At 41.2% G+C, this 288358-nt stretch overlaps 6 protein-coding genes across 14 annotated transcripts in view; 2 read left to right on the top strand and 4 right to left on the bottom strand.

Moving 5' to 3' along the window:
• Positions 1-78189, bottom strand: part of prkcaa (protein kinase C, alpha, a) — a 163027-nt gene extending 84838 nt beyond the window's left edge. The window contains exons 1-3 of the mRNA XM_039655426.2: positions 77829-78189; positions 77118-77149; positions 21360-21442 (exon numbers count right to left, since the gene is read on the bottom strand). Coding sequence (XP_039511360.2) covers positions 21360-21442; positions 77118-77149; positions 77829-77998 — 285 coding nt within the window. The 5' untranslated portion in view covers positions 77999-78189. The remainder of the gene's footprint in view (positions 1-21359; positions 21443-77117; positions 77150-77828) is intronic.
• A 15841-nt stretch (positions 78190-94030) lies between these two features.
• Positions 94031-124784, bottom strand: cidec (cell death inducing DFFA like effector c). 3 transcript variants are annotated; one of them, XM_089133955.1, is made up of 7 exons: positions 124626-124783; positions 124200-124276; positions 123901-124042; positions 123543-123692; positions 109677-109709; positions 103781-103971; positions 94031-94466 (listed from the first exon to the last, which is right to left on the bottom strand). In XM_089133955.1, the coding sequence occupies exons 2-7, from the start codon at positions 124247-124249 to the stop codon at positions 94313-94315; spliced, it is 720 nt and encodes a 239-aa protein (XP_088990081.1). In that variant the 5' UTR covers positions 124250-124276; positions 124626-124783; the 3' UTR covers positions 94031-94312. The 3 variants fall into 3 exon arrangements, with proteins under 3 accessions (XP_088990081.1, XP_088990082.1, XP_088990083.1); XM_089133956.1 differs by lacking the exon at positions 109677-109709 and having other exon boundaries at positions 124626-124784; XM_089133957.1 differs by lacking the exon at positions 123543-123692 and having other exon boundaries at positions 124626-124784.
• Positions 124785-126532: 1748 nt separating this feature from the next.
• On the top strand, positions 126533-180116 carry obsl1a (obscurin like cytoskeletal adaptor 1a). 2 transcript variants are annotated; one of them, XM_039655580.2, is made up of 24 exons: positions 126533-126795; positions 144411-145589; positions 148871-149140; positions 150423-150683; positions 150854-151159; positions 152350-152616; positions 153181-153456; positions 154991-155266; positions 155453-155725; positions 156054-156329; positions 166496-166771; positions 166892-167167; positions 167297-167572; positions 168107-168376; positions 170338-170604; positions 170685-170954; positions 173864-174130; positions 174455-174721; positions 174838-174950; positions 175056-175209; positions 177285-177446; positions 177584-177688; positions 178369-178635; positions 179666-180116. In XM_039655580.2, the coding sequence occupies exons 2-24, from the start codon at positions 144494-144496 to the stop codon at positions 179935-179937; spliced, it is 6543 nt and encodes a 2180-aa protein (XP_039511514.2). In that variant the 5' UTR covers positions 126533-126795; positions 144411-144493; the 3' UTR covers positions 179938-180116. The 2 variants fall into 2 exon arrangements, with proteins under 2 accessions (XP_039511514.2, XP_088990078.1); XM_089133952.1 differs by lacking the exon at positions 144411-145589 and having other exon boundaries at positions 126534-126795.
• A 1181-nt stretch (positions 180117-181297) lies between these two features.
• On the bottom strand, positions 181298-262544 carry spega (striated muscle enriched protein kinase a). 6 transcript variants are annotated; one of them, XM_089133946.1, is made up of 34 exons: positions 260967-262544; positions 259943-260089; positions 252367-252627; positions 251576-251746; positions 251280-251469; positions 250964-251193; positions 248089-248208; positions 247903-248007; positions 238444-238650; positions 238087-238210; positions 237841-238013; positions 225415-225527; positions 225114-225282; positions 224532-224637; positions 223963-224160; positions 223824-223881; positions 223614-223691; positions 223335-223507; positions 223219-223245; positions 222781-222933; positions 222632-222674; positions 196788-196856; positions 194357-196682; positions 194070-194174; positions 193858-193974; positions 188999-189166; positions 187642-187764; positions 187355-187519; positions 186633-187179; positions 186285-186524; positions 185966-186189; positions 185782-185857; positions 185540-185689; positions 181298-181875 (listed from the first exon to the last, which is right to left on the bottom strand). In XM_089133946.1, the coding sequence occupies exons 1-34, from the start codon at positions 262039-262041 to the stop codon at positions 181671-181673; spliced, it is 8436 nt and encodes a 2811-aa protein (XP_088990072.1). In that variant the 5' UTR covers positions 262042-262544; the 3' UTR covers positions 181298-181670. The 6 variants fall into 6 exon arrangements, with proteins under 6 accessions (XP_088990072.1, XP_088990075.1, XP_088990073.1 ...); XM_089133949.1 differs by having other exon boundaries at positions 225114-225198; XM_089133947.1 differs by having other exon boundaries at positions 252367-252624.
• Positions 262545-262589: 45 nt separating this feature from the next.
• On the bottom strand, positions 262590-280779 carry LOC148977652 (striated muscle preferentially expressed protein kinase-like). The gene is made up of 3 exons (XM_089133954.1): positions 280383-280779; positions 265111-265209; positions 262590-262903 (listed from the first exon to the last, which is right to left on the bottom strand). The coding sequence occupies exons 1-3, from the start codon at positions 280732-280734 to the stop codon at positions 262590-262592; spliced, it is 765 nt and encodes a 254-aa protein (XP_088990080.1). The 5' UTR covers positions 280735-280779.
• LOC148977653 (uncharacterized) lies at positions 269566-277233 on the top strand. The gene is made up of 2 exons (XM_089133953.1): positions 269566-269723; positions 270246-277233. Exon 2 carries the CDS (start codon positions 273308-273310, stop codon positions 275153-275155), a length of 1848 nt encoding a protein of 615 aa, XP_088990079.1. The 5' UTR covers positions 269566-269723; positions 270246-273307; the 3' UTR covers positions 275156-277233.
• Positions 280780-288358: the final 7579 nt, after the last annotated feature.

Raw genomic sequence — 288358 nt, 5'->3', positions numbered from 1 at the left:
CATTCACAATCTCGACAACTGGCTCATTCTAGCTCACTCTTGAGATCAGTTGTGCAAACACAGGAACCTGGTGCCAAGGCACCTCAGCCATCTGGGGCTTCAGGTCAGCTGGAAAGAGAGCAAAATTTCCCTTGTGCAGAGTATCCCTTTTCTCTGTATGGAGTTTGATTCAGTCAAGATGACGGCACATTTCACGAACGAGCGAGCCCAGTCAGTGCTGAACTCTCTGAATAAATTCAGGAATAGGACAGCCGTTCCACTGAAACAATTTCAGAGGCTCCTGAGATGGAAATCAGCAGCCATGGTCACACTGCTTGGATTGACGCTTATGAGACCACTTCAGCAATGGCTACACTGCCGAGTCACAAGATGGGCATGGCGCTCCAGCACACATCAGCGATCATCACACTGGTCTGTCAAGTCAAATGTATTTATATAGCGTTTTTTACAATACAGATTGTTTCAAAGCAGCTTTACAGAGTTAACAGGAAAATAATGCAACAAAGTTTGTTTCCAGAAGAAAATAGCGTTTCAGTGATGTTTCATTTTTGTTTTAACCCTCTGGGGTCGGCAATCACGCCGCGTGATCTGCTAGCTTTTTTTCTTATCAGTGCAAAACAAACTCAAAATACTCGTACTCTGATTTTGATCGTACATTTAAGTGTTACACATCATTCAAAACTGTTAAATGTCTTCCTTTATTTGTGTATACTCATAACGAAAACAAAATATTGTTTTTTTTCGTAAAATAAAGAAAATAAACATGATTAGCGTACTCCTGTCTCTCTCAATTTGAAGTTCGTTCTGAAACATGACAGAAAATGACCTGTAACTCATTGAAAATGCTTGTCACTGTGACATGAAACATGTCTTTACGAAGCCTGAAGTCTCCATTTTTAAAATGATGTAAATCATATCAAAAACAAATATTCTCTGTTTAAGTAATTCGTATAAAAGCAACGACATGTAAAGTTTCTTCAGCCCGAGCTAATGTGACCACTTTCCGCACGTGTGAGAGCTGTTTATATGCAAATGATCCATGCGGAGGAACGCAGAGCTGTTACCACCCTTATCACCTCAAAATAAAGAATCAGTGAGTTCAGTACTGTTCTGCTTTTCTTCGAGTTGTTTGTGCTGTGCTTTTTGCCTTAGATATACCTCAGAAGAATTAGAAGAACACAATTTGATTATGAGAATGATTAGTAGTAAGACACTAATAGTAGCATGTTATTGTTGCATACATTTTACATTGTAGCTGCTAGTCAAACTGGTGTCAGGCTAAAATGTACGTCAAGAAATGTTATTGTAAAAACATGAAGCCTAATGCTAAATGTATATAGGCCTACATATTCCACACGAGAATGTTTTTATGTTTGACACAGCACAATATAACAGTAGGCTCGTATGAGCTTAAACTCGCAGTATATTTATTAATTAATTTATTTATTGAATCATTTTCTTGAGTAAAAGGTAACATGTTAATTTGCTGTTCCTGTATTAGAAATACATTGATACTTTTAATGTTTTAGGCTACTTAATGTAAATGCAGCTGTTCACTTGACTATTTATGCCATAAGGACACCGTAGTTAAATTAAGTGTTTAAACATTAGCCAGCAGTGGCAGCTTCCACTTAATTGTTTTTTTATGTGTGTTCAATATCTTATGAAAAAAAAAGAACTTAATGAATCAATTACTCTCTATGGTTTGCACTTTTGTTAGGCTACCTCTCATTTCAGTTATCTTATTGAGGCTTCTGCTCTCTAGAGCTGCAAATAAATAAGGTTGTCAGGGTGTAAGATTCTTTGTGAGTCCCCTTGACAACACTGTCCTTAATGCAAGTGTAATTAGAGCCTCCTCTTATTTTGGAGAGTTTGCTCCTCAGAGCTCCACATTAATAGTATTATTTTTACTAGGGCTGTTTTAATACCCTGTGAATTTAGATCTTCATTTTACAGAGTCTGTTTGTTGAGACCTCCGCTCACAGATCTCCATACAAACAGTACATCTGAAGTCATAGGCTCGTTTTTGAGCCTTCACGGCTAACAGGGCCAGCCCGAAGGGTAGGACTTTGTACTGATATGCTCGACTCTCGATCTTGGGGACGGATACACTTGAAAATGCGTTTCTGCATTAGCACTTGTGTGAAAGCTTGTAAAGGGCCTGATTCAAGACTTGTAGGTCCAAGATTGGAATTAAACCACCGCCTTTCTTGAGTACAATGAAGTATGGGCTGTAGAAACCGGACTTCATTTTGGCAGGAAGGACCGGGTCTGTAGCATCCTTCGCCAGAAGAAATGTGATTTCCGCACACACGAAAGGGGCACGTTTGCTCAACACAGAAGTGTACCAAACACCACTGAACTTGGGCGGATGCTGGCCGAACTGAATCGTATAGCCGAGTCTGATGGTACGGAGGAGCCAGCTGGACCGGTTAGGGAGCACTTTCCAGGCTTCCACAAACTGGGCCGGGGGACCAGAGGCACTACAGACGTATCCGGGGTGGGGCAGCGAGGTGGATGACAGGGACCCGACTCGGAATGTGCAGAGGAGGCCCGAAGAGGGGTCCAAGTGTGCGGTGCAACACTTACCTGTCTGCATGCAGGGGGTGCATGAGAAGGCGTCACAGCCCCCGAGTGACTCCGGTAGCACATCGGGGAAAGCTATTGGTAAACTCAGCCTGCTTCTGAGCTGTGGAGAACCGCTGGGCAAAGGCTACCTCGTGAGATGGGCGCATCAAGAAAGCGAACTTTGATGAAGTCTCGCACCAATGTTTAGCCAGGGGGAGCTCCTGAACCACCAGGGTGGACATCGTCTGGCCGAGCACCGGCTTTAATCATGGTTAGTCACCATGCGCAGCTCAACTACCCTTGTGCATTATGAGTGTTTTGGTCTTCAACTGTTCTTGCAGTAGCAGACGGCACAGGGCACGCTGAATGCTCAAGCCCTTAAGAAAAAGGCAAGACGAACAACATGCCGATAACAGTTAGGCCATGAGTCATTATTTTGAATGCTTTGTCAGAGCAAATATGGCATGCATTCCTTTTAGCATGGCGGAGTGGGGTATTTGTCCCCCATAGAAAACAAAAATGTACTGGATCTGCATGAAACATCACAACTGAATAAAGAAGAAAGGTAAGTATTTTCCATCGTAGACTCTGTAACATAGCGCATATCCATTAAAAGAGCTAATATTATCATCTAACCTTGTCACTAAACATGACACAGTTCTTAGCTTTGTATTTGTTATAAACAAGTTAATTATTAAAGGTGGGTTGATAGCGATTTCACTTTTTTCATTTTAAATAGTGTGTAATGTTGCTGTTGGTGCATGAACAGTATCTGCAAAGTTGCAACGCTGAAAGTTTAGTGTAAGCAGAGATACCGTCTTTTAAAAATCAGGAAGTATATTGCCTACAAAAATGACTCGATTGGGACTACAGATGGGTTTTACACGTCACTAACCCATACATTTGCATCAACCCTCCCTCCGGAATATGCAGAAAAGGGCATGACCATATTTTTGTGGCTCGTCGAGTGTGTTGTGTTCACCCAGCTGTCAGGTCTTTTGTGTTCAGGCTTCCCACGGACGCTCTACTTCCTCAACAATGGATACAATTTATGTTTGATTATGTTCCTGAAAATGACGGTCGTAATCTAGCTCTCTGTGCTGAGCAATTTACGGAAGACAGCTTCCAGAATCTCCACGAGTTCAATGCCGGATTCAACAATAAACTGTTACTAAAACATGAAGCAGTTCCAACTTTAAAACCAGAGGCAGCAGTTGTTGAGCCACAACCTATAAGTAGGCTAAGACTTAATCATTTTAAATGTATTTGCATGTACAATTCCAGACGTTTCAAATGCCAGTGCTGGCTTTATAGCCACTAGGCTACTAGTTATGCTATTTTGTGTCTACGACAAACGCGTACAAACATTATGGATCTGAATTTTGTATAAGTACTAATGTTGTAAATGTATTTTTCATGTATATATGTTTTATGACGTTATTTTTGATTTGATCAAGAATGTAAACTAATGCTAATACTGTTTAGTAGCTAGTCAGTTGCTATTGTTGCCAGTCAAATGCTATTGTGTAAAACAAACGTGTATAAAGTTAAAAAAATTTAGCAAATTATCATTCAGAAACGTTTAGTAAGAGCCGTGTGTGGTGAGTTTCTGCTTGACTCTCTTCATCGCGGCTTTCTCGGTCTGATTCTGCCTCAATCTGATATTGCAGTTCGACACTATTATTTACCTTATTTACACCTGGACAGGAGCTCATGACATGCACGTTTCACCCGTAAAGGTAATGGGCGTTAACCTTCCGGACAACGTGAGCGACAGTTTAGCCAATCACAACACACCGGCCCAAACTAACCAATCTGAGCCCACTGCCTGTTTCTGAGGGAGTGGTTTCATAGAATCAGGAAGTCAACCGCTCGCTCGAGGACAGAGGAGAGCGCGGCTGACAATAAAGGTGAAGTTTATGAAAAATAAGACTTTTTAAAAAAGAAAAACCACGAATACATGTTATGTTGCACCCCATAAACACAATCATGCAAAGAAAAAAATCAGTCAACCCCCCTTTAAATTAATAGCTGTTATAAAATTGTTGACTGGCTTTTTTTAGTTGCATTTTAGATCAACTTTTATTCTCCCCCATTGCTTGTGGACACTCAACTGCCACTTCCTAAACTGTCTGGGTGCTTTTTGAAATTTGAGAACTTATACAAAATACAATCAATTTATGTTTTTTTTTTTTTTACCTTTAATCAAGGCTCCCAGACCAGATAAAACATCACTATCTCACTCCCTACATAGAGTACACTCATTTGTAGGGACATTAAACAGAAATACATATTTAAAGATGGGAAATGGTTATTGTAATATGCAAATATATTGACTGATGTTGGTGTGGCTGAGATTTGATGATAGCACAGAGTATAATGTGATAGTGGCATATATTTTAGATCAAAGTGGTGGTGGTGGTGTGTGTGTGTGTGTGTGTGTGTGGGGGGGGGGGGGTCCTTTCATTTGAGGCTTGTGCTAATTAGCCCATTCCCACCATCCTCTGTGGTTTATTATTAATGCATCACTCAAGGTGTGGCAGTTATAATAATCCATAATCCTGACTTCAGTTCCTACTGCAGTGGATATCTCCTCATAATCTGTGTGTGTGTGTGTGTGTGTGTGCGTGCGTGCAATTATACATGTTTGGATGTGTGCTTGTGCATCGCAGTTGAAAATACTATTAATATCTTTGTGTTTATGTGCACAAAAACACACACACACACACACACACACACACACACACACACAAAGGGTGTGTGTGTGTGAGACAGACACTGCTTGATGCACGGTAGGTGGTACAGGCAGAGACATTACAAGCCAGGGAAGAATATGTATATGTGTGTGTGTGAGTGTGGAAAAGGGTTCTAAATATAGTCGCAGCTACAGCTGTAGCCTGTGATATAAGGGAGAATGTTCTATGAGTTCAGTCAAACGGTGATACTGGGCTTTTACATCTTATAGTAACTATTTGTTCATTCTGAGCCCCAATGTGTGTGAATAGATAAAGGGGCCATGCAATTTCACAATGTAACTTACAGTGCATTCTGAAATCGTTCAGAATTTGCTATGCATCCTTTTGCTCGGGGCTGTTAGGGGTTAAGCAGGAAAATATTTCCAGAGATCCACAGCCATGGGGGGCCCACAACGATTTCAGGTGATTTACATTTCCCAGATATCTACTTACATATTACACTATTCAGTAAAGTATCATTGTTTATTCACAGAATATTCTGATTTATTCACACACCTCAGTGAAGTGTTTATTTATTCACATTTTTCATTGCTTCATTCATTTATTCTGAGAAGGCAAATTGACAGCCCAACACTGGCAACCCAAGACATAAAGACCACATCACACTATTTATACGTTAGTTATTGCAGACTTGATTGAAAAGTCACTAAACTATCCACAAGTTTCCGAGAGGCGCTCCTGTAAAAAATAAAGTGGGTGAAACTTCCGGTAAGGCGGCGGAAGTAGCATTCCAATGTAGTTAGCAAAGAGGCTAGCTGTTTTTCTTAGAATTATTTTACTATTTAAAGACGCAAATCTTTATGAGAGATGTCATTACGGAGCTCAGGGACAACATGTGCTGTTCGCGGTTGTATGTATAACCGGACTAAACTAATTCAGTGGCTTAAACGTGATTGTTTTGAACATAAGCCGAAAACGAAATCAGAGTGATCCTGCCAACGACTGTAACGTTAGTTTCCATCACCTCCTAAAAGACGACGAATCTTCCTGTGTACATTTGTTTAAATTCTTAATATTATAAAATCTATAAGCATGTGTTTGGCTGTTCGCTACTGATGTTACACCTAAACTCAGGATCAAAGCCTGTGTTGACAGAATACCAAATGTGCCAGTTAATGTATTGAAGTAGCACATTCATTTATAATTTTGAATAAACTCCAAAGCACAATGACTAAGTGTGTGTTTTTTTATTTTAATTGTTTGTCAGCTCACACAACTGTCTGTCAACATGCCTTGATGAGTATTGATTATTAATAATGTTATTATAATTTTCCCAACCAAGTAACTTCGGAGGGTAAAGGTACTGTTATTTCTTTTTAATTTCATTGAGGTTGTGTTCCCACATCGTTAGCTAGTTTGGATCGCTATAACTTGAATGACTGTCAACTGTTGAATGAACGAGTGTTAAGTATGTCAAGTCGCGCTTTGTTTACCTCAAACCGGAAGACACGCCCACTTTTGACGCAAGGCCTCATGGGGCGTAGGAAACTTGTGGATAAAACATAAACCTTCCTCTTTGACAGTAAAGAGTGCAAAGCTGTATTTATATACAAAATAATCTAAACAGTGTTATGTAAAAATTGTTATGTATAACACTTAAGAAAATGCACTACATGGATCACAATGAATTGATATAAATAATGCCAAGACAACATGCACTCAATGGTATATGCAATAAGCCCCTAAAACAGATAAACTGAGTTATTAGGGAGAAACAATGAACAAATAAACACCAGTCAGTGTATTATTATGCCATTAATCTGCCTGTTTGTGAGAAAGAAATCGAAAGGAACACAATGAAAGGCCAGAGGTTTTGAAATACCAGTTTAGGTAATATTATTCCTTATATCCTTATACCAATTAATACAAAATCCTAGCTTTGGTGTAATGAATGTATGATGTCAGACTTCATTGCCAGAATCACTCTGGGGTTATAAAGTGTGCAAAAGCGACTCCCAGCTGCCACCACTCAAGCCTCTTCTTCTAAGTCCTGACATTTGGTAGATGGAACCCATTCACCACTAACAGCCGCACCTACCAACCAATCACTTCCTGCTGTTAGTAACCCATCATGATGCATCTCCTAGCTCCCATGGTAAAAGCCAATCAAATCTCACTCAAATAAGGCCACATCCTGAAAGAAGTCATTATAGCTTGAAGAGCTGTTGGTCTCAAAAATCCTGTTCAGGATTCCAGACAGAACAGAGAAAAATAACTTCAAATAGAAGAAAATGAATTGACCAAACACAGATGGTTTTAATTAAAAGCGATGTAAATACCTTACCACAATATCTTAAAAGGTAGGTAAAATAGCATGCAAAAAGAGAATGTAATCTCTCTCTTTTTTTTTTCCAAGACAAATTCGTATGTGTCAGACAATTGGTGGACAACGTACTTGAGTAAAGATAAAAATGTTGTAATAAAATATTACTTAAGTAAAAATGTTCCTAATTTATTTATTATGTGTCAAGTAAGTAAGTAAGTAAGTAAGTAAGTACATTTATTTGTCCTCGTGAGGAAATTTGTTTGCATAGCAATCAAGTAGGCATTTCAACATACATACGACATACATCATACACACACACAAAAATAAATAAATAAAAGAAAAAATACAAAGACACATACTACTACACTTAGCCCATAATTCCACATACCCTACACTTATTAACTACCTATTTGATTTAAGCAATACCAGACCAGCTGAGTATCCTATACCTATGTAACTTAGCTATTTAAAAGCTTAATTGCTTGAGGCACAAATGATGACTTTGATCTATTTTTAGTGAATAGAGGGAGGCAGTACCGTCGCCTAGAAGGCAGTAGTTCGAATGAAGAGGCAAGAGGGTGCCTCTTGTCTCCCACAATGGTTTTTGCCTTGTTCATTACTCTTTCCCTGTAAATGCATTCCACACTTGGTAACGTGATCCCTAATAGTTTACTGGCCAGTGTTACTGTTTTCCTTACAGACTTCTTCTGTGCCTCAGTAGCATTTCCAAACCAGCAGATGATGCAGAAGGCCAACACACTTTCAATAAAAGAAGAATAAAACATCTGAAGCATTTTGTTGTGAACATTAAAAGATGACAATTTCTTTAAAAAGTACATTCTTTGTTGAGTCTTAGTACTGATGAGGTCAGACCACAGATGCCATTTAAGCTTATGGTCAATCACTATGCCAAGATATTTATAATTTGTAACCGATTGTATAGCCTCCCCGTTAATAAAAGTTAAATTTGATGATTGTGTCATTCTAAAATCAATGGACATTTCTTTTGTTTTTGTGGTGTTTAGAAGGAGGCTTGACTTTTCACACCAATTTAAGAAATAGTCAAGAACTGGCCCATGATCCTCCTCATCATCATACAGTAGACTCAACAAAGCAGTATCGTCTGCATACTTAATAAGATGTGAATAAGATGTGTCAATGTGTAAACATATTAAGAAAAAATCTAAACAGATGGAGATACAAAAATGTGGATATATTAAGGCCTTTTATTTAATGGGCTTAAACAAGTGGTTCTCAATCTTCTTTCTTTTAGACCTCCTATTTGCTGTAGGGCAGAAACCTTGTACAGTATTTCCAAAAGTGCTATAATTTTCAGGAAATTGAAAGAAAAATACACTGTATTTAAAAAAAAGAAAAATTAAACACCACATTATCAAAGATGATATTGAAGCTTAATATATGACACTTGGATGAATAATTATATTATTAACATTTTACCAAAATCAAGCTCAAATGAGTTGCAAGGTTTTTGACCAACACATTTTGGAGAATTTTTAACATAATATGTTCGTTGTCATAAGCTTGTCATCAGTCAAACAGATAAATGTGAATGTAGAATTTGGTTTGGCTCAGCCTGATCTTTTAAAAGTCAACTCTTAGCAGGCGGTATCAACTTACTCTAGCTATGTTTATTCATACTTTGTTCATATCTCACGCTTTACACTAAGTCTCTAATCTTCTCACATTTTCTGTATTTTAAGTTCCTTACACCATTATTCCTTTCTTTTGTCTGACCAGTTGTTTCTGGTGCTACTTTGAGCAGGCAGGTACCACACTTGTCATATCTATCTATGTTTATTATCTATGTATTTATGGGCCCAATTACCTTTTTTTCTTTTATTTCTTTTTTATTTTTTTTCCAAGATAACTAGGGGGTGTCACACCAATGTGCTACAATGGTCTGGGCCATTTCCAAAGCTCACATTCACAGCCACAACAAAACAATTCTACAGTGAACTTTGGAGTATGATAAAGCTACAGTTTTTCAATTGATTCAGAGTTGACTTGCATTTGAATTTGTGCAAGTATTCAAAAAAGTGGCGGGCTTGTGATTTAATAGGGAAATTCATGGTCTCACCATGAACGGTTAAGAAGATTTACTGGTTCAAATACTTGTCAGGACAGCTCCTCTGGTCACTTCTGTGGTAATCAGAGTAGGGCAGTGCTCAAAGGATCTGTTCTGGCACACCACTTTCTCTCTCTTTACCAATATACAAATATTGCAAACTTGGGAAATCAAACATGCTTGTGAACAAAATCACATAAAATGTCAAACCGAGAAATATTCTCTTTGACTGCGACCTGGTCTCAAATTTCAAGAACTGTAATTTGCATGCTAGCAGACAGAAACAGGAAGTTTGCTTTGGGTTGTTTGTATCTCACCTGATATTATTTGCTTACAGTGGAGAGAAGGAAATCTTTGATAAAATTACAAAGTATCATTACAAAGATTTTATTTTTATTTTTAAAAAATAAAAATATTAAGGTATGTAGATGTACTTATTGTCAGTCTGTCATTAATATATATTTGCTGAAGACTGACGGTATGGAAGTGTTATAGTCTTTGCTTTTCTATTAGTAAGAATAGAAAAAAACCAAACTATGTTTTCATATACGTACATTCTACTTCTGTCTAATTTATTAAACTGAGATAGAAACAATAAGGATGAAGAATGTGAGCTCCGACGTGCTGTCAAAATAAAAGTTCAGAATTCCGCCACGTCAGCCAAACAGCACAATAAATTTGTCAATATCGACAATCAAAAAAATGCCAAAATATCAGTCATTCATGTCCTTCTCTGTTGGCCTAGAGTTAGTTCACATAGTGCAACTGTGCAGTGCTTCTGGGGCCTGTACCATGATGGTAGTTGAACAAACTCAGGGTTGCAGGATTAGTTTCGAGTTGACAAAACCAAACCAATCCAGCCAGGCTTTGTTGGTACCATGATGCTGATCTTCAACTTTCTCTGTCAACTCAGGCTTTGATCCTGAGTTTAGGAGTTTAGGTGTGACATCAGTAGCAAACAGCCAATCACATGCTAAGAAAGAGTGAAACTCTTTCAAAACTCATTGAAATAAATTTCTCACGAGAGAAGTAGCGTAATTCATTTTTTAAATAAAAGTATTAAAATATTAAGAATTTAAACAAATTTACACAGCAAGAAGAAAATAGCTGTCTATGAAAGAGGACAACTAAAAGAAAGTCTCGCTACTGTATATCAGTGCAAGTAAAAGTGAAGTTAGTTCATACAGTTGGTAAAGATATAGAGAGAATTGAACATTTAAGCTCACATGTAGTCATTTTATAGCTTCATTTATTGATTCTAAATCATATTTATATTACCTTTATATACTGTACGTATTCATTTAAAATCTGTGTAATAATAATTGATGAACTGAAATTGTACTTGTGAGATCGTTTTAGGGTATAATAATTACAGAAATAATTTATAAATCATACAAATTTATTTACTAAAAGCCATGATTTTGTTTTTTTTAAATCATTTGCTGTGGAGTAACTTTATCACGTCACACATGTGCCACTTTGCTCACAGCTGATTGGTCCAAGTTCGGTTTGCAACCTCTTACCTGGAACATAACCTGCCTCGGACCAGGTTAGCTGTGGAGTGTAAGTTACTATGGCAATGAACACTGCTAAAAGCCAAACAACTTTCATGGTACCTAAAACCCAGGGTTGGCACAAACTAAACTGAAACATAGCTGGCTAGCCACCTAAACTGGCTTCATGGTATAGGCCCCTGGTTGTACGACTATGTGAACTAACTCAAGGCCAACAGAGAAGGAAATTAACAGTTGTATAAATTTGTTATTTTTGTTTGTTTTTTTGCACACAAAAAGTATTCTCGTAGTCACTGTAGTCACTTGGACTATTTTAACAATGTCTTTAATAACTTTTGGGCCGGCAAGTTTCAATCCCTTAGAAGCCTATGGAGGAGTGATCCAGCTCTCAAATTTAATCAAAAATATCTTAATTTGTGTTCTGAAGATGAACAAAGGTTTTTCGGGGTTGGAACAACATGAGGGCGAGTAATTACTGACAGAATTTTCATTTTGGGGTATCCTTTTAAGTGCATATGAATATGCTATTTGGAACAGGGCCATACTTTCTGCTCTGCTTTACCTTCCTGTATTGATAATATCTGTCTTCTCACCTCTAGATAAGCATATGCAACATCTTCCAGCCCCAATAGCTCAAAGCAATATTTCTACTGAAAAGAAAGGGTTCAAGTAAAAAAAAAAATCCAGCTATAATAAAAATTATCAATTCCTGTCCTCTTCCTCCTCTGCGACAGTCACTTACAACACTTCATATACCTGCAAACTGTTCACACATTTTCCTCTTAGCACTGTCCACTGACTATCTGCAAATCATTTCTCAACACAACACACTCACCCACAACTATCCACCTTTAATTTAAGTAAATCATTTTATTCTGTTTATATAGATAGGGCCTTAAAATGTTTGTCACAGAAACCCACAGGCATTTCTTTGAATTAAAAAATATATTTATTTGTTGTGCTTCACATAATATCCACCAGGTGGTATTTGGGACAACAGACTGTAACTCATGTCATACAGTGCAAAATAAGAATTCAGATTTTTTTTTACAAAGTTTTTAAAGTTTTTAATGATTACAGTTTTAATTTTAGTATTTACATCAATCATTTTAATTCATTTGTACATTATTTTATTAATTAAAAATATTAATAATTCAGTGAGTGAGATGATGTAAACTTTACTTTTAAATATATTAAACTATTGCAGATAAATATAAAACAAGCATGATACTGAAGAGTACCTTTTATTTTATATATTGTGTATGCACTTTTCTGTTTAATTTCTCTGTAATGTACTTTCTTGTTTATGTAGTCTCTGGTGAAACAAGTAAACTCTGGATGGGCATTCGATTAAATTTTCTTAGTTGATCGTCGGAAGAATTAACGATCGACTATCGATTAATCATTAATATTTTTATATTCAAATTTATTGTTTATTTAACTTTTTTTAAATTAAAAATGCAATGAAAATACGAAAATACTGCGTGTTTTTCTTCGATTAGATCTTTATTACAAGATAATCAACTTGTGGCAGTTAAACTGGGCGTTCAGTTAGGCTAAATTTGAAGATATGCGCGGCGGTTCTCTAACGCAACTGAACCTGCAGCTGCGAGTTGGCCCTCGTGAGACCCTCGTTTGTTCCAAAATAATAAATAAATAAATAACTTAACCAAAAACATAATAATATTTATATCTGACAGGTTTTGTCAAAATGTAACATTAACTCAACTATCCAAGGCACAGAGTCGATAAAGGGTGAGAGGGATTATCCTATCTAACAATCAATTAGGCTAGGCTACTTAAAGCCTCATAAAAAATAACTCACTGCTACAACTTCTGCTCCAGTCTACTGATTTTATTGAGAAAGATAAACATGTTGATGACATGATCTGGGGTCAGTCGCGACCGCAACCTGCATGGTGACCGTCAAGCCTTGTTTACACTTTCGCCTGGCTCGATGAGCGCGAGTCTCTGCAGACTGCGCGCGCCGCGCACCTCCCCAAACGGGCGAGGTGTTTACACTTGACGCGCTCGCCTGATTTTCCCGCGTGCACCTTCTTCACGCTCGTGCGGACGCGCCGAGTGTAAACAAATGCTTCAGTCCAGCCGCTGATAAATACCGCTCTGATGAGGGGGATTGACGGTAACGGGATGCACAGGTATCTCCGCGCTAACATGACCAGCCCGGAGAACACGTTCACTTTCCACTCACACTACGCAACGCAGCAGCATTAGTTTAATGATAATCCATAACAAATTAACGTGATCGACGAAATTCTTAATGATCAATAATCGATCGTCGATTAATCACGCCCAGCCCATATTATTATTATTATTATTATTAATTTATTTATTTATTTCTACCACAATGCTTATCAAAGCAGTGTAAAGGTGGGAAGTGAAGTGTAACATATGTGCTTTCCATCACAAGCCTACTCCATGAGCATTTAAACATTAACAAATCAGTCTGCATAGTGAATGCAACTTGTAAATTAATTAATGCAAGTAATAATAATAAAAACATAAGAGTCAAAATATAACGATAAACGCTAAGCTCTTAAACCAGCAAAGCAGAGCAATGGCCAACATATTATTTTCAATATAGGCTATCTGAATATTTTGAAATCAATATATATATATATATATATATATATATATATATATATATACAGTATATATATATATTTTACAAACATTGCAAATAAAGCATTATTAATATCCTGCAATGTTGTTGTTGTTTTTTTTTTTCTCCTCAAATTAAGGAAGGTTCATGGCCCGGAGAGAAAAAAAAAGCCTGTTTGAGCCTGTGTAGTTATTGATGCTCAGTATTAAGGACATCCTAAAGATCAGGCCTCCAGAGGGCTGAGGAAGCTAATGGATTTGTAATGGAATCAATGAGAGGCATGGAGATTTTCTATAAGGAAAAAAAAAACCTGCTAAACACACACAAGCACACAGAGATAGAGAGAGGTCTTATGGACAACACTGGTCCAGAGGGCAATGAAAGCAGAAGCAGCTGCCAGAAGAAAGTAACCACAAATACACCAAAACACAACAGGCAGGAGGAGAATTCCTCACAGAAGCCATTAGTAAACCTAATGAACACACAACCTGCGCAAAATTCATGCACTAATTGTGGGAGAAAATGCTGAATTCTTTGGAATGGATTTTAAATGATGGGATGTGTTTTACTGCACTGAGAGTATCACTGAAGAAATCAAATTAGTCAAAATTATTCTATTTGACACTTTTTGGTAACATTTTACAATAAGGTTCTATTAGTTAGCATTACTTTATGTATTAACTAACTTGAACCAACAATAAACAAAACATTCGTTCCAGTATTTATAAATCTTTGTTGAAGTGCCACTATTCTGGATTTTTGAAAATGACCTTTCATGTTGTGTAATATTAGCCTGGCATGAAACTCATTGGCAGGGCTCAATCCGAGGGGCGGGATAAACGGTTGTCTTTCAAATTCTCTCTAAACGCAATTGGATAGCTCTAAAGCCAATCAGAGCAACGAAGAAGGTGACGTACTCAGCGGAGCAAGTGTATTTATTTTAAACTTTTACCGTATCCACTCCAGTTCAGCTGTCAACATTGAAAATAAGGGAGATTTCCTGGAATCCATCCCCAAAATAAGGGATTTTTTTTGTTTTTACACGACCCACAAACTTTAAAAATAAAACACTAATCATTAAAAGTCTAAAGAGATTATTACTAGTCTACATGTGAGAGAGAAAGAGACAGTATGTGTGTGTGTGTGTGTATGAGAGAGAAAGAGACAGTGTGTCATTAAAAAATAATATAGAGAATGTTTAAATACTAATATCAGCTTACGAGGGAAACGGAGCCGGAGTAGTGGTGCTTCGGAGTGCAGGAGATGATTCGGGAGAGGTTCGTGCACCTATACCGATCAGAGCGCGCGCTGACATGGAGTAAAGCCTTTATACTCGACGCCACAGCACGAGCGCGGCATGACAAGTTGATCGTTTCGCCACAGTTTTTGGCGCCGACCGCATCCGAGGATGAACGACTTAAAACCGAATATGTACGAGCTTGCTTTCTGACCGTCTCAACTCTTTCGTCATTATGTTAAGCCCGCCCACCGACTCTATACACGATGTGATTGGCCCTACCAGAGTTGGGGTTTTCCAGCTAAAACATCTATGGAGAGTTGCTAGACCACACTTTGCTGCAAAATAATTTTTGCTGCCGCTAGGGTGCGTCTAGATTTCTAGGCTAGTGTAATATAGCTCTAAAGTGAATGAAAACATCCTGCAACGATTTGTTACTGGTACAGTAGCCTAGGTTTATTTGCCATGTCTTACGAAATACAGAAATTAAATAATCAAATGTAAAAGAAAAGACACAGTCTTCACTGTATGGAATATAAATTGTCTGAGTCTTCACTGTTAAATACCAATTGATTTATAATGAGGATACAAAAGCTTTTGAAGAGAACTGAATTTGCGATTGCATGCATCTGAGATGCAGCATCATCCGAGCACTGCGTTGATTCCTTATTTGTGGCTTTTTGTGATTAAAAACACTCTACGCATCAATAAATTTAAATAGCACTCGATTTTTGAAATTTGTGAATCGAGGTGAACTGGCAGAAGTGCCTGTTCCAGTGCCTGTTCCAGCGCCTTTTTCTGAGCCGGTGTCTGGTCTGTAAGCTGCCCTGGCCGCCCTAGGGGTCTTCACCGCCCTGGCCGGCTGGTCTGCTCCGCCCTGGCCGCCCAAGGGTTCTTCACCGCCCTGGCCGCCCGAGGGGTCTTCTCCGCCCTGGCTGCCCTAGGGGTCTTCACCGCCCTGGCCGCCCGAGGGGTCTTCACCGCCCTGGCCGCCCGAGGGGTCTTCACCGCCCTGGCCGCCCGATGGGTCTTCACCGCCCTGGCCGCCCGAGGGGCCTTCACCGCCCTGGCCGCCTGATGGACTCTCTGATGTTTCGATCCAATTTGTTTTGTAATCACTGTTCCTTCGTTGGCCAGAGGAGAACTGGCCCCCGACTGAGCCTGGGTTCTCCCAAGGTTTTTTTCTCCATTCAATCACCTGATGAAGTTTTGGTTTCTTGCCACTGTTGCCTTGGCTTTTGGCTTACTTAGTTGGGGACATTTAATATTCAACAATATTTTTGATCTGTGTTGTATTATTTTCATGTTATCACTTTGAAGCTGCTTTGATACAATCTGTATTGTAAAAAGCGCTATATAAATAAATATGACTTGACTTTACTTGACTCTCTGTTTCACCCTGGCTGCCCAATGGACTCTCTGTTTCGCCCTGGATGCCCGATGGACTCTCTGTTTCGCCCTGGCCGCCCGATGGACTCTCTGTTTCGCCCTGGATGCCCGATGGACTCTCTGTTTCGCCCTGGCCGCCCGATGGACTCTCTGTTTCGTCCTGGTCGCCCGATGTACTCTCTGTTTCACCCTGGCCGCCCGATGGACTCTCTATTTCATCCTGGCCGCCCAATGGACTCTCTATTTCGCCCTGGCCACCCCATGGCCTCTCTGTATCGCCCCCCTGGCTGCCCAATGGACTCTCTGTTTCGCCCTGGATGCCCGATGGACTCTCTGTTTCGCCCTGGCCGCCCGATGGACTTTCTGTTTCGCCCTGGATGCCCGATGGACTCTCTGTTTCGCCCTGGCCGCCCGATGGACTCTCTGTTTCGTCCTGGCCGCCCGATGGACTCTCTGTTTCACCCTGGCCGCCCGATGGACTCTCTATTTCATCCTGGCCGCCCGATGGACTCTCTATTTCGCCCTGGCCACCCCATGGCCTCTCTGTATCGCCCTGGCCGCCCGATGGACACTCTGTTTCACCCTGTATGCCCGGTAGACTCTCTGTTTTGCCCTCACCCCTTGTTCCTGTCTCCCTTCATGGACCTGGCCCACCATACCTCCCCCTGATCCTCCACCGTTCCACCTCCCTCCTGAATTCTTGTGGTGTGTTGTATTATGTCGTGGAGCGTCTGGTAGCCGCTCCGTAGAGGGGGAGTTATGTCACAATGTCTGGTTGTGTTTCCCTTGTTTGTCACTAGAGGTCCTCGTTTTTACTGTGTCCTTCACTTTTGACTTCATTTCCCAGCATTCTGTCTGTCACTCATCAGTTCATTTCACTCAGCTGTTCCCCATAATCATTGTTCCCAGCTGTTCATTGTTAGTCTTGTTAGATCTGTGTATATATTCCCTGTCTGTGTTAGTATGTGTACGGAGTTGTTGTTATGTCACACCACTTCTAACGTATGTTCTAGCTTGTTCTTGTTTTGTTTCTCGTGTTTGGTATGATTATTTGGTTTTTGACCCCTGTCTGGAAGACTACGATTTGGATTACCCTATTAAAAGACTACTGCGTTTGGATCCTCTGTCCCCTGTGTGTGTTTGTGACAAGAAGATAGAATCGCAATTCATCTGTGAAACGATTTTTAACCTACCACCTCATTTACTATGCATTTTAATGCTATTTTGAAAAACACAGAATCTGTCACAAGTGGTTGCAAGGTACAGTAGGTGATCAACCAGAATGACACTTACCGCCGCGGCAAGTGCCGCGGTATAAACCAGCCGTATTTCAAAGTCGGTTGCAAAATGACCACCAGGTGGCACAAAGGGACATTTAGCCAAAGAAAAAAACGTACATTTTAAAACCTACATTTTAAATAGAATATTGCTTTAAATATAATCTAAACTTTTATAGCAGAACATTTTATTATCCAAAAGTTAAAATAGGCCTATCTCGCAGTCAGTGAAAATAAATTGGGTGCTTTCAATGACGCTAGGAATGAGAAAACTGAATCAATCTTTTTGGTTTAGTTTTGTTTTGAATTGTTCTGTTTACAAGTTGACATTTCAATATAGATATACGTTTCAGGTCTGTGGAGTAGGATACTTAGGCTATACGCTGAGTTTATGTTTATGAGACACGCTCCGCACCGGAATACAGAAACGCGCTGCAAATAACACGGTCCACAACGGAAATATTTCCAGGGAACCAAATAAGTGACGGACCCGACTGGGACTTGCTTATTGCTCGTGAGCTTCCCTATGCCCTACTCCCTTCAAAGGGCAGACGGCAAAGCTCTTCAAGTGGGAATTTGGCGTGAGCATGACACCTAGTGTGTCATTTATGTAGCCGTTTGGAACTTGATGAAGGGAGCAACAACAGACAACGTAATGTAATTATTTTTACCTTAGATGTTCCTATGACAATGCAGCACTTTGTCCATCAGCTGTATAGCTGTTCTGACGACAGAAAATGATTAACATAACAAACGGTTGCAAATAAATTATTTATTTTTACTTTATAAAAATCTGTTAAAATATCCATTTATATATCTGTATGTCAGTGCCATACATTACCTAACATTTTTAGGAAACTTTTCTTATGAAAATTTAAACATAAAATGAAACTATTTCTATAGTGTAACTGATGTATAGATTAATATCTTGCCTTCATGTTCTTCTAGATCTTTTTTTTATTTATTTAGTTTAGTTTTCAGATCATTGTTCTTTTCTCATTTGTATTGTGATGACATTGAACATATTGTTAACACATGTTGTATATTGTACACAAGTCGTATGTCATAATAATTTGAATCTCGGTGTTTTGCGGGGGAAAAGTCAAAAGAAATTAAATAAAACAAAGTCGAATTTTGAGTAAGCAAGGAGTATAGACGAACTATAAAAAATATAATAGTATAATATTATTTATATATACAATATTATTTTAATAGTATAGTTTATTTATAAAAAAAATATAGGCTTTGACTTCTTGTCAATAAAGGTTTTTTGCTGTAAGCACGTCCTGTGGTTCCAGTCGGGTCCGTCACTTATTTGGTTCCCCGGAAACATTTCCGTTGTGGACCGTGTTATTTGAAGCGTGTTTTTGTATTTGGTTGTGTTGTGAGTACTTGGAGTACACGTGTGTTGTGGAACTGATGAAGATGTTATTCTTAATTTGCGGATGTTTTTTTGTATTTGCACGCGTTTTTATAGTTGCACACATTTTTTTGTATTTGCATTTGTCTTCATCAGGTTGCAGCGCGGTGAGCTCTCTCGGCCACCGTAGAGAACCGCATTTTTTAAACGCCATGAGCGTACTCAAAGCCGCTCCTGAGATTAGGCTGCCGTTTTTAGTATGTCGTTTTTTCTTTAAATAATTCAAGAACAATACATGGTTTATTTTTGTAAAACTTTAAAACTGGCCTTTACTTTTTTTTGACGATTCCTCTGGTAGCTTTTGTTTGAAGGCATTCAATTGCTCCAAAAACACTAACGTTAGAAAAATTAGCCTACTGCACTTTATATTACCACTGGTAATATAACTTTATATTACCACTGGCATATGGTAAAAGATTAAAAATAGATATTTATTATCTATTTTGAGATTGTTTTTTTAAAGCCATTGTTTAACATTTAAATGTAAAGTATGTACATTTAAAATGTAAAGCACCTTAATGTAAACATGTTTGGTAAAGTAGTAGTGGAAGTAGTAACTCGCAGAATGCAAGACCTGACTGGTCATGTGATCTTAAATTGTCAGCTACCCATAAAGGGGCAGCATCCTTTATGTAAAATAAAAAACTCCTTTTTCTAAACATACATTTAATCATACATTTTACAGAAATAATTACAGAGTGCAGAGTTCAGTCTACGTGGATCACCATAAACCCCTGCAGTCTCAGTTAGAAATCCCAATCAGAGTACCATTATTGAGGAGCATTAATCTAGCAAGCAAACACAGCATTTAGCTTTGATTATATGCCAGTCAATAGGAGAATAAGCCTCTAAAATATTAACAAGCTTGTTCTGTTTACACTTTGTACACAACAGAAATTCTCAACCAATTAAAGCTCTTTACTCAAGACATGTGAACTTGTCTGAACCCTCTCAGGAACTAGGTATTCATTTACAGATGAAATGCAGAGCTCTCAAGGTCAGTAACACAAAGATGTTATTACTTGTGCAGTTTCAGCTAATCACAATGAAGAAGACTGTGTGTGTGTGTGTGTGTGTTTGTGTGTTGCCCTTCGCAATCTTAGTTTAGACTTTAGGCTTAGTGCCTTATTAAACATAGATTCTATACACAGATTCTGTGAACAGTTCTTACTGAGAATTATTCCACGGCTTCTGTATGACAGTCTCTCATGCTGTGCTCTATAAAAAGGAGTGTCTGAGAAGCTTGAATGACATTCTGACATAATCTCTGGTTACTCCAACACTACACCACATGACAAGAGAGTTACAGAGAGTCACACACTACTTAAAAATACGCATACAGTTTTTATGGTCACGTTAGAATGTTTGTTATTGTTAAGAGTGATAATTTGTCTGCAGCTTCGAAGGCAGACAAAATTTGATTTATATACATATATTATATATAGTGCAAGGTGCAACATTAAATATTATAAAACATTTTGTGCAAAATTATGAAATATAATCTACCAGTAGTGTTGTGGTACTGTAGGTGGAACAATACACTAAACTATATATTGACTAGAGCAATTAATTTAGAGTGAATTTATAAATGTATCGAATCAAATGAGACAATTTTAGCACACTGCTCAATTTTGAATAACAGTAGTAAAGGAATTAATGTTAAAACATTTGGTTAACATGTTGGTTAAGAGCTGAAGTATGTAATTTCTGAACCACTGCACATAACTGCAAAAATAAACATTGCTTTTAAAACTTTCTTTCTTAAAACACCCCCAGTCAGTCATTAAAAAAAAAAAAACAGTCCCACTCCCAACTCACCTATGAATGGTTTACTTATAGTGGTCTCTGCATAATAAGGGGGTCATTTTTTACTACTTTTTTTTTTTTTGCTGTCTCCTCTGTCATTTGAACGACCGGTTGACTATGAAACCACTCCCTCAGAAACAGGCAATGGGCTCAGATTGGTTAGTTGGGTCGGTGTGTTGTGATTGGCTAAACTACGTAGTGCACGTTTGAAATATTTAAAGTATTTGATGTATTTTATGTGCAATCATGTAATTTGTAGATAAGCATCTTTCTATCAAGCTAAAGGTGACACACAAAGTACCTGTGTCATAGGTCTAGTTCATGTAAAGTTTTCAAATGTGAAAGAGAAACATTACAGGTAACATAACCACGTGTGTGTGTGTGTGTGTGTGTGTATGTGTGTATTTGCATACTCACATCGGTGTCTGGTCCTTTATCAGCTCCAGGGCATGAGAATGTGACAAATTCGTGGCAACGTTTATGGACCACAAAACAGCACACTGACAGAGAGAGAAAGATGGAGGTGTGTTACATTTGCAAATATCACACACAGGTAAATCACTGGTAAAAGCAAAGTGTTCAAGCCAACTAGGTTATCTTACTCTTCCTGGTTTGAGTATGTGAATTAGCAGACCAAAATGCAGGGCTCTCAAGTGTCAAGCATTGAGAGTGACAGTCACTCATTTCAGTCTTTTGTCATGCACTCTCGCCACACATTGTATTTCTCACGCGGAAACAAATATTTATACTATATTTAATATGCCTGTAGTGCCTAACATGTATCTGGCCGCCGCTCTCACTATGGAACCGGCAGCAATCAAGCACGTCTCCTCTGGAGTTCTTAGTCGAGCCTGCCCAATCAAAAAAAAAGAAAGGGGCTTCACAATAGTCAATCAGAATAGAGCACTATTGTCTCTGCGTAAGATTTAACACAACAACCAATGACAAAAAAGCATATGCTGGAATTCTTCACATGATTCTACAACAGCATCTTACGAAAGTTTAGTTTACCCACAGAGGAAATCACTGGAGCTTTGAGCATCACTTGGAGAACAGAGTAAATCATGATGAGTAAGTTTTTAATTACAAAATCTTACACAAACAATGACAACTTGACTGCTGTTAGAGAATGATTCCCAGATAATTAATATCAGTTTTTCATGAGTGTATGTAACTTAGCCAATAGTTTTACCGCCTGTTCACTGTCAACACCTGCTCAGAAGAAGTAGTCTAGGTCTAGTCATATTTTCCTTTTCGCACAATGGCTGACATATTGTCACATTATAAACATCTCTCTCTCCAAATAGGGCTAATCATTTTATTAGCACTAAATAAATTAAAATGTATTGCATAGTTGATGTTATAGTTGATTTTTAAAATCATGCCATATTTTATAATTATATCCTAGCCATGGATGCATTAATCATTGCATCTTTCTTTCAAAGATGTAGTTAAAAAAAAAAATAAGCATCATCTCATCTGCTCTTTTTCTCCTGCAAGTCTGAGCAATTATTAATAACCCCCCCCCCCCCCCTACACACACACACATCGTAAACTTTATTTATATAGCATCAAATACATACAAATTAAATTAAAAGGGTTATGTGTGTATATATGCATAGGCCTACATACATGCATACATACACATATATATATATATATATATATATATACACACACACACACACACACACATAAATACACAATTAATATATTATGTGGGTTAGGGTTAGTTATGTGTGATTTAAATATACATGTCTACTGTACATCTGTACATCGTATAAATGTATTTGTGGTTTTTTTTTTCTGATATGGTTTAGTCTATGATATTAGGGTAGGATCAAGGGGTACATTAGCCATACTGAAATGAATCCCGTTATGGAACAGTTATGGATCGTATTTAGGAACATAGTTAATTCACTCATGAACTATCTTTCAGTTTTCATAAAAAGTTAATATTTGCCGAACATTGAATTAGGGGTGTCCATGGTTAACCGGTTAAGGCTCGCTTAAGTGGCGTCAATACATATTTGCACAAAACTTTTGCGTTTTTTTTTTCTGATTGTAGATAAAAAAATATTGTGAAATGACAGTGTTTCTATTAACGATGTTATGCGACTAAAACTTTTTTTTTTCCTTTCGCGATAAGCCATTCCAAAAATAATGGCAACGGACATTGGTATAGCTATCACAGCCACCGCACTAGACATTATTATTATTTGTGGAAGGAGACGTGGTGTGTCATCCAAGCATTAATGGCAGGGAAAGTCACAGAGTTTCTGTGTGTTCCTCCCTCATTTCTGCTCCGAGGTCTTGATTGCGGCATTTCTTTGAGGTTTTGTCTAGTAGGCTATTCCTTGTATCTTTTATGAATTTTAAAAAAAGAACTCTGCCTCGTATATGTCCAAAACGGTCAGTGTACTTTTGTGTTCATTCGTTTCCCCTAATTTAATCCGTAGGCCTGCAAAAAGAAAAATGAACGGTTGTTGTATTTTGTAAAACACAGAGTTGAACACCAAACCGTAAGAATATATAGGCTATATATCGACGAATTTTCAGATATTTGTTTGATTTTTTGCCCCTTTAAACATTTAAACTATTTGACAAATGAATATGGAAAAATTAACAGACAGGACAATGGAGAATAAACAAAGGGAATCCAAGAAACAGGCAGAGGTCAGGGCAGGCAGCAATAATCAGAGTCCAAGAACAATCCAAAGTCAAACACAGAAATAAACAAACGAGCAATAAACAACTTCTGTTTGGAAAACGTCCATTGTCTCCTGGTCTCCTCAGCTCTCTTCATCAAGGAGAAAAGTTTACCACACATGTTTCACACAACCAAGACACATCATGGCCATACTCCAGGATGACAATGTCAAGATTCATCAGGCTCAAATTGTGAAAGATTGGTTGCGAGGGAGCATGAAGAATCATTTCCACACATGAATTGTGACCTTAAATTCATTGAAAGTATTTAGGATGTGCTGGAGTAGACTTGCCTCCTGCATTTTCAAAACAAGATCTTGATTCTTGACCTCTTGATTGAAATAACATCACAGCATTTATTTCCATCAAGAGGTGGAAATGTATTTATAAATATTATATATATATATATATATATATATATATATATATATATATATATATATATATATATACACAACCATTTAAAATCACTTTCGTTTAATGTGCCAAGAACACACAAAAAAAATAAACTTTCATATAAACGTTCATGTAGCATGTTTCACAATGCAATTCCACAGTTCCATAAAGTCTGTTTTTTACACTATCCCTGGGCATTGGGCCGAACATTTATCAAATCAGATATTTTAAGAGACTTACTAATCTGGACGGACAATCATTAGGGTCTGCAGGAGTAGGCTCCTCATTACCTGTTTTATGATTTTTTTATGACCACCGTGCTTGCTGAATGTTTAATTCTGATCAGCGAAATGATTCTGGTTGACATAAGTTAAACACTGTGTCTACACCATACGCGAGTGTCAACCAAATACTATTTGAATAAAGGATGTACAGTAGATGTAAAATTTCCAATAGGCCAGACACCACTTTTGGCAAATACTGTACATGGCACTATAACATCAATTAGCTAAAGTCAGCACACTCCTGTTATGTGTAGCATATACCACTGTCCCTTTAAACAACAATACACTTCTGAAGTCCATCAAAAGTTTTTTTTTTTTTTTTTTTTTTTATATTAATATTTTTATCAGGTTCCTATGTATAGGTTTCTACCCAAGTACTGGCATTTCTGAATGGGCAGAGGCTGTGATTTAGTGAGTTTGAAGTTAAAGTATTTGATGAACATATATTATGTGCAAAGAGAATTCACTCAATAGTAGCATCTCATTTTGACAGAGGTGGCTTTTAGAGGCTTTTGCATCAGAGGGCTTCAAATACTCTCAAATTTGATAAGTTCATGCATTCCCAGGAAATCAAATTCATAATACCCATGGATCAAAGCATTCATTTGAGAAAGCATAGTCACACTTTATATAAAGGTTAAATTCTCACTATTAACTAACTATTAACTACAACAATTGCCTCAACACACATTTAATTACTGCTTATTAAAGGACAACTCCAGCGCAAAATGAACCTTTGGTCTAATTACACATTGTTACCTAGTCAACCGTTATCTGAGATTTGTTTTCATGATTGCCGAATGTAAATAGTTTTATCTCTAAAAACAGTTTAGCCTATAACGCTAGTATAACGCTAGTATATAGGGCATAGAGTAATGACAATGTTAGTGGTAATAACGAGCGATTTTTATTTGTCATTACTCTATGCCCTATATACTAGCATTATACTAGCGTTATAGGCTAAACTGTTTTTAGAGATAAAAATATTTACAATCGGCAATCATGAAAACAAATCTCAGATAACGGTTGACTAGGTAACAATGTGTAATTAGACCAAAGGTTAACTTCTCTGAAATGAAGTTGTCCTTTAATGTTGTCCTTTAGAGTTGTCCTTTAACAGCGAGAAAAGGCAGTTGTAATTGCGACTGATTGCGATTTCACTTTTTTCATTTTAAATAGTGTGTAATGTTGCTGTTGGTGCATGAACAGTATCTGCAAAGTTGCGGCACTGAAAGTTTAGTGTAAGCAGAGATATCGTCTTTTAAAAATCAGGAAATGTTGCCAACAAAAACGACTCGATTGGGACTACAGCAGGGTTTTAGACGTCACTAACCCACACATTTGCATTAACCCTCCTTCGGGAATATGCAAAAAAGGACATGCGCATATTTCTGCGGCTCGTCGAGTGTGTTATGTTCACCAGCTGCCAGGTCTTCTGTGTTCGAGCTTCCCACGGATGCTGTATTTCGTCAACAATGGATACAAGTTATGTTTGATTATGTTCCTGAAAATGACGATCGTAATCTAGCTCTCTGTGCTGCGCATTTTACAGAAGACAGCTTCCAGAATCTCCACGAGTTCAATGCCGGATTCAACAAGAAACTGTTACTAAAACATGAAGCAGTTCCAACTTTAAAACCAGAGGCAGCAGTTGTTGGTCCACAACCTGTAAGTAGGCTAAGACTTAATCATTTTAAATGTATTTGCATCTATAATTCCAGAGGTAGCCTTGTGTTTTATTTTTTTTCAAATGCCAGTGCTGGCTTTATAGCCAATAGGCTACTAGTTATGCTTTTTTTTTTTGTCTACGACAAACACGTACAAACATTATGGACCTGAATTTTGTATAAGTACTAATTTTTTAAATGTATTTTTAATGTGTATATGTTTTATCATGTTATTTTCGATTTGATGAAGAGCGTAAACTAATGCCAATGTTGTTTGTGTTTAACATTAGTAGCCAGTCAGTTGCTATTGTTGCCAGTCAGATGCTATTGTGTAAAACAAACTTTTTTTTAAAACTGTCTCCACTGCTTAATAACACTAAGGCTCACTTGGAAATGAGGCCCGATGTCCAAAATTCCAAACCACCACTTTAATGTTAAAACAGAGTCAGTCAAAGATGGAGAGACTGAAGAAGAAGTGACAACATGTAGAATGCAACAGGACGTCTCTGAATGGTTAGTTGATGAATTTATGTTGTTGATGTGGAGTTAACTATCTTCAATTAGCATATTCTGTCATGATAATCTATAAATAGCTCGTATAGGAACTGTTGTGAGATACACACGGAGTGACTTTCTATTGTAAGTGAAAAGATGGCTGCTAAAGTTTGAGTTGACTCACAAATGTGCTCTTATACAACAACTTTTCCTCTTCTCAGTATGGACTGTGTGTTCCTGGGGGCGGGGTTTATATACATTTTAGGGTTGGTGATGTCACTGACCCGGGAGGAAGCTTGTGAAGTCCCTAGACTCCCTACCGGCCAATTGTTGTAGTCCTTAAAAAACGATTTCTTTAAAAGCAAATATCTTCCTTTGCTTTGAACTTTGTAACTTTAATGTTGGTTATGTTTAAACAGCAACATTTCACACAAACTAAAGTTAGAAAAGTGAAATCATACTTTACCACCCCTTTAATAAGGTACTAGTACCTAAAGAATAAGCACTAGTAGCTAATGAATAAGTACTAGTACCTAATGAAATAGATACTAGTATGTAAAAATAAGTACTAGTCCCATGAAATTAGACACTAGTATACTGTATGTATTAAGAATTAAATGTTAAAACGGCTTGACATATCAGGCATTGTAGAAGAAGCCTCAGAGCTGTTATCTTGGCAAAAGAAGTTTCCAAAAAGTACTGAACAAAAGGGTGCCATTAGTTGTGGCCAGTAGATGTTTGTAATTTTTTTTTTCTTTAAACTAAAGTTTAAAAGGAGTAACAATGCAAAATTAATTTCCTCAGGCTTCTTTGTTTTTTGACTGATACACACACACACACACACACCCACACACACACAATACAATGCGTAAAAAGGGCCTTCCAGAAATGAGACCAACTTTGGTTAACTAATTGTGTTGTTACAAATAGTATTATCAAAATTCAGTGTCGTCAGAAAAAAAGCTTCAATGTTCCAAATAACCTTTTGACAATACAAATATTTCCATGAATCTGAAATGTAAGTATAGTTGCAGAACATGGAATGAATTTACACAACAATAATAATAATAATAAAAAAACATTCTGCTCGTGATTTAAATAAGTACCATTGGTTCTGCACCAATCACATAAATAACTTATTTTGGATTCAAAACTCTGCAGCACGGATAATACTGTATATTTGAGACATGTTCAAATCTTGCAGAATGAAACACTGCAAAACACTGTAAATAATTTAGCAAAATGTCATAATGAACAAATTTGTTACTAAAAATAAACACTGTTAAACTAATTATATAATTAATGATATTCATATTAATAATAATTAATCCACACAAACATATGTATCTCTAACACTAACTTTAATTATGTTTATTGATGTTTTTATGTACATTTTTGCATGGATCTCAAGGCTCTGGCCTCAGCAGTCATTAGTTTAAGCACTATTTGAACAAAGCTGTATGATAACTAAAGAGCAGGTGTATGATTGTTCTTGGATTTGCCTAGTCTTTCCTGTGGTGCGGTGTGTAAAGCTCCAGTGTAAAGCTAGACTGCAAGCTCTGGCACTCTTCAAATCCGTTCAGCTGTGTAATCTTAACAGGAGAGATTAACACGCCTGACACCATTTATCAACACACTCAATGGATTACACACACACACACACACACACTAATGCTCCATTCAAGCAGTGGCAACAGTAGATGGATTTAAAGGAGGGGCCACAAAAGGGCCAACATTAACAAAAAGGAGTCAAATTAATAACACGCCAATATGATTAAATAAGGAGTCAAATTCATAACATGCCAATATGATCCTATATGCTCTTGAAATGTAAACCAAAACCTAATACTCTGTAACAATTTAATTAGTACTTTCAATTTCGATTATATATGAGAAATCTGAAAAGTTCACAATTAATCGAGTAGTAGGACTTTTTGTAAAAGATACAACAACCATGCACAACAATATTTTAACAAACAAAAAAAAAAACACATTTTGCATTAAAAAAATAATAAAAATAGAACATTGTTAACATCTTTACTCTGACTATTACAATAGTCACACCAACTAAATCTTGCATAATTACAGAAGAATTACAGACTTCTGTAATTATTTTAGAGGTTCCTCTCAGGAGAAAGGCAGTGGGCTCAGATTGGCTAGTTTGGGCCGGTGTGTTGTGATTGGCTAAACTGTCACTCACGTTGTCCGGAAGATTAACGCCCATTACCTTTACGGGCGAAACGTGCATGTCATGAGCTACGGTCCAGATGTAAATAATGATGTCGAACTGCAGAATCAGTTTGAGGCAGAATCAGACAGAGAAAGCCGCGATGAAGTGTGTCAAACAGAACCTCACCAGAGCCGTGCTCTTACTAAACGTTTCTGAATGATAATTTGCTACATTTTTTTTTTACTTTATACACGTTTGTTTTACACAATAGCATCTGACTGCCAACAATAGCAACTGACTGGCTACTAATGTTAAACACAAACAGCGTTGGCAAGTTTACGTTCTTGATCAAATCGAAAATAACGTCATAAAGCAAATATACATGAAAAATACATTTACAACATTAGTACTTATACAAAATTCAGGTCCATAATGTTTGTACGTGTTTGTCGTAGACACAAAATAGCATAACTAGTAGCCTAGTGGCTATGAAGCCAGCGCTGGCATTTGAAAAAAATAAAACACAAGGCTACGTCTGGAATTATGTATGCAAATACATTTAAAATGATTACGTCATAGCCTACTTACAGGTTGTGGCCCAACAACTGCTGCCTCTGGTTTTAAAGTTGAAACTGCTTCATGTTTTAGTAACAGTTTCTTGTTGAATCCGGCATTGAACTCGTGGAGATTCTGGAAGCTGTCTTCCGTAAAATGCGCAGCACAGAGAGCTAGATTACGACCGTCATTTTCAGGAACATAATCAAACATAAATTGTATCCATTGTTGACGAAGTAGAGCGTCCGTGAGAAGCTCGAACACAGAAGACCTGACAGCTGGTGAACATAACACACTCGACGTGCCGCAGAAATATGCGCATGCCCTTTTTTGCATATTCTGGAGGGAGGGGTTGATGTAAATGTATGGTTTAGTGACGTCTAAAACCCAGCCGTTTTTTTAAAACCCTGTACTTCGGGATTTTTAAAAGACGATATCTCTGCTTACACTGAACTTTCAGCACTGCAACTTTGCAGATACTGTTCAAGCACCAACAGAAACATTACACGCTATTTAAAATGAAAAAAGTGAAATTGCAATAAACCCCCCCTTTAATGGCAAAGGTGAAATTACACTCTATTTAGCACAAACAGGGCTACCATAATTTACGTGATCAACATGTATGTACAATGTTTATGTTTTTGAGAGAATATGTGATGCGATCTGCGAAAACCTGTCGGATGTCGGGCTGGTACGTTTTCAGTAAGGTCTAAATATAGATTGAATGTCAGTTTTTTGTCAAAATTGTGTTTTTATTAAATTATTATTTTATGACATCTTTTTATCATCTCTGAACATATCTTGGGAAAATTCACTAGTTTAGTGGAGGAAAATAGTGATTTATAATGGCCAGCTGAAAAGACTGTGTTTCTTTTTCTTTAAGAACACGCAAGGCGGAGCGGAGGGGCAAAAAAAACAATTTCTCCCGTTTAACTCTCCTTCTCTTAACACTACAAAGACAGTTCACCTATCAAAATAAACCACATAACAGAATAAAGGCCAGTCCTGGTTGAACTACAACAGCACACAAGTTTTTATTTATTTATTTTTTTCAACGTTATCGTGTGGTTTGATGTGGAGCACAAGAGAACAGCAGAGTTTGAAGCTGCTCGTTTAAAAGACCTTGCTCGCCTCTCAATTGTCCAATTTCAAAACGCTTTTCCCAGGTTGAATTTTGAGTTCGTAAGCTTTCGAATGATACCTAATCTATGATGATTACTAAAATATGTGATATGAAAAAAGGCAATAAAAAAGGGAGTGCCAGTCGGGAGTGGCGACTCCATCCCCAGTCGGTTCAGCTGGTTTGGGAACAGTTCGGCGACGCTCAGGTAGACCTGTTTGCCTCCCACAACTCTTCCCATTGCAGCCTGTTTTATTCCCTGACCAAAGGCACGCTCGGCACAAATGCACTGGTGCAAAGCTGGCCGCAGGGCCTCAACAAGTATGTGTTTCGCCAGTAAACCTTCTCGCACAGACCCTGTGCAAGATCAGGGAAGACGAGAAGCAGATCATTTTGGTTGCGCCTCACTGGCCCACCCGGACCTGGTTCTCCGAACTCGTACTTCTCGCGACAGCACCTCCCTGGCCAATTCCTCTGAGGAAGGGCCTCCTTTCTACTCGAGGATTACATACGTAGCCGAGACGTTTTAGGTTTATGGTGTCACATGGAGTTTGGGAAAGTGTGTGGAAATCCTAAAAACACATTGTGATGCTGTGAACTGCCACTGGTAGCATTACAATTTCACTCAAAAGAGCAGAACATGTGACACTTACTGCAGGACACTAACACTGAAATGCTGTTCTATCAGCAACTAAGAGTTATCAGAGACAATAACTCATTGTGTGAATTGAAAGGAGAATTGAGATGTGGCATTTCACCATATTTATTTCAGCCCACTGCTCAAAAAATGCAGTATGATAAAACATGTTTTGTGAAATTTTGCTATTTAAAATCCTACCACTAGACAGTTCTGTGTGTTAACTTATGATTCATTACCAAATATAAGTTTGACTGATTTTTCAACATATAATTATTTTGGCATCCCTCTAAATCACAAATTACAGCTCTGTATCAACTAAGAAAATACATTTTAATTATTTATTATTGTATCCAGTTAAAAAAAATACAATATCCGCCTTAGTGTTGCAAACTAAACACAACACATGTGACAGTGGCATTTCCACAGGAGACCAGCCTTTGGCAAACAGTTCTATCACTTGTACATACATTATCTGACAAACAAGCAGACCTCACTTTACAACATAGAGACGTGTGACATCTATTTCTTTCTCAGTCATTAGTCACAATGATCAACTGGGAATATTTATTCTTACATATAATTAGACATTTCAACAACAATAATAAATGGCGTACACTTCACAAACTGCACAGATATATTACTTCAGCTCATTCCTGTGAGAGAAAAGCAATAATTTAGATTCACTGATAGGACAAACACAACACAAAAATGCAAGCAGACACAAGAAAGTGTCTGCTTCTGAAAAAATAAAAAATAAAATATCATACAGAAATATCATTACTTTAGTATTAATATAATAGTCAGTATTAAAAATACTGAAATGACGACAACAATTTCCATCAAATCATGGTAATCTGTTTCATTTCCTGCAGATAGAGCACAAAGCGATTGAGATGTACTTTAATGATTCTGCTCATTTTAATACGGCATCACACAAGTTATCAAATGATCATTGATTATTAGTATCTCCAGATGTTCTCTTATGTAGTGTTTTAAAATGATTATGATTATAATGATATTATACACTTATGTTAAAGTTTCATATAAGGAACATCTATCATGCTTCATTTTTATTACAACTGTGGCTGTCGCAAGGTGTCAAGTGCAACTTATATATATAACAACCCTTAAACAACCCTAACGTGGCAAATACCAAAGAGAAGGATACAACCTTCTGCAAACAGGAGTCACAAGCTATGCAAAGATCTGATAAATTTCTGTTGAAAAAAGTGTCAGCTCTAAATAAACAGTTGGTGTCACTGCGATCCATCCCCTACTGTCCTAAAGCTGTATCTTATCAGAGGATTGTACTAACCACCTCCGCCCTGGGGCAAAGTCTTCAGAAGCAATAAAATATCTCTTCTCCAGGCTAGAGAAAACAGATTCATACTTCCATTCAATGAATGTTGCTTACAGCAACAATACAAACATTAAACCTGCTAAAATTGTTGTTGTTTAAACTCATCACACACACACACACAGATCTTTATATGCAAGAATCATGAATTAAAGTTTATCCAGTGATTAGACAGTTACAAAACTAATACATAACTCTTTCAATCACATTCGCTTATACAGTAGAAGCAGTTAAAAGCTAACTGACCTTCTACAGTAGCTGAACATTTCATCCTTGCTGGATTAACGATGAATGACACTGTTTAATCACAAGTTCAATTTGAAAAATGTTTTCTTTTTATGAAAGGGATGTGTTTGTTAAAGAAGGATTTTTGGTGATTATCTATGTTTCTCTGAAAAAGAGGGAACAGTGTGACAGTTAACCCATCTGATCAAAGCACAGGCCTGTTAAAAAAGCATTTTTTTTATGTTATAAGGATTATTTTTTTTACTCGACTTAGTATCTGAAAACTGCATCATCTACAGCGACTCCGGTCACGCCAGTCATGGTTTCAAATCAGTCAAGCCAACTTAAATGACAGAACTCACTAACAGATATCTGTGCTGCGGGCTGGGCGACACCTAACACGTTCACTAGATATTATAGCATACGTGTAGAGCCGGTCTCCTCCCGTGTTCTCACTCTAAACGAGTAGAAGCACTTAAGAGGCCTGGCTCTATCAGCTTGCTGCACCCTAACGGCCCAGACGTGGCGGGGCCCTGAATCCTTGAGAACCGACTCTAGGCTGGGTCCCATATGTGTGATCCTGTAGGCCATGTTTTTTAACAAATTTGTTTGTGTTAGTTTAAAAAAAATTCATTACGAGCTGCTTCGCCGTTGAAATAACTGGCCCAGTTAACCTTCTTGGTTTGAAAATCTGGCCCAACTGAATTTGTAATTGAATAGCCCTGCTGTAGGGTTTCCATATGTGTATTTCTTACATGGCTGCTCCTAAACGTAAGCCTGTGTCTTTCCCTTGGGCTAAGTCACCCAGTATTTCATATGCAATACAACCTTCGGGTTAGTCCATATGTATATCGCCATGTAACTGCTCCAGGGAAGAATGTGGGTTCTGCAGCATTTTCCTTACTAACAGAAAGGGCATGCTTTCCCAGTGTTATCCAATAATGTCACTGTATGGGTTACAGGGGTTAAAGCAAAAAAAAAAAAAATATATATATATATATATATATATATACAGTATATATATATATATATTCCTTAGCCAAAACCCCATTCCACAGCCTGTCACAGAACAGTATTTATATCGTGACACATTTATATCGTAAAGAGTGACACATGAGAATCAGTTTAAATACTACATTGAATGATCCACACTACAAAATGCAAATGCAAAATGATATAAGGTAAAAACTATATAAATACTGTTCGTTTTCTCACACAAACCACTCGTTTCGTGTCTTAGGTCATCAATGTGCACTTACATGTACGAGTCATTAAATCATGTTTAATTTTGACTTCTCTGTGCATGCTTTTTGGTGGACCCCCTTAGCCTCCAGTGTATGACTGATAGACAACAACGGTTTGACTGAAAAATGTCAAAATTGAAAATACTGTGGAAACAAAGACACCTACATCTTGGATCCCCTTGAGGTAAGCTAAAACATATCGAAAATTAATTTTAAAGTGAAGTATCCCTTTAAATTAGAAATGATTCAAGCATTATTTTGCATAGATAGCAAATATCAATGTCATACTTCTGTGACCAGAGGCAAATAAAAAATATATATGAGCATCAAAGATTATTGTCAGCAACTTGTTTTTGGACTAATCTGTTAATTTAATGGTTCAATTGTTCACTCATGAAGACAATCGCTTGTCGTCACCTACTGTCTTAATGATGTAAGTTGTGCAAACACCCCTAATTCTGATATTGGGGAAATATAACATATTCGAGGGATCATATAAAAATATTAATATTTATGCAATACTACTATGGCATTATGATTAATAGGTGCTTGTAATTAAAATCAATTAAATTAAATTAAATATAATTAAAATTGAGCTTATATTTTCCATTGTAATTTGCAAAGAACTTTTATATGTGTTAACCCCCTGGGGACCAAAAACACACCCTGACCTTGCGTTTTGATCACATAGTTTTTTTCACATAGCTGCAACATAGTCTTACTCTGTCATTAATGGTCATATAAATAAAATCAATACATGATTATAAATTATGGAGGGTCTTCTTTTTTGTGTATACTCTTATTAATATCAAAACCTTGTGTTTTAGTAAAATAAATAAAATAAACGGTGCGCTTTGAGCTCACTCTGTCTCCGCAAAAATCTTTCTGAAACGCGTCCAAAAAATGAACTGTTAAGGCCATTGCACACCGAGTCCGAAATTCGCATCCGAAATTTTTGCACGTTAAAAAAAAAGTTCGACCTCACGTTATGTCAGTCACGCTTGCACACGGCCTCCGAAACTTTCGTCCGTCATAAAATTAATCGGATCGGGTTCGATTTTCTGCGTTCTTCGCATCCAGAGCCAGCATTTTGAGAGGTCTTTTGACAATTCAGGGCCGGGGGAGCTCGTCCTAATTGCACAAATGCACCGTGCTTTCAGTTTTGGTTTTCAATTCGATCAAGTGTTTATGTTCTCTTCTCTATATTGGATTATGAAATTAATAAACCTCCCCTTTCAATCAGATTGAAATTTAGGATCGAATAAGGTGTGATTGAGCTGCCTATTCGATAACTAATGTATTATTTGGGCACAATATATACAATACACAATAACAGCCTAGCTGTTCTGTCTGCCCAGCGCTTCCACCGGGCCGCGCGCGGGTGTGTGTGTGTGTCCATACCTGGTCCATACCAGACACATTGCCAGTCTCCGTTCAGAATCGATTGGTTCACGGAAATTGGAGGTCTTGTTTTTAATATGTGGCTCCAGAATCGCTAGCAAAGCATCAAATTGTCCCACTGACATTCTGAGGTAAATTTTGAATCGGTCAGGATAAATTCGCAACTCCTTGATAAGGAACTCTCCTTCCTCTCGGCGCAATTTCAGGATTGGATGGTATTTTTCCATTTGGTATTTTTGCGTTTTTTCCCGCAAAGGTTTAAGAAATACGCATCGGACTCGGTGTGCAAGGTTTCTATGCGTGACGAATTTTTAGGCTGACGAACACGAAAATACGAATACGAATATTTCGTGCTCAGTGTGCAATGGCCTTAACAGACAGAAAAAGACACGAAAGATTTCTCTTTATGAAGCTGAAATTCTCTTCTTTTAAATTAAGTAATTTATATAAAAAAGCAACTGTTCTCAGTTGATGTAATCTGTATGAAAAGAGAGAGATGTCAGTCTTTTTCCTTTCACCTAATTATAGCGTATGGCATGTTAATGTGACCCCGCCCACTGAGAGTGTGCACTATTCAAACGCTAATGTTGAGACAAGCCATGAAATTGCCCACATAAGCTGGTTTATCACAAATCTAACCTTTACCTCATGTTGCTGCGCTATGAGGAAGAATACTGTCATAATAAACCTGGAAAAGTGACCTCAGTTACCTGTTTCATGTCGAGGAGCACATGGATGCAGCTGATGTAAGTCATTTATTCTTAAGTGCTTTGTTCTAATCGTGTTATTGAATAGTGTCTGTAAACTGCACAGACTGCACAGACAGACGCTCGCGCACAAAGCATTCATTCACTCTCGCTCCTACATTAGTAAGACTATATCCACAAGTTTCCTACGCCCCATGGGGCCTTGCGTCAAAAGTGGGCGCGTCTTCTGGTTCGAAGTAAACAAAGCGCGACTTGACATACTTCACACTCGTTCATTCAACAGTTGACAGTCATTCAAGTTATAGCGATCCAAACTAGCTAACGATGTGGGAACACAACCTCAACGAAATTAAAAAGGGTGAAATAATAGTACCTACCCTCCGCAGTAGTTGGTTGGGAGTATTATAATAACATTAAAAATTAATACTCATCAAGGCATGGTGACAGACAGTTGTGTGAGCTGACAAACAATTAAAATAAAAAATACACACTTAGTCATTGTGCTTTGGAGTTTATTCAAAATTATAAATGAATGTGCTACTTGAATACATTAACTGGCACATTTGGTATTCTGTCAACTCGGGCTTTGATCCTGAGTTTAGGTGTAACATCAGTAGCGAACAGCCAAACACATGCTGATGAATTTAAACAAATGTACACAGGAAGATTCGTCGTCTTTTGGGAGATGATGAAAACTGCAGTCGTTGGCAGGATCACCCTGATTTCGTTATGTTCAAAACAATCACGTTTAAGCCACTGAATTAGTTTAGTCCGGTTATACATACAACCGTGAACAGCACATGTTGTTCCCGAGCTCCGTAACGACATCTCTCATAAAGATTTGCGTCTTTAAATAGTAAAATAATTCTCTGAAAAACAGCTAGCCTCTTCACTAACTAACACACAAAATACTATTGGAATGCTACTTCCGCCACCGTACCGGAAGTTTCACCCACTTTATTTTTTACAGGAGCGCCCCTCAGAAACTTGTGGATAGACTACTGAGAATTGTTCTATATTGATCTGTAAACCCAAAACGACTGTTTAAATATGAATCGGGTGTGTGAACGAATGAACGGACAGATGCAAAGCCTACTGTTACAGATGAAATAGATTATAAAGTTTTTACTATAGGATAGACATCAAATAAGCTTTAGTTAGACAGTTCCTGCTCATATGTTAAATATATAGTATGTTTTGTCAAAAATAAACAAATCAACTGTTATCCAATGCAAGCTAATGCAATGCACATATCAAAATAATGAATCCTCAACTTTGAAATATGTATGAAAAAATTTAAATGGCCTACTTTAAAAATAATGCTTTATATTGAAAAAGAATTTTCTTTTCAAGATGTTTCCAACTCTAACTTTTAACCAATTGTCTAACTCACTTGAATGAAAGGCTCATTATTATGCGTGTATGTCTCTCTCAGGTGATAATCACCTAATTATACATGATGAGGGCTGGCCTGTTCACGCCCATTCGCATATTGCCTTGGCAAACAAAAAATGTTTTTCACAATATAACCTAATCCACAGTTTTATGTGAAAGATTAGGCAGGATGATTTTCAGATCATTGTGAAGAAAAAACTCTAGACCACATCTATTAGTCAAAAGTAATGTGGACACATATTTCGTTTGTGTTTTGTGGCCTTATTTCAGAAACGTTCATTTTTAGTTTTTTCAATAACCACGCATAAACAATATTCTCTCAAAAATACATACTCAAAACATGTACGTTGCTCACATATTATGTTAGCACTGTTTGTGCTAAATATAGTGTAATTTCACCTGTGTCATTTAAATGTGTATAAGCAACTGAAAAAAGCACAGATGTCAGGGCATGTCAGAACATCTCAAGGACCCCAAATGCGGATAAAGCTGGTGAAAGTGTGTTTCCATCCAACGGCTTTAAAGCGAATAAAAACCTGTACGTAATGACGTCACATGCTGTTTTGCCATCAAATTAGTATATCGAATTGATTTGAGACATTTTAAAGGTGCCATCTGTAAAAATTGAGGTTAAAATATCCCAAAAATGAGCTACACGCATCAAAAGAATGAGAAGAAATAAGGTTGATGATGTCATTAAAAAATGACAAGTTATAGTGCTGCCGAGATATTAACCTGAATTAGCATGCTAAATTACTAGCCCCGGCCCGGCAGGAGTCGTAATACCAGTTTCGGCCATGGGAGGCGGTATGTGGGCAGCCAACATTACCACCAGCCAAACTGCAATAGACGAGTAAGTTGCGCGGCTTGTGTGTACTTGAACCTGATGTCAGTCGTGTGGAAAATACAGCCCACTACTACATTTCAGTTCAGGGATGAGTTAAAAAAATGATTGGTCGATATTATGCATGAGGAATACATTTTGGTAAGTTGTAACATACTGTATCTTTCAACAGTGTTTGTGTTCTTTTACCATTAGCTAGTAGAGATGATTGGTTCACGTGCGTTCGGGATCTGTCGTTTAAAGCGCCAAAACTGTATTTATTGTTTGAATTGCGTAATAAAATTAACAGAATCTGAGAGCTGACATCGGTCTCCGTGTCCTTTTCTGTGCATGACAAAATTGATGTGTGGCGTGAGAGTGTGTGAAAAGTGTTTTGAGAGTTGGCAGCTCTGAAAGACACTAGCTTGGTCCACATAAGGGAATGCTGTCTGTCAAATTAATTAAAACTAATGATAAAAATGTAATATGAACAAAACGAATACCATAAAACTAGAAATAATAGCCTGGGCTTTAATTTTCCCATATCTTCGAAATGCACCGACTTGTCTATGAGACGGCCTTTATAATTTAGTATTGAGATGTTGTTCATTTAGTCTCTAATCTCGGAAAATCTCCAAATGCTCCACGTGAATCTGCGGCCTTCCAACCTTTTACTATCGTGTCAATTGATTTGATTAATATGCACGAGGGAGACAGAGCAACACAGCGCTCGCCCGTGTTGTTTGAAGACATGAGAGTGCGCGCGGCCGCGGAGGTATTTCTGGAGGTATACTGCCCCCATCTGGTATGGAATATGGCACCTTTAAGGTGTTTCCATTCATTTTCGCACTGAATCGAACAACATTCAAGCAAAGTTTTGCGAAAAAAAAAAGAGATCCTAATCCTTTTGTTTGTCAACGGGAAATTTACGGACACAAATTAGCCTATTCTCATGCCATTACATGCAGCATTTTGGTCTATTTCTGCACGAGATGAAAACACGTTTTAATAATTTCTTGGGTCAGAAAGAGTCAGAGTTTGCGATATGTGCCCCCCTGTGCGTTCTCTGCGCACTTCACATGCGCACTTCAGTAAGCACGAAGTACGCGGGTTAATGTGTTTTAAATGCCGATAGAAACAAGAGCAAGGGCCAAACGTCTAGCTGAGTCGATCGGTTTATACTTATACTTATGACTTGACTCTGATAAAGGAAACGTTTACATGACCACATGCATTGTCAAGTTTATTCAACATAATCAGGTTAAGAACGTCGTCGCATGTAAACGCGCTCAATCTCTGAAAGTGAAAGTAAAAACGGACTGCTTTCGGCATCTGCATTAACGCCGCGTTCCCTCAGAGACGACGATGATAACGGTAACTATAATACTATTTTAGTGATATTATTATTAATACTATTTAGTAATTGTATTGTTTTTAGTGTTAGTGTCATTAAACGTTTTGTTAATGTGTTACAGAAACAAATACTGACGAACAACGATGCCGTTTTCATCTTGGATCTGTAGAAAAATTTAATTTTGCGTCTGTTAAAACGAGCACACTTGATAATTTGTGAATGGATCACCTTGCGATTGAATTTTGATGTGGGATGTTTTTTAGTCTGTTTTAAAAACATTCTCTTAGAGGAGTCCTCATTAGTGCGTGTGTTGTTGCAATTGTTATGAGGTGATGTCGTTGTAAATTTAGGCAAGGCAAATTAATTGTAGTTCCTAATATTCATTTAATAACAATACTAGCTTTATAATAATAATAATAGGCCTAATAATAATAATTTAATACATTATGGTAAAACGAGCCAATTATCGTATTGATATCGTCAAGGGCATCTGCCATCGGCGATATGTCAGACTATCGTCGATACACGATACTATCGTCTATCGGCACAACCCTACCCTGGGCATGAATAAGATAGGATCATTAGGTGTGCAATATATCGGAAGACATATGGAGTGGATCAGACATGATTATGACCCTTCATTAAGTTTTGTTTTTTTAAAAATGAATTTCGTTTTGTAAAAATTGTATCTTTATTTTATACAATGTTTCATCAACCAATTGCCTAGATTTATTAAAGCACATATAGCAGACAATATAATCAAGACATAGAGGCACGATATTGCATTGTACGTGAACTGGAGTGCATCTCATGAATGAACCGAAACTCAGCGTATAGGTACTTCACAGACATGATATATATATATATATATATATATATATATATATATATAGAAAGCTTGAAATGTCTACTTTTAAGCAAAACAATTCAAAACGAATAGAAACAGACAACTCTTTTCTGTAATCCGTATAAAAGTCAGCTCATAGAGGCTCTTTAGCAAAAAACTGAAGTGAAATCACACCCGCTGCTCATTATATATGTGACTGAACAGCTGATGCGAATGATTGCACACCAATGTGCATTGGCTTGTTTAGTTTCACTCTAAGTAGATTGGCCTCTCTAGTGAGATTCATATTCGTCTGTCACGACGTACGTATCCATTCCCTTCTTCAGGGAATGAGGGTTACAATACGTAAGCAAGACGTTGTTTGGCCTACAGCAGATAGATGTCATAGATACAGCCTTCACTGTTAAGGCCCAGATGTACTCACGGTGAAGTTATTTTTCATTCTTCGTTTAGGGCTAAAATTAAGTTTGAAATATTTATTTATTTTCTGAGATATCATGGGCGGTTAATGAGCTTGTGCCCAGTGAGAGATTCACTTCAATCTCAACATCAGTCCGAAGAAAATGTATTAGTCATTTGATTAGTCAATTGTGTGTCTGTACTTCTTTCATAAGGAACAAAGTCACATAGGGCATTCACATCCTGTATCTAATGAGACATAATCTGAGCCTGCCTCTCTGTCCTTTCAGCCAGACCAACTCTCGGTGAAAGGGGACCTGTGCTTAAGACAGCTGGCCCTCATGCTCAGACTCATATGAGATCATGGGTCATACAGCCAGCATTTGTGTTCATCTTAGCTGTCAAACCCTCAACCTCTTGTGCCTGCAGAGTTGCAGCAAGATCTTGCTTATGTCATCTAGGTTGAGGGAGAGGGCTGCTATCAGCGAGTCTCCCTTACATTAGCTTCTAAGGTCAATTCATGCAGGTTGTAGAATTTCCTTTAGCCTTGAGATCATGATCATGACCAAGACAAGAGAAAGGTATAATGGACAACCTGTGGAGGATGGCTGCCTTTTAACTGATGCATACATTTTATTGATTATTTCTGTTTTTAGACATGCTAATGTGAAATCAAAAAGTAATTACAATGAGCTACAAGTAACCATAAGCTGCACCGCTCTCACAACTATTGTGCTGCAAGAGAGAGAAAACAAGCCATGTCTGTCTCCCCTGTGCGAATAACAGACACAAGCAACAGGGAGGGAGGGAGAATGCTTTGCATTGACCAGTGAGCCTAACCTGCTGTTAGAGACTTTGGGCCCTATTTTAATGATCTGAAACGCAAGTAGCAAGCGCAAAGCGCAAGTAACTTTGTGGGCGGGTCTTGGGCTCTGTTGCTATTTAACTGGCAGGATAAATGATTCCTGCGCTGGGCGCAAGTTTAAAAGGGGTTGGTCTGAAGTAGCTTCATTATTCATAGGTGTGGTTTGGGCGTAACGGGAAACAAACCAATAAGAGTGTCATATCACATTCTCTTTAAGAGCGTGATGAACGAGGTGCTCTTGTTCCATGGCGCAATACTATTATAACGTGCATTTACCAGCGCGCTTCAGCATCTGTTCACAGCCGAGGAGATCGATGTTCTCGTCAGGGACGTAAAAGAAAGAAAAGGGACATTGGGGATGGGACAAACCCACCCAAATTAGCTTTGGTTAAACATGCATATAATAATTTGAGTAAATTTGTAAGCTTTATGCCTATTTTTCCCATCGTCATGGACACAACAACGATTTCCCTCATGTTTATATATTTTTCCTTATAATAATGAATCATTTGCAAAAAGTAAAATGCATCTGTGTAGATGAGACACAGATGTGTAGATACACATCTAGAGATACACATCTACAGTGTATGCACATTGTTCACACTCTGTATTATGGCCAAGCATGCGTGCTTAAAATAGCATCTGAATGTACGCGCAACGCGCCACTGACTTTAGACCAGTTTTTTTTTTTTTTGGACATTGCCGCAATTGTTTTCTGGAACTGCAAAATAGCACTAGGGAATGTTTGCGCCGAAACACGCCTCCCTTTTGCGCCGACTCGCCCAGGGAGCGCAAGTTCGTTCCCTAGTTCCCTCGGTGTGCGTCTGTGGAGGGAAAAGCCCACTTTGTGTGGGTGCAAAATAGGAATGATATATGCGTCAGTGTATAAAGTCATTTGAGCAAGGTGCAAGATAGGGCCCAAAGGATGAATGTTGCTTTCTTTTGGGTGATAAGTTAATGTGAGGAAAAGTTTAATAGATATGTGTCAGCAAGAAGTAGAAGTAGCCTAAATACAGAAATGAAAGAGCTAGGTCTGGGTCTATTTGCAATCACAAAACAATCCTCGTTCACAAGGATCCGCGAAAACGACAAAAAAACACCACTGTATTATGCATGACTGGGCAGTAATTGGCGTTGGTGTTGTCACTTTGTAAAGAAACACTATGCGCTAGATTGAACACATAATATGCATGCATAACCGGTGCAGTGTAAAAGGCCCCTAAGAGCGGATCTGATTTGTGTCTCCCATGGCGCCCTTTCGTTTTCCAGAATATCTGCATTTGTTTCTATGGCAATGACGTTGGTTTAGTAGGCATGCCAAAAGCAACAGCAAAATAGAAGGGGTTTGCAATACAGATGTTGTCTTATTTATAATATGACTATGTGTAGCAACCACACTGGACTATGTCTTCTGAGGTAGTTGCAGAAATATTATAGGCTGGTATGCGCAGCTTTATTCTGTGCGGTCATCTCAGACAGTCTTGAAATTTGACATGTCTCCATTATATTGTAATTTTCTGCTTGACCGGCATGTTGCAACAACACGACCTTTCAGCATGTTTCCTATAACAACATCTGACATGTTTACATGCTATGTAGCATGAGAATGTGACATAAACCACGCTAAAACCGATTAGAGTGATCAGACAGAAACAGATTTTCAGAAATGCGATTTCAAACCACATATGAATGTAGCTCATATCGGATTTGTAAAAATTGCATTTCTTGTGATTTTTTGCAGTTCACACTTGCTAAATGTGATTGAATTCCAATCAAACATGTCCAAAAATCGGATTTGGACTGACAGTCTGAACGAGACTTAATAGGCGATTAAAACTCTCCTGTTAAATTGTCCAATTAAAAATGGCGTAATAATTGCGTAAAAATTGCGTGAGACGTTTCAAAGATGGCCAGGCCCAAGTAGGCTAGCCTTTAAAGATTTGTTCAGAGGCCAGACACGAGGGACAATGGTGAATCAGGAACATGTCATTATATAGATCTGTGGTTCTAATCCGCACACTCGTATGCTACAGTTTTGTTTTGGTTTTTTTTCTCATCAAAACTGAATAGTCTATGTTCATCAGTGGTTATAGCCTATATCAAGCAGGGACACGTTTGTGTGCAAATGTGCATTTTATTTTGTGATTTCACCAGAATAAATAAAGAGTCTCCACAACAGCAATTTTATATTGAAACACACGTCCGAGTGAAGATTGCGCAACTGGCGCACCGTATCATCCATGCAACTGATAGCAGCGGACATGAGCGCTCAGCTTGATTTCAAAAACAACAGATTTTAGCGCTAAATCTCGTATTTAATAGCGAACTAAATTAATGATCTGTTAGTTTATTTATTTGTATTAGGTATATCCGTGCCAAAGTGAATATGTGAAACCATAGTAAAAACAATTGGTGTTGATTGACGCCAATCGGACGTTCATGTTTTTCCGTCTATTTGAAAGTTAGGCTAATAATAACTTGTTGCATTCATGATATCACAATTTGTTTGCATAACGTTTTTAAGACTATTTTTCAGTTCACTAAGCAGTACAGCCAAATTAGTTTCCCTATTTAAAAACTGTTAGCCTTTTTTACACTGACTCTTATTAAAGCTACTTAAGTTATTCAGTCAAGAGAGGAGTGATTTTCTCTATGCATTTTGTTGTTTAATTAACATTAATGAAACAGACAGCAGCAGGTTTATTAGGCCGCTGTCACTCTTAGACCTAATGTATAGTTCTAATAAACTGAATCTGAACCGTTTACATTCACTTAATATATAAACGACTGTAAACCTTGGTATTTAAAATTTTAAAGGAGTGGTTGATTGCGATTTCACTTTTTTAATTTTAAATAGTGTGTAATGGTGCTGTTGGGGCATGAACACTATCTGCAAAGTTGCAGCGCTAAAAGTTCAATGTAAGCAGAGATATCGTCTTTTAAAGCTGCCGTCGGCAACATTTTTTTGATCATATTCAGTGAAATCGACACTATAATCCGACAGAATAACATAAATAAAGTGGTTTTAGAAAAAAAAAACAGAGCTTCTAACTCCATCTGGAGCGTGTTATCCAGCGCTCCCGGACCATCGGATTCAGTCAGCGCAGGGGGGGGGGGGGGGGGGGGGGGGGTGAGATCTGACTGTCAATCACAGATCGGGCACACGCCACCCCTCGCGCACGTTACAATCACATGCACACGCCTGAAGTTCGCGCAGTAAGGAAGAGTGATGGCGGAACACTAACAAACCAAGTAAGCTAATTTAGAGCATACTGTAAATGACGTTAGCAATTGCAATATATTGGTAGATTAGCCAGGGCAGCATACCTCCAAATAATCCATGGTGTTGATGGATACTGGTGAGACGGTCGCATTCACAGATAACCTGGTGTGCCACTCCAGCATGAACTCTGTGGGAGGGTATTCGTTGATAGTGGGGGAGGGCCATATGAGTTGTAAACATTCAAAATTTTGCCTAAGTCCACTCAACCTACCAGACTTGCCGACTGCAGCTTCAAAAATCAGGAAGTTTAATGCCTACAAAAACGACTCGAATGGCCGTGTGTCGTGAGGTTCTGCTTGCCTTTCTTCATCGCCGCTTTCTGGGTCTAATTCTGGCTCATACCGATACTGCAGTATCGACACCATTATTTACATTTGACATAAACACACGTGCAACTTCGCCCGTAAAGGTAATCAGCGTGAATTTTCCGGACAACGTGCACTACAGTTTAGCCAATCACAACACATCGGCCCAAACTAACCAATCTGAGCCCACTGCCTGTTTCTGGGGGAGTGGTTTCATAGACTCAGGAAGTCAACCAGTCGTTCAAATGACAGAGGAGAAAGTGGCTTACAATTAAGTTGAAATAAAAAAAAAAAGACTTAAAAAAAAAAAAGAAAGACCATGAATACATGTCATATGGGCTCTATGCACGGCGGTATTTCCGGTGAAGCATTAGGGATGCTCGATAACTTCCGCCGATCATAGAGTCCAATGCAATAGCAAGAATTTATATTGAATTTTATACTCCATGGTTATACTAATGAAACGTTAGTCACAAAAACAGATAAAACAGACACCCCTCGTTGTGTTTATGCTTCTTTTTAAAATTATATCAAATAAACATAACTGTATATAAAATTACATCTAAACGTATGTACGTTTCGTTTCAAAGACGGGAGGACAGTAAATATTGAAGACTCTGCCATAATCCCGTTTTCTCCGGTTTTCCTCCGCTTTAATCTACACAACCGGAAATAGACGAGCATCCTTGCCTCAAATGCGGAACTTATGCGTGCATATAGCCCATTGCACCCCATAAACACAATCATGCAAAGAAAAAAAGCAACAAACCACCCCTTTAATAAACCTGTATTTAAGTTTTTGGGGACATGTCAGGGTGCCAGAACTGCAACAGATATAACATGCACTGTAGCACGATACTATGATCTCTCTTCAAAGTCAGATTGTGGAGACATTCGTTTAAACATCATGATATCACACACCCCTAATTCAATTACATGCTTATTCAGGGTAATTGCAGAAATCAGTGTTCTGAAACATCATACTGAAACACATATTACACAATACACATCTTAAGCAGTTTTCTCACAATAAGTTGTTTTCTGGTGTGCATGTAAATGTACTCACTGTACACATGTAAACAACTGTTAGCAGCTGTTCCTATTACACTATACAACAATTTAACCTGCCTCAGTCTTGAAACTAAACCAACCCACTTTCACATTTTTAAGTATTTTAAGTATAAATATCAGCTGTTGATATAAAAAATGACAAAAAGTTGGCCATACACATTTGGTCTCAGCACAAAAACTAACAAACAAACAAACAAACAAAAAAACAAAAAACACAATAACAGTTAGTGAATTAGTGGGTCTCTCACACCCAGTGGTTTTATTAGGAGAGTATACCTCTCTATCATGGATAATCATTGTAGAGGACAATCCCCCGGAATCTGCAAGCAAAACTACATAAAAATCACTAAACATGACTACAGCACACATCCACAAACTTGAGAGAAGCCACAGGTATGAATCTGTGAGAAACTGAATCTAAGAGAGAGAAGTGATTTAAGAAATAAACTTAAAAAAATGTACACTGTTATGAAAGTGCATTCAACTAAGTTTACGTTTGTGAATTTAGATGGTACAGAATAAATTTAAAGACTAGTTTATTAGTTTCACTGGAGAGAGTTACATTCATATCATGGTTAATAAATCACCTCAGCCATGGTAATTTAGGTGACTGGAGAGTGATTTCCCACATCCCACATCAACCCCATGGGTCACATTTGAGCTGCAGTGCTGTCTGGACAGCCGGAGCTGCAATTACTCTTAATAAAGAATGAACCATTAAAAACTACACTCCCCATCATAGGACATTATGGCCCTGAGCTGAAGAGTCAGAAAGGGTAAAATATTCAGGTTCTTGTATGAAAAAAAAAAATAATAATAATAAAACTCACTTAAAAATAGATTAGTGTAGTGTTTCCTACAGAATTTAGAATTCACAATCCACCTTGCACAAATATAGGGGAGGATAAAATTATACAAATTTACTACATGTAAATAATATAAAGAATGTATTAAATCAATATTATAAGAAATTATGTTAATTTATTTAGTATTGTCCTTCAGGAGCAACATAAGATAAGTGATATTCATTATTTTACAATTTTATACTGATCGACCTGGTTATAAGTTTACATTCCCTTGGTTCTTAATTAAGTCTGTTGCCTTTTTGAGCATCAGTGAATATCTGCATCTTTTGTAATAGTTGTCCTTGTGAAAAGCTGTCAAACAAATCAATCAATCAATCAGTAATGTTCGAAACAAAACTTGCTTGATTTTGATACAGACATTACAAAAAAATGTGAGAGCAACCAATATGTTGACCATGCAATTCTTAAAATGTCTACTAGATTTATTGGTTGATCTGATATTAAAGCATTGGGAAAAAAACATTATCTGTCGATCTCTACAAAAAGAACGAAAACGTCTCAGTTACGTATGTAACCCTAGTTCCCTGATAGGGAACGAAATGCTGTGTCAAACGGTATGGGAACACGCCTGCGTGTGTGCGTCATGAAGCACGAATGGAATAAGTCCAATGTAGAGACGGAATGTCATAGGTGGGTGACGTCATTGACCAGGAAACTATAAAGCACCCCAAAAAACACAAGCGTAACAGCTTCTGATAGGCCTGAAGGAAGTGCTAACGGGCATGCTGGGAGTATGGCAGAACGATACAGCATCTCGTTCTCTATCAGGGTTGCATACATAACCAAGATGTTCTCTTTCAAGGGAACTTGAGCTGTGTCAAACGCTGTTGGAACGCTAATACCCACGTCACCATAGGAGAAAGTGACCGTCATGTGTAATCTGAGCGCAAAGAGGACAAGAGCACCTGCGCCCCAGGAGTGGAGCTTAAATCCAAGTCATAGAAATTAACAAACATATGCGGTGAAGACCATCCAGCTGAAGCACAAACATAATTTAGAGATACTACTGACAATAAAGCTTTAGAAGCAGCCATACTCCTAGTGGAGTGGGCTCATACACCCAAAGGTGAAGGCTGACCAGCCGATTTGTAAGCAAGCCTTGACCACCCACTTGCGCATTCTCTGTTTAGACGTGGGAGACCCTTTACTGGCTGGCCCAAAATAACACAAATAACTGTTCTGATTTCCTCCACAGGGCAGCTCGGTGGACCTAACACCCTAACTGGGCAGACTAAATTAAGTTTCTCCTGGTCTGACGACAGAAGTGGAGGAGGATAAAAAGCCTGCAAAACTGTAGGTCCAACAACATTAGTAGGGACCTTAGGGACATAACCTGGTTAAAGAAAGGCCTGGCCACGAGAGTGCAACCGAGAGAGCCTGCAAATCTCGAATTCTTTTAAGTGAAGAGATAGCGATAAGAAAGATAGTCTTAAAAGTGAGAAGCTTCTCCGTAACTTCTTCGATTGGTTCGAAAGGAGCTAGGGAAAGACCTTCTAATACAATGGCCAGATCCCAGGTCGGCACCCTCGTACGAACAGCTGGCCTCAGCCTCAAAGTGCCCAAAGGAAACCTGTTACAAGCGGGTGTCCCCCAAGAAAAACTCCACTGAAAGAGAGATGGTAAGCAGCAAGCGCCGCCACATCCACCTTTAGAGTGGAGGGGGACAACCCTGTGGAGAAATGCTCCTGTAGGAGTTCCAGCACTGCACCCACTGGCCAGTTAACTGGGTCCTGCTGGTGCTCTCCATACCAAGAAGTGAAAAGTTTCCACTTCAAGGCATATAGCTTCCTCGTGGATGGAGCTCTGTAGTGAAGGATGGTCTCAACAACCCCGGTTGAGAGACCGGAGTCTATGAGCTGGGCCCCCTCAGAGGCCAAGCCCACAGTTTCCATAACTCTGGGCAGGGTTGAAATATTGTGCCATCCGCCTAAGAGAGTAGATCACTGCTGACCAGGAGCTCCAAAGGATAGCTGTCCAGGAGAGAAACTATGTCCGCAAACCATACTCGGGCCGGCCAGTACGGGGCTACTAGTAGTAGGCTGACCCCATCCCGGCGAACCCTCTCCAGAACTCCTGTTAGCAGAGCAATCGGGGGAAAGACGTACAGACGTGACCTCGGCCAACGGCTGTGCCATAGCGTCCAACCCCAGAGGGGCTGGATGACTGAGGGAGAACCACACATGACTGTGCAATGTCTTCTTGTAATCATGTAGGTCCACCTCGGTGTGACCGAAACTCAACCAAAGGAGCTCCACCACCTTGGGGTGGAGTCTCCATTCTTCCATCCTTGGCCCCTGCCTCGACAGGCAGTCAGGAAGATCCATTGCTCTCATTGATAGTAGCTTCCCTTGGGACCACAGGAGGATCTGAAGGGCCAACTAGTAAAGTGGATGCGAACCCAGGCCCCCCTGATGATTTAAATATGAGACCACCGACGTGTTGTCTGACTGAACTAACACATGATGACCTCTTAGGTCAGCTAGGAGGTGTTTCAAAGCCTGGAACACCGCACAACATCTCTATACAATTTATATGCCATGATAGATGGTGGTCCTGCCACAGACCTTGGGATGGGCGACCACTCATGACCGTCCCCCACCCAGTGAGGGAAGCATCCATCGTTAGCGTTGACAAAGAGCCCCCAGCTAAAGACAGAAACAGTGTTTACACTCAGATTCATAAATAATGTTCATTAAAGGCACAGAAGCTGTTGCGCTTGTGTTTTTGGGGTGCTTTATAGTTTCCTGGTCGATGAATTCACCCACCTATAACATTCCGTCTCTCCATTGGACTCCCATACATCGTCTCCCATACATGCTTCATGACGCACACACGCAGGGGCGTTCCCACAGCATTTGACGCAGCTTGAGTTCCCTTGAAAGGGAACTTGCAGTTGAATTAATGAGGCAGATGTTGATTTAGAGCAGCTTCACAACCAAGGTAAAATATGATTTAATTGCTGTGTTGCATAAGATTCAGCAGATATTTAACACTGCAGACAGCAAGTGAAGCCTGAGAACATGGCCAGTTCAGCCCTATAATCAGACAATTCTGGGAAAACCTGCAGTGAGATAAAAAGTGATTTCTGCCATGATGAGATTCATTAGTTCATTAGTTTGGAATAGACACCAGACTAATGACCTAATGTATTCAACTAATGAAATTTAAAATCACCTCTGAACTGCATTGCTTGATTTTCAGCATGTGTTTTAATGGCTAGAATGGATAGATGCGTTTCATAACATTTTACAGTTTTTGGATTAATACAGGACAACGCATTTGGCTTATTGTCAGTAACAGAGCATGAGACTCAGCAAGAATTCTATGTCCAAAGCTGCGTCTGAATATGGCGACTTCCATAATATATAAGACAGCAAAAAACAGTATGTGAGCCAAGTAGTATGTCAGAATTTATGGTACTCTTAAAATTCTTAGTACTCGGATGACCAACTACCAGCAAGGTTCTGAACTGTGCAGTCAATTACTATGCACTTTACTATCCAATGAGGCCAAGGGAGATGATTTGTGAATGCCAGTGAACAAAACAACTGACGCTGGTAGATCACAACATTAACAACATAGTGGATATCGTACGTCCAAATTTCATTCATGCTACACAAATTAATACTATATAGAATTAACTTTTTTAATAGTCATGAAGTTTCAAATCAAATGTAGTACCTATTATGCAATTTCAGACACAGTGCAGGACTCCAGAAAAAAAAATGCCAATATGAAAAACCTAACTTGAATAACTAAATTATCATAGTCAATATACTAAAATGTCCATTCATAATAGCACACAGCAGTGCTGTTGTAGATTAATTTATCAACTCATCATCTGGTATGTTTTTAGGAGCGAATGACTCCCTAGTCTTTATTTATTTACTTACTTTAAAGGAGGAATCACTCAACCTCCTGTCTGCTTCCTTTGGCAAAGTAATTTCACCTCACTGAATCTTTAACACAATGAATCCTAGACTACAGTCACAGAGACTGTCCTGAGAGTCACTATAGCAACCTAAGCTTTTGTCTGCTGATAGCAAACAAAATTTATGGTTATGAGGTCAGGACAAAATAAATGTCCATTGTCTCAAGGCCACTGGTTTGCAACCAAATTTGTTGCTGTAGGTAAAATAATCAAAAACCTGCGACTCTTTTTTGTGGTATGTTTATTGTAATGTCTTGTGCAGTACAGCAGCTGTTTCTCCATCATATGCAAAAATATTAAACATTCTCTGTGCGTGCCTGGGGATATGAGATTAATCCTAGGGTGTTTTTTTTTTCCCCCAAAAGCATTATTGGCCATCTATGGTTAAGTTCAGAAAATATACTTCCAACAAACATTTACAAACCAGGCCTGGCGCCACAAGACGATACATCTGTAATACAGCACTATCGTGGCTTCAGTGTGTCATGTGAACACAAGCATGACGCTTCGAACCACTTAAGCACCACTAATGTGATGTTCTATATTATGGGCTCTATGCACGGCGGTATTTCCGGTGGAGGTGTAAGGATGCTCGATAACTTCCGCAGATCATAGAATCCAATGCAATACCGAGAATTTATATTGAATTTTATACTCCTTGGTTATACTAAAGAAACGTTAGTCACAAAAACAGATAAAACAGACACCCCTCGTTGTGTTTATGCTTCTTTTTAAAATTATATTAAATAAACATAACTATATATAAAATTACATCTAAACGTATGTACGTTTCGTTTCAAAGACGGGAGGACAGTAAATTTTGAAGACTCTGCCATAATCGGTTTTCTTCCGCTTTAATCTCCACAACCGGAAATGGACGAGCATCCATGCGTCAAATGCGGAATTTATGCGTGCATATAGCCATTGAACTAACATGGTTTGAATGACAGATGTGCAACAACATTTCTATGGTTTAGGGAAACAGTCATGACTCGCTAGTAGGGGTGTAACAATATATCGTGCCACAATATATCGTAATACAAAAATCCAACAATATGTATCATGGATAGTGACAATATCGTGGAAGTCCAAGCCTAATTATTTAAACCCACTATGGAATATCAAATTTTTAAAGCATTTTAATCAACAGTACAGTTATTGTTAACCTTTTATTATATGTTTTGGAGTATCGCAATAATATCGTATCGTGAGTTCAGTATCGTGATATGTATCAAATTGTGACATGAGGGGATCATTACACCCCTACTCGCTAGTTAATTTTTCTGCTGTATGTGAAATGCATCCCTGAAAAGTCCAATGCTATGCCTATAGCTAGTTGTTTTGTCTTTTAATGGCACCAGCATTGACTAATAAAAAATCTCTCATTCAAATACTCGTTTTATTTTGTCATAAATTTTTAAAACGATTATCACAATAAAAGAGCAAATGTATTCAATATTTCCCTCCATCGTGCTCTCCTCTGCCTTTTCGGTCTCTGTTTATGGAGTTTTTATATTGAGCTTCACTTCACGATGTATTTTAGATTGCAATCTGAGAGGGGGGAATTAAATTAGGTATATGCTATTATACCTATTAAATATTCTTCATGTTGTAAAACTAAATCTTGGTGCAGAATAAATGCACAGAGGCAGGCTAGGGAAACATTGGCCTTTAACATAAAACATTTAGGTGCAAAATAATTTTTCAGTGTCCAAATTACAGAATTGCTCAAAATGGATGGAAATCCAGAAGCACTGTCATCTATGCACAGGTTCTGTTTCACTGTTTTGAATCAGACATAACAAGTGTTTCAGTTGTGAATAGCTCTGAAAGACTAAAGTCAATAATGTATAATGTGTTTTGCTTAAACATTTGTGATCAGATCAAACAAACAAAACCTTCATGTCAGATGAGAGAGAGACTACCTGTTTTGTAAATGATGGTGCAAAAGAGATGTGAATGGTGTAAGTATAATGTTGCAGTTCAACAGAAGCACACAAGCACATTTTCTTTGATGATCTGCTTTAAGAGGAAGCCAAAAGCCTTCATCTCTCCATTTGTTGAATTACTGTCATACTGTTATCTCCCATCAAAAACCCACCAACCACTGTTCTCTTCCATTTAAAAGACAAGAATACATGCTTCCCCATCAAATAATATTATCGAAACAAAACTATATGCAATTATGGTCAAATTGTACATCAATTTAGAGTGGATGCATTACATGGCTAATGTGTTTGCACCGGCAAAAGCAGCAGTGACATACACTAATGCAGAGCTTTGCTTGATCTGTGCATTCATAATGCGGCTTTCCCTGAAACACCCAACCCCCCCTTTCACACTCGCATCTAAACATCACTTCCTCATTGGATAATTCAATAGCACCAATGTGAATATCTGGACTGCTAATCCATAGCTCTCCATGATATTACCACTGCAGAAGTGAAGAATGAATGACAGTAGCACTGACCCAAAGTAGAATCACAGCAGCAACCAAGCTGCTTCAAGATACTGGGGGTTGGGTAAGAGCATGATTTAGTATTGTGTTCCATAATCATTTACACAACCAAATAAAGGTCAGGTATTTTGGGGCAAAAATTAGACTCAAATCAGATCAGTGAAAAATCACTAGGTGCATTTCGATTTTTTTTTTCTTCATTTTTTAAATAATTTGTTCTATGTAATGTTTTGTATTACACCTGAGTTTATTGTTATATTTTTGTTGTGCCATGTTGCACAAATATATATATATATATATATATATATATATATATATATATATATATATATATATTTTTTTTTTTTTTATTTGACTATAAGTTGATAATTTTCTGTTTCATCTCAGTCATCTGAGGTGGTTTTGTTTGTTGTAAACAGTAAAGAATAAAGATTTAGTATCGTACCAGAGCTTTGTATCGTACTGAAGTCAAACTTTTAGTTTTGAACATAGACTGTAAAAAAAGATGGACAACGGGTGATCGGATGGAGTTTTAGGACACATTAGGTCACTTGATGGAGTTTTTCGGTTCCTTGCCACTGTTGCCTTTGGCTTGCTCAGTTGGGGATATTCAAATTAAATGACCCATCATACCATTGATCAGCTCTACCAAACTTGATTGTCTTTTCATGAATAAACAAACACTGTTATGTTGTCTTGATTAATACTGTGAAGCATCTTTGATACAATCTGTATTGTGAAAAGCGCTATATAAATATATTTGACTTGACAACGCACCTTCACTCTCTTCCATTGTAGAAAAGTGAAGCCGCCAATGTACCAATATGGCGCTGAAATCTTGTGATAATGACATTGTTTGGAGCCTGAGTCTCACAGTAATGACCATAAAGTGAAGCTGCAGTATCAATGTCCAGCCCATGCTGCAGCAGAATCAATCGCAAACACACGTCACTTAGCTTTTGTTTAAAGAGCTCCTATCATAGCATTTGAAATGTGCCTATTTTTGTTTTGGGAGCTCCCAAAAACAGTTTAACGTGCATGCAAGGATAAAAAACATTTTGTCTTATAATATGCATTTATTTTTACCTGATTTGCTCATCGACTCCCAAAAGATTTGTTCGCCGATTCATTTTCCCAAACACCTCCTTTGAGTGACGCGAATCTGCTGTCAGTTGTTATTGGTAAACCTTAGGCAGAGATTGTCGGAAACAGAACGCCCATCACCATTAATGGATTATAGCTTGTCCAGTGTTGAAAATTGTATACAGTGTACTGTATGAACAAACGTGTCAGAAAAAGTACACTTTCCACACGGTTCCTTACTCGCGTCTCCGTCAAAAGTGAGCTTTCCCGGCGAAACTCACATTGCGGCGGCTTTTGAGGGGCAGTGCTTATTATATAGAGCGAAGTCATATTTGGCTAAGTCGTTTAGGAGGTAATTGCCATTTTTCACTGAATGTCTGGGGAATATCAAAAACAAAACTAACTTTACTCAGCTTAGAAGCTGCACGGATTGTACACAACACACAAAACAAAATATAACTGTATTGTGCATGTTACAGAAAACATAACAGCAAACATTATTAATAATACTTACAGATTGTGATTCGGAGGAGGACGAACCTGATCCATATACACTGGATACTGAGCCCTCCTTCGGGAACAACCGGCTTGTAAATCCACATTTGAATTCATTTATGTTTTTGAAAGATTCGTCATTAAAATGATGAGAACACAAGGTTCGGGCTATACTGTTGTGGTATCGTTGCAAATATGACCTCTAACCACTGATTCTTCACATGCTCGTCCCTGGGCAATGAAAACAAGTGGCTGAACTGTCTTTGCAATGTAGATCACAGCGTCTTCTCGACATGATGCTATTCAGCTGAAGTATTTGAATGTGTTCTAGACTTCAAGTTTACACTTCCGTCTGCGCGTGCAGTAACTGGGCGCGGCCAATATACCAATGTTTCATATCTACGTCACTACGAAACAGCTAATGACTCGTTTCAAAAACAATTCATTTCATAGACTCAGAGTCGACTCTCACTTTTGAAAGACAACTTTATATACGGTGCACTTTCAGATATAAACCTTTGCAGGATGTTTTCATTCCCTTAGAGCTATATTCCACACTACATGAACAGTCATTTTCAAAAATCCATGGTAGGGGCTCTTTAAGTAGCCTGACAACTCTACTTGACAACGCGACTTACAATTGCTGAGTATGTCAGAACATGTCAGAGGTCGCATGCCTCTGGAGCAACTAGGGGTTAAGTGTCTTGCCATTAAGTGGCTCAGCCACACCTTCCTTAAACGCTTTGTTCAAACATAAATCTAAAAATCTACGTTAGTGTGTGGGGGTAGAGTTTCATAACACCGTCCAAATGTATATGCAAAGAAAAAAGTCATAACTTTTATTCTCACTGTGTTATTGTTGCCGCCGGTGCCGCCATGTCATGGAGACACTGTTTTTGTTGCGAAAGCCAAACTACCTTGTTTGGCCTTCCAAAAGAGGACACAATTAGAAAACTGTTCTTAAGCTTTATTTACAACACTGTTCCAGAACAGAAGAACCAAAGCACAACCAAAATGGTGGTTGACCGGATTGTTGACGGGGGGTGTAGCTTTCATGACACACACACAAGGTCTCTCGCCCCCTCCCTCTTTGCCATGCTCTTTCTGCACTTTCTATCGTCATTTAATTATAATCCGTTTTGATTGAGTATTGATATACAATTGAGCTAATTTTAACCTGTCTGTAAAACATGGTCTACCTATGCAATTAATTATAATCCTTTGTGGTTAATTATCTAGGTACATGCAGAAGTATCTATTCTAGACAGAAGTACCTAATGCATATGCAGGGAACATATAATCCCCTTTTCAGGAGATTTAATAAAATGTACAGTTGATCTGGTCCAAACCTGTATGAATAATTATTAATTATTACTTATTCTATACAAATTCCCCAAATCAACCAGAGATACTCTACTACTTAACTACTTAACATCTGTTAACAAGGCACTCTGTGTCAAAGTCTAGATAGGCACATCCACCTTGGGAAAACTTTCTCACCAAGATAAAAGCAACCACCGTAGTGGGCCAACCTCTGCTTGGAAACAGCCTTCCCTTCTGCTGGTTTCTTTAACAGACAAGAGCCGCCTGTCTGAGGTCCAGGCTTTGCATTCTAAGCGCATAAAACTGCAATGAAGCAGACAAACAGAGAAAATCCAGGGCTGGGTCTGCCTCCTCCAGGCAGTGCTTGCAGGTTCACCACCTGGACCCTCTTAGGGAGAGGTCTCAGCTTGTGAGAGCAGCCGGCCCGAATTCCAGGCACAACTCTTTGACTGATAGCGAGCAAGTCTCTACCCTCTAGTAGAGACCATGCAAGCAGGAGAATTGTTGTGAGTCATTGGCAGCACGACTGAGCAGGCCGGAAGAAATAGTGGAATGTAACGACCTCAGAAGCTTCTGACTCCAAAGAGAAGGTGACAGGCGAGGGAAGCTTAGCGCAACGGTCACAATAGCCGTGTTTCCACTGCCGGGCCAGTGCCGAGCCGTGCTAGTGCATGCCAGGGCTAGTTGCGTTTCCACTGCCACTTCCGGGGCTTTATCGGGGCTTACTCGGGGCCAACGGCCTGGATTTCTGGCCCGTCGATTACCTTGGCCCAGAGCGGGCCATCTCAGGCTAGAGGCATGCTCAAGGTAAAAGGCGGAGTTTATATGTGTTATGGAACGTTATGATCTGAAGGAATATCGCGCGCAAAAAAAAAAAAAAAAAAAAAAAAATCGCTGCTTGAAATTAAGAATCGCCTCTACTGGTCTGTCGAGGATACCACAGCTCTTCTGAGCATTTGGGAAGAAGAAAGGGTACGACGTCACGGCATGTGAAGAAACGGGGACCTTACAAAATACATTGATGCTGCACTTTCTAAGCTAAACATTCAGCGAGTAACGTTGGGGGGCAGTACTGCGGGCGCAGTATTGTACAGGGCGATTAAATTGCTCAATGGACAAAGCGGAGTTCAGAGAATGATTTTTCCATGGTTCGACTTGATGGACGGTGTGCTGGGTCACCGTCCCTCTGTTAGTGGCGACTCGCGAGACAATCAGGACACTATTGCAGCCACGGCTGGTAAGTTAATATACATGTTATCTTCCTAACTTAAAAAATAAATTCATTCATAATACCCGCTGAAATGGGCTGGGTTGTATGACGTTTGATCCAGAAAGGCGTGTTAGGGGCGGGGTTTAGGGCAGCGCTGTGGGGCTACTGGACCGGTAGTGGAAATGCAAGCCCGGTGCTTGAGGCCCGAGGCCACTGGCTCGACTCGGCTCGCTGTTAGCTCTGGCCCAGCCCTAGCCCGGCAGTGGAAATGCGGCTAATGTTGTTTTTTTCAGGCCATGCCAGTACCAGTTTGCTAAGCAGCGGTGGCTCAAAACGATGTGAACTGCAACAACTCAAGATAACAAATACAAATACAGTCGGAAGTCGCCCAGGCCTCCATAAAGTAAAGCCGTCCACAACCTGGTAAGCTCTCCGTGCACTTCGGGTAAGAAACTGGGGCGGCAGGCTGAGAACCAGCGCGGCCCACCCCGAGATACAAATCCTCCAACTGAGACTAACAAGGGACATGTTGGAGGGTTCCACTCGAGCCCGGCAGCCTGGAGGTGCCCGTTTCAGAATAGCTGACATTTCTGGATCTGGCTCAGACAACGTTACACTACCAAAGGGGAGTGTATGGTGTCATCACGCACGCCAAATCTCATTGGCTCGTTCAATAGTACTCGAAGACGTACTCCCTAGCATAACCCCCATTCAGTTGATGTCGACTACTTCTGACATTCTCGACAGAAAGGGTACTAATGGTACTTGGTACCACACGGATTTTAAATAAAAATTTGAAGAGGCCTATGTACCACGTACAAGTTAATAATTTAAACTTTCAATGTCAATTATCATTTCACAATTAAGATTTTTTTTTTTTAATCAGAAAACTGGTTGATGTTTTCAGTCAAACAGTTTTTTTTTTCATACTTGATTTTTTGCTATACATTTATGAACTAATCCTAGGATTTGATAGCCTGACTTCGTCATACTCATATTCTGGTCAGAATATGAGTCTGAGACTGCTCCGTAGGGTTTTGATTATGAGGCGTGTCTTAACCGAACCAGGGAAAAAAAACCTCTGCACTCAATTGGATAGTCGGACAGACCTACAACCAATCAGACCAACGCAGTAAGTCAAATACTTTGCATAGCATAGTTGTCAACAACAGAACTTACTTATTTTAGAAGTAAAATAACGAGTGTTGCTTCTTTCACTTGGTCCTTCGTGAGTGCGACCAAAGGAGAAACCACAACGACCACAGGCTTTTCATTACGTCCCATCTTCTTAACTTAGCGACCGTCAGAGCCAGCTGATAAGTTACACTTTTGCCGAATATCTTTCCGATCGACAAATGCCTTGATTGCAGTTTTCTGTTTGTCTATTAAAATTAATGTCGATTAATTTTAAAAACAGATGCGACAGCGGAATCTATACATCTCAATAATTCTCCAGCTGCAGTCATCTCTGAGGGAAACCAGTTAGCGCTCTTTGATAACGTGATGATTACGTCCCTGCAGATCATCTGTCCATCATCGTATAAAGCCTGCCCTGGCAATCTGATTGGGCCGATCATTTTTTGCCTGATCATAATTACTCCTCAATGAATCGAGTCCAGACCGAACTTCCCGACCAAAAAATGTTGTGGGCGGAGTTCGGGCTGGCATCCAGGCTAAGGATTTGAGCCATCACAACAAAACCAGTGCATTAAGTTTCTCTGAATTCCTTTGGCCTATAAAATAAAGTATGTTGACCTTAGAAATGAACATTTGCTGCCCTAGGCAAACCAAATGATTAATATTTAATATTAAACTTTACCAAATACTTTACACACAATACTTTTTCAACACAAGCATATAAAAAATATCTCTCACATATTAAAAAAAATTGTGGATGCACTCTGTCATATTTCTGTTTTCCATCCCGCTAGCTGCAATTTAAAAATGCAGTACTGCAAATTACATCTAGCGCTGAGTGCGGTTTAATGATAATGATATTGTTATGAATGTCTTTCAAAATAATATACAGCTTATGAACTTCATGACAAAAGCTCTTTTCAGAATAATAACATAATCCACTGATCTTTTAAGCACAGTTTATTCTTTTTATCTCCCCACAAAAAAGAGCATCCATTAGAGTGAAATGTCCATATCAAAGTCTGAAATGTGATGGTGTGTCAGCCTGATGATTTCCCATTTGGAGCACTCAGCTCAAAGAGAGGGAAGCTTTTCAGAAGGTGTATGGGAGTTACAGATGACTGGATGATCCCGAATACATGCATCGTCGGAAAAGCACAAGCTCTCAAGCTCTCAGAGAGGATTGGGTTAAATATATGAACTAGACATGTCCAAACAACAAAGCTGTCATTGTACATGAACAAAAACTTCCATCAGTTAACAATGGTACAAATCTACAATAACATCCGAGCTCATTAATTACAAAAATATTGTACTTAATGCAATATTTTGTTGTAAAACAATTCTATTTTATGGTTAAATTTTCAATAATTGAGCTGCTTGATACTGCAAACTGGTATTTGTTACCATATTATTTTTTTAATCATAAATACACTGAATTGTAGCACAAATACTTTTACTACACTGTCGTATTCTTCTAGTTTTTACCAATATCAACTTAATGAATTGGAAGTATCACACATTAACGGAAAAATAGCTTACTTCTGTGATGCAAAATAATATCTACACTTAATTTTGTTGGATTTCAGGTTACATTAGACACAAATAAGGCCCTGTGTTTGCTTAAGATTTGAATAATGTTGTCAATGAACTCTGCTTACAACTGCATTCCATTTACTATGTAAGATCCATAAACAGATTTCATAGAGCCCTATATTAGAGCTTAGTGATATACAGTATCTGTTTAAAAATATATATATATATTTTTAAAGACGGAAAATACATGAAAATAGAAGCTTAGTTAAAGCTTCTTGTGAGTTAAACACACAAAAAAAGAATGTCATGCAGGTTTAGAATGATACAGTGAGTCACAAGAAATTGCATTTTTAATACTACTGTATTCGTTTAAATATATGCTAAAACAAACCACATCTGTAGGATTGAATGCATGAAAGTACAAAAGAGCCGGGTTGTCACAATCCACTGGCAATGGCCATACTTGCATCACTGATCATGCATGATGTGACTTAACTAAAATCAACATTCAGTTAACTGTTTATTTGAACATTGACAATTTATACTCTCCACCCAGTCTCTCTTAAGTAGGCAATATTACTAAAATAGTGTAATATTAGTGTACGCGCAAACAAATAACCACTGAGACATCCGGATTTGCCTGAAACATTGCCAGAATGTACTAAACTATCCACATAATTGCTGTCACAATGTTGACCTTACAGAGTACATTTTGTAAAAAAAAATAATAATAATAATGCTACATATTAATGCTAAAAGGAACTAACAATATAGATTTACTTTAAAAGCCTGAGGACAGCTCACCTCATGAATGGCTGAAGGATTACAGCTTAAATATGGAGTTACAATTCCATGCAAAAACTACATTATATTAAAGTGCTCTTAACAATGATCAAGGCACTGGACCTCTGCAGAGATTATAAAGGGCAATGTAACTAACATATCTTTTTTATAATACAACTTTTGATATATTCTTTTAAAGCCACAATATGTATTTTTTCTGCTTTAAAAATAGCAAAAATAACTGTATCTATATTATATATTTCTATTAGATGTGTACTTACATTATCCCGACAGTTTCCACCAACTTTCAAATACGGAGAAATTTATAGTTTAATTCGAAGACACGGGACGTTTCTTTATTTCCGTTTCGTCGCCCGTCTATGGCGTCATATAACCTTTGACTCCTCTATTTTCTCTAACTTCCTTGCGGAACCCAGCGAATCCGCCAAACACAAAGGGGAACACTGGACTACCGCCAATAAAGCAAAGAAAATGACAAAGAAAAAAAAAAGTAGTACTTATTTTTATGTGTGTAAATCACGTGCCTGCTCACTAACGCTCACTCTTAACAGACACTGTCCCCGGTGCTGCTCGCGCATAAAGCGCTCCCCGTTCACAGTAACCGGGTCGTCTCATTCAAAGAGCACCGTCCTTCGGATGAGACGTTAAACCGAGGTCCTGAATCTCTGTGGTCATTAAAAAAAAAATCCCAGGATGTCTTTCGAAAGAGTAGGGGTGTAACCCCGGCATCCTGGCCAAATTTGCCCAGTGGCCTCTGTCCATCATGGCCTCCTAATCATCCCCATATATATATACCAATTGGCTTCATCACTGTCTCCTCTCCACCAGTAAGCTGGTGTGTGGTGAGCGTTCTGGCGCACTATGGCAGCCGTCACATCATTCAGGTGGATGCTGCACACTGGTGGTGGTTGAGGAGATTCCCCTCTATGTAAAGCGCTTCGAGTGCCGAGAAAAGCGCTATATAAATGTAATGAATTATTATTATTATTATTATTATTATTATTATTATTATTACTTTATAATCCGGTGCGCCCTATATATGAAAAATGTTCTAAAATAGGTCATTCATTGAAGGAGAGTAATATAAATATTTATATTCCTCTGTATTATAGTTATGGACCACGATTACGCTTTGCCTGCACGTTCTGCTGCTACAGCCAGCTCAGTAAAGCTCAAACGTACGGGTGAAAAATATGACCCAAGAAGGGTTTGGGACAGGAGAAAAAGTATGACACAGGTAAACATTGGGGTTGCATTTAAAGCTTCTCGACAAGCTAAATCTACAGAGAGATGCCGTATATCCGTATATTTTGTGAAACGATGATGTCATGCCATGAGCTGAGCTGGATGTCATTGATAGCGACAACTCCCGTGAGCCCACGCTCTTTCCCGATGTCATCAAAGTAATAAGTGACCCCTGGTGGCCAAAAATCGCATACTGTACGTTTAAGTTTTTATCTCTCATTGTGGCACCTTATAAATCTTTTCAACTGATTCCTTCCTTTATTGTGGCATGTCTTGAATATAATCCAAAAAAAAAATGTATTATAACTGTTCTGCTCAATCCTTATGCAAGTTAGTTATAAGAAAGCAGGTAGTAAGTGGTTTTAGTAAAATGAGGGATTGGACATATGGGAAATCATCATGAATCACATATAAAAACTATCATTCAAATTATATCAGTATTTTCAATGGTTTAACCTGCTAGGCTAACGCCTTCTCATCCTAGGGTGTCATATAGTGACGCTTTTGAAATTTCGTCTAAATCCAACACACATGGCACCCTTTAGTGTCAATATAACACACACAGAGCTTTGTTCGGTTATGGGTAGGTTAAGTTCTGGGGTAGGGTTAGGGATAGACCACTAGGAGGCGCATTCTGGCCCATATATATATATATATCAGGGCTCCAGACTGCGACCAAATAGTCGCATTTTGCGACCAAAATTTGAGAGTGTGCGACTGAATTTTACATCCAGTCGCACATGTGCGACCGGTAAATTTGCCACACGTTAAACGCATGGTAAGCGTGGAAGGGACGCGTCAATGAATCCGTGACAAGAATAGCGCGAATAAACGTCTGTGGGAAGGAGACGGAGACAAATATCACAACCTGCAATGTGCGTCTGAGCAATAAGCGATCTATCGACACGTTACCTAGCAGCGAATACAAACAAAATGAAAGTGGAACTAAAATACGCAACTCACGGACGGACCGTTAGCGTTTTTATTAGGTTGGACATAATGGGCAGAGCAGCGCATAGTGGAGCCCCCCGAACCACTGACAGTAATAAAGCCCCGAACTTGCCAGTCGCGGGCCGATCTCGATCACGCGACACTGTTACTAGCAGATCCAATGAATAAATCCATTGAATTCACCTCAGAATTAATAACATCATCGCTACGAGATCCAGTGAGAAACACTCCGATTCGGCGCAGAGTTCTGTTAAACAATATCAGATCAAACAGCGCTGACGTGGAAACCAGGAGAAACACTTATCAGCAACATTCACCATGGATTTAGGCTAGTAAGTTAACTCTAACCATAAATATGATGTCAAACGCTTACAACGTAGCCTACACATCTTTGTCCTGCTCTTCAAAACGATAATATCATATATAAATGTTTTATTTTTTGTATTTTTTTTTTGTGATGATCAACACATTTTTTGTTCATTCTTCAAAGATTGTCCTAAAACGAAAAAATTTAAGATGTTGGAAAACTCTTATTTAAACATTAAAATTATTATTATTAAAAAAAAAAAAACATTGTATACAGTAAGATGTTTATTGGCTATTCACTCCAAGTCCTTATATACATAGCCTACATGTTTTCTCTCCTTTTGTTTTTAATTAATATTAAGACATTATAAGAGGATAACTAAATTAATCTAAGTGATTTATTGTCAACCCCAGTGCTACCAGTTTTTTTTTTTTTTTTTTTTTTTTTTTGTATAACTCGAGTTCTGATTTGAGGTGGTGCTGCCTTCAAATTTGAGTCTGGAGCCCTGTGAACTTAAAATAAAACAGCATATCATAATGTTAAGTCTATTTATTATTAAAGAACTTGTCAGTATTACAGTTATTTTGGGGGAAATTTGAATAATTGCATTGCGAGCTGATTTAAGGTGTGCCCCTAAATTTTCTGCTTGCGCTCCTAAAATTTTCAGTCAGGGGCAACAGCGCTCCTAGTAAAAAAAGTTAGTCTGGAGCCCTGTATATATATATCTGCCTCTCATATTGACGCTAAAGGGTGCCATGCGCGTTGGATGTAGATGAAATGTCAAAAGCATCAGTATATGACACCTTGGGATGAGAACGAGTTGGCTAGGCTGAAAGGCATATTCAAGAGCCAAACCAATCGGATGTTACTTTCAATGTAAGTGAGACTGGCAACAATTTAAAAAAAATCTCCCAAACCATTTAAAGGGTAACTAAACCCTAAACCAACTTTTTTTAGTTAATGATCTGTAAGAATGGGGCCTTTCTAATGCTGATCATTGATTCGAGTAACTTTTTTTGACATTTGGCTATAAAGTGTTTTATTTCTACAACATATAGTGTAAAAACGTCTTAGTGCTGCCCTCTTCAGGTTAAACGGTGGCTACTGCAGTTGAATTTCCCTATTGGCTGTTTGCGGTTCTTCATGACGTACGTAGGTTTCAGCTCACCACGCCATTGGTACGAGCTACAGCTACCACGCCCTTGGCAGTTTAAAAATCATCTTGTTTCCTCAAAACAACTGCGAGTCAAGAGTTGGAATTACGAGTATTGAAAATGATCAGGATAGAGTATTGTAGCATCTACCGTATTTAGCATAGCATTTATATAGTTTTTAGATTATTTTGTGTAGCCTATTTAGTTAGTAGCAAAGTACTGTTAGGATAGCTTCAAGTTAACATAGATTTATCTGTGTTTAATACAGTGATCAGGATGGTAACGGACATGCACCACACAGCTCGCGCTGAACAGCGACGCAGTGCCAAACACTGCTCCCCTTGCATGGACTCCACCACAACAGCGGCGTCTTGATGTGAGTGATCATCATGTATATTTTACCCACAATTTATGGTTAGACTAAAGTTAATCCTCTGGGGTTGACAAACGTGCCGGCGCATTTTGCTGGATTTTTTCACATAGCGGCAAAATATCAATATGAATATGCCTACAGAGCACGCGCGCTATTGACATCAACTCGACAGAACTCATCAGATGCCGATCTGGCATATGCCGATAAAGACATATATCCGGCTCGAAACTGTTATTAACTGTCGTTTGGACCTTGGACCGTCTGGTTCCCATGTAAGTCCATTATATGGAGAAAAATCCTGGAATGTTTTCAAAAAAACCTTAATTTCTTTTCGACTGAGGAAAGAAAGACATGGACATCTTGGATGACACAGGGGTGAGTAAATTATCAGCAAAAGTTTTTTCAAAAGTGAACTAATCCTTTAAGGAATCTGATGATCAGGTCGTGCTTCTACACGGACTTACCTTCTACTACATCGTTATGTGCGGCTATAGACCATTTCACAAGATGTAAACAACACTGGTCCAGAAGCACTTCCTGTTTCAGTTTTTTAACACTACATAAAAGCTGGGATAAAATACAACCAACAGAACATTTAAAACTGAATCAAAAAGTTAAACAAACATCTTTAAGATGTTTTCTTTACATGTGAAATAAAGAAAACAGTTACAAACTGAAACAGGAAGTGCTTCTGGACCAGTGTTGTTTAGGGATGGGTACCGAAACCCGGTATTAAACGGGCCCCGGTGCTGAATTTTGAAAGACCGCTGTATCGATAAGCTCGGACGTTATCGGTTCTGCTGTCGGTACTGGAGAAATTATTTATCATTCCTATAAAGACGTTACCCAGATAGCAAACTGACATTGAATCAACGTGGAAATATGACATCGAAACAACGTTGATCTGACATTGTTTTGCTCATCGAATTAACGTTGAACCAACGTCAGATGCGTCATTCTTTCAAAACTAACGGAAAATCAACTTGAAATCAACGCTTTGTTTCAACGTTATGAAAGCAAACCAATTTTCGATTTCATTTAGCTTTGAAGAATGCCGCGTCTGACGTTGGTTCAACGTTAATTCGATGAGCAAATCAACGTTGTTTCAATGTCATGAGAGACGTCGTTTCCACGTTGATTCAATGTCAGTTTGCTGTCTGGGTATCTTGAACTTGTTTATATCGCCAGCCTTTTCTATATATAAACTATATTTTAATTAAACCATTTGTCTGTGATGCAAGTTGAAATTCGCAGTTCAGCAGAGAGAGAGAGAGAGAAGAGAGAGAGCGATCTCTCACGCAAAGCCACAGCACGCGCAACACGACAGCCTTTGCTTAATGAGTGACAATGAGGACAGAACTAAACATTCAACGTGGTTACACTTTAGATGTGGGATATTATTCTAATATATTTTGTATTTCGGCTTCCAAAGATTATAAAAAGAAGATATTTGAGATAAAACTGTTAAAAAACAAGACACATGATCTGTCCAGCTTAACTTCCTTTACTTCACAGCACTGCGGAGCGCTGTCAGTTCTTCCTAAAACCCAAACGTAACCGTCAGAATCAGCACGATCGGCGATTGTTGCAAAATGCTGTCTTCTACTGTTGCAAGATCAAAAAATGGCTATTAAAAACACAAAAGCCTGCGCAAGAGCCTGTTCACAAGGCGGTGCGCGCTCCGAAACGGACTGCAACGAGACAAGAAAAGTAGCCTATACTTTGGGCTTCGTGTGTCCTCCTTAACTATCAAATATACATACAAATGTCAAAATGACCAGCTCTGAGATTCGCTTAAACACAGTTTATTCACTTAAACACAATTATGTCTTAAATGGACGTAAATAATAGGGAGAAATTGATGGTGCTTCAGTGACCGGTTACCGATTAGATTTGCTCTCGGTCTTAAAGGGGCAGCAGTCTAATAGCCTAAACCTGCTGACGATTCAGCCATTAATGCAAATCAAACAACAAAAGGCAGAGAAAATCACTCACAGCTTTTGAATAGCCTAAGTAACTTTAGATTTAATAAGCATTAATCTATCTATGATAAACTATACAGTGCTATTTTATATTTGATTACTAAATTAGATTTCTTTTCAGACAGAAACAATTACCTGAAAAGATATGTTAGTACACCTTCCTGAAATTAAAGCACTTTTGTATATAATTTGTATCTTTGATTGATTTTATTCTTGTGTTTTTACTTGTTTTTTTTTTCTTATGTGTCCTTTTTGTATATAAAACAAAAAAGCCTGCACATTGCTGCATAACAAAAATATATTTTTCTTCGTTTTGCTTTTTCAATTTTACATTTCAAAATATAGAGTTTAATTATGTTCTTAATTCTAAAAAAAAAAAAAAACACCAAAAAGAACCGATAAGAATACCGTTAAAGTACCGGATCGATAAGCGTTATCGGTAAGAGTAGTAATACCGATAAAACCTTAACGATACCCATCCCTAGTGTTGTTTACATCATGTGAAATGGTCTATTGCTGCAACATAGACTTTGAGGGTGGAGGGAGAAGCCTTTGCTCCAACCCATCCTGTAGGAAGGAAAGCATGACTGGGCAAGTTCGGGGGTCCTCCTGGCGGGAGGAGCACCACTCTACGAATAGTCAAGTCAAATATGTTTATATAGCGCTTTTCACAATAAAGACAGTATCAAAGCTGCTTCAAAATATCAATCAAGACAACTTAACAGTGTTTGTTTATTCATGGAAAAAAAGACAATCAAGTTTGTTAGAGCTGATCAATGATGGGCCATTTAATTTGATTATCCCCAACTGAGCAAGCCAAAGGCAACAGTGGCAAGGAACCAAAAAACTTAATCAAGTGACCCGATGGTGTCCTAAAACTCCATCAAATGACCCAATGGAGAAAAAAAACCTTGGGAGAACCCAGGCTCAGTTGGGGGCCAGTTCCCCACTGGTGTTATGAACTAGAGACCAAATTTACAGTAACTGTAAGATAAAAAGTTTAAATGAATGCCTGGCTAAATAAATGCGTCTTTAGTCTAGCTTTAAACTGGGAGAGTGAGTCTGAGCAAAGAACAAAATCAGGAAGGCTATTCCAGAGCTTCAGAGCTAAATGTGAAAATGCTCTCCCTCCTTTGGTGGATCTGGATATCCTACGAATGACCAGAAGTGTTTAAGAATTTAGTGATCTTAAAGAGCGTAATGTATTGTAGGACGATAGAAGATCTGTTAAATAGACTGGAGCTAAACCATTTAGAGCTTTATAAGTCAAAAGCAATACCTTGTAATTAATACGGAACTTTATAGGTAACCAATGAAGTGACGATAGAATCGGTGTTATATGATCATATTTTCTTGATCTAAATAGGATCTGAATAGGTTCCACTTCAAGGCATAGAGGCGCCTCGTAGAGGGGGCTCTAGCAGAAGTGATGGTGTTTACCACTGCCTGTGGTAGATCACCTAGAACCTCTACGCCCCGTCCAGGGACCAGAAATGGAGTTTCCAGAGGTCTGGACACGGGTGTCATAGAGTGCCATAGAGGCTGTCGCAAGGAGCATGAGTTCCGTGAACGAAGTCCTGGTGGGCCAATACAGCGCCACTAACAGGACCTGCTCCTCGTCCTCCCTGACCTTGCACAGAGTCTGCACAGAGTCAGTGCAAGAAGGCTCTCTGGGGGAAATGCATGCTTGTGCAGGTCCCGGGACCAGCTGTGAGCCAGGGCATCCGTGCCGAGGGTTCCCTCGGACAGGGAGTAAAACCACTGGCAGTGGGTCTTGTCCGGAGAGCCAAACAGGTCCACCTGTGCGACTCTGAAAACACTCCAGATCAGCTGAACCGCCTGGGGATTGAGTCGCCATTCTCTTGGCAGGGGAGGCAACTGTGAAAGCTTGTCTGCCACACGGTTGAGCTCCCCTGGAATATGAGCTCGACCCTCGAATATGAGCTCGACCCTCGAAAGCAAACCGAAGAAACGGTCTGTGTCGAGGAAGAATCGAGATGTGAAAGTACGCGTCCTTCAGGTCGATCGCTGCAAACCAATCCCGGGGACGGATGCATTCGAAAATGTGCTTCTGCATGAGAAGAACAGGATCTTGAACGGAAGTTTGTGCAGGGCCCGATTCAAAACTCACTGGTCCAGGATGGGCCATAACCCACCGCCTTTTATAGGTACAATGAATTAGAGGCTTCAAAACCCGGACCTAATCTCAGCAGGAGGGACCGGCTCGATCTCGTCCTTTGCCAGCAGGACATCGATCTCTTTCTGCAGGACAGGGGCATCCATTGACCACACACGGGTAAAGTGGACGCCCCTGAACCTGGGAGGCCAGCATGCAAACTGAATTGCATAGCCGAACCAAATGGTGTGGATGAGTCTTTGGGACAGACCCAGAAGCACTAGCCAGGCTTCCAGCTACCAACCCAACATGCCCACCTGAACCACCGGTGTACCCGCGGAGGGGCAGCGAGTTGGAAGGCAGGGACCCGGCTCCACTGGAAATGTAGCCAGAGAGCTTCCACCAGAGAGCAGACGGCAGAGAGAGCCCGTGGGCTTTCTGCTACGGGCCGCCCTGTGGCGAGGGGAGGGGGAGAGACGAGGCACGAGGCCTGCCTCCTTGTGAGCTGGTCTCTGCCCCTCCGGGCCCAGCCACCGACAGGAGCAATGCAACCGAGGAAGTGTCGCTGCTATCCAGACTGGGAAGAGGGGAACGAGAGCAATGCTGCTCGGAGACAGCATCCACTGCTGTTCGGCCCTCTTGGGTGGAGGAAACTGTGTGCCCATCAGTCTCGACTGAAGATGACCTGAAGAAGGAGGAAACTGCTCAACTGTAGATATTTTGGGTACTGCTGACCAGGTGTTCAAGGTGGAGCAGCCAAAAAAATTTCTGACCGGCCCTCCCTTGGAGGAAGGAGGTGTGCAGAGGCACCCAATGTAGAGCAGAATCCTGGACCTCCCTCAGATGACCCCTCTCAGGAAAGCTTCCCTCTCTTCCTCTTCAGGGAAGGGGCCGGGGCATCTGAGTGGGCTGGGACGTCAACCTAAAACCAGACTTCCGCCCTCCAAGGTTGGATTGCTGCGCTGGAGGGGGAGCTGGTGCCAGAGGACGGCCTCGGCGACGGGGAGCAGTCGGAGCTTGTACGGCCACAGGAGGCGGGCTGCTGCGGGCCTGTCTCCTGTTGCCGTACAAGCTCCGGTACAAGCAGGACATGCTGTATAGCCTCTGACTGCTTCTGGGCGGGGGAGAACTCCTGGGCCAAGTTCTCCACTGCGTTGCCGAAGAGGCCGCCCTGGGATACGGGGAAGTTTAGAAGTTTGTTCTTCTCCGCTTCCCTCATATCTGCCAGGGTCAGCCATAGGTGGCACTCCTGGACCACCAATGTGGACATCGCCTGACCCAGTGAACGTGTGATGACTTTTTGCACCAGGAGGCCAAAGTCCATCGCTACACGCAGCTCCTGCAGCAGAGTTGGGTAGGGACCACCCGCCTGCACGTCATGGGGCACCCCTGCCTGATGTACTTGCAACAGCACCATGGCATGCAGGGTGGAAGCAGCGTCTCCTCACGCACTGTAGGCATCCTTGGTGGCAGCGGCCTTCGGACACAGTTGCATCGCGACCGACCGCTCCACCGGGGGGATTCCTTGCTCAGAGTGGTAAGGAAGAAGGAGCGAGCTCGTCTCCGCCTGAACGCCAGGGGCACCGACCAAGACTTCCTCAACTCCTCATGCACTTCGGGAAAGAAAGGGACTGGAGTGGGCCGTGGTGCAACAGCACGGCCTGCCCCGAGACAAACAATCATCCAACCACGAAGGTTCAGGACCGGGTGGAGGGTTCCACACGAGCCCGACATTCGCGGTCGCACGCTCGAGCATAGCGGCCATTTCCGGGTCCGGCTCAACTAACACACCGGAAGGGGGCAACACCACCGAGTCATTGCCAGAAGACCACTCTTCCTCCGATGCTGCGATCGCCATCTGATCCTCAGGTGGTGCCCTGAGGGGGAAGACAACCGGAACCACCTGAGGGGGCTCCGGCCGCTCCACCAGAAGCGCTGATTTTTCAACAGTCGCGTTTCTCACCGTGATTCTCATCCGCTCACCAACAGGAATCACAGAAGTAGCCGTCTGCAGAAATGAACCGGCAGACTAACTAGATCGAGGATTATCTGAAGGGATTCCCCTATATTTCAGGGTTCTCAGTCTCGAACGTAGCATCGCCAGAGTCATATTCCCGCAATGAAAGCATGACTCTTCCATAAACGCCACCTCAGCGTGCTAAGCCCAGACACGTGAGGCAGTGCTTATGGCCATCATCCTGAGGGAGAAGTCGACCGCATCCAGAAACGCACGGGTGAGACGACATCCTGAAAAGGACGCAAACACACCGTGGAGCTCTTTTAGTAAAGAAAAAGAAGCGAAAAAACACTGGTCCCTTTAATGGTGAAGCGCAGAGGGATCACCGCCACAGACACTACCGGAAACTGCAACCCGCGTGCTGCACTTCAGACCACTGGAAGCGCCGTCACACCAGACATTTCTTTCTTCTAGAGGACTCGTTCACTGTTCAGAACAGCAGGCACACTCTGTGAGGCACTCTGTGACGCCACACTCTGTGAGGCATCAATGCAATTACGCTTTTTATATCCGCGCTAGTAGGCAGCTCGCGGAATGCAAAGATTGCATGCCAATTTTTATTGGCTCGTTTTTAATTCTCTCGAAGGCAATTAGGCTCCCTAGCATGATCCCAATTCGTCAGGTGTTGACAACACGTTGGAGTTCCCAGGATGAAAGGGAACTGAAGATTTATTTTCTTTCAGTTAGTATGGCAAAACACTTAAAGCACTTTTTCACAAAAGCTTATATTACCATATTTTAATTGATATAAAGAAACACAGAGGTCCACCTCCAATCATTTTTTTTAATTATTCAGTTTATATTTTTACCCAAGAGATTAGTTGCAAACAAGTACTTCTGACATTAGATTCCGTTGTTTTATTTACTTGTTTATTTATTGTTAGTATGAAAAGTTTTATTTTGCATTTGGGGACAAGAACTACTACTGAGTCTCCTTAAAAATTAAGCTCAATGGTACCGTTCGAATTATACATTATATTAATATTATGTCGTGAATATATAATCAAATACTGCAGTCCCTTTTGTCTTGCTCTCTCAGATATTTCACATATTCACCGAAAATGACTAATTATCTCATTAGGAAATGTCTGACACCAGTGCATAGACACTGTAATAGATGCCAGCCGTGAAAGCTTGACAGGCGTAACAACACTAACTAGGGAGGGTGCGGGGCTTAGCGAAGGGTCAATTATCTGGCTCACTGAGCATAACTCAGACAAGTATATACATTTAAATTCAGATACTTCAGATATGTTAAATACTTTCAAATCAAATCAAATCCAACTCCGTCTCTTGTCTTCAGCAAGGCTTAAAGGACATTTGAAAAACTTCTACTGCAGTCAAAATAAAGCAATAGTCTTTTTAAATGCTATGTAAATGATTTAGTCTGAGGCCCTGTTTACACCCGGTATTAAGATGCATTTTGTTAGATTGGATTACAAGAGGACGATGCTAAATATAAGTGTCAACAGGGTCTAAAACTTTCTGTAGTCAAAAGATAGTCAAAAATGTGTTCGAACAGACACAAAAGACTGCCTACTCTCCACCTACAGACCTAGCACGTAAACATTATGGGAAGAGCGCTATAGCCAGATGAGGTTTAAACTTTATCGGCGGAAGATCCTATAAAGCCCAAACATTTACCCACCCTTTGAAGAAAACTGGACAGAAGTGGTTGAAAGTGAACAAAAAAGGGCAAAAAATCTTGGAGATAATGACAAAAGATAAAGACAGAGACAAGAGATATGTGATCATTGTGATCCTATCTTAAAGGGGGGGGTTGACTGCGATTTCACTTTTTCATTTTAAATAGTGTGTAATGTTGCTGTTGGTGCATGAACAGTATCTACAAAGTTGCAGCCAGGGGCGGAGTGGAACCAAAAAATCTACCGGGAAATTTCGTAGAGCACCGGCCCTCGTCGCCGGCACGATTTTAATAGCCGATAGCATTTACAGTTTTACTGATTTAAAAGGAACTTTGTTGTACTATGCTGGAGTAAAGTTCATAAATGGTTGTTCTTTCCCATAGTCATTTGTAAAACTATGTTGGGAGGACTCTGTGTCTCTAGGGGGGTTCGGGGGCATGGTCCCCCGCAAGAAAATTTTGGACATTTTAAGGTTATAATGCATCGATCTCGTGCTCTCTGAGAGATCACAATTAAGAGCTTCAACCCATGAACTGCTCGTTGAACAAAGAAAAAACATTCATTTGTACCAGGACAATAAAGAGGGCTCAAACATCTTTTTAGTTATGAGAGTCTCAGTCTGCATTACATTATCAATGGTGTTTTAGGATGCCAAACAATTATTATAATAATGTAATAATGATTTATAATTATTCCTATGACGTACTGTAAAATCCATTTATAGCCTATAAATGTATACAATGTAAATGAAAATGAGTATTTCAAAAGTATATTTTAACTACATTACACTATACTATAGGAAAATTAAATTACTTTTGTCCTAATTTCTTCACTTGCAAGAAATAAACCCTTGAGCTTTTATTTAGGAGAAAACACAAGCAGACCATGATGATCGAGTGAGCAAGTAATCACGCAGCACAAACGGATGCTATTCTAATGTCAGTTATTATAATGGCGCAACGCCATATATATTCATGGTTTCAATTTTAGTTCGTTGGTAAAATATAACGCTAGAGACCTTAATGTTAGGTTTTACATTTTACATCTTTACATATCTGTGTTGGGAAAAGGGAGAAGAGAGAGTTCGGCAAGGCGGATTCGAACTCGCGTTCAGCGCATCAAAAAGCTGCTTTCCAGTACTTCACGCCCTACGACCTACGCCACTGAAGCTGTTTTAAGACGCGCGTCTTTTTGGCTTAAAGACAGGCACTAAGTCCAAATATATGCTCTGTTATAAAAAATGTAAAAAAAAAAAAAAAAAATGTTTTCTTCCCTTAGCTTGGGCCATGGCGAACTTCCAATAAATACATTTTATCAGACCGGGCCGGCCCTCGCGGCCTCGAAACACTACCGGCCCATCGGGAAAGACTCTCCCGATTGCCACTCCGCTACTGGTTGCAGCGCTGAAAGTTTAGTGTAAGCAGAGATATCATCTTAAAAATCAGGAAGTATAATTGCCTACAAAAACAACTCGATTGGGACTACAGCTGGGTTATGGAACGTCACTAACCTACACATTTGCATCAACCCTCCCTCCGGAATATGCAGAAAAAGGCATGCGCATATTTATGCGGCACGTCGAGAGTGTTGTGTTCACCCAGCTGTCAGGTCTTCTGTGTTCGAGCTTCCCACGGATGCTGTACTTCCTCAACAATGGATACAATTTATGTTTGATTATGTTCCTGAAAATGACGATCGTAATTTAGCTCTCTGTGCTGCACATTTTACGGAAGACAGCTTCCAGAATCTCCACGAGTTCAACACCGGATTCAACAAGAAACTGTTAAACTAAACTAAAACATGAAGCAGTTCCGACTTTAAAACAAGAGGCAGCAGTTGTTGGGCCACAACCTGTAAGTAGGCTAAGACTTCATTTTAAATATTTGCATGTATAATTCCATATTTTTTTTTTTTCAAATGCCAGGGCTGGCTTTATAGCAGGGGTGCCCAATCCTGCTCCTGGCGATCGACTGTCCTGCACAGTTCATCTCAAACCCTAATCAAACACACCTGAAGTAGCCAATTAAGGTCTTTAGGATCACATTCAGGTGTGTTTGATTAGGGTTGGAGATGAACTGTGCAGGACAGTCGATTGCCAGGAGCAGGATGGGCTATGTGCACGCATAAATTCCGCATTTGACGCAAGGATGCTCGTCCATTTCCGGTTGTGGAGATTAAAGCGGAGGAAAACCGAGGAAAACGAGATTAAGTCTTCAAAATTTACTGTCCTCCAGTCTTTGAAATGAAACGTAAATACGTTTAGATGTAATTTTATATATAGTTATATTTATTTAATATAATTTTAAAAAAGAAGCATAAACACAACGAGGGGTGTCTGTTTTATCTGTTTTTGTGACTAACGTTTCTTTAGTATAACCATGGAGTATAAAATTCAATATAAATTCTCGGTATTGCATTGGACTGACTCTACAATCGGCGGAAGTTATCGAGCATCCCTAATGCTTCACCGGAAATACCGCCGCGCATAGAGCCCATTGGGCACCCCTGCTTTATAGCCACTAGGCTACTAGTTATGCTAGTATTCTGTGTCAACGACAAACGTGTACAAACATTATGGACCTGAATTTTGTATAAGTACTAATGTTGTAAATGTATTTTTCATGCTTTATGACGTTATTTTCGATATGATCAAGAACGTAAACTTGCCAACGCTGTTTGTGTTTAACATTAGTAGCCAGTCAGTTGCTATTGTTGCCAGTCAGATGCTATTGTGTAAAACAAACGTGTATATGGTTAAAAAATTTAGCAAATTATCCTTCAGAAACGTTTAGTAAGAGTGTGTGGTGAGGTTCTGCTTGACTCGATTCATCGCGGCTTTCTCTGTCTGATTCTGCCTCAGTGATACTGCAGTCTCGACATCATTATTTACGTGTATCCACCGTCTATGTTATCCACCTTTGGCATGCCCGTTTCACCCGTAAAGGTAATGGGTGTTAACCTTCCGGACAACGTGAGCGACAGTTTGGCCAATCACAACACACCGGGCCAAACTAACCAATCTGAGCCCACTATGTGTTTCTGAGGAAGTGTTTTCATAGAATCAGGAAGTCAACCGCTCGTTCAGGGGACAGAGGAGAGCGCGGCTTAAAATAAAGGTTAAGTTTATGAAAAATAAGACTTTTTAAAAAAGAAAAACCACGAATGCATGTTATATTGCACCCCATAAACACAATCATGCAAAGAAAAAAAGCAGTCAACCCCCCCTTTAATACCAGGTGTAAACAGGGCCTGATTGAAATTTAACTAGTGGGGTTTATGAACATACCCTAACATACCCAGACCTTGTTTCCACATGGTAGATGGTTTTCTTGTGAGCTGATTATAGTCGGTCAGTGCTAAATGCAGGTGTAAATGGGGTCCAGAATTTTTTTTTTTACCTTTTTTTTAATCATTTTTCAAATTCACCCTAAATACATCTTTGACAACAGTGTCACAGGACTGATGAGTGATTACTTGTGATTGGAACGCCAAAAACGCATCTTAGTACCAGATGGAAACTGGAAACAGGGCCCCAGGTAATAAGATTGGAGGTTGGCTTTTGTGCCCACGTAAACACTTCAACTGGCTTTGACAAGGTGACAAGCAAGGTGCAATTAATCCTTCAAAAATGTTATTATGGATTGTGTCATATATACTTGGACAGAGAAATTCAGGAGACAGAGCAAAAACATGCTGTAGCTCAATTATAACTGCATAAACATACTATTCTGTGTGGGTAATTGTGTAAAAGTTGAGGAACACTTCTAATAGCAGCTGCAAGTGTATGCTTGTTTCCTAATCCCAAGTGTAAAATGTGGGCAAAAATACCAAATTTAAACTGAAAAAAATCCCATTTGAAAAAGCAAGTTACTTAAAATAAGTGATACATATAAGTAGTTTCCATAGATGTTTTCCATAAACTGTGTGAGTCGTTTCACTGAGGTACCAAGCTATTAAGTTTCTGTCTTTAAGTCAGAGTTATTTAGTTCAAGGCCAGCTAAGGGATGTTTATGAGAGACATTACAGCTCACTCCTTCTTTGCCAAGTTAGGCCTCAATCACAAAATACAGTGGCTACTACAATCTGCAACATTTGCTTGTTATTTGGCGTTGATGTGTGGAAAAGAAACTGATTATAGATTATGTCTTTTTAACAGAAGTGCACAGCAATGTCTCCTTAAGTTAGGGTCTATTATTCAGAAAATAAGCAGGACATGTATGGCTGCTTACCTTGGCACTGAAATCCTTGCTTGCCAAACCCCCTGATGAAGAGGAGAGAGAGAGAAATGCATTATAGACCTGTCTTTCTAAATCCTTTAATGGGCTTTTAGCTATCAGTTCCCTTTCACTGAACTGACAATCACTCAATTAAAAAGTAGCTATGGAATCTAATGTTTGATTTGTCTCAACATAGGAAAACAGTAAAAGACCATGCTATAAATTATAGCTATAAATTTAACGATAGGAATCATGTATTAGACGAATTAGATTCCTAATTCCTATTTGAACTTTTATAGTTTACTACATAAACTATCAACAAGTGTGAAGACTTGACTGAGCAGCTAAATGCCCCATATGAGCCTAGACATACCGATCACCCCCAAATTATGGCAACCCCAGTAAACACTGAAGCATGCAGAATATTGCCACTCTGCGAGTAGTCTGAAACGTTTCTGTCCGAAGACAAAATACTTTCTATTTCGAAAGCAAGTTAAAGCGGGTGAGCTGTGTGAAGCAGAGTTCGATGACAGCAAACTCTAAACATGTTTTATGTATGGGCATGTTTAACACAGCTGAACTGCAAGCAATGAGTTTCTATGCTAAAACCAGTGTTTGTTGTAGGTGTTCGTCTGGTAACAGGCCAGCAGCAAGATTTACAGTAACACTAAACTTACACTGATACTCTAATAATTTGTGTGAACTGTGAAATGATTTACTCACCAAATAAAGTCCGTGCAATGACTGCAGAAAGTCGGCTGCTTGAAAAATCTCGCAATAAATTTGTGGTTTTTTACTTCATGGACGTTTTTCTGCCTCAAAGCACCTTTACGGGCGAATCGATTTGCAACGTCAGATGAGGATTGGTCGTTGCTTTGTATGATATCAGCCATTGCAGAAACACGAGAGATTAATTCCCCGAAGAGTATGTGGAAGTTGCTGTCAAAAAATATTTAACGTTGTTTTTCTCCCGCGTCGTTTGTCCGTGTAGCGCAACAGTTGGGCGCGCGCGTCCGGAAAGGGCTTCTCCTGCTTTCGCCACAACTACTGTGTGACAGCTTCCAGCCAGCGCTCCGCTTCCTTCTCGCTCGAGGTGACGTCACCGAAGTGTCCTTCTGCAGGGAGTGGATAATAACGCTCGCCCCTGGATCATGAGTCCCGTGCAGTGAGCGTCATCCCGCGGTCAAGAAACCAGTGTGCATGTTGCGGTAAATCCATAACATTGTCGTCGAAGACTTGTGACAAGTTTGGAACTAAGTATAGCCTAATGGTTTTCATACCTTACTGTAGCTTATTCCATGGAAAACACGATTAATTCTTAATTTGCTTGTTAATTCTTTTAACCAGCAAGACATCCTTGGTCAACCGTGAAAGAACGCAGGTGGTTTTGCGCCCATCAGATCTTTGAGCAGAGAGCACTTTGACACCTAATGAATGAGCGAAAAATTAATGGAAATGTTTTTTTGTTTTTTTAGGCCTTTTATTACATTGAAGGATTGCATAATTTAAATGTACAATATGCAGGATTTTTGCAGTAAAATCTGTACGTGCACCCAAACACTTGGGTATTTTTCTCTTCTCCGTAAATCTAGCAGATCTACAAGCGTTTTTCTGTGGTAGAAATTCATTAGCTACTAAAACTTCTTTGTTGTTTTGGAGAGCGCAGTGCATGGTTGTATGGCAACAACGACAGCCATGGGAAAATCAGACCAAATTTTACTATTAATAATAAAAGATAAGCTACTGTGCATTATAAATGTCAGGAATGTATCTTTATTGACTCATTCTTTTATAAAGATGATTTAAATGCTGATATGTGAGGTTTATCTTTTTCATAAAATCTTTTTTGTCAAAAGTTTATTTGAACGTGTGCATGTTACCAGATAACATAAAAGACAACAATCCTTTAAAACAAATCTTTAATGTTATTAACTTGATGAATTGATTTCATTATTAGCCTTTTTGAACAAGATTCTGTGTACCATGATCATTTTGGTCACTATATTCATGAAATTAAAATAATTTTCATAATGATCAACTAAAATCAACTATAATTATGTGTTTTTACAGTAGCCTATAATATGCAAAGTACAATTTTCTATTAAAAATAATCTCTGATTCTGTCTCTGAGATTTAAGAGTGACATAGGCCTACAAAAGCTATTTTAGGTCTAAAACAGTTTGGATAGTTGTTAATATGAGAGCTGTTCGAAATTATTTAAGAGATAGCCTACGTATTGTGTTATTAAGTATCTCTCTGGCCCTTTCACTTTTAAAAAATCCATTTCATGGCAAAGTATAGTTTAACAAGTCATAACTAAAAGTTTTCCATGCATAGAATTCAAGGCAGTAACCAATGCGCTAATAGATCCTCGAAGGGGGTCTCACAGGGTGTAATTCAAAGTAGAACCGCCACTGAATGTGTTCACTCATCCATAAAAGATCCATCAGCTTGACGGCAAGATCCATAATTCCGCTTAATGCGGAATATACCTTATATACATATAACGTATACGTTATATGACGGAATGTACGTCAGGCGTACATTAAAGGGCACCTATTATGGAAAATTCACTTTCACATGGTGTTTGAACATAAATGTGTGTTGGCAGTGTGTGAGCAAAACCACCCTAGAATGATAAAAATCCACTCAGTGTTTTTTTTTTTTTTTTTGACAATCTCAATAAATCATATGCACTGTCTCAGAACGAGCTGTTCTAAGATTCAGCGCTTTGTGACGTAGAATTGAGCAAGGGGTTTGATTGACACTGTGGTTGTGGCATAGACCCCGCCCTCGGTGATCTGTACACCATCCTCCATTGTTTCAAAGACAGCCGGTAATGTCTCTTGGAAACATAAGAGTTCTGTCGTGGGTTAATCCTGTTGTTGTGGTTTAAAAGTTAATCCTCAAGTGTGGATCGTCGTCTACTGTTTGCGATTCACCGTCAGTAACAGTAAGTGTATTTTATGATTTTTGAGCAGGGGCGGACGTAACCATTAGGCAAAGGTCGGCAACTGCCTTGGGCCCCGAGCTACCTAGGGGCCCCCAAAATGTTGCATTAAAGTATGCTTAAGTTTGTTTGTTTTTTTTCCTTTTCACAAATTATATATTTTTTAAAAAAACGCATAAAATCAATGCTAGCAATATGTTAGAAGTCCATGGCCGTAGCCAGCTATGAAGTCACCAAAGTCCGGACCTCTGTCATTTTTTTCACATTCAAAAATAAAATGTCAAGCTCTCTAAATGATTAATCAGCCATTTAAACCACCTCATATGAATGAGGTGCATGAGAGCGCGTTGTGAGTGAGGGCGCGGGTACAGTCTCCGTGTTGCCAGATCCACCTAATGGAAAGGGGCAGAAGTCTTCTGGACCTGTTTATCTGGTTTAATGTGACACTTTAGGAAGTTATAAAGTGGAAAGTTATATGTTAGGCTTAGTGATATATTAATCTTATTTTTAAAAAACAAGCTTTGAACTTATTTTGGATTATTATTATTTATTTGTTTTGTTTTTCTTGTTTTTCGTAGCAATATCTGGCAACATTTTACTGTCGATATTAAAAAAAAAGCTTATGGACAAACGTCTCGGTTACGTATGTAACCCTCGTTCCCTGAGTAGTTCCCTCGTTCCGTTACGTCGGATGACAGAGAATGGGGGTTTTATAGAAAGCCAATCCTCTTTGAGTTTTAAAAAATGGCAAAGAAATGCCATGGGTTTGCAGAATTTGCGGACGGAAGAATGGAAATACGAATTGGCGTGTCATACACACGCTACTTCATGAGATCAGTCTGGGCTTCAAGAGAACGCTCAGCTGAGAAAAGTCGCACTTATCCAGTCATGGAGTGGAATGGCGAGCAAGCAAAGACACCTGAGCGGGTCCAGTACTGTCCGGGTGAGCGAGTACAAGAGAGGACACAGGCTCCACTCGGAGATTATAGAATCTAGCGAATGTGTTGGGTAATTTCGCTTGTACGTAGCAAACTTTATCACAGTATGTGTATGTAGTTTCAAAAAATTGCACCAACGTTAGTGTTTGTGTGTTTCAGTGTGTGTGTGTGTGTGTTGCACATCCATAATTTCCAAGGGGACGCGATTACAACTCTATAAGTACATAAATGTATCAAATAACCCGAGACGTACTGGTCCATTCTCATTTGTGTTTATTCTGCCGGAGTCTCTTCGTACTATTTATATATTCCGATTCAAACGTACGCTGAATAACATTCAAAACAGCGAGTCTCTCACTCTCAGCCCTTCTGCTTACCGACTGCCATACTGCCCTACAAAGCAAAAAGGCAGTAACTACGCAGAGTGCAGAACTGAGAAAAATGACTTTTGCTAGGGCTTTTTGCAGTTACTGTACAAACGACTACCACTTTTCTCTAAAACGACACACATTTAAGATAAGATGTTTTGACACATAACAACGCCTTGAATGTCATGAAAATTTTAATAATTAATGCTTTACCAAAACTGCAGTTACTGCCTTTTTGCTTTGTAGGGCAGCATAGGTATCAAGTTACACCCTCATCCAAAGGCAGGTTGGGGTTATACAGCTCATTTGCTTTTAAGGTCGTATACACCAAAACAGCTCATTTTTAAACAGGCCCCAAAAATGACATTTGACATCAAATGACATCAAATGGTTATAATAAATTAACTGTGGGGTATTTTGAGCTGAAACTTCACAAATACATTCTGAGGACACCCGAGACCAATATTACATCTTGTAAAAAGGGGCATAATAGGTGCCCTTTAACTCTTTCCCCGCCAGCGTTTTAAAAAAAAGTTGCCAGCCACCGCCAGGGTTTTTGACGATTTTCGCTAAATTTTAATGCCCCGCTGAATATTTTCTTCCATGAATATATGAAGATGATATATATAAAAATAAAGATCTGAGCCTCTGCTTTTAGGCAAAAAAAACGTTTTTATTTTATCTTCATTTGTTCTTTTTTTATTGCCTCTTGAACAGAGTGTCACGGTGCGGGTGCGGGTTGAAGAAGGAGCGGAATCCAAAATCACGAGGAACATAGGTTTAATCTTAAAAGACAGGCAGGAAGACAGGAAACACGGCGTAACATTGAACATTGACCGACAAAACAGAATCAAACAGAACTGAACTAAATACACAGAGGAATAAGGCTGATTGGGGTGAACACAGGTGAAAATGATCATGACAGGACGAGGAACAGGTGGCTGATTGGGGAAGTGAGTCCGGGAGAGGAACAAAAGGATCCGGGGAAGTGTGGTGCAGATGACGGGACAAAACAGGTGAGGACGACAGACTGTGACATTACTCCCCCCTCCCGGAAGGCGTGGCCTCACGCCATAACATCAAGGGGAGGGGGGGGTGGGCACCCTGGAGGCTGTGGAGGGCGTCGTCCGGAGGAGACAGCCCCCCAGGGCGGAGCAGGATGAGGGCGAGGCCAGGGCGGAGCAGGCTGAGGGCGTGGCCAGGGCGGAGCAGGCTGAGGGCGTCCCCAGGGCAAAGCAGGCTGAGGGCGTGGCCAGGGCGGAGCAGGCTGAGGGCGAGACCAGGGCGGAGCAGGCTGAGGGCGTCCCCAGGGCAAAGCAGGCTGAGGGCGTGGCCAGGGCGGAGCAGGCTGAGGGCGAGACCAGGGCGGAGCATGATGAGGGCGAGACCAGGGCGGAGCAGCTGGAGGGAGGACCCCTGGTGGAGCCGATGGTAGTGGGGCTGACAACACCAGGGGGCCGACTGACAGGGGTGGAGCGGATGGGAGAGGAGACCAGGGTGTAGCTGAGTGACTGACGACAAGTGGTGCTGATGAGGGACTGAGGGAACATGGTGATACCGTAGGCTCTGGTGATCGAAGTGATGACAGGGGCACGGAGGGACACAGTGAGGTCAGAGGGCATGAGGGCTGACGGGTGACTGGAGGGAGTGAGGAGTCCGACAGAACCGGGGGGGTGATATGACGGGGCGGAGCCAGAGGAATGAAGTCCAAAGGGGAAGGGAGGACGACGAGGGAGCGAAGGGAGTCCGGAGGGTCGAGGGAGCCTGGCCGAGCTGGTGGACTGAGGGGCCATGGAGGAGCTGAGGGAGGTAGGAGCCACGGGGGAGCCAATGGGACCGGGGGCCGAGGAAGTGTCCAGATGGAGGAGTTGTGAAGCGAAGACCGGGGATCCAAGGACCAGGCTGGGTCAGGGGAGCTGAAGGGCAGGAGAGCAGAGGGAGGACAGATGAGAGGAGGCGGGAGAGGGAGGCTGGGTGGGATCCTGGTCTCGGCCTCTGGCTGAACGGTCTCGGGCTCTGGCTGGACGGTCTCGGGCTCTGGCTGGACGGTCTCGGGCTCTGGCTGGACGGTCTCGGCCTCTGGCTGGACGGTCTCGGGCTCTGGCTGGACGGTCTCTGGCTCTGGCTGGACGGTCTCGGGCTCTGGCTGGACGGTCTCGGGCTCTGGCTGGACGGTCTCGGGCTCTGGCTGGACGGTCTCGGGCTCTGGCTGGACGGTCTCGGGCTCTGGCTGGACGGTCTCGGCCTCTGGCTGGACGGTCTCGGCCTCTGGCTGGACGGTCTCGGCCTCTGGCTGGACGGTCTCGGCCTCTGGCTGGACGGTCTCGGCCTCTGGCTGGACGGTCTCGGGCTCTGGCTGGACGGTCTCGGGCTCTGGCTGGACGGTCTCTGGCGCAGGCTGGACGGTCTCTGGCGCAGGCTGGACGGTCTCTGGCGCAGGCTGGACGGTCTCCGGCGCTGGCTGGACGGTCTCTGGCGCTGGCTGGACGGTCTCCGGCGCTGGCTGGACGGTCTCCGGCGCTGGCTGGACGGTCTCTGGGGCTGGCTGGACGGGGCTGGACGGAACCAGCGAAGAGATCTCGGGCTCGGCGAGGCTGGGCGGAACCAGCGAAGAGGAGAGCTCGAGCTTTGGAGGGGTGCTGGTGACTTCCTCCACCGTGAATGGAGACTCACAGCACACCAGCACCCACTCCACACAGGCGGCGAAATCATCTGGACCGTTCCCTGGGAGGCGTGCCCGGGACCGCTCGCTGAGGCTGGCGATGTAGAACTCACTCAGCGAGCGGTCAGAATAGTGAGTGAGGCACGCCAACTCCAGAAAATCCCTAGTATGGGATTCCAGGGAACGGTCTTCTTGATCAAGGCAGAGAAGAGCCACGGCCGGAATGTCCATTCTTTCTTCTTCTTTTTTCTTTTGGGTCGGTCAATCTGTCACGGTGCGGGTGCGGGTTGAAGAAGGAGCGGAATCCAAAATCACGAGGAACATAGGTTTAATCTTAAAAGACAGGCAGGAAGACAGGAAACACGGCGTAACATTGAACATTGACCGACAAAACAGAATCAAACAGAACTGAACTAAATACACAGAGGAATAAGGCTGATTGGGGTGAACACAGGTGAAAATGATCATGACAGGACGAGGAACAGGTGGCTGATTGGGGAAGTGAGTCCGGGAGAGGAACAAAAGGATCCGGGGAAGTGTGGTGCAGATGACGGGACAAAACAGGTGAGGACGACAGACTGTGACACAGAGGTAGGTTTTGTCAAAAACACAACATTTTGGACAAAAAACTGAGAAAAAGGTATTTTTTATCAAAGTGCATTTAAAAGCAGAATACATTCAGATGTTGTTTCCTTCATATATAAAACTTTCCTAAATAAATTAAAAACATAAATAAATGTAAAATATATCAAATTTCCCAGGATGTAAGGGAAATGTAACTTTTGCAATAAAACTTCTGCCTCTGCCTCTCTGTTCTATCTGTGAATAATGAATAATTGGAATTACAATAAACAGGCCTAGACACACACACACACAAATACATATTACAATGTGGTAAATGTGCACAAAGAGAGAAATAATTTGACAATTACACCTTCATATTTAGACAGCCACACATAAATGCCTGCACACACACATAAATATTATAGTGTCATAATATTATACGATCTATCTGCGGCACGTCCATGGCTAGAACTTTCTGTGACAACATGTGCATCTCTCTCACTGACTACTTCGTCCCGATCAGATTCAGAATTATCAAATAAAGAGTGATCGGACTCCGAGTCCATTAACCTCCAGTACTTCAGCCATATACCTCTGCATTGTCTGTCTGATACATTCTCACTACTCCACTGTTTGAGACGATTGCAATCTGTTTCTCTGATCAAAGAGTTGCGCACTCATTCAGAACATGCGCGCGGGTCTTCCTTACCGTATACCACCTAAAACACGGATACCCGGAAAATTCCGTGTTTGGCGGGGATGCGTTTTTTCATTAAACCCGGAAAATTCCGTGTTTGGCGGGGAAAGATTTAATATACGCCTTTGTTATTGTAAGAGGTTAGCGACCCCTGCTGGTGAAACAATCTTGCATATTGTACCTTTAACTGTTTTACCATTAGTATTTTGGCCATAAAGATGAGGATAAACAAAGACATGAGTGTGAGATGCCATGGTAAACAAATAGACTATATAATAATATATAAAAACAAAAATGTGAACTACTACAATTTAAAATAATGGTTTTCTAATTTAATATACTTATTTCGGGATTATTTAAATCATGGGCTTGGAGCCAGAGGGCCGTAAGTGGCTTTTAACAAACTTTACAGGAGAGACAAAACAAAATTTTTACCACACTTCAATCATCTGTATTATTAACCTTAAACCACAAACATTGCCACCACAGGCATAGTTACATGAATGAGTATTTAAGTAAAAAAAGTATGGCATATTAAAGGGATAGTTCACTTTGAAATTAATTTTTGATATGTTTTAGCCTACCTCAAGGGCATCCAAGATGTAGGTGTCTTTGTTTCCGCAGTATTTTCAATTTTGACATTTTTTGGTAAAACCGTTGTTGTCTGTCAGTCATACACTGGAGGTTTAGGGGGTCCTCCCTCGACTCACCTCAAAGAGCATACACAGAGAAGTCAAAATTAAACATGATTTAATGACTCGTGAATGTAAGTACACACTGATGGCCTAAGACACGAAACGAGTGGTTTGTGTGATAAAACGTGTTTTCAAAATTAAATCATGTTTAATTTTGACTTCTCTGTGCATGCTCTTTGAGGTGAACCCCGTAAAACTGCATTAGGACTGACAGACAACAACGGTTTGACCAAAAAATGTCAAAATTGAAAATGCTGTGGAAACAAAGACACCTACATCTTGGATGCCCTTGAGGTAAGCTAAAACATATCAAAAATTTATTTCAAAGTGAACTATCCCTTTAACACAATGAATATGTTCTAAAACATTTTCAAAAAAAAAAAAAAAAATCAAATACGTCAGATGAGCCTTTTTGATGCTTTATTCAATACAGTTTGATCTCAGATAGGTATTTTGGCACCATTGGATAGAGCTCATCGATACCTTTATTTTGATATAAAGAACTCATATTCGCCCAAAATGCCACTTACGCCCCTCTGGCTCCAAGCCCTCGAAATAAAAAGTAAAAACAAAAAACAAAAAAAAAACAGCATATTTAAAATATAAATATTTTGTTAAAGAAATGAACACTTTCATTCAGCAAGGATGTGCTAATTTGATAAAACGTGATAGTAAGACTTCTAAATGAATTTTTATTTTGAATAAATGCTGTTCTTTTTAACTTTGTATTCATCAATGAATCCTGAAAAGAATCACTTGTTCTATTTAGCAGCATGTTTCCAATATTGGTAATAAATCACCATATTAGAATGAATTTTGAAGGATCACAGGACAATGAAGACTACGGAGCCCCTAAAGGTGGTGGTGAAAAAAAAAATAGGGTGGGGTTTTTTTTCCTAAATTTTTTTTTTTTTAATTCAATATTTTTAACAGCAGGACTATGTAATATTATGCAAATGTATCATGCCAATTGCTAATGATAGTTCAGCTAGCATGCCAAGCTATGGGTGGGGGTGGGAGGGAATGGTAGATAGGTTGTTGTTTATTTCTTTTTGGCATGGTTTATTGTCAAAATTTAAAATCTAAAAAAAAAAAACATTCCACAAAAGCTCAAATGTCCTTTGGTGTGACACTTTGGCCTGTCACACCACAGGACACAGATGTCACACAATAGGACAAGACCTCCTTTAGCTATTAAAACAAACAGATAAAGTTTGTTAACATTATTTTAATTATTTTTGACCAGTTTTGATGATTTTAAATTCAATAATGACTTAAATTTGATAGTTTATTGCAGTTCTTTGGAGACTACAAAATGTTATGAAGTTTAACTAAAACAACTATAATGCATAATGTAACAACTATGAACAAATATAAAGTACATAAATACAGTGCTACTACTTATAATGCTACTTAACTTTTTTTTAGGACAGAAAGAACTGAGGGAGAGATGAGTGCAAAAGAGAGGACCAGACAGTAGGGAGTGAAATAAAAAGGATCCTAAGAAAACGTCTCGGGTTATGACTATAACCCTTGTTCCCTGAGAAGGGAACGAGACACTGCGTCGATAAAATCGACTCTTTGGGGACGCTCCCTAAGCGTGCGCCTCTGAAGTATGAATGAAACTAATCCAATCCTGATTGGTGTTGCGTCGTGACGTAACATGTGACGGCATACCCGGAAGTATAAAAGTGACGCTGTCACAACACACACTAGCCTCGCGATGAAGCAAGACGCTCAAGGGTCTGAAAAGGGGGCGTGGCAACACGACGCAGTGTCTCGTTCCCTTCTCAGGGAACAAGGGTTATAGTCATAACCCGAGACGTTCCCTATCGAGGGAACTCAACACTGCGTCGATAAAATCGACTCTTTGGGGAACGAGTACCCACTAGGCCACGCACCGAACAGACCCGCCCCAGAGTGAAACTGATTAGGCACTCAGCAAGGGCCGAGTACGTGTGCACCGGGCGTACTGGGAAGGCTGAGACTGTAAAACCTGATGAAAGTATGCGGGGTAGCCCAGCCGGCTGCCTCACAAATCTCCTGCAGAGGTACTCCCGACAGAAGGGCCCTAGAGGAAGCCATGCCTCTAGTTGAGTGAGCCCTTAAGGCCAAAGGTGAAGGAACCCCACGCACCTTGTAAGCCTCAGTAATAGCCTGGACAATCCAGTTACTTATAGTTTGTTTGGTCGCCGGGAGCCCCCTCTTAGGTGACCCAAAGCATACTAACAACTGGTCAGATCTTCTCCAAGAAGCAGACTTTTCCAAGTATACACTCAAAGCTCTGACGGGGCAGAGCAAGTGAAGCCTCTCTTCTCCCGCCGACACATGAGGTGGAGGATGGAATGCCTGAAGGACTACAGAGCGAGCCGTACTCGAAGGAACTTTAGGCACGTAGCCCGGACTCGGGTGCAAAAAGGCCTTTACTTTGCCAGGGGCAAACTCCAAGCAAGCTGGCGTTACCGCCAGGGCCTGGAGATCTCCCACCCTCTTAAGAGAGGTAATCGCTAAGAGAAAGACCATTTTCAACGTTAAGTCCTTAGGCGAAGCCGACTCTAAAGGTTCGAAGGGAGCGAGGGACAACCCTTCCAGAACTATTGCCAGATCCCAGGCAGGCACCCTGGACCTGATCGCCGGCCTCATCCTCCAAGCACCACGGAGAAACCTAATGACCAACTGGTGCCTCCCCAGAGGTCCACCATCTACTGGCGCGTGGAAAGCCGAAACGGCAGCCACGTACACCTTAAGAGTGGACGGGGAGAGACCCGCAGAGAAACGATCCTGAAGGAATTCCAGAACTGAAGCCACTGGGCAGTTTACTGGATCCAACCTTCGTTCTCCACACCAAGTGTGAAACACCTTCCACTTGAGGCCATATAATCTCCTGGTAGATGGGGCCCTAGAGCTAAGTATGGTTTCAACCACCTCAGCTGATAAGCCAGCATTTAGGTACTGAACCCCCTCAGAGGCCAGACCCACAGCTTCCACAACTCTGGGCGAGGGTGGAAGATTGTGCCCTCCGCCTGAGACAATAGATCCCTCCTCAGAGGAATCGGCCATGGCGGAGCTATGAGGAGTGATATTATATCCGAGAACCATACTCGTGTCGGCCATCTCGGGGCAACCAGAAGTAGACTGATGCCCTCTTGACGGACCCTCTCCAGGACCCCTGGGAGCAGAGCGATCGGGGGGAAAGCATACAGGCGAAGCCTCGGCCAAGCCTGTACCATGGCATCCAACCCCAGTGGGGCTGGATGTGAGAGGGAGAACCAAAGTGGACAGTGGGACGTCTCTCGAGACGCAAACAGATCCACTTCCATCGGTCCGAACCTCTCCCATATCGACTTCACCACATCCGGATGAAGTCTCCATTCCCCGGGCCTCAGCCCCTGCCTCGACAGGATGTCTGCTCCCCGATTCTGAACCCCTGGGATATACATTGCCCTTATTGACAATATCTTTCCCTGGGACCAAAGGATAATCTGATGCGCCAGTTTGCACAGAGGGCGCGATCTGAGTCCCCCCTGTCGGTTCAGATAGGCCACCACTGACGTATTGTCTGTCCGTATAAGGACGTGGCGACCCTCGATGTCTGGGAGGAAGCTCCTCAAAGCCTTGAATACCGCCATCATCTCCAGGCAATTTATATGCCAAGTGCGATGATGGTCCTGCCACAGACCCCTGGTAAAGCGGCCGTCCATGACCGCGCCCCAGCCCGTAAGGGAGGCGTCTGTCGAAACGGTTTCCCGGCGACATGACACCCCCAACACTGGCCCTTGGGATAGGAACCAAGGCTTCTTCCATATTTGCAGAGACTGAAGGCACTTGCGCGTTACTCTGATCATACGGAACGGATTTCCTTTGGGTGAGAACCCCTTGGTCTTCAACCACCACTGGAGGGGCCTCATGTGAAGGAGGCCCAGAGGAATAATGTTGGATGCCGCTGCCATGAGGCCCAGCATCCTTTGAAAGTGTTTCACAGTGACGGCCTGACCTAGCCTCACCCTGGACACCATCGCCAGAATTGACTCGATACGTGCGGGAGACATACGTGCCTGCATTGTAATCGAGTTCCACACGACTCCCAAAAAGGTCGTGCCCTGGGACGGTTCTAGCACACTCTTCTTCAAATTGAGTCTTAACCCCAATTTTTGAATATGGCCAAGAACGACATCTCGATGCCGAACTGCCATCTCCCGAGACTGGGCCAAAATAAGCCAGTCGTCGAGATAATTCAATACGCGAATCCCCTGAAGTCTCAGTGGAGCAAGGGCCACGTCCATACACTTGGTAAATGTGCGGGGAGAGAGTGCTAGGCCGAACGGAAGAACCCGATATTGGTATGCTTCGCCCCCGAAAGCGAACCTCAGGTACCTCCTGTGACAAGGAAGGATGGAGATGTGAAAATAGGCGTCTTTCAGATCTATCGTGACAAACCAGTCCTCGGATCTGATTTGACTCACGATTGTTGGAATGGTCAACATTCTGAATTTGAACCTTCTCAGAGACCGGTTCAACACCCTGAGATCCAAAATTGGCCTTAACCCCCCATCCTTCTTTGGAACTATAAAGTACCGGCTGTAAAACCCGGACTCCCTGTCTACCGGAAGAACACGTTCTATGGCTCCTTTCGACAGCAGAGTCTGTACTTCTTGTTCCAACACCTGAGCCTGCTCTGGGACCACCGCAGTGCGCACCACCCCAGAGAACTTGGGGGGGCGGTGCGCGAACTGCAGTCTGTACCCAACTCGTATTATCTGCAGGACCCATGGAGATATGTTGGGAAGATGATACCATCCCTCTACAAAATCTGCTAAGGGTACCAGCCTCTCGAGGCTGGCCTCTGGTGTCTTTTCGCTGGAAATTGATGCGGCCCGAAGCGCTGTTAACGGCGGACCTGCATCTTTTCCTAGAGGGCCCCGTTGTGAGAACAACCTCGGTTGTCTCACTGCGGAGGGGGCAGCCCTCTGAAGTCCTGCCTTGGCTAGGACCTCTTTTCCGAAGTCCTCTTAGCCTGAATGACGTCCCTCAGGTCGCCCCTCTGGCTGGAGGACTTCGGTTTTTGGGAGCGTTTCCTCTGTTGCCAAGACCCCGGAGGGGGGGCTCTAGAGGAAACGCTCTCCTTCTGCTCTGCCCTGTGGGAGGAGCTGGCTGATGGCTGGGGCTGATTGCTTTGCCCCCCCCTACTAGATTTGGCCTTCGCTTTCCGGGGGAGGTACTGCTGGAACGCCGCAGATTGTTTTCTCGACTCCTGAAACCTGTCGACAACCGAATTAACGGCGTCGCCGAACAGGCCAGAAGCCGAAAGCGGCGCATCCAGCAGGAAGGACCTATCCTTTTCTTTAATACCGGATAAGTTCAGCCACAGATGCCTCTCCGTGGCCACCATGGCCGCCATAGAGCGGCCAATAGCGCTGGCCGCTTCCCTAGTGGCCCGGAGAGACAAATCTGCGGCCTTCCTTAACTCCGCGACATCTTCAGGAGTAGGCCCCTCCCCCTCATCCAAATCTTTCAGGAGGTCGGCCTGGTATGCCTGCAAAATCGCCATTGAGTGCAGACACGAACCAGCCCGACCCGCCGCCATGTAAGCCCTGCCCACCAATGCAGATGTCTCTCTGCAGGGCTTACTAGGCAACACCGGGGTCTTTAGGGAAGACGCCGATTCGGGAGAGAGATAGCTCGCTAAAGCCTCCTCCACCTTCGGCATCTTCCCATATCCCATATCTCGAGCCCCCATAACATTGCTGTAATCTATTACATTGGGACTCGAAATACGGGACGAACGCGGTCTTTCCCACGTTCTCGAGATCTCTTTATGGAGATCAGGGAAAAACGGCAGACCCCGGCGGTGAGGCTGTGACCTGCGCTGCAGGTAACGCTCGTCCATTTTACTGGTGACTTGCGTTTCCTGCTCATGTTGTGGCCAGCTGATGTTTAGTCTGGCCACAGCGCGTGTCACAACCTCCACCAGCTCCTCATAACCCAGGCCGCGTGATGGCGTGCTGAGATCACGGTCGTCCGCATCGATGCTGAGCACGTCCCCTTCCTCAGAAGTAGACAGCTCAAGCACCGGGACCTGATCGCGGGTAGGAGAAACCGCAGCGCGGGCTCCCACACCACTCTCAGAGGCTGCGGGACCAGCCGATGGCGAGCGAGAAAATGCCTCAGCATTCTCACTCTCCTCCGCCAGATCCCGCTGCGAACCCCAGGATCTCAGTCGCCGCATCGCCTCGACATATGCGGGACCGGAACCCTGGGGAACGCGAGCCTGACCGTGCTCGTCAAAGCACGCCAGCCGGGAGCGCAGCACTCTAATAGGCAAAGCCTCACACATTTCACAAGCAGCCCCCTCGAGAGCTGCCCGTGCGTGCTGCACTCCCAAACAATACACACATAGAGAGTGTGCGTCCCCACCCGTGATGAAACGAGGGCAGGGATGCACACACCTCTTGAATTGTTCACTGGCCATACTTTCTTTCAATAATAAGACAAACAACACCAAATAAGACAGACAGTTTCAACATAAAGCGCTTGCTGAAGAGCGAAAGCTAGTGTGTGTTGTGACAGCGTCACTTTTATACTTCCGGGTATGCCGTCACATGTTACGTCACGACGCAACACCAATCAGGATTGGATTAGTTTCATTCATACTTCAGAGGCGCACGCTTAGGGAGCGTCCCCAAAGAGTCGATTTTATCGACGCAGTGTTGAGTTCCCTCGATAGGGAACTACAGAGAAAGTAAATCAAACTGAAATGGTGCCATATAATTCATATACATCTTAAAATGATTCAGGGATCTGAATCTGAGGATCTTGAATGAATGACTGCTTATTATTCCGTATCAGAATCAGGGGCGTAGGAGCAATTCCCCCAATTTTTTTTTTTTTTGAAAAATAAACCATTAAATGACACTTTCTGGAGAGTTTTGTGCAAAAAAATGGAGAAATTGAGTCTTACATGATGTGAAAAACTGCAAGGTTAAGAACATATACTTTACATCATGGGTCACCAAACTAAGGCCCGCGGGCCGAATCAGGCCCGCCACACCCCTTTGACTGGCCCCCCAACCCCTCTGCCCCCCAGTACTTGAACCAGCAATCCCCAAAAGTCGTCATGGCCTATTTTTTTAAATTGCTTTTTGGAAAATAATAACATGTCTGCATTTGGTATTTTGTTGTTTACTGAGCATGCTCACCTGGATAGGCATAAGAGCTGACTAGTTCTATTACTCATGTTGTTGTTATAATTTCAATGTTTATTTATTTATTTTATAGGCCTATTTATTTGACCTTTATTAAGTGCTGTACACAATTATTATAAATAGTAACAGGCCTACCTATAATTTATAATTTTTCATTCATCCTTACCAGTGCCACTCACCTCAACTAGGCAGATGTTTCTTACCTTGACAGGTTTGATGTTATTTGTATTCGAAAATAAATAAATGGAAAATCTGTGGTATTTCAAATTAAAACAAAGTGTGAAGACTCGATTACTACTTTTGCAAACAACTATTAATGATAAACAAATATGGCTGTGCCAGGCTAGTAATCTCTACTATGAGGCCTGCTGGTGGTCAGTTTGGTCTTGGTCACACAATTCTATTTTATATAGCCCCGGCCCCCCATCACAGTCAGGAACGATAATGTGGCCCCCAGAGAAAAAAGTTTGGTGACCCCTGCTTTACATTGTTGTAGTATCAACATGTATTAGGACATTTAGCATTTACATTACTGTAAATCAGTCATGTACTGATTAACACAAATAAATGGTTGATTTGATTTCCATTAACTATAAAATACTAAAAAAAATATAATCAATCTATCCCTTGTGGAAAGGTTGCTTGGTAGCTAAAAGTAGGTCTAGCAATTATATTTCAAGTTTTTCCACACAGATCAAACACCCACAGCCTATTTATTGTAGTTTAGTTACATTGTTCCATTCATTTATTTTTTTAAGGAGAGAAAACAATAAAAAAAAAATGTGTAAAAGTTTCATTTACCATTTTGCGGAGATGGAAATTATAATTAACAGTCAAATTACAGTCAAATGTGATACCATTAAACATGTTTATTTAGATCATTATTGTTATATAGCCTATGTGTTAATGTTAACTTTGACAACTCTGATTTTAGAATATCAAACATGTTTAATTAATCAAGAACTTGTGGGTAGAAATTCAGTATTAAAATATTAGCAGTATTAATATTACTGTTTATAGTATACAGAAGTAAATAATTCACAAAAATGCTTTCAGAAACAAAAGCAAGATATAAATCTACAAGTAAAGCATTGTTTACTTTGCCCAAGCAGTAAAACAGGCCACCATCATTTAACGTTGTAACTGCTTGATGACACATGTAGGTGTTAGCATTTGTGCCTCCATTTTCTCATCCTCATCAATCAGATTCTGAATATAACATGAAGTACCCACTAATACATGGCCAGTGGTCTGCATAGTGAACAGGGTCCATCTTAGGGCTTCCCTTTTAACAGAAAACAAGAACAGTGAGACATAAGCCTTTCGTGTTTACTATCTTAGCACTTTATATGTTCATACCTTTTTAAGAGATAATTTCAGATAAGAGATCATTTAAAAGATAATAATCTACAGTTTTTTAAATACAATTTATAATTGACAATTTATCATTTTTGTCATATAGAAGCCCTCAGAAGCCATTCATTATTTTTGTCTTGTTTTCACGGGATTTTGAAAATAAAGAGGTTAAGAGTATCATTTAAAATATAAATAAATATAGAATCTATTATATGTTCATCTAAGAATATACATCATTTTAAAAAATATATTTTATTTCATTTCAATCTGTTGTACCAAAAAACTATGTTTTATGTACTGTATATGTATAGCAGCTGAATGAGTAAGAATATGCCTGGTTACTGGCGCAAACAATGACCTGCTCCTCGTCCTCCTTGATCTTGTACAGGGTCTGTGCGAGAAGGCTCACTGGGGGAAATGCATACTTGTGTAGGCCCCGCTGCCAGCTGTGCACCAGTGCATCCGTGCCGAGCGTGCCCTCGGTTAGGGAGTAATACAGGGCGCAATGGGATGAGTTGTGGGAGGCAAACAGATCTACCTGTGTGTCCCCGAACTGGTCCCAAATCAGCTGGACTGTCTGGGGATGGAGTCGCCATCTGCTGGAGATGGGCCGGAACCGTGACAGCTCATTGATCTCCCGGAATGTAAATAGCACGAAGGGACCTAAGGTGCTTCTGACTCCATAAAAGGAGGTGGCGTGCGAGTTGCGACATAAGGTGGGAGCGTAGACCACCTTGATGGTTGATGTACACTACTGTCGTGGTATTGTCTGAACGGATTAGTAGATGTTGACCCTTGAGCAATGTGTGGAACAGTGCAGGGCAAGGCGTACTGCCAGCAACTCGAGGCAATTGTCCAGGAGCCCGCGGTAACATGTCCATTGCACATGGCTCCTCAGCCCGTGGCAGAGGCATCTGTGGAGCCAACAACATGCCTGGAAACTGGAAACCGAGTCGATCTCCATACTGAGAAAAGAGATCCTTTGCATGGGGCAAAGTTTGCTCTTCTCCCAGTTGACCCGAAGGCCCAGACGGGCTAGGTGCCGGAGCACTAGATCTCTGTGTTTGCAAACCTGATCCCGAGAGTGAGCTAGTATTAGCCAGTCGTCGAGATAATTCAGGATGCGAACCCCTTGTTCGCGTAGGGGAACAAGAGCTGCCTCGAAAACCTTTGTGAAGACGCGAGGAGACAGAGCTGGCCCGAATGGGAGAACCGCATACTGATATGCCTGCCCCTTGAAAGCAAACCGAAGAAACGGTCTGTGTCGAGGTAAAATGGTGACATGAAAGTAGGCATCCTTCAGGTCTACCGCTGCAAAACAATCCTGGGGCCGAACAAATTCGAAAATGCGTTTGGCCGTGAGCATCTTGAATGGCAGTCGGTGAAGGGTGTGATTCAGGACGCGCAGGTCCAGGATCGGCCGTGACCCACCAGTTTTCTTAGGGAAAATTGAGTAGGGGCTGTAAAATCCTGACTTCATCTTAGCCGGAGGGACAGTCTCGATTGCACCCTTTGCAATCAGGGTGGCAACCTCCGCTCTCATGATCGGGGCATTGCCATGACCATCGTAAAGCAAACTCCCCTGAAGTGGGAACTGAATCGCATAGCCGAGCCTGATGGTTCGGGCGATCCAGCGGGACAGGTTGGGGAGCTCTAACCAAGCCCCCAAAAACTGATCCAGTGGAATCATCCGAATCACAGACGTCCCCCGGAGGGGCAGCGAAGCGGCGTGACCGGCCCAGGCAAGGGTGGCATAGCGGCCCTGTGGAGGGGGACGAGAGTGGTGAGATCCGGAGACGACACACACTGTCATCCGCACCCTCAGAGACAGAGGGGGACGAGAGCGGCGAGGCCCGGGGGCGTCACACACTGTCGTCTGGCTCTGTGTGCTCAGTGATGGAGTCAGTACTTTCTTTAACCACATTAGTCAGGAAAGCATGGCCGTCATCTCGAGATCTGACACGGGCAATGCTGACACTCCCATAGTAGGCAATGCAGCTGCATCATCACTTCCCGGGGACTCCTGCCCGCCTTTTGATGCCTCCTCTGGAGTGCCGAATGAAACACGCAGGGAATCTGTAGATGGACCCGCCTGAATCATCACGGCACTCGAGGGTTGCAACATTGTAGAGGGGGGCGTGGTCCGAGGACGCATCGTCGGATTGTTCCACACCTTCACCCTGTCCACCGAAGTACCACCTCTCGTGGAGGGTGTAGATCGGGGTGTGGATGAGGGGACTCTCTCTCGAGTGAAATCATTGAGTCTCTACCTTAGTGTTGCGATGGTCATGTTCCCACAGAAGGAACATGAGTCATCCACAAGTGCTGCTTTAGCGTGCTCTAAGCCCAGACACTCAAAACAGCGATTGTGCCCATCAAAGGAAGACATACAGGCACCCAGAAGAACACAGTCGAGACATCATTAAAAAGACGTGCCATATGCAGCTCTTTTAGAGAGCAAAAACTCTGCGATGCTGAGGCAACCAGAGAGAAACACACAGACAGGCAGACCACTGCTCAGATCGCAGGCAATGTGAAACTTGCTGGGTACTGCTGTCACACCAACACCGGAGAGTTTGCTCGTCTCGAAGAGATGTCCCTGAATGAAAACTCAGGATCATTTGGCTTGTGGAGTGAAGAGATTCTCTTAGCTACGAAGCGAAAACATACTGCCTTTGCATCCGCGCTCTCCTTAAATACCCACGCGGTGGGGCAGAGATATGCTATGTAAATTCCCCAGACCCATGGCATTTCATCACCATTGGCTCGTTTTATAATACTCAGAGATGATTGGCTTTCTAAGTGAAACCCCATTCTCATCATCCGACGTAACTCGGAGTGACTACGAAAGGGAACTCTGGTTATAAAAATAAATAATATGTTTTTACTTGCTACTTTTTACAGCGTAGTGAAATCCAGTGAGAAGTGTTCAAGTTTGGAGTTTCAAACCACAAACAAAATGTCTTGGTGATTTAAACTGTAGTTGTGTGAACAGTAGAATATTGTACATCATTCTAATCTTTTTTTTAATGTTTATTCGTTATACATGCAAATTGTAAAAATAGCAAATTATCTTATTGAGTGTAATCTACGGACCATCCATAAGTCATTAGGGACCCCCCATAATAATTTATTTTTTTATTATATAATCAGTAATTATATAATAATTATTGCGCGACGCTTGGTCGGGTGCTTCTCCGGTCGTTGTTTGCACTGGCTCGAATGACTACTTTTGCCAACAGCCAAATCAGCATGTCTCTTTTATATTTTTTGTTGTTATTCATTATTGCTTCTCTTCATTGTAAATCTCCTACTCATCATGTAACAGGGTCATCTGTTCATTTAATTCCCTTCTTCCCTGTAACCTCATCTGATTTAACTGTTTCTTCTAGAGATACAATTGCTTTTACGGTCACACAATGCTTAGGTTTACCTCAATTTCATATTCAGACTGCAATATCATTATTTGTCCACAAAGTTTTGAATATATTTTACAATGTCCATAACCCCATCCCTTTATTTTACTTTCCCAAGTGTACCAAAAGGCCAATTTTCTCTGCAGTAAATTCCAACTCTGCCCCCTTTTGCATGTCTATCTTGGCGAAAAACGTTGTAATTTGGAATAGATATTTCTGAGTTTTTAATAGATTTCCTGAGCCAGGATTCAGTCACAGCTAAAATGTCCGGTTTAGCTGTGTCAGAGCAGTGACTAAATCGATTTTTGGGAGAAGACTTCTAATATTAATATGAAACCAAGACTTTTACAATTACAAAAGTCATCAAATGATAATGTATGAGACAGTAGATTGTCAGCAAGGGTCAAGGGGCCTGGATTTAACTGAAAATAAACGGAAAATAATAAAATCACAGCTAATGGCAGTGAAAACCTACAGTGTTCTGTCCTTTTATCCAGGTCTGAACCCAAAAAGTTTGAGCTCTTACTTTTAAAAATATATTTCTCCAAAGATAAGTCACTTACAGTAGCTGCTTATTATAAACCACCTTCAGCCCCTAGTTGTGCTCTAGACACACTATGTGAACTGATTGCTCCATACTTATCCTCAGAGTTCTTATTGGTCGGAGATTTAAATCTAGACATGCTCAATGCTTCAACATATCTACTGTCTAAACTGGATGCTCTAAATTTCATACAGATGATTAATGAACCTACTAGATATAATTTACAATCTGTAAACAAAAGCACTTTAATTGACATAGCTCTGACTAACATGCCCTCAAAATATACTCCAGCGGTCTTCAGTCAAGACCTCAGTGATCACTGCCTCATTGCTTGTGTCCGAAACGGAGCTGTAGTTAAAAGGCCGCCCCCCATCTCTGTTAAACGCTTTTTAAAACATTTCAGTGAACAGATCTTTTTAACAGATCTCGCTCAGGTATCATGGAATGACATTGACCTGATACCACACGTGAAGGACGCTTGGTCTTTTTTTAAGGATGCTTTCATCACCATCCTGAATAAGCATGCTCATTTTAAAAAGCTCAGATTAAAAAATAGATATAGTCCTTGGTTCACGCCGTAACTGACCGCCCTCAGCAAGAGTAAAAATATTCTGTGGCAGACTGCATTAGCCTCAAATAATCCGAATGATCTGCAGCGCTTTAGGGAAACTAGAAACAAAATCCAGCTAAAACCAGTCTAGGCTGGTTGGCTGGTCTTAGCTGGTTTAAGCTGGAAGTAGCTGGTTTTAGTTGGTCACCCAGCCTGGCTTAGCTGGTCAAGCTGGTCTCCCAGCCTGGCTACCAACTTGACCAGCTAAGACCAGCCTGACCAGCTGAAAAAGTGTTCAAAACCCCTCTAAAACCAGCCTGATAAACCAACTAACCAGGCTGGGAGACCAGCCAAAACCAGCCAACCAGCCTTGGCTGGTTTTAGCTGGATTTTTCAGCAGGGCAGGCAGTCAGGGACGCTAAGACTAGATTTTATAAACACAAATACGTGTCTTGCCATTCCAATTCCAAAAAGTTCTGAGACACAGTTAGAGCCAAATCATAGCATTTGAAATGTTCCTATTTTTGTTTTGAGAGTCCCAAAAAACAGTTTAACGTGCATGCAAGGATAAAAAACACTTTATTTGTCTTATGCATTTATTTTTAACTGATTTGCTCAACAACTCCCAAATGATTCGTTCAACGATTCATTTTCCCAAACACCTCCTTTGAGTGACACGAATCTGCGGCGATTGGTCAAATGACCCAGGCAGTCAGTTGTTATTGGTAAACCGTAGGCAGAGATTGTCGGCAACAGAACGCCCATAACCAGGATTATAGCTTGTCAAGTGTTGAAAATTGTATATAGTGTTTGAACAAACGTGTCAGAAAAAGTGCACTTTCCACATGGTCCCTTACTCGCGTCTCAGTCAATAGCAAGCTTTCCCGGCGAAACTCACAATGTGGCGGTTTTGAGGGGCAGTGCTTATTATATAGAGCGAAGTCATTTTTGGCTAAGTCGTTTAGGAGGTAATTGCCATTTTTCAATGAATGCCTGGTTAATATCAAAATCAAAACTAACTTTACCCCGCTTAGAAGCTGCGCGGAGAGTACACAACACACACAACACAATATAACTACATTGTGCATGCTACAGAAAACATAACAGCAAACATTATTAATAATACTTACAGATTGTGATTCGGAAGAGGACGAACCTGATCCACTGAGCCCTCCTTCGGGAACAATTGGCTTGCGAATCCACATTTAAATTTGTTTATGTTTTTGAATGATTCGTCATTAAAATGATGAGACAATCGGGCTATACTGTTGTGGTATCGTTGCAAATATGAACTCTAACCACTGATTCTTCAAATGCTCGTCCCTGGACAATGAAAACATGTGGCTGAACTGTCTTTGCAATGTAGAACACAGCGTCTTCTCGACATGATGCTATTCAGCTGAAGTATTTGAATGTGTTCTAGACTTCAAGTTTACACTTCCGTCTGCGCGCGCAGTTGTTGGGAGCGGCCAATGAGCTAATGTTTTGTACTGTATCTACGTCACGACGAAACAGCTAATGACTCATTTCAAAAACAATTAATTTCATAGACTCAGAGTCGACTCTCACTTTTGATAGACAATAACTTTATCTACGTTGCACTTTCATATATAAATATTTGCAGGATGTTTTCATTCCCTTAGAGCTATATTCCACACTACATGAACAGTCATTTTTAAAAATCCATGATAGGTGCTCTTTAAATCAATGGAGAACAAGAACATCTCCGCCCAACTGCCTGCCACTTTAAAGCTAGGAGACACTGTCATTACCAACAAGTCCATTATAATTGAGGGCTTAAACAAGCACTTCGCTATGGGCGACCATTTGATTAATCCGGCTACCTCCACCCAACGCAACAATACAGTATTTACTGTAGCATCTGGCCACAATTCTCATTCACCAAAATCCAAACTGAAGATGTTTTGAGAGAACTACAACATCTTGATTCATACAAATCAGCTGGACTTGACTGAACCCTTTCTTCCTGAAAACGTCTGCTAAAATCATTGCCTCTCCTATTAAAAGCCTTTTTAACCTCTCTCTTGTCTCATCAGAGATACCTAAAGACTGGAAAGCTGCTGCAAATATCCCTATATTCAAAGGAGGGGACACTTCAGACCCTTCAGACCCATCTCCATCCTGTTCTGCCTATCAAAAATCTTTGAAAGTCAAATTAATAAACAGCTACTAGGTCATCTCAAGTCCCACCATATCCTGTCTGACATGCAATCTGCCTTTTGTGCTGAACATGGTTGTACCTTAGCATCACTTAAGGTTTTAAATGATATCATAACAGCTATCGATCAAAGAAAACACTGTGCTGCTGTATTTATTGACCTGGCTAAGGCTTTTGACTCTGTTATCACAGAATCCTTATTGGCAGACTCAGGGGACTTGGCCTCAAACGAGTGCCTTGCCTAGTTCTCGCATTATTTCAACCCGATCTCACGACCAAGTCGTACGAATTCGACGAATGATTAAAAAAATGGCTAATTCGTAACAATTCATACGACCTCACTCGTACGAATTAATACGATTTTGCTAAATCGTACATATTTTACGAATTGGCCAATTCGTATGAATTCGTACGAATGAGCTACCCCTTGCCCCGCCCCTAAACTTAACCATCACGTGGGTTTAGACAAATCGTACGAATTAGTACGAGTGAGGTCGTAGGAATTAGTACGAATTAGACACTTTTTAATCATGCGTCGAATTCGTACGAATTGGTCGAGAGATAGTGTTGATTATTTTTATGATAGATCTCAGTGTGTTAAGTCCGAGGGCTTGTTGTCCGGACCTCTGTCTGTCTCTACGGGGGTGCGCCAGGGTTTGATCCTTGGGCCGGCACTATTCTCCATTTATATTAACAATGTCGCTCTTGCTGCAGGCAAATCTCTCATCCAGATGCAGATGACACTGTTTTATATACATCAGGCCCTACACTGGAAATCGTGTTGGAAACCCTCCAAAAGAGTTTTGAAGATCTGCAGTTTGCTTTTCGTGACCTCCAACTGTCTTTAAACTCTGGTAAGACAAAATGCATGATTTTCAATCGGTCACAGACTGCACCTTTTTGTCCAACACACATCACCACCCTGGATGGGTCAAAGCTGGAATAATATGTGGAGAAATATAAGTACCTAGGGGTCTGGCTAGACCCCTCGCTCTCCTTCCAAGCACACATAAACCATCTCCAGTTCAAGATTAAATCAAGGATTGGGTTTCTATTTCGAAAAAAAGCCTCTTTTAATTTCTCTGCAAAACATGACCTTGTGAAAATGACCATCATCCCAATGTTAGACTTTAGTGATGTGCTGTAGTCAATAGAACTGCTTCAAGCTCTCTCCTCAAGAAACTGGATATTGTTTACCATAGTGCTATTCGTTTTGTAATCAACGCTCCAAATAACACCCATCATTGTAGCCTTTATTCACAAGTGGGATGGCCTTCACTTCACACCCGGCGCCTAAGCCACTGTTATCCAGCTATACTGCGTGTGTTCTCATTTATCATTTTAAATTTACCCTAATTGTTGTTAATTTTTGTACTTTATGTTCAGCATCTTAATTAAACCTGAACATTTTTATGTGTGATTATCTTTGAATGTTGTACACAGCGTGTGATTTTATGTTGCCTTGCACTTTTAGCCTTGTCTTGGTCAGGTCGCGGTTGCAAATGAGAACTTGCTCTCAACCGATTAACCTGGTTAAATAAAGGTAAGGTAAAAAAAAAAAAAAAAAAAGCTGAGTGAGTTCCCATACATCATCACAGATTGTTGTGTTGGTGCTCCCGCAGACACGGTATTGTAGAACGGGGCAAAACGAAACCTCACAAAGAGTGAAATCCTGAATGAAAATATGTAAGTGCTTCGATTATGTTTATATCTCCATAATAACTGATTATAGTACAATATTAGGAGTTCGAGTTCCTATATCAAAAGTTGCATTAAATAGATACCAACTGTAATCATTAGAAGAGCACTATGTGTATGTGTATGAAGCCAAATGATCTGCCAGCTAACAGCAGACCTAGTAGCTAGACTATTCAAAGACAACTTAACAACCTAATTGTGTTATTCCTAAGTAATATATATATATATATATATATATATATATATATATATATATATATATATATATATATATATATATATATATATTCATTTTGAAGACTAAAAGGCAAATAAATAAAATATGTGCCTGGTCACCTAACATGTTGATTTTTAATAATCCATTTGGAATACTACTGGATTATTGTAATTTTAATGGCTTTTAATCATGTTATAATATCTTATAATCTCAATAAGTTTTTTTTTTAAACGTGTCCCTAAAAAATTTAGTTCAGGTTATGGATTCACTACTTTGATACAAAGTAAACATCTAATGTAGCCTACAGTCTTTGCAGACATCATTATTATTCAATGCAGCGTCATCAATTTGCATCATTGCAATTTATTTTTTAAAGAATACTTAAAAGAATACTACAGTTCTAACTACTATGTCACAGTCATTAATATAATATTTATTGATCTCAAGAAAACATTGTTTTTGTTATTGTTTATATAGTAAGAGATTTAGACTTGTAAATGACTTAATGACTTATTTTGTGATTTTGAGAAAACAAGACAAAAAGTAATAAAAATGGCCTGTGTCGACTTACATACTTTAATTGTTGTTTCTTTCTCTTACTTTCTCAACGTATGGACATGCATGCACACACAAACTTACCTTAGGATCATTTTTGCCTTATAGCACTGCAAATCATACGAAACAGAGTACATTCCATACAAGGTTGCCTGTACATTTAAGCATCCAATAAAATCCTTTGGATGGTTTTTGTAAAGATCCAAGGTCAGTTTGGCTACATCCTTCCTCGTCTGTTTCCAGCCAAATCCAGGATCACTCTTGGTTGTATTTTTCTGTGCAGTAATGATCAGGAAACAAAAACAAGATTTCACTTAAATGTGTTATCAGGTATTCAGTCAAAAACTCAAAATGTTGGAAAAGGATAGATGAGGAAAAGGGTGATGTGTGCAGGATATAATGATGAAAGCACTAAAAAGTGTAATTTCCTTTTATATGCTCTACGTATGGAAGCATATGTGACCCTGGATCACAAAACCAGTCACAAGAAGCGGGTATATTTGTGGCAATAGCCAACAATACATTGTAAAGAGCACCTTGTGTCCTAACTGTACACATTTCCTTGTGGTTATGCATTATACTCCTGTGTATGATGTAGATAATATAACATTGTGAATATGTGCTTTAATAAAAAAATATTTGAAAATTGTTGATTTTCCTTTTATGCCAAAAATCATTAGGATATTAAGTAAAGATCATGTTCCATGAATATATTTTGTAAATTTCCTACCGTAAATATATAAAACATTTATTTTTATGAGTGAATGCAGCACAATCGTGAACATAAATGGACAACTTTAAAGGTAACTTTAATAGTTGTATCTCTGCCAAATATTGTCCATCGTAAAAAAAAAAAAAACATACATCAATTGAAAGCTTATTTATTCAGTATAAATCTGTACAAACAAATGAGCAGTCATAGGCAAGCACAACATCTAAGATTAAATAACACAACTGGCAGCCCAAAAGTTGCCTGATGTTAGTGTAAATGTCATAAAACAGGAGTTGAGACAAAGATTAAATTAAAAGGTCTTTATCTACAGATAGTTTAGATCGTTCAGGATCATCAAGCAGGTAAGTGATGAATAAGCAGTTCAATAATAATAATAATAATAATAATAATTTGGTGCTTTTCCACTGCATGGTACGGCTCGGCACGGCGTGGCACGGCTCGGCTTGGCTCGCTTTAGCTCTGTTTGCTTTTCCACAGCAGTTTAGTACCAATTCAAAGTGGGTGGTATTATAGCCTGATCATTATAGTTGTTGAAAAACAAGGTTATTATTTTATTTTTTGTTGTTAAAAAATTGTGCAAACAAATAATACTGTGATGGCTGTTGCTGACTATTTAAATCCAGTGGATTTGGTGTTTCATGTTGCAAATCCAATGATGCTGTTAGTGACAATTCTCACTGACCGATCAGTAATCTGTAGTGTTTTCACATCACATTTTAGTATCAGTACGGCATTACTTGGAACCTTAAAAGAGGTGGTACCATTTAAAGCGACCCGTACCATAAAGTGGAAAAGCGCCACAAAGTGAGCCGTACCGTACCATGCAGTGTAAAAGCGCCAAAGCAAGCTGTACTAAACCGTACCATCCAGTGGAAAGTGCCATTTGTTCCCTTTCATAGGTTCTCTCGACACTGCGAGACCGTCACTATAGGAAAACCTTTGGTGTGAGGAATGTTTGAAGCCCTTTTACCATCACGCCAATATAGTGCCAAAGTTATAATGTCACTTTGTAGGTCAACTCGGAAGTTAGCGGTGCATGGGTTCCCTCGATTGAAAAGCTATGCATTTTCCCCATAGACTTTCAGAAAATCGCAAAAAATAAGATCTATAATAGGAAGAATAAGAATAAATACTGAGCCCTCTGCCTTTGTCAGCAGGTCCCTCCTGAGGGGAATCTCCCACGGAGAGCCATCTAGGAGGAATATAATGCTGAAAACCATACTCGGGCCAGCCACATCGTGGCTACCAGCAGTAGACTGATCCTGTCACGACGGACCCTCCCTAGAACTCCCGGGAGCAGAGCGATCAGGGGAAATGCATACAGATGCAGCCTCAGCCACGTCTGCCCACATCCAACCCCAATGGTAGAACCACAGTGGACAGTGGGTCGTCTCTCGAGATGCGTATAGATCCACTTCCACTGGGCCAAACCTCTGAGACATTGGCTCCACCACATTGGGGTGAAGTCTTCCCCTGTCTCCCCTGTCTCGACAGGATGTCTGCTCCCTGATTTTGACTCCCTGAGATGTAGGTTGTGCTCAGAGACAGCAGTTTCCCCTGGGACCACAGGAGGATCTGATGTGCCAGTCTGCATAGAAGGCGAGACCTCAGACCCTCCTGATTGTTTATATAGGCCATTACCGACATGTTGTCTGACCTCACAAGGACATGAAGACCTTTGAGGTCTGACAGGAAGCTCCTCAGAGCTCGGAACACCGCCAACATCTCCAGGCAGTTTATGTGCCAGGATGAATGATTGTCCTGCCATAGGGCCTGTCATAAAGCGGCCATCCATGACCGCGCCCCAGCCCGTGATGTGCGAAGGGAGAGAGCTAGGCTGAATGGAAGGACTCGATATTGGTACGCTTCGTCCCCAAAAAGCGAACCTCAGTCAGGAACTTCCTCTGAGATGGAAGGATGGATATGTGGAAGTTTGCGTCCTTTAGACCTATTGTGACAAACCAATCCTCACAATGATGGGAATAGTGAGCATCTTAAACCTGAATCTCCTCAGAGAACGATTCAAGTCTATTGTCGGACGCAACCCCCCATCCTTTTTGGGAAATGAAAGCTTTAGCTTAAGTTTTTTCAGGAAGACTCAATCAGCGCGTCATGTATTACCTCCCTCCTATCCAATCAGGTGTTAACATTCACAGTATAAAAGATTGGTACTTAAACTTGTCTGAGTTTGCAGATGCTGTCGCTGCCATTCACCTCCATCCACTTCCATGCACCTCCACCAAGATGGTACCTTCCCCTCCATCCTCCCCATCACCACCAACAGGATGGTCCCTTCCTTACCTCCAGGGGGGTCGGCTGCGCCCCCGCCTTCATCTCAGGCGGGACATGCAGATTTGGCTAACCTCGCTTTGCTCGCTAAGGACGGGGCCTACGCCAAAGAACTCAAATTTATGTTTGCTGAGCTGTCAATAAATGTATACTGCTATTCAATTTATCTCCCGAGTCTTTCTGGTAAAGAACTATAAAGTGGTGGCTGTAAAACCCGGACTCCCTCTCCATTGGAGGAATACGCTCTATAGCCTTCTTTGCTTTTACTTCCTGTTCCAATACCCGACCCTGCACTGGGTCGACTACAGTCCAGACCACCCTGTTGAATCTTGGTGGTGGGAAACCGAACTGCACCTGTACCCATTTTGAATGGTGCGCAGGGCCCAAGGAGAAATATTCGTCAGATTTTTCCATGCATCGACATATTTTATCAAGGGAACCAGGCTCTCGAGCCTGGCTTCGGGTATTAATCGGGATTTGTTCTCGACCCCCTGAATTGGATTTCCAGCAGGGCTAGACCGAAAACGATTCTCGATGGGCAGACACGAATGCTGCCTAGCCGCAAGCGAGCCTGTGGGGTAGACAGTGCAGCCTGCATTTGCTGGAAACCGATGCGTCTCGAAACGTGTTTAACGGTGGAAGAGGAACATCGATTTCCTGCGGACTCCGCGAAGGAGACGACATTGGTCGCTCCACCACGGGTGGGGCCGCCCGCAGAGGGACCTAGGCTGGCTAGGACCTCTTTGAGAAAGCCTTCTTAGCCTGTTTAGGCTGAGGCTTCACCTGAGAGTGCCGTTTATGCTCCCTAGCTCCTTGAGGAGGGGCACTAGAAGCGTTACTCTCTTTCACCAAGCAATACTGTTTTAATATTATTTACAGTTCTTGTAATCTACACGCTGCCTCTGCAAATGCAAGAATTGAGTCGCAACAATATATTTAGCTTTCATCCCTCAAGAAGAAAGTCAACAGGTGCAAGGCTGAAACATCCGACAGCGCATGGTTTATGTAGGCCTATGCGTCGAGATATTTCTCATTGAACACTGCCAGCACCCTCAGGAGCTGACTGTGAATGCCTCGCACAAAACAGTATTATTTCCCAGATTGTGTGTCCCTATTATTGTAGACTCACGCTGCCTCAGCAAAAGCGAGATTCGAGTCATTCACAATATATTTGGCTTTCATCTATTGAAACACCCGAACTCGGCTGTGTGTGCGTCGAGATATTTCTCAATGAACACAGCCAGCACTCTAAGGAGCCGATAGTGCATGCCTTGCACCCACACAGAATCTTTATTGAAGAGTAGACCGAATCTACGCGCTGCCACGACAAACGCAAGATCCGAGTCACTATAGATTCTTTATTGCAATGCAGACCTTAAATCTACGTGCTGTCTCAGCCAAGACCAATCATATCAACATTGCCATATCCATTACCATGCCAAACACTCTGAGAGTTGTCATAACAGAAATAAATGTAAGAATACAAACAATATATACAAACGATAACAACATTCATCACTACTATATTTGTGTTGATTTTATTTTTTATTTGTTAAAGTGGTACTTTTCAAAGGCAGCAATTTACCTGTCCTCAACTCTGTATACCTACTCTTTAATCTTAATTTTTTAACTGGTGTAGAATCACAAAGATAATTCCCAAAATACCATACATTTTTATTCATCCATATCTTATCTGAAATTCAACATGAACCCAGGGTCTCTTAATCTGATCATGAAGAGCATGCACTAAATGTAGAAGAATCACATAACTGAGATGTTGACTATGTAGAGCATTCCATATTGATCACTTTAAGGTACTGACATACTGTGACTTTTGAATGGGTTTCTTAGAAGGCAGGAAGGGACAAGGTATCTAACTATTTGTTTTGAGCAGAGCCACCGGATATGTAAAAAAAACAACGCATTCTCACCCCAAGGCGTCACCTTTGACCATGCTTCAATATTTGACGTTTTAGGCGCCCTTTAGCGTCACTTACATGACGCGATCCTACGGCGTCATCTAACTGACGCTAAAGGAAAGCGTCAGTTAGAGGACGCGGTTAGGTTTAGGTGTGGGGTGGGGGTAGGGTACACGTGATCCTAGGGCGTCATCTAACTGACGCTAAAGGGCGCCTAAAGCGTCAGATATTGAAGCATGTCCAAATGCTTCCCAAGGCGTCAGTTAAGTGACGCCTTGGGGGTGAGAATGGGCTGAAAAAAAAAAACACCCTGTGGTGAAAATTAAGTGTTTTTTATGTTGTTTTTATGCCTATGTGGTGTTTTTAATATGCTTTAAGACAAACCATGTGCAAATTCAAAAGTCAACACAATTGCTGAGTATTTTCTCCTTAAAACTGCAGTGAACCAAAGACAGTCTCAAAAATGTGGTTTCACATCGCCATTGTTTCTTAGGTCAGAAACTACCTTGTAATCAATCATGCCAATGTGCGAGCGGGCTTTATCATCATTACTATGCCAGGGAAGGCTCAAGTAATCCCCGTAGCCAATATTTTTTCTGTTGATATGAAAAATCTGATACTTTTAGCTATAGTGGGTGAATCTTTATGATTTATATTACGATGTTATGATGTACTATAAGCCTTTCTCCAATAATGTTCTAAGTTGTTCAAAGCACTTGTAAGGATTCTGATTTTCAGAAGGCAACTGTCCGACTTTGAGATGGCGAATGGGAACATTTTATGTTTACTAGCTTAGTCAAGCAAAAGGCTAATTAAATTAATTAACGTTATATGTCTGACATTGTAGAGAGTGATACATAAAACACATAACCATTTTGATACATCGACTTATAAACTAGCCTAAGTGAGTGGAGGTGGGGCTCGTTTCATATTCATGCTTTTTTTCATCCTCTGCAGGAGAGAAATGACAAGAAAAACAGCTTGACATAACTTAAGATATGCTTTGAGGTGTCCCTTCCAATCCAGTCTTCTCACTTACTCTTTCTACTTTCTTCTGACCCGGTAGGTGTCTCTGAAAAAGAAAACAAGAATGTGTCCTTCATGTGTGTTAACAACTATGCTATAGTTACTACTTCCACATGGTTCACACTTAGATAATCAATCTAAAATCTTTGTCTGTGTCTGCAAACTCACATTTATTTCTTTGGGCCTTTAGTAATTCAAAACTAAGCAAGTAAACTAAGTAAAGTAAATTATATAGCATCATGTCTGTGAAGTGTAATGCAAAATGTCATGAATGTGGGGTCATTGCAATGGAGATTTTGAATGTGAGCAAGCAGATGAAAAAGTGTAAGCAAAAGTGGTTTGGTAAAGTGGGTAATGTACATGATATAAAATTGTAAAATGGAAGACTTGGTAGGCACATCGGCATCCATGTGCAGAGTTTAATAAAGGGCAGACAGGAGTCTTACAACAGGTGAGAATTCAATCCAGTGAACCAGTCCAACCAGGCAACCAAATCCAAATCAAAAGGCAAAGAGAATAACACAAGGACAGCGATGTAATACACAGAAATTCCACAGGTAGTATAAATGCTCAGTAATGCACTCGATAGATACAAGACTTCGCAAAGCCAGTGGGGGACTTTGGGGCGTATTACAAAAACTGTATAAATTCGTATTACAGAAGTAAATCTTAAAGGCATAGTTCATCCAAAAATGAAAACTAGCCAATGATTTCCTCACCCTGAAGCCATCCTAGGTGTATATGACATTCTCTTTTTTCAGACGAATACAATCAGTTATATTTGCCTTATAATGTGTGAGACAATAGGTATATTATTTTGGAAATCCTTCAAACCATATCCTTCTGTGATAGAAGTCCTCAAAAAGGCTCTTGGTTAATAAAGGCCTTCTGAAGCGAAGCGATGCATTTGTGTAAGAAAAATAACCATATTTAAAAGTTTATCCGCTAAAATAACTAGCTTCTAGCAGACAATCTTACGGAAGTCGACTTGCGGCAAAAGAGTAACCCAATCATATTTAAAACTTTATCGACTAAAATAACTAGCTTCCGGCAGACGACCGTACGGAAGTCGACTTGTGCCAAAAGAGTAACCCTTGAAAACCCTTACACGAACGCATCGCTTCACTTCAGAAGGCCTTTATTAACCTAAAGGGTGAACTATACCTTTAAGTTGATTTAGGATTCTTATCCTATCTTACAAAATTTCATCCTATCTTTTTTAGGGAATTTTAAGTCCCTTCATCAAGTTCGGTATTCAATTCTCAGGTCTGTTACCAAGCAACCAATGACACGCAAACAGCTGCTGTGAAGTAAAACGGAAAATTCTAGAGATTAAAAATGGAGAAACAAAATAGGGTAGCGTGGGGCACAACCTAACGCGGGATAAATGTAACACGGACATTTTATATAGTTAGTCAGGATCAAGCTGGTTGTGTTTCTGCTATTTTTCTCTCTCTGCCCAAAAGACGCTCTCCCGTTAATTTGTGGAAAGTTTTGATAAGATTTTGTTTAGATACTAGACAAAGAGTGTTTTGACACCATGCAAGTAAATTTTTTCGTTTTTTTTTTCCGTTTCTTAGTTGAGTGTACGGTGGCCGAGAGAGCTCACCGCGCTGCAACCTGATGAAGACGAATGCAAATTCAAAAAAACGTGTGCAACTATAAAAACGCATTCAAATACAAAAATACATCCGCAAATTAAGAAAAACATCTTCATCAGTTCCACAACACACTTGTGCTCCAAGTACTCACAACACAACCAAATACAGAAATGCGCTGCAAACGTTCACAACACCACCAAATACAGAAACGCGCTGCAAATAACACGGTCCACAACGGAAATGTTTTCGGGGAACCAAATAAGTGACGGACCCGACTAGAACCACGGGACGTGCTTAGAGCAAAAAAAACCTTTATTGACAAGAAGTCAAGGCATGTATTTTTTTTTTTTATAAATAAACTATACAAATAAACTATACTATTAAAGTAATATTGTATATATAAATAATATTATAATATTATATATATATACATATATATATATATATATATATATATATATATATATATATATATTTAGTTCGTTTATACTCCTTGGAGTCCTTGCTTACTCAAAATTCTACTTTATTTAATTTCTTTTGACTTTTCCCCCGCAAAACACCGAGATTCAAATTATTATGACATACAACTTGTGTACGATATACAACATGTGTTAACAATATGTTCAATGTCATCACAATACAAATGAGAAAAGAACAATGATCTGAAAACTAAACTAAATAAATAAAAAAAGATCTAGAAGAACATGAAGGCAAGATATTAATCTATGCATCAGTTACATTACAAATAGTTTCATTTTATGTTTAAAGAAGTTTCCTAAAAATGTTAGGTAATGTATGGCACTGACATACAGATATGTAAAACGGATATTTTAACAGATTTTTATAAAGTAAAAATAAAAAATGAATAATTTATTTGCAACCGTTATGTTAATCATTATATTTCTGTCGTCAGAACAGCTATACAGCTGATGGACAAAGTGCTGCGTTGTTACGTTGTCTGTTGTTGCTCCCTTCATCAAGTTCCAAACGGCTACATAAATGACACACTAGGTGTCATGCTCACGTCTGCCCTTTGAAGGGAGTAGGGCATAGGGAAGCTCACGAGCAATAAGCAAGTCCCAGTCGGGTCCGTCACTTATTTGGTTTCCCGGAAACATTTCCGTTGTGGATCGTGTTATTTGCAGCGCGTTTCTGTATTTGGTGGTGTTGTGAACGTTTGCAGCGCGTTTCTGTATTTGGTTGTGTTGTGAGTACTTGGAGCACAGGTGTGTTGTGGAACTGATGAAGATGTTTTTCTTAATTTGCGGATGTATTTTTGTATTTGAATGCGTTTTTATAGTTGCACACGTTTTTTTGAATTTGCATTCGTCTTCATCAGGTTGCAGCGCGGTGAGCTCTCTCGGCCACCGTATGAGTGTGTACGTCACCAAATCTAACTTCATATTACCTTAATCACTATCTTGTTGGCTAAAACATAGCACCGTACGTCACCAAATCTAACTTCATATTACCTTAATCACTGTCTTGTTGGCTAAAACATAGTAACGTTTTGAAACATGTCAGCAACTCCTAGCAACTGTTAGCTAAGCTTAAAATATGTTTTACACAGCAGGGTTAGTTGTAGCACAGTGTTACGACTAAGCCGCCAAGTGTGCAATGACAATCAAATGAAAACAGGGAACCACACAACTTTTCAGGTTTGAGTATTTATTTAATATTTGTGTATATTTTTTATTTATGGCTTTCACACACGTTGGAATTTTCTTTTTTTTTACAATTTTGTTAACTATGCATTGATCACTTGTTTATTAAAAATATTGCCTGTTTTAAATGCAATAAACCCTTTAAAATGTGATTTTAAGCTTGTTCCCTTTCGTAGTCACTCCGAGTTACGTCGGATGACGGAGAATGGGGGTTTCACCTAGAAAGCCAATCCTCTTCGAGTATTAAAAAACATGCCAATGGAATTTGCATAGCGTATCCCCGCCTCACCTCGTGAGTATAAAAGGAGGAAGCGGACGCAACCGCAGTATGTTTTCGCTTCAGACCCAAGAGAACTTCTTCACTCCACAAGCCACACAATCTGAGTTTACTACTGTGACTCACCTCTTCAAGACGAGCGAACTCTCTGGTGTTGGTGTGACGGCGTTATCCAGCGAGTTTCACATTGCCTGCGATCTGAGCAGTGGTCTGCCAGTATGTGTGTCTCTCCCTGGTCGCTTCAGCATCTGCGGAGTTTTCTCCTCTCACTAAAAGAGTGTGCATGTGGTCTTTTTAAAGACGCGTCTTTTTAAAGATGATCTGCCCGTGTATTTCTGAGTGCGGTATTCTGATAGATTCAGCTGATGGGCGCGAGCGCTGTTTGACGTGTTTGGGCTTTGATCACGCTCAGACAGCGCTCGTGGGTGTGTCACGTTCTCTCAGTGGGAATGTGGCGATCGCAATGTATAACGGTCGAGACTCAATGAGCTCAATAGAGTGAGCTCATTGAGTCCCCTTATCCACAACCCAAACTATTTTCTCCACGTGAGATAATACTTCGACAGGTGGCCAGGGTGATCTAAGACGTCAGGTCTGGAACTAAACCGACGAAAATTCCTTGGTCCACACCCCGTCTTTCACGTTGCAACCCACGTGGTCCCGAGTGAGTTTGCGGCTGACAAAAAAATGTTAAAAATGTAAATAAAAGGGCCCGCATTCTCATTCGGTCCTCCAGTTGATGAAATCATGTTTATCGCCGCATCACAAGGTGAGCTGGAGTTCTCTGGAGTTGGCTTATCTGTGCTGCTGTCCTCGGATGTGCTAGCATAGCGAGTTAGATTCAGAGTTCAAAGCTATGCTTCCCGGGCTGCCACGAGTGTTGGGTTTGTGTGGAAAATTCTGCCATGTCCCGAGCACTTTAGGCTGATGATTGGTTTTTGGGGGTGGTGAACCCAAATCCTTTTTACCCGGATGTGCATGAAGAGGCCATGAGATCATGGAAGTCTCCTTTGACTTTCACGACTGCTCAGCGGCCTCTTCCGCCTTCTCTGCCCTCGTAGAGGCCGCAGTCTAGGGTACACTGGGGTTCCCCCCTGTGGAGTGTTCTGTGGCAACACTTATATGTCCCTACAGCGCCTCCACCTGGCGTGGAAACCCTAAGCACCCCCCCCAATGCCGTAGGTTCTTGTCTACTCCGGTGGCGGGGACCTATAGAGCTGCGGGGCATGCTGCCACCTCACTGTGTGTTATTGCCATCCTTTGGGGTGTGCAGTGACATGCACAAGGGTAGGGCTGATTCAGGGCTCATCCTTGAGCTGCCTGCCGTCACCAACTTTGCTCTACGAGCGACGAAGGTGACCGCATTCTCCCTGAGTCAGGTGATGTCCACATGCGTGGTCAGACATTTCTGGCTTAACCTGGTTGATGTGCGCAAGGCTGAGTTAACCAGTTTCCTCAACTTCCCTATATCTCAGGCTGGCCTCTTCGGCAGCGCGGTCGAGAACTCTGCCCAACAGTTCTCGGCCGCCCAGAAGCAGACTGTGGCTTTTGTCTGACCCTGCGGTTTCTGCTGCAACTAGCCGCCGGCTAAGATGCCTCAGTCCGGTTGCCGCCAAATGCGCCCTCCTGCGACTTCCGCCCCCTCCCGTCCGTCCCCAACAGCACCGGGCCATGCCGTGGAGGTGGTCGCAGGGAGGCGCCCCTGCCTGTAACAGCCCCGCTGTGTCGCTCCCGTTACGGGCAGCTCAGATATGGCTTGAAGTTCTTCAGGGAGTGGTCGCAGGCCCACTCCTTCCCCCGGTGGAGGGCTGGGGGAGAATCTTTTCTTCAAAGAGCTGCATTCCATCTCTGAGGACACAGTACAGGATGAAAGTGCACAACGCCCCTTGTGCCTCGCCACTCTCATTCTCCTCTGTCTCTGAGGGTGCGGATGGGAGTGTGTGTCGTCCCCGGACCACGCCACTCCCATCCCCCTCTATCGCCAAACCCCCAGCAGAGCAGACCCCTGTGAAACGCTGGTCCTTCCCTGGTCTCCTCTGTCAGGGAGCGGAGTTAGATTGTGTACCCGTGGGGGGTAACACCTCCGCGTCTGCCGGTCTCTCCGCTTCGCTGCCCCTACGGGGGGACGTCTGTGGCTCGGCTGATTCCACTGGATCAGTTTTTGGGAGCTTGGCTAGAGCTCCCCAATCTGTCGCGTTGGGTCACCCGGACGATCAGGCTCCGCCATGCGATTCAGTTCGCACAGTCTCCTCCCCGTTTCCGGGGAGTTCACTTTACAGTGGTCGGTGGCAATGCCCTGATCATGAGAGCGGAGGTTGCTACCCTGCTGGTGAAGGGTGCAATCGAGACTGTCCCTCCAGCAGAGATGAGGTCAGGGTTTTACAGCCCCTACTTCATTGTCCCCAAGAAGACCGGTGGGTTACGACCGATCCTAGATATTCACGTTTTGAACCGTACTCTTCACCGACTGCCGTTCAAGATGCTCACAGCCAAACGCATTTTTGAGTGCGTTCGGCCCCGGGATTGGTTTGCAGCGATACACCTGAAGGACGCGTACTTTCATGTCTCCATCTTACCTCAACAAAGACCGTTTCTTCGGTTTGCTTTCGAGGGACAGGCATATCAGTACACAGTTCTCCCATTCGGATTGGCTCTGTCCCCTCGCGTCTTTACGAAGATCATCGAGGCAGCCCTTGTTCCCCTTAGCGAACACGGGGTTCGCGTCCTGAATTATCTCGACGATTGGCTGATCCTAGCACACTCTCGAGATCAGGTCTGCGAACACAGAGACCTTGTGGTCCGGCACCTAACCCGTCTGGGCCTTCGGGTCAACTGGGAGAAGAGCAAACTTTGCCCCGTGCAGAGGATCTCTTTTCTTGGTATGGAGAAAGACTTGGTCGCCATGTCTGCGCAGCTCACGTGAGGAAAACACGTGCATGCTAGAAATAGAACCGACGCCTATTTTTCACGCGACACGCATCTCACACGAGGCCAGAGTTCAGTTAACTTGTTTATTTGCCAGGCACAACGTGCAGGCATTCAGAAAAATAGCTTCAGAACAGAGCAACCAAAATAACAGACGAACTTCCTCAAACAGCCCCCTCTCCCCAAGCCAACCAACAGCGTGCCCGGGGTTCCACATAGCTGATTGACAGCCACACAGCCATTGACAGTTGCTACAATATGTTATTTTGTACACAAACACATATTAATAAATTGAATTTTGATGGTTGAAAGTCTAGGTTTTGACATAAATTCAGATACAAATATAATTTAAAAATAAATTAATAAATAATTATAAATTTTCAAATATTGCACCTGTTAATACAGAACAAAATATTCTGTGGTCTATTTTGCTGTCAATACTGCTGACAGTGTCTTTATCAGTATACTGTATTTATGCTTAACATTGACAACAACAAAAAAGTTGATGACAACAACATTGCCATAGCAAACTGTGAGACATGTAAACTTGGGATCTCAAGAGGTGGAAAGAAAAAGGCTACATTTAACACAACAAACCTGCCATCTCAAAAACAAAGTCAACTCACGCTGCAGGAGATATTGAAGAGGAGAGAAAAATGCCCCTTGATTGTGCGAATGCGCAGGACATCACAGCCAAGATAGCACAAATGATCATAATGAGTGCTATTTGGTTTTATATTAGACTTTTATATATGAAGAGTTCAGATGCAAAAGCCTCTAAATGCCATTTGAAATTTTCATCTTTAATGATGATTTTTGTCAAACTTGTATATTTATGTTCAGTAATTTCACTTAAATAACAATTAATAGGTAATTATCATTGCCATTTAAGTGAAATCACTGAACTTAAATATACAAGCTTGACAAAAATCATCATTAAAGAAGAAAATTTCAAATGGCATTTAGAGGCTTTTGCATCTGAACTCTTCATATATATATATATATATATATATATATATACTGTTGCAATAAAGTCCAAAATTGAATAATTTATATATTTATTACCTGACTGTTCAAGCTACCTCACAGAAGTGATCTGTTTGTTAACTAGATCATGTAGTAACACTTGAGTCATTACTAGTTAGTTCCAATGATCTTCACTTTATAATACGAATCCAAATAATTAGTAATTCCCACAGAAGTATCTAGAAACACTTTCATCTGTGAGCTATTACTTACTAATTATTTGGATCCGTATTATAAAGTGAAGATCATTGGAACTAACTAGTAATGACTCAAGTGTTACTACATGATCTAGTCATGATTTGTGCAACCGTTTGAGATTTTTGGTGAACATTAGTATACTTTTAGAAAAGTCTTTAGTAACACTTGAGTAATTACTAGTTAGTTCCAATGATCTTCACTTTATAATACGAATCCAAATAATTAGTAATTCCCCACATAAGTATCTAGTAACACTTTCATCTGTGAGCTATTACTTACTAATTTGTTAATAAGAGTTTCTTTTAGTTAATAGTAGTTACTAGATTGTTAATAAACTTTTTCAGTAGTTCTCTGGGAAGTATTAAAAAAAATAGTAGTTATTGATTACTTAATAGTGAACTACCACTTTCGTCTGTGCGCTATTACTTACTAGTTCGTTAATCAGAGTTTCTTGTTAGTTAATAATAGTTACTAGATTGTTAATATTGTGTTACTCATTAGTTCTTGTGTAGTTATTCATTAACGAAGGAACCGTATTCTAAAGTGTTACCAAAAATGTATATATGGAAAACATCACAAACACCAGGGCAGGCAAGACAGGCGAGAAGTGGTTTCAACGGGACAGCGTCTCTGTCCCAAGTTGAGACACTCTTGCACTGTACTCCCTCTTTTAATGCACTTTAGACATTGCACATAACACACACACACACACACACAAATAATAATTAGGAGAAGATAGGGACTGAAGAGATGTGGGGGAAGGTTATCATATATTATCTTATTATATCATATTTTATTTTATACAGGGTTGACAATGGCAATTGGTACATAGGAGGAAGGATGGAAATAAAAATCGACTAATACAATATTGGCAATATGGTGGTAGTGGGGAGTGGGGGTGGTGATGGTGATGGTAATGACAATGGTAATAAATAATAAATGGTAACTTTGTTTATGCATACACACACATACACATACCCACACCCACTCACATACACACTTAGATCAAACACTTAAATCACTCTTATGTCACTTCTGGAATTATGGAATTACAAGATTGCTCACTACTGCACTATGTTGGTTTGTATGTATGTCTGACTGTTAAATAAAAAAAAACAAAGAAAATAATACAACACAGATCAATATTATTGTTGAATATTAAATGTCCCCAACTAAGCAAGCCAAAAACCAAGGCAACAGTGGCAAGGAACCAAAACTCCATCAGGTGATTCAATGGAGAAAAAAAACTTGGGAGAACCCAGGCTCAGTCGCGGGCCAGTTTTCCTCTGGCCAACGAAGGAACACTGATTACAAAAAAATACGATCGAAACATTAAGAGAATTTGTCCATTTCCATCTGTCCATTTCCATCCAAAATAACAGTACTTTTAAATGTCTTGACGTTTCTGCTCTGAACGCAATATTACTATGTCCAAATAAAACCAGAAACAAATGTTCAGTCTTGCTTTTGAAAGATAATTCCTCAAGACCGGTTTTCAATTGTGTGGCAACTTGTACAACCCCAAGCAGCAGACGAAACAGAAATCTTTCTCAATTCTCAGTATGAGAGGTATGAGAAAGTTGCCCTCCGCAATATGACGCTGCTATTGACGTACGCTCCAGCAGCCAATGGCAGCCGTCTATGTATTTTTTATATCTATGGTGACAACACCATTGGGGTTGTCCTAAAGTTAAGATCGTATTTAGGATGGAGGAGTTAGGATGCTTCAGTAAAACCTTTTTCCTATCTGTTGTTAAAATAAGATTATGCATTTAAGAAATGTATTTTTAATCGATTTAGTCCTAAATGAGATCCTAACTGAAATTTCCATGGTTACCAAGCAGATAAGATACGATTCTAAAGTTAGGATCTTTCTGTAATGCGCTCCTTGACCTTGACCTAAGAATGTAACAGTAAGTAAGCTTTATGTATTTTTTCTGGCATTCCAGGTCCAGCTTAAAAAGACACTGAAAGCATATTGCATCATGTGTTCACATGTTAAAACATATATTTATTTGACAAGTATCTAATATTTCACAACAACAACCTGCATACTAGTAGTGGGTTCTGACTATTCTGTGTAGCCTACACTCTAAAAAATGCTGGGTTGTTTTAACCCAATTTTGGGTAAAATATGGACAAACCCAGCCATTGGGTTACATTTTTAAATTATATTTTTAACCCAATTGGCTGGGTTCGTCCATATTTTACCCAAAATTGGGTTAAAACAACCCAGCATTTTTTAGAGTGTATCAATTACTGTAAAACAGAAAATGACGACTCAATTGCTGACACATTGCTATTTTTGTAGGAAATATGTCATTATACTGAGAATATGACTCTAAGATTTCTATTGCACAAAATCTAAACTCAGTCAGTGCATTTGCAGTTTGGTGATTTCACCAGCAGGTGCTATCAAAGTGCATGTCTGGACTGTAGTGGAACATAAATGTTATGCCTACTGTATGTAAAAATGTGGGCAAGGACGACATCTCGATGCCAAATTACCAGCTCTCGTGACTGGCCCAGAATAAGTCAGTTGTCGATATAATTTAGCACCCTGACACCTTAAATCCTCTGCGGAGCTAGAGCAGCATCCATGCTTTTGGTAAATATGCAAGGGGAGAGCACTAGGGCGAAATAACCTGATATTGGAATGCGAAAAATTCCGATCTATCATGCCAAACTAATCTTCAGATTTGATTTGACTCACAATGTTGGGCATCCGCGGAGAAATTCAAGTGCCTGAGATCTATAATTGGACGCAACCACCCATCTATCTTGGGAACTATGAAGTAGCGGCTGTAAAACCCGGACTCCCATATCCAGCAGAGGAACATGTTCTATGGCCTCCTTTACCAGGGAGTTTACTTCCTATTGCAATACCTGACCCTGCCAAACCACCCCGCTGAATTTTAGTGGGTGGACACTGAACTGCAGTCTGTACCCTATTGAAGGGTGTGCAGGACCCAAGGAGAAATATTCCTTAGATTTTAGATTTATTCCGAAATATTTTGCTAAATGGTTTGGTTTTTGTTGCAATGTGGTTTTTAGGGATGACGCAACATTGGAGGAAAGATTGATAAATCCAAACATGGATCTCGACTATTGCTTATTGATTGTGATTGTGGTTGCTGGATAACGCACTTATGCAGCTCTGTATGACAAGTCTTTTTTGCTATTTTTTTTTTAAATATAAAACTTTAAAGTAATTTGGATTTATTGTATTACTAGGAATTTCAATTTATTTTTAAACTTCTTTAAAGGAGTTTCTTGTTTTACCAGTTGACCTCATAAATAGCCTATAATAATTCAGGAAACAAGTTGAGGTAAAATAAGCCATGTGTCACAGTCAGTCGTCTTCACCTGTTTTGTCCCGTCATCGGCACCACACTTCCCCGGATCCTTTTGTTCCTCTCCCGGACTCACTCCCCAATCAGCCACCTGTTCCTCGTCCTGTGTTCATCATCCTCACCTGTTTGCACCTCGTTTAGTTTGATTCTTGCTTGTATTTAGTTCTCCCTCTGTCAGCCTGTGTTTGTCGGTCAATGTTTAATGTTACGGAGTGATTCCCGTCTTCCTGTCTGTATTTATTTAATAAATCAATGTTATTCGTGATTTTGGACTCAGCCTGTCCTTCTGCCTGAACCCGCACCGTGACAGATTGACCGACCAAACAAAACTGCATGGATGCCGTGATCTTCCGGGGGATCCCCTACCCGGTCCTGCGACCCCGGTTACGGCTCGTTCCCCGAAAGCCTGCGCTCACCGTCAGCCAGGCAAAGCTCGAGCTCCCCGCTCTGCTGGTTCCGTCCAGCCCCGCCGAGCTCGAGCTCTCTCCTCCGCTGGTCCCGCCCAGCCTCACCCAGCCCGAGACCGTCCACTTCCCATCTGCCCTTCATCTGGGGACTCTACCCAAATATGTTTGGGGGGGGGGGCCCAGTGTTCCAGCCAGCGCCGGAGACCGTCCAGCCAGCGCCAGAGACCGTCCAGCCCGCGCCGGAGACCGTCCAGCCAGCGCCGGAGACCGTCCAGCCAGCGCCGGAGACCGTCCAGCCTGCGCCCGAGACCGTCCAGCCAGAGCCCGTCCAGCCAGAGCCCGAGACCATCCAGCCAGCGCCAGAGACCGTCCAGCCAGCGCCAGAGACCGTCCAGCCAGCGCCAGAGACCAGGATCCCACCCAGCCTCCCTCTCCCGCCTCCTCTCATCTGTCCTCGCTCTGCTCTCCTGCCCTTCAGCTCCCCTGACCCAGCCTGGTCCTTGGATCCCCGGTCTTCGCCTCACACCTCCTCCTCTGAGACACTTCCTCGGCCCCCGGTCCCATCGGCTCCCCCGTGGCTGCTACCTCCCTCAGCTCCTCCATGGTCCCACAGTCCACCAGCTCGGCCAGGCTCCCTCGTCCCTCCGATTTCCCTGCACTCCCTCGTCATCCTCCCCTCACCTATGGACTTCCTTACTTTGGCTCCGCCCCGTTTTGTCACCCCTTCAGTTCAGTTGGACTCCTCACTCCCTCCAGTCACCCGTCAGCCCTCACGCCCTCTGACCTCACCGTGTCCCTCTGTGCCCCTGTCAGCACTTCAGTCACCAGAGCCTGCGGTGTCCCCATGTTCCCTCGGTCCCTCCTCAGCACCCATTGTCGTCGGTCCCTCAGCTGCACCCTGGTCTCCTCTCCCATCCGCTCCGCCCCTGTCAGTCGGCCCCCTGGTGTTGTCAGCCCCACTACCATCGGCTCCACCAGGGGTCCTCCCTCCAGCTGCTCCGCCCTGGTCTCGCCCTCATCATGCTCCGCCCTGGTCTCGCCCTCATCATGCTCCGCCCTGGTCTCGCCCTCAGCCTGCTCCGCCCTGGCCACGCCCTCATCCTGCTCCGCCCTGGCCACGCCCTCAGCCTGCTCCGCCCTGGCCACGCCCTCAGCCTGCTCCGCCCTGGCCACGCCCTCAGCCTGCTCCGCCCTGGCCTCGCCCTCATCCTGCTCCGCCCTGGGGGGCTCCCTCCTCCTGACCACGCCCTCCACAGCCTCCAGGGTGCCCACCCCCCCTCCCCATTGATGTTATGGCGTGAGGCCACGCCTTCCGGGAGGGGGGAGTAATGTCACAGTCAGTCGTCTTCACCTGTTTTGTCCCGTCATCGGCACCACACTTCCCCGGATCCTTTTGTTCCTCTCCCGGACTCACTCCCCAATCAGCCACCTGTTCCTCGTCCTGTGTTCATCATCCTCACCTGTTTGCACCTCGTTTAGTTTGATTCTTGCTTGTATTTAGTTCTCCCTCTGTCAGCCTGTGTTTGTCGGTCAATGTTTAATGTTACGGAGTGATTCCCGTCTTCCTGTCTGTATTTATTTAATAAATCAATGTTATTCGTGATTTTGGACTCAGCCTGTCCTTCTGCCTGAACCCGCACCGTGACACCATGTGTATATGTTGACATTCTGTTGATTTGTACTTGTAGGTGAAAGTGCAATAATTCTTATGAAACACATTTCTCAAAATGACAGCAATTGTTTGCTAGCTGTCTTGTGTCACTGAGGTCAGATAAATCACACAGAGCCTCTTTCACCTATATATCATCAAATAGAGACTGTGTCTGTTGCCCGAATTAGGAACTACAAAACCTCCCAAACCCATAAGAGTAAAAATTTAGTGAATGTTCAACAAATAAAAAAATAGATATAACACAGATTAACAAATTATAAATTAAACTAATCCGTTACTTTACTTAGTTACCCCATATGGAAAGTAACTTTTTACGTTACTGGTTACTTTTATGTTGCTTGACTTTGGGCAGAACCCTTCTGTTCCTAAATGAGTATGCCTACATAAAGTTATACTATGCATAATGCCATATATAATGCCATAAATGCATAATCCATTTATCAAAATTTTAAATATTTATGAAGAAATGCCCGTTAATGTATAGGCACATGCATGGACGACGCTAGGGAGGGGCTATAAAGAAAGCCCCCAAGAAAGACCAAAGCTCTGTTAGCACCCCCAAAAATAATTTCTGAAATATTCAGGCTGTATTCTATGGAAGTTCTGAACCACATGGTGAAGGAAAAAAAATGAAAATTTATCAGTAGATATTTGATATATTCACAGAATTCATTGAATTCATTTAAAATGTTACAGTCAATATCAACACATATTGATGTATGCTGTTAATCCAGAACCTCAGTTTAAAACACTGACCTGCTGAGGGGCCCACTTTTGTCCTTTCCCTAAGACCATGAGGTCAGTGTTGTCCTTTAAGGTCTGAAAAAAATCTTCAGTATCCACTCCAGTTCCATCCTCATCCAACACTAAAGCACTCACACAATGCATGTGAAATACATCTATAACCTAGAAGGGAAAAATCATGTCTTCCTTGAAAGAGCTTTTGAGAAAAGAGCTTTGGAGTGATGGAATTTCATGCAGTGCTTCCATTTTAGTGCTGGCTCTATATGCCACTATACCCAACATTTGAATTATCACTTTACTTCAATTTGACCACAATGGTAAAAGCCAAAGCAAAAAAAAAAAAATAAAAAAAAAAAAATAAGGTCCTCACCTTATTCCGTAGGTCTCTCAGGTCACTTGCCATGATGCCTTTCTTAATGGAGCGATCCGAGTCGATGACCCGGAAGGGTCTGGTGTGCTGAGTCCAACGTGGTAAGAGCTGCTGGGTCATAGAACCACAGGCTGATATGCATCTGTGGACAGTACACACACACACACTCACAAAATGGCTTGCTTGAAAACGCAATTCCCAGTTTTGCACAAACAAATATAAAGATGATAATTATGATTATGAATTCATAGAACAAAACATTGCATATAAAAGGACAATCATATTACAAACACTGTTACTTTGACAGGGAGGTTGAGAACACATCAAGATAATTCTTGGCATTGTCCATTGGAATCAACTGTATAGCTCCAGTAACCTTCAAAATTACAGAAAATATAACATAAGTAAATAAACACCATTAATATCATATCTTTACAGTAGATGATCATATAAAAACAATGTCCTGTCCCAGTAAGAAACAGGGACATACTGTAGCACTGTCTAAATACACAGGACAAGAGGATACTGATACTGTGAACAGTAGTTTCTGTCCATTCTGTCCATAAAATGTATTATATTATTGTATTATATTAAAATATATTACATCTATTGTTAAGCTAAAACTCTTTTGTAAACCTGAACACGTAATAAGGATAGATCTTGTTAGCTTTCTTAACTTCACTAGCTATAGAAACTTTAATACAATACTAATAATCACATAATACCTTAAAGCAAACTCCGTTGCTCCGTTTTCTGCTCTGGTATTGTTCCGAATTTATATTAAATCTTCTTGTCTCATCTCTTTGTGGCTTTGAGTATCATTGCAAAACATTTTTTTTCACCTTTGCTCCACACTGACAGCAATAGTGTTTGGTCATGCTGTGTTGAGCAATAATGTCTAAGGCTAAGAGCAAGAACAGTTCCAGTTCCATCACACCACACCACAACACATATATGAAGTACAAAAGTACTTCACTTCACATCCTCTAACCCATATAGCAGTAAGGGCAATAATTTATATGGAAGCTTGTTTTTGCCACACAATACAACTTTTAAAAATATAATTATAATAACAATTGCAAGTTTTATATCTTGCAGTTCTGACAGTTCTGCGATACAAAGTGAGAATTGTGAGATATATACTCACAATTGCGAGAAATAGACTTGCAATTCTGACTTTAAAACACACAATTGTAAGTTTATATGTCGAAAATCTAACATCTTCTAACATTCTAACATCTTTTCTCAGAATTTTGAGATATAAACTCAAAAAAGTTATAAAGTCCAATTCTAAAGAAAAAAATACTTTATTCTGACTTTATAACATGCAATTGTGACTTTATATCTCGCAATTACATGTTAATTTGCAAGATATAAACAGTCAGTTCTGAGAAAAAAAGTCAGAATTGCGTGATACTCGCAATTCTGACTTTATTTCTGAATTTATGATGCAAGTCTGACTTTATAACTCGCAATTACGAGTTTATATCACGCAAGATGAGATGTGAGATGTAAATCGCAATTGCGTTAAAAAAAATCAGAATTGTGAGATAAAAAGTCGCAATTATCTTATTATAATTTTTGATTATAATCTTATTATAATTATCCTAATTTTTGGTTCTGTGGCGGAAACAAGCTCACTCACATTGTGTCAGTGTGATAAGAGTCACACTTGGGTGCCCCAAACACCTCTGATTTCCTCTGAAAAGGTCAATGAAAATTGGTGAGTGGAATTTACATGCCACTTCTTTCAGATTTGTTCTTCGGAGCCAGTTATGCACAGATAAGTGCAGGGAAGTTCCCCTGGATGCTCCAACTGTCTAAAGGAGCAAAATACTCTAAAAGAGTGAACAGAAAATTTTTAAAGATTTCCACCCACGAATTTCTGAATGTGGTCGACGTATTTCTCCCTCGGAAGCCTTCAGAGCCGGATGACTTGATTGGACTTGTTGGGTCTGGTGTGGTGGCTCAGACTGAGGCTGACATTCTTGCCCGGGCTGCCGTGAGCGTCAGGCCAGAGAGCACTTGGTTTCTGGGCTCAGAGCCAGATTCACATCCGCTCTCACTACCATGGTCAGTGGTCAGCCATTACATGTAAAGTGACTGATTTGGCTCGCAGCCCTGTTCCTTTCCATTTATTTATTTACTTATTTATTATTACTCTATATTATACCGGTAGCCTAATAATCACGAATTGCATCACTCTGCTATCTACATCTCCGGAAAAAGAAAAACTATTCATGAAGCGCAGTGGAATGCAGTGACCTGGATTCCACTGATAAAGCTTGAATGTGAGGTTTGTCTTTTCCATCTGCAGCTTTGCAAAATGACTTCATTGAGAGACTATGAATTTTGTGTTAACTTAGATAAGAAAGGGAGTTCATGTTTTCTTGTATTCAGATTTTCAAAAAGAATCAGACCCTGTCAAAAGAGCCTTAATGGAAGAGGTCAAGTGATTTGGTAGTCTAAATTTAACCTTTGGAGCCCACTGCTCCCCTAATGATGATAGCTGTGCTATTTTTAGTATGAAATGACAGCTGTGAAAGCATTTACTGGCTCTGAGCTGCCAATGACACAGGCTCAAGTACTGTGTGACACATACATTGTTTGGTGGTCGTGAAAAAGAGATGAGCTTAGTCATACTGAAAGCCACATGAGAAGTACACAGACTCATCAGGCTCACGCTACAAACCACAGCAGAAGAAAGAATTGGAGCTCAACCTGAGTGGATTAACTTAAATATTAAGAAGATAGAAGCTCCTGTCGTGTGGAATATTTTTCATGACCTCCTGCAACTGCTAATGAAACGATTTTTTTTTTACAAAATCATATAAAATCACCAAAGATTAGTGTTTTGGCTGGCCCTAAATGCTAATCTAATACTACTGTTGACACGTAAGTTTGAATTAGATGTTTACTTTTTTACAATGATGTTTGTCTTCTTTTGCAATTAAAAGCAATGTCATAAAAATAATGACTTGGTAAATTGCATCACATTTATGTTTTAAAAATGTATGTTACTCAATATTTTAAGTATGGGACTGTTCATTTTTATCCTTCATAAAATTACTATTTAAACAATTATTTTATAACCTGTATCATCCTTATAGTATTATAATATAAGACATAGATATATATTACATCACTAGAATAATGCCACTAAAAGTCAACAAAAAGAGAGAGCAAAAAGAGAGAGAGAGAGAGAAAAAAAAAGACAATTGAACGTTACTCATGTATACCAGGACTCTACACTCTAAAAACTCACTCATGTATACTAGGACTCTACTCTTTACTCTAAAAAAAAAAAAAAAAACTGGGGTCACAGTCAAAATATTTTGCGTCCTTTTTAATCGTCCTTTTAAGTTCTCTTGTAATATTCATTAATCAAGTACAACATACATATACACAAGCAGGCACTTGGAACTGAGAATTACTACAAACTACAAAGGAATTACAGAATGTAAGCATCCGATATAAGCTATTTAATATATGAGACATATTCACAGAAAATTCTAAGCCAATATCTTTCAGATAACCTTGACAGGCAACACTAATTGACTGGGGCCCTGACTATGAACATGATAAACAAAATTATGTGGTGACATTTACAATAACTTCCATTAGTCATCATGGATAAACATCATATAATGCTTAGCAGATTAGTAGGTCCACATTTAAATATGAATATTTATCAAACGTTCACAGTCATGAAAAAAATCAACGCATTCTCATCCCAAGGCGTCACCTTTGACCATGCTTCAATATTTGACGTTTTAGGCGCCCTTTAGGCGCCTAAAGCGTCAGATATTGAAGCATGGTCAAAATGCTTCCCAAGGCGTCAGGTTGGTAACGCCTTGGGGTTGAGAATGGGCTGAAAAAATCTGAATGTATGTTAACTAATGATTAAATATGGTATTTATTCAGGTTTAATTAATTAACATTATTATAAGTTATTTCCATGTACACACAAGCTACCTCACATTAAATATGTACAGCCTGTTTGCTGTAAATTACAAAATCTACTGTGAGTGAAGTCTTTGGTCATGTATAATTACATTAACATTATTTTTGCACAAGTGTGCTCTATTTATCTGACAAACAAAGATCCATATTATTTGGACATGGTTCATATTACTTGACTGGATGCTCCTGGAAATCTGACCAAGCATGACCCAATTATTATTTGCATGACCCAAATAATACTTATCTTTAAGGTGCAGAATCAGTAATCTTCTATGCTGCTTTGATTGATATGAAAGTCACTGAGGATCTAGGCTGACAAATTATTAAAGGGATAGTTCACCCAAAAATGAAAATTCTTTCATCATTTACTCACCCTCAAGTTGTTCCAAACCTCTATGTGTTTATTTGTTCTGCTGAACACAAAGGAAAATATTTGGAAGAATGTTTTAATCAAACAGATCTCAATCCCCATGCATTGACTGTCAATGGGGATTGAGATCTGTTTGATTAAACCATTCTTCCAAATATCTTCCTTTGTGTTCAGCAGAACAAAGAAACACATAGAGGTTTGGAACAACTTGAGGGTGAGTAAACGATGATAGAATTTTCATTTTTGGGTGAACTATCCCTTTAAGGCCCACTACCTGAATTGGTAATGAGCTGAACACGGGTTACTCGATTTCTTGTAAATTGAACAACACATTGCTTGGCACAGGATATTATAGTGCAAGACATTAAAAATTGTGAGATGCCCAGGAAAAAACAAAAGCATCTATGCATGTGTAAATTGACCAAACAGATCATGTGTAAATACGTAGCCTTTAAACAGTAGAAAACATTCTCTACTGATTTGGATTGAAACCACTGAAAAGTAGCCATAATGTGAAATGTAATTTGTATGTATATTAGATGGATTAGGATGTTTGTATTCATGCTTACAGCAATGGTATTTTGATGTATAGTCCCTGACATAGAAAAGTGACGAATTCTGATGCTATGAGTGTTTGTCAAAGTAGTTGAGTATCTGAACACGCTTTGTCTTATGTTGCACATGGCCAACACTCCAGCGTCTTTTTTTGGCCAGACTATATTTAAAAGCTTCTTCTTGATATACAGCACCAGCTGTCTGGTCTTAAACAAGGATTGGACACTAGAGTTATCTTGACTGCTGTAAGAGGACTTCCTTTGTGCAAGGAATGTTTCACTATCCCATATAAAGTTCACAACGTACATAGTATTGTACCCTTACAAAAAAAGTAACCACAGTAATTCAACTGCAATAGAAGTGCAGTCATTTTGGACGCAGTAACAGCAGTCCTAAAAAACAAGGTTAACTAATCCGTAATTATAACAAATTTAGGACTGGGATAATTTGGTAATCAATAATTACTGAATGAAATCAGCCAAAATATTAACTAGGGGAGCGCGGGGTTAAATGTAACACGGACCGTTTACATAGTTCGTCAGGATCAAGCAGGCTGTCCATCCGCTCTTTTTCTCTTGCTGCCAGAATACGGTCTCTCGCGAATTTGCGGAAAGTTTTGATTATATTTCGTGAAGATACTGGACAAAGAGTGTTTTGACACCATGAAAGTAAACATGGTGTCAAAACACCCGCTAAACATTTGGTGCACTTCACCGCCTTCTTTCAGGGAGAGGACAAACTAGTTGAGCGTGGTGAAAACCGTGATTTGTGGAGGGAAAATGTGTTATGCGGCGACATCACATATGCGACGTGTAGTCTTTCTCGTTATGTCTATTCCACAACTGCTAGCCAAAGAATCATACAATATACTGTCAAACTCATTACATGAGAAATTATTACAAAAATTCACAGACAACATATGTTACATTCATGGCACAATTTAAACGGGAAAATAATTATTTTCTCTCATTCACTTGCATTGACGCTTTTTCAACCTAGAGGTCCACTTGGAGTTTTACGGATGGCCGGGACTTACCAGCTCTATAGGCGAACTGACTTTATGCACAGCTGCACTACTTCCTGAACTTAAGCCAGCTCCTTGTTTCCTGTCTACCATTTTTGGGCAAATTGATTAATTCAGGTGTGTCTGATTATTGTTGCTGTGACTACTGTGGTCAGTCACACCTGAATTAATCAATTTTTCCAATAATGGTAGACAGGAAACAAGGAGCTGGCTTAAGTTCAGGAAGTAGTGCAGCTGTGCATAAAGCCAACTAGGCAGTTGCCTAGGGCACCAAATGTGTAGGGGGCGCCGCGGACGCGCGCTCTAGGCTGTGTTCCAGTCCACTTTTAGACACGCACTTGCGAACTTTCCTAAGCACTTCCTCTCGGGGGGAATCCCTGCCGCCATTTTGAAGTGCGTTCCACTTCGTGAAGTGAACGAGGGAAGTTTATATGGACAGACACTCGTTCCCTCGATTTAGACCGAGGGAACGAGTCTACTTCATATGTACACTTCAGGCATTTTATATCCCACAATGCAGTACGACTGTGACGTGACCACAGATCGTCTAATCACCACCACAACAAACACTCTATGATATAATTTATTTTAAAATAACCCAAACACACCTACATACATGTGGATGCTGCATTAAACAAATTCATAAAGGGGAAAAAAGTAAATAATAAATTAACTCATAGCTGATTCAAAGTAATCAAGGGCTTAGGACGTTCCAGTTCAGCTCATTGCAGTTTCCGCCAGTAGCGGGCACTCGTGCAACGTAAGCAATGACGTACATCCGAGTGAACGAGACGGAGGGAAGTTAGCGAGTGAAGGGCATGGCAATTTTGGACTGGAACGCAGCACTAGTGTCACCCTTGACCTACTTCACATTCTCTGCTACTCCCCATTAATCGAGAAATCACAGTTAGAATGAGAAGCGAAAAAAAAAATGCATTTGTCACGGTGTTGTGCGGGTTGAAGAAGGAATCCAAGAGAGACAGCTCCAATTCAAACATTTACTAATTGAAACTCAAAGGAACTGATACAGACAGGTAGACGGGCAGAGAATCCACAAAACGCTTCAAAACATTAACATTGACCGACCAAGACTGAAGGAAACTGAAGGAACTAAATACACACACAAATGAACACTAACAGGTGATACAGATGACGGTGATTAGCAAGACACAGGTGATGAGGGTAAACTGATGAGGGTTGTCAAGGAAACTGGCGGGAAAACAGAACAGGACTAAACCAAAAAACTAGAAAACAGGGGGAAACAAAGAGTCAAATGGTGACAGTATTGAACGTGATCATCCTAAGGCGCCCCTCAGTCACACGTTTAATTAATTACTTAATTACTGATTATTAGTCAAGTCAAGTCAAGTCACATTTATTTATATAGCGCTTTTCACAATACAGATTGTATCAAAGCAGAGGGGTATTGCACAAAAGTAGAATTAAGAAAGCCAGGATAACTGAACAGTCGCGGTTTGACCTAGTCTGATCAGTGCATCCTGGCTTAATCCGTTGCACGTTTGCTGAGCCAGGATGAGAACGCGCGGCTATGTTAAGCCAGTGTATATATTTTTGATAAATGCACGTTCACGGCATTCTTAAAAAGAGCGCGAAATCGATCACAGAATCACCGATCCAAAAAAGGACAAAACGCGTGCGGCATACTTTTCATCTAATGAGCAACAGCTTCTTATGGAAACGTATGAAGAAGTGAAACATATAATATGTAAAAAAGCCAATACAGATGCTGTAATAAAACAAAGAGAGAATGCCTGGCAAACAATAGCAGACCGATTGAATGCTAAGTCCATAAATAACCACACTCTAAAAAAATGCTGGGTTGTTTTAAGCCAATTTTGGGTCAAATATGGACAAACCCAAATGTTGGATTTAAAAATGCAATTAATAAATTCAATCCAACAGCTGGGTTTGTCCATATTTGACCAAAAATTGGTTTAAAACAACCGAGCATTTGAGTGTGCAGTGCTCCATTGTAACCCTCATAATTACAATTTGAGGAGTTACTTGTCATTTAAAAAAATAATTGTATATTTTGCCTTAAATGTGACCAGTGGACATACTGTTATGCAGGTAAAGAGGACCCAACAGCGAGGTAACAGAAACAGAGTCTTTAATGAAACGTGAACCCAGGATAGACACAGTGAGGCAGACTGATCTTCTTATTAATTAACAATGAGGAAATAAACTGCCCGCAGAGCGGGCGTCGAAACGAAACTCAAGTCACTGAAGAACTTCAAAAGTCTTTAGGCAGTCGAGAGGAATCTCTGGGTTACAGCAACAGACTGCAGGTCTCACCAGGAAGACGCGGAGAGAGTGGGTACCAGTTCAGATGCAGCCTCGGGAGAACTGGACAGGGTAGATATCAGAGGATTAACAGGTAGCACTAACCAGACGAACACCAACAGGACACGACAGGACAGGACGACGGTGAAACAACCGAGACAGAGGTTTGCTTCCAACATTAGATGCTCAAAAGAGAATCTGACAAAGAACGCAGCAGTAGCAGGGAGAGAAATAGAGAGCTAATCAGGGGAGAAAGGGAACAGGTGGAAAGAGGGAGAACGAAGTAGTCAGAGGAGATGAGGAACAGCTGGACGAGCGGAGAAAGAGACAGTAACCTAATACGGCCAGCAGAGGGAGACAGAGTAAAGAGAGAGAACCAGACACAACACGACAGGACATGACAGTACCCCCCCCTCAACGAGCGCCTCTTGGCGCTTCTGAGGAGGAGACCCGGCGGCTACGGAGGAAATCATCGATCAGTGAACGGTCCAGCAAGTCCCGGGAGGGAACCCAACTCCTCTCCTCCGGTCCGTACCCCTCCCAATCTACCAGAAACTGATGCCCACGACCCCGCGGACGCATGTCCAGAATCTTGCGGACCCTGTAGATAGGAGCGCCCTCGACCCGAATGGGGGAGGAGGGGGAACGAATGGGGGCGCGGATGGCGGGTTTAACACAAGAGACATGGAAGACCGGGTGGACCCGACGAAGGTAACGAGGGAGAACAAGTCGTACCGCGACAGGACTAACGATCTGAGCAATACGGAACGGACCAATGAACCGCGGAGTCAGTTTACGAGAAGTAGTCTTAAGGGGAAGGTTAAGAGTGGACAGCCAGACCCTTTGACCGCGACAATATCTGGGGCTCTTGGTTCTACGTTTATTAGCGGCTCTCACAGTCTGAGCCCTATACCGGCAAAGAGCAGACCTAACTCTCCTCCAAGTGCGCTCACAACGCTGGACAAAAGCCTGAGCAGAGGGAACATTGGAATCGGCGAGCTGAGACGAGAACAGAGGAGGTTGGTACCCGAGGCTACTCTGAAAAGGAGATAAACCGGTAGCTGACGAGGGAAGCGAATTGTGGGCGTATTCTGCCCAGGGGAGCTGCTCTGACCACGACGCAGGGTTACGAAAAGAAAGGCTTCGCAGGATGCGACCAACAGTCTGATTGGCCCGTTCGGCTTGACCGTTAGATTGGGGGTGGAAGCCGGACGAGAGACTGACGGAAGCCCCAATCAAACGACAAAACTCCCTCCAGAATTGAGACGTAAACTGCGGACCCCTGTCCGAGACGATGTCTGTAGGGAGACCGTGGATCCTAAACACATTCTCGACGATTATTTGTGCCGTCTCCTTAGCGGAAGGAAGCTTAGCGAGAGGAATAAAATGAGCCGCCTTAGAGAAGCGATCGATAACTGTCAGAATAACGGTTTTACCCGCCGATGCTGGCAGACCAGTGACAAAATCTAAGGCGATGTGCGACCACGGTCGAGAAGGAATAGGAAGCGGTCTGAGAAGACCGGCAGGCGGGGAATTCCCGGACTTAGTCTGTGCGCAAACAGAACAAGCAGCCACGAAACGGCGTGTGTCACGTTCCCGAGTGGGCCACCAAAAACGCTGACGGATGGAAGCCAGCGTACCCCGAACGCCGGGGTGACCCGCTAATTTGGCAGAGTGAGCCCACTGAAGAACGGCCAGACGAGTGGGAACGGGAACGAAAAGAAGACCCCTCGGACAGGCGCGCGGAGCGGGAGTGTGAGAGAGTGCTCGCTTTACCTGCCTCTCAATTCCCCAGATAGTCGCCCCGACGACACGCCCCTTAGGAAGAATCCCCTCAGGGTCAATGGGAACCTCTGGTGAATCAAAGAGACGAGACAAAGCGTCCGGTTTAGTATTCTTCGAACCCGGACGATAGGAAATTACAAACTCGAAACGAGCGAAAAACAAAGCCCAACGAGCCTGGCGTGCATTAAGTCGTTTAGCCGAACGAATGTACTCAAGATTCCTATGGTCAGTCCAAACGACAAAAGGAATGGTCGCCCCCTCCAGCCACTGTCGCCACTCGCCTAGGGCTAAGCGAATGGCGAGTAGCTCGCGGTTACCTACATCATAGTTACGCTCCGACGGCGACAAACGATGAGAAAAAAAGGCGCACGGATGGACCTTGTTGTCAGCGAGTGAGCGCTGGGAAAGAATGGCACCCACGCCCACCTCAGACGCGTCCACCTCGACTATGAACTGTTTAGAGATGTCAGGTGTAATAAGGATCGGAGCGGACGTAAAACGATTCTTGAGAAGATCAAAAGCCCCCTGGGCGGAATCGGACCACCTAAAACACGTCTTGACCGAAGTAAGGGCTGTGAGGGGAGCAGCCACTTGACTGAAACTACGGATAAACCGGCGATAGAAATTTGCGAAGCCGAGAAAGCGCTGTAGTTCGACACGTGACTTAGGAACAGGCCAATCGACCACAGCTTGGACCTTGGCGGGATCCATCTCAATGCCCTCAGCGGAGATAACGGACCCGAGAAAGGTGACGGAGGGAGCATGAAAAGTACACTTCTCAGCCTTCACGTAAAGGCAATTCTCTAAGAGGCGCTGAAGAACGCGGCGAACGTGCTGAACATGAATCTGAAGTGACGGCGAAAAAATCAGGATATCGTCAAGATAAACGAAGACAAAGACATTCAGCATGTCCCTCAGGACATCATTAATCAATGCCTGAAAGACAGCTGGAGCGTTTACGAGACCGAAAGGAAGGACCCGGTATTCGAAGTGCCCTAACGGAGTGTTAAACGCCGTCTTCCACTCGTCCCCCTCCCTAATACGCACGAGATGGTAAGCGTTGCGAAGGTCTAACTTAGTAAAAACCCTGGCTCCCTGCAGGATCTCGAAGGCTGAGGACATCAAAGGGAGTGGATAACGATTCTTAATAGTAATGTCATTCAGCCCTCGATAATCAATGCAGGGGCGTAGGGACCCGTCCTTCTTTTGGACAAAAAAAAAACCCAGCCCCAGCGGGAGAGGAGGAGGGAACAATAGTACCGGCATCGAGCGCTACAGATAAATAATCCTCGAGAGCCTTGCGCTCAGGTACCGAGAGCGAGTAGAGCCTTCCCCGGGGGGGGGTGGTCCCCGGACGAAGATCAATACAACAATCATACGAACGGTGAGGAGGGAGAGAAGTAGCCCGGGACCGACTGAACACAGCGTGCAGATCGTGATACTCCTCCGGCACCCCCGTCAAATCACCAGGCTCCTCCTGAGAAGAAGAGACAGAGGAAACAGGGGGAATAGCAGACATTAAACACTTCACATGACAAGAAACATTCCAAGAAAGGATAGTATTCGTGGACCAATTAATAGATGGGTTATGACGAACTAGCCAGGGATGGCCCAATACAATGGGAGAAAAAGGTGACTGAAAAATTAAAAAAGAAATGGTCTCGCTATGATTACCAGAGACAGTGAGAGTTAAAGGTAGCGTCTCACGCTGAATCCCGGGGAGAGAACTACCGTCCAAAGCGAACAAGGCCGTGGAATCCTCTAATTCCTTAAGCGGGATGTCGTGCGCCCGAGCCCAGCTCTCGTCCATAAAACAGCCCTCCGCCCCAGAGTCTAATAAGGCACTGCAGGTGGCCGATGAACCGGACCAGCGGAGATGAACCGAAAAGGTAGTACAGGACCTTGAAGGAGAGACCAGAGTAGTAGCGCTCACCAGTAGCCCTCCTCTTACTGATGAGCTCTGGCTTTTACTGGGCATGACGAAACAACATGAGCCGCTGACCCGCAGTAGAGACAGAGGCGGTTGACGATTCTTCGCTCCCTCTCCTTAGCCGAGATACGAATGCCTCCCAGCTGCATGGGCTCAGAGCTCGAGCTGGCGGAGGGCGATGGTAACGGTGTAGAAGGAGGAGCGTAGGACGCGGCGAACTCCCTTCCTCGGACTCGGCGACGAAGGTCGAACCGTCGCTCGATACGGATGGCGAGCTCGATCAGGGAATCCACCCTGGAGGGAATCTCCCGAGAAAGAATCTCATCCTTCACCTCCGCGCGCAGACCCTCCAGAAACCGGGCGAGTAAAGCTGGCTCGTTCCAGTCACAGGAGGCAGCAAGAGTACGGAACTCAATGGAGTAGTCGGTTATGGAGCGATTACCTTGACTTAGGGAAGACAAGACCCGGGAAGCCTCCTCCCCAAAAACAGAACGGTCAAAAACCCGAATCATCTCGTCCTTAAAGTCCTGATACTGGTTAGTGCACTCAGCCTCCGCCTCCCAGACTGCCGTCCCCCACTCGCGAGCCCGTCCCGTAAGGAGCGATATCTCGTAGGCAATACGGGCTCTGTTTCTGGAGTAAGTGTTGGGCTGGAGAGAAAACACTACATCACACTGAGTGAGAAATGGACGGCATTCAGTGGGCTCACCAGCATAAAACGGTGGGTTATTGACTCTGGGTTCAGAAACTTCAGAAGCCCCGGAGAAAGTCGGTGGATCAAGGCGGAGCTGATGAACCTGCCTGGATAGATCAGAGACTTGGGCGGCCAGGGTCTCAACGGCATGTCGGGCGGCGGACAGTTCCTCCTCGTGTCTGCCTAACATCGCTCCCTGGATCTCGACGGCAGACTGGAGGTGATCCGGACTCGCTGGGTCCATGGTGGTCAGATTCTTCTGTTATGCAGGTAAAGAGGACCCAACAGCGAGGTAACAGAAACAGAGTCTTTAATGAAACGTGAACCCAGGATAGACACAGTGAGGCAGACTGATCTTCTTATTAATTAACAATGAGGAAATAAACTGCCCGCAGAGCGGGCGCCGAAACGAAACTCAAGTCACTGAAGAACTTCAAAAGTCTTTAGGCAGTTGAGAGGAATCTCTGGGTTACAGCAACAGACTGCAGGTCTCACCAGGAAGACGCGGAGAGAGTGGGTACCAGTTCAGATGCAGCCTCGGGAGAACTGGACAGGGTAGATATCAGAGGATTAACAGGTAGCACTAACCAGACGAACACCAACAGGACACGACAGGACAGGACGACGGTGAAACAACCGAGACAGAGGTTTGCTTCCAACATTAGATGCTCAAAAGAGAATCTGACAAAGAACGCAGCAGTAGCAGGGAGAGAAATAGAGAGCTAATCAGGGGAGAAAGGGAACAGGTGGAAAGAGGGAGAACGAAGTAGTCAGAGGAGATGAGGAACAGCTGGACGAGCGGAGAAAGAGACAGTAACCTAATACGGCCAGCAGAGGGAGACAGAGTAAAGAGAGAGAACCAGACACAACACGACAGGACATGACACATACATTTAACATGAAGAATAATTGCAAACACTTACCTACTATGTGTATATTTTATATATTTAGTTTATTTTATGTCTATTATCTCTTTAATCTTTTTACTCTTATCTATTTCTATGTAGGTTTTGTTTCTAATTGATTTAATGTAATCTATAATCAGATATTTTGCACTATTTTTATCCATCTAATCTATTTTATCATTTGTATCTATTCCTCTTAAAGAACAAACATGTCTGGCCAAAAAAGGACTTGGCAGAAAGTCTAGATTAAATACAAGAATATTTTGCAGGCTGGTAAGTGACTTGTCTGCAGAGAACATGGTGACATGTTTGCTGACATTTAATGGTCTGTGCTGATTTTAGCAATAAAAAAAAGTCATATATCTGGTACGGGGGTGGCCCTCCAACCCAAGACTTCACCACAGCACAGCACCACAGGCCTATAAAGGGAAGCCAGTGATTCCAATGGGTCTGCCCTCTCTCGGATGACTCTTTCATGGCTGAATGCTCGTCTGAGTATTAAAACTTCCTCATCAACTACATCATCCAACAAAGGGCAAGCCATTGTGAATAGGAAAAACAAATCTTTAGTCTATATACTATATATTGACCTTGTTGTTACATGAAACCACATTTACGACTTAATGAGCCATTTCTTATTATCTCATCAACTGCAATAAAATAGCCTCTAATTTTTTTTATCATTCAACTATACATTTCTACTCTATATTTGCATAGATATACATAGTCTTTCTATTTCTCATATTGTATAGTATAGTTCTTTTGCATTGTGTTGGCATTTATTGTCGACAGCAAAGTTATAATTGCTCAGGAAAATCTGCTTTCCTCACTGCAGGTGTATGCCAATAAACGCTTTGAATCTCAAATAATATATTCATCAAACCTCTGACAGTGAAATGAACAGCAGTTTTTAATAATAACTAAAATATCAGTACGCATTCTTAGATGAATGACAGTATATCTAGTATTTTAATGCAGGAGCATAAAGTAACTAAAACATTAATATCTAGTAGGATTTAGGGAGGAACTAGTCGATAAATCACTAGGATTAATCTTAGCCTGGTTGTTAGCCTGCTCTGGAGCAGGCTAGCTGCAAAGTGTAAATCTCCATAGTAACTTAATGTAGATTAATTTAGCCTCCATTCGTGCAACCGAGTCAGGGCTAAATTCAGCCAGGATAACTGGAAAATCCCAGCTTAATCCCTTATCTTGCTTTTGTGCAATACCCCCCAGCTTCACACTGATAACATGAAAGTAGCACAACACAGATCAACAACATTGCTAAACACTAAATAATCCCAACTGAGCAAGCTCAAAGCAAGCCAAAAGCAAGGCGACAGTGGCAAGGAACCAAAACTCCATCAGATTGGATGGAGAAAAAACCTTGGGAGAACCCATGCAGGCTCAGTCGGGGGCCAGTTCTCCTCTGGCTTACATTCATATTGTTTAAATATAAATATTAAATATAAATATTGTTTATGAATAAAACGGCGCCATAACATATCGCAGGCGTTGAGTCGTCTCTTCACAGGCGTTGAGTCGTCTCATCACAGGCGTTGGGGCATCCGAAATCCCCGTGAGAGGCTGGACACAAAACTGGACCTGACGAACGCCATTTTTCTCGGGACAAGCGTCCCGAGATAACAGCAGAAAGGCAGATGGGAAAGAATTAGCATAGCTGATGTTCATAATGATTTCCGTTATAACTCACAAACTCTCCTATATAAACTATTAGATTGAATTGATGAATTGTCTATCTTTTCCAGGGGTTGCGTTAAGGCGGGTGTACACGGTGCGATTTTTTTCTGTTTTACAAGCTCGCAGATGATTTTTTTCACTCGGGAGAAATCGCGTGTAAATTGGTTATGCTCGCATGTCGCGGCTCGTATCGTGTGCGAGGAAGATACGAGCCGAGCCAAGCACCTCTCGACCTCCCGATAATTTTAAAGCATGTCCAAAAAGTCTGGGAGCTGTCGGCTTGCATTCGTGATTTGTGTGCGGTTGAATTAGCCGATTTGTCGATCTATCTGAATTTGACCAATCAGGAGCTGAGGAAATCCACTGAAGAAAGATGAAAATGGTGTGGACTAGAAACACTGCTTCAATTATTGTTTTTATGATGACTTTAAACAGCTAAACAGCATCTGCCGTATTCTTACTGGCCAGTATTTGGCATATTTCATTCTGAAACATCTGTAGGCTATTATGCTATTGTTTTTGACAGTGTTATACATTTCTTACAGATTCTTAAACGTCACGTTGATCATTACGTTTGTATCTTCCTAAAAGCAATTACAGTTTGTCTACAGCCTAAGCTTTTTTTTATTAATGCCGACAGAACAATGTTGCCAGATATTGCTACGAAAAACAAGCAAAAACTAACAAAAACAAAGAAATTATACAAATCCGAAATAAGTTCAAAGCTTGTATTTTGGAAATAAGATTAATACATTATGAACCACTTTAATAACTTCCTAAAGTGTGACATTAATCCAAAAAACAAGTCCAGATACTGTCACCTTTCCATTATGTGGATCTGCCAACACGGGATCTGGCACCTGCCCCTTAACCCACAACGGTAACACTTTACAGTAAGGGTACATGAATTATCATGAATTCATGTATAAATTAATGCATAAACTATGCATTCATTCATGCATTAATATCTCATGAATCATCAGGAACTTACACAAGTTCAATATTTTTCATTCATGACATCATGAATGAACAACACCTTAATTAAAACATTAACTAAGATGAGCACATCTTCATGAATTATGATTTATTACGCATGATCAATATGTTTTCTCTGTTCTTAGTCTAGGTCAGTGACCTAGTCACCACTTTAGTTGAGGGGCCACACACATGATGAAGTCATTAATAGATTGATGCTTAGTTAATGATTACTACTTTGGACAGACAACAAAATAGAGCAATCACAGCTCATAGCACACATATTCTGTTAATCAAATACAGAAGTCATCATTAACTAGGCATTATCTATCAATGACTTCATCATGTGTGTGGCCCCTCAACTAAAGTGGTGACTATGTCCTTTGAAACACTGATGAACAATGTGCTATTAATGGTGGCATAACTGTGAACAAAGAAAACATCATGATCATGTGTAATAAATCATAATTCATGATGACATGCTCATTTGTGAATGAAAAATATTGAACTTGTGTAAGTTCCTGATGATTCATGAGATATTAATGCATGAATGCATAATTCATGCAGTAATTTATACATGAATTCATGATAATTCATGTACCCTTACTGTAAAGTGTTACCCTCACAACGCGCTCAAGCTCACTCAAGCCCCGTTCACGGCACTATAGACCTTATGCACCAGAAAAACAAGGGCGTTGCCATCTTTTGTCATATCTCTATGGCATTACTGTCCAGGAGTAAATAGCTTTTGAAGTGGATTTACTTAATGTAAAGTTAATGAAAGTTATCATGGGGATTGTAATGTTTAAAGCAGATGTCTTAACAGTAAACAGGTGTTCTGACAATTCATGCTACCCATCGAGATTTGCTACTTACCGGTTATGCGCATGTGCAGACTCACAGTTTTTATTTATTTATTTATTTATTTATTTATTTATTTATTTTTTTTACAAAAGGTACATTTTCCTGTTATAATGTATAATTTCCCTTTAAAAAATGTTTACTATCATATGAATATTTGTACGGTCAGCCAGCTGAAAAGGAATAACTGAAAGTTTCAGTTACTATGAGGAAAGGTGTACTTTGACAAGTCAAAGATCATAGAATTGTAGAATTCTAAGAAGAACTTAGAATTGTATTATAATTGTATTTCATACTCGGTATTCTGTGATCAATTCGCGCAACGGTAGCATTTTTCGACAAGGCAGCAAAAATTGGCAGAACACCGGGAAGATTTTAAAATGAGCCGTTCATTCATAAAATAGGCAAGACCACTGTGAAAATACAGACCGGAAGACAAAAGACAACGAGCACAGCGCTGAAAAGGGGCGGGGCGACATAAGGTCTAGCTTCTCGCAGCAAAATGAATTGCAAACAGAAGAAACACTCACAGGAGGTGGTTTAAACGGCTAATTAATCATTCAGAGAGCTTGAATTTTTATTTTTGAATGTGTAGCCTACTGTAACTACGTTTTTTAACTCATTCACACACACACACACACACACACAAGGGTTATAGAGCTATAGCAAAATAATCACAGCTTGTATCAATATTTTATATGCATTTTTGAGAGAGTTTTTAGTGCGGAACTTCGTGCGATTTCTTCGGAATGTATCACTGCCTCCATACGATTTTTGGATAAACTCACTCGTAAAGTGTGCCTTGACATACGATCTTCCGACCGTCAGAATTCGTACCGTGTACGCCGACTTTACGTTACGTCAGGCAAGTGCTCAGCTGCTGTCGCATTGATCAAAAATGAAGCGGTATAAACCTTCTGGTCCACAGGGACGAACACAGTCACAGAGAAAGCAACAAAATAAAAAGAAAGCCCAGTGTAATGGTAAGCCAGCCTTCACATCTCAGCCATTATGGTTTCAAATGAAATAAATGTAGGCTACTGCGATTCCCAGTGACGTGCTTTTTGAGCCGTTACATCTCATAGCCTACTTTTATTTATTTATTTTTTTGTCTTAACGGCCCATAAAACTCGTACATCGGCAGGCCATTTAGTTTTGTTTCGCTTACTTGGCGGCGCTGAGTTGCTTCCAAGTATAAATTTAAGCTTGTATAGAAATTTGTACAAAACTAATTATGAAAGTTTCTTTTATCTTTCTTTGGATTTGTTTTACATTATGTAGTATTGTAATATAGACAGAGACTGTAACTAAAAGAGGTTTGAATTTTTCTTTCTTCAATTTGCACACTGAATTGCACCAGATTGATGAATTTAACATTTAAATTTAATTTATACATGAATTAAACATTAAAATGCACAACATTTTATTATGGGGACACCGAAACCCCCTTAACCCTGTAGCAGCCAGGTAGTAATTGTAATTTATCTACTACAAGTTACATTACATAACACAGATAAAATGTATTTGTACAATTATGTAGGATGATTGCAACTATGTAGGATGATACTTACAGTGTAGAAATATCCTTGAACGTTATTTGTAGCAGAACAATTTATTACAGATGATCCTTCAACTTGTTGAAATTTTGGAGTGATTATAAGATAATTTTTGTTTTGTTAAATAAATACTCATCATCAGTTTGCTTTTGGGCATGTTAAAAAAGTAATTAGTTATAGTTACTAGTTACTTCTCAGTCTCTCCAGGATTTCACGATTTTATTTTGTGATTTTTGCGATCAAAATGACTGATTTTGTGGTGGTAATTTCCAAAAATTTGTGAAGAAATGTGCGATTTATATATAACATTTACCATAATAGTTTTCAGTCCTATTAGAAAAAAGCTGAGTTTTTTTGTGATTGTTGCGGGCAAAAATTGATTGATTACGTGGCCCGTTTTCTTTAAAAATGCGATGGAATATGCGGGATATTTATGCAATTTTATGCGATGAAATTGCAGGAATTTGCAGAAATTGAGGGAACTTGCAAAAATTGCGGTTTGATGAAAAAGAGAAAGAGAAAAAAGTGATTCCCCCAACATCTTGTTCTCACTAGGCTAATATAAGAGTCATTTCTTATTACTTCCTTTGACAAGCAAGCATACTACATCATAGAAAGTGCTGGTAATATTTAATTTCTCATCTTGTTTTATTTCAGACTGTAACTAGTGTAAATAAGGTGTGGCCCCTTTAAGAGCTGCGCACTCCCTGTTGAACTCTCTGCAGTGTTATATGTGCGCCTCGAACACCCCATGTGTGCGGGTAAATTCTGTTTGATGCTACTTCTTTTATCTTATGTTGTTTATTAAGTAACGATGTGACGGTAGAACGTGTGACAGACAGTTATTCGATTTGTGAGATCAATCGCCTCCGTGAGTCTGTCTGGCGTCGCGTAATTGCGTCACTTCATAACGTTCCCATGGAAACAGGGGTAAATGGCTGCTCTTGTGTGAACATAGACATATATGTCTATGTTGTGTGAAGCAAACGCAACATTTTTCTACTTTTTGCTAAGATACATGTGACTTTTTTTGCAGCGAAAATGCGAGGATTATGAAATTATGCAAACCCTGCATATTTTGCACGGAAATCGGCAATTTATACGGCGAAAGTGCGGCGTATTTGAAAAAATGCGGCCCCCGCATAAATATGCGGACTTTGGCTGATTTTGCATTGAATTCAGCGATCGCATAATTGCGTTTTTCTGGAGGGACTGACTTCTTCTCACAAATAGTAACTGATTTAGTAACTGAATTAAATCATTATAACAGAAACTAATTACCAGGGAAAGTAACTATTGCGTTACTTTTTTTTTTTTTTTTTAAATAGACCTATGTCGAAAAACTTGGATGCACCCAATATTAAATATGTTACATTAATGAAATTGGATATTATAGAATAAATTATTATTATAAAACATTGTACACTTATCTACACTATCGTAATGTTGCTGTGGGACAATGTGGGAAACACCAATAAAATGCAATATATTATTTTAAATATTATCATTACTATAGAAGAACAATACATAACATGCATACATAATTTAGTTTTTTGCAAAATAAACTAAAACTTTAGTTTTTAAAACAAAATAGTTTTTTGGGGGGGAGGGGGTCACTAAAAATTAATCTCGCCTAGGGCAACCAAAGGGACAGAGCCGGCCCTGTGCACATGCATATTACGTATTCAGTCTATGACAAAGTTGTCGGCTGTACACAAAAAAAAAAAAAAAAAAAAAAAAAAAAAACGCAAAGAAAAAACTTTGCCTTTAGTGTGATTAACTGAGCCACAAGTTCCCAGATTAATCTCATAACTCATGACAATGGCAATAATGTTACAATTGTTAGATTCAAAAATAATGACTAGTGTTGAAATTTGTTTTGTTTTTCAGAGGTGGGTATGTGCCACAGACATTTGTGCCATTCTTAATTCCAATAATAACACAGAATAAGTGATTACTAAGCAGTAAAAGATATGGATATTTTTGGAGGTGCTCCACGTGTTCTTGGTTACCCGCGGCCAGTTCTGGTGAAACTTGGAACAGATGCTGTTCTTAAATGTCAGATTAGTGGAGAACCCCAACCAGATGTGATCTGGGAGCGGAAAAATGAGCCTATTCTTCCTGAGGGTCGTTACCGTATTACCCAAGATGGAAAGGTGTATGCCCTTTACATTTCTGGGGTGACAATGGAAGATTCTGGGCAGTATATTTGCCGAGCCACGAACAATATTGGGGAAACGTATGCAGCTGCTACCCTTAAAGTGGAAGAAGAGCCCCAAGAGCTCCAGCAAACACAGCCACCTCTACAACAAAATGAAGTAAAAGTGATTCCACCAGAAAAAGAAATCAAAACGATGATACAACAACAGGATGGGGTAGTACAGAATGCAGACCCATTTCAAGACCACAAGCCTCGTTTTCTTATCAAACCCCTTTCTCTAAGAGTAGACCGAGGAGAAGATGCTGCTTTCACCTGCAAGCTGACAGGTGAGCCTTTGCCTCAGGTGGTTTGGGAGAAAGATGGTAAACAGTTGAATGAAATCTATGAGAGTGCCCACTACCATGTGGGCCAGCTAGATGGTGGCTGGTTCCAGCTGAAGATTTTCAGAACAAGAGCCCCAGATGGAGGTGTCTACATGTGCAAAGCAGTCAACAAGCATGGAGAAGTGATAACTGGGGCAGTGCTCCTAGTAGAGGCTGTTCCAGAACAAAGAGAGGGAAACATGACAAATGGCTACACCAATGGTCATTACTCACCACAGCATTCAAGGGCCAAACACTCAAAAGAGCCTCACCTAAATGTATCGAAAGCTAAGAAGTTCACTGTCACAGAAGGCAAACATGCCAAATTCCGTTGCTATGTCACAGGAAAGCCTAAACCAGAGATTATATGGAAGAAAAATGGAGAGAATATTTTCCCGAGTCGAAGACATCTCATTTTTGAGGACAGGGAGGGATATTACACCCTAAAAGTAATGTACTGTAAGCAGCAGGATGCCGGACTCTACATATGTGCTGCTTCAAACGCACTGGGAAACACACTGAGTGCCGTGCAACTGTCAGTTAAAGGTAACTCAAATTCTAATTATGCTAATTGTTTTATTAATTGTACTTAACTAACAAAGCTAAAACATCTTTAAGTTTTATGACCATTTGGCATTTTTGTGAAATAAAGCAATGTAACAATGCTTTAAGGATCTAACAACTAAAATATGCCCCTAAAATCTTTGTGTTGTATGTTTTGATAGCTACTGTCATATCTCCATTACCTTTCATTATGAGTTAATATGTTACAAAAATCACCCGAATTTTAAAAGAAAACAGTCTGATAACAGGAGCAGTGATGTAGAGTAAGGCGTGTGGCGATAGCTTTTGACATGATTGCCCAGTTTGAATCTGCCCTTTTCTGACCTCATTCTCCCTTTTCATATCACATAATAGCTATGAAATATTAGCGTGTGTTGATGGGTATTTAATAGTGAGTATAAAGTATTTAACTGGTATTTAAATGGCCAGTAATTAAAATTGAATGTGGTGTCCTCACATTGATCGGTCAGGCTGACACATAGACCGCAACGCGCTGTCACAATCTCACACCCAACTCGTCACATATTGATGCTTTGACAGGAGCCCTCAGCGCCACTTTTTTTTTGCTTTCTGCAATTTTGTCTTGTTTTGTCAATGTTTGCCTTATGTGTCAGATCAATGCATAATTATTTGCATTTGTAAAAGTAGACATGATTTTATAAATATGGCTGATTTTATATTTTGGAGCAACTAACCCCACTCCTACCCAAAAACTTGCCCACATCTTAACAATTTAAAACACGTAACAGGCAAATAAAACAATCACAAGTTTTTATTGCAAAAACTGACCACAAACAGTGTAAAAGTATTAACTAATTTTGCACTCCAAGTCTGAAGCCATATGATATCTTTATGTGAAGAACAGATGGATCTTAATATTTTAATCGCTGAAATGATTACACCTCGCCAAATGCACACAGCCAAATTCACGTAGACGCGCCCGTCATCTTGCAACGGTCAGCATGTCGTCACTCGCAGAAGAATCGATGATGCCACATCATTACGCATCTTCTGGTTATGAAACCGCCAAGATTTAAATTCCCCAAAGAAATGGGATAACCTTTTACAGGTGAGAATGTGTGGGTTTGTATTTACTAAACTAAATATTACATGTTTTTACTATGATAACTTTGTTATGTCAGGTGACGCCATCGTTTTGCGCGCATACGCTAATGAGGTATCAAAACTGACGTAATGACGCACTTGGTCACGAGACATACGAGAGCCAGTGCAATGTAACTTTGAAAGTTGACATAACATGTGCGTGACCTACGGCAGAATGATCGCTTTTGGGTCTTCTCTTCACACAAATGAATTGCTTGGCCTCTGAACACTTGGAATGTTTTCAAATAACTTGTGCCTGTAGTCATATCTGCCTGTTGCATCCTGTGTGTTATATCCTGACAAAGGGTCCTGACCAAGCATCATGTGACGAGTTGGGAGTGAGAACGTGTTGGTACAACTCATTGTGCTATTTTTGAATGGCCATTGGACTAGTTTTGTTGCGCAGACCTGGCAACACAGATTACTTCTCCCTAAAGCTCAATTTATTCTTCTGCGTCAAACTCATGCCGTAGCTATGCCTTATGCTGTGTGTAGCGCGTGTACCCTTCGGCGTACCCTGATGTGCACCTCTCCACAAATGTAACAATGTGTCAATTCTACGCGTACCACAAGTGCTGTGATTGGTCTGTTAGAACCGCTCCCCAGGTTTCACATGCTCCCTCTGCATGCGTAATTGCGTGTCAATGCACACAACGACGCAGAAGTATAAATTCAAACGAACCCGTATTATTATTATTATTACTGTAATTAAATTACTTTTCCCTTGAAAAAGTAAAGTAAGGGATTACTCTTTTTTTGTAATTTAATTACAGTTACCTTTGATGTAATTGCAATAAATACTGTCTATACTTTTATTGTTCAACTGGTCAAGGTTGATATGAGATTTAGAAAGTAGTCATGTCACCTTTATTTATATAGTATAGCGCTTTTTATAATGCAGATTGTTAATGTCAACAATCTGTCAACAGGGAAATAATGTCATAATAATATTGTTTAATATAAAAGTAAATGTCCCAACTAAGCAAGCCAAAAGCCAATGGTGACAAAGGTGGAGATATCTATAAACCAGGCTCAGTCAGGGGGCCATGTTCTCCTCAGGCCAAGCGCACTTGGATCGGCGTTCGTAGATCGACTGGTAGAGACTATTTTTCAAAGATGGCTTCTTCCTGTATTCGCGAAGCTGACTGTGTGTATAAAATATCTTCTTATTAAACTGTATGGACACTGACAAAGTTCTCAATGCTTCGGTTTGAATGTAGGGACCCTTATTATGCTGTCGTGTAAGTGTGGGGCTTTTTTGAGCCTTGTTAGTGGTAATAACAAGCGATTTTTATTTGTCATTACTCTATGCCCTATATACTAGCATTATACTAGCGTTATAGGCAAAACTGTTTATAGAGATAAAACTATTTACATTCGGCAATCATAAAAACAAATCTCAGATAACGGCTGACTAGGTAGCAATGTGTAATTAGACCAAAGGTTCATTTTGCGCCGGAGTTCTCCTTTAAGAGTAACTTACCCAACACTGCTACTTAGTGGAAAATACTGTTAAAAAAAGTGTAGGCCTATAGCATTCTATAGTGCAAATAGCATATGCCATAATTCAAATGTGACTATGGCATAGTATTAAGGCAGATATACCAAGTTTTGACCAATTATTTCTGTGTGTGTTTATATTCTTAATAATTAAAACATTGGTTGTAATGTAAACAAATTTCTTTTTCGTTATCAGCATGATATAACAGTGTCTGTCTCACTTTTGTGGGTAACTATATTTAGTACTAAAGTCATGCACTAAGTAATGCATTCGATGACATTGTCCAGTCGTCAATGCGTGATGAAAGGCATGAAAAGCCGCAGGGCTCAGTGCATTCCTGAGTGACAGCATCACTGCAATCTTATTAACAATGCAATGGGGCATAACCTAAATTTTGTTTTGTGCAAGCATGCAGGATTATGTTCTTTATTTGTGAGTGCATGACCACAACTTTTTTTTTTTACCACTATTCTTGGCCTGCCAAATCCCAACTGAGGTATTGTGAAATGTTTATTTTGTATACATAAGTATATGTTGTGTTAGGAACAATTTACGTTGTGCAATCTGAATGTCTGTAGCATCTGAAGTGTGATATTTAGTCACTGGACAAATTTTAAGAATGAAAGCCTTTTTTATGGTATATCTCTCACATTTATAGAGCCTGCAGTTCGATTTAAGCGAACTCTGCAAGATGCAGAGGTCAAGGAGAGGGATGTTGCTGTTCTGGAATGTGAGGTTCCAGAAGAGTCCATTTCTACTGCATGGTACCTGGAGGATCAGAGGCTGCAGCCAGGATATAAGTATAACATGGAACAGAAGGGCACACGGAGAAGACTAACCATACAAAATGTTGGGGCAGATGATGATGGAGTTTATCTGTGTGAGATGCCTGATGGTGGAAAGACTATTGCAGAATTGGCAGTTAAAGGTACAGTATACATAAAGATTATGAAGATTATGAAAGTTTATGAAGATTATGATTATATAAAGAAGGCTGAATCCCAAGTCTCTGTCTTACCCCTTCCCCTTACCCCTTCCCCTTCGTCTTACCCCTAGCCCTTGTCTCTCGAAACCGAGTGGTAAGCGCTAGTGCAAACATACCCCTATGAAATAAGACACCACTCGGTTACGTCATCTTACATCGTCCTTAACTGGCGTCTGTGTCACCCGGGGCGACAAGTGTTGATCACAAACTTCTCGAAACGTTCAAGATGCCGTCAAAATGTCCGGGATTGGGCTTTTGCTTTCTGCCTTCACTATTATGTTTACATGCACAAGGTGTTGTTTAAATCGGACTGAATTCATTCATTTAAATCAGTGAATCTGAATGTATTGTTGATCTAATATTCTTGTGTTTTCGTCTCAGTCGGGATCCGTTTGAAGCTGAATGCATCATCTGAAAAGCTGATCACTTACATGTCAGTGTCAAATAATGTACACAAAATGAATGGCGACTATAGAAAGCAAAAGCTGAATCCTGGACATTTTGGGTGATCTTGAAATGTGGGACTGATTGTGCAAATCAGCAATGTAACGTTAGCATAGCCTAGCGTAGCAAAGTAGCGATTTTAAAAAAAACTTTAAAAAAGTTTCAATAAATAACAAATATTGCATGTTCATAACCGTGTAGAGCACAAAACAAGATGGTCATATTTTTGTATCAATCATTTAAGCGAAAAAACTTTCAACTCTGGATGGTATGCCCGCCATTGTTGCCAGTTGCGCACAATGCGCAGTGCATTTCTTACCCCTTGGTTTCAAGTAAGCTCGCGAAGATTCTTGGTCTTAAGGGGTATATACCCCTTCACCTTACCCATACCCCTAGATCAAAATGAGAATTGGGATAGCCCTTCCTCTCACGTGAACGCGCAAAACTAAGGGGAAGGGGTAAGGGCAAGGGGTAAGACATAGAATTGGGATTCAGCCTAAGTCTTATTGGGGCTTTCATAGTGAAAATGTTAATAGATTCAGTTAATCACGTTTAACACCAGCAATTTTCAAAATAGACAAAGGCATTAAAAAATTAACAATAAAAACCGATAACAATATTTAGTGTTGGATGTCCAGCAGCAATTCATTTCAATTTCTTTTAATATAAAATGAAAAATTATCATTACAAATAATTTGACTAATTTGAATAATTTGAGAGTTTGCATTGCAGTTTGATATGCAGTAGATCTGGCTAATTTCATATACTTATTTTCTGGTAGGTACAATTGTAAAGAAACTTCCACGGAGATTAGAAGTGATGGAAGGAGAGAATGCAGCATTCTTTGTGGAGGTGGAACAAGATGAGATGGAAATCTGCTGGTTTAAAGATGGACTGCAGTTGCGAGAAACACATCAAACCATTATCAAGTCTTTTGGCAAAACCCACATCCTGGTCTTTGTCAATACGTCATATCAAGACTCTGGCACAGTCACCTTTATGGCAGGCAGATCAACAACAAGCTCCAAACTCAGGGTCAAAAGTGAGAAAACACACACACGGCTTTGTGATGAATAAGAAGTTGCAAAAACTCAAAAACTTTATACTATTGCATGATAAAAAAATGATCTATTTCTATTTCTAAAAAACAGAATTTAAATATTTACAGTGCAGGCTTGATATTGAGAATATGATATGTTTATTTTCAATCAGCTGCTCGACACTGCCCTCCCATCTGCCCAGTGAGTGTCCAAATGAACACTGACAGTTTAAATGGTGCTGTCCTTTCCTGGTCACCATCACCCAACTTGCAAAACTCCACTAAGTCAGTGTATGTGCTAGAACGACAAGAAGTAGGCTCTCAGGAATGGCAGCGATGCCTGACAACAGAAACAGGGACATCTGCTGAAGTCCTGGGTGACAGTGTGCCATGTGAGGGTGATTACCGTTTCCGTATCTCCTGTGTTAATAAATACGGCAGAAGTGGACATGTGGAGTTCCCAAAAGTAGTACATCTGGGTAAGAAAGAAAATTTCACAAATTTTCTGTAATACCAATCTGTCACGAATTATTTGCATCACAAACACACTACTACTAAGAAACCTAAAAGAAGAAGGTAGTGATGGATATTTGGTACTACTTACCCTTATGCTGGTAAAACAAGAGATTAAGGAATAAAATTTGCAGTGAAAAAGAAAATGCAGATTATTCTATCCCCCTAAAACTTGCATAAATAAATAATACAGCTTATTCTTTTAGAATAATAAAAAGTAAAGTACTACTACTAAATGATACCGTTTTTGGTCCCACTTTATATTAAGTGGCTTTAAGTACTATGTACTTACATCGAAAAATAAGTACAATGTACTTATTTTGTTCAGATTGTATTGTAAAACACTTTTGTTGCTATTGAGGTGTGATACGGGTAAGGTTAGGGTTAGGTGTGGTTGTATAGGTCGGTTTAAGGGTGGGTTAAGGTGTAAGGGTAGGGTCAACTGTGTAATTACAAATGTAATTACATTTATTAATTACAGCTGTAATTACATGCAGGTATTTTCAAAATATAAGTACAATGTAAAAACATGTATGTACATAATAAGTCCATTGTATCAAATTATTAATTTCAATGTAAGTACATAGTACTTAAAGCCACTTAATATAAATTGGGACCCAGTTGGTAACAATAAAAAGTTAATTACTTATCTATTTGGCACAGAATCAAAGTCTCTGTTAGTAAAGGGAATTAGAGCTTACAGAGTAACACTGGAAACTTCATTTTACACCATAAAAGTAGCAATGTTTCTCCAGACACATTAACTGTCAATGATGTAATTTTAAACATACTTAATTTACATGTTTATTTAGCAGACACTTTTATCCAAAGTGACTTATAAATGAGGAGCAAATGGTTGGTCATAAGAGCCAACAATATTCATACTGTAGTACAGAAATGACAAACAGGAGTCATTGGATTTGTTTAGCGCTTGCAGTATGTCATATGATATGATATGTCATTTCATATCACTATTTCTTGAAAGCTGTGGTGTCTCAGAAGGGCAGCAGTGTCTTAATAAAAAAAACAAAAACATTTCAGACGTTTCAGAAATGATTATAAGTATTATATTGTTTTTATGTTGTTGTAGATATGATAATGTGGATTAAAGTGTTAAGAGAACATCAAATCACTTTTTATATTTTATTGTCTGCAGTCCCAGGTCCAAAGATCAAAACCCCCATGACGAACGCTGTGGTGACTGAGGGGGAGGATGCTGTGTTCTCCATTGAGCTCTCTGCTAACTTGATTGGCACATGGTTTCTGAATAGCCAGCAGCTGCGGGATAGTGAACGGTTCTCCATGACTCAGTCAAAGAACCAACACATCCTACGAATCCACCATGTGCCAAATGTCTATGATGGAGCTGAAATCACCTTTATTGCAACTGGCGTACGAGATTCAGCTGTGCTACAAATTAAAGGTCAGTTCTTACATGGGGATTGTGATTTTTTTTTTTTTTTTTAAGTTTTAGCCACCATAAATCACTCATATTAATATTCAAATGTTAACAGACATCATACCTATCATGAAATTCTTCCAGTTTGTTACAATTAAAGTTATGATGAAACGGAAATAGTGACAGATCTTTTCTGCAAAACAATTGTCGGGACTTGCTTCTGTCCAAATGGATTGGATAGAGGCAGATGTGAATAAAAGGTTGCAGTCGATTATAATAAAGGGGTGGTAATCAAGGAGACAAAATAATTAGAGAAGTCTGGCATACTTCTACAGAAGGAAATCTTACATTTCACTGGAAAATCAAGTTATCAAATTTAGAACAATCAATCAATCAAGGATTTCCAATAAGAGCAATATGAATTTAGAAAAACACTAATTTCAAACCAACTTTAAGTTTGTATATTGCTCAGATAGAGGCACTCAATTTCTAGCCAATATAATTTAACTTATATTGTATTCTTTTTAAGATTTATGACATTGACAGACTCACTTTCTCACAGAAAATACTTATTGTTGTATTTTGCAGTACCTGAGGTGAAATTCTTACCATTGTCAGAGATGGACACCAAGAAGAGCACTGAGGTGGGAAATCCCATTGTTCTATACTGTGAGGTGTCCTACCCCACAGCCACTGTTCAATGGTTCAAAGACGGACAAGCTCTACATGTAGAGGAGGGTCTGAATATCCAATCAGATGGCAACATGAGGAGGATTGTCATTCAATCAGCAGAGTACTCTCATTCTGGCGTGTACACCTGCCAATCAAACAATGACATGCTCACATTTAATGTGAATGTTGAAGGTGAAAACATTACATTATACACAAGCACACAATATTTATTTTCTTTTTTGACAGTGGCAGTGGTCACATTCCTGGAATAACAGTAATTTAGGACATTTGAATTGTTTGCTGGACTATTGTAACATTAAACATAACAAGAAGGACTTCACCTACACAGCATTGTTCACATTTTATTATATTTTGTGTTGTTTATTACACATGCTATCTAAATTGTTTAGTGCTAGATTCACTGATGGAATTATGCAAATCAGACAATGGTATAAACTCTTAAAATCAGTGCTAAATGCAATCTGGTTTAGGGCACTTGATTATTCTGTGCATCTAGATATATGGCTAGTTATATTGTGCCAGTTGTATTCTTCCACATAATTTGATGAGATTTTAATTATTTAATATATACACAAACATCCCTTTTAAATTGTGTGTGTGTGTGTGTGTGACTTTCTGAAAAATTAAGAGCAATTGTTACCTTCCTGATTATTTATTATTCAATGTTTGTCTTTTCTCTTTCCAACACATCATAGCCTCAGACCTTTATCGATTTACATCAACTTTATCTAACACCACCAAGGCTTGACAACTGGACCGTACTGACATATTATCCTGACTAACTTTCAGTTTTGTCCCTTTATAGCCCTTTCTGAAACTTCGGATTCAATTAGCTTGTCAACCATCCTAATTTGAGAATAATTAATTCTCAACAATTAATTCTCAGAGGTCATTAGGCATACATACCCATAAGCCATTTAAATTTCACATTTCTGATGTAAAGATCGAGTAAGTCACCTTTATTTATATAGTGATTTTTACAGATTGTTTCAAAGCAGCTTTACAGGGATAACAGGACAATAATGCAACAAAGTTTGTTGCTAGAAGCAAATTGCATCATAGTTTAGTTAAAGTAAGTTCAGTAATTATTTATTTTTTATGTAAAAAAAAGTTATTAATTTATATATAGTTTTATAAAAATATAACATTTCTCATATCATGGTGTCAATGCTGGAAGCAAGCAAGTTGTGTTCTTAAAAAGTGTGTATGTCCTTGTAGAACTTGTAATTACAATTTTGTTAATTAATATTCAGGTAGATAATCTGCAGTCTCGAAGCTATCATTCAGTCCTTCCAATCATAGAACTCAAAGATCACCACTACCATATATGGCATATTAAGAAATATAATAAAAAGACATATCAAATGTTTAAATATATGTGCATGTCTTGAGTTGCCGTTTGCTTGCGATTGTTTAAGTGTGTCCAAGGCCTAGTACTTGTTTTGTCTAGGTGTGTCCATGATGTGCACAAAACATAACGGAAAGAAGTTACACACGGGCAGTCTTACACAAGGATAGTCAAAAGTGGAGCATTCAAAATAAGAAAATATTAACAAACTTGTAAACTGGGAATTTTACGAGAGCTCTGACCACATGACTGCTGTACCACCTGACAGCTGCAGACTGATAGTGTTGCTTTAGAAACAATGTGTATTGTATTTTATAGTTAATTTAAATAATTAAAATGCTCTTTTTTTTCCATCAGCTCCCCCTGTGTCATTTAAAGAGATTACGCAGGATGAGAGGCAGAAAAGCGCTATGGAACTGGACCCTGTGGTCCTGACATGTGAACTTTCCCGGCCAGATGCACCAGCCTGCTGGTTTAAAAATGGAGTTGCGATTCTTCAGTCAGAAAACATCACCATCCAGTCGGAAGGCACCATGAAAAGACTTATAATTCGTTCAGCAGAGCTGGAAGACGCTGGGATGTATACTTGCCAAGCAGGCGATCAATCCACGTCATTTTCTGTCAACATAAAAGGTAAAGTTGACAGAGTGGTGCTATTTAATTTTTTTATCAGTTTTGCATTTAAATACTATCTAAGTTATGTTATTAATATGTTAACATATCATTATCTTACAAAATCTTATCTAAAGTGAAGCATAGTACACTAAATGGCAAAAAAAAAAAAATAAACTGATCTAATGATGATTGACTTACATCTAGAACCTCTGGTTACAATTGTGGACCCAAAAGATGACATACATTTGGAGCGTTATGTCTCCGAGGAGATAGTCCTGAACTGTGAGCTCTCTCGATCTAATGGAGAAGCTCACTGGTTTAAAGATGGCCTAAAACTCCAAGAATGTGAGGATATCCGAATCAGTGCTGAAGGCCCGTACAGGAGGGTAACCATTCTCTGTGCTTCCAAACGGGATTCAGGAGAGTATGTATGTGACACAGGAGGTGACTCGATTTTCTTTCAGCTCATTATTAAGGGTAAGTATCAAAGCAAGAGATTTTATTCCTCTTCTTTCTCTGTTATGCCTCATTTCTAGATTTTTTTTAAATTAAATTAATAATATAATTATGAGTAATTATTTAAAAATGATCAAGTAAGTCATTAGAATGGTTGTTTATTAAATAATAACCAATATAGTAATTAATTCAGTTATTATCTAAAACAAATATGAGTTATAATCATTTATACAGGGCTTCAATTACCTATTCCTCTTTGTAGAAAAAACAATTTAAATAAATCAGCAGCATGTACAGTATGCATTTATGGTTTGTCAACTATTACACACTGTTACCTTTCTTAAACCAGAGGCTCCAGTCCGCATCGTGTCTCCCAGTGAGTCAGAGGTAGAGGTGTGTATACTGAGCTCTGAGAGACTGGTCCTGAGCTGTGAGATCTCAAATGCAAAAGCAGAGGTCTGCTGGTTCTGTGATGGCATTGAGGTGGATGAGAATGATAACCTGAAACTGGAGGATGATGGGATTTACCACAGGCTGGTAATTCCCTCTGCTACAATAAACGATTCGGCGGAATACGTGTGCGAGACTGCAGATGACTCTGTCACATTTTGGGTGAAAATAGAAGGTAACTTTGTCTCTTACCTAACTTTTGAAATTGTTCATAATATTCTATTTTAGGGCCTATGAGTTTATGTATGTATGTGCATATATATATATGAAGAGTTCAGATGCAAAAGCCTCTAAATGCCATTTGAAATTTTCTTCTTTAATGATGATTTTTATCAAGCTTGTATATTTAAGTTCAGTGATTTCACTTAAATGGCAATGATAATTACCTATTAATTGTTATTTAAGTGAAATTACTGAACTTAAATATACAAGCTTGATAAAAATCATCATTAAAGAAGAAAATTTCAAATGGCATTTAGAGGCTTTTGCATCTGAACTCTTCTGAACTCACGCTGCGTCGATTGACGATAAGGGAACGTCTACCAACGACACCATAGTGAGAAGTGTCTGTCCTGTGTGAAATCAAAAGAGCAGCACTAGGACAAAACCCCCCGAGACCCTTGTGTAGAGTCTAAGTCCAAAGAGTTAAAGGATTAGTTCACTTTTGAAAAAAACTTTTGCTGATAATTTACTCACCCCCATCTCATCCAAGATGTCCATGTCTTTCTTTCCTCAGTCGAAAAGAAATTTAGGTTTTTGATGAAAACATTCCAGGATTTTTCTCCATATAATGGACTTTAATGGGAACCAAGGTGGTTCAAGGTCCAAAAGATAGTGTTAATAACAGTTTCAGATGCAGCTTCAAATGTCTTTAAACGACACCAGACGATGAATAAGGGTCTTATCATGCGAAACGATCGGTTATTTCAAAACTTATTCCAAAAATGTAACTTTTTTATAAGGACAAATGCTAGCCTTGCTATATTCTCTGAGGCGCGTTTGTAACGTCACGTAATACGTAATTACGTTCAAAAGGTCACGGGCGACGTAGCCGGAAGTACAGAATCAAAATTGTCCGACATCGTTGTTTTTCCTTTTAATTCCTTTTTTTGTAAACGGTGTTTGAGCTAGTTTGCACGTTCAACCTATGCGTTCAACTTGTAAACACTGACTCTGTACTTTCGGCTACGTCGCCCGTGACCTTTTGAACGTAATTACGTAATACGTGACGTTGCAAACGCGCCTCACAGAATAGAGCAAGGCTAGCATTTGTCCTTAGAAAAGTTACATTTTTGGAATAAGTTTTGAAATAACCGAGCGTTTCGCATGATAAGACCCTTATTCATCGTCTGGTGTCGTTTAAAGACATTTGAAGCTGCATCTGAAACAGTTATTAACTGTCTTTTGGACCTTGAACCATCCGGTTCCCATTGAAGTCCATTATTTGGAGAAAAATCCTGGAATGTTTTCATCAAAAACCTAAATTTCTTTTCGACTGAGGAAAGAAAGACATGGACATCTTGGATGACATGGGAGTAAGTAAATTATCAGCAAAAGTTTTTTCAAAAGTGAACTAATCCTTTAAATCTGATGAATGTATGTATCAAAAACATCCTGGAGGGGCACCCAGCAGGCCTCAGCCTTAAAGTGCCACAAAGGAAATGAGATACCAAGGGGTTTTTATCCACACACAATCCACCCAAAGGAATGTGGTAAGCACCTATGGCCGCCACATAAACCTTTAAAGTGGATGGGGATGGACCTGCAGTGAACCGCTCCAGCAGGAACTCCAGCACTGTACCAACCGGGCAGTTAACTGGGTCTGACTTATGGTCACTACACCATGAAGGGAAAACTCTCCACTTCAGGGCATAAAGTTTTCTTGTGGAGAGAGCTCTCAACCTCAGTTGAGAGACCTGACCCTATGAGCTGTGCCCCCCTCAGAGCCTAAGCCCACAGGTTCCACAGTTTGGGTTGAGGGTGAAAAATAGAGACCTGGGGCCTAATTTATAAAACTTTGCGTAGGATTTGCGTTAGAAGTGGCGTACGGATGAAACATAGAACGTGTGTATGCACAGAACTATTTGGATTTATAAAACTGTGCGTACGCACATCCTACCCATTTTTACCTTAATAAAACACAATCAATTCTAAATTTAGCGCAGCTTTTGCGGCTTCATGTCACGCCCATAGTTGCCCATAAATAGTCCGTGAAACGCCCACAAGTTAATATTCATCGATTGCGAAATCATGGCAAACACAGAGAGGAAATAAGTGTGGATATTACTAATTCCAGAAAGGCTCTTGAGTCTCGGTGTCACCATTTCTCATTTCACCCGTTTTTGTGCGTACGCCTGGGTCAGAGCTTGTGTGAAGGACTGCACATTTCCCCGTCAAGTTTGCTTTTTATAAATATCAATTATTGCGTAGAGAGCAGCGTACACCTTCTTTTGTGTGTACATAACATTTATAAATGAGCTGTACTGTATACAGTTCATTGAGCTGAACTGTATTTGATAACCCTTTTATATGGTCTGCAGGACCCAACGAGAAATTTAGATTTTTTCCATTTCAAACAAAAGAGCTAAAAAAAAAACTATAATAAAATATGGTGTGTAACAAATACCTTTTATTCATTTAAAGCCAAATGAACAAAACATATTGTCACAGTCCTCCGTCTGCACCAGTCTGTCTTGTCTTCAGCACTACACTTCCCAGGATCCTCTCGTCACCCTATCCCGTATTCACTCCCTCATCAGCCACCTGTTCCTCGTCATCATCATCTGTTTCACCTGTTCTCACCCCATTATGTTTGATTATTCTGTGTATTTAGTTCCCTCTGTGTTACTCAATGGTTGTCGGTCGATGTTAATGTTACCCTGTGTTCCGCCTGCCTGTTTCCTGTTTATTTGATATTAAACCTTTTGTATTGGAGCTTTTCTGGACTCTGCCTGTTCCTTCTGCCTGAACCCGCACCCGTGACAGATCGACCGACCCCCAAAAAGGGAAAAATATGGATTTAGCCGCTGTACAGCTTCTCCTCCTGGAGCAGGAGGATCAATCCCTCGAGGCCCACACACAGAGGTATTTGGATTTGGTACCTCATGTGCACTATGATGTTACCAGCCTCTGTGTGTTCTTCCGGGCAGGCCTAAATGCTGAAACCCAGGCACGCCTGCCCGGAGAGGGGCCTCGAGGGGACTTTGCGGCCTATGTGGAGGTGTCATGTGGATCTCCCTTTACCATGTATGACGTCACCAGCCCCACTCCATCGCTCGAGTGCTCTTCAACGCTGGTTCCGTCCAGCTCTCCAGAGATTGAATGCTCTTCACCGCTGGTTCCGTCCAGCTCTCCAGAGATTGAATGCTCTTCACCGCTGGTTCCGTCCAGCTCTCCAGAGATTAAATGCTCTTCACCGCTGGTTCCGTCCAGCTCTCCAGAGACTGAATGCTCTTCGCCGCTGGTTCCGTCCAGCTTTCCAGAGATTAAATGCTCTTCACCGCTGGTTCCGTCCAGCTCTCCAGAGACTGAATGCTCTTCGCCGCTGGTTCCGTCCAGCTCTCCAGAGATTGAATGCTCTTCACCGCTGGTTCCGTCCAGCTCTCCAGAGATTGAATGCTCTTCACCGCTGGTTCCGTCCAGCTCTCCAGAGACTGTATGCTCTTCACAGCTGGTTCCGTCCAGCCCTCCAGAGACTGTATGCTCTTCATTGCTGGTTCCGTCCAGCCCTCCAGAGACTGTATGCTCTTCACTGCTGGTTCCGTCCAGCCCTCCAGAGACTGTATGCTCTTCACAGCTGGTTCCGTCCAGCCCTCCAGAGACTGTATGCTCTTCATTGCTGGTTCCGTCCAGCCCTCCAGAGACTGTATGCTCTTCACTGCTGGTTCCGTCCAGCCCTCCAGAGACTGTATGCTCTTCACTGCTGGTTCCGTCCAGCTCTCCAGAGACTGTATGCTCTTCACAGCTGGTTCCGTCCAGCCCTCCAGAGACTGTGTGCTCTTCATTGCTGGTTCCGTCCAGCCCTCCAGAGACTGTATGCTCTTCACTGCTGGTTCCGTCCAGCCCTCCAGAGACTGTATGCTCTTCACAGCTGGTTCCGTCCAGCCCTCCAGAGACTGTATGCTCTTCACTGCTGGTTCCGTCCAGCCCTCCAGAGACTGTATGCTCTTCACTGCTGGTTCCGTCCAGCTCTCCAGAGACTGTATGCTCTTCACAGCTGGTTCCGTCCAGCCCTCCAGAGACTGTATGCTCTTCATTGCTGGTTCCGTCCAGCCCTCCAGAGACTGTATGCTCTTCACTGCTGGTTCCGTCCAGCCCTCCAGAGACTGTATGCTCTTCACTGCTGGTTCCGTCCAGCTCTCCAGAGACTGTATGCTCTTCACAGCTGGTTCCGTCCAGCCCTCCAGAGACTGTGTGCTCTTCATTGCTGGTTCCGTCCAGCCCTCCAGAGACTGTATGCTCTTCACTGCTGGTTCCGTCCAGCCCTCCAGAGACTGTATGCTCTTCACAGCTGGTTCCGTCCAGCCCTCCAGAGACTGTATGCTCTTCACTGCTGGTTCCGTCCAGCCCTCCAGAGACTGTGTGCTCTTCATTGCTGGTTCCGTCCAGCCCTCCAGAGACTGTATGCTCTTCACTGCTGGTTCCGTCCAGCCCTCCAGAGACTGTATGCTCTTCACTGCTGGTTCCGTCCAGCCCTCCAGAGACTGTATGCTCTTCACTGCTGGTTCCGTCCAGCCCACCAGAGACTGTATGCTCTTCACTGCTGGTTCCGTCCAGCTCTCCAGAGACCGTCCAGCCTGCGCCAGAGACCGTCCAGCCTGCGCCAGAGACCGTCCAGCCAGCGCCTGAGACCGTCCAGCCAGCGCCTGAGACCGTCCAGCCAGCGCCTGAGACCGTCCAGCCGGCGCCAGAGACCGTCCAGCCGGCGCCAGAGACCAGGATCCCACCCAGCCTCCCTCGCCCGCCTCCTCTCATCTGTCCTCGCTCTGCTCTCCTGCCCTTCAGCTCCCCTAAACCAGCCTGGTCCTTGGATCCCCGGTCTTCGCCTCACACCTCCTCCTCAGAGACACTTCCTCGGCCCTCTGTCCCATCAGCTCCCCCGTGGCTCCTACCTCCCTCAGCTCCTCCATGGCTCCTCAGTCCACCAGCTCGACCAGGCTCCCTCAACCCTCCGGACTCCCTTCGTTCCCTCGTCATCCTCCCTTCACCTTTGGACTTCCTTCCCTTGGCTCCGCCCCGTCATGTCACCCCCCCGGTTCTGTCGGACTCCTCACTCCCTCCAGTCACCCGTCAGCCCTCACTCCCTCTGGCCTCACCGTGTCCCTCTGTGCCCCTGTCGTCACTTCTGTCACCTGTGCCTACGGTGTCACCATGGTCCCTCGGTCCCTCCTCAGCACCCAAAGTCGTCTGTCCCTCTGCTTCACCCTGGTCCCCTCTCCCATCTGCTCCGCCCCTGTCAGTCGGCCCCCTGGTCTTGTCAGCCCCGCTTCCATCGGCTCCACCAGGGGTCCTCCCTCCATCTGCTCCGCCCTGGTCTCGCCCTCCATCTGCTCCGCCTTGGTCTCGCCCTCCATCTGCTCCGCCTTGGTCTCGCCCTCAGCCTGCTCCGCCCTGGTCTCGCCCTCAGCCTGCTCCGCCCTGGCCACGCCCTCAGCCTGCTCCGCCCTGGCCACGCCCTCAGCCTGCTCCGCCCTGGCCACGTCCTCAGCCTGCTCCGCCCTGGCCACACCCCTCTCAGCCCCCAGTTCGTCCCCCCTCCTTCCTCTGTTCTGCGGCGTGAGGTCACGCCTCCCGGGAGGGGGGAGTTCTGTCACAGTCCTCCGTCTGCACCAGTCTGTCTTGTCTTCAGCACTACACTTCCCAGGATCCTCTCGTCACCCTATCCCGTGTTCACTCCCTCATCAGCCACCTGTTCCTCGTCATCATCATCTGTTTCACCTGTTCTCACCCCATTATGTTTGATTATTCTGTGTATTTAGTTCCCTCTGTGTTACTCAATGGTTGTCGGTCGATGTTAATGTTACCCTGTGTTCCGCCTGCCTGTTTCCTGTTTATTTGATATTAAACCATTTTTATTGGAGCTTTTCTGGACTCTGCCTGTTCCTTCTGCCTGAACCCGCACCCGTGACACATATCACATATATTTCAAACATCAGAAAAGTTCACATAAAATAGGAACAAATTGGCTTCAAAAACAACGTGCCAAAACGTGTTTTGTTTTAAATAAATGACACACAGTAAACAAAACCTCAACAAAAAAACTTTGCAATGAACTTTGCAATTTAGATGCGCAAACTGCGTGCCATGCGGTGGGACGTAGCCTATATGCTTGGGCAGATTCGGCTTGAAGTCGTTCATCCTTGGATGCAGGGGTTGCGCGCGCTGTTACAAAAAAGCTGTGCACTCAGCCAAGCGAAATGGGGTCTTGCGCACCCAACGAGAATGAGGTTCATAGTCAAATCAGACCTCTCCCAAACGAATCGTCGAATCCTCGACTATTAGAAGTCAGCCCTACCACAATTACCATAAACATTGCTGATAATAACAGAAACTAGCCTATATCCTGATTTACATTTTTATATTTACCTGTTCAGTTTACAGCAACACTTTTTTATTTGGTACCATGCCCTGAAAGATCTTGATAACCGAATTTTTAATGATTCACAATTACACATTGGTGATAATAACAGAAACTATTTACCAACCGTTTTACATATTGGTTTTTACCTTTTCCTTTTACAGCAAAGCGTCTACAAAGTTCATATCTACAAAGTGTGCCAAAAACAGAAAATGTAGTCATTTGTATTAGATCTGTTCGAGAGTACAATAATTTGATTATACAAGCAGCTAATTCTAAGAACGTGTTGTATATGTTGTACAAGTTGTTAACACTAGCAGAAGACCAAGAGCAAAACATTACCGACATAAATACAGAAAAAAAAACAAATGAATTATTTTGCAGATTCAACCACTGTCTTGCATAGCCTACCTGTTTATGCGACAGCTTTCGTAAATTGTCGTCGTGTTCACCCTCAGTTTCAAAAGAGTGCCGCAGACACATGTGAATGATGCTGCAGAGCGAGCGGGAAAACCTGTAGCGGATTAGTGGAATCAGCGGAATGCTTTAAGCGGTGGGGGTGGGAAGAGGGGCACCTCAGTCGATGAGGGCAGAGGGGCAGTGGCTCTAGCCACCGGGCCACCCCCATGTGTACGGCCCTGACTGTAGTGTCTGTGCCTTAACCGGGGCGGAAGTAACCCCAAGGTGTGCTTCCAAACCCTGAGAGAAGGCACTGTATCTGTGAGGTGAAGGCAGAGATAAGGCTGGCCCTGTCTCTAACCCCGCTGACACATCCATTTTCGACCCCCAAATCTGTCAAGTCAAGTCCTTCACTGTGCCTCAGCAGCAGCGGGTCCTGAGCTTTGGGGAACGAGAGCCTGAGCGTCCTCTCTAAAGAACACCAGGCAGGATGTAACTAACCACCCTTTAAATTACATTCTGTGCTGCTGCTTACTTTAAGTAATGGCAAGTAAGCAGCAGCACAGAATGTAATTTAAAGGGTAGTTAGTTACATCCTGTGTATAGACAACACCAAATATAGAAAAATTTTACATAGAGCACTTGTGAAGACCAGAAGAAAACCAGAAGAGCGCTGGTTTGTTTGGGCAGGCTTTATAGTTTCCTGGTCACTCGCCTCTGACGGGTGTACATGTACTTCAAGACATCATCACGCAAAGTGTTACCTTAGCGTGAGTTCCCTTTAAAAGGAAATACAATTCAGTTACGTCTACTGTAGTACTGAAGTAGACAGTCAATGATTAATGTGTTATGCTATCCAGACACATAATATTTTGTTCATTTGGTTTTATAGCTAACTGGCTTAAAGGATTAGTTCACCTCAAAATTAAACATTCCTGATAATTTACTCATCCCAATGCCATCCAAGATGTTCATGTCTTTCTTTCTTCAGTGGAAAAGAAATTGTGTTTTTTGAGGAAAACATTTCAGGATTTTTCTCCACACAAATTACTTCAATTGCAACCAACGTTTTGAAGTCCAAATCAATGCAGTTTCAAAGGGCTATGAAGTGCTTCAAACGGCTCTGCACGTTCCCAGCTGAGGAATAGGGTCTTATCTAAACGGTCTAAACTTATCTATCGGTCATTTACTAAAAAAAATATCTTACATACTTTTTAACCACAATTGTTTGTCTTGTACTGGTCTGTGATGCGACAGGGATGTCATCACGTTGGAAACGTCACGATTCTTTTTATTTTATTATTATTTTTTTAAATAATAATAATAAATTTAAAAAAGATGTCAGAAGATTTTGAAATTGTAAGAGAAAACGGGAGAAAATGAGATGGAATTTTTCGCCCTTTCCTGTCCAGACAAATATCTTTAACGTGACACGTCACATTTCCAACGCGATGACATAATCCCTGGCATGTCGCAGACCAGCACAAGATAAACAATTGTGGTTAAAAAGTATATAAATATATATATTTTTTTTTGCATATAAAAGTCAAGTCGTTTAACTAGTTTAATCCTCAGCTGGGAACGTGCCGAGCCATTTGAAGCACTTCATAGCCCTTTCATAGCCATTTGAAATTGATTTGGACTTCAAAGCATTGGTTGCAATTGAAGTCCATGTGTAGAAAAAATCCTGAAAAGTTTTCCTCAAAAAACCTAACTGAAGGAAGAAAGACACTGTCGGACACTTCTTTTCCACTGAAGGAAGAAAGTCATGAACATCTTGGATAGCATTGGGATGCGTAAATGATCAGGACATTTTCATTTTGAGGACTACTAATAGTTCAGATTGAGAGTTTTTTTTATCAGTAAATTTGATTTGTTGTATTTAGAAAAATGTGTATGTATTTTATTAATATATCAGTAACATATTTTAAACTAATTGGTCTGACACACAGGGGCGCAACTACCCAGTTTCAGAGGGGTATGCAGCAACAATTTTAACAATTTTTACCCCCCCCCCCCCCCCCCAAAAAAAAAATAAATAAATGTAATGTAAGTGTGCTGTGTAGGAAGAAATGAGAGCTAACAGAAAAAAATAAGTGCAAAATTGTCGTTTATTAACACAATTAAACTAGCTACTCCAACCTTGATGAACCCCCCCCTAAGAAAACTAAGCTCCATTGTAACAGCAATAGCAGTGTTTCTCACAGGATTTTAGGTAAAACTGTGGTAGGTGGACCTCTGTTTCTCTAGGGGGGTTGGGGGGCATGCTCCCCCGTAAGAAAATTTTGTGTTCTGTAATGTTAAATTCAGCAGTCTGGTACACTTTGAGAGTTCAAAATTAAAAGCTCCAACCCATTTTCAGGGTGCAAATTAAACAGAGAAAAATTTGAACCTCTTTTAGTTAGTGTCTGTCTAAATTACACTACTACATAATAATAGTTATAATATTAATCCCATGATAGTAATTGCCATTAAGGCTATTGTAAAACAAATGCACAGAAAAATAAAGGAAACTTTCATAATTAGTTTTGCACTAATTTCTATACTTGAAAGATACTTGCGCATAATGACATATTTCATGGGCCAGTGTGTCAGAAAAAAAAACTAAAGCTGACTTTTTTGACCAATGCATTACACCAGCACAGCGCCGCCAATTAAGCAAAAAACAAAACAAAAACAAACAACAAACAAACAAATGGGCCGCCGATGTATGAGTTTTGTGGGCCGTTAAGACAAATAAATTAAAAAAGGAAAAGCACGTCGGCCCAGCGGGAATCTCCCGGTAGTCCCGATGGCCACCGAGATATAGATAGCCTATGCCTGGATGTCACATTTTAAATCCTACCTGTTGGCTTTCAGCAATGCATGCAGTTATTTAGCTGCTGTTGCATCAATTGACATGCCATCTCCTTTTCTCTCTTTCTTTTTCTATTTTTAGCCCCACAGCATTTTGTTTTATCCATCTTTTTCGACGACAACTAACTACTCGTACCTGCTCGCTCAGCGCTCACGGCGCCCCCGCCCGCTCGCGATATTACCCGCCCCCTTCTCCATGAGGGCACCTACTCTAGCCTGGCTGTTAGTCCTCTAAAATTTTATATAACATTGAAGGAATGCAGAAATGATTTAGAAACGGACAACGGCAGCTACATATAGAAATACAATATAGCCTATATATAATTTTTTTTTTTTTTTTTTTTTACCATCGCTTTGGCGCCCCCCGTTGTGCTGCGCCCCTATGCGCCGCATATAGCGCATACCCACTTTTTGCGCCACTGCTGACACATAAAAGGACTAAAGATATTGAAAACAAAAATGTTTGCTTTTTGTAAAGTGTTGTTGATGAGACTTTTTTTTTTCCACAGAGCCCCCTGTTAAACTGTCTTGCTCCAAGGACATAGGTAGCATTACAGAGAGTATTGCTGGGGATCCTGTAGTCCTAGAGCTTGAGGTTTCTCGTGATAATGCAAAGGTGTGCTGGATGAAAGATGGAGTAAAGGTGGAAGAGAGCAGCAACATCACAATTACTGAGAATGGCCTCATACGCAAGCTAACTATCAATTTTCCAGCTCTGGAGGATTCTGGGATATACACCTGCAATGCCATTGATGACAAAATTGATTTTAAAGTCAGAATTACTGGTATGATGTTAAACCACTGGTTATCTTAGTTACAGGTCTTTAAAAAAAAGTATTACTCTTTTTGTATTACGCTATTCTATTTTTTTTCACTAAAAGTTTTTAAATCTTTCTCTCTTCCAGAGGCACCAATAAAAATCCTGAATAAAGATCAGATCAAGAATGAGCACAAGGTTGTTTTATATGATGACGCTGTACTGGAGTGTGAGCTGTCTGCAGCCAATGGTGTAGTCAATTGGTATAAAAATGGCAGCCCTATTGAGGAGAATGAGCGCTTTTGTTTTGAGGAGGAAGGGGCATTCAGATCCCTGGTCATTCTCTGTGCAGAGTTGCAGGACTCTGGAGAATATATCCTTGATGCTAAAGATGATACAATTTCATTTCATGTCACTGTACAAGGTAACAAGTGTCTTTCGGTTATATTGATTTTAACCTGTGAACTAGATTCAAACCTGATTTGAACCTGTGCATGAGCCCTAAAGCAGACAAAAGATATGATGACAGACTTTTGAACTCTCTCTTCACCAGAGCCATTAGTGAAGATCATCGGCAATTCTGGTGATCATGATTATCAGGAGATGGTGACAGGAGATAACCTCATCTTGGCTTGTGAAGTTTCTCGAGCTAACGCACCAGTAAAGTGGCTATTCAATGATGAACCACTGGTCCCTGATGAGCGCACGGTTATCGAAAGCCACGGAACACTCCGGAAACTGACATTATCCAGCATCCTCCTTTCTGACTCTGGAAAATACATGTGTGATGCTGTTGATGACAAAATGATAACTGTTGTTAAAGTTCAAGGTACTGTATTTATTTTCCTTTCTTAATACAATAACTGTGTTTAAGTGACATATATTTCATCTGATTTGTAAATACATTGCTTTAACGCTCATGTTTTCTTTTATCTATTAATTTATTCAAATACATTTGTTACATACAATGATTCTTACACATTATTTGTTTTACATAATTACATAACATTACAATTACATTAAACATTACATTAATTTTTGGAAAATATGGTCATTATAGTATTATCTGATCTTACTCCCTAAAAGCCTAATGATATTTATGAATAAATAATTCATGATATTTATAAAAATACATTCTATCTTGAAAAGTAAACGATAAAGACCACATGACGTTTTATTAAAACATCATTAATTGAAACATTTTTTAACATGGTATTGAAGTTTTTCAAAATTATATGAAACCAACATAAATAGATTTAGTTTTAAACTAGATTTTCCTTTTTCGTGGACACTCTTTGTGTCATTTTCCCATTTACATGCAAAACGCAATGAGACCGCATGTGCCTTACGTGTTGTATTTTAGAGCCTCCCGTTGAGTTCCTTAACAAAGAAGAGGTGAACTTGGTCACTGGTTATGAAGCAGAGGCTGTCACTCTTACTGCCATGGTTTCCAGACCTAATGCACAAGTGCGGTGGCTTAAAGACTGGACTCCATTCAGTGGAGAACGTTTCCACACAGCCAGCCTGGGCCTGACCCGCACTTTCACCATTGACCCATTAAAGAAGCTCGACAGTGGAGAGTACACATGTGATGCAAACACGGATGAGATGCACTTCAGTCTCCTGGTCAGAGGTTAGTAGCTGGAATGATGCTTATACTTGTGACATGAACAGAAATTCAGCTTTTAAAGGTGCATTGCGCAAGTATCTGAATTTTTGCTGAACTATGTCCCCTCTGGCGACAAGCGAAACTGCTATTAGAGGTGTGCACGTTCATGGACCACACGCACGCTTGCACGAGCTGTTCATAACCAAAGGAGCATCAGCTGCACATATAATTTTAAATATGTGAAAGGATAGGCATTTGTGTAAAATACACACTTGTGTGTAAGGGGTTTCCATCTATCTTCATGTTGAACTGTTTTATGTGCTTACTGTACCCACTTATGATTGTATTATTATGGAAACATTTTCATGAGCAATGTAAGTTAATACTTTGTAGAGGATATATGGAAGTAAAATAATGTCAAATGTTTTTGAAACAAAACGAAAGAAATGCTTGCATTTTAATCCACTGTATTTTTAAGGCTTGCATATTTATGGGCTGAAATTCAACATGGTTGTATATTTAAGCTGTGAATATTTCAATGAAAACATTTCAAACACCTTTTCATTATTAAAAATTCAATAATCCATATTCACCTTTCATATTTCACTTCCAAAATTTTCAAACTGTTTAAAAATACAACCTAATATTCAACAGGCACTTTTTGGTCCATTTTATTTCGCCTTGAAAATTCGCTTCCGCAAATTCAGTGGTTCAAATTCAATAGAAAATACTATGTTGACATCCAGGAACTGCAGGGAAAGCAGTAGATTGCCAAGCATATTCTCCATCTGCTGTTAGCAGGGGGTGCAAGCGCCTGCACTGTAAAAAAATATTGATGGTTTAACTTAAAAAAGTAAGTAACCTGGTTGCCTTAAAATTTTAAGTTCATTGAACTGGAAAAAGTGAGTTAATACAATGAAGGAGAATGATTTAATCATCAGAAACTCAAAATTATATGTTATCTGAACTAAATAAATTATTTAAGTTGATTTGACAAAAGAAAAAATGTTGTGATTACTACACTGTAAAAAATATTGTTGGTTTAACTTAAAAAAAGTAAGTAACCTGGGTTGCCTTAAAATGTCAAGTTGATTGAACTGGAAAAAGTGAGTTAATACAATGAAGGAGATTAATTTAATCATCAGAAACTCAGAATAATAAGTTATTTAAACTAAATAAATTATTATAAAGTTAATTTGACAAAAGAAAATATGTTGTGATAACATATCTTGAAAATATTTTTTACAGTGTGTTGACAAGCACCAAAGCAACAGCTAGAGACGAGCTGCCTTCTCAAAACGTCATTTGCTGAAATGGACAGAGCGATGAGTACGAGTTATAATTTATATGTCTGTGGAAAAGGTTGATTAAGACACAAAACACACAAGCATTTACTCAAGACTTAGTTTTACCCCTGTGTAAAGTAAGGTGATTTGTCCACTGCAAAACGAAATTCTCTTGCCGCTGGCATTGAAAAAACATTTGACATTATTTTACTTCCATAAGGATCCTGTTTGAGCCCATGTTGACTCGTCTTATTCCAACGCCTGGCAGACAAAAGTTTTATTTTCTTAGTCTTACGTGGGGTTTGCGTTGGGGTTTGGAATGAACTACAAGCCGGTCTTTTGTCGAAAGTTGACTAAAGTTTTGTCACTTGAGTTGTCTTCGCTGATACGGAGAATGGCGGCGAATACACAAACCTGCCAGACATAGCCAGGTGAGTGTGAACGCGCACGACGTCAAGCCCAGTATCAAATTCCGTCCCAAATCCCTCTTATTTATTTTAATGTACAGGATTATAGAGGCAATCGCAGTGATCAGAGAAGGGCTCATTCAGCCCATCAGGCAATCATTTAAGCATGTATGGGTTTGAAAAACTGATATTTTTAACATGAAATGTTGCATAAGGCACCTTTAAAGGAAAGTCATAGTAACATTGCAACTCATACAATGTATAATAACCATGTAACCTTTGTGCGTTACAGATATGCGTATTAAATTTGTGAAGCCGCTGGTTGACACAGTGGCCCATAAAGATGGTATGATCACACTTTGCTGTGAGCTATGCAAAGCTAAAGCAGATGTCCAGTGGAAGAAGGATGGAGTGGAGATCATACCCAGCCGTCGCTTCTCTATCCGTGCCAACGAGGCGGAAAGGAGTCTCACAATCCATCGTATCACCAAAGAAGATGCCGGAGAGTATGCTTGTGAGTCCAAAGATGACTGCACCAGCGCCAGAGTAAGGGTGGAATGTAAGTGTGAAACTAGTTACTTGTTGGAAGATAATACACAACACACTTAGTCAATAACCTCCATATGTTTTCCCTTTCAGTGCCTCGTGTGGTGGAATTTCTCACAGAGCTTCACAATACCACAGTCATGGAGGGTGAGGATGCTACCTTTAAGTGTGTGGTCTCCCCTGATGATGTTCAGCTTGTCTGGCTCATGGATGGACAGCCCATCAAACCCAGTGATCGCTTCCATATTGAACAAAACAGCCTCTGCCATACTCTGATTATCCGGAAGGTCCAGCTGCTGGATTCATCCCGGATCACTGCAGAGGCTGAGGGCATCATTTCTAAAGCCAGTCTCAAGGTCCAGGGTATGTAAATGTTCATTATGCTAAAACAACAAAACACTCACACACAGTCAAAACAGGCATTAAAATACAGAAAACAGAAAAAAAGCAGCCAATAAAAGGGCATTATTTCTATAAACAAGAACATAAATATGTGTACTGTATTTTAAGTCTTCTAAAGCCATGTAATAGTTTCTTGATGAACAGGCTGAAGCCATGATTGAGATTTGACAGCAACAGTGGAAGAGACTTTTTCAGCAAATAGTGACTTCAGTTTTATTCTGTTCAATTACGAGTTATGAAGTCAGAATTGCCAGATATAAACTTGCAATTCTCGCAAGACTTTATTTCTCGTAATTGCAAGTTTATATCCCACAATTCTGACTTAGTTCACAATTGTGAGTTTATAATTGTGAGTTTATATCTCACAATTCTGACATTTTAACTAGCAATTGCAACTTTATATCACGCAATTCTGAGAAAAAAAGTAAGATAGCAATGCTATCTTTGCAAGATATCAATTATCTTTTAATTTTATCTATTCCGTGGCGGAAACAAGCTTCCATATAAATTATCTCCTAAAATGTAGTATTATTATTTAGCTTTTGGGTCCTAAATTGTGTCATCGATGGATGTTTGTGATTGTTGTTTTATTTGATGGTTTACTGAGCATCATGTACAGCATTTTCAAACAATGTGCATTGATTTTAAATGTGCTTTAAAAATAAATGTAATCTAATTGAAGATTAAAGGGACCAACCCTTGATTTACACAAATTAAGATTTTTTTTGATTAAAGGGGTCATGAACTGGCTTTTAAAATGTTATTATATTGTTGTCTGAGGTCAACTTAAGACGTTCGCTTGGTTTTTGCATTCAAAAACATCAAAATGAATAAGTAATAGGCTATTTTGTACCCAAGTTGTGAGCCTTCCTGAAAAACGGTCGGTTTTTATGGGCGTGTCGTGTCGTACTGAAGACTTGGAAATAAACGCCCACTGCTGTGAGTGGAGAACAGTTTTGCATATTATAATGAGTTTAACTCACCCGTCGGTGTACGTGGGGGAAAACGTCCAATGTTGTCAAATGGCAACCGGATTCGCCCATACATGTTCAACCAAGTGTTGCACAATTCCTGTCAGATCCAATATAGACGGCACAGCACGTTCTTTACTCTTAATCGGTCAGCAAATCCAGTCTTGTTTACAAAACAATTCTCAGTGAAATGAAGCGAACAGATGACGATGTTTTACCCTCATCAGCTAGAACGTCATTTAAAATAAAGTTTATCCATAAGTCCTACTGGAATCCAGGGGAAGCTTATGCAGCGACTGTCTTCTTCCACAACCAGGCACTGCACACAATACGCCTTATTCACGGCAGCGCCATCTTTGAGTTTTAATGAGAATGAAAGCGAGGCTGTGAGGGATAGATATGCATCTCTTCAATGGGCTATACTGTTATTTATTGTGTTTTTGGATTGTTCTAATTATGAAACACTGAAAAAATATCTTTCCAAGAAATTTCAGTTGACAAAAAACTCCCGACAATGTAAGCTGTGGAAAATTGTAATCTAGGAGCTTTATTTAGCTTTTTACAGCGGATGCCATTGGAAACACGGTAAGTCTATCCCTCACAGCCTCACTTTCATACCTGTCATGGCGCTGCTCTGAATAAGGTCTATATTCTGTATTGCTCGTTAGATCGATCCGGTTTGTGTGAAACCGAAAGTGATTTGCTGTATTTAGAAAGCACTATAAAAAACTCAAAATGTCTGTGTTTTGAGTCATTTATAGTTACTTGAATCGATCAAACCACAAGGAGTTTTTATTGTGTACCAAAAGTTCTTGTTGATAATGCAAGAAATTGATCGAAAAACTCTGTCTGCTGCTGTCGGGAGGAGCCGATAATGCTCGTGTGTAACGTTAGAGATTACTTCGTCAAAGGTGAGTTAATACAACTTAAGTGACTGTTTGTTTGTGTAACGTGTAAGGCTTCCTAACTTTGTAAAGTCAAAGTATGTCTGTAAGACGAGGTAGTTGCTGATATCTACAGCCTCGATGGCAGGAAAATATTTCAATTAAGTTGAAAAATCGCTCCTCTTCATAACGTAAGGATCACGTCCAACATATGTTTGATTTTTTTTTTATTTCTCCTGTAATAGCATGTAAAAGTTTAAAAACTTTCCTCCATATCGTCCATAATTGTTCTCTTCACTCCCTGCCCTCCATCTGAATTCCGCGCGTCATCATAATCACGTGACTGAAACCCAGCTATTGACACAAAAGGGTGCCATGTGCGTCAGATTTAGACACAATTTCAAAAGCGTCACTTAAATGATGCCTTGGAATGAGACCGGGCTGTTAAATCTGAGAGCTGGGTCACTCCAAGAAGCCTATGGAGGAGTGATCCAGCTCTCAGATTTAATAAAAAATATCTTAATTTGTGTTACGAACATGAACGATAGTCTTACAAGGTTGAAACAACATGAGGGTGAGGAATTACTTACAGAATTTTCATTTCAATTCAAATTTATTTGTTCAGCGCTTTTCACAATACATATTGTTTCAAAACAGTTTTACAGAAAGTGCATTTCAGAAATGTACATAAAACAATACAGTTAGTAAATCATGTATTAATTTAGGGCATAACATATCACTGGCGTTGAGTCGTCTCTTCACAGGAGTTTAGTCAACTAACCCTTTAAGACGTTACTATTTTCTTTTTTGATAACAAAATAATTATATAATTTTCATTTTTGAAGGAAGTTTAACATCATTTTTAGGAAATTGTCAGTGATTGTGATTATTTCTCAAGACTGTTTGAAAGTTTAATTTAAATGGAAAATGTATATAATTATTTTCACTAATGTTCAGGAGAAAATGTGTAAATGTGTGACTTTGTAACTTGGTAACCTTTTACATTTACATACAGAGGCGCAGGTCTTGTTTACAAGGAGAATGGAGGCAGTGATGGCTGAGGAGTTTGGCGAGGCTACATTAGAGACAGAAGTGAGTCTGGAGTCTGGAGAGGTGCAGTGGATGAGACAGGGGGTGGTGATCCAGCCAGGACCCAGACATAAACTCATCCAGAATGGCTGTAAACGTATCTTGGCCATCAGTAACCTCAATCTGTCTGATCGAGGGACATACCGCTGTGAGACCCTCCATGACCGTGCGCAGGTCAAGCTCAATGTGGAGCGTAAGTGGCCTTGAGCATGTCTAACTCTGAGCATGTCTCTTGATTGTGTAAGATAAATGATCAAAGCCACATTAATTACGTAAATGGCATTTGGAGTTTTCGCTTAATTAAATACAACTCTGCTGAAATAGTATGCAATCCATTGATAATATTAAATAAAATAATGCATGCAAAATCTTGGCAGGCATTTCAATTGAAATATCAGCTATAGTTCTGGTCCTTGGCCTAACAGTTCTGAACTTGTCTCTACACTATGTAAAATTTGTATAGAGTTTTTATTAGTAGCATTATTGCATTCTTCATAAGCTCTTTTACTATTTAAAGCGAGGAAGATTGTCATACGCAAGGGGCTGATGGACATTGAAACATTTGAGAGAGAGACAGCGTCTTTCGAGGTGGAACTTTCTCATGCTGATGTGGACGGTGTGTGGCAAAAAGATGGTCTGCGTGTCAAACCCAATAACAACTGGCGTGTTAGTTCCAATGGACTAGTACATGGCCTCACTCTCTCCAACCTCACATTAGAGGACACGGGTAGCATTGCCTTCTCTGCAGAAGGTCTGAGAACTATTGCCAGACTGGTAGTCAAAGGTTGGTATTATATATATCATATCATTGTATATATATATATATATATATAATTTTAAGGTCTTAATATTTGTCACATAATTGCCAAAAAAAACAAGCTTTATGCCCCAAAATCTTAGAAACACCAGTAATGATCATTAAGAAGCTGTCTGATGTCAGACTTGAAGAGGAATCTTCAGTCATTTTGGAGTGTGAGCTGTCTAGACCAAATGTGGATGTTAAATGGCAGAAGGTACTGCTGAATACTGTAAATAAATAAATAAATAAATAATCCACGGTACCTTCCTAAATATGTTTTCACTTTTTCTCACTGAACTCTCTATGGATTGATTGGCAGAATGGGTTGGAGCTGAAATCCAGTAAGACTTTAAGGATTTATTCCATGGGCCGCAAGCGCTGTTTACAGATTTTGGAATCCAGCATCAGTGACTCGGGCCTTTATACTTGTGAAATAGGTGATCTCAGCACTTCCTGTAAACTTGAGGTCTATGGTAAGCCTATATACCATTTAAGTTTTCATCACATTTTCCAGTTTTGTTGTTTTAGGAAGAAGTTTAATTAGCTTCATGCACAGCTGCACTACTTCCTGAACTTAAGCCAGCTGTTTCCTGTCTGCCATTATTGGTCAAATTGATTAATTCAAGTGTGCCTGACCTCAGTAGTCACGGCAACAATAATCAGACACACCTGAATTAATCAAGTTTGGCCAATAATAGTAGATAGGAAACAAGGAGCTGGCTTAAGTTCAGGAAGTAGTGCAGCTGTGCATAAGGCCAATTGAGACTAGACATTAGCCGTTTCTCAATATGCATACTTGTCTGTACTTGTGTTCTTGTGGACTTGTGAAACGTCATCAGTCGCTGCCGAAGTACTGTTCCAATTCAAAGTTCACATCTAGCCAAGTCCACTTCAAATCCCCGGATGTATTCTTGATCCGCCCCATTTACCGAGGATGCATCGAGAGGTGACTTGTGTGGACTTGAGATAGCCAGGTAACCCAGAATGCACCTCGCACCAACCAGCAAGTGTCAATAGGAGAGGAGAAAATCCGCGAAATATCAAAATACTACTGTTATTGAGTCATGAAATGTAATTTTAAGAGTGTTTCAGGCGAGAATGTGGTTGTTTAAATCTCAAATCAGTAGTTTATTTATAAAGATAGCGCCTATCTGAAAAATGCATCTGACGTTTTCGGAGTTCTGACATCCAAGCCTTCAGCGGACACTCAGCGAGATCAACCCCGACTGGAACAGCTTATCCTCGGCTAGTGCTTCTGACGTTTGCCGCCGACTCTGATCTCTCTAGTCTAGTGGATCAACCTTGACGTAGCTATAATTCGTCTTGTGTATCTTTGGTCTCATTAAACTATAGTTTGTTCCATGGCGCAAAAAAAAAAAAAGAAGTTTTTGAGGGTTCTTTTTTTTATATTATCTTCACTATATGAACAATAAAATAAAATGACACACTATATGAACAATAAAATAAAATGACACAACCCTGTCTCTGTTTGATAAATATCAATAAATATCAATGTTTCATATTTTTAAAATGAAAACAAAAAGATCATGTTCATTTTGTTATAAATATATGCAGTGAAGAGAATCGCGTTGCCTGAACCACATGGCCATTAGGCTAATAGGCTATGTTGTTTTTTGTTAATGAAAAGAGTCAGAGGGGTGTTTTATAACATATTTCAATTTATTGTTGACGAAAAGATGCAGAGTTGTAGTAAATTTCGTTTTATTGTTGCCTAAAATATAGAGTAGAGCGTGCTGAGTGACGCGATCAAGTACGCTCTGTTCCATTTGCAGAAGAACAGGACTTGCGTCCTCGCATCCTCCGGAGTTCGTTCTCCGGAGTCGAACTTGCAAGTCTGAACTACCAAGGACGCAAGTCCGAAGTCTGCGTACTTGGTATTGAGAAACGGCTATTTTCTGGTTGCTTCAGCTTCTTCTCGAAATTCAAGATCGATAGTAAAGAAGAGGCTCACTATTTTTGCTAATGCTTTATTATCATGAATGGTTAGCTGGAGTTAAACTTGCAATGAAATCAAAACATATTATTTCTTTATAAAAAAAATTTGGTATAACTTGTTATTCTTGTGAAATAGCTCCCTTGATATTTACGACTTGGCTATAAGCTACTGCAGTTAAACCAGTCACATTCAGATCTGCCTCCATTCCAGGATGAATGCTCATTTTTTACAATCCAATCCACAACAGATGGATCAAATTGGCTGTCCTTGTTTCTTTTTTTTTTTTCATGTTCATTTAGCCAAATCATAATATACTGTAATAATAACATTGGTCACAATTTCTGTATCATGCCAAATTTAATAAGATCGTGTTCTGTGTAAGGGCCCACAGCTGTACTAATACTTGTTTCTCTTGAATATTTAAAAATCTGTTGTTCCAAGAAAAAATATTTTGTGCTAGCATATATTTTGTTGTCCTTTATCATTTTTACTTCAGATGTCACTGATTTGTGACAGGGATTTGTATGCAATGGCTTGTCAGATATAATCTGTGCCTTAAATATGACTTAAATATGAAATATTCATTTTCAGAACATGAATTAGAGATCATAACTGGCTTGGAGGATCTTTATATTAAGGAGGACCAGAATGCTGTTTTTATGTGTGAGCTGTCTATGGAAGATATGCCTGGGGAATGGTACAAAAATGGCAGCAGGATACGTCCCACTACCACCATCAAGACTCGTACAGAGGGTGAGGATAAACTAAACTAATGTTTTAAATATACAAAGAACGGATCCTTTATTTTTCTGTAGGAATTATGTATAATATCAGACTTTAAATAAAACTTGTAAAAGGAAAGAGTTATTTTTATTTTACCATTTAAATAGGCACAAAACACTTCCTGCTTATATGCAACGTCAAGGCTGAAGATTCTGGAGAAGTCAAGTTTGTTTCCAAACAAGTGGAGTCAGTTGCTTATCTTGAAGTTGAAGGTATTATATAAAATATGTACTTAAAGTTACACTAATATATATATATATATATATATTTTTTTTACTTTAATATTTTTATTGTGTGGTAACCGTTTTATAAAAGCAATAAGGTACTCGAGGCAAATGCTGTATCATAAATAAGTAACAGCTTAGTAACGGGGTTATTCTTTAGCCGTTACTTATTCACGATACAGCACAGCCTGCCATACCTTATTGCTTACATAAAGCACTGTGAGCTAAGATGAACAAGCATTGAACAATTTTATTGCTCATCAACGCATTCTCACCCCAAGGCGTCACCTTTGACCATGCTTCAATATTTGACGTTTCAGGCGCCCTTTAGCGTCACTTACATGACGTGATCCTACGGCGTCATCTAACTGACGCTAAAGGAAAGCGTCAGTTAGAGGACGCGGTTAGGTTTAGGTGTGGGGTGGGGGTAGGGTTACACGCGATCCTAGGGCGTCATTTAACTGACGCTAAAGGGCGCCTAAAGCGTCAGATATTGAAGCATGTCCAAATGCTTCCCAAGGCGTCAGTTAGGTGACGCCTTGGGAGTGAGAATGGGCTGTGCTCATAGTTAACTAATGCATTAATGACAACAAATGATACTCTATTGAAAAGTTTTAACAATTATCTGATCCCAATCAAAAATCCTTTGTCAATATCTGTTCTTATAGAGCTTCCTGTTAGCATTGTCCGTCCCCTCAGAGATCGAACAGCTCTTGAAAAGCATCGAGTCATTCTAGAATGCACTGTATCATCACCAAATTGTGACGTCACCTGGTACAAAGGGGATGAAGAGTTAGAATCCACTGAACACATGGAGATGATACAAGAAGGCTGTTACCATAAACTTGTTATCCACCAGGTGGCATTGGAGGATGAAGGAACTTACAGTATTGAGGTTGGGGAGCACACATGCACAGCCAAGCTAATGGTTGAAGGTGAGAATTGTTTGGATCGAAAATTACCATTTTTATTATGCAACAATGATTTTAGTATGCTAAATGGATAGAACAAATTATTAAGACAATATTTAAATGAATTTGATTTGAGAAATTAAAAGAGATATGCATGGCATTAAAGGGTTATGGTTCACCCAAAAAGAAAATTTATCCCATGATTTACTCACCCTCAAGACAACCTATGTGTATATGACATTTTTCTTTCAGACAAATACAATCAGAGTTATATATATATATATAAAATGTCCTGGCTCTTCTAAGCTTTATAATGGCAGTGAATGGCCGTTTTTGTTTTAAAGTCCATCACAGTGCATCCATCCATGATACAAGTGCTCCACAAGGCTCTGGTAGTAAATTTCTTCAGAAGCAAAGCAGTGCGTTTTGTAAGAAAAAGTATCTATATTTAAAACTTTTTTGACTAAAATAACTAACTTTCAGCACACGGCCGTACGCATCGATTTACGGCGAAAGAGTAAACATTGAACAGATGCACAATGTAATGACAAACGCAGAAGCACAGAGGATAGAGCAAAACAAAACACTAGTAACGTATTAGGAGTCTAAAACATCAATTTTTAAAGAGAGATGTCAGGGGAGCTTGAGTTTTTTTTTTTTCCCAGCCCTGTTTGTTTGAACCGCGAGAGGCATCTAAACTTATGATACTCCTACATTCTACATTTGTCACGGGTTACTTTTGTGCCACAAGTCGACTTGCGTCGACTTGCTTTTTAGTCAAAAAAGTTTGAAATATGAATATTTTTCTTACACAAACACATCGCTCCAGCGCTGTGTGGATTACTTTTATCATAGATGGATGATCGACTTTAAGAAAGAAACGGCTATTCACTGCCATTATAAAGCTTGGAAGAGTCAGAAGTTAGATAGATAGATAGATCTAGTCACACCTAGGATGACTTGAGGGTGAGTAAATCATGGGGTAAATTTCATTTTTGGGTGAACTATCCCTTTAAAGGTCATAGTTTAAACTTTCTGCTTTTCGACTTCATAGCCCAGTCTATCCTAGTGGTGAAGGATATAGAGGATGTGGAAGTGAGAGCTCCTGAAACAGCTTGCTTCCAGTGTGAAGTGTCCGTGACCCTCATCAAGCCTCCTATCTGGACATTAAATGGGGAGAACCTGCAGTCTGGGCCCAATATTCGAATCGAGAACCAAGGGACTGTCCACAAACTGACACTCAAAAACACCAGCTCTGACATGAGTGGGACAGTCAAGTTTACAACAGGGAAAGCCAAGACTAGTGCCAAACTGACAGTGCTTTAGAGAATTATCAAAGTTCACGTACATGAGGACAGTATGAAAGAGCGGGAAGTAGTATATATAAATTGATGTGTGATCATATCAAGCAAATTAAAGTAATGCTCTTAGATATTTTAACCTGTTTTTCTCAAAGTTAAAAAGTGAGACCTGATATCGAAAGAGATAGACTAGCCACAGCACACATTTACATTGATATTTGAGAGAGAAAAGTCATAATTTAAACCTGATGGTTGTCTGTTTGGTGTCAGAACAAAATGTGATAGGAAGCAAGTGTCATTGCAAACTCAATGTGGACATTGAAAGTATATGAAGATGCAAAGGGATTAAAACCTGAGGATTTCCTTTTTATGCCATTTTTTTCCTTTTTTTTTTTGTGGTAGAACCACACAATAATTTATAAATGTAACAACGGTCTCATAAATGCTGATAAAGAGGAGAATGTATGTGATGTCTAATATGGATGGAAAACTTTTTATAGTATTTATAATTTTTAATATTTTACAGAATGGAATGACAGAAATGACAGAAGGTTCTATTTTATAGACGCAAAATAAAAGTAATGTGTGTTTAAAATGTAACCTTTTCTGGATTTAGTTAAATGAAAACTGCTGATATAAAAGCTTATATCATATGCATCCATACCACAGTACTAATGATGCTGCTGTAAAAGTGATATCCCATAAAAATAATAATGTAAAAAATAAAAGTCATCACAAGATTCCCATCTGTTATGAAATTTAGATTTTATGTCTTCAATTAACCCGTTTTATTTTTAATTCTGTTGAAAGTTTACAACCATAGAAAGTGGACAAAAAACTGTTATCATAGTATCCATACTATTATTATTATTTATTTTTTTACAAAAACAGCAAAAGCAAAAATTCTATACTGAAATCGAATGTATCGAAAGACATGCCAAACACAGTGTGATATACAAAGTTTGAAATATAAAATCAAATGTAAACACAACATCTAAGGTTTACACATACATGGTAGCATTTTTATTCTCAACCAACAGTAATGGCTTTCTTAATACAAATAAATAAACTTTAAAATATCTTAGAACACCAGAGCATAATTTCTTTATAAACTTAAACGTATATTATGTTGCTGACACTATTATAATTAAAACATTGACAAATCAGCATTTTACACTGCAGACAATTCTCAAAAGAAAATCTCTTCTCAGTAAATGTAGAAAACAGTATTACTGTATTCTTCTTCATGGACTCTTACTACTTGCTTCTCCAATTCTTAAAATGATACTCAATTCAAGTTCAAATGGATGCATCACCAATTCTAACCTACATAAATACTAAATGATAATTATATATATATATATATATATATATATATATATATATATATATATATATATGTGTGTATATATATATATATATTATAATCATTCTGGTATAATCACTGATCTAAAGTTAATTTAATGCAGTATTGCTCTTTATGTAATGTTCGTCACCTTGATATAACTGTTACTTGTCGATCAGCTATCGACCAAGACCTTCTCTATTATCACCCCTAACATCTAGTCTGTTTTTTTTTCTCTTTTTTTTCTTGAGATAGAGTACAGTTTGTTCTTCAACTCATATTATTTGTCATTAAGAAAGCTCCTGCTAAGAATTTCCAGAATTTACCAGCACGGAAAGAGTATTTCCTTATACTGTGCTGAGTCCTTGATTTTATTCACTGATAGGTGTGCCTGGTGAGCTAGAATTGGCAGATTAAGCTGGGCATGAAGACCCACTCTGGTAGACTCTGAGAAGGACCTCGTGTTTAGTAGCTGACTCTGCACATCTGCGCTGGTGCTCCCCCATGAATTCTTTGAGTCGTGTGGTAGTGAAAGTCAAGGTCTGTCGACGCAGTTTCTTTAAATATGAGTCATGAAGCCATGAATGTTTGAGGCAGTCCTTAATGGTGGGTCGGCACCTGGGGAAAAAGTCCATAAAATCAGTAAAAATCAGTGGTGGGTGGTCAGGGCAATATATTTTTTCCTTTTTCGTTGCGCTGCTTCCAGTACTGTTTATTTATCATATTTCAGCCATCATGCGTTGCCAGGGTCAAATAAATCTGCCTTCAGGCCTTCTGAATCGTTTAAAATGATAGGCAGTGAAACCGTTGCTTTAACCAATCAGATAATCAGTCAGATTTAATCATCCAATCAGACTTCGATTTCACTCCAGCGGGGCCATCTAGAAGGCGTACAATAACGTCAGCATTTTCACGTCCTTAGATTGGATGGTCAGAGCGCGTACTATCTCTGCTAGCCACATCTGTAGCAAACTGCATAAACTAAAATATATTTCTGTAGATTTAATAGTTTTTAAATAATCCCTTATTCAGCCTCATCCAACTTAGCATCTGTCCGGGTAAAAACAAATATAACAGTAATGTATGCAACAAATGATTTTGAAGGCAAAAGTACCGCTGAGAGCATGGGGCAATTTTGCAACCAATCCTGTCACGGATGGTTAAAAATAATGATAAAGGGAAACTGTGAGATATAGTGGATCTAAAATGCAGCATGATATTTATTAAACAAAAATAAGTAATCAAAACAAGTGAAGGAAGGAAGAAACATTTCTGAGAGCTACATCTTTTACTTGGCCGCTATACCACCTGACCACTGCAGATTTAAAATGTGTTCAACTTGAATCGGCACTGTGAAGACTGATCAGTGTATGACACCAATAAATATACACTGTAAATAAACCAATGAAACCTGCTTAGAAACCAGAGACTGAAACCTGCTCAGAAAGGGAAACAGTAAATAACAAATACAAACTGAAAATGAAAACAAAAATATAACAGAATGTGAAAATTCTGTAGGGGAGAGCAGGGCACAACCTACAAAATTTGGTTTTGGCTCAATTATTAAAAGAAATGATTAAGTTAGATTCAACTTTTTTACACAAGCAACATGCATATCTCTGCTACAAATGAACACTTTCTATGACCTACCATTTTCATACTGATGCACAGAAAGTGACAGAAGTGCAAATGTTACAACTTACCCCATAAGCAGGGTTAATAGTAACACACATAATTCAGTACTGTTTCATTTGTTTAGTTTGATATTGTTTGTGCATCTCTATAGATAGATATCCATACATCCATCCCTGATCCAATCATCTTTCTGTTATGGATCAATATCATGGAGAGAGACATAGAAAAGAGCTGAACAGTTTTGCAATAAATAAATAAAATCATCAAATATTGTAATTGCAATATTAATATTGTAAATCAAATATTGTAATTGAAATAATTGAATTAGATCTGTGTGTGGCAGCTGCATATTAACAATAACTGTAACAATAATACAAATGAGCTTAAAATCAAAATTTTAAAGGGTTTATTGCATTAAAAACAGATGAATAAATAAATAAATAAGTGATCAATAGATAGTAAACTAAATTTTAAACATTTTAAATTCCAGCATTGTTTGTGAAAGCCCAACAAAGTTAAATATATAAACGAATACTCAAACCTGAAAAGTTGTGTGGCTCCCTGTTTTCATTTGATTATCATTGTGCACTTGGCGGCTTAGTTGTAACACTGTGCTACAACTAACCCCGCTGTGTAAAACATATTTTAAGGCTAGCTAACAGTTGCTAGGAGTTGCTGACATGTTTCAAAACGGTTTGCTTGATCCTGACTAATTATGTAAAAGGTCTGTACATTTAACGCTGCGTTAGGCTGTGGCCTGCGCTCCCCTATATGGAATTAGTCATTCATGTCAATGGTATACATAAATCGTGATTGAAAAAAAGGGGGACTCAACGTCATCAAGCCTATAATGTGATTGTTTTTTGAGGCACACGTGAACCAAGTTGTGCTTTCTCCAATGGTAAAGCCATGGAGGTAGGTATTTCTTTAAATAACAGGGGTGTCCAATCCTGCTCCTGGAGGGCCAACGTTCCTACTAAGTTTAGCATGATCCGGCCCCAACACACCTGGCTGGAAGATTCCAGTCATCCTGAAAACCTTCACTACTGGTTAAGGTGAATTTGAATAGTGCTGGAGCTAAATTCTGCAGAAAGACAACCCTCCAAGAGCAGGGTTGACTACCCCTGATCTAAAAAGTGCAATGCTGTGGAAGCTGCAGGAACAGTCTGACAATTCCTTCACTTAAAGGTGCATTGCGCAACTTTTCATGTTAAAAATAGCCGTTTTCTAACCCATACATGCTTAAACAATCGCCTGATGGGCTGAATGAGCCCTTCTTTGATCACTGCGATCGCCTCTATAACCCTGTACAGTGAAATATATAAGAGGGATTCGGGCTCGAATCTGAGACTGGGCGTGACGTCATGCGCGTTCACGCTCGCCTGGCTATGTCTGGCAGGTTCGTGTAGCTATTCGCCGCCGTTCTCCGTATCAGAGAAGACAACTCGAGCGACACAACTCTAGTCAGCTTTCCACAAAAGTAGACGATGGATTCAAAGGGGCTGTTTACACCTGGTCACTTCATGTACGTGTCTTCTGTGATCGGATAGCTATTCGATCGTGAAAAGACCAGGGTGTAAATGCCCTCCGAAACGCATTCGAGACGGATTTGAATTCGATCGCTCAAACCACTTGAGGACGTGGTCTGTGCCGTATTCCAGACGAAACTGGACAAGTGTAAATGCATCTGGTTGTTGAAACCAAGCTATATGTCATGATATTTTAGTCATATCGACGCGCATCACCTGAGCAGCTGAGCTGAGCCCCTTCATCAAGCGCCGCAATCTATCGCAAATCAAAGTGAATTAGCCTAGTGAAAGTAAGTCGCAGACGCTTAACACTACCATCTTCATTAAAAGTAAAGAAATGAAATGATCTTACCAGTTCTGTTGCCGATCTCTCTTATTGCTGTCTTTGCTGATTTTGAAATTAGCCGATGATTAATAAAATCCAGCTCATATCTGTTGCTTTCGGTGACGTGCACTTCATTAAATCTGTATATGGCGCGGAAAGAGACCGGCTTGTAGCTCATTACAAACCCCAACGCAAACTCCACGTGAGACAGAAAATAAAACTTCTGTCTGTCCAGTGCCATGCGTCGGAATAAGACGAGAGTCAACATCGGGAAGCTTTCAACAAACGGAGAGATCTCCGGTCGGCTCTAGGGCTCAAACGGGTCATAGCCTATACAAAGTGATAACTGAACGTGTTTCCATAATAATTCAATCATAAGTGGATACAGTAAGCACAGGGAGATAGATGGAAACAAAAACCGAAGTTTTCTACTACCCCCGTTTCCCCCTCTCACACAAGTGTGTAATTTACTCGAATGCCTTTCCTTTCATATATTTTAAATGACTTGCAGATTTATTACTGTATTACCTCATTATGACTGTAACAAAAGATGTGTGCCGCACAGTGTGCGGCTGATGCTCCTTAGTTATGAACAGCTCGTGCAAACGTGCGTATGTGTGTGTGTGTGTGTGTGTGTGTGTTCCTCCATGAACGCGCACAGCTCTGGTTGCAGTTTCGCTTGTCGCCAGAGGGGGCGTAGTTCTGCAAAAACTCAGAGACTTGCGTTTAGCTCCTTTAAGGGTGATTTTAACTTAAATTGCAACCAGTTCCCGGCTGTGTAATTGATACTCACCATTGATAGCCATTTATTAACTTCTTTAAAAACGTGGAGGCACTTTGGGACACCTTTGGGTAGAGCTTAGATGAGTCAAACTTTGCTGCATGGATTTTGGTCTCTGTCACTTTTGGGTCTTTGTCTTGGAAAGGATGTCTACCGCTGAGCCTACAGTAAACAAAGTGACTTAAGTGACTTTTTTTTGTTTGATAAGCTATTTATCTTCGAAATTCACCTTAATACAATAGTAAATGACTTACATAATATAGGAAAGAACTCCCAAGCTCCAAATGTCTGCTGGGGGTCCTACTAGATCTCCTTTCAGCATTTCTGGAGCTTGAAGAAGGCAGAAAACATCTCATTAATGTCAATAAGACATGGATATGTATTTTAAATCCTTATGTAGAGAAACATTACAAGATAAGAATTGCACAATGGACATACCCATATACTCCAGAGTCCCAAGATCTCTGCTGTATTGTTGAAGTGAGAGAGGGTTAAACCTTTGAGCACTGCCAAAATCTATTATTTTAATCACATTGAGGTTGGTGACCATGATATTGTCTGGCTTAATGTCCAAATGAAGAATCCGACAGTTGTGGAGATATTCTAAACCCTGAAGAATCTGGACAATGAAACCCACTACATCATCTTCAGAGTAACAGAATCTGGAAGAGAAACCAAGACCCATCTGAAGACACCGAACTTCATTTTCACATCCTATTTAAAATAAACAATCTATAAAAATTGGGCTCATACACACCTGTCAATGAGACTGTACAGGATTTCTTTGCCTGGGCAGTACTCTGTTATGAGTACAAGGTAGCGAGGTGTTATATAGGCTTCATGTAGGGCCATGATTCTTTCACAATGAAGGGACTTCAGGGTCTCATACTCCTTTATGACAGTTTGCTTAGTCTGATGATCATAGGGAATTATCTTTGCTACAAACATCTTCCCTGTTGCATTTTCTCTGCAATCTCTTATGACTCCAAAACGACCCCTATCAAAAAACAAATGTTTCATGAACGTTATTGCAGATTTTTAAACTGTAAAAATAGATGGAGAATTATATGTATAAATAAAGGGACAAGTAATTGTATTTTCTCACCTAGCTTTCTCATCCAAAAAGCTATACGGCTTCTGGGGAACTCCTTGCTTCAAAGTGGTCTCAGTTTTTGTGCAGGATACCACTCGTCCTGAGGGTGTCTCTTGTGTGGGTGAGCTTGCTCCTTCTCCTATTGGACTGATACTGCTGACCAGAATTACATTGGGCGAGACAGGTGTGGGAGCAACTAAGCAAGTGGCTGGAACATATGTAGGTACAGGGGAAATTGATCTGCCTATTGAGGGTGGAGCTGTGCATGACCTTGGAGAAACAGTCTGGACTTGCGTAACAGGGGGAATTATGTTGATAGTGCTCATTGGCTTGGGGAGAACAAGAGGAGGCATGGACGTCTTTGGGCAAGAGTGAGAAACAGGGACTTCTGAAGAAGTATTTGTAACTTCACCAGACTGTGCAATAATTGGACTAATAGACTGACTTAACACACTTGGCTGTGCTAATGTAAAAGCAGATGTAGTCACAGCAGTGGTCACAACTGGGTAAGAGGTCGAGGGGTGTGTCTTCATTTCAGCAGGCTTATGGAGTGGTGCCACTGCAAAACAGGTAGGATTGATGTACACATACATTTATTTTCCAAATCCAGAAAATAAAAATTAAATGGCATTAACCAGTTAATTAAAATAGTAATATAAGCTTTAATTACAAGACATTTTACTAAGTATTAAGTAGGCTAAGTATTAAGTACAACTGAACTGTATGCTCTGTACCTTCAACGTTAATGCTTACTCCCTCTGATACATTACTGTATGGACCTTGGCCAGCTTTATTTACACATGCCACACGGAATCGGATGGTAGATCCAGATGGAAGTTTAGAGGAATTGTAGAAGCAATCAGTCACTCCTGTAGCTTCAGTCCACCACTTATCATCTCCTACAGATAAAACGTGAAAATGTAAAACACTGCACAGAATAAATGACAAAGATATAATAATATCCATACTATTATGAAACATAATAAATCAGTATATACAAAATGTATTAGACATTCCCTACCATCAGATCTTCTCTCAAGTATGTATGAGCAAGGAACTTTGGTGTCTGATGGTTTCCATTGCACCAGAGCAGTGTTATTGTATATCTGTGCAATCTCTGGGGTTCCTGGTGCTTTTGGAACACCTTAAAATGTGATATAAACAATACATGAGAAAAGAAAATAACTTGTGCAAGCATAATGAACAAAATATGAAAACGTCTAAACATCAGTTGGGTATTAATGCTATACCCGCCCAAACATCTGTTGGGTATTAATGCTGAAAACGCCTAAACATCTGTTGGGTATTAATGCTGAAAACGCCTAAACATCTGTTGGGTATTAATGCTGAAAACGCCTAAACATCTGTTGGGTATTAATGCTATACACCTTATTCCTCACAAGCTCAAATTTTTAATTATGGGAGGCACTTCTGGTTTAAGAAACTTCCACTAAAAATAAATAAATAAAAAGACAGAATATTTTCAAATTATAAGGTTGTGCTACAAATAATCCTTATCTGCCAATTTGATTGAATAATCTGTAAATTTTTCTTTGTTTTATCTTTACACATCAGAAGAATAATCTAACGCTTGGTATATTAATGTGACATGATATCACAAGAGTGTCCGTGGCAAGAGCTCTTTTCATTCGATGCATTTTCCTCCTGATTATTTCTTTAATTTTCTCTTTCTTTTTTCTCTCTGTAACAATATTAACAACATACTGCACACTTGTGGTCTGCTCTCATTATTTGTTTTACTATATATATCCCAAGAATAATTCCGAATGCTCTCAATCTCTTTATTTTTCCTCCCCAAATCCTCACATCTCTTTCCAGGTTTTTTTTTTTTACATGGATACTATAAAATGTAATTGTCTCCTCTTTTCACTTCTAATCCCTAATCATCTTCAACAACAGGAATGTTTCTAAAAGAGGTAAATTCAATATTTGTGGCCTGTCAAAATGATGGAAAGCATTTTGAAATATTATCACTCAATAATAAAGTTAATGAACTTTTTTTTACTAAGGCAATGTTACATAATACAGACATACTGTATTACTACAGTGATATTTAACATGTCTGGTAATAACGGTAATATTGCTGCCGAAAGAATCAAGCTTTTGGGGTTATTCATGGTTTGTTGTAGTAATTTGTTAATGCTTTTAAGTTTCCCTTTAATGTTCAATGGTTAAAGTGTGAGTAGAGTAAGGTAATTTCATTGATTCATTCATCAAGTGTATTATTGCATTGATAGAGCAAGCCTTTCACAGATTATTTACAGTTTAACGGAAGTAACTCTCATAATTCACACAAAGCATAATAGGGTGTAGGAAAAAGGTGGATACTAAATAGTGAGCAATCTTCCAGAGCTTACAGGCTAAGGACAGTATACAGGAACTAGTTGCTGAAGCCAGGTTATTAGTGGCTACACATTCATAGATTCCAGCTTCCTTCTTAGTGGTCTTCATGATCATCAAAAGTTGCCTTCCATCTGGGCAGGCCACTAAGCTCATTCCGTCATGAATCTCCAAAGGTTTCTTATCTACGAACAGAAAAAAAAATGTTGGAAAACGTCTCAGGTTACGTATGTAACCCTGGTTCCCTGAGAGGGAACGAGACGCTGTGTTTGAGACGCGGTGGGAATGCCCTGCGTGATTACGCCGTGAAGCACATGTAAAATCAGTCCAATGGAAGCCCGAAACGTCATGGGTGACGTCATAGACCAGGAAACTATAAAGCACCCCTGAAATCAGACCACGCTAGCTTCTGAAAAACCTGAAGCAAGTCGATCAGGGCATGCAGAAAGTATGGCAGGCAAACACAGCGTCTCGTTCCCTCTCAGGGAACCAGGGTTACATACGTAACCTGTGACGTTCCCTTTCAAGGGAACTTCGAGCTGTGTTTGAGACACGGTGGGAACCCCATACCCATACACCCATACCCACTACGCCATAGTGACAAAAGAGAAAGTCCTGTGAGAAAGTCCTTGCGCACACTAAGAAGCAAGCAACCTAGCCCCTGGAGAGGAGAGGTCAAGGTCATAAAACCAAACAAATGTATGCGGAAAGGACCACCCTGCCGCATTACAAATGTCAAGAAGGGAAACACCCGAAATTAAGGTCATAGAGGCCATCATACTCCTTGTAGAATGGGTCCGAACAGCCATAGGTGAAGGCTGTCCGGCCGCTTCATAAGCCAATGATATAGGTTTAGATGCAGGGCATCCTCTCTTGAATGACCCAAAGCAGACAAATAGTTGATCAGACTTACGCCACAGGGCAGCTCTGTGAACATAGGCATCTAATGGCCGAACTGGACATAACAGGTTCAGTTGTTCTTGATCTGGGGTATTAAAAGCTAGAGGATTAAAGGCCTGCAGCACTAATTGGCCCCCAACATTAACTGGGACCTTAGGAATATAACCCGGTCTAGGGTAGAGAAATGCCTTTACCATACCAGGTGCAAATTCGAGACATGAAGGAGCAACCGACAAGGCATGAAGATCTCAATTTCTTTTGATGGAAGAAATAGCAAGCAGAAAAAGTCTTTAGAGTGAGAAATTTTTTCTGAAATAATCTTTTCAAAGCCAGACCTTGAAGTACAACGGCTAAATCCCATGCCGGTGCTCTAGAGTGCAATAGTACCACGGAGAAAACGAGTAATATCAGGATCTCTCCCAATAGAAATAGCCCCCATAGGGGTGTGGTAGGCAGATATAGCCACCAAGTAAACCTTTAGGGTGGAAGGAGATAATCTAGCAGAGAAACGGTCTTGCAAAAAATCGAGAACTGAACCAACAGGGCAGTTAACAGGATCTAAATGACGTTCACCACACCAGTGGAGAATACTTTCCATTTCAGTGCATACAGTCTTCGCGTGGAAGGGCCCCCTCAGAGGCGAGGCCTACAGTTTCCACAACTCCGGTAGAGGGTGATATATCATGCCCCCTGTCTGGGACAGCAGGTCCCTCCTGAGCGGAATCTCCATGGGAGAGCCGTCCAGAAGAGACATTATATCTGAAAACAGAATTAGAGTTGGCCAGTAAGGCGCTACTAGTAGCAGATGAGTCCCTTCCCGGCAAACCCTTTCCAGAACCCCCGGAAGCATGAATATCGGGGGAAATGCAAACAGGTGTAGCCTCGGCCACACCTGCACCATCGCATCCAGTCTGAGAGGAGCTGGCTTCATGAGGGAGAACCACATGGGACAATGGGTTGTATCTGACGATGCAAAAATGTCTACTTGAGCTCATCAAACTTCTCCCACAGGAGCTTCACCACCTCTGGGTGAAGTCTCCACTCGCCGGGCCTCAGCCCCTGCCTCGACAGGATATCCACCCCCACATTCTGACGCCCCAGAATGTACACTGCTCTGAGAGATAGCAACTTCCCCTGGGCCCATAAGAGGATCTGATGGGCCTGCTTGCAAAGGTGACGTGACCTCAGACCGCCCAGATGATTTATATAGGAGACCACCAATGTGTTGTCTGTACGGGCCAACACGTGATGGCCTCTCAGGTCTGGCAGGAAATATTTGAGAGCTTGAAATACCGCCATCATCTCCAAACGATTTATATGCCAGGAACGCTGATGGTCCTGACAAAGACCTTGCGCCGAGTGGCCACTCATGACCGTCTCCCATCCCGTGAGGGAAGCATCCGTCAAAAGCATGATGCATCGACAAAAGGCCCCCAACACTGGGCCCTGGGCGAAGAACGAAGATTTCTTACATATGACCAAGGCACGAAGGCATCGCCGCGTGACCTTGATCCTGCGGAACGGATTTCCCCTTGGAGAAAACCCCTTGGTCCTGGGCCACCACTGCAGGGGTCTCATGTACAGAAGGCCAAAAGTAATTACGTTGGACGCAGCTTCCAAGAGACCCAACAGTCTCTGAAACTGTTTTACAGTGAGTGACTGGCTTAGTTTCACATTCTTTACGGCTGTGAGAATCGCAGAAATACGTGCAGGGGACAGATGTGCCTGCATTGTGGTCGAATCCCAAATTACACCCAGAAAAGTGGTCCTCTGAGCTAGGAGGAGCACACTCTTTTTGGTGTTGAGCCGCAACCCCAAACCCTTTATATGGGACAGAACGGCATCTCAATGCGGAACTGCCAACTGCTCTGACCAAATCAACCAATTGTCGATGTAATTTAGAATAATCCAGAATAGGACGCAACCCTCCATCCTTCTTTGGAACAATGAAATAACGGCTGTGAAATCCTGACTCTCTGCTGGGAGGAGAAACCCTATTTATAGCTCCTTTTTTGAAGAAGTGTCAGTATTTCCTGCTCCATGACCAGAGCCTACTGTGAGTCCATGTAGGAAGGACCCCTTGAAATGTGGGCGGACGAGAACAGAACTGAATTCTGTAACCCTTTTCTATTATGTGCAGGACCCATATAGAAATATTTGGCAGAAGTTTCCACGCTGCCAGAAATTCCGATAAGGGAACCAGCCTTTTGAGACTGGCCTCTGGATTTGATTGAACAATAATTTTGGCGCCCTGAAGCGGCGAACCAGCAGGAAACAACCAAAATGACCGTTCTACAACCCTCCTCAGAGGATTGCACGGGGACGCTGACACCTCAGTGCCCTGAAACCGGCAGGGAACAACCGAAGTGGCAACGCTGCGACTCTCCTCTGAGAATCGCACCCCGGAGGGCGCCAAGGAGGGACGGTTCCTCAGAATCGTTCCTCCCTGGAGGGGACTGACCTCAGAAGTTTGACGACCCTGGCGTCAGGACTTCTTCTTTTTTAAGCCCAAGCTCTCTTAGTGATAACAGTCCTCAGATCCTGTTTACCACTAACAGGCTTGGACTGCGACCGCCACCCCCGACTGTTTTTGCTGGAATCTATGGAATGGAGAGCTTGTTGACGGTCAAGGCTGCTCCGATTTTATATTACTAGCAGCCTCGGGAACACTGGATCGGCGATGAAGAAACCTCTGAAAAGCAGCCGCTTGTTTTGTACTTTCTTGAAACCTATCAACGACACAATTTATAGCGTCGCCGAGCAGACTCGCAGGTGAAAGTGGCGCGTCCAGAAGATCAGACCTATCTTTGTCTTTAATATCAGTGAGATTTAACCATAAATGATGCTCCGCTGCCATAGCGCGGCCCACAGATTTGGCCGTCTCCTTGGTGGAAGATATAGATCTGTCGTGCGAAGTAATTCTCGAATTGTCTCAGCACTAACTTCCTCACAATCATCTATGTCCCTCAGCAAGTCAGCCTGGTGTGCTTGTAATATTGACATTGTGTGTAAGCATGCCGCAGCCTGACCTGCTGCCGAATATGCTTTACCCACCAACAATGAAGTGTTTTTTTAATGGCCTGGTGGGTAACGTTTGGGCTTTCAGTGATGACGCTGACTCGGGGGAGAGATAGCTCGCAAACATCTCCTCCGCACAAGGCATTGTCAAATAACCATAGTGATCAATCCCTTGAACTTTACTTTACTTGTTTGTTTGTAGATTATGCACTCTGAAAGACACCGGTTTATTCCACGATCTCGACACCTCTGTGTGGAGATCGGGAAAAAAACGGGAGCCAAAGCACGGGCTCATTCCTGGGCAGAGACACCGGATCCAGCAGGGAAGGGTTGAGAAAGGGTGGGGTCCATCTCAAACCCTGCTACTAGATACATCCGCGATCCCCGAAATGAAAGCCAGCGGGATTCGCACCTCGGGAAACGCGAACCGAACCGTCCACCTCAAAGAAGGTCTGGCGAGAGTGGAGAGTTTTCATAGACAAACTCATACAATGCTCGGAATCAGCTCCCTCGAGAACTGACTGGGCATGCTCCACTCCCAAACAAGCAACACAAAACTGATGTGTGTCCCCACCCGTGATGTAACGAGGGCAAGGAACAACAAGTCAAACAAGAACAACAAGAACAAAGTCCATAATCTTGCTTGCTCACCATGATAACAGATAGATATATTTATATATTGGGCTTGACAGACAACAATAAATAGACACGGACAAATTTCACAGAGCGCTTGCTGAAGGTGCAGAAGCTGGCGCTGTCTAATTTCAGGGGTGCTTTATAAGTTCTTGGTCTATGACATCACCCATGACGTTTCGGGCTTCCATTGGACTGATTTTACATGTGCTTCACGATGTAATCACGCAGGGCATTCCCACCACGTCTAAAACGCAGCTTAAAGTTCCCTTGAAGGGGAACTACCATTTTCATAATTAAAAGTAAACCAATTAATGAAAAATACCTTTCATCCATACTATTATAGGCTCAGGGCTACCAGCTGGAAGACAACTAAGGGTGACTGGATTTCCTTCAAGAAGAACATGGTCCTTTAGTGTAATATGGAAAACTGGAGGAAAATCTGAAAAAAAGGAATTGTTAATTGGAATTGCTGATCAAAACAGTAGCACTTGAAATACCAGGAACAGAAGGAATGGAACTGCATTTTTGTTTCACCTTCTTTTGGAGTTGCAGGTGCACTTGATTTAGATGGTGTCCTGTCTCTCTTACTTCTGGACAAACCCCACCTGTCCCACCTGGACCTTCTAGCAGTTTCAGGAGCTGTTAATAAATAAATGTTTTTAATACATTTTGCAGGTAATCAACAAATCTGCATAATATACTTTATATAACTCATAAAGAACCATCTAACTAGCATACTTAGCAACAATGTACACACTTGGAATAGTATTGTAATAGTTTTGAATAACTGACAAAAATTGCACAAACTAAATAATACATACTCTGAAAGGACTCTACAGACGTACTACTAGAAGTGTAGTTCAGTGTTTCTTTGGATGATGTAGTAGCAGTATGCGAGGAAAGCTGGTTCTCTGGAATGTCCACATTCTTGTGAATGAGTCCATCAGACTGAGAGCGGCGATGACAGGAGAGCAAAGGTGTTTTCTGTCCTTCATTTCTAGTTTCCTGTTCTCCCACCCTCTTGTCAGGCTGACTTTGTTTTCTTAATGAAAATCCAGATACCTTTGACTCAAACTTTTTTCGCAATGCCAGAACTGGGGAATCGTTTATTTTCTTGATGTCTTGCTTCTCTTCCTTTAGAGTTTCTTCATCAATGTGGTGTCTAGATTCATTGTCCTTTCTGTCCTTTGACTTACTATGCATGCTATCAAATATTTCGGAAACATTAGATTCAAATTTATGTCGCACAGCAAGGAGAGGTAATTCAGCAACCTTCTTATCTTTCTCAAGATTTGCTTTGTTTGTATTTAAAGTGTTATCAAAGCTTCCAGTCTCAACTTCTTTTTTGTCTAGGGACTTGCTGCGTCCCATTGCCCAGGTAACTCGTCGTCTGTTAGCGACAGAATCTGAGGTCTCATCTTTCCCTTTTTTATGAATGGGTTGCAATCTCCTTGCACGCATAGAGAATCTTCCAAAAAGTCCAAGCCCAGATTCTTTCTCCACCTCCCTGAGGTCTTGGACAGACTTGGATTTTTCCTGTAATCCTCTTTGTCCAAACTCCAATGGGGCTCCTATAGGGCCAGGTCGATAAACCTCTTCATTTGATCTCCGTGGAAGAACTGGCGAGTTTTCTTCAGACTTTGCCCTTGTTAATCGTTTCAGGCCGTGTGTCAAAGATGATTCCCTCTTCTTAAATCTTGCCTCAAATATTTCCTCTGAATCAATATCTTTGATATCTGTTCTAAAAGTCGGCTGGTATGCAGACGAAGCAGCAGCAAAAACAACTGGATGTTCAGTGGTAGGTTGAGTATCTGGCTCTGAGATTTTTAAGATAGGAGTGGATAACACTGAGAGAGAGGATGTCTGTTTGCCATTTACCTGCATTTTACTTGAATAATTTGAGGATATGTCATGTGGAAGTATATCAAGAGAAGATTTAGTACTTTTATAAATCCTTCCTTCCACACTGTCTTGAGAGAATGTGTGTTCTTCCATCTTCTCTAACTCCTTCTCTGTGTCATCTAATATAGATTCAGGCTGGGAGGTATTTATTATATGGACATTACCAATAGCCTCTTCTTCCTCACACACCTGTTTATTTTCTGGAGTTGATGGCTTGGAGTTTAAGTCTGGAGTTGATGGCTTGGAAGACATTTCTCTTGGAAACACAGGTGTCGGATCAGCCTTGGTTTGATCTGTGATATTAGATTTGGCTTCCAGAAAAAGGGAGGGAATCTCTAGTGGGGCTCCATATCTCCTATGTAGGGAAATTGACTCTGAATTTCCCTCCCTTAAAGAAGATCTCTTCCTGGATACCGTTTTTGTTTCCCCAGGACTGTCAGTGGAGAATGCCTGAGAAACTCCTGAAGAACACAACCCTGCATGTCTGAAGTTACGATCCAAAGAGGCAGTTCGCCTCTCATCATCAACACCCAGTGTCTCAAGCAGGGGGCCACGAAGACCACTCATGTTCTTGTCAACAGTGCCCCCTCTTAGCAACCTCTGCCTCAAAAGATCAAGTTTTAGAGCATAGTCTTCCTTGCTCAGCTTGCCTGTCTTTGGACTACTGCTCCTGTGTGGAAGCTCCATGGAAACTGCCTTTTTTATGTGCTTTTGGCTTTCCTTTGTATTATCATTCCCAATACCATCTTCAGGTGTGATCTGCAGTAGGAGTGCACTGTCAGCAGAACTACCTCTTCGCATCAGCTCTCTTCTGGACTTGGCTGCTACCTGTTCAGCTTCTACACTGTCACCCATTTGCAAGGATTCTTTCAAGTGTTCAGTTTTTTCTGCAATCTCCAGGTGGTCTACATTCTCCTGTCGATCAGATGCCTGACATTCTGTGATCTCTTCGCGCAAATGACTGTTTTTTTGGTAGGTATCATTGAAATTTCTGATGACATTATCATCATCCTCGTGAATCTCAGTAAGAGACATCCGGGAACCAGAGAATAACATCATTGTGTGGGGCATAGGGATGAAAGGAAGTTCATCAGTGTCCTCATCTGAGTCGGATGACGACGATGGAGGTGGTGAGCAGTCTTTAAGGTTTCTAGCCACAGCAAGGGACACATGGCTTGAAGAGTCATCCAGCAATTCTGATATGGATCTCATCACCATTTTAGATTTGTATCTTATTAATGAACACTGAAATAAAAAAGCAAATAAAAAAAATAATAAATAATAAAAAAACTGAGTAAGGTAATGAACTTTAAAGAAAAATGTTAAGGTTTTTTTATTATTATTGCTTACCTGCCATTTCCGTCGAGCTAGTACTTGCTTATGTAATGTTGTGATGATGCTTTTTCCCTTTGTCAGTGACTGAGGAAAATGTGACAATTAGATTAATGTGCTCTAAAAATACATTTCAAGCATGACAACTCATGGAATACTTAAGCATGGTAATCAACATGACAATGTTAATGTTGGCAATGTAAATTTGGTCTTTGCAAAATTGATCTGCAATGCTGTTATTGCAGAGACTTGCTACTGCCAATACAGTACATGCACAGGCTATAAAATCAAGAATATGAGATTTGATAATTCGCTTGAACCTTTATTTAACTGACAAATGTACAAAGAAAATAATTGTATAATTGTTTTCACTGCCCAACTAAATATAACCAAGTTTTGATTTCGATGGCTGCTACACACTGCAAAAAAAGTTAGGACAGAGGCATGTTTACCACTTACCACTTCCTTAATGACACCTTTTAATCATTTGGGAATTAGGGATATTAATTGTTGAAGTGTTGCAAGTGGAGTGTTTGTCCAATCTTGTCTGATATAAGACCACTGCTCAACAGTCTGTGGTCGTCACTATCCTATTCTCCTTTTCATGGTGGGTCATTTATTTTCAATAAGAGACAGAGCTGGACTGCAAGCAGGCAGGCAGGCAGTCAGTCACATCCATTCTATGGCGCAAAGTGTTTAGAAACCACTCAGTTTTAGCATGTGCAAAATTAGACCTTTTTCCTTGCTTCCCAGGAAAAAATGTAATCTTGATGGCAGTTTATGTCTCTGTATAATCAAAATATATGCCTCCATGTAGAGGTCTTTACGGGTCCAAAAATTCATGCCCGAACCGGAAGAGACCCGTAATGTGCTACACTGAACCGACCCGGACCCGTCGTTCATTTCAAAAGTTGGACCCGGACCCGTGCAGTCCCGAGAAATGTCATAAATGTACTGACCGGACCAGCGCAGTCTCATCCCAAGACGTCATATAACTGACGTCTTGGGACGTCTTTTGACCATACGTCAACATCCGCCTTTTTAGGGTACCCTTAGACGTCGGTTAGATGACGTTATCGGATCCTAACCCTACCCCAGACCTACACCTAAACCTACCCCGTCACCTAACTGACGTTAAAGGTAAAGCGTTAGTTGTATGACGGCCTGGGATCGTCAACTAACCGACGTTTAAGGGTGCCCTAAAAAGGCGGATGTTGACGTAAGGTCAAAAGACGTCCCAAGACGTCAGTTATATGAAGACTTGGGATGAGACTGTGTTACCCGGACCCGACCTGGACCCGTCTATTATTTAAAAACTGGACCCGAACCTGGCAGAAAGACACAAACCCGACTGGACCCGATTGTCACATGTCACATATAATTTCACATGAGTTGCGAAAAATAAAACGTTTTGTCTTACCTAATTTTAGTAGCTGTCTTCTCACTTCCTTGTAACGTTACCTGACTGACTGTGATGCATTACAATCCACCGACAAGAAAGTTCTATCCATGTTATTTCTCTCATCATTCCAAGCTTAATCCACTCATTATTTCAGCCTTAAAAGTCCACTTGATGTCACGGTGATGGATGACAAGACAAATGCAACCTGGCACATGTAGATTCTGACTCGAGTTAACTTGCATAATAACTTTAACTGTTTGCCCTTTTGAACTATAATAACGATTGCTTGTTGCTTGTTCAGCTTGATCATATCTGTGCTTTCTGCTCTTCGTTGAGCATGAATCTGACCACCAAAACTTTAAGATTAAACAAGACGGTTCATTTATATTATTATAAACATTGGAGAAAATGTAAAGCGTGGTTTGGCGGAAGCTCTGCTCTGGTTGCCATAGGAACATGACACGCCCTTGAGATTGCACTCTGATCGCATGGCGGGTATTACACACAATATTAAACAGACCCGGGACCCGAAGTAATAGATTCGGACCCAACCCAGACCCGGCTTATCATTTAAAATATAGACCCGAACCCGTACGGGTCCCGGGTCGGGTCCCGGGCCGACGGGTCTCGGGTGCACTGTGATGACCTCTACCTCCATGTCAGTGGTATTTTCACACAAATGAAAGTTACCCATACCACTTGAACTGATGCACCTCAGGACATATGTTTGCTTTTGTACCTGTCACTGACAAAGGTCTGGATGGTCCCTTTCGTCTTTGGGACTGAGAACTCAATGTCTGTTTTTCCCCAAAACAAGCTGAAACATGGACATTTCTGACCACAGCAGACTGTTTTTCAGATGATCTACGATCTAAGAACTCGCTGGCATCTCTGCTTAGAACTGTGGTATAGCTATCTCCTTGTGTAACAGAGATTCAATTGACATTTATTGATGCAGTGTCAGACTGTGTTAAGTAAAAAAAATGGTTCCCTTTCGTAGTCACTTCGAGTTACGTCAGAAGTGACGGAGATTGGGGGGTTTCGCATAGAAAGCCAATCCTCTTCGAGTATTTAAAAACGAGCCAATGGCATGCAATGCCTTGGGGCTGCGGAATTTTGCATAGCGTACTCCGCCCTACTCCGTGAGTATAAAAGGAGGAAGTGAACGCAACCGCAGTATGTTTTCGCTTCGGAGCCAAGAGAACTCTTCACTCCTGAAAGCCATTCTCACTGTTCAAGACTCTTCGAGACGAGCGTCCTCTTCAGTGTTGGTGTGACGGCGGTACCCAGTGAGACTCTGCATTGCCTGCGATCTGAGCAGTGGTCTGCCAGACTTTGCGCTTCTCCCTGGTCGCCTCAGCGCTGAAAGAGTGAATTTCCTCCTCTCTTTAAGTGAAAGAGCTGCACGCGGCACGTCTTTTTAAAGACGACTCGCCCGTGTTCTTCTGGGTGCGTTCGTCTCATGTCATTCTCTGATGGTCGCGATCGCTGCTCTGTGTGTGCCTGGGCTTCAGCATGCAGAGCAGCGTTCGCGGATGTTTCATGTTCCTTCTGAATGGGAACATGAGCATCTCTACACTGTGATCGAGACTCAATGATCTGATAGTGAGAGTCCCCGTGTCCGTTACTCGTTCTGCTTCTTAAAATAGAAGCTGTTCGACTCGCGGATAGGGTGATATGACGGTGAATGTGTGACAAAAAACCCCGACGTTAGTTTCTCGGGTCACACCCACCGCTCAGTGTTAGAGCCAGTGAGCGCTGTATCGCTTCAGACGTCTGCCTCTCTGAGGTACCGTCTGTTTCGCTCGGCGCTCCAGAGAATGATGCGATGACGATCGCAGCATCACAAGGCGGGCTTGACTCCTCGGGAAGTGAGGATGCGGCCGCGTTGCCTCCCTCGGGAGCGTCGGCGTCGCCGTGTCTGATCCCGCGATGATGGCCGTGCTATCTCGGGCCTCCGTGAGCATCGGGTGGGGGTGGAACTCCGCCCTATCCCGATCTCTCGCGGCTGGATAATTGGTTTTTGGGTAACGCTGCCGCCTTACGGCCACGGCCAACCCCAATTTCCTTTTTTTCGCCGAGTTGCATGCGGAACTGACACGCACAAAAAATAAAATAAATAAATAAATAGAAATAATAATAAAAAAAAAAAAAGCGTGCTTCAGTTCCCCGCCCTTCCTCCCCTCGGCGATGCGGCTGTCTGTGGGTACGCTGGGGCTCCCCCGGTCAACCGGCGGTTGCTCTCAGATGCCCCTCCAAAGCCTATGGGTTCTCGTCGTCTATGGCGGCGCGATTCTGTAGAGCGGCGGGACAGGCAGCCTCCGCCCTGCATATGATGAGCACCTACAAAGCTAGCTGCTCAGGAATGTGCACGAGGAGGTGACGGACCAAGCGAGCTGCGAGCCTGCCGCCTACCTTGTCCTTAAACGGGTCACGGAGGCGGTCGCTCGCTCCCTTGGTCAGGTGATGCCCACCGCTGTGGTCCAGGAGCATCATAATGTTCGGCGGTGCGGTCCAGGATTTTGCCCAGCACTTCTCGACCGCCTAGGAGCAGACGAAGGCGGTTTCTCTGCCCCGACGGCCAGCTGCTGCCTCCAACCAGCCGTCGGCTCGGACGCCTCCGCCAGCTCGCCGCCGAGGACGCCCCCCTGCGGCTTCCTTCCCTCCCACGCGGCCCCAGCAGCAGCCTTCAGCCGGTTCGCGTCGCGGAGGAGGCCACGGGTAAGCGTCCCCCCCCCCCTCAGGCCGTGTGCCCCGCTAAACGCCAGGCGAAGCGATGTTCCCGAGGCGGGCCGCTCAGTGATAGTGTCATGGTTTTTCTCAGGAGGCGGTGGCCGGTGGAGAATCTTTTGTTCTAGCTAGCTCCCTGAGCTGGTTGAGGAAAAGCTGACACTGTCATTGAGCACACAGACTGGAATGAGCGCGCACGACGTCCAGTGCGTCGCCCCGTTCATTCCTCTCTGTCTCGGAGGGCGGGGAAGGGTGCGTGTGTCGTCCCCGGGCTACGCCAATCCCTTCCCCCTCTGTCGCCAGAACCCCGGCAGAACAGACCCCCGTGGAACGCTCTGCCTTCCCTGGTCTCTTCTGTCGGGGAGCGGGTTCGACGGTGCATCCGGACGGGGTAACTCCTGCACGCATGCCGGTCGACCCGCCTCGCTGCCCCTCCGGGGGGACGTCTGTGGTTCGCATGACCCCGTTGGCTCACTTCCTGGAAGCCTGGCTAGCGCTTCCCGGGTATCCCGCTGGGTCATCAGAACGATCAGATTCGGCTATGCGATCCAGTTCGCACGGTCTCCTCCCCGCTTCAGGGGAGTTCGCTCCACGATGGTTGGTGGCAATGCCCCAGTCTTGAGAGCGGAGATTGCGACCCTGCTGGCGAAGGGTGCAATCGAGACGGTCCCTCCAGCCGAGGTGAGGTCCGGGCTTTACAGCCCCTACTTCATTGTCCCCAAAAAAGACCGGTGGGTTACGACCGATCCTGGACCTGCGCATTTTGAACCGTTCTCTCCATCGACTACCGTTCAAAATGCTCACAGCCAAACGCATTTTCGAATGTGTTCGGTATCAGGATTGGTTTGCAGCGATCGACCTGAAGGACGCGTACTTCCATGTCTCCATTCTCCCTCGACACAGACCTTTTCTTCGGTTTGCCTTCGAGGGCCAGGCATACCAGTACGCCGTTCTCCCATTCGGGTTAGCTCTGTCCCTTCGCGTCTTCACGAAGATCGTCGAGGCAGCCCTTGTTCCCCTTCGCGAACACGGGGTTCGCATCCTGAACTATCTCGACGACTGGCTGATACTAGCACACTCTCGAGCTCAGGTTTGCGAACACAGAGACCTGGTGCTACGGCACCTAGCCCGTCTGGGCCTTCGGGTCAACCGGGAAAAGAGCAAACTTTGTCCCGTGCAGAGGATCTCTTTTCTCGGCATGGAGATAGACTCGGTCGCCATGTCCGTGCAGCTCACGAACGAGCGCGCGCACTCACTGCTGGCTTGTCTTCGACAGTTCGAGGGCAAGAGTGCGGTTCCACTGAAACTATTTCAGAGGCTCCTGGGGCATATGGCATCCGCGGTACGCCGCTCGGTTTGTTCATATGAGACCGCTTCAGCTGTGGCTTCGCGATCGAGTCCCGAGGTGGGCATGGCATCGCGGCTCGCTCCGAGTTCCAGTGACTCCGACGTGCCGCCGAACCTTCTTCCCGTGGTCGAACCTCAGCTTTTTACGGACAGGGGTCCCTATTCAGCGAGTTTCCAGGCATCTCGTTGTCTCCACGGATGCGTCTACCACGGGTTGGGGTGCCATGTGCAATGGGCATGCAGCCGCCGGTTCCTGGACAGGAGCCCAGTGCCTCACGCACATCAATTGCCTCGAGCTGTTGGCAGTACGGCTCGCCCTGCACCGCTTCCGAGCGTGCTCAACACTACGGCAGTAGCGTACATCAACCACCAGGGGGGGTCTACGCTCGCGCCAGTTGTCGCAGCTCGCCCGCCACCTCTTGATATGGAGTCAGAAGCACCTGAGGTCCCTTCGTGCAGTTACATTCCTGGAGACCAGAACTGGGCAGCCGACGAGCTGTCCCGGGCCCGTCCCATCTCCGGCGAATGGCGACTCCATCCCCAGTCGGTCCAGCTGATTTGGGACCAGTTCGGGGAGGCACAGATAGACCTGTTCGCCTCTCGGGACTCGTCCCACTGCGCCCAGTTTTATTCTCTGACCCGCGGCTCTCTCGGCTCGGATGCGCTGGCGCACAGCTGGCCACGGGGCCCACGCAAGTGTGCGTTCCCCCAGTGAGCCTCCTTGCACGGGTGTTGTGCAAGATCAAGGAGGACGAGGAGCAGGTCTTGCTGGTAGCCCCCTACTGACCCACCAAGACGTGGTTCTCCGAACTCATGCTCCTCGTGACAGCACCTCCTTGGCCTATTCCTCCTAGACCGGACCTACTCTCTCAGAGACGGGGCACTCTGTGGCACCCTCGTCCCGATCTTTGGAGGCTGCACGTGTGGCTCCTGGACGGGACGAGGCAGGTTTGAGTTCGCTGCCACCTGCGGTGGCGGCAACCATCACTTCCGCAAGAGCGTCGTCCACGAGACACCTTTATGCGTTGAAGTGGAACCTCTTCGTCAGTTGGTGTTCTTCTCGCTGAGAAGACCCCCGGAGATGTTCGATCGGAGTCGTGCTTCCTTCCTGCAAGAGGGGTTGGAGCGTAGGCTGTCGCCCTCCACCCTTTGGATTTATGTCGCGGCCATTGCCGCGTCTCATGATGCAGTGAAAGGTAAGTCTATGGGAAGCATGACCTGGTCATCAGGTTCCTGAGGGGAGCGAGGGGGCTAAATCCGCCTCCCTCCCCTCCTGCCCTCTGGGGACCTCTCAGTAGACCTGGGTGCTTTGCAGAGGCCTCCCCTGGAGCCTTTGCAGTCGGTGAGTTTTTGCCCTGTCCTATGTAGACAGCACTCCTGATTGCATTGGTCTCCATCAGGAGAGTAAGGGACCTGCACGCACTCTCTGTTGACGAAGTGTGCCTGGAGTTCGGGCCGGCTTACTCTCACGTATTCCTGAGACCCCGGCCTGGATATATGCCCAAGGTTCCTACCACTCCCCTCCGGGACCTGGTGGTGAACCTGCAAGCGCTGCCCCTGGAGGAGGCAGACCCAGCCTTGGCACTGCTCTGTCCGGTACGTGCTCTCCGCACCTATGTCGACAGAACGCAGTGTTTCAGGACCTCAGACCAGCTCTTTGTCTGTCATGGGGGGAGCCAGAAGGGAAGGGCTCTCTCAAAGCAACGGCTGTCCCACTGAAAGAGTGGACGCCATCGCTTTGTCTTACCAGCAGCTAGGCCGGCCGTGCCCCCTTGGTGTGACGGTCCATTCCACTCGGAGTGTGGCCTCCTCTTGGGCTTTAGCGCACGGCGCCTCGTTAACAGACATCTGCAGAGCTGCAGGCTGGGCGACACCCAACACCTTCGCCAGATTCTATAATCTGCGAATTGAGCCGGTATCCTCTCACGTTCTCGTTTCGGCCAGTTCTGGATCCGCTCAGGTGTCTTCGCTTGCTCGCCACTCCACTCCCCGGACTGGATAAGTGCGATATTTTCTCAGTTCTTCCATTGAAGTCTTGAGTCCTCCAGCACCGACGATGCGGGCACCACTGCTGTTGCGCTGGATGCTGGCTAGGTGCCTCCATGCGCACGGTTCCCCATGGTAACCGTCTCATGTGTATTATCCACTGTAAGCCTCTCTGAGCATGTGTCTTCCCTTGGCAAGCCATCTGCCACCCCTGGAGTTGAATTTTAGTAGCCACCTGCGGTTGGTGCTCCAGTGTTTCCATATGCGTTCCTATGTGGCCATATGTGTATTCGTAAGTCCTCCCTTCGGTTGGCAGCTGGTAGCATGTCCCTCCCGGGATATGTTTCCCAGTGTACCTTGGTAATCCTGTGTCAAAGTGGGATCCCCAAAAAAAAAAAAAAAAAAAAAGGTAAGGCAGGGGTCCAGACTTTCGCAGGGCACTGGAAGACAGCTTGAAGATGGCGTGATGGCACAGACCCCCAATCTCCGTCACTTCTGACATAACTCGAAGTGACTACGAAAGGGAACGTCTCGGTTACGTATGTAACCCTCGTTCCCTGAGTAGGGAACGGAGACGTTACGTCTCCCTGCCACTTCTGCTGTATCGCTGGGTAGACGCCGAGTTCAGTCTTGGCTCCTCAGCGAAGACATACTGCGGTTGCGTTCACTTCCTCCTTTTATACTCACGGAGTAGGGCGGAGTACGCTATGCAAAATTCCGCAGCCCCAAGGCATTGCATGCCATTGGCTCGTTTTTAAATACTCGAAGAGGATTGGCTTTCTATGCGAAACCCCCCAATCTCCGTCACTTCTGACGTAACGTCTCCGTTCCCTACTCAGGGAACCAGGGGTTACATACGTAACCGAGACGTTTTCTAAAGTACTCCTGAGCACATGTGGCTGTATTTAACAGAGTAGCATTATGATTCTCTTCTGAGAAGTTCTCTTGTATTGTGTAAGCTAGCTTACGCTACGGGAAAGATTCATCTTTTCTGAGAAGTTGAAGCCAAAAAATTATCCTAATTTTTCTATCCATTGTCAGCGCAGTTCACCAGCTGCAGACCATGAGCGGGCTAACTAGCAGCTCATTGGTTCGCTCTGAGAGAACTGCTACAGCCTATGAGAGGACTCGGCTGAACTCGCGGCCAATGAGAGGCTGACACGCTCTCATTGCGTCAAAGCCCGACAAAACGGGTGTGGCCCGAGTGTATATAAGCCCGAGTCCCCTGCTGTTTCACTGATTTTCATCTCTTCAGCAAGGCTCTACGCATCTGCTGACTACGAGAAGAAGCCACGTTGCCGTTGAGAAGGCATTTCTAGCGAGCGTCATAGGAGTCTGAGGAAGCCGGCCGTCTTCGCCACCTTCAGCCATCCTGCGAGCTAGCGCCATCCAACGACATATCCTTTACATTTGTATTTTGCTTGTGAATCTTCACAAAAGAGCAGTGAGCGTCTTTTTAAAAATGCCTCGCACACCTGCGGCTCATGCCGTGCTCCTCTCAGCGCCGGAGACCGCCTTTCTCTGCGCTCTCTGCCTGGGACTGGAACACGCAGAGCTCTCTCTCGCCGACGCCGGATGTTACCTCTGTGACAAGGCTTCCTTGTCGACCCTGCGTACTCCACTCGAAGCGTTTAACCCTTTAAGACCGACCGGAGCTCCGGTTTGCATGTGTCTGTTTAACAGACCAAATGGCTAGCTCAATCATTCTTTTTGCATGCAAAACCAGAGATGTAACATGATCAGATCAAGCCTCCAACATGCTCATGTTGTGTTGTTTTCACCCTCGAATGAGTCTGTACAAATTGCGTAAAATGTGTTTCACAAAGATGCATTGGTAAATACAATTAAAAGTACAATTACATGTTATAAAGCCAGGAGAGTAACATGCAACTGACACAATGAGAAAGTTTTGCTTTGGAGTTGCTGGATGTACTAAGCTTTGGGAGTTGCTGGATGTACTAAGTGTAGTCAGGTAGGATTTGAGTTCTTTAAAAAAAAAAATTTAAATTAAAATTAACCCAAAAAGGATACAACTCTGATAGATAATTGGCGACCAATTTGTCTTCTTAATAACGATTATACAATTTTAGCTTTGGCTCTGGCCAAAAGAATTAGGTGGGCCCTATCTTGCACCCGGCGCAAATGACTTTATACACAAACGCATGTCTCATTCCTATTTTGCACGTGCGCAAAGCGGGATTTTCCCCTCCACAGACGCACGTCGGTAAACTAGGGAATGAACTTGCGCTCCCTGAGCGGATCGGCGCAAAAAGGAGGCGTGTTTCGGCGCAAACATTCCCTGGTGCTATTTTACACTTCCAGAAAACAATTGCGCCACTGACCAGAAAATACCTGGTCTAAAGTTAGTGGCGCGTTGCGCGTTGTTCATAATGCAATTTTAATGGCGCATGCTTGGCCATAATGTAGCGGGTGCACAGCGCGCATACACTCATCAACACAGATGCAGTAGTTTTTATTTTTGCAAATCATACATTATAACAAGGAAAAATATTAACACATGAGGGAAATCATTGTGGTTTACATGAAGATGAAAAAACCTATTGGTTTTTATAACTATAGTTACCCATTTTTAAGGCTAATTGTAGTACTGAAGGATCAGACCTGTTTGCCCAATAGTGGCAAGAAACATTCGTATATAATGTTTAACCGACGCTGATGTGCGAGGGTTTCTCCCATCCCCATACAACGTCACCTCTCTGTCTTTCACTGTCCTGACAAGAACGTCGGTCTCCTCGGCTGTGAACGCTCCTGGCGCGCGCCTGGTAAACCCGCCGTTATAATAACAATCCAACATGCGCACCTGATCTTAAAGGGTGTGTTGGATGGCGCTCTGATTGGTTTTTCACGTTACGCCCAAACCACACCTATGAATAATGAAGCTATACTTCAGACCAACCTCTTTTAGATTTGCACCAGGCGCAAGAGGCATTTATCCCGCCGGGAAAATAGCAACAGCGCCGGGACCCGCCCACAAAGTTACTTTGACACGCGTTTCAGATCGTTAAAATAGGGCCCATTGTGTTCTGAATTCAGTTATTGATGAGACTCAATCGGGATTTATGCCAAAAAGACATATAGCAAACAATATTCGACTTGTTCTAGATTTCTTAGACTATAGCTATTTAGTTGATGATGGCAGTTTTATTCTTTTTGTTGATTTTTACAAAGCTTTCGACTCTCTTGAACACAAGTTTATTTTTCTAGCTCTCCAAAAGCTTGGGTTTAGTGATCCATTCTGCAAGTTTATAAGAACTCTGTATAACAGTCCCAACTGTTCCATTAACCTTAAATCAGGTACCTCGCCTAGATATCAATGGGCTATATGCACGCATAAGGTCCGCATTTGACGCAAGGATGCTCGTCCATTTCCGTTTGTGGAGATTTAAGCGGAGGAGAACAGAGGAAAACGGGATTATGGCAGAGTCTTCAAAATTTACTGTCCTCCCGTCTTTGAAACGAAACGTACATGCGTTTGGATGTAATTTTATATATAGTTATGTTTATTTAATATAATTTTAAAAAGAAGCATAAACACAACGAGGGGTGTCTGTTTTATTTGTTTTTGTGACTAACGTTTCTTTATTATAACCATGGAGTATAAAATTCAATACAAATTCTCGGTATTGCATTGGACTCTACGATCGGCGGAAGTTATCGAGCATCCCTAATACTTCACCGGAAATACCGCCATGCATAGAGCCCATTGTCAAGAAGAGTTCGTCAGGATTGCCCTGTATCCCCTTACTTATTTCTTGTAGCTGCACAACTTCTTTCTTCCTTTCTTCTGAGTAGCCATTTACAAGGTATTACTATTTCCAACAAACATATACTTATTAGACCCCCTGCAGTTTGCCTATCAAGCAAACATGGGGGTGGAGGATGCTGTCCTCTACTTGCTTCATTGAGCTCACACTTTTCTCGATGGGACAGGGGGGTATGTGAGGCTGATGTTTTTTGATTTTACGAGTGCATTCAACACCATCCAGCCTCAGATTCTGAGAGGCAAACTCGTGAATCTTGGCATGGAGCCTGCTCTTATTGAGTGGATAATCAGCTATCTGACAGAGCGGCCACAGTACGTCAGACTGGGGAACATGGTCTCAGGCACTGTGGAAACAAGTATTGGGGCCCCCTAGGGAACTGTATTGTCCCCTTTCCTCTTCACCCTATATACATCTGACTTTACATTTAGTACATCATCAAAAATATTCTGCCATATACAAAAATATTCTGATGACACTGTGGTGGCGGCTTGTGTGAAGGGAGGAGATGAGGAGGAATACAGATGGGTCATCTCGGAGTTTGTGACCTGGAGCAGGTGCAATGGTCTCGTCCTTAATACTTCTAAAACCAAGGAGATGATAGTGGACTTTGGGAGGCGTAAGTCACACTATCTACCTGTGGTAATTGAGGGGGTGGACATTGAGGTGGTCCAGACATACAAATATCTGGGAGTCCATCTGGACCATAAATTGGACTGGTCAGCACATGTAAATGCAGCATATAGGAAGGGCCAGAGCAGACTCTTTTTTCTGAGGAAGTTAAAATCCTTCCATGTCTGTAATGAGATACTGTACCTTTTCTATCAGTCGATTGTGGCCAGTGCTGTGTTCTTTGCTTTGGTGTGCTGGGGCAGCTGTATGAAAGCCAGAGATGGGAACCGACTGGACAAATTGGTCAGAAAGGGTGTGTCAGTGCTGGGGAGGAGGGTTGACTCTGTAGGCGAGTTGGTGGAGAAAAGAATGAGGAGAATGATGAAATCCATCCTCAGTAACAGGAGCCACCCACTACATGACACTGTGGTTGCCCAGCAAAGCAACCGCAGTGACCGTCTCCTCTCTATGCGCTGCAGGACTGAGAGGTTCAGGAGGTCATTTGTTCCGGCCACCATAAGGCTATACAATGGATCTGCTTGAAGTGCATTATCATTCTACTACTAATGATTGTAGTAGTTCGTTGTGTGACCCTTTTATTGACTCTTTTATTAACTCTTATTAATTGTTATTATTGGTGCTTTCTTTTATGTGTGTATAGTAGTGAGAATGTTTGGTGGTAATCAACACACACTAAATGCTGATGGACATTGAATTTTCCCTGGGGGGATTAATAAAGGCATCTAACTAACTAACTAACTAACTAACTAACTAACTAACTAACTAACTAACTAACTAACTAACTAACTAACAGAGTCAGGTAAATCCAATCTTTGGCAAAATCTCAGTCAATCAAATCAGTGAACTTTCTTAAAATGAAAAAATACACCCACTTAAATTAACAGGTTTACCATGTTCAAGGTGGATAAATTTCAGATCCATCAACAAAGGCACGACCTCCAATGAAGTGAGCTTTCTTTCCCTCCTTTCGAGCCTTATCTACAGAAGGCCAAAGCAGCTGCCTTCTTTCTCGATCCGTCGCGATGAGATCCTCCGTGAAGCGAAGTTGATTGGTACGAAGAAACTCTGACGTCCTCGCTGCCTTCCACACTCCGTCTCTCGCAACTCGCGAAGAAAATTGAATAATGATTGACCGCGGTCGTGACCTATTCTGGAGCCTCCTTCCAATGCAGTGAACTGTATCGATTTTGTCTGCTAGTTTTCCTCCCTCAGGGAAAGTGGCTTCACAGATGCAGATGGATTCCGCCCTCACGTCATCTCTTTCCTTCTCAGTAACACCATGTAAACGTAGATTCCAACGACGGGAGTATCTTTCCAAGTCAGTGAGTCGCTGTTCACAGAATCCCATCTTTTTCTCTTCAGTGTTCAATCGTTTCTCTACGTGAATGACTTGGCCTTTGATATCGTTTTGTTCAGCACAGACGAAGTCCACTGTTTTCTTTAAACCTTCAATTTTAAGGGCATTTTCACTCACCATTTTCTCTATGGCGTCAGAGCGAGTGTTAATCAAATTAGAGAGCGTCGAAACAGCAGACGAGATATCATCATCTACCTTGCCTTTCTTAGATGGAGGTTTAGCTGGGCTATCTGGAAGTGGTGTTCTGGCCCCAGGCAGAGTTTCTTCCACAGGTAACATTACATAGTTGTGAAAGTCCATCTTGTCAGATTGCCACGAAACACGCGACATATCTTTCCTTTTGTACTTCATATTTCGATTATGAAAGATAGAAGTGGATGATTTTGCAAAAAAGTTACTCGTGATATTTTTTTGATGCGTTTTTCAAATTTGTCAGCAGAGCTTGGCGAAAGTTAAGTTAGCAGGACGCCATCTTGGACTCCCCGATCTGCGATTGATAGATACGCCTTCCGATGTGATGTGACGCCATGTGACGCCAATCTCCTCTGCCCAGTTCGGGCTCTGAGATTGTATACCACACGCGCCCCATTCAGAAGCTCTGAGCAGCTTTTCGTTTCGTTTGGTGGGTGCATTAAGGGTCTAGCCGCCTCGAAACAGACACTGTCCAGATGGATGGTTGATGCTATTGCAACCGCATATACGTCTAAAGACCTGCCATGCCCTCTGGGAATCAAGGCTCATTCCACTAGAGGCATGGCCTCATCGTGGGCATGATCCAGCTGCTTTTCCATTCACAACATATGTGTGGCAGCGGGATGGGCTTCCCCTTCCACCTTAGTCAGATTTTACAATCTGGAAGTACTCGCCCTGCAGGCTAAACTACTAGCAGTCTAGTATACTTCAGCTCTCCTGGTTGAGCTGTACTGTTGGGATACACACACTAGACGCCTGCATTTCAGCCCAAGCCCGACGGGCCCCGACTTATTTACACCCCTAGGGACGGGCTTCGCACCAATTTTAATGTCATAGTTCACACGCGGGCCGGGCCTCGGGCCTGTCTTTAGCCTGTCTTTTATCTTTTTTATAGCCTATTTTAGATATTACTTAAATTAAATTATGAGAAGATGAAAATTGAAAAGTGTCCCGCCAGCAACAGAAGTAGTGAGCGTGACTTCAGCGCAGCTGGAAAAAGAACGACTGGATTAAAACTTTCCACTGTGGATGCTGTGCTTTTTCTGCACGATGCTCTGTAAGAGATTGTTTTTAGCCATGTTAGGAGGTTGTCTTGTTGTTTTTTGTTTGATTGGACTTTAGTTTCATGAGTCTGTTGGAAACTATTGGAAATACGAATGGCCATGTTCTGTAGTGAAGACTTGATTTTTGAGGTAAGATAACCTGCATGTTTGTTTTTAATGTAATTTATTTGATTTGTTTAGATTGCAATGCATTCTCTGTATTGTATTGTATTGTAAATGCATTTACAAGCGCTATTGCGACTGAGCAGCAGAGTAATTTGCCTTGGCTTTTCAAAAATGACAATAAACGTTTAACAAACTAAACAAAATTAATTTTTGATATGATTTAGCTTACCTCAAGGGCATCCAAGATGTAGGTGTCTTTGTTTCCACAGTATTTTCAATTTTGACATTTTTCAGTCAAACCGTTGTTGTCTATCAGTCATACACTGGAGGCTAAGGGGGTCCACCAAAAAGCATGCACAGAGAAGTCAAAATTAAACATGATTTAATGACTCGTAAATGTAAGTAAACATTGATGGCCTAAGACACGAAACGAGCGTTTTTTGTGAGAAAACGTATTTATATCGTTTTTACCTTGTGTAATCCAAGTGATCTGAATCAGTTGTTCAATGTCCAACTGAACCGAACTGAATCAGTTCAATGTTACGCCTGAAGTGATCGCTTGCGTGTGACGTCACTCAATATTTACACGGAGATTTCGGAAGTTTTACCTTTTACTAAACATATTTAGATATACCGAAATCGTCTTCCATTGCGGTTTCCCGTATATGTAAATATGTTTAGTGAAAGGTAAAACTTCCGAAATCTCTGTATAAACAAACAGTGACGTAGGCGCGCAAGCGATCATTTCCAGTGCATGCACAGACTGAAGCGCCCGTGCCGTCAGATCATTTTGTCATGGCTATGATTACAAGAGGTAAAACGATATAAATACTGTTAGTTTTCTCACACAAACCGCTCGTTTCGTGTCTTAGGCCATCAATGTGTACTTACATGTACGAGTCATTAAATCATGTTTAATTTTGACGTCTCTGTGCATGCTATTTGAGGTGAACCGATTGAGGACCCCCTTCACCTCCAGTGTATGACTGACTGTCAACAACAGTTTGACCAAAAAATGTCAAAATTGAAAATACTGTGGAAACAAAGACACCTACATCTTGGATGCCCTTGAGGTAAGCTAAAACATATCAAAAATTAATTTCAAAATGAACTATCCCTTTAAGTTGTTTTATATCTATGGATTTTATTGTAGCCAAGTAAAGTGTTGATTTGAGAGGCTAGAAATGGATCAAACATGTTTAACTCGCTGTCGGGTGCTTGGTCGTCATAAAAAAATAAATAAAAAGAAACATTTGTCTTAATTAACTTTATAAAGAAATGAAAATAAACTAAACGGTAACTACTTTGCCATTGAGGACAAAACATATCTGTTTAAATGACTGCAACAGGGCAGGCTGTGTAAGGTGTGTTTTTTTTTTTTAAATAAACGGGCTCGGGTCGGACTCGGGCTGATCATTCTGATGAGCTGTCGGACACGGGCCGGGCTAGGGCCTGGACGTCTCGGGCCAGGGCCGGGCTAGGGCCTAGATTTGAGGCCCGTGCAGGGCTCTAACACACACACACACACAGACCAGCCTTGCCGCTCTGTTTCTTCCCTATATGTGCTTATGTACTACACAATCACCGGCCCGCACTGCTGGCGTATTATCACATGTACATGTCCCCACTCATAAGGGTCCCCCGGGTGCCCCTCAAAGTGGTGAGCCATGACCCATCTTTACTTACTAAGACTGAAAAGCTCTTTTACACCCAAACACGATTACCTCACCTATTGCCAATTCACCTGCTCATTGTTGACTGTTTCAAAAGAGTTGGATAATCTAACGTGGATAATCTTTTTTTACTTTGTTGTTTGTAGTGTGCAGCAGCCATCAATATCAAAATGTGTTTAAATTTACCAAATACAATTATTTTGTTCAGTGAAAACATTGGAAAACTTTTCTTTGTACTTTGGTCAGTAAATAAAAAAGAGAATTAAAAAAATCCCAGATTGCGAATTTTATTGCATTTTACAAAATGTCTCAACTTTTCTGGGAAGCCCATTGACTGCGGATGCAAGCGTGTGCCATGTAGTGTAATTTGATTGCTAGCAGATTGCATTAAGGTATTCGATAGGGACAGTATCTCTGTTTTGTTATGTTTAATGGCAGCTATTTATTTTGTACACAGCTTCTGTTGGTAGAAGTCGAGTCAAAGTTATAAAAAGTGATGAACTTTGTGTGTATGTATAATTTGTTCTCTTACAAGAGGTTTTCTCATATTGCGTAAGTTTTGCTTACGCTACGGGAAAGATTCATCTTCTTGAGTTATTGAAGCCAAAAAAATTAGCCCTCAAGACATTATAAGCCCGCCAGAATGGATGTAGATTATAAGCAGGGCTGGGAGGCTGATTTCTCTGATTTTCATTTCTTCAGCGAAGCTGCACACTTAGCTGGATCTTGAGAAGCCTCGCCGTCGTTGAACCTTCAGCCTTCCGAAGCTCCGAAGCAAGCTACGCTATCCAGCGACGTATCTGCAAAGCATCTAAAAGAGCATGAGACGTCTTTTTAAAGATGCCTCGTTCAACTCGCTGCTCTTCCCCTCTCACCCGGAGAATGTGAGCACTGCTTTTGATGTTGACCCTGCGGGCTTGACTCGAAGCATTCCACAAACGAAGCTGTCTCTCCGCCCTATGTTGGACAGTTCTCAAATGCCGCCGGAGCCTGTGGCTGCCGCGATGCGCTCACCGGATTCCCTTCCTCGAGTCTCGCCCTCCCAGCCCCCTCTCACCGACTCGCATTCGCCGCTCACAAGCCACATTGCCGTCGTGCTGAATGGACACGCGCCACTGACAGCTTTTCGTTACAAGAAAGCTAACCCGCCCCCGTTCGCATGCATCACCGGTGAAATAGGAAATAGTGTGTTAGTTTCGCCAAGGCCGGATGTTTACTCAAACATTTATCATCTCCTCTTAGTTCGAGCGGCTGGTTATGTCAATACGGCAGCGCTGAGCCTGTTATAGAACACACACACCTGCAAGCGGCGACACAAAACTGTGACACTCTCTTATCTGCTTGCGCTAAGTAAAGCTGTGGCTCAGTGGCAAAAGGCACTGCTTTCGCGCCAGAGACCCGTGAGCGGCTGGAAATGTCAATATTGCAGCAATGAGCCTGCTATATAACATGCACGCCTGCAAACAAACGCGGACACACAAAAACTGTGACGCTCTCTGTTTTAAGTGTAGTAAAGGTGCCCACCCCTACACAAACACAGCACTTCCCATGTCTCACACAGAGCCCACTCTCATAAAGCTGGCAAATGCCGCTCGAGTGTTAACTGTAGCAGATATGCCCACGTGTCTACTATCTGCCCACTCCATTACACGTCGAGCGCATCACAAAGTGCAGAATTGTATCAGTCAGGCTATAAATGTAAGTCTCGTGCCCGCTCGTAGCACTCACGCTTACTATCATGCACTTCGCACATGGCGCCACACGCAAAGTGCAGCCTTTTATCAGTCAGGCTACAAATGCCTATTATCATGCCCTCTTATTACTCATGCCTATTAACATGCACTTCGCACACGGCACCGCGCACCATGGAGTGCGGCCTCGCATGACAATATAAACGTAAACGTACCACGCTTACTAACATGCACTTCGCCAGTGGCGTTAAGCACACGTCATGAAGTGCAGCCTCATGCCGGCTATGGGGTTAGAATTCAGTCACAATTCTGCGCGCACAAGATCACATTTTGTGTGCACAAAAGGGCATTTCACACGCGCGTGGACTGAGTTTTGTGGAGAAATGTCCGTCTTGCAGATAAGCGCGTATGGCTGGTATGAGAGGAGCAAGAAAGTGAAACTTTGCACATGCGAAAGAGAACGTCTGTGCACATCCAAATACTTATTTTAAATGCAAATTTGATTTTTGTTTGCTCAAAATATTTTCTTATCTGCGAGACAAATGTTTCTCCACAAAACTCAGTTCACACGCGTTTGAAATACCCCTTTGCGCGCTTAAAATTTGATCTGGCGTGCAGAATTGTGACCAAAATCTAATCCCATAGGCCAGTTTATGAATGTAAATCTCGTGCCTGACCACGGGCCCCCACGCTTACAAACATACACGCCGCTCATGCCGATGGTGTTTTAAGTGTAGAGAAAGTGTCCACACCCCAGTGCTCACCCCTACACATAAATACAGCACTTTCCGTGTCCCACACAGAGCCCACTCTTATAAAGCTGGCAGATGCCGCTTGAGTGTTTACTGTAGCAAATGTGCAAGCACTTCACACACAGCGTCGTGCACGCACCACAAAGTGCAGTCTATTATGAGTCAGAGTGTAAACGTACGTCTCGTACCTGCTCACAAGCGCTCACGCTTACTGACATGCACTCCGCCAGTGGTGTTAAGCACATGATACGAAGTGCAGTGTCTTGCCAGTCAGTCTAGGATTATGAGACCCGTGCACGCTCACAAGAGTCCATGCTCACACATAGACGTGCCTCAGACGGCACCCCTCGCGCATCACAAAGTGATAACAAAGCGCTCCCCATTCTCAGCAATTGGGACGCTACACATAAAACAGCTTGTCGCTGTTTTCAGAGAGCCACCCCATACAAGCACAGAGAATATGCGTGCTCCTCCGGTTCAGATTCTTGAGCCAGCACAGCGCGGTAAACAGCACCCAGAGACCATTTTGCCTCTAGCTGCACATATAAAAGCATGGGGAGCTTTCCCAGAGTTATCAAAATAGGTGCTGAGCACTATAAAGCAGGGCTATGCACTACAATTCGCTCGCCGTCCTCCTCGCTTCTGAGTTTGGACCACGACGGTAGTGAATGCAGAAGTAGCACACCTACTTTGATCAGTAATAGCAAAGCTGCTGTGCAAAGGGGCCATAGAACTGGTACCGCCTTCTCTGAGCGAGTCAGGCTTCTACAGTCGTTATTTTCTCGTACCCAAGAAGGACGGGGGTCTCAGACCCATACTGGATTTGAGGCATGTGAACAAAGCTCTTATGAAAAGACCGTTCAAAATGCTTACAACCAGACAACTCCTTGCGCACGTTCGCCCAAGGGACCGGTTTATATCTCTCGATCTGAAGGATGCTTATTTCCAGATCCAGATATTACCCCATCACAGGCCATTCTTGAGATTCGCCTTCAACGGTCGGGCTTATCCATACACCGTCCTGCCGTTCGGCTTGTCTTAAGCACCCCGTACATTCACAAAGTGCATAAACGCCCCCTTGAGAAACCAGGGTGTGCGGATTCTAAACTATCTTGACGATTAGCTGATTCTAGCACAGTCAGAGAGTGGGGCATCCGCTCCTCAGTCATCTGAAAAGCCTAGGTCTCAGGGTCAACTGGACCAAGAGCTCATTACTGCCCAGTCAGTCAATTTCCTTTTTAGGAATAGAACTGAATTCCTTGGCCATGACAGCTCGCTGTGTTCAGCAACTGGCCGCATCATTCAAGAAGGGCAGCATTTTCCCTCTGAAGGAATTCCAGAGGATGTTGGGATACCTTCAGCCTTGGCGGTACTTCAGCTAGGTTTACTGCGCATGTGCCCGCTGCAGCACTGGCTGGCGGCGCTGTGTCACATCGAGCTTGGAGGTCGAGTCATGTGAGAATCAGAGTTGTGTGACAGCTTTGCAGCCCTGGTTAATGACCGACTGGTACCAGCGGGGAGTGATTATGGGGGCTGTTGCATTCCGGAAGGTCATCTCTACGAATGCGTCCAACTCAGGTTGGGGTGCAACCCTCGAAGGCAGACCAGTTTTTGGCCTATGGTCAAACCCGGGAAAAACTCCTTCATATAAATTGTCTAGAAATGATCTAGATCTAGCTTCCTCCCGTTCATCCAGGGCCACCATGTTCTAGTCCGTTCGGACAACATGTCGGTAGTGTCCTACCTAAATCACCAGGGTGGTGTCAGATCCAGAAATCTCTGCAATCTGACAGAACGCCTCCTCGTTTGGTCCCAGCACCATCTGCGCTCGCTGAGAGCTGCGCATGTGCCAGGTCACCTAAACGAAGGTCCAGACAGACTGTCCAGGAACAATGTTCCCCTGGGAGAATGGTCCCTTCATCCGCAGACAGTCCAATTATTATGGCGCTTGTTCGGCAAAGTGGAAGTCGACCTCTTTGCGTCGCAAGACAACGCTTACTGCCCACAGTTCTTTTCAAAAAATGAGGACGCGCTGGCCCAAACCTGCCCCTGCCTGTATGCCTTCCCTCTGATATCTATGTTGCCACAGGTGATCAAGAGCATCAGGGAAACACGCCACTCAGGGCCAATCACGTTGAGAGCAGACCTTTTCTCTCAAGCTCGCGGCTCAATCTGGCATCCCGATCCAGAGCGCTGGTCTCTGCATGTGTGGTTGATCAACGGATACTCGTTGCCCTGCCGGATGCAGTGTTGAACACTATCACGCATCCTAAACCCCTTTCTATTTGAAGGCTCTATGCGTCTAAATGTTCTCTAAATGGTGCGCAACAAAAATCTGGATGCACAAAGGTGTGGGGTCCCACAGCTACTTAGCTTCCTTCAAGAGCTGTTGGATAAGGGAAGATCCCCTTCCACGCTCAAAGTCTACATGGCGGCCATTGCAGCATTCTCAGAGTCAATGCACGGCCAGTCAATAGGCAGAAACGAACTCATAATCCGCTTCCTCAGAGGAGCTAGAAGGATGAACCCTCCGCGCCCCCCTTCTGTTCCTATGTGAGATCTTTCTTTGGTCCTCGAGGCCCTGAAAGCTCACCTTTTTGAACCCCTAGACTCAGCGGAGCTGAAATACTTGTCACTCGAAACCGTTTTTCTGATTGCACTGTCAGTAAAACGTGTGGGGGATTTACACACGATTTCAGTTAACGCTACGTGTCTCGAGTTTGGCCCGAATGACTCAAAAGTAGGGTTGGGTATCGGTTGGGTTTTATCCGATACCAGTACCTACTCTGTATTTTTTAAATGGTTCCGGTGCCTAAACGATTCTTGAAACGGTACTTAAGAAAACGAAACCGCACACACTTTGTCAAAAAAAATAATAATACCCCTTTATTTACAGGGCCAAACTGGACACAATATTAACTTAAAATATATAAATACAAGTAACATACTGTAACAATAAATTGCATATGGTAATAATAAATAAACCAATATAAAATAAAAGTTCATATTTACATAATATCAAATAAAACAGAAAAACAATATTATATTAAACAATGTAATTATACTAGAGATTAATAGAGATTACTAACAGGGTATACAGTATAATATCGACATGGCTACAGGTTTCCATGTTTTGTCTGCTTTAACTAGTCATGTAGGCTAAGTTATCTTGTCATTTACTAATTAAGCTCTTAGCCAGTTTGATATTTCGTTCCCACTGCGTCTTATACGCAGCTTTGAGTATATGAAAGAGAACGCCTCTGTGTTCTCTGAATAGGGAACGAGACACTGCGTTCGCTGCACTGATCTATGTAGAATGATTAGTCATTATATAGATCAGTGGTTCACTGCCAAATATCTCGCGCCGCCGACAAGCTTCCTTTTTCGGGAGAGAACTCTGAGGAGCAGATGTTGCGCGCGCTAATATAATATGACGACGTGAGCATCAACGTGGCGCGAATGGTGATTCCTCTATATCCATAGACAATCGATATTCTGACGCGTAATTTTACATGTGAAATGCAGCCAAACATTTCACGTGTGTTTAACCCTTTGATGCGCAAGCTATGGATAGCCCTTCTAATGCGCAACATGGGTCTAAAAAGACCCGTATTCATTTCCTATGGTATTTCAGTGATGGCTGAGTGTTTCTTTGCTAATCTTTAAAATATATGTATTTTATCATTTGTTATTCCAGGTTTTCATTAAATATCTTGTTTTTGATTTCCACAAATCATTGGGTTTATGTTTCCTTTATTACTTTATAAACAAACACAGTTTTTGTATTTCTACATCAATTTTACATACATGGGTCTAAAAAGACCCGTATTCATTTGCTATGTTATTTAATGCATGACTGGACTTTTCTTTTCTTTTTATCTTTTGAGATCAATTTATTTAAGCATTTAATATTCCATTATCTATAAATTTCATGATTTATAAATATTTAAAAAAAAAATTTCAATTACCAAAAATATTTTTTTTTCATTTTTTTCCTAGGTTTTGTGTTACTATATCAAATGTACGTATCAAGCATAATAAAACAAAAGAATAAAGACAACATTTTGTTAAATTAATCATCTTAGAAGTAATTTAGACAACACATTTAACACTTGAAATGTTTATTTGCCACTTTGTCTCGCATAGCATTCACATATCACAGATAACTGATAACTGATAACACTGAAATTGAACTGTGTAGTGTAACTGTATTGAATTGTGGTGAATGTGATCAAAGAAAAGAAAAGAAAACAGAAAAAATAAAATCGCACTGGTACAGCGGCATCTCAAATTGCCATCTTAGTGCTTACATGCCTCACAAATGACAACTACATGTTTGTGCTCCTTGCACACAGGCCTGGTGCTCTGGGAACACCAGCTGCTGACTTTTCTGTCTTTGGCAGCAGGGCATCATTTCAATCATAGAATGATTTCAGTATAAGAATCATTTCAGCATATGAATGATTATGAACTGTTAGGCCTACTAAATGTAAATAAGCTTTAAAAAACAATTTTTTTTTTAGTGTATAGTTAACATTAGCTAGCTAGAATATGTCAAAAGCTAGCTAGCTAATAGTATTGGACATGTTTCTCCTTCTCACAAGTAATTTCTCAATAGGTTTACAAGGTCAAGGTAACCATAGCCTAATATTGAGATATTATGTTGTAATCTTTTACAATATATAAAAAAAAGTCTGTGGTTAAAATAAAATAAGATTAATAATAATTTTTGACCCATGTATGTAAAATTGATGTAGAAATAAATTAAAAAAAAACCTTAACAAAATGATTTGTGGAAATTAAAAACAAAATATTTAATGAATACCTGCAAGAAATGATTAAAAAACATATTTTAAATTAAAGATTCAGCAAAGAAACACTCAGACATCACTGAAATAACATAGCAAATGAATATGGGTCATTTTAGACCCATGTATGTAAAATTGATGTAGAAATACAAAAACTGTGTTTGTTTATAAAGTAAGAAAGAAAACATAAACATAATGAGTTGTGGAAATCAAAAACAAGATATTTAATGAATACCTGGAATAAGAAATGATAAAAAAAAAAACATATATTTTAAAGATTCAGCAAAGAAACACTCAGCCATCACTGAAATACCATAGGAAATGAACACGGGTCTTTTTAGACCCATGTATGTAAAATTGATGTAGAAATACAAAAACTGTGTTTGTTTATAAAGTAAGAAGGGAAACATAAACCCAATGATTTGTGGAAATCAAAAACAAGATATTTAGTGAATAACTGGAATAACATGATAAAATACATATATTTTAAAGATTCAGCAAAGAAAACACTCAGCCATCACTGAAATACCATAGGAAATGAACACGGGTCTTTTTAGACCCATGTTGCGCATTAGAGGGGTTGCTATACAAAAACTATTTTTATTCAAAAAGTAAGAAAGGAAAAATAAAAATAAGGATTTGTGATGATCAAAAACAAGTTAATTGAGGAATACCTGGAATACTGAATGATGAAATTAATTTCTTGCAAAGATATAGAAAATGAAAACTGAGTCGGGTCTATTTAGACCCATGTTGTGCATCAAAGGGTTAATCTCCTCGCTATCAGCAGACGTTCGGGGAGTCTCCCGCATATTGATAACGGCTCCCGGATGATCGCAAATTAGTTCAAATCTCCCGGAATCTAGAGCGAGCGAGCAAGAGCGCGCGTGCAAGACAGATCAGATAGTGCTTCAATAAACCGTATAGTGCGCGCACGTCAGAGATGGAGAGGGAGACCGCGAGAGACTGCGTGTGTGCGCCTCATGCCACAGACTCAGGCATCGAAATCAGGCACCGAAATGTTCATTCTAATTCGGTCTCGTTACTACCGTTTACGTCAGAACCGGTTCCCTATTGGCACCGAGTTTCGGTACCCAACCCTACTCAAAAGTCATCCTCAAACCTAGACATGGCTATGTTCCCAAAGTGGTCGGCACCCCATTTAGAGCACAGGTCATTTCCCTATCGGCTCTGCCAGAATCCGATAGCGAGAGTTATGTTAATCCCACTGCCCTGTCAGAGCTCTGAGATTTTACATTCCCCGCTCTGCCCCTTTCAGGCGCTCTGAGCAGCTTTTGTTTCGTTTGGAGGGCGCACCAAAGGTCTCGCCGCCTCGAAACAAAGTCTAGTTTGCTAATAGACTAGACAGATAATAGCAAAAGGTCTGCACTGCCCTTTGGGCATCAGGGCTCATTCCACGAGAGGTCTGTCCTCCTCGTGGGCATAGTCCAGGCAAAATTCTATTCATGACATGTGTGTGGTGGCGGACTGGTCGTACCCGTCCACCTTTGTCAGGTATTACAACCTGGAAGTTCCCGCCTTGCAGGCCAGACTGCTGTCTGTTTAAGTGAGAGGTCAGTTCTGTCCAGATGTTATCATGTGCAGACTACTCTCATATAATTCAAGCTCTCCTGGTTGAGCTGCACTGTTTCAGGTTTTGTGCTGTATGCTTATACATTGACCGACTGCAACGCTCTGTATTGCCTGTGAGTGCTTATATGCATGTGCTTGTGACACACACTTATGTACACGCACTTGCCTCGCGCTCATGCACATGCGCTTTTCCCACTTATCTGGGTCCCCTGAAATGTTTGGGACTCATGGGGTGGATGCTGGCATGCATGGCGTTGATAAAGTGATCCCGTATCGTAAGTTAAACTTACGCAATATAAGAGAACCTCTCGTAAGAGAATGTACTTGGTTACTAACGTAACCTTGGAGTATTACGTGCCGTGCTCGCTTCACAGTGCTATTTCGCTTCAGTCGATGAAAACCAGAGAAATCAGCCTCCCAGCCCTGCTTATATACGCTAATCTTGGACGTGACGTCACGACGGGCTCACTGGTAGGCTGTGCAGTTCTTGCAGGGCAGCCAATGAGCGCGCCAGGATGCCCGCTCTAGGTCTGCTAGCTGCTGCACGTGTTGACAATGAATACAAAAATTAAGAATTATTCATTTTTTGGCTTCAATATCTCAAGATGGTGAATCTTTCCCGTAGCGTAAGCTAAACTTACGCAATACTCGTTCCCTGTCTAGAGAGAACCAAGGTTATGTTAGTAACCAAGTATGTTTTTCTTCATTAATTGTTACTGCAGCCTGTTTGTTAATATTCCATCATACCTTGAACCAAGGATGAAAAAGACATTCTGTGGCAGCAGGTCTCCTAAAGTACAAATGGTTGAACATTACATTAAAGAGTGCATAACTCCATGACAATTACAACCGTCAGACATATTTTCCACAATGACTGTGGTCCAATAAACACTTACAGTTTGTTTGATACGAGGAGCTTTATGATGAACCCTTTTGCTTCTCTGCAAAGGTCTTTGAACATGCTTTCCTCAAATGCAACATTATAATTCCTGATGTTCAGTAGAGTGTCACGGTCATTTTCCCCAGCAAATGGGGAAACTCCTGTTAGGCTGTGAATTATGTGAAAGATAAAGACATGTTACACATGTTGAAAATTATGTCAGTGGAGAGTTCAAAGTCAAGTCAAGTCACATTTATTTACAATACAGATTGTTTCAAAGCAGCTTTACAGAGATGAATAATGCAACAAAGTTTGTTTCCAGAATAAAATAGTGCACAGTCCAGCTTAAGTAAATTCTGTAATGTTTCATTTTTGTTGTAAAAAGTTATTAATTTAGCTCTGGAGAAAACTGTGATGTCATCGTTACCGTCGTCGTCAGATAGGCTATACATACCATAAATAAGCTATGACACCCACTGGCCTATGGAGAGAAAGGTTTTTTTTTAGACAATATAGAAAATTAAAGTTTAACCAACTGTCAAAGAGTTAGGTGATGTGATGGTGTTTTACCAAATATCTGTAGATTTAGAGATGGGTGACTGGTTTACAATCTCAGGAGCAATAAATTCGGGTGTGCCATATTTGCAGTACAATTCTTCATTTGGTTTGACTTTCAGAGCATTGCCAAAATCACAAATACGAATGTGATCACTTTTCTGGTCTGCCATGAGAATGTTTTCAGGCTGAAATATACACACATGCTGTATAATTACTTTTCTCTGAAAAGTCAAAACAATAATTTAAACTTATTAGTAAAGCATAGTAAATTATGCAGTTTTATCTGTTGACCTTTATATCAAGATGGATTATGTCATTATGGTGAAGATAGGCGATACCCTCAAGTAGTTGTCGTATGATAGACTGAACCTGCACATAGAACACAAACATTAATTCTATGGAATATATTAATCTGTAAGTAATTTACATTGTTTTAGCATCAAACAGCAGCAACTTATTTTAATTGAATACACAGTTCAAACACCAAATCAAAACACCAACCTCAGATTCTAAGATGGTAGTTCTTTTTGTTATTCTTTCCAGAAGCTCTTCGTGGCACCTTTATAATCATTTAAGGATAATGATGCAAGCAAACAGCTTCTTATTAAAAAAAGGATAATTAATCAGAGGGAAAGGATACAGTTCAGTGATAATGACCACTACACGCCTCTTTTCAAAAGCATCGTGGAGGTGAATGATCTTCTCATGGTCTAATTCTGACAGGAGGGTCATCTCTCTCAGGGAACAAGTCTTTCTCTTTGCCCGCACTGAGATGAATTTTGCTGCAAATGATTTACCTTTTTTTTGTGTCACTCGCTTTACATATGAAAAAGCCCCTCTGTGAACACATGAAGACATCACAGACCTGTCAGATCCAAATATACAGTACACAGTGTCCGGTTACACTTTATTTTGAGGTGATGTAGTTACATTGTACTTACTCAAATAAGTACTGAGTAGGCCTAATATTAATTAACTGCATGTAGTGCACCTATAGAGTACATTTAGTTACATTGTACTTACTCAAATAAGTACTGAGTAATATTAATTAACTGCATCTACTTAGAGAGTACAGTATATACTTGTAGAGTTATATACTTGTAATTATGCATACTTTAATGTAGTAATGTGTAACTACATCACCTTAAAATAAAGTGTTACCAAGTGTTCTCCTAATAATAGCAGTGTCCTTCTAGAATGGTATCTGACCTGCCAATCTCTTTGTGTATGTCATAGTAATCGGCCAGCCTACGCATCCTCCGAAGAATTGTGCCTTCATCTTCCATTTGCTCTTCTTCTTCCTCCACATTTTTGGCTGTGAATATATATTTATGTGTGTCACATTATCCTGTTAACTATACCAAACATGCAAAACAAGTTTCTAATTATTATTATTATTTATTTATTTGATATGGACATAACAACAGCATTGGACAAACCAGATACAAAGTACATTGTTTTTTTAGTGTTATAGCAAAACTGCTAATTTACAACACTTGTCCATAGGAGGCTACACATTTCACAAAACACAACACAGTACAATATACAATATTCTTTTATATACATTATATAATAAGTAAACCTTGAGTTATTCCAGCCCGGTCTTATCCCCAAGGCATCATAAATGACGCTTTTGACATTGCGTCTATCTGTTGTCTTAGTGGTCTAACACTAACACTACCCCAGACCTAAACCCACCCATAACCGAAGCGTGTTATATTAGGATGAGAATGAGAACTAGAACTGCTTTTGGCCAGGCTAGCCATATTCAAACTAATTTGTATAACTTACCAGTATGGACAGTAAGCTCAGCCTTACAGGACACTGACCCAGCCATGTTCTTAGCAGTGCAAGTGTAGACCCCCACATCCTCAGGCTGAGCATTGAGAACAACAAGCGAGCACTCTCTGTCATCATACACAAAGGTAAAACGACTGCTTTCTACAAGAAGAATACTATCCTGAAAGTCAAAAACAGCAAATCATCAAGGACAGCATAAACAAAACAATTAAAAATCTCCAGTGAATTTCAATTATAGACATTCACATTCTCACGACTATAGACATTAACATGATCAAGATTGTAAACGTACCTTGAACCAGAGGATATCAGGGTCAGGTTTTCCATCTACAACAACAGCTAAACGACATGTTTCCCCCACACAGACATCCAAGTCCTCCATGATGATCTCAAATGTAGGGGGCACTGAAATGGACACCAAAAAACTATTTAAAAACAAAATTAAAAACTGAAGCAGGATCAATGCATACAATTAATACTCAAGTACAAAGAAATTAAAGTAATAATTCGCCCCCCAAAAACTTGATTGAGTTTTGATGTCATTGACATGTTGTCAAATTAGATTATACAAACTGTTTATTATATTACTTTTACCCTTTATGTCCAATAACTTATGAGTTTTGATTTTATTGGATCATACACAAGTTAATCTATGTTTTGATTATTTCTCATCATGAAAAGTGATTCTCCCTGCTAAAAAATCCAGCATTGCTGGTCACCATCATAAGGTATGCAATGCTAATCCCCAGCATGGAAATTGGGAGTGCTGCTGGACCAGCTGCACCAGCTCATTTTTGCTTGAGAACAACATGAGAGCAATCACCCTTTTTCAATTCAAATTAGACCAATCTACCTTTTTATTTAACTAACTTTAAATTTTGGATCGAATTTAGATTGAGCGTGATGGAATATTTTTACAATGAATGCTCCATAACCACAAATCATACAAAGATGTCTGTTTGAGTGCATAATCTGAAAAGCATTTCATTCTAATGATTGCAAATAATTCGTAATATTTTTAAATCAATCGATTTGATAATTATTTTAATGATGGTTTGTCTGTTAGTAATGAATTAATGATGACCATGATGACTCAATCACAGCCTATTTATTTAACTAACAGGAGAGGGAGGTTGTAACAGTGCTTCATAAAATTAAACTATATAAGGCATCTGGCCCAGATGACCTGAAGGGGAAAGTCTTGAAAGAATGTGCAGCACAACTTGGTCGTGTGTAGGTTGTTTCAAATCTTCCCAGACAATGGTTTTGTACCATTAGCCTGGAAGAATTCCATTGTCATTCCGGTGCCGAAAATACCTAATGCAAAATCTCTCAAAGACTTTCGCCCAATCACACTCACATCTATTCTGTGTAAATGTATGGAGCGCATAGTATGTAAGGAACTGTTATCCCAAATTGAGACATGCATAGACCCCCTGCAATTTTCCTATCGGGCCAATGGGAGCACTGTGGATGCCTCTCTCACTCTTCTAAATAAGGTTCAAATTATCTAGACAACTCAAATTCCTATGTTCGAATACTCTTTATGGATTGCTCATCCGCTTTTAATACTCTCCAACCTTATCTTCTTTTTAAGCGCCTCTATACCCAGGGGGCAAAACACCTGTTTTTTAGGAAATCAGACATGGGCTGCTGTAAAAGGTTGTCATATAAAAATGAAATCTACGATGTCTGAGGATCACAACCTGGGTGGACAACCCGGTGAACAAGCTGCTGGAAACTTGTAATTAGGGTCAAAACAATGCTACCTCAAATTCTGCTTTAACTCCCAGGAATCACCCAAACATGCTAAAACGGTTTGATTATATTCATAAATCCTGAGCCATATCTCCCTGATACTTTATGCTAGAAACAAACTGAGCATACCGTTCAAAAGAGTGGAAGATAAGCTTTCATCTGATGCATTGACTGTACATGTAATTAGAAAGTAAGAGTGAACAATGCCTCTTAATTCATAGGTAGGCAAAAAAAAAGAAAAAAAATATATAACATTCCATTTGTAATCGGTAACATTCTTTACCCTTTGTTGTTGTTAAAATAAACAAATTACCATGTGAAGTTAACTTTTACTAGATGAAATCATATTTTGATCATTTTCACTAACCATACAGTCCCTATGGTCCATAACAAATTTAGAGGGAATTCAAATTCAAGCCTATAATAGCCTGTCAATTCAAACAAGTTCCAAGAAAGAAGTTAACCATTAACTGATGTTTATGTATGTACAGTATATAGTTTGCATATTTATGCAATATATATATTATTTGTATTGCAATGTCTAGTATTTGTAATATTCTTTCACAAGTGGGATAGCTTTATTCTATCAAAAAAAAAAAAGGATTTGAGGATTTTGGGTTAGGCTGGTTTCTGAGTGTGAGACAAAGGTATGACAACTAAATGTTGAAATACTAAAACACACATGAATCATGTGTGGAGTAGTTTTAAAAGTATTTAATGATTAAAACTGTTACATTAAGCAGCAATTTGTAAAAAAAAAAAATAATAATAATTAATGAAACAGATTACAATTCAGGGTGATACCTAATTTCTATAATAATGTTTATACAATTTGTTTTTGCTGTTTTCGGAGTCACTGCTGCTGTCGCTGCTCTCTAGTGTTTCAGGATGCTGAACAACTCAGCATGCAGCATGCAACCCCTGGCAATGGCATCCTATGTAGCATGGAATTGCCCTCTTTGCACAGGAGCAGTTCTTCTGACAACCTTTAACACAACCACATATATTACCATGGCCAATGACACAGGCCAGACAGGCTGTGTAGATGGAATTGGAACTTCAACTGCTTGGCCCTCATCCAGAAATCATCCAAAATTCCTGAAGGGGGGATTTATGGCTTGGCAATATCTGCATTCTTGTCAATAATGGTTGCCAGAGCTGCCCGTTTAAGGTGGAAGAGAAATGCGTTTTCAGTCGGAGGAAGTAGCTTTAAGAGTGTTGATTTGTTGTTCAATAACTTGTATGCTCTCAGTGTCCCCAGATCAGAATCTTCAAAGTGATCAGCTGAGGATGTATACACATCTATGATGAGGCCTCGTGCCTGGTGAAGCAGGTAATCTGTTATGTTATCAGTTGTATTTTGACCAAACTCTTCAAGTGCAGGTATGTCCATTCTCATGCTGCTTTTGAACCAAGACTTCTTACCAGTGAAATAAGGAGAACTAGTTGTATCTCTTCCACTAAGACTGTGGACAAATGGCATAGCACAGCATAGTGAAGGTCCCAGTGCTGCTACCATTTCATGAATGGGCAGATAGGCATTCTCTGTTGTTCTCACCCACAGCTCTGGGAGAGTACTGAGGTATGTTGAACCATAGTACAGGCACATGGCAATGATTTCTGTGTCATTGGCATGGATGACAACTCTGCCAACTCCTTCATTCTGGACACTGTAGAGGGTGTGGAGTATTATCCTTGTGTCTGCCTCCTTCTGTGTGGACTCAAGAGCAGGAACATCCCTGACAGAACCATCTGCAAGCACAACGGTCTTTGCCTCTTTTTTAAATCCACCACCCAGGTAGACACGAGTCAGGCCAATTATAGGAGGCTTGAGTTGTTCATGCTCACACCACCTCTCACAGAGGAATTGAAGGAGATTTGCTTTATTGGCTGATACAGAAAAAAACTCCTGTGGCTCTGGAGCTGTGAACTGCTCACTAACTTCATATACTTTGGCAGATTTTTGTGTGTACCTCCGGCTTTGCTCAGCAGACTTAAGGCTTGGTCCACTGTATCTGTCACAACAGAAGTGTATAATCTCAGTGCCAACAGGTACATCATTCATCAGCATTTTTTTTATATCTATCAGCAATGTGTCCAAATGTTTCACCTTTGTGAAAAGACCAGTGGCGTACGGCACACATAGCGTCGATGACAACTGATGTTTTTTTCCTTCACATGTGTTAAAGTTAACAGATCATTGCCAGTGGTGGAGAACTTAACATTATTGACTGGACTGGTACCAAGGCGAGCTTAGTGAAGATCCTTTGAGGCAGATCAGGAATGATGGTCACTCTGGTCTCCTCTTTCAGGATCTTCACTAAGCTCACCTTGGTACCAGTCCTCATATTGCCATCTTCCTGGAAGAGGGATGGGGGGGAAGTCACTGCACTCATGTTTGGCAATAAAGTCAATAATGTTCAGTTCTCCACCACTGGCAATGATCTGTTAACTTAAAAATTTAAAAAAAATTAAAATCTGCCAAAGTATATGAAGTTAGTGAGCAGTTCACAGCTCCAGATCCACAGGAGTTTTTTTCTGTATCAGCCAATAAAGCAAATCTCCTTCAATTCCTCTGTGAGAGGTGGTGTGAGCATGAACAACTCAAGCCTCCTATAATTGGCCTGACTCGTGTCTACCTGGGTGGTGGATTTAAAAAAGAGGCAAAGACCGTTGTGCTTGCAGATGGTTCTGTCAGGGATGTTCCTGCTCACAGAAGGAGGCAGACACAAGGATAATACTCCACACCCTCTACAGTGTCCAGAATGAAGGAGTTGGCAGAGTTGTCATCCATGCCAATGACACAGAAATCATTGCCATGTGCCTGTACTATGGTTCAACATACCTCAGTACTCTCCCAGAGCTGTGGGTGAGAACAACAGAGAATGCCTATCTGCCCATTCATGAAATGGTAGCAGCACTGGGACCTTCACTATGCTGTGCTATGCCATTTGTCCACAGTCTTAGTGGAAGAGATACAACTAGTTATCCTTATTTCACTGGTAAGAAGTCTTGGTTCAAAAGCAGCATGAGAATGGACATACCTGCACTTGAAGAGTTTGGTCAAAATACAACTGATAACATAACAGATTACCTGCTTCACCAGGCACGAGGCCTCATCATAGATGTGTATACATCCTCAGCTGATCACTTTGAAGATTCTGATCTGGGGACACTGAGAGCATACAAGTTATTGAACAACAAATCAACACTCTTAAAGCTACTTCCTCCGACTGAAAACGCATTTCTCTTCCACCTTAAACGGGCAGCTCTGGCAACCATTATTGACAAGAATGCAGATATTGCCAAGCCAGAAATCCCCCCCTTCAGGAATTTTGGATGATTTCTGGATGAGGGCCAAGCAGTTGAAGGCAATTCACATTTGGCTAAGCCACGCCCCTAGAATGTAGATTGACCAATCACAGCCCAGCCAAGAACCAGCTCCCACAGAGGTCCGACACTTTTTGACAGCGCTCCATTGACTTTCAACACAGGCGTCTCATATTTTTGGTTTCGGCAGGCTATTACCGTCGTAGTTTTATCCAAAATATGGTTAAACGTTGTGCCTCGGGCATTTGCAACACAGATACGCGTTTCCCAGAGAGGTTGGAGGGGGGTGTCCGTTTTTTCCCTTCCCAAAACCGAAGTAAAATCCTGACAGTGACAAGTCTCGTGTTTGGATTAAACTGTATGGACGTCCTCAGTCAGCTAAACCCCGCAAATATCAACAAGCACATCTTTTTTGCTTCTAACCTTACTGTGAGTGTGAAGTTATACTAGTTAGACCGTTTTATAATGTTTTAGGTTATGATTTCGGTTCTCATACTGGTTGTTGATACGCTAGCACATGCTGCTAATAAATACAATGTTATACAGTACTCGTGTAGTCCGTTTGCTTTGTAATAACGATTATAGAAGTGAATAGAGACCTACCCAGCTTTGCATGAACAGTGTTGCTCCCTGATATTGTTATAGTCCCAGCCTCCGTCTCCATTAGTAGGAAATGCGATGGTTCATTTTTTTGACTGTGACCGGTAACGTTATGCTTTTGCCTCTATTTTGGATGCCTTGTTGTTTCTTGCGTTTCACCTGTGTGTCTTGAATATAGCCTCTGAACGCATATTGCAGCCCCTTTTGCCTACTTCTATCAGACACTTTATATGCTGCTTTATAAAAGTTTGATACCATTTCAGCAGGAACAGCTGTTACAGCATAAGCCATGCAGAGCGCAGATGAAGTTTGACGGATGTAGCAACAGTAACTAAGGGGGGCGGGGCTTAGCCAAAGGTGAATTCCATGCTACATAGGATGCCATTGCCAGGGGTTGGCAACCAAATGTAGTAGGATACAGCATGCTGAAACACTAGAGAGCAGCGACAGCAGCAGTGACTCCGAAAACAGCTATACAACTTGTATAAACATTATTACAGAAATTAGTTATCACCCTGAATTGTAATCTGTTTGTCTATTTCATTAATTATTATTATTGTTATTGTTTTTTTGTTGTTGTTTTTTTTTGGTTTTTTTACAAATTGCTGCTTAATGTAACAGTTTTAATCATTAAATACTTTTAAAACTACTCCACACATGATTCCTGTGTGTTTTAGTATTTCACCATTTAGTTGTCATACCTTTGTCTCACACTCAGAAACCAGCCTAACCCAAAATCCTCAAATCCTTTTTTTTTTTGATAGAATAAAGCTATCCCACTTGTGAAAGAATATTACAAATACTAGACATTGCAATACAAATAATATATATATTGCATAAATATGCAAACTATATACTGTACATACATAAATATCAGTTAATGGTTAACTTCTTTCTTGGAACTAGTTTGAATTGACAGGCTATTATAGGCTTGAAATTGAATTCCCTCTAAATTTGTTATGGACCATAGGGACTGTATGGTTAGTGAAAATGATCAAAATATGATTTCATCTAGTAAAAGTTAACTTCACATGGTAATTTGTTTATTTTAACAACAACAAAGGGTAAAGAATGTTACCGATTACAAATGGAATGTTATATATTTTTTTTCTTTTTTTTTTGCCTACCTATGAATTAAGAGGCATTGCTCACTCTTACTTTCTAATTACATGTACAGTCAATGCATCAGATGAAAGCTTATCTTCCACTCTTTTGAACGGTATGCTCAGTTTGTTTCTAGCATAAAGTATCAGGGAGATATGGCTCAGGATTCATGAATATAATCAAACCGTTTTAGCATGTTTGGGTGATTCCGGGGAGTTAAAGCAGAATTTGAGGTAACATTGTTTTGACCCTAATTACAAGTTTCCAGCAGCTTGTTCACCGGGTTGTCCACCCAGGTTGCGATCCTCAGACATCATAGATTTCATTTTTATATGACAACCTTTTACAGCAGCCCATGTCTGCTAAACCCCCTTTGCCCCCTGGGTACTATGAGTTAGGTGCTAGTAGTTGGATGATTTTATGGATTAAGGAGTTTTTAAAAGGTCGCCCTCAGCAAGTTTGTGTTAATAATAATGTTTTTATTAGATTAGATTACAGATGATATGGCATTGGTCTCATGTCAGAAAGAAATTAACTGCACCTCATATTTTGAGTACATTGACATTATTAACTGTTGGTTTGAGAGCAGTTCTTTACATCTTAATATTGAAAAGACAAAAGAGTTATGTTTGAGAAATCAATCAAGAAAAGTAGATACCACATCTGAATATGAACCAGTTGTCATGAAGGAACAAACTGCAGAGCAGGTCTCGAATTTTAAATATTTGGGTCCAATTACAGAAGAGAAACTTAATTTTGAAAGTAATGTGGAGTACGTTCATAAAAAAGCATGACAACGCCTGGGTCTCCTTAGGAAACTGAGAAGCTTCAATATTAGTCAGCAGACCCTAACTATGGTAGGCTATATCGATCAATGATTGAGAGTATTCTTACATACAATATTGTTTCATGTTACAGCAATCTAACATTAAAACCAAAGAACAAACTCGCACAAATAATTAATCAAGCAAATAAGATTACTGGACAAAAACAACAGCCACTTCAGAGCTTGTTCGATCATTCTATGGGGAAAATGGCAATTGCGATTTTTAAAGATACACACACCCTCTTTTGAATTGCTCTCATCTGGACGTAGACTGAAAATTCCCTTGGCTAGGAAAAAATTCTATAAAAGATCTTTTCTTCCAATGGCAGTGATTATCTTAAATCGTACACTGTTTTAATTGAAACAATAGAACGATTGTTAATATTTTTTACATTTTTCTATAAAATACTATAACTATATACAGTATATATATATATATATATATATATATATATATATATATATATATTTTTTTTTTTTTTTTTTTTTTTTGTGCTGTTGATGTGTTACAGTGTCAAAGAAAAATTTCCGCTCTGTGAAAACAGACTGGACAATAAAGTTCAATCAATCATGCAAGTGTGTCCCAATGCATCCTGCAGTACTACAAACCACCTCTACAAGTGCCCTACAATGAAACAGCCAATTAGGTAATATAAACAGAGCCCCTTCCTCTGGAATCATTGGGTGCTTCTCAATATCCCTCCTCGTCTCCTCGCTCCTCCGTCCTCCCTCCTATGACCCGGAAACCGATCGAGCTCAGCCATCTTGAAGGACATCTCAATTCTCTAATTGCACCGTGAGGAGTCGAGGATCGAGGAGATAGGAGGCTTCCTGAGGAGTCATAAGCAAGGATACACAGGTGCATCCTACGCGGAACTGTTATACTGACTAAACGTGACGCACGTGTCAATTCTCCTCCCCCTTCACATCGGTCACAATCATTTTAATTTATACTTTACCTTTGCAGTTTATATAAACCACACATCTCAGATATTTCAACAGTATAGTCTATCTTTATTATTATTTATTATGAATTACCAAACTTCAACAACATAAGGGCAGATCCTTTTAGCGCTGCTGATGACACTGTGGAGTGACGCTCGAGTGATCAAGAATTCCAATGGATATAAAAAAGCTTTTATTCGATTCCTCTGTCCTCCTTTCCTTTCCTCGCTTCCTTCCCTCACGTCCTACAGGGGGTGGAGCTGAGACGCAAGGAAAGGAAGCAAGGAAAGGAAACGAGGATGCACAAATAAGAAATGAGAAGCACCCATTGGGTGCTTTTCAATTCTTGTTTGTGTATGCTCGTTTCCTTTCCTCGCTTCTCAACTCCACCCCCTGTAGGATGTGAGAGAAGGCTGCAAGGAAAGAAAAGGAGGACAGAGGAATCAAATTAAAGCTTTTTTATACATTAGAATAATTGATCACTCGCTCGTCACTTCACAGCGTCATCAGCAGCGCTCAAAGGATCTGTCCATATATTGTTGAAGTTTGGTTATTTAATGAATTCATGATAAACAATAATAAAGCAAGAGACCATGCTGAATTAGGCTATGTGAGATGTGTGGTTTATTTAAACTGCAAAGATAAAGTATAAATTAAATTATTGTGACCGATGTGAAAAGGGAGGAGAACGTATATGTGCGTCATGTTTAGTCGATAAAACACTTCCGCAAAGGATCCTCACTCATAGCTCCTCTGGAAGCCTCCTCACTCCTCGATTCATGCCTCCTCGCGGAGCAATTAGAGAATTGAGAATTGTCCTTCAAGATGGCTGAGCTTGATCGGTTTCCAGGTCATAGGATGGAGGACGGAGGAGTGAGGAAACAAGGAGGGATATTGAGAAGCAAGAAGCTTGCTTTTTAAGCTTCACTATTACCACCTAAGTCATACAGATCATCAGGGTGCGATTTGCCGGGAGGGATGCGTGGGATTTCCCCCTTTCTGGTCAATGGATCCCTGCCTCTGCTTAATTATTTTTATCCCCGGTGGGGATAAATTTATCCCCCCCTCAGTGTGATCAGTGATCCTACACTAGTGGTGAGACGGATCAAAAAACGTATCACGGATCCGTGCTTTGATTAAAGTTAATTTTAAAGTTTTAAATTTTTTTTTAGTTTTAGTTTTAAATGCGCTACTTTGGCTGGCTCTCATATAGCTGCCGCTCTGCACGAGTCTGCAGACTTGCTAAATGTCCCGCCCACGGCGCTATCTGATTGGTTACACCTCGTATAATAGCCTATCAACACTTGCGAGACGGTTGCAGGTCTGCGCTGGGCTGTGGAGCTGCTTGTAGAAATGAAGGCAGCATAGCTATAGTATACAGAATAAACATCACAATCTGATTGTCTGTTTCTATGATGACAAGCAGAGCTAGTGTCCAGTCACTGAAAATGGCCGAAGTTATACACACGGACCCGGTGTTTCACTCAACTGAGACTAAAGCAAAGGTTTTTGTCACTCACTCTTGAACATCTGGCGCGAGTGATTTCAATGTTAATTCAATGTAAAGACGCGTTTACGCGCGTCTAGAGGTTCTGCGGCGCAAATGAGGCGAATTAACAAACATAGATAATGCATCCGTCTTTTCTATCATTTCACTGGTCAGCATCGCGATGTAACGTTAACATTATAACTTTAATGTAACAGCAGCAGTAAAACTTTTTCTATTATGGTTTAACTTTGCAATCAATCCCTCGTTCAGGAGAGGCTGATATAAATTAGCCTCTAACGTTACCCTATTAATCTATTGATAATTGCCATAAGTCCTCCTGTTTGCTTTTCCTCATATTAATTATGAAACTCTACAGAAAATTTGAATTTTATTAGAGTAAAGATTGGGGATGGGGATAGGTTTTAGCTAAAATTACCATAGGTCTATTTACATTTACATTTTTATTCATTTAGCTGACGCTTTTATCCACACATTTATATATGTCAGAGGTCGCACACCTCTGGAGCAACTAGGGGTTAAGTGTCTTGCGCAGGAACAAATTGGTGTCTCACAGTGGATTCGAACCCAGGTCTCTCACACCAAAGGCATGTGTCTCATCCACTGCGCCATCACCGCCCGTAAAGTGGTAAATATTAAAATTTATTTGATATTTTACTTAAGGTGTTATTTCATACTTCATAAGATTCGAAAGCACTATAAGTTAGCCTTACAAACATTCCATAAAACATCCGATAAATGTACTTGAAAAGATTGTTTCAGGAAATGACTTCCCTAACCAACAATAAGTATACTTGAAGTTCATTTTATTCAATATAAACTCAAGTATATGTTCAAGTATACTTTATGTAGTAAGTATACTAATATCAATTAATTAGTAGCACTACTTGGGCCCACTTTTTAGAGTGTAAAAGTATTCTTTTAAGAACTGGTTGTTGTATACTATACGTAAATGACTGCACAATTTTTACTGTAAAAATGTTCATGTTTGCGTACTTACGGTATACTAATTAACCTGGCCCTAGCCAGATGAATGTCGTTCCGCTTAGCTCCATAGCTTCACTCACATCCATCTGGAACCTCTTCCATTGGGAGTGATTTCTCCAACCAACTTTATGGCTTAGCCAATCAGGACGCAGGGCGGGAGTTTCATAGATGTGACGTAGTGGAGAAGCGACCGTGAGACTTGCTGCGTCCCAATTCGCATACCATCCGTCCTAAATAGTATTCGAAAATAGAATTACTACGTCCCAAACCGTAGCATGTTGAAATAAGTGTTTCAAAGATACCCGGATGGTCTACTTTTTCCGGTCAGAATCCGAAGTGTAGATTGATGCACACTCTCTAACGGCTGATATTGCCCACAAACCATTGCGCGTTGGACGAGGATTCGGTTAGAACTACAAACACGAGGAAAAAGTGTTAAAAAAAACTTCAGACACGTAGTCGATACGGAGGACGCGCGAGTTGTGTAGAGAGGTTTAGATAAAGAGCTTTGAGTGATTAATTATCAGTATCTAACCTGACGAAAATGAATTTATTCAATGTTGTCCACATTATATTGCATTTGCAGCAGCATTGTGAACTTTTGTAAAGACACGTTTAGCCATTACATTTTAAATGCATCATTATATTCAAATTGCAAACACAAGGAGAGCATGAAAGTCCCACAACTGGCAGATGAACGTGCTCTCCGAAACGGTAGGATATAAAATTAGATAAAATGGAGGATTTTAACTGTGACGAGATGATTGACAGGGCAGTTTACGGTGACAGGATGCACGCAGCACGCGACAGAGCTGTCCGTTAAAGATGACGTGCTAGTATGTCCCAAAGCTTGCCTACTCTTTTGCTACACACTCAAAAGTATGTACTTTTTCCTCACAAAAAGAGTACATACTTTTAGGGCGTAGTATAAGTAAGCGAATTGGGACGCAGCAACTGTTTTGATTCAGACAACAATGGCGGCTCGCATCGAGGAAGCAAGCGTTAACATTGATGCTGCTATTTCATCCGTGTTGTCCAATCTACCTAATATTGTTTCATTAAAAGAACATCAGAGAACGGCTCTGAAGGCTTTTGTTGGTGGAAACGATGTTTTCGCCCTTCTCCCGACCGGATTTGGCAAGCGTCGCTTTTTCCTGCGTCACTCTTATCAGCGTCACGGGTTGGCTTCGGTGTGAGTGGTTGAAATAGCATGTCGATAAAGATGACAGACAAGTGGCTTATCCAATCATATGCAAGGATTTTTGATAAGGCTCAGCCTTCTAAAACGCCATTTCAATGGATCGGTTCCAGATGGATGAGTGGAGCTAGGCGGAGCGAAATTCATCTGGCTAGTGCCAGGTTATATACTAATGGCTCACTTGAATAAACTTCTTTTTTTTGGAAGGGCTGTTTCTTTGAGTTATAACTTGAAGGGGAATGGCTTAATCTGAGATGCCGACCGACCCTTCTCAAATAACATATCAGGAAAAAAAAGATTTACATAATATTACATAAAGATGAAACTAAATGTTACAAATCCTTCAAATTGCACATTGAATAGTTGCCTGCGTGAAGTACTGCACATGTGTGTAACATTTATTTTACTGCTCTTCCATGCATTGCTGCTGATGTGTAGCTAAAAAAAATTTGTGAGCCTTCACCTGCCATGACCAGCTGCAGAGTGCAGAGGTCACTGCCATACTGGTTGTTTGCCATGAAGATAAGCTGCCCTACATCCGTGCTTTTCACTTTGGCAATGTGGAGGGCATGCTGGTCATCATCAGGCATGGTCATCTCTAATGCACCAGGTTTGTTGACAAGCACCACTCCCCTTCTGGTAAACAATCATACTTAATATTCACAATTTATATTGTAGTTTGAATGTTTGATTTGCATTTATCACTAACCTTTTCCACATGCATGTTGCTTGGACATGATTTAGAGTTATTGTGATGGTGGCAGGCTGGTTCTCAACTACATACACGATATCAGGTTTGTCCAGGATGACTGGAGCCTTGTGTAAATACTGTCCTATGGAAATTATGGAAAAAATAATGAAAACATGATTTCAACAAGTCTACACACATTGCTGATTTCCCAGGCAAAAAGGCTATGACATTGCATTCATTTAAAGTGCAGAGTACCAGAAGGTGCTGTATGAGTCATCAGGAACAGCATGAAAGTATGTCATCAGAAAGTAAAGTATATCTACAAATGTATATACAGTGAGTCCTGCGAACTTGAGCACATTTTTTTTCCTATACCTCTGTCAATGAGCTTAACCAGGTCAGTGGGTTGTGAGGGTTTGCTGAATGCTTTTCCGGTGGCACTAAGGACTCTGAAGGAATAACACACACCCTTAGAAAGTGAGGGAACCGTATAAGAGGTGTCTCTGAGATTGGAGGCAATGGTTGTCCATTGGGTGGAGCCCAGAGCTTGTTGTTGAACAACGTACATGAGTGAAGCAGAATCTGAAATGAATAAAGGACAAGGAAAATTTTATAGGGGACGCAAGGATTAACAGGTATACTTTGACTGAGATGACAAGAAGTCAAGATCTTCAAAAAATACGATTGTTTTAATGGATTTTTGTTTAAATGACTAAAATTACATCTGTGGTTAAGCTCAAGATATCATGTTTTAATCTATGAATAACATACATCAGTAAATGACATCTGTGGTTAAGCTCAAGATATCATGTTTTAATCTATGACATAACATACATCAGATCATCCAAATGACTACAGTATGAAATGTGATTAATTTGTACCCATCTATTTAACTCATTTTTAGTATTTATTTTTCTATGAACTATGTTCTGTGTGTTTTTTTTATGTCTTTGTTGTTTTTTATGTCTGTATATTTATCTCAATGGTTGGTGAGCCAAAGACAATTTTTTCCACCCTGGTGGACAATAAAGATATTATATTAATGCTCCCGTGTGATTTTGTAAATCTTTCACTTGAAAAAGGTGGTTCCTAATTGGCTAAATGGAACAACAGAGATTGTCAGGGACATTAACCCCTTCAGACCTGAATTATGTTTCAAGTTTCTGAAAAATATAAAAGTACATTTTCCCAGCTCATGAGGCTTCTATAAATGAAAACAAATTAAAAAAAAAAAAAATTATATAATGGCTTTCATTGTGATTTTTTTTTTTTGTCCATTCCAATGGACATCAGGTCAAAACAGGTGTACTTCCCAAAAATGTACCAACATGAAATAAATAAAAAAAAAAAAACATAAAAATTTGTTGGTCTATACTTTAAGCTTTTTCTCAAGGTCAAAAAAAAATTCTGCAGTATACAATTTTAACTATAATTTTGAGGTTTTTGTTTTACAGATTGCACATTGTTTGTAACAAATTAAATATCTTCGAATCAATCAATTTGGTCATATTGGAGTCATTTTCTGTGTGCATCTTTCTTTTTTTAGATAAAAAAGTTGAACATTATAACATTACAACTTTAATCATAAGGTTTTTCCTTTATATATTGCACATTTGTTTATTCATAACAAAATAAACCTAGGAATCAATCAATGCATTCTTGTTAGAGTCGTTTCCTGTGTGCATCCTGTGTTTTCTTGTATTTTTACAGTACTGGCAGGACGGTTGCCAGCAAGTCACTGTATTTCGATTTCCAGTAACTAGTGTAATTCACTTTACAGTGCACAAGATCAGTAATGCAAACTACAAAATAGTACTTTACTGTATTTTTACTGTATTTCGTAATTTTGCAATTATATTATATGGAATTGTACTGTAATATATGATACATTACCGCTAAATATTATTGAAATTTTCAAAGTTACTAATAATGATAATTTTATATTATAATAATATCATATAGTTATTTGGAAAATATATAGGAAAACAAAATACTATTGAAGTCAATGGCTACTGTCAGCTGTTTTGTTACCGACATTCTATAAAATACCTATTTTGTGTTCAGCAGAATAAAAACGGTATGAAACTCATACAGGTTTGGAACAACATGAGGGGGAGTAAGTGATGATGACAAATATAATTTGTGGGTGAACTATACCTTTAAAGGAATAGTTCATCCACAAATTTAAATTAGCCCATGATTTAATAACCCTGGCCTCTAGCCATTCTAGGTGTATATGACTAACTTCTCTCAGATGAAAACAATCAGAGTTATATTAAACAATGTCCTTGCCCTTCCAAGCTTCATATTGGCTGTAAATGGTTGTTTCTGTTTTGAAAGTCCATAAAACTGCATCTATCCATGATACAGGTGCATCTATCCTTCATAAAAGTGCATCTATCCATAAAAAAAATATATATTCATATAAAATATGAAAAATATTCATATTTAAGTTGTGCTTTAGATTTAAGTCAACTCCATATGTTCTTTTGGCCAGAAGTTATTTTACTATATAAAGTTTTAAATATGGATATTTTTCCTACATCTTCATCTTCCTCATCACTCCACATAAAGTCAACATCTGAGATATTTTCATCAGCTATATGTTCAAGCACTTCAGAACTGTATATTCTGCACATTAAAAAATTTCAAAAATGTATCGGTACTTTGATATATATATTTTTTTTTATATATATATAAAAGAAATTTCAATCAGCATTACTGAAAATGTGACTTCAGTAACAGGCTTTCAAACCTACTGTCCATTCTAATGGACAGACACATTTAAAAAAATCCTGATTTAAAACGTGCAATTCTACAGTCGATTTTTAACTTTAATTAAAAAGTTCAATCTTTCTATTTTACATACAAACCATGAAATCCTAGCAAAAATATATACAAAATGTATAAATATAACTTAGAAAATGTTGCTTGCTTCTGTGTTTGGAGTGAAGTGCTGACATGCTTCTCTTCAATGTAGTGTTTTTTTATATATAATTACCACATGCAGAGCTTTTCTGGCATTCGATTGGATGACTAACGTCCAATCTCATGGACTGCAGGCTTTAAACTAGGTGAAATGCTCCAGAAGTTAAAAAAAAGGGGGCTGACATGTGATGTCCATTGTAATGGACACAGGGTCTGAATCATAGACTGTAAAAAAAGATGGACGACGCCCCTTCGCTCTTTTCCATCAGAGAGAACTGAAGTGTCTCGATATGACGCTGACATCTTGGAACTTGAGTCTGCGCACTTGCGTGTTTCGGGACCAGCCATGCGCAGTCGTGAGCAGGAAAGCCGCGAAATCAAGGCCGCGCCCTCATTCTCGCTGAATCAAACGCAAGCACACGCCCCGCACTTTTATTAAGTGGCCTCTGTCTGCTTTGTTCTTCTTCAATGATGTCTGCTGATTGCAGAACTTCGTTAAAATAAGGTAAATACAACTACTAACCACTAGGGTTGGGAATCGTGAGAAATTTTCCGGTTCCGATTCCGGTTCCGCCAAACGATTCCGGTTCCGGTTCCGGTTCCCATTCAATTAAAAATATTAGTAAGAGAAAAATCCACAATCCTTTTTGTGTTTATTTCTTATAGTACTTGACAAATTAGTTTAACAGACTGGTAATGTAAACAAACTCAAAATATTATTAAGCAATCTTTGCAAAAAAAAAAATAATATATATATATATATATATATATATATATAAAGGAAATTAAAAAATTCTGCATTCTCTATAATAATTTAGACCTCTCCTTTATTGTATCTCCAACAGTGAAGAATACCCTCTCAGAAGGAGTAGAATATGCTTTAACACACATATGTGTGTAGAACAGATTATTTTTTAAAACGGTTTGAATGATTGATTCATTAAGACTTTACCTATTTCATTACTGGATAAATCGGCGCTCTAGCAGTTAATAAACAGAACTGCATGCGTCTTGCGGAAGAACATTGTTGCCGGAGCTACTTCTCTCTGTTTATATCCATGACGAGTCACGCAGGCATATTTGGGCTACTCCGCAGCAGCTGCGATCTGCCGGCCAGTCTAAACAAGAAGTCCGAGTATTAACGCTTTACGTAGTGATTCAAGATAAGACAAAAACACGGTTTGGAAAAAAAAAACATTATGATGCACTCGCTCATTGTATATATTTTGTAAATTCTGAACACAAAAAATATACGGACTGCATCTGTTTTGACCACTACCGTCAATGTTTACGCAAACTATAATCTCACTAATTCTGTAACGGAAATCATTTGAATATGTGAAACAAATAAATATTGAGACTGTGTGATTGTAAAGCAGTTTCATATCGACAACTGCTCTCTCTCTCTCTCTCTCTCTCTCTCTCTCTCTCTCTCAGCGCAAACAGATTTGAATGTAGGCTAGAGAGTGTCAGTGACTCGGCGGTCGGCGCGCGCAGCGTGCGTGTGTCTGTGTGTGACAAATGCAGCGCGTGTGAGAGCAAATCGCAACTTCAGTGGTGAAGTTTTTTTAATTTTGGAATAAGACGGCGTCTTCTACTACCAGCACTTCGCCCACATGATGATATCGCATCGGCATCAGAACCGTTTTCGGAACCGAAACTTAGGAATTTTGCACGGTTCCGGTATTTTTTCAAAAACACAACCGGTTCTGGAAAAGAACCGGTTCTCGGTTCCCAACCCTACTAACCACATAATCAACATTTTTTTTAAAAGTCCGCTGGTGCTTCAGTGACTACCTCGCACAGAGAACCTGTCAATCACAGCTGTCAATCATGATGTCAGAGCACCGTTATTTTATCATCACATAACTAACTAAAAACAAACTTATTTTAAAAACGAACACTTGAAATTACATCAACGTGATAGAAACTACAGCAAATGACAGAAACTATCTTTGGAAAAAGGATATGTGAAGTGTAATTCAATTGTTTAGTTGGTCTCGCGTCCCATTGAATAACATGGGGAGGCGGGGGTTATGAGCTATACTAGGTCCGGTCACAGGGGGGCGATCGAGACATTTTGGCTTCACTTTTGAGGGCTTGTGCGGCACGCTTGGTCTGAATGGGTTAAACTTCATCACGCTGAACAGGTAAACTCATCTACTACTCACTAGTCCCGCATCAACAGCCTTATTGTGTTTATAGCCATGCTCTAAAGTGATCCATATGTGTCTCCATCCATTTACGTTTCTTTCCATGTGATGAAGTAAATATCCTTCTTTCTGGTGTTAATGGCTGAAGTATACTACTGGCTACAGGGATCAGCTTATTTTCTCCCTGGCGCATCAGCACACACAATGGCTGCAAATAAGTTTTTCACTGTGCGATGCAACTCTTAGACTAATGAATCCGACGTTCCTGAGAATGTGCCACAAATCCTCGACAACCGACTTCCAATGGGTGAACCAGACTCCCCATCCTCGCTGTTCCGCTTCAGTGGCTAGTTGAGCATACCGCAGTTTCTTCCTCTAATACGCCTCATCTACAGCCTCCTCCCATGGCACTGTTAACTGTGAACAAGTGCCACAAGACAATATCTGGTCGGAGATTAATGGTGGCAATCTCAAGTGGAAAATTGGAAAAGCCATTGATCAACATCTGCCAGCATTTTCCAGTCTCTAGCAGCTTCCAGTTGTCCTGGGCAAGGATTGGATTTTTACACCTTTTCCTAGTTGCTCTCCTGGGCAGAGGAATGTTTTCTCTTGTGTGTAATGTTTTGATAGAATAGGTGGCAACTCATTGGTCATGTTACACTTGTCTTTCAAGCCAAACATCACAGCACCTGGTCATGGCGCCAAGAAATCCATCCTTGGCTAAGAGCCACCTTACACCCTGTCAAAATGTGCCTTAATGTTGTAGTTGACAAACACAAAAGACATGAGGGATCCTCTCCTAGAGGTTTAGGTTCTGTGGTGATGGGAGAACATCATATGTTGACCTGATGAGGAAACTGCTCCTACTCTGGGGTGCATTTCCCATATAGATTAGGTCAGCCGGAACTTGGAACACTTCCCATAAATCCTGATGTACTCGTTAAATCATAAGAAGAATGGCATCTATGTTAAAATTAGTGTCTCTGTTTATCCCGAGGTTTACTGCAGCCTAGTATCCAGGCCAGTATCTAGTCCCCTCCTGTGAAGGCCTCCTTCCCTTTACCTCTGTACAGATAATTGTTATCGGGATAATTACGGTTCACGTGGCTATGCCGAAGCGATAACATTCTCTATTATAAATTTTAAGGCCAGCCAAGTAGTTTGTTGAGGGTTGTTTATTTTTAGGGAAGGACTACATGCCTGCGCACATATATTCAAACGCGCATACCTAGAATGAACTCTTAGCGCATGTGCATGCCATCAGCGCTCTCACAGGTTCGCGTTTTAAAGTTTGCGTAGAGAGAACTTAAAGGGCATCTATTATGGAAAATTCACTTTTACATGGTGTTTGAACATAAATGTGTGTTGGCAGTGTGTGAGCAAAACCACCCTAAAACGATAAAAATCCACCCAATTTTTTTATACTCTCTCAATAAATCATATCCACTGTCTCAGAACGAGCTGTTCTAAGATTCAGCGCTTTGTGACGTAAAATTGAGCAAGGGGTTTGATTGACAGTGTGGATGTGGAAGAGACCCCGCCCTCGGTGATCTGTACACCATCCTCCATTGTTTCAACGACAGCGGTAATGTCTCTTGGAAACATAAGAGTTCTGTCGTGGGTTAATCCTGTTGTTGTGGCTTAAAAGTTAATCCTCAACTGTGGATCGTCATCTACTGTTTGCGATCCACCGACACCTCCAGTAACAGTAAGTGCAGTAAGTGTATTTTATGATTTTTGAGCAAATATTCTTTTCAGTCGATGTCAGACAATTCAACAACAAATGCATCTAAAGTTGTTGTCGTCGTCGTCGTAGGATGTCTGTGTATAAAATTTAAACCTTGTTTGTATAGTGTGTAACCACACGTTTATATATGAAGAGTTCAGATGCAAAAGCCTCTAAATGCCATTTGAAATTTTCTTCTTTAATGATGATTTTTATCAAACTTGTATATTTAAGTTCAGTAATTTCATTTAAACAACAATTAATAGGTAATTATCATTGCCATTTAAGTGAAATCACTGAACTATAATATATATATATATATATATTAGGGGTGGCACGGTTCACAAAACCGACGATTCGGTTTGTATCACGGTTTTAGGGTCACGGTTTTCGGTTCTGTACGGTTCTTGTTATTTGTTTCTTTTAATCTTTAACACTCCAGAAATGTACTTCAGCATGTGATATATAGCTTAATTATCCACACTTTAGGATACAGTATTACAAAAATTATATTTATGCAATCATGCACAAACTGAATTTAACTCTTTGACTTTAAGCACATTTTGGGACTATCTCAGAGGAAAGCTAGGTGAGATTTTGACACAGCAAGAGAGAAGACATTGACATGCTTTTCGTTTATTTGGCAAAAAAAGGAGAATGTGTATCACTATTTCTACAAGAACTTGTGCATTTTTATCACACAAATCTTATTTACACAAAGAAATTAACTTGCATTTATCAACTGGCAACTTTTGTAGCTCTTACAAAAATTCTTTCTTTTAAAAGAAAAAAAGATTAACTCTTAAAACACTGTCTTTTATGAATAAGTCAATATACATGAAACTTCATTGCTTATAATTAGGCTATAGCAATAGCAAAGGCCATAAACATAAAGTGAAACATAAGTTCAACCTCAACACAAAAGACAGTATCAACAATGCTTCTATTCCCTAAGAGTGAGGGTACTTTTTTTTACTTGAAATGAAAGTGCAGGATTTGGAAACATTTGACTGAAGCTCTTATCTAAACATAAAGTGCCACTGTAGCGTTATATTAAAATATCATAACATGAAATCCAAAATGTTCCCACACACTGGACTCAAACACAAGGAGAGTCTCCTCATGAAATACCTACGACTGGCAGATGAACGTGCTCCATAGAATGGAGTATTTTAACTGTGACAAGATGATTGACAGGGCAGTTTACAGTGACAGGATGCACACAGCACGCGACAGAGCTGTCCGTTAAAGATGACGTGCTAGTATGTCCCAAAGCTTGCCTACTGTTTTGCTACACACTCAAAAGTATGTACTTTTTCTTCACAAAAAGAGCACATACTTTTGGGCGTAGTATTAGTAAGCGAATTGGGACGCAGCAACTGTCATGAATTCAATATCCCATCATGCCTCTTACCTGGGACTGATTGCCCTACACACCTGCACTGCACTGATTGCACACACACCTGCACCTCATTCACACACACACACACACACATAAAAGCCACTTCCACGCCCCACTGCTCTGTGAAGTATTGCCATGCCCTGGCTTTCAATTCGAAGCATTTATCTGTGTGTTTCTGTTTGATTACTGAATTAGGACTGTGTACCCCGACCTGAGCTCTGATCGTTCTCTGTCTGCTTTGACCTGGATTGCTTATTGGACTTTGCCTATTACTCTCTACTCTGACTTCTGTCTGTGACCTCATTCTGCTCTGTGTTCTCTCCGTTGATCTATTTGCTGTTGTTTTACCCTGCCTGTTGACCATTCTAATAAAAGCTGCAAATGGATCCCTCAGCATCTGTGACTCCATTACAACATTGTTAAAAGCACTATATAAATGAAGATGACTTGACTTGATATAAATGACAGACATGGCATCTGAGGAGTATTCATTTTTTCTCAATTTCGCTTTATTTCCAGATTCAATGATCGACTTCTTACATTGTAGCTAGAGCACGTTCACACATGCGCAGTCTTCAAAACGGTGTTGTAAATCTCGTAACAAACTCAAGGATGTAAATGATTTGTATATTATAAATAAAAGACACAGATGGTCTCACTCTGAAATCTGATTCTAATTATCAAACGCATGTACACACGCACGTCACTGTATAGTGGGTAATGAAGCGGGAATCTGCGGAATCAGACGCTTCAAATAGCACCAACTGCAATGTTTAATTTTAAATGAATATTACTGGCAGTCTGGCACACGTGGGTGGGTGCTCGTTATTTTCGAGCGCCTATATCGGCGCCTATGGATGGTACTGAATGTCAGCTTGCTTATTTTGCTCAAGATAAGGATTTAATAAGTCCACATGCCATGCAATGTAGAAACTATGCTTCTAACCACAGCTCGAGAAACAGGGAGAATGATTAATTTGGGAGTGTGTGGATCAATTCAAGATTGGCTGGCAAGACCTATTGTCAATGAAACAGGGGTGCATTTCCCGAAAGCATCGTTAGCCAACTATGGTCGCAAGTTCCGTTATCACCATAGTTCAACGAGTTGATGTTACCTGAAATCATCGTTGTTACCCGAAATCATGGAAATAAGCAAAAATGCTGTCAGTGTCTGGCAACTTAAAGGGGTCATCAGATGCAAAATTCTATTTTACATAGTTTGCATGCAAATGTGTCTTTGCAGTCTGTAGACACAACCACCCAACAATGAAAAAATCTATTTCCTCTTTTTTATCCTCAAAAAGCCTAAACACTCTCAATAATCAAGCCGTTTGGATTTTCTGAGCAACATGATGTCATTGCTCATGCTCTGTCCACGACCACTGATGGACTGTCCAGTATTAGCATATTTCCGCCCTCAGCCATTTGTATTCTGTCTGCCAAGGCCGTCTTGTGTCGGCACCCACCAAGGAAAAGATGGCTGGGGTGAGCAGTTGCTCATAATCATACTCTACCCTAGTTCTCAATTAATTATCACAGATTATAGAACATGATACACTAACTTTAAACAAACATAACAGGAACTATCATGCCAGCATAGTTTAAGAAAAGACAAACAAACTTACCCATGGATGGATCCAGGTTTTTTGGTCCTTTCCAGCTCAATGAGACAGTTTTCCCAGTCACACATCCAATTAGTGGAGGACCATCAGGAGGCTCGGGAAGGCTAACTGTCATGAAGCTACAATGTTAGTGAGGCAAACACATGAATATTACAATACTATTATATATGAGAGGAAGTTCCATCTTACCTGCAACATATAGATGAGCATAGCAGGCAGCCTTCCCCACTTTATTGGAGATGATACATTTATACACACCACTGTGGCCATGACACACAGAATTAATGACCAGACTGTGAACATCCCTGTCTAGAAGAGGTACATGATAGGATATGATTAAAGATGACGTATTCGGGAGACAATAAATGTAGTAAACGAATAAGAACCTCCCAGTTAGAACTATGGCCACTAATATCCTTTAAAGGTCCCCTGACATGAAATTTTCATTTTCTGAGGTTTTTTAACATTAATATGAGTTCCCCTAGACTGTATTTGGTCCCCTCGTGTCTAGAATTTTTAATCGGTGTAAACTGAGCTTTGGCTATTTTTCTCTTCTCTGCATCCGTCTGCATCTCAGACGCGCTGATCTGGAATCTCCCCCGTCATATAGGAGAAAGGTTACTCCCCTTTCTCTGCTTTGCCCGCCCAGAGAATTTGCCCCGACGATGAGAAAATGAGCTAGGAACAGGAAGTACGAACACGCCCAGGCGCGATTTTATTTTTTCCTAGAGAAATAGCTTTGAGATTTGAGTTTTTCCTCGAGAAATATCATGGCTTGCAAACGAGCGAAGCATGGCAGTTGCTCAGTGTTCGGATGTACAAATGAACGCAAAAGTATTTTTTAGTTCCTTCATCCGAGCCTCTGAAGAAACAATGGGTTAATTTTATTTACTCTGGAAATGAGCCGACTCAACTCCCAGAAGTTTTGTATGGTCCAAACGGGCAGAAGACAGGTAAGTTAATATTTCTCTCAAAATCGTTCGATACTGTTTATGCATCAGTAAGTCAAGCCAGACTATTATCAACTTCACGTCGTTTCTTTGAGTAGGATGAAAATAATCTTATTTAAAGAAAGTGTTTAGCAGGATGATATTCAATACGGTAAGCATGCGCTGCTTTGTTTACGTTATGTGTATCTGCAGCCGGCAGCGTCGGTTTTCCTTTTTGAATGACGAATATAGACTAATATATCTAGACCATTGGCTTATTAAACGCAGGTGCAGAACGCACATTTAGCTGACAGTCGCCTGTCGTTCTCCCAATGTGTTCAAGTGCAGCTTTTTATCTCGACGAGAGCGGACGGGTTTCGGGCTTGTATCGGGCAGATGTAATATGTGTTTGTGGCTAGAATTTTCACGTGATGAAATACAGAGATCTGACAATGGCACTCAAACATTTCATTAGTCCAGTGGCAGAACTTTTGCCAAGCGTGACAGAGGTTCTGGGTTCTAATCCGCACTCATATCATTTTTCTTCTATCTCTGATTAAAACCGATTATGTTTATCAGTTGTATGTTTGTGTGCATTTTACTTTGTGATTTCACCGGATCGAATATAGAGTCTCCACAACGGATTAAAGCGCGAGTCCGTGTGAAGACTGTGTGTGACAGCGCGAGCCACAAGAGAACTGTATCCACGCTACTGATCGCAGCGGCAACGAGCACTTTGATCACTCGTTTTCAAAAGCAACACATTTCAGTGCTAGATCGCCTCTTATTTAAAGAAACGAACTAAATGAATGCTTTGCTAGTTAACTAGAGATTGTTTATTTATTAGTATAATTTACATCTGTGCCGCGAGAGATGTTTCAAAAGTGGTTGGGACAATATCGACCCTGGCTAAAAGTGGTGGGGACATGTCCCACCCCTCCCACCCGCAAATTACGCCTATGCGATTCAGTAATCTTGATATCTGTAATAGTAAAAATGTATAATAGCTGTAGTACGTTTTCAAGAGAGTTTCACATGTAACATGTAGCTATTTCATATGCAAGCATGTCAGCCAATCGCAGCCAGTGGTGGAGGAAGTACTGAATCTCAGTACTTAAGTAAAAGTACAAATACCCAGATAAATATTTACTTTAGTAAAAGTAGAAGTAACACAATGACAACCATACTTAAGTAAAAAGTAAAAAGTACTTTATTTTAAATGTACTTTAAGTATTAAAAGTAAAAGTACTTGCATAACAATTTATTATCTTAATGTCTATTTTCTAATGATTAATAAAACATTTAATTCTAACTCATTCAACCTAATAGCCTTCTCGTATAATGATGTTCAATAATGATGGAAAAAATTTCACCATTTCTGAAACAAGCTTGCAATTAGACAATATCATGCTTATCCTTACTATTGGCAGTAAACGCGATTCATTTATGGTGTAATTCTGAACCTCTTGGCTTGCCATAATCCTAACCAAACCAAACATATATTACACACGGTGTGTTTCCTATGCACGTAAAAACAAATTTTCGCGTATGAGTTGCATGATAAACACACTGCGTGTGAGGCGCATTTAGTGTGACCGGGTTGGTATACTGTATCTATGGCAACCAAACGTCACTGGTGAGACAAACGTGCAACGAACGGACGGTCAGATTACGTTTTGGCAGGGGAAAAACTGATCAGGAAATGTAACGAAAATGTAACAGAAGTTGTAGAAATGTAGTGGAGTAGAAAGTATAATAATTGCTGCAAAATGTAACGAAGTAAAAGTAAAAAGTAGGCACTATTTATTCTACTTAAGTAAAGTAAAGATACGTGAAAAATGTACTTAAGTAAAGTAACGAAGTATTTGTACTTCGTTACATTCCACCACTGATCGCAGCAGTGGGCGGTTACATTGAATCCCACAGCAGACACGCCCCTTCAAACAGACCGTTCTAAGCAGAGGCTAAAATCAGGCTAGGAAAAATGCCTTTTATTTCTAAATTATGACTATTTTTGATCTAAAAAAACATACTAACATTATAAGGGCAACCCAGGAAACATTATAAAATAATACAAAAAACCCATGTCGGGGGACCTTTAAACTGCTTTTGACAAGTTTTTTTTGTGGACTTACACTGTATCATCTTTACTTCATCTGTGCTCTCTATCATCTTGCCATTGTGGAACCAAATGATTTTGGGGTATGGCATGCCTGTTACCCTGCACTTCAATACTGCTTCTTTCCCTTCAACTACTTCCAGGTCACTGAGAGGTTTTATGAAGTCTGGCATTGTCTTGAGTTCCAACTCTCCCTCAGACACCTCAGGCTCCTCAGGGATTGATGGCATCTTTTCTAACCTGGACCTGAGCGCAAAATGAACGAACAAATGAGACAGAAAAAGAATAAAGAATGTTAATTATTCATTGATAAGAAAAGTTGATCTTCTTACATGTGAGTACATATGGCAGGTCGAGGTTCCTGCACATGGAGTTCAGCAGAGCTCTCCGCTTGTCCATGAACATTTCGAGCAATTACTGTGTAAAATCCCTCACTCTCCTTGTTAACATTAGTGATGAGCAAAGAGTGATGCCCATTTACTCGGAGAATGCGAATATTATCAGTCTCCACCACAGGTTGTTCTAGGACACAAAATATGTATTTGTAATCAGTGTTGACAAATGTTTTTGTTGCTTTTGTTCCAGAGCAGTTATTTCAGAAAGAAAAAAAAAATCTTCTGGAGCTGACTCTTTATTTTACCACAATGAGTCCAGGTCACTTCAGGAGGGGGAAATCCACTGACTTTGCAATCAAATTGTGCAGACCAGCCCTCAGTAGCCTCCAGTACCTCCAGTTTCCGTGTAAAGAGTGGCTCCTTAGATGGAATCACCAGAAGATTAGCTGTACAAGAGAGATTTTCTGTACCATACACATAAGAAAAATAAGCACTGTTAATATCAATCAGAAGTTATCCAAGCAAATACTGGAAAACAATATTAATTATATTATATTATATATAGCCTATTACTGATGCATATATGCAACATGACATCATGACTTTTGCGTAAACATATACGCCACTTTCGAGTCAGGTGGCGGGTTATTTCTACGCATTTTGAGCTATCCGCGTGTATGCGTGTATGTCTACGCCATTAACGTCCGTGTCATTCCGCGTGTCTGTACACGCAGTCAAATCTCCAGTCATAAATGCCATTAACCCCAGTGACGGTTAAGTTTAGGGATGGGGTTGAGGTAAGTCATATCTTTTTTTTACCTATGGATGGTAAGGGAACAGTCATAAATGCCATTAACCCCAGTGACGGTTAGGTTTAGGGACGGGGTTGAGGTAAGTCATATATTTATATAACGTTAAGTCAACGGCGTTCATAAACACGCTGAAAGGCGATTATGCGTCTTGATAGCACGCCAAAAATGGAAATACGAATTGGCGTGGCATACACACGCTACTTCATGAGATCAGTCTGCATATATGATGTAACACAGCTATGCTCACTATTCACAGTTGGTATGATTCCTACCTTTTGCTGAACTGACTTTGCAAGTATAGCTTCCACTGTAGTCTTCATGTGCAGATTTAAACAGAAGATGGCATCGATGTCCATCAAACTGCATCTTACAATCAAATAGTGCTGGCTGTATCAACTTCCCATTGGCTAGCCAATCAACATCCAAAGCCTGTGGCCCAGTTACGCAACATTCAAACAAGGCTATCTCTCCTGCCTTGACTTTCACATCCTGCATAGGTCTGACAATGGTCAGAGATGACTCAGCAGTAGCTGCTAGGCAGAAAAGAACAGTTACAATTCATGATCAATCTGAAGTTCAAGCCTCAGCTTGAATTAGAATTACTTGCAGAAATATCAACATTTATTGACAATATTAAAAGCATGTGATTTGTTCCAGAATTTTCTCTTTGTTATGCTGGTTGAAAGTCTCTTCTGATCCTGACAGAAATCAAGTAGTCTAAATGTAATGTATGTATGGTCTGTGGAAGGTGTAGGACCATAAAATGTTCATGTAATCATTGCTCTAATTCCAAAAGGACAACAATGTCCTCCCTGCCTGTCAACGTATATATTTCTCACCTTCGCGAACCCTGCTTTCTTTCACAGTGTCACAAGTCAGCTGTGTCTTTGATGCTATCTAGAGTTAGACAGATGTTAGTTACTGAGCACCACAAACCAAAACTTTTACAGTTCCTCCTGAACCAAAACATTGCGCTAATGCTGCATTTATAACTCAGATTTATGCGTTTCAATGGCAGTACTGTCAATGGAGAAATGAATCTGCAGCAGTCAGGTGATACAGGTCAGTGCTCTTTTAAGGTGTTTATGTTCATTATTATTGTAATGTTATGTGCTTTGAGACATGAGGAAGTTCGTGTTTTGGAGGAGGCGTGGTTTTTAAAACGCTCTGAAGGGAGGGTGGGATATTGTGCTTTCAAAGTTAGCTCGCTTTTGCTAGCCTCTCCGAAAACCACATACCCTACCTTTAAGATGCAGTGAATTTGTGAATTCACTGCATCTTAAATTTATTTTGTGATTGTAGTGAATTTATTTTGTGATTGTAGTCTATTCAACTACAAATCAACAGATACAGTAACAGACATTCTGTCACCTTGTGAGTATTAGCTAGAGTATTAGAGATGTAGTTTTATGTATACCATAGTTGTAGGTGTATCATGTGATTAAACTTTTCACTGTACTTATTATGCAGATAATTTTCAAAAATAATTAATTGGTCTTAAAATTGGTCCTATTATTGGGGGAAAAATCTTGATGCAGATATTATTACTATATTTATTTTGCTATCAACATCATCACAATAAAATGCATTGTTTTACTTAATGTTAGTAATTTAATTCCACCCACTCTTACTTTCACAGTTCATTACTGCACTTGTGTTTTTATTTCCTACCATTAATGTTGTAATAACAGTGTAATGGTTGGCAACAGAAGAGAAAAACTGCAGAGGATTTTGGCCAGTGAACAAAAGCAGATGGCACAGAGTGAGATAACTGACCACAGCTGGGGAGATAATAGATTTACCACGTGGTCCCTGATCCAATAAATTTGTTTCCACTGATGAAAAGGCAATGGCCTCAGCATGGAACAGACACTGTGGCTTCATGGAAAATTCCAGGAACATTGCTTTGTTGAAAGGTGTCACAGCATTTAAGCAGAAGTAAACTTGTCCTGACAATTCTCTAAACAAATGTATATGTCCTGTTTTAAAAGTTAAGCTCACCATCACTTATTTTTTTTCAAATCCTCAATTTCCTTTGCATTGTTATAAAGTTCCCCTTCAGGGACTACCGCTGCGTGTAATCGCAGTGGGAACGCCCCCCAGTCAATGGAGAGATGGAGTGTCACAGCGAGTGACGTCATCGACCAGGAAGCTATAAATATCCCCTGAATACACGAGCCGCCAGCTTCTGTTACTTCAGCAAGCTCTCTGTGTGTGTCTGAAATCTTTTGATTGTGTTTGTCTGTTCTGTCAGGAGTTCATCACTATATATATTTATTTATCTATTAAAAAAACAATATGAACGAGCATTATAGGAAGTGTATTCCCCCCTGTACACAATACATTACAGGTGGGGATCCACACGAGCTATGTGTGGCTTGTTTGGGAGTGCAGCATGCCCAGTCGGCTCTTGAGGGAGTCGATTGTGAGCATTGCGAGCGCTTTCCTCTGAGAACTCTGCGCTCATGGCGATCGCTCTTCGAGGAGAGCGGTATGCTGCGAGCTCCCCAAGGCTCAGGTCCCGCTTCTGTTGAGGCAGAGCGGCGGCGCTTGTCTTGGGGTTTGCAGATGGATCTCACGACGTTGAGACGGGCCCCACCCTATCTCAGCTTTCTCCGGCGGGATCCAGTGCCTCTCACCTGGCTCTGGAAGCACGCGCTGCGGCGGTTACTTCTGCCTGGGTGGAGGCACATGATGATGTTGAATTGAGATTATCCAGTTCTGAGGAGCTGGATGTCGAAAGTTTTGCATCAGAGGAAACTAGTTTGTCAGATTATACTGCAAATGAAGAAAGTTTGATGGATGTGTTATCTCGTGCTGTTGAAAAGCTCAGTATTGAATGGCCAACTGATCTGTTTGCATACAATGGCCATTATGCAGGCTTATCAGGCCGACCTGCTTAAAGATGTGTGTGAGGGGGGAGAAATTTCGGCAGATATGATTACTGAGCTCAGGCAAACTGCTGATCTCACTCTCCGGGCCACCAGAGAGACCGCTAAATCTATTGGCCGGTCTATGGCAGTCATGGTGGCCACAGAAAGGCACTTTCAGTATGGTTGAGTCAGACCTCGATGAAAGAAAAAGACAAGACTCATTCTTTTAAATGCTCCTGTTTCACCTGCAGGCCTCTTCGGTGACTCTATTCACTCTGTCACGGAGAGTTTCCAGAAAAAGAAAAAAACAGGAGGCTGCCTTTCATAAGTTCATCCCTCTCAAAGTGTGTGTCACTGGCATGGCCGTGGGAACATATTTTATCATGGGGGTGCTGGGGGCGGGGCTTAATGGGCGTGGCTTGACAGAGTCGGCGCCAGAGCAGATCTACTGGAGGGGCATTGGGTCATCAGGGGGTTTGCACTGCCGTTTGAGAAATATTTTGACGCAAAAAAAAACAAAAAAACAAACAAACCAGAAACACCTTTTACTACTATCATAATTATTAATAATTATTATTTGGGAATTTCTCCACCACTTTTTGCCAGAGTCGATATTGTCCCCAGCACTTTTAAACATCTCGCGGCGTGGATGTACCAATACAAATAAATAAAACAAATCCGGTTAACTAGTCTAGCACAACATTCATTTGTTAAATAAGAGGAGAAATAGCACGCTGAAATGTGTTATTTTTTAAAATCAAGTGATCATAGTAGGCTACTCGTTGACTCAGTGCTGTGCTGATAGTGTTCTCTTGTGGCTCGCGCTGCCACAAGGAACATCTTCACACGGACACGAGCTTGATCAGTTGCGGAGAAATCTCTATTCGTACCAGTGAAACCACAAAGTAAAATGCATTCAAACATTTTGTCATGTCCCTGCTTGACAACAACTGATAAACATAATCGGTTTTTATGAGGGGGGAAAAAAAACTATGCGAGTGTGAATAGAACTCAGAAACTTTTGCACGTTAGTCTAATGTTCTTCCACTTGACTTGACCATTACATTAACTACCATTACACCACATACAGGCGAATTTGGGGGAATGCAAGGTCTCGAGGTGCATTTTTGTTGAACTTATTTTAACTTGAGTGCCGCGTTTTGAGAATGAGGTTTCATTCGCGAGACGCGAGCGCAACAGTTGCGTGCGCGTTCACAGTGAAAAGCATTTGGAACAGTAGCAGAGGGTAATGGAAAAACTCGTTCTTTGTGAACAGCCCTTAATGCCAAAGAATGCTTTAATCAAGACATCTGTATTTAGTTTTTTCACATGCATAAAATGAGTGTCAAATCAATTTTGACATGCTGGACCTCAACCAGTGTCATGCCACTCACTCTATGCGAGATCGACTTTTGCCTTATGATAGGCAGCCTATAATTTCTATACAACTCTTCGACAACATATGGAAATGAAATAATCGTTAGAGTCGTTTTATAAAGGTAGAAGGTGTTCTTAAAAAACATGTTGAAAAACAAATTTATTTAAAGTCACGTCATATTAAATTTCAATGTAGTGAAACAGCTGTCGCCAGGGGGTGCTGCAGCACCCTCAGCACCCCTACTTCCCACGGCCCTGGTCACTGGGGCTGCTGATGCAGTGTCATTGTGCCCTGGTTATGTGGAAAGATCCTTGTTTTCTGTCCCAAGGCCCTGTGTTGGGAGCTCCTTGTCGTCGCGTTATGCTAACGACGGATGCCTCTCTCACGGGTTGGGGAGCGATCATGAGTTGTTGCCCGGCTCGGGGTCTGTGGAAAGACAATCACCGTCTATGGCACATAAATTGTCTAGAGATGTTGGCAGTGTTTCAGGCTCTGAAACACTTCCTCCCAGACCTAAGGGGCCACCATGTTCTTGTCCGAACAGAAAACACATCGGTGGTCTCTTATTAGGGCTGCAACTAACGATTATTTTGATAATCGATTAATCGGACGATTATTTTTTCGATTAATCGATTAATCGGATAAAAAATTTATTCCATTTTTTTGTTTATTATAACTAAATAAAACCCTAAAAACCACACTCTTTTGTGTGTTAAACAATCTTCTTAATACAGACAACTTCATTATATAGAAAAACAACAAATAAAAAAAATATATATGACCATAACCTATGACAAAAATGCTATTGTAAACTAGATTAGTGGATAACTCCGAAAAACTTAGCCTAGAAAAATCACAAGTGCACAATAATTTTATAAAATCTGAACATTTAGTGAAAAAAACATTCCTTAGTGGGGAAAAAATAAGAGACAATAAGTGTAGCACTATCTCTGGTAAAACGTTACACATTGCTCTTTGTATTGTTGTTATACATTCATGAAAAACATCGTAAAAATCAGATGCACAGCTATTTAGTGAGGAAGCAATATTGACTGTGTATTATACAGTATCTTTGCAATAGTTTATTAAGCCTTTTCTTTTAACAGTTTTAAATTTCAGTTAGGCTACTGTGCACGTGAAGAACAATTATAGTGCGCCGAGTCTACTCTAGTGTTGTGATCTAACAGACAGACACTCAGTAGAAAGTGATTAAGTTACAGCAATAAAAGTCTAGCAAGATAGTCATTATATTACGAAACCATAGACCTTTATCTACGGATCAATTATAATAATAACATTGAATCATCTTGGAAAGAGTTTCATCATGTTAACTGTTGTAACGCGACGCGCTGTTTGAACACCGAATAGAGAATGACTGACAGCCGCAGTGGAGGGAAAAGCTTACGTTAACTTGAATTTAATGACTTAAATATACATTTCTATCTCACATTATACTACAGTATGGCTTCATAAAGTATACACGATTAACGCAGGTCACCTATTTTAGTTTCAAAACGGCGAATTTGCCGAAAGGTGAATGATTTTCATGTATGCTGCATATTGATAGCGGTTTCCTGATGCCCGCAAATTAGTTCAAAATCACGGAATCAAGAGTGCGCATGCGAGACAGAAGATAATGTGCTCCAAACCGTCCGTGTTGCGCACAGACCGGCGAGGGAGAGAGACTGCGTGTGTGCCTCATGAAGCGCATGTAAGAAGCGCATGTAAGAAGCGCATGTAAGAAGTGCATGTAAACAATCCCTGTGACGTAATCAGACCAACTAATCGATAATGACATTTGTTGACAACGATTTTCATAATCGATTATAATTGATTTAATCGATTAGTTGTTGCAGCCCTATCTCTTATATCAACCATCAGGGGGGTCTGCGTCCTCGTCCACTTTACAAACTGGCAGGTCAGATTCTCCTTTGGTCCCAGGGGAGAATTCTTTCTCTGAGAGCTATTTATCTGTGATATTTAATCTGTGATATCTGACTGATATTTAAATCAGGGGGCAGACATCCTGTCAAGACAGGGGCCGAGGCCCGGGTAATGGAGTCTTTACCCCGAGGTGGTGGAGCTCCTATGGGAACATTTCGGTCGTGCCGAGGTAGACCTATTTGCTTCCCGAGAAACATCACACTGTCCTCTGTGTTTCTCTCTCAGCCCTCCAGCCCCGCTGGGGTTGGATGCGATGGGACATCTGTGGCCGAGGTCACGTCTGTGCATTTTCTCCGATAGCTCTGCTCCCGGGAGTTCTGGAGAGGGTTCGCCGGGACGGGCTCAGTCTTCTGCTAATTGTCCCGTTCTGGCCGGCTCGAGTATGGTTTGCGGACCTAGTGTCTCCGCTCAACGGCTCTCCCCTGGTACTGATCAGGAGAGACCTACTCTCTCAGACGAGCGGGTCCATCCTTCACCCCCGCCCAGAACTATGGAGGCTGTGGGCTCTGAGGGGGCCCAGCTCATACATTCTGGTCTCTCGACTGAGGTCGTTGAGACCATCCTCCAATCCAGAGTTCCCGCCACGAGGAAGTTATTTGCTGCGAGGTGGAAACGTTTCACCTCTGGGTGTGGAGAGCACCAGCAGGACCCAGTTAACTGCCCGGTTGGTACAGTGCTGGATTTCCTGCAGGAACGTCTCTCCACTGGGTTATCCCACTCCACACTGAAGGTGTCATCTTGGCCTTAGCTGCTTACCACGTCCCTTCAAGTGGAGGTTCCCTATGACTGTATGACTCATTAATCAGAGTCATACAATTATAGGCCAAATATAATTCTATCAGTATAAGTCAAGTATACTTAAGTGCAATTTTAAGTATATTTCTGAGAAGTACATAAAGTATATTTCTGAGAAGAACATTGAAAAAGTGGACTGTAAGTACTGTATACTTTCTTATTTTTACTTTTAAAAGAAGTATACTAATAGCACACTTGAATAAACTTGTTTTTCATAAGGGTATGCAAGATTGTTTTCATGAATTGTTTTGATAAAGATAAAGAATTTATGCAGATATTGTCCAAAACCCTCTTTTACCATGGGTGTTTTTAAATCTTTGAATGGCACTATCTATATAGGCCTGTATATATTTCCTTATTGTGAAATTCTTCTCATATGACACAAATCAACCAGCATGTGAGTCATTTGTTGCTTAGTGATGATCATGCTAATGCTAGACAGATCTGTACAGATGCTGCACAAAATAGTATTTACTTCATGACTTATAAATTGAAGATTTCTGCTGAATCTTCAGAGCTTTTACATTATCTTTCCTCTAAGGGTTTTACAAACCACTGATGTTGTCTATTTCATAGAGATGTTTTTTCTAATTATAGATTCATATTTAATATATGAATCATAACTCTTTAAATTGGCTAGTAGTAAGTTGACAGCATTACCCGAAATGGGTGATTTTCATTTGGTGGGTGCTCATTTCAAACCATGTTATATGATTTAATTACAGAGTGTCTCCACTCTAACTCGTTCTTGTATTAGTCCTAAATGAGAAGATCATGAAGATGTTGATGCAAAGTGGTCATAAGATAATTTTAAAGTCCCAGACAATAATACTGTAGCTTAGGTCTGACATATCTTACCTCTGGGCCCAGGGTTTCCCTTGATGATGCTCTGAAGCATCACCTCTGATCCAGAGGATCCCATAACACCCTTACAAGGAAGTTCCGCCATGGGGGCCTCTGTGTGGTCCTCCTTCACAGACATGCAGAAGTCATCTGATGGGTCCTCTGAAAATCGGGCAACGGTTGTTACACAAAGATCAAGTGATGATAAGGTAACCTATCATGAAGTCATTACAACCTCACAATGTCTAGTCACCTGTCTCTGGTTATATGATCTACATTTAAACATTAGGCTCAAAACACAATTTGATTCTGTTCCTGCAATGCAGTAAAATAGGATGTGTCTGGTCTTTCAGTTTATAGGAATATTCCGCATTCAGTTCAAGTAAAAAAAGCAAAAAACCTTAAATTAAATCCAATTACAATGGATATGAATGGTACCAATTTATAATCATTAAAATACTCAAGGTTTCAACAATAAAGCCACAAGACATTAATAATATGTGTTAACATGATTTTAATATGAAAAATGTGGTTACTAACCCTTTCTATGGAAAACTATATCAAATTGTACAACTATCCTTGACAACGTATAGCTAAAACCTTAAAACAGCTCTCTAACAGTGATTTATACAGATTAACAGCTCAAGTCACAAACAACTTTTAACAAGAAGTAGTATAAGTGCTTTTATAAAATTTTATAAAGCTGCACATGTCTGTAATTAAATATTCAAAAAATGATCTCCAATCATTTTCATTGTAAGCACTTAACCTAAATGTTTATTAGAAAAAAAAATAGGGACAAGCCAAAGTTATTTTTGTGGTAAATAATATTATGCCACAAAGTATGTGGATTGAACTTAACCTACAGTATATTGAACCCAGAATATTCTTTTAAATGTTTACTTTAATCAGATTTATTCATGAACTTTCATCCAGTTAACTGCAGTGCTTGACATTTGACAGCATTTACACAAACACGAGTCACACAATATATTTTAACTGTACCTGGTTAACCTAACATTTCTAGAAGAAGTTTTACCTCTGTTTCTTCTGGCTGGTTTTCCTTCATTTTTGTTTGCTTCCTTTTGACCAAACTCTGCTTTTTCTGCCTCTTCATCCACAGGCTTATTTTCAACCACAATAGTAGGTATGGTTACTTTAGGTGCAAGTAATGAGTCTTTTTTCTCCTCTTTCTCCTTAAATGATTTTGGGAGCGTGGAAACTGAACCAAACAACCTTGGAGGTTTTAGGGGTGCTTGCAACAAACCCACTTGCATTTTGTGTTGGGAAGGTGGTATTTCTACAGGTGACTTTGGTAATTTGCAGGATGCATTTATTCTTGGTACCCTTGGTGAACACTGTCCTGGTATTTTACTGAAAGCAACCTTTTCATTGATGACTTTTCTGTCTAACAATCGCCCAGGGTTAGAATTAATCCTGGACTGGTTTTCTGTAATATCAGGGGGTGCTTTCCTTTCATGTTGTGTTGAGTCCTCTGGCATTTTCTTTATCGGTAGGTCTGGTGATTCTTCCTTTTCCAAGGTGGAGGATCGTTTTTTTGCCTCTGATAAATTACTTGAATTAGTATATTTTTTCTCTCTTGTATCTTGCACCTTCTGAATTATCTGGGCTTGAACTGACTCAGTGTTTCTAGTAGACTGTTTGTCAGTCTGGGTGAGCTGATCCATTGAAAAGGCTTTCTTGATGTTGGACTTTCCGACAAGTTTCTTTATTCTGTGAAGCTCTTCTGAGAGTTTACTCTGAAAACCTTTCTCTACATAGGTTGACTGTTCCTCCAGAGAGGATGCTTTCTGCTTGAAGAAAGACCTCTTAAGTGCTACATCACTCTTGTCTTGGGGCGTCCCTGCTTTACTCCTTTCATTCTCAGACCTGCACGATGATGTTCGATTGAAACCCCATGAAAGTCTTGATGAAGACACCTTTGGAATGTTACTGCTGTGGCTTTGTTCCTCAAAAGCTCTCACTTTGTCTAAAATTTTGGAACATTGCTGTGTCACTTTGGGCCTTTGGATAGAGGATGCTTCTTGGGAACCACTGCTTTGAGATGAAGTGGAGATTTTTGATATCTTAACATGAAGTTCAGATCCATTCATGGCTGTTTTGGTGCATTTGTGGGCAGTTGTTCGATCTACACCACTTAAGGTAATGGGGCTTTGAGCTTTTTGGAATGGCTGGGTTTGGACAAATAAAGAAGCTTCCCTTGTTTCAAAGTCCAATTGGCCCCTGAAATGAGGGTGATTGTGGAAAATGTTGTGTTATGACGGGAAGTAAAAATAATAAAATGGCAAAGTGCAAAATAAAAAAAATGGTCAAACACAGCATGCACAGAAAAACATGTTGAAACATATAAAACATTGTGGAAGTTTCAAATCTAAAAATAAAACAAAAGGCATGCAAAAAGGTTTGTAAAAAAAGCCATGGCAAACATTATCACAGCATATCAAAATATAATGCAAGTGGAGTCTGAGGAAAGTGAAAAAAACAGCATAAATAAATGGCTGCACTAAATGAAAACAATAATGTAATGGAAATTATTTTTAAAATGTTTCTTTAGACCCGTTGTAAACTAAATTGAAAAAAAAAATGTTGCCCCCCCTAATTCAAGTAAATTTGTGCCTTTTCATATCCAGCATGCCAGCACTCATTCTTGAACACTGTAAATGGAAAAGGTCCTTCTTCGATAGAGGCTCAAAACACTGCCATAGTAGTCACTGGCTAAAGACATATTCTCCTCTGACCCCACTGCAATGTAGTACACACTTATTTGTGAGGCCCGCACAAGAGCGTCAATCCCCAGGTGTCTGACCGGAGGGCTCTCAACACACCCAGCATTTGCTTGCCTTGCAGGTGACAAGGGAGCCTCAAGACCAGGAGCTCTAGAGCCCAAGGTTCGCATTTCCCTCTCCATTACGAGACCATCACTTGGGATTTGGGAAAGCATTGCTCTCCCCCTGCCTGAAAATATATAATCATCTGTTATATTACAATAATGTAGTGTAATGTAATGTTTTATCAATCTGTTGAATAGATGTTAAATATGAATTCTGAGCTTTGTTGGAGGGTTTACTTTGGAAGCTTGTTTCTGCCATAGAATAAAAATAAAAAAAAAGGAAATTGAGATAACTTTATAACTTTTGTATCTCACAATTATGTCTGTTTTCTCTAACACAGTCTCATCCCAAAAAGTCATATAACTGACGTTTTGGGACGTATTTTGACCATACGTCAATATCAGCCTTTTTAGGGCCCCCTTAAACGTCGGTAGATGGCGATCCCGGGCCGTCATATAACTGACGCTTTACCTTTAACGTCAGTTAGGTGACGGGTTAGGTTTAGGGTTAGGTTTAGGTATGGGGTAGAGTTAGGATCCCATAACCTCATCTACCGACGTTTAAGGGGGCCCTAAAAAGGCGAATATTGACGTATGGTCAAAAGACGTCCCAAAACGTCAGTTATATGACGTCTTGGGGTGAGACCGGGTTGGTTTTCTCACAATTGCAGGTTTACATTTAATTCTTAATTTTACATTTCGCAAACTCTTACTAAGAATTATCTCTATCTCTCGCAATTCTGACTTTACATCCCACAATTCGGATTTTATAACACACAATTGCAAGTCAGAATTGAGAGATATCAACAGTATTTTTTTTCCTCAGAACCGATTTTAATTACACGAGAGTATATGTTAACTTCATGCTGATTTGTACTACACTGTAAAAATTTTTTTCAAGATTTGTTATCACAACATTTTTTCTTTTGTCAAATCAACTTTATAATAATTTATTTAGTTGAGATAACTTATTATTTTGAGTTTCTGATGGTTAAATTAATCTCCTTCATTGTATTAACTCACTTTTTCCAGTTCAATGAACTTAAAATTTTAAGGCAACCAGGTTACTTACATTTTTAAGTTAAACCATCAATATTTTTTTTACAGTGTAGGCTTTCACCAAGATAAGCAAAACTAAGACGTAGCTTTACAGTAAACTATGCTTCTCCATCTATTTAAGCTTCTTTCCATATGGTGGTGTGACTCCCCATCTGTCCGGCGTTAATGGCTGCAGTGTACTTGGAGCGTCAGCACACATCACGGCTGCAACTACAGTGTGGTCTCCCTAGTGGACCAGCACGACAACCATCTGGATTGAGCCTGTACTTTATAACTCACAATTGCGAGTTTATATCTCAGAATTCTGAGAAAATAAATTGGAACCCCTAAAAAATTTCTATACAGAACCCTTTTTAATGGTTCAATAATAAGAACCCTTCAGGGTTCTTTGTAACAAGGAAAAAGGTTCTATACATAACCCTTTTTAAAGGGTGCAATAATAAGAACGCTTTAGGGTTCTTTGTAACCAGGAAAAGGGTTCTATATGGAACCTTTTGGGTTCATTCATTATCACTTGTTTTGTCCTTTTCAGATTAAATATTTCATATTATTGACAAACATCAAGACCCTAAAATAAATATATGAATGCATGTGAATGATCACAAAATTCAAGATATGGGGGTTAGAAAATGTATATATTTATATAATTTTATGTAATTAATCAATATCACAAGACAACATGAATAGTGCCATTTCAGTTTTTTTTTCCTCAAAAAATCTGCATGATTAAAATGTGATATTAAGTTACTACAACAGTTTAATAAACAATAATCTAAATGTTGCAGAATAATGTAATATATGAATGAATATAAAGAACCTTGTGCAAAAAGGGTTCTTTCTTGTCATTATAGAAACTTTTTAGCATAAAAGGTTCTTTGGAGTTGAGTAAAGAACCCTATTCTTCAAATATAGAACCCCAACAAGCCATTTTTTCTTAGAGTGTAGCTAAACTAGCAATGAAGTCAGACTAGTCAGAATTGCAACTTTATATCATGCAATTCTGACATAATTTGCAAATAAGAAAAAGAAAAGTCAGAATTACACGATATAAATGTTGAAATTTATTTAAAAAAAATTATTCTGTGATAGAAGCAAGCTTCCATAGTTTACCCATCACATTTTTAGTTTTCCATGCTGTATATGATTATAGTTCCTTTTGTTAGAATATAGTGATTATTAAAACACCTTGTTATGATTTTGTGGCCACATGTGGAAATTGATGCTACAAACTGAATATTGCTGAAGAGAAAAAAAACACTCAGTATGTTCTTACCAGTCGGTTGACTGTTGATTGCTTGAGGAGGCATGAACTGTTCCTTCATCTCCATGGAAACCTGAGGCTCTGCACTTTCATCTTCTGTACTGTTTGAGTCTACAGGAATGGGTTTGGCATGTTGAAATGGGCATGTTTACAAACAAAACATACATACAGTAGCATAGATGCTTTCCTATGAAAGAAAGAAAGAAAGAAAGAAAGAAAGAAAGAAAGAAAGAAAGAAAGAAAGAAAGAAAGAAAGAAAGAAAGACATCTGCAGAGCAAGCTTATTACTAAATGCTTTTTCACCCAAAAATGAAAATTAAGTATTCCATGTGACTACAGTGGCTCAACTATAATTTATCAAGCGACGAGAATACTTTTTGTGCTGAACATCCCACCCCACCCCCCATCCCCCCCCCCAAAAAAAAATAAATAAATAAATAAAAAATAAATAAATAACAACTTTATTCGACTATTCCTTTTCTTCCTTCTGGGTCTGAGACGAGAGTTCAAGCGTCGTGGAAATCTCTTGAACTCTCGTCTCAGGCCTACAATAAAGAAAAGTATAGTCAAATAAAGTTGTTATTTTTGTTGGGGGTTTTTTCACACAAAAAGTATTCTCGTCGCTTGATAAACTTATAGTTGAGCCACTGCAGTCACATCCCTAGGGTGCCTATGTAGGAGTGATCCAGCTCTCAAATTTAATCAAAAATATCGTCATTTGTGTTCCGAAGATGAACAAAGGTCTTACGGGGTTGGTACAGCATTGGGGTGAGTAATTAAAGACTTATTTTTCATTTTTGGGTGAACTATCCCTTTAAGTTTAATAATGTAAATCAAACTGAAACTAGCTTTCCAAATGAAAACCTACAGTACAGTTCTGTGTATTATATTGTATGGCTGCAATCCCCCCAAAAAATCAAAGAGCCCAGTAATGAAAGATTAGGATTTTAGAAATGTATAACAACAATTACCATTGCTTTGCTTCCTACACAAGCGAAAAACTTCACTTCCATAACGGCAGCAAGCAGAGGTGGACAAGAGAAGACTGTTACTATAGAAACCAATGTCTGCAGACATGTACTTGTGTGGGAGCATAAACATAACACACATGCTCTCTCTCTCACACACACACACACACACACACACACACACACACACAGGCTAAATTTCTAAATTGTATAATCGTTCAAGCCTTATTATGTGTTGCACCCAACAATTTGTGATGTCAATATATAAAAATGTACCTACAGAAATATTTTCTTGGCAACTATTTTAAAGCCTGTTTAACCATCTATGGCAAGATTGTGCGCACACTTTAATTGTTACATTTGTAAGAAAAAAGCTTCTGATTTTGGACTTTCTACAGTTTTGTTGTAAGCAAAACACACCATGAGTGAATCTCCCAAACGTCCAGCTAGAATGCCCAGCTCTCTGGAAAGACAAAAAAAATAAAATAAAATAAAATAAACAAAAGGCTGTCTGTTAATTTTGAGAAGTGCTAATTAGTATTTTTTTTTTTTTCTTAGCCTGCTTGTTGCATCTATAGGGTTATGCCAGTAGTGTAATTTTATGTGGCTTTCATTCAACAGTCTATACATAAATATATGGTGATGACACAGGACTGATAACTATAGTATATTAAACAGAATGCCTATATGCTTTTTCCCCATTTGTCAATTCTCATGCTGGCGTGCAGCTTTTTAAATGCACTCCCACATTGCTACCAAGGCAACTAGGATGTTCCTATGGGTATAGTCTTTTCAGTGCGTGAGAAATTGTTTATTATTCACATTAAAGGCAAATAACTAAAAAATGTCTGACATGAAAAAACAACAACATTGTTTCTGTGCCATCAGTTCTGTTGTTTTAAAGTCAGTGTACTGGCTGTACATAAAAAAGGAACTATAACAGACCTATACAACTTATTTTACATTGCTTGCCAAATGTAATAAAAATCTCGAAAGGTAAATTTGTAAAGTTTCTGAAGTTATTTATCTGGATAGACTGCTTCGACTCACCTGGAATCTTTTCTTTGACCAGATTTTCTTCATGGCCTCAGATGAACTTAATCTCCCTTTCAGACTAAACAACAGAGTCACCTGTCAGTGTTTCTGTAAATAATATCACTGTCTATTTCTAAACTGACTCCTGGTTATTTCTGACACTCCTGATAGTCTCAATTACTGCAGGTCCTTCCCAGAGCTTTTACCTCAGGAAGAATGTACCAGAATCCACTATTATGCAAAAAGCACTAGAAATAGTACAAACATCCAATCATGATCCTCGTGTGACAAATGAAGAAAAACAAATTCCTCAAGTAAACAACAACATCCAAGTTCTATTGAATCCCCCAGAAGCTTATGAATGACAAACATAAATCCAAGTGACAGTATATTCCAAGGCACAGCAGGAGGTGGAGGTTAGATCGTTCCTAGTCACAACAGAAGGGATGAGAAAACTGTCTTTAACAGATACCCACTTGCATTCTCACAATCCCTTTTGGAGATAAAGATATAAATAGGGGAGTGGTAGAGGAGATAAACTGAAGAGAGAAACAAAGAACAAGCAGCAGCCAATAACAAAGGCAGATCTCAGTGCAATCAAAGCAAAAGATTTTCAGCAGCCTTAGCGGGCACTCTCTCTTTCTCTCTCATCTCTTCCTTTGTCTCTGGTGCTGGTGTGAAGAGAGAGACTATTGGTCTCAGCACAAAGCATTAATTATATATTCTGTCAGGCAGTGATTACGTCACACTACTCCCATGTCGATGGTGCTGCTGCTGGAACTGGAATGATAAAGGAGGAAATCTGACACAGAGAATTAGCTTTCGCTTCTAAATAATAATACATTTAATTTGTAAGAGCTTTTCTAAGTACTCAAAGACAGAAGAAACACAATAGAAAGTAGGAAACACTAAAAACAGACAGGATTAATTTAAACATTAAAATGAATTTTAAAAAGATGCGTTCGTGTCAAGGTTTGAATTTTGGAAGGTCAGTGCAGTCACAGATTTGTTGGGGTAAAGAGTTCCAGAGGGAGTGGGCAGCGACTGAGAAGGCTCTATCACCCCAGGTCCGGTGTTTGGTCCTGGGAGTCAAGAGGTTTGCATCAGAAGAGCGGAGGCAACGAGATGGGTTGTGGCGGTGGAGCAGGTCAGTCAGGTAGGAAGGGGCCTGGTTATAAAGGGCTATTTGTGTATTCAAGGAGAAGGATCTTGAATTGAATTTGTTGTGGGGCCCAATGGAGGTTCTTGGGCCAATCCCAATTCTACCCCTTACCCCTTCACTTTCCCCTTCCCCTCCGTTTTGCGCGTCCACGTGAAGAGGTAGGGCTGTCCCAATTCTCTTTTGGTTGGAGGGGGAGGGCTAGGGGGAAGGGCCAGATAGCCCTTCAAACGAAGATTTTTCGGGAGCACACTTCAAACGAAGGGGTATGAGAAGTGTCATTGCTAACCCAGGCTACAGATGCAAAATGGCTGCCCAAGCGAAAAAGGAGACCTATAAATGTAAGTATTTGTGGCTTTAATAAGTATTGTAATGACAATAATGATTTGCTTTATGTTACATTCAATATTGTGTTCATATTTACGGTCAGTTTCTTCACAGAAACGTTTGTAAAAAAATCGCTAAAATTACTGTAGTTTGCTAACGATAGTCCCGCAACATATTTTCGTCGTCTCCGTTGTTTCCTGCGAACTTCACAAGATAAATGCAAGAAAATAGCTGTAACCCACGCGACTGAGATAACTGCAGCTGTCGACGGCATCTTGGAAGTTGTGATAAACATCGGCGCATCTCCTGTGACGTAGGCGCTAGCGACGACTTATAATGACGTTTAACGGAGGCGTAGAGGTGTCCCATTTCTTAGGATAATATTTTCACCCCTACACATTGCCACTCTGTTTCAAGGGTCAAGGGGAAGGCGAAGGGGTAGGGCTAGGGGAAAGTGAAGGGGTAAGGGGTAGAATTGGGATTGGCCCTTTAAGGACTGGAGTGATGTGATCACGGGTGTGGGAGTGGGTCAGTAGACGAGCAGCAGAGTTCTGAATGTATTGGAGTTTGTTTAAGCTTGTCAATGTTTTGCCGTACAAGATGCTATCACAGTGCATGCGACTTCAACATTCATTTATAGAAGCCATATGTTGCAGACTTCATCTCTCTCCTAGCTTCCTTTGATCTCAAATGGCTCATCACCACAGGTACACACAAGTCAGGCAACCAACTGGACATGGTCTACACACGCAACAGCATCACAGACTACATTTTGGTGAAACCTCTCCACGTTTCAGATCATTTACTCATTACCTTCAATCTACAACTTATTACCCACACACCACCAACTCCACCTGCAGTTACTTTCAGGCGAAACCTGTGCACTCTTTCTCCATCCCATCTTTCCTCTGCTGTGTCATCTTCTCTTCCTTCACCCTCACATTTCTCATCCCTGGATGTGAATACTGCAACAGATACTTCATGCTCCATTCTAACCTTGTCTTTAGACAATATCTGCCCTCTCTCCACCAGGCCAGCAAACGTTACTACCTCCAACCCCTGGTTATCTGAGGTTCTTCGTGAACACCAGACTGAACTCAGGGCAGAGGAGAGGAAATGGCACACATCTGACCTCAGTAGGTACCGATCTCTGCTTTCTGCCTTTTCCACTGAAGTTCATGCTGCAAAATCTTCATACTTCCACAACAAGATCAACAGTGCCTCTAACACACTAACAAAACTACAACTATCAGCGGTCAGTTCTCAGCGCCACACACACAGGAACCCAGACTACCCTCTCCCCCAGCCAACAACCCTCTCTTCTCCTTCACACCACTAACCGAGGAAGAAGTATCTAAGCTTCTCCTCTCCAGTCATCCTACCACCTGCCCTCTTGATCCCATCCCATCATATCTGCTCCAAGCAATCTCTCCTACACTTCTTCCAGCTCTCACACACATCATAAACTCATCCCTCCACACTGGCATATTCCCTACAGCATTTAAGCAGGCTCGGGTAACTCCACTGCTTAAAAAAATAAACACTGAACACATCACTCTTAGTAAACTATAGACCTCTCTCTCTCTCCTACTATTCATTGCAAAAACACTTGAACGAGTTGCTTTCAACCAAGTATCATCTTTCCTGTCTCTGAACAGCTGGATGTCAACCAATCCGGCTTCAAGAAAGGGCATTCAACCGAGACGTTGCTGTCGGTCACCGAAGCCTTGCGGATCGCTAAAGCTGCTTCCAAATCATCAGTCCTTATCCTCCTGGATCTGCTGACCTTCACAGACCACATTTCAAAGACAGCTAGATCATGCAGGTTTGCTATGCACAACATCAGGAAGATCATGCCTTTCCTAACTGAGCATGCAACATAGCTTCTTGTCTAGGCCCTAGTCATAGGCTTGATTACTGCAATGCTTTTCTGGCTGGACTTCCATCATGTGCAACTAAACCTCTACAAATGACCAAGAATGCTGCAGCTCGTCTGGTCTTCAACGAGCCCAAAAGGGCCCACGTCACTCTGTTCATCTCTCTGCACTGGCTGCCACTCGCTGCTCGCATCAAGTTCAAAGCATTGACATTTGCGTTCAGATTGGCCACAGGATCAGCTCGCTCCTACTTCCACTCATTACTACAAGTCTACATCCCTAGCAGAAGCCTACAATCAGTCAATGAGCGACGGCTCGTGGTACCATCACAGAGAGTCTCAAAATCACTTTCCAGAACGTTCTCATTCACGGTACCACGGTACCACCCTCATCCGGAATGCAGAATCCCTGTCAGTATTTAAAAGACAACTGAAAACTCTTCTCTTCCTTGAGCACTTAACATCATAATAATAAAAAAATCCTTTTCTTTTAAATCCCTGCTTATCTGGCTTATGCTACCCGTGCAATGTCTGAACTTTGTATTTTGAGAAATTGCGTTGGTTTTGCCTTTGTAAGTCGCTTTGGATAAAAGCGTCTGATTAATGACTAAATGTAAATGTACAGTAAGTAGTCGATTCTGGAAGTGATGAAGGCGTGGATGAGGGTTTCAGCAGCGGAGAAAGAGAGCGAAGGACTGAAAGAGGCAATGTTTTTTTAAGTGAAAAAAGGCAGTTCTGGTGATTTGTTTTATATGCGGTTCAAAGGAGAAGTTATTGTTAAAGATGACTCCGAGGTTGTGACTGAGAGGTAATGAGAGAGTTATCAACAGTGAGGGAGAAGCTGTGAGCAATTTTAGTGATGATTTGGGACCGATGATGATCAAATGTGTTTTTTCATCGTTAAGGAAAAAAAGGAAGGAAATTGGTGTGCATCCAGGATTTAATATCAGTGAGGCATTTGGAGACAGTAGAGTGGGTTACGGAGGTGATGGATTGGTGGAGATGTAAAGCTGAATATCATCGACAGAACAGTGAAAGTTGAGACCATGGCGAATGATGTTGCCAAGGGGGAACAGGTTTATTATGAAGAGGAGAGGACCAAGCACCAAACCCTGGGGACACCTAGGGACAGCGGAGCAGTGGAAGAAGTATGACCTGTTTTCTGTCAGTTAGATATGATTGAAACCAGGAGAGAGCGGTGCCGGTAATGTTGAGGGAGATTCGAAGAATGGAGTGGTTGATAGTGTTGAAAGCTGCAGTGAGATCCAGGAGGATGAGGATGGTGAGATGACCAGCATCAGTGGAGAGAACAATGTCAGTGGTGACTTTAAGGAGGGCTGTTTCAGTGTTGTGTTTTGAAGGAAAGCAAGATTGAAATGGTTCGAACAGATCACAGATCATTTGAGCAGAGGTGGGTTATGAGTTGTTTGTTCCAGTATCTTTGACAGAAAGGAAAGATTGGAAATGGGCTGAAAATTTGACATGATGGGGGTTCAGTCCAGGTTTTTTTAAGGATATGGATGACAGCAGCCAGTTTGAGTGAAGCAGGAATTGTGCCAGTGCTGAGAGAGGAGTTAATGATTTCATTAACTCATGATTTTTCGATGAGTGTAGAAATAGCTGGTAGACAGTTTTTGATGTGGTACGATGGGATGGTGTCCATAAAAATCTATCTCGCCTAGGGCAACCAAAGGGCTAGGGCCGGTCCTGCAAGTAAATGTTTTTATTCCAGTTATGATTGTAGACAGCTCCCCTGCCGACACAGGGGAGAACTGACACAAGGACAGAGAAGTTAAGAGAGCAGGAGCAAGTGATGGAGTAGGAGTGTAAGCAGTAGTGTGGACAGGTTGCTGTAAGGGTGTAAATTTTTGTCAGAAAAAATGAAAGAAAAAAAAGGATATTTTTTTCAGTTGTGAAAGAGTTGGTGGTTTTATCACTGGGTTTGAGAAGTTTGTTTACTGTTGAAAAAAGAGCCTTGGGATTGGTAGAACCAGAGTGTATGAGGTGTGAGCAGTAGGTGGGCCGGGCAGTCTTGAGTGCTTCTTTATATTGCTCAATCTGTCTCCCTCCACCCTGAATGTCTATGTTGCCACTATCTGCGGCGTTCCAGCAGTACCTCCCCCAAAAGGCGAAGTCCAAATCGAGTAGGGTGGGGCTGCCCCCTCCGCTGTGGGACAACCGAGGTTGTTCTCACAATGGCGCCCTTTAGGAAAGGATGCATGTTGCCCGCCGTTTGCAGCGTTTCGGGCCGCATCACTTTCCAGCGAAAATATGATAATAAAGCATCGATTATGGTCGCAAGGGCCGTATCGACTACAGCCTGCCGGTATTCCGCTTCAGGTAGTTGAAAGAGATGCTCAGAAGACACCAGAGGCCAGTCTCGAGAGGCTGGTACCCTTAGTAGATTTTGTAGAAGGGTGGAATCATCTTCCCAGCATATCTGCATGGGTCCTGCAGATAATTAAATCTGGGTAAAGACTGCAGTTCACGAAACCCCCCCCCCCCCCCCCACCCACACACTTTTTCTGGGGTGGTGCACACTACGGTGGTCCCAGAGCAGGCTCAGGTGATGGAACAAGAAGTACAGACTCTGCTGTTGAAGGGAGCCATAGAACGTGTTCTTCCGTTAGACAGGGAGTCCGGGTTTTACAGCCGGTACTTTATAGTTCCAAAGAAGGATGGGGGGTTGAGGCCAATTTTAGATCTCAGGGTGTTGAACCGATCTCTGAGGAGGTTCAGGTTCAAAATGTTAACCATCCCTGCAATCGTGAGTCAGATCAGGTCCAAGGACTAGTTTGTCATGATAGATTTAAAAGACGCCTATTTTCACATCTCCATCCTTCCATGTCACAGGAGATACCTGAGGTTCGCTTTCGCGGGCGAAGCTTACCAATATCGGGTTCTTCTGTTCGGCCTAGCACTCTCTCCCCGCAGATTCACCATGTGTATGGACATGCTCCACTGAGACTTCAAGGGATTGGTATATTGAATTATCTCGACGACATTCTGACTCATTCTGGCTCAGTCTCAAGAGATGGCAGTTCGGCATCGAGATGTCGTCCTTGGCCACATTCAAAAATTGGGATTGAGACTCAATGTAAAGAAGAGTGTGCTAGAACCATCCCAGTCCACGACATTTTTGGGAGTCGTGTGGAACTCGACTACAATGCAGGCACGTATGTCTCCCGCACGTATCGAGTCAATTCTGGGGATGGTATCCAGGGTGAAGCTGGGCCAGGCCATCACTGTATACGTCATGGCAGTGGCATCCAACATTATTCCTTTGGGCCTCTTACACATGAGGCCCCTTCAGTGGTGGTTGAAAACCAAGGGGTTCTCCCCCAAGGGGAATCCATTTCATATGATCAGGGTAATGCGCAGGTGCCTTCGTTCTCTGCAAATATGGAAGAAACCTTGCTTCCTATCCCAAGGGCCAGTGTTGGGGGTGTCATGTCGCCGGGAAACCGTTTCGACAGACGCCTCCCTCACTGGCTGGGGCGCGGTTGTGGACGGCCGCTTTGCCAGGGGTCTGTGGCAGGACCATCATCGTACTTGGCATATAAACTGCTTAGACATGATGGATGTGTTCAGGGCTTTGAGGAGCTTCCTCCCAGACATCAAGGGTCGCCACGTCTTAGTACGGACAGACAATACGTCAGTGGTAGCCTTTCTGAACCGACAAGGGGGACTCAGATCGCGCCCCCTGTGCAGACTGGCGCATCAGATTATCCTTTGGTCCTAGGGGAAGATATTGTCAATAAGAGCAATGTATATTCCGGGGGTTCAGAATCAGGGAGCAGACATCCTGTCGAGGCAGGGGCTGAGGCCCGGGGAATGGAGACTTCATCCGGAGGTGGTGAAGTCGATATGGGAGAGGTTTGGACCAATAGAAGTGGATCCATTTGCGTCTCGAGAGACGTCCCACTGTCCACTTTGGTTCTTCCTCTCACATCCAGCCCCACTGGGGTTGGATGCCATGGTACAGGTCTGGCCGAGGCTTCGTCTGTACGCATTTCCCCCGATCGCTCTAATCCCGGGAGTCCTGGAGAGGGTCCGTCAGGAGGGCATCAGTCTACTTCTGGTTGCCCCAAGATGGCCAACACTAGTATGGTTTTCGGACATAATATCACTCCTCATAGCTCCGCCATGGCAGATCCCTCTGAGGAAGGATCTGTTGTCTCAGGCGGAGGGCACAATCTTCCACCCGCACCCAGAGCTGTGGAAGCTGTGGGTCTAGCCTCTGAGGAGGTTCAGTACCTGAATGCTGGCTTATCAGCTGGAGTGGTCGAAACCATACTTAGCTCTAGGGCTCCATTTACCAGGAGATTATATGGCCTCAAGTGGAACCTGTTTGTCACTTGGTGTAGGGAACTTGGGTTAGATCCAGTAAACTGCCCGGTGGCTTCAGTTCTGGAATTTCTCCAAGATCGTTTCTCTGCGGGTCTCTCCCCGTCCACTCTTAAGGTGTACATGGCTGCCATTTCGGCTTTCCACGTGCCATTAGATGGTGGACCTCTGGGGAGGCACCAGTTGGTCATTAGGTTTCTCTGTGGTACTTGGAGGATGAGGCCGGCAACCAGGTCCAGGGTTCCTGCCTGGGACCTGGCAATAGTTCTGGAAGGGTTATCCCTGGCCCCCTTCGAACCTTTAGAGTCGCCTTCACCTCGTCCTTGCCTTCACCTCTGGCCTTAAGGGCTCACTCAACTAGAGGCATGGCTTCCTCTAGGGCCCTTCTTTCGGGAGTACATCTACAGGAGATCTGTGAGGCAGCCGGCTGGGCTACCCCACATACTTTCATTAGGTTTTACAGTCTCCACCTTCCCAGTACACCCGGTGCACACGTGCTCAGTCCTTGCTGAGTGCCTATACAGTTTCACTCCGGCGCGGGTCTTTTCGGTGCGTGGCCTAGTGGGCACTCGTTCCCCAAAGAGTCGATTTTATCGACGCAGTGTTGAGTTCCCTCGATAGGGAACGTCTTGGGTTATGACTATAACCATTGTTTCCTGAGAAGGGAACGAGACACTGCGTCGTGTTGCCACACCCCTTAAGACCCTTGAGCGTCTTGCTTCATCGCGAAGCTAGTGTGTGTTGTGACAGCGTCACTTTTAGACTTCCGGGTATGCCGTCACATGTTACGTCACGACGCAACACCAATCAGGATTGGATTAGTTTCATTCATACTTCAGAGGCGCACGCTTAGGGAGCGTCCCCAAAGAGTCGATTTTATCCATGCAGTGTCTCGTTCCCTTCTCAGGGAACAAGGGTTATAGTCATAACCCGAGATGTTATCCATGAACAGGGTGGAATATTATTACTGGCAGGATCAAATAGGGAGTCAGACAAAGACTACAAAGACTCAGTGTGGGCTTTGTGTGCCCCCTGAACCCCAACCCTCACCACCAAATACAAAAATAAATACATTGCATAACTTTAATTTATATTCATAAGCCTTCACTATTTTGTGACATCAGTGGGGAATATACACCCTTACTTTTTCTATAAACATTGTAGTGCTTTGTGTGAGACAGTACATTGATGTTAAAGTGATTCTTTCCTTGTCAAAAATGTATGTAAACCCCCTCATCAGGTTGATCAAAAGTCAGTCTTTGTTTGCAGTCAGACAAAAAAAAATTAATAGAATAGAATTATGTTGAATATGCCAAAACCGTTTTATGTAGTGTGGACAAAACAATTGGTCAGTTTGATCAACGTTTTGATATTACAAACCTTATCATAGCAAACTGGATGCTAATAGCACTCACCTGTTGTCTCTGCCACACAAATATAGATCTCTGAATTCAGAATTTAAATTGCACAAACGAAACTCACCTTGTTCTTTCTGCTTCCTAGAACAAACAGTTCTCCTCCTTAAACTACTCGAAGCATCCATCTGATCAAACAGCTTTTGCTTTATCATGTCCTCAGTCTTATGATGTCATTCTTGACTTATCTCTCGACCAAAAAAGTAAAGCTTATATTTTCCTCCCTAAAAGTGTGGAAATTTCACCCTTTTGTCCATGTATGCTTCTCTCACTGGATTATACATCAGAATGCACTGGTGTTGTTGGGAGAGTCCAGTGGTCTATTTTGAGTGGTATAATAAACCCTTAGAGGACCCCTCTCACACTCTGCCTTTCACTAATACCACCAGATTACCATGAATGCATATTCAGGTTTTGGCACAAGCTCTTCATCATAGCTCTTCTTTCTATCTGTGAATTTCACAACAACAAATCTCCATTTTCATACTTTTTTCAATCTCATTGCTTGTACTTCAGGTGTTCTTCCCCAGCTACTAAGACATTCTGTGCTCTCCTCTATTAGTTTTCATACAAAGTCCAAATTTATTTTAATTTTATAAGTCAAGCCAAGAATTATCCAACTGTGTTTTTCAATAAGCAACCTTTCATTCACTTAATGGGAAATAAATCTATCACTGGATAAATGATTCTAAGCAATTCCTAAAGCCTTTACTTGTTATCATTTTGAGTCTAAATAGAAACACAGGCAGCAGTCCAACATAGCCACATCTATAATTGAGGATGATGTGTAGCAGAGTAACAGTAAATCTGTAACTGGAGCTCTGGCACATTCCAGGCTGTAAATACCCTGAGATAGACAGAGAGAGAGAGAGAGACTGTGTGAGAGAAGAGAACGGGATGAGATACACACAGTCCCTAAAAGCGAAAGAGTAAGAGGTGCTGAGTGTTTTGACAGCTGATGACCCTGCAGTCATAAACATTTATTGTGTTGTAGTTGGTGTGGCTCTTATGTGCTGAGTGTACCTCTATTATTAATAATAATAAATAAATAAATACTTTAAGGTCTATGGATAATATTTACACTATAAGAATTTTTATTTTACAAAATAATATTTACTATTACACTCTTACAAGAGAAAGTTTCTAAAAATAGGATTTTACCGAAAATGCCATAGAAGAACCTTTTTGGGTTCCCAAAATAACCTTTAAGTGAAAAGTTCCTATAACAATTTTTTTTCTTGCTGATTTTATTAATATAAAGAGCTCTTTATTAATATTTTATTAATATAAAGGGCTCCCTTTCCCACTATAAAGAACCTTTTGTGGTTTGGAAAGATTCCATGGAGGATGAAGATTGTTTTATAAAACCAATAAACCTTTTGTGACGATCAGCAGCTGTGGTGCCCTCGAGAGCCACTGGAGGGCACTCTCTTCCCATGTTATGTTTCCCCATGGACTCTTTGTGTTTTATTATGTTCAGCTGTGTTTCATTATTGGTTATTGAGTTCCTTATTTAAGCCTGAGTTTTCCCTGTGTCTCTTGCGAAGTCTTGTTACCCTGTAAGCGTATATCTCTGAGCATTTTCTCAGTTTGTGTAGTCCGTGTTTCCGGACTCTCGACCTTAGCCTGTTTCCTGGACTGTTTGTGAACCTGTGCTGCCTGCCTCGACCATTGCCTATTTAGACCATGCGTTTCTGGATTGCCCCTTGCTTTGTTTGTGTGCCTGCTTGATTTCAGTTTACGTTCAAGTATAATAAAGTGCTGCACATGGATCCGAACGTCTCTGTCCGTACGTTACACCTTTAATTTTAAGAGTGTAGAGATAAAACAGTTTGTGATTGGGAAGTATGCTTAATGGGAGATTTTTAACTTATTTAACCCTAAATATATATATATATATATAACAGTACTTTAAGGGAACATGTTACTAAGGCACTATTTTGCACCTTTTATGGGGTATAAAGTAGTCCCTTTAAAGAAGGCCTATTATGCAAAATTCATTCAAATTGGTGTTTGAACATAAATGTGTCAGCAGTGTGTACACAACCACCCTATGGTAAATATCCTTCCACTCCACTTTTTTTAATCCTGATTAATAATAAGCAGTGTCGCAGTCCTTTACAACTTCACAAATGATTAGACACCACCCACAACTGCTGACGGACTCTCTGCCCATTAGCATAACTATTAACAGGAAATGAAGCAGGTTCTGTATAATATTTTCACTTTTTCATTATGCATCTTACACTGCTTACACACAGATCTAATATACACATTTGATTTCTTTCCCGGCTGATTATGTTCACAGACATAACCGACTGTGTTCATGTGAACTTTGAAGTTTTGAGCAATAAATTGAAAGAGAAATTAGTTTAATACTCACAGGATGCGGGAGTGTGCTCTCAGAAAACCATATACAGAATAAGAAGTTTAGACTGATATGGCTTTAAAAAGGCATGCAGATAATTCACTTTTATAATGATAAAGAACTGCAATGTCAAGTGAGCATGACCACGATAGAGATCATAATAAAAGCCAGATGTTTTAGTTTTTGGCAGAGTATTGTGAGGCAAGAGCTGTAAAGGCGGGTGGGGAGCAACAGCTGATTTGCATTTATAGATTCATGCACGAAAAGAGCATGTTTTTCCTTCCACTCAAAAGCATAAGCATTTACAACATGGTATAATAAATGATCTGGAGGGTATTTCGTAGTTGTGGCCGAAATTCACAGACACATTCTCAGAGCCAGACAGTAACGGAGTACATTTACTTGAGTACAGTATACTTAAGTACAATTTTGAGGGATCTGTTGGCTACTTTACTCGAGTATCATTTTTGGGGAGTACTCGTCATGACTTTACTCAAGTACATTTGAGACGGAAATATTGTCTTTACTCCACTACATTTCTATCCATAACCGTGAGTACCGGTTACTACTTTTAAAAAAAATAAAAAATAAAAAATAAAAAAAGGAAAAAATAAAAATCTCGGAAAACCTCAATTTGTTGTTTCTCTCTCAAATGTGATTGGATTGTGCAGGCGCCACTGATTGGGACAGCCTATCAGCAATCACCTTCAGCTTTCCGCCAAAGTCAACTCAGTGGTCAGATTTGGATAAGAGAACATGGACGAAACACTGGATGGAGATACAGCCGGTTCATCTCGGGAATGTGCCGACCCGTGGCCCCACCTCGCCAGACTATTTAAATTTTCTGAATTTTCTGAAATTTTCTTAAATGTTAAATAAAGCAACTCCTTTTACATTCTCCAAGGCATTAACATTAACATTTTTCATAACTCCATGTAGGGAGTTTCTGTACATAAACGTAACCACTGTGGCAGTAGTAATACAATATTAGAAAACGTACTCTTTCTTGATCCTTTTAAAAACAAGTACTTCAGTACTTTTACTTAAGTAGACATCTGACTGTAGTACTTTTACTTGTACTTGAGTCAAATTTAGCAAGGGGTATCTGTACTTTTACTCAAGTAATAAAGCTGTGTACTCTGTCCGCCTCTGATCTAAAGGACACCAGGGAATTTGGTTTGTTGCATCTTATAAAAAGGTGCATAACAGGTCCCAGTGGGTCAACGTGATTTTTCCAAGACCAGGAACTACCCACACTCTAAAAAATGCTGGGTTGTTTTAAGCCAATTTCTATCCCAATTTTGTTTCAAACTCAAACATTGGGTTAAAAATTTAATTAAAAAATGTAACCCAATGGCTGGGTTTGTCCATTGTCCATAACTTATCCCTAAAATCAGAGGGAAATGATGAATAACGCTTATGTAAAAGCACCAAACCCAAGCTTGACATAAACTGTAAACTTGTCCCTCAAATTTGATTGGTTGATCCAGGATCAACAGAGATGTTGATCCAGAAACATGTTGCTCTTGGTGAAATCAGGTTATGCGTTGTACTTGGTGGAATCACGTTCACCGCATCCATCATACCAAGAGAGTCAGGACAAAACAACTCTCCCCTATTATATTAATTTAGACCATATAGCCAATCAGTCAAGCTGGCTTCAAACAAACATTATGCATTGGGATTGTTCCACTATAGTTCCAGTAATTCAAGACTCTTCAACCCGAAACTCAATTATCAATCTCTGTGGTTTCTGAGAGGTGCTGCGTAGTTGCAGCATACATCTTACCTTCTCCAAGGTCCAGCACAGCAAGAACAGCGCTGGTTCTAGCTTCACCCAGGTGATTAACAGCCACACAGGTGTAGAGGCCTCCATCAGCTTGTTTACAATCTCGTATCCACAAGCCATCATAATCCTCATGATCATTTATCAGAGGGTCATCATTATGGTACCAATGCAGTGTCGGTCTCGGGTTGCCTCCCACAGACACCCTCAGACGGACATCACAACCTCCCGCAACAGCAGCCCACTTCAGCTTTCGGAGGAATTTAGGTGGAGCTTCGACGGGGTACTGATCCGGGAGTTCATTCGAGGAAATCATGGAACTAGAGTTTGTCTTCAGCAATTCAGCTTTTCTCATTGTGATTATTATCTTAATCAACACTGTTAATAAAATTTTTAACCCTGTTGTGGTGTAATAACTCCTTTTGTTGCATTGACTTTAGATATTATATTCCCCAATTTTTCAGAGACTGTCATGATGAAACTTCTCAGTAATCTGCAAAAAAATTAAAAAATAAAGATTTAGCAATAAAAGAAAAAATATTTCTCTTTTGCAGAATATATAAAGCTATGAAAGCTTGTTTATTCCACACCATAAAACAATTTAAAAGATATTTGCGACTTTTTATTAATTGCGAGATATAAACTCGAGATATTTGAAAACGTCAGATTTGTGAGATAAAAAAATGCATTTACCTTTTTTATTTTTTATTCTGTGGCGGAAACAAGCTTCCATAATAAACAGAACCGTGTATAAATGAACACAAAATGAATATGTATAACATCAAAATATATCTATAATTTATTGCTATTTATTTAATAGAGTTATTAAATAGAGAGATTTTTAAAAAATTTAATAAAATAGATATCATGTATACAATGCACACCGGGGGAAAAAATGGGGTAGAAAACAATATTCACTCAGAAATTGCTAGTAAATTTCACAATCAATTACAAACAGCAACATTCAATTTATCATGATTTTTTTAGAAAGACTGAAATAGTATTTTCCTGTAAAACACACTACAAAAAAAGAGGACAATGTAGTCACAAGGGAAATTGTGCCTTACCTCATACCTCTTTATACAAATATCCAGTTAACAAGAATAAAAAGATTTTATTTTTTAAACATTTTACATGTAATTTACCTCAACTCATTGCCTTTGAATATCTCCATTCACTGCAGCTTAATCTTTAAGCCTTCTCAGGATCATGTCGTATTACCAGTGTCAGTACCAGTGTCTGTTTACACAAGAGAGGGTAATTGAGTGTTCCTTTCCTCTTTTGGATAGTGACCCTCTCTCCCAGCAATCTACCAGCACGTCACATGGCCCCTTGCTGACTAGATGGCGGGGTAGCGCATGTTAGAGCTCAAGTCATTTAAAGATCTAACACATTCCATTCTCTCTTCCCCCCTATCTTTTCTTCCATGACCTTTATACTTCACTGACTCCCTGTGGAGGTGACAGGCGAGTATGACCAGCTTTCAAGTGACAGCTGGAGCAAGGGTAGGCAGAACTTTTTAAGTCATCCCAAAGCCTCTTGTAATACTTTTACACTGAAAATTGACCATTCAAGACAGGTATGAGCTTTGTAACATTACAAAAAAAAAAATGTTACTTTGGCAGAATACTTGATTAGTTTTCAGTGGTGATCAACTGAGAAAGATGTCTTTGCATGCATAAAGACGTAGTTGCATTTACCACCAGGGACTAATTGTCGAAACTAACTGGACAAAACCAGACCCCTTGCTCTTAAAGGCATAGTACAGACAAGTAAATGTGATCACGCTCTGACATTCCTGCTCCACTCCCCTGAAACATACACTTTGTTACCATCCACCACCATTGTATTGTGAGTGTGAAAGCAAGACATTGAATGAATGTTGACTGATTTATTTGTCAAAGACAGCATGAGCCACATTACCGGAGAGTTAAGAATAATATAATGGAACATTGTTTTTTTTTTTAAATTTTTTTATTTATTTTTTTATTGTGTTGAAACAGAGAAAAGTATGCAGATGTACTTATAGTGAAGAAAACAACCAGTTTAATTGTTTTAAGTTTTCTATTGAATTAATAATACTACTATCCATTCAATTATGACATTTCCTACATTTTACAGACTGCAAATCTGGAAAAGCAAACTGTATTAATTAGCCAACTGCAATAGGTTTACCCCACCTGCTGGCAAAGGGCAGAAAGCTTAGACATATTTCCAGGGTCCTACAATATTCTATTACAACTATTATGTTGACTATAAGAAGCATTGTAATACATTGTTAGTTAATGTATTAACTAACAAGAAATAACAATGAGCAATATATTTGTTACTGTATGTGTTAATCTTTGTTAATGCTATACAGCTGTTCATTGTTTGCTCATGTAACTTTTGATTTTTATAATGAATTAGTTAATGTTGAAATTAACATAACAAAGAGATTAATAAATGATGTAGAGGTGCAGTTCAGTATTAGTTCATGCTAAATAATGTAGTTAACTAATGTGAACTAACCCTTACTAACAGAATTATACAGTATTTGCTTCTGTTAACAGAACTTACAAAAGTACAAATTAATTTTAATAATTAATTATTTTCCTTCAAATTCAGGAAAATAATTAATAATTTAATAATTAATTATTGTATTAATTATTTTTTAATTATTAATTATTTTCCTCCGAATTCTGGTGGTTTATGTGAAGTGGTTGAACTGATTTTCCAAAATAGTTCTGCCAAAAACGTCTCGGTTACGTATGTAACCCTCGTTCCCTGAGTAGGGAACGGAGACGTTACGTCAGAAGTGACGGAGATTGGGGGGGGGGTTTCGCATAGAAAGCCAATCCTCTTCGAGTATTTAAACACGAGCCAATGGCATGCAATGCCTTGGGGCTGCGGAATTTTGCATAGCGTACTCCGCCCTACTCCGTGAGTATAAAAGGAGGAAGTGAACGCAACCGCAGTATGTCTTCGCTGAGGAGCCAAGACTGAACTCGGCGTCTACCCAGCGATACAGCAGAAGTGGCAGGGAGACGTAACGTCTCCGTTCCCTACTCAGGGAACGAGGGTTACATACGTAACCGAGACGTTCCCTTTCGTAGTCACTTCGAGTTACGTCAGAAGTGACGGAGATTGGGGGTCAGTGCCATCACGCCATCTTCAAGCTGTCTTCCAGTGCCCTGCGAAAGTCTGGACCCCCGAGCCTTACCTCTTTTTTTTTTTTTTTTTTTTGGGGATCCGACTTTGACACAGGATTACCAAGGTACACTGGGAAACATATCCCGGAAGGGACATGCTACTAGCTGCCTACCGAAGGGAGGACTTACGAACACATATGGCCACATAGGAACACATATGGAACACTGGAGTACCAACCGCAGGTGGCTACTAATTTCAACTCCAGGGGTGGCAGATGGCTTGCCAAGGGAAGACACATGCTCAGAGAGGCTTACAGTGGATAATACACATGAGACGGTTACCAAGGGGAACCGTGCGCATGGAGGCACCTAGCCAGCATCCAGAGCAACAGCAGTGGTGCCCGCATCGTCGGTGCTGGAGGACTCAAGACTTCAATGGAAGAACTGAGGAAATATCGCACTTATCCAGTCCGGGGAGTGGAGTGGCGAGCAAGCGAAGACACCTGAGCGGATCCAGAACTGGCCGAAACGAGTACGTGAGAGGATACCGGCTCAATTCGCAGATTATAGAATCTGGCGAAGGTGTTGGGTGTCGCCCAGCCTGCAGCTCTGCAGATGTCTGTTAGCGAGGCGCCGTGCGCTAAAGCCCAAGAGGAGGCTACACTCCGAGTGGAATGGGCCGTCACACCAAGGGGGCACGGAAGGCCTTGCTGCTGGTAAGACAAAGCAATGGCATCCACTATCCAGTGGGACAGCCGTTGCTTTGAGAGAGCCCTTCCCTTCTGGCTCCCCCCATGACAGACAAAGAGCTGGTCTGAGGTCCTGAAACACTGCGTTCTGTCGACATAGGTGCGGAGAGCACGTACCGGACAGAGCAGTGCCAAGGCTGGGTCTGCCTCCTCCAGGGGCAGCGCTTGCAGGTTCACCACCAGGTCCCGGAGGGGAGTGGTAGGAACCTTGGGCATATATCCAGGCCGGGGTCTCAGGAATACGTGAGAGTAAGCCGGCCCGAACTCCAGGCACACTTCGTCAACAGAGAGTGCGTGCAGGTCCCTTACTCTCCTGATGGATACCAATGCAATCAGGAGTGCTGTCACATAGGACAGGGCAAAAACTCTACCGACTGCAAAGGCTCCAGGGGAGGCCTCTGCAGAGCACCCAGGTCTACTGAGAGGTCCCCAGAGGGCAGGAGGGGAGGGAGGCGGATTTAGCCCCCTCACTCCCCTCAGGAACCTGATGACCAGGTCATGCTTCCCATAGACTTACCTTTCACTGCATCATGAGACGCGGCAATGGCCGCGACATAAATCCAAAGGGTGGAGGGCGACAGCCTGCGCTCCAACCCCTCTTGCAGGAAGGAAGCATGACTCCGATCGAACATCTCCGGGGGTCTTCTCAGCGAGAAGAACACCAATTGACGAAGAGGTTTCACTTCAACGCATAAAGGTGTCACGTGGACGACGCTCTTGCGGAAGTGATGGTTGCCGCCACCGCAGGTGGCAGCGAACTCAAACCTGCCTCGTCCCGTCCTGGAGCCACACGTGCAGCCTCCAAGATCGGGACGAGGGTGCCACAGAGTGCCCCGTCTCTGAGAGAGTACGGTCTCAGAGGAATAGGCCAAGGAGGTGCTGTCGCGAGGAGCAAGAGTTCGGAGAACCACGTCTTGGTGGGCCAGTAGGGGGCTACCAGCAAGACCTGCTCCTCGTCCTCCTTGATCTTGCACAACACCCGTGCAAGGAGGCTCACTGGGGGAACGCACACTTGCGTGGGCCCCGTGGCCAGCTGTGCGCCAGCGCATCCGAGCCGAGAGAGCCGCGGGTCAGAGAATAAACTGGGCGCAGTGGGACGAGTCCCGAGAGGCGAACAGGTCTAACTGTGCCTCCCCGAACTGGTCCCAAATCAGCTGGACCGACTGGGGATGGAGTCGCCATTCGCCGGAGATGGGACGGGCCCGGGACAGCTCGTCGGCTGCCCGGTTCCGGTCTCCAGGAATGTAACTGCACGAAGGGACCTCAGGTGCTTCTGACTCCATATCAAGAGGTGGCGGGCGAGCTGCGACAACCGGCGCGAGCGTAGACCCCCCCTGGTGGTTGATGTACGCTACTGCCGTAGTGTTGTCTGAGCGGACAAGCACATGCTGGCCCTAGAGCACGCTCGGAAGCGGTGCCGGGCGAGCCGTACTGCCAACAGCTCGAGGCAATTGATGTGCATGAGGCGCTGGGCTCCTGTCCAGGAACCGGCGGCTGCATGCCCATTGCACATGGCACCCCAACCCGTGGTAGACGCATCCGTGGAGACAACGAGATGCCTGGAAACTCGCTGAATAGGGACCCTGTCCGTAAAAAGCTGAGGTTCGACCACGGGAAGAAGGATCGGCGGCACGTCGGAGTCACTGGAACTCGGAGCGAGCCGCGATGCCATGCCCACCTCGGGACTCGATCGCGAAGCCACAGCTGAAGCGGTCTCATATGAAGCAAACCGAGCGGCGTTGCCGCGGCCGCGGATGCCATATGCCCCAGGAGCCTCTGAAATAGTTTCAGTGGAACCGCACTCTTGCCCTCGAACTGTCGAAGACAAGCCAGCAGTGAGTGCGCGCGCTCGTTCGTGAGCTGCGCGGACATGGCGACCGAGTCTATCTCCATGCCGAGAAAAGAGATCCTCTGCACGGGGCAAAGTTTGCTCTTTTCCCGGTTGACCCGAAGGCCCAGACGGGCTAGGTGCCGTAGCACCAGGTCTCTGTGTTCGCAAACCTGAGCTCGAGAGTGTGCTAGTAACAGCCAGTCGTCGAGATAGTTCAGGATGCGAACCCCGTGTTCGCGAAGGGGAACAAGGGCTGCCTCGACGATCTTCGTGAAGACGCGAGGGGACAGAGCTAACCCGAATGGGAGAACGGCGTACTGGTATGCCTGGCCCTCGAAGGCAAACCGAAGAAACGGTCTGTGTCGAGGGAGAATGGAGACATGGAAGTACGCGTCCTTCAGGTCGATCGCTGCAAACCAATCCTGATACCGAACACATTCGAAAATGCGTTTGGCCGTGAGCATTTTGAACGGTAGTCAATGGAGAGAACGGTTCAAAATGCGCAGGTCCAGGATCGGTCGTAACCCACCGGTCTTTCTTGGGGACAATGAAGTAGGGGCTGTAAAGCCCGGACCTCACCTCGGCTGGAGGGACCGTCTCGATTGCACCCTTCGCCAGCAGGGTCGCAATCTCCGCTCTCAAGACTGGGGCATTGCCACCAACCATCGTGGAGCGAACTCCCCTGAAGCGGGGAAGAGACCGTGCGAACTGAATCGCGTAGCCGAATCCGATCGTTCTGATGACCCAGCGGGAACCCCGGGAGCGCTAGCCAGGCTTCCAGGAAGTGAGCCAACGGGGTCATGCGAACCACAGACGTCCCCCCGGAGGGGCAGCGAGGCGGGTCGACCGGCATGCGTGCAGGAGTTACCCCGTCCGGATGCACCGTCGAAACCCGCTCCCCGACAGAAGAGACCAGGGAAGGCAGAGCGTTCCACGGGGGTCTGTTCTGCCGGGGGTCTGGCGACAGAGGGGGAAGGGATTGGCGTAGCCCGGGGACGACACACGCACCCTTCCGCGCCCTCCGAGACAGAGAGGAATGAACGGGGCGACGCACTGGACGTCGTGCGCGCTCATTCCAGTCTGTGTGCTCAATGACAGTGTCAGCTTTTCCTCAACCAGCTCAGGGAGCTAGCTAGAACAAAAGATTCTCCACCGGCCCTCCACCGGGGAAGGAGGGGCCCTGCCACCACCTCCTGAGAAAAACCATGACACTATCACTGAGCGGCCCGCCTCAGGAACATCGCTTCGCCTGGCGTCTAGCGGGGCACGCGGCCTGAGGGGGGGCTCTTTTCTTGGGACGCTTACCTGTGGCCTCCTCCGCGACACGAACCGGCTGAAGGCTGCTGCTGGGGCCGCGTGGGAGGGAAGGGAGCCGCAGGGGGGCGTCCTCGGCGGCGAGCTGGCGGAGGCGTCCGAGCCGACGGCTGGTTGGAGGCAGCAGCTGGCCGTCGGGGCAGAGAAACCGCCTTCGTCTGCTCCTAGGCGGTCGAGAAGTGCTGGGCAAAGTCCTGGACCGCACCGCCGAACATTATGATGCTCCTGGACCACAGCGGTGGGCATCACCTGACCAAGGGAGCGAGCGACCGCCTCCGTGACCCGTTTAAGGACAAGGTAGGCGACAGGCTCGCAGCTCGCTTGGTCCGTCACCTCCTCGTGCACATTCCTGAGCAGCTAGCTTTGTAGGTGCTCATCATATGCAGGGCGGAGGCTGCCTGTCCCGCCGCTCAACAGAATCGCGCCGCCATAGACGACGAGAACCCATAGGCTTTGGAGGGGCATCTGAGAGCAACCGCCGGTTGACCGGGGGAGCCCCAGCGTACCCACAGACAGCCGCATCGCCGAGGGGAGGAAGGGCGGGGAACTAAGCACGCTTTTTTATTTTTATTTTTTTTATTTATTTATTTATTTTTTAGTGCGTGTCAGTTCCGCATGCAACTCGGGGAAAAAAGGAAATTGGGGTTGGCCGTGGCCGTGGCCGTAAGGCGGCAGCGTTACCCAAAAACCAATTATTCAGCCGCGAGAGATCGGGATGGGGCGGAGTTCCACCCCCACCCGATGCTCACGGACGCCCGAGATAGCACGGCCATCATCGCGGGATCAGACACGGCGGCGCTGACGCTCCCGAGGGAGGCAACGCGGCCGCATCCTCACTTCCCGAGGAGTCAAGCCCGCCTAGTGATGCTGTGATCGACATCGCATCATCATCTGGAGCGCTGCCCGAAGCAGCCGGTGCCACCGAAGAAGCAACCGACTGAATCGAACTAACGC

This window comes from Pimephales promelas, chromosome 8 (assembly GCF_988280905.1).
Source record: "Pimephales promelas chromosome 8, fPimPro1.hap1.1, whole genome shotgun sequence".
Taxonomy (NCBI): domain Eukaryota; kingdom Metazoa; phylum Chordata; class Actinopteri; order Cypriniformes; family Leuciscidae; genus Pimephales; species Pimephales promelas.
Note: the sequence above shows the minus strand (reverse complement) of the source record. Positions and strands in the feature narration are given on the sequence as shown.

What these genes read in the sequence shown, in the direction of transcription:
- obsl1a (XM_039655580.2), top strand. Translation starts at nt 144,494, where the DNA reads ATGGATATTTTTGGAGGTGCTCCACGTGTTCTTGGTTACCCGCGGCCA. An exon ending in CCCAAAAGTAGTACATCTGG is followed by an intron (nt 151,160 to 152,349) that starts GTAAGAAAGAAA and finishes TATTGTCTGCAG; the next exon opens with TCCCAGGTCCAAAGATCAAA. An exon ending in AGCCAAGCTAATGGTTGAAG is followed by an intron (nt 178,636 to 179,665) that starts GTGAGAATTGTT and finishes TCGACTTCATAG; the next exon opens with CCCAGTCTATCCTAGTGGTG.
- LOC148977652 (XM_089133954.1), bottom strand. Translation starts at nt 280,734, where the DNA reads ATGAGAAAAGCTGAATTGCTGAAGACAAACTCTAGTTCCATGATTTCC. An exon ending in TGTGCTGGACCTTGGAGAAG is followed by an intron (nt 265,210 to 280,382) that starts GTAAGATGTATG and finishes CCATTCCTGTAG; the next exon opens with ACTCAAACAGTACAGAAGAT. An exon ending in AATCAACAGTCAACCGACTG is followed by an intron (nt 262,904 to 265,110) that starts GTAAGAACATAC and finishes ATATATTTTCAG; the next exon opens with GCAGGGGGAGAGCAATGCTT.
- spega (XM_089133946.1), bottom strand. Translation starts at nt 262,041, where the DNA reads ATGAATGGATCTGAACTTCATGTTAAGATATCAAAAATCTCCACTTCA. An exon ending in TAGCTCGACGGAAATGGCAG is followed by an intron (nt 196,683 to 196,787) that starts GTAAGCAATAAT and finishes TTTTTATTTCAG; the next exon opens with TGTTCATTAATAAGATACAA. An exon ending in ACTTGAGAGAAGATCTGATG is followed by an intron (nt 187,520 to 187,641) that starts GTAGGGAATGTC and finishes TTTTATCTGTAG; the next exon opens with GAGATGATAAGTGGTGGACT.
- cidec (XM_089133955.1), bottom strand. Translation starts at nt 124,249, where the DNA reads ATGGACAATGCCAAGAATTATCTTGATGTGTTCTCAACCTCCCTGTCA. An exon ending in TTCTCAACCTCCCTGTCAAA is followed by an intron (nt 124,043 to 124,199) that starts GTAACAGTGTTT and finishes TACTGTCCACAG; the next exon opens with ATGCATATCAGCCTGTGGTT. An exon ending in AAAAGTGGGCCCCTCAGCAG is followed by an intron (nt 109,710 to 123,542) that starts GTCAGTGTTTTA and finishes TTTCTTTTTCAG; the next exon opens with AGACACCTACCGGGTCAGAA.
- LOC148977653 (XM_089133953.1), top strand. Translation starts at nt 273,308, where the DNA reads ATGTCACAGGAGATACCTGAGGTTCGCTTTCGCGGGCGAAGCTTACCA.